This window comes from Opisthocomus hoazin, chromosome 6 (assembly GCF_030867145.1).
Source record: "Opisthocomus hoazin isolate bOpiHoa1 chromosome 6, bOpiHoa1.hap1, whole genome shotgun sequence".
NCBI classification, from domain to species: Eukaryota; Metazoa; Chordata; class Aves; order Opisthocomiformes; family Opisthocomidae; genus Opisthocomus; species Opisthocomus hoazin.
In genome coordinates this window covers 28342340-28568549 of record NC_134419.1, presented here as the reverse complement: position 1 = coordinate 28568549, position 226210 = coordinate 28342340, and the positions used below count along the sequence as shown (strand labels likewise).

At 48.2% G+C, this 226210-nt stretch overlaps 9 protein-coding genes across 17 annotated transcripts; 5 read left to right on the top strand and 4 right to left on the bottom strand.

Moving 5' to 3' along the window:
* Nucleotides 1-2418: 2418 nt before the first annotated feature.
* OLFML2B (olfactomedin like 2B) lies at nucleotides 2419-17163 on the top strand. Of its 2 annotated transcripts, XM_075422357.1 has the most exons (8): nucleotides 2419-2574; nucleotides 3685-3948; nucleotides 7330-7437; nucleotides 11028-11204; nucleotides 12878-13106; nucleotides 14103-14645; nucleotides 15096-15272; nucleotides 15594-17163. In XM_075422357.1, the coding sequence occupies exons 1-8, from the start codon at nucleotides 2419-2421 to the stop codon at nucleotides 16193-16195; spliced, it is 2256 nt and encodes a 751-aa protein (XP_075278472.1). In that variant the 3' UTR covers nucleotides 16196-17163. The 2 variants fall into 2 exon arrangements, with proteins under 2 accessions (XP_075278472.1, XP_075278473.1); XM_075422358.1 differs by lacking the exon at nucleotides 14103-14645.
* A 466-nt stretch (nucleotides 17164-17629) lies between these two features.
* ATF6 (activating transcription factor 6) lies at nucleotides 17630-102385 on the bottom strand. Its single transcript, XM_075422356.1, has 16 exons — nucleotides 102274-102385; nucleotides 102111-102187; nucleotides 100195-100282; nucleotides 99768-99862; nucleotides 99157-99286; nucleotides 98706-98912; nucleotides 94978-95198; nucleotides 89013-89198; nucleotides 88494-88585; nucleotides 76440-76583; nucleotides 74482-74601; nucleotides 72591-72693; nucleotides 71346-71410; nucleotides 67400-67514; nucleotides 38367-38451; nucleotides 17630-19638 (listed from the first exon to the last, which is right to left on the bottom strand). The coding sequence occupies exons 1-16, from the start codon at nucleotides 102341-102343 to the stop codon at nucleotides 19430-19432; spliced, it is 2007 nt and encodes a 668-aa protein (XP_075278471.1). The 5' UTR covers nucleotides 102344-102385; the 3' UTR covers nucleotides 17630-19429.
* A 256-nt stretch (nucleotides 102386-102641) lies between these two features.
* LOC104333779 (P-selectin) lies at nucleotides 102642-112896 on the bottom strand. Of its 4 annotated transcripts, XM_075424108.1 has the most exons (16): nucleotides 112820-112896; nucleotides 112234-112324; nucleotides 109553-109942; nucleotides 109348-109455; nucleotides 109053-109235; nucleotides 106583-106768; nucleotides 106262-106447; nucleotides 105935-106120; nucleotides 105616-105801; nucleotides 105296-105481; nucleotides 104975-105160; nucleotides 104661-104846; nucleotides 104291-104476; nucleotides 103659-103781; nucleotides 103220-103250; nucleotides 102642-103030 (listed from the first exon to the last, which is right to left on the bottom strand). In XM_075424108.1, exons 1-16 carry the CDS (start codon nucleotides 112820-112822, stop codon nucleotides 102976-102978), a joined length of 2472 nt encoding a protein of 823 aa, XP_075280223.1. In that variant the 5' UTR covers nucleotides 112823-112896; the 3' UTR covers nucleotides 102642-102975. The 4 variants fall into 4 exon arrangements, with proteins under 4 accessions (XP_075280223.1, XP_075280225.1, XP_075280224.1 ...); XM_075424110.1 differs by lacking the exon at nucleotides 105296-105481; XM_075424109.1 differs by lacking the exon at nucleotides 105616-105801.
* Nucleotides 112897-117816: 4920 nt separating this feature from the next.
* LOC142361700 (1-phosphatidylinositol phosphodiesterase-like) lies at nucleotides 117817-118884 on the bottom strand. Its single transcript, XM_075424097.1, has one exon. The coding sequence runs from the start codon at nucleotides 118882-118884 to the stop codon at nucleotides 117817-117819; it is 1068 nt and encodes a 355-aa protein (XP_075280212.1).
* A 2508-nt stretch (nucleotides 118885-121392) lies between these two features.
* Nucleotides 121393-123795, top strand: HTATIP2 (HIV-1 Tat interactive protein 2). Of its 3 annotated transcripts, none has more exons than XM_075424106.1 (5): nucleotides 121393-121579; nucleotides 121676-121777; nucleotides 121862-121999; nucleotides 122710-122771; nucleotides 123270-123795. In XM_075424106.1, the coding sequence occupies exons 1-5, from the start codon at nucleotides 121412-121414 to the stop codon at nucleotides 123493-123495; spliced, it is 696 nt and encodes a 231-aa protein (XP_075280221.1). In that variant the 5' UTR covers nucleotides 121393-121411; the 3' UTR covers nucleotides 123496-123795. The 3 variants fall into 3 exon arrangements, with proteins under 3 accessions (XP_075280221.1, XP_075280220.1, XP_075280222.1); XM_075424105.1 differs by having other exon boundaries at nucleotides 121670-121777; XM_075424107.1 differs by lacking the exon at nucleotides 121676-121777.
* A 5166-nt stretch (nucleotides 123796-128961) lies between these two features.
* RGS5 (regulator of G protein signaling 5) lies at nucleotides 128962-142471 on the top strand. Its single transcript, XM_075422353.1, has 5 exons — nucleotides 128962-129094; nucleotides 134835-134945; nucleotides 137657-137718; nucleotides 137840-138006; nucleotides 138490-142471. Exons 1-5 carry the CDS (start codon nucleotides 129051-129053, stop codon nucleotides 138649-138651), a joined length of 546 nt encoding a protein of 181 aa, XP_075278468.1. The 5' UTR covers nucleotides 128962-129050; the 3' UTR covers nucleotides 138652-142471.
* A 725-nt stretch (nucleotides 142472-143196) lies between these two features.
* RGS4 (regulator of G protein signaling 4) lies at nucleotides 143197-150533 on the bottom strand. Of its 2 annotated transcripts, XM_009939266.2 has the most exons (5): nucleotides 150211-150533; nucleotides 147611-147715; nucleotides 146575-146636; nucleotides 145650-145816; nucleotides 143197-145112 (listed from the first exon to the last, which is right to left on the bottom strand). In XM_009939266.2, exons 1-5 carry the CDS (start codon nucleotides 150252-150254, stop codon nucleotides 144861-144863), a joined length of 630 nt encoding a protein of 209 aa, XP_009937568.1. In that variant the 5' UTR covers nucleotides 150255-150533; the 3' UTR covers nucleotides 143197-144860. The 2 variants fall into 2 exon arrangements, with proteins under 2 accessions (XP_009937568.1, XP_075278470.1); XM_075422355.1 differs by lacking the exon at nucleotides 145650-145816 and having other exon boundaries at nucleotides 144944-145112; nucleotides 150211-150346.
* Nucleotides 150534-177598: 27065 nt separating this feature from the next.
* RGS18 (regulator of G protein signaling 18) lies at nucleotides 177599-187568 on the top strand. Of its 2 annotated transcripts, none has more exons than XM_009939270.2 (5): nucleotides 177599-177949; nucleotides 178855-178956; nucleotides 182243-182304; nucleotides 183385-183551; nucleotides 186024-187568. In XM_009939270.2, exons 1-5 carry the CDS (start codon nucleotides 177831-177833, stop codon nucleotides 186276-186278), a joined length of 705 nt encoding a protein of 234 aa, XP_009937572.1. In that variant the 5' UTR covers nucleotides 177599-177830; the 3' UTR covers nucleotides 186279-187568. The 2 variants fall into 2 exon arrangements, with proteins under 2 accessions (XP_009937572.1, XP_009937570.1); XM_009939268.2 differs by having other exon boundaries at nucleotides 182240-182304.
* A 10812-nt stretch (nucleotides 187569-198380) lies between these two features.
* On the top strand, nucleotides 198381-201435 carry RGS21 (regulator of G protein signaling 21). The gene is made up of 4 exons (XM_075424096.1): nucleotides 198381-198392; nucleotides 198778-198859; nucleotides 200113-200279; nucleotides 201232-201435. The coding sequence occupies exons 1-4, from the start codon at nucleotides 198381-198383 to the stop codon at nucleotides 201433-201435; spliced, it is 465 nt and encodes a 154-aa protein (XP_075280211.1).
* The last annotated feature ends 24775 nt before the right edge of the window (nucleotides 201436-226210 follow it).

Genomic DNA, 226210 nt, shown 5'->3' with positions numbered 1-226210 from the left:
GCTCTGAGCCAGCTGAGATCTCCTGGAGGCCCCGTGGGACACGAGCTGGGGGCTCCAGCAGCCCTGGTCTTTCGGCCCCCAGGGCAGTCTGTGCTGACAGATGGAGCAGCTGCCTCGGGGAAGCTCAGCTGACGTCACCGAGAGGTGGAAATGGAAGTGAAGGAGCTGGTGCCTGAGGGATGCTTTTTCCTTGAGAGAGGCTGGTGGGGGGAGGCTTTCAGAAATGCCTCTGCCTTCCTGCAGCTCTCCAGCTGCTCGAAGGTTGGCTGTCCTTGTCCTCATTCTCCCTGGCTGCTTCCCCTCCTTGCTCTGTCACGCTCAGCCTCGCCACAGGGACTCGCGCATCCCTGCCCTCTTCTCCACAAGCTTTTCTCCCCGGGGAGGCCGGAGGACAAGCGGTCACGGCGCCGTGCCATGCAAAGCCCACAGTCCTGGAGTCAGCATCTCCTGCTGTCCCCTGTGCCCCAGCCGCTTCCTCCCTCCCACCAGACATTTTCTTTGTGTCTGGCAGCTCCATCGCTCTGGCCTGTCCCTGGGAGCGAGCAACGGGACGCCAGAGCCCCCCCGGAGAGGTGCCCTGTCTGGAGGCTGCAGGCACCGGGTCTGGGGTGCTTTTGGGACCCATGTGCTTTAAGGACTGGGGGTGCTTTGCCGGTGCACGGCCTTGCCCCAGTGAGAGCTTCACACGGCCTCTCGCCGTGTGTGGCTTCTCCCTCTGACCCGTGAGCAGGTTCTGAGGCAAACGTGAGCCCGTGCCATGCCTGGGGCGCGGTGCTGGCACGGGTTTGATTGCCGTTCGTAAGCTTACGGAGGAATCTCAGGTTTCATCACGCATTAGCGAGGCCCAGACACCACCGCCGCGGTGCAGACACCTACGCGGCGGAGGATGCTGCGCCTGTGCTTTCCCTGGGAACAGCGCGTCCAGGACATTTCCGTTTGGCAGGAGGTGCAGAGGGATACAGGGCTGCCAGAGCCAGCTGCTTCCCAACGGCGTCAGCGCGAATTTCGGTGAGCGCACGCAGGTCTGCGCTCATGGCTTGGAGCCTGTCTCCAAAACGCCAGCTCCTTGTGTGACCCCAGTGCACACCGGAAAGCCACAGGCGTACCATGCCGTGCTGTGCTGTACCATCACGACGGCTTCCCATGTGCCACCGGGATGAGAGTCAGGCTGCTCGCGGAGACGGAAAACGAGCCAGGCAGGGTGTAAGGGTGGCTTTTCGCTCCCCCACCAGCTCCCTGGCAAAGCGCAGGGGTGCGATGTGCTGGTTTGGGAAGGGGTGCTCTTGGCTGGGTTGCACACCCCCCACCCCCCCACCCCGAGAAGCCCCATATGCAGGAGTCCACTGCAGCCTGCTTTGGGCAGATGATCATAGAATCACAGAATGGTTTGGGTTGGAAGGGATCTTAACCATCTGGTTCCAACCCCCCTGCCATGGGCAGGGACATCTTCCACCAGACCAGGTTGCTCAGAGCTCCATCCAACCTGGCCTTGAACACTGCCAGGGAGGGGGCAGCCACAGCTTCTCTGGGGAACCTGGGCCAGGGCCTCACCACCCTCGTGGTGAAGAATTTCTTCTTAATATCTAGTCTAAATCTGCCCTCTTTTAGGTTAGAGCCATTCCCCCTTGTCCTATCACTACACACCCTTGTGAAAGCCCCTCTCCATCCTTCCTGCAGGCCCCTTCAGGCACTGGCAGCTGCTCTAAGGTCACCCCGGAGCCTTCTCTTCTCCAGGCTGAACAGCCCCAACTCCCTCAGTCTGTCCTCGTAGGAGAGGTGCTCCAGCCCTCAGATCATCTTTGTGGCCTCCTCTGGACGCTCTCCAACACATCCATGCCCTTCCTATGTTGGGGGCTCCAGAGCTGGACGCAGGACTCCAGGTGGGGTCTCATGAGAGCAGAGTAAAGGGGCAGAATCCCCTCCCTCGCCCTGCTGGCCACGCTGCTCTGGATGCAGCCCACCTCTCGGGTGGGGTGCTGCCGGGTGGGGTGCACCCCCCAGAAGCCCCATGGGCAGGAGCCCACCGCAGCCTGCTTCAGGCAGACGATGCGCGAGTCCCCCCGGCCCCAGCCCTCCCCCGTGACGGAGCTCGCCCCTTCCCACGGAGGCAGCCGGAGCTCCGGCGCCACGCACCGCCGCCGGCCCGGGGGCGGGATGCGGGATGCGGGGATCCCCGCCCCCCCCCCGCCGCAGGTGGGAAGCACCGCCCGGGGCGGCCCCCGGTCCCCGCCCCGCCGCCCGCTCGGCCCCGCCCGGCGGCCCGGCCCGCCGCGGAGGGAGGACCGGAGGGAGGGGAGCGGGAGGGAGCCCGGCCCGGCCCCGCCCCGCCCGCCCCCGCCCGCCCCCGCCGCGCCGCACCTGAGCGAGCAGCGGCGGCTCCGCGCCGGCCCCGGCCCCGGACCCCTCCGCCGCCCGCCCATGGCTCGGCCGCTGCCGCTGCTGCTCTGCCTGGCCGCGCTGGGAGCCGGCTGCCGGGCAGGGCCCCCCCACACCCCCGCCCCCGCCGCCACCGCCGGGCCCTCCGCAGAGCCGCTGCAGGACGAGGCGGACAACCAGGAGAACATCCTCTCCCAGGTAGCCCGGGGGGGGACGGGGGGCAGCTCGGCGGGGCTGGGTGCCCGCGGGGGGGGGCTGGTGTCCGTGCCCGGGGGGGCTGGGGTCGCGGGGGGATGCTGGGTGTCAGTGCCTGGGGGGGCTGGGGTCGCGGGGGGATGCTGGGTGGCCATTCCGTGGGGGCTGGGGTCAGCGGGGGATGCTGGGTGTCCGTGCCCGGGGGGGCTGGGGTCAGCGGGGGATGCTGGGTGTCCGTGCCCGGGGGGGCTGGGGTCGCGGGGGGATGCTGGGTGTCCGTGCCCGGGGGGTGCAGCTGCGGGGTGTTCCATCTGCCGGGGTGCAGGGAGCTCGCTGAACCGCCCCCCCCCCCGGGGAGCAGCTCACAGCCCCCCATCCTCCTGTTTCCCCGCGGTGGGGGGGCTCGGAAAACGGGTCGCTGCTCGGGAGGGGGGGTCGGATGAGCCCCTTTGTGTGCAGGGGGGTGGCTCCGGGCTGTCTCCCCGCCAGCGGGATGCGGTGGAGGTTTCTGTTCGGTCTGGCCGGTCAGACGGCGTGTCGTTATCTGCCCTCGGAAGCGGCTAACGGGAGGCTGTTGGGAACGCACCGCCAAAGCTATTTCTGTGCTGGGGCTCTCGGAAGCGCCGTCTGCAAATCGCCGTAAAGGAAATTCCTGGCATTGTATGGGGCGAAGCAGAAATACGGTTTCACCGTCGGGTTGTGGGGCTTTTGGTTGCCCTTCCAGCCCACCCTCACCCTGTCTGCCCGCGTGCAGCAGTCCTGCTCAGGGTAGCAGGTGACTTACTGGGTCTACTGGACACTGAGCATTAAAAGGCAGCAGGCTGCGGTTTGTATGAAAATTCGGAGCGGCGAGGTCTGTTTTGTGCCAAGTGGAATAAAAAATACCCTGTTGGAAGGAGCCAGTTTTTACTGCCCTTGTAGGTAGGGACCAAAAAGCTCTGCGCTGTCTAGAAACCTTCTTGCTCAGCAGATTTTGGAAGAGCTGGCCGGTTTTCTTGGGGTTCAAGGTGTCCAAAGTGTCCGCGTTTGAACCTCAAGGTCCAGGGTGTCCTCGTCCCTCGCTGGGCGAGCGAGCGGACGAGAAGGTTGCTAACCGCCGTGACCTGTGCTCAGCTGCTAGGTGACTACGACAAGGTGAAGGCGGTGTCCGAAGGCTCCGACTGCCGGTGCAAATGCCTGGTCAGACCCCTGGGCCGCGGCGCCTGCCAAAGGATTAACGAAGGCGCTTTCAGAGCGGAGGACTTCTACACGGTGGAAACCATCACGTCGGGACCCAGCTGCAAGTGTGCGTGTGTGGCCCCCCCCTCAGCGCTCAATCCTTGCGAGGGGGACTTCAGGCTGAAGAAGCTGCGGGAGGCCGAGAGCAGCGACCTGAAGGTAGGGGAGCAGCTTGAATTCAGGGCTCTTTTGGGAGGGGGAGGTCTTCTGTGAAGCTTTTTCCTTCTGAACTTTTTCTAAAAAAACTTTTTTCCTGAACTTTTTTTTTTCTCTGAAGCATCTCCTAGTTGATTTCATATCTGCATATTTTATGTGGAAATCAAGCTCAGCTTAAGGGACTGATGCGAGCAGCTGCAGTCGATGATTCACTCGACTCATCCTGTGCTGCCTGGGGTCCACCGTGGCTGCCTGCGCTGGAAGCCCAGTCCCTCCTGGGCTGCTCCCTGCCATTTGTTCAGTGCTCAGTGTCCCTGGGGGGGATGGCGCTGCTCCGCTCGGCAGCTGCCAGGTCTCCTTGCCATCACAGAGAGGGGCTCCCAAGCAAAAAGCTGTTTCGGCTTCTGTGGGCCAAAAGCCGCTGATGCGTCAGCGTGAGGGTGTGTTACGCAGCTGGCTGATGGCAGGGTGGGTTTTGTTTCAAATGTTGATGCTTCTATGCTGTTCAGCATTTTATCTCTCTAGTAACGTGTACCTCTTCTCCAAATGTGACAGTGTTTGTTCGAAGTACTGGTGGCTTTTCTTGGATGCTTACTTTTGCTGGTCTAGGAGCTGGCATCAGACCCTACCGAGTTTTCCAGTTTGTAACCTGGGCAGGGCAGCAGAAATCCTCCCCAGAGGGCTTGGTCCAGCCCCGGGGAGTCCCCAGCGTAGAAGGCTGCGTGCTGGTGGCACTCGTGTGGGTGGTGATGGGATGTGGCGGTGCTGCTAGTCCCAGCTCAGTTGGGCATCGTGTGAGGAGCTGTGGGGCAGCCTCCTGCCAGGGCCATCACGGTGGGTTCGTTCTAATTAATTTGGAGCTCAAGGATGTGTTTCATCTTGTCCGACTGCAGACAGTTAGCAGCTTCTTGTCCAGGCTCCCCTGCAGCTAGGGAAGATAAACAGGCACAGGCAGATAATCCATCATTTCAGGGAAGGAGGAGTCCCACTCTGGAGATGCGTGGTGGTCCCTTGCCTGCAGGAGAAGCCAGGATGTCCCGCTCGGCCTCAGATGAGGCGCTGCGGCCAGGGGAGGGGATGCCCTCCGGGATGACAGAGCCACCTCTGAGGTCTCTCACCCGGCAGAGCCCCTCCGCCAGCAGCTTGCACCTCTCCCCCGTCCTCGCCGGAGCCGGTCAGCCTGCGGCAGGAGCGGAGCGGCATGGCTAGCTGCCTTGGCTCCGTGGCTTCTTCCCGCCGGGAGCTGCTCGCAGCCAGCTGTGGTGCGAAAGCTTGTCCTCTAGGAACTGGCCCGGGCTCCCCCGCTCACTTCGCGAGGATCTGCGGCCAAACGATTTCACAAGGTTTATCCAAATACACACACGCGGGGTTTTTCTTTGCTGCGAAAGTCAAACCCTGGGAGCTGTGAAAACAGGCTTGCTCGCTCGCCGAGCAGAGTCCCTGCTGGGGTCGGGTGAGCTGGGAACAGCAGCCTCTGGTAGGAGAAGCTGGGAGGCAGGAGAGGACACAGCTCTGGTTCCTGCGTGACTCATGAGGAGCAGCTCCCACACTCTTTGGTGGGGGGGCCTGGAGGGACAGGCCAGGCCATCTCCTTGCTCCTAGCAACCCCAGGGGTTTTGCTTTCCTCGCTGGTCTGATGAGCATCGTTCTGTCCTGGTCCAGCAGCGGGACGTGCGTAATTGTGCTCTGCGTACCTTGCGCTTTGACAGGCTTTCTCACACTTCAAGAACCCCTGGGTGCTCTGTGGGAGAGCTGTGGAAAGTTCCCCAAAATGAGAGCCCTCCCTGATGACGGCTGGGCTGGAGAATGCGTCTCCAGGGAACAGCGAGGAAGGGAGCAGATAAGCCCGGGGAGCGGGGGTACCCCTGGGGCACCCTGATGCAGTCAAATGGCTGTGCTGGGCATCGCAGCTGAACGTTTCAGTCCCCTCCGTCCCTTGAATAAGGTCCCGTGGGAATGCAGGGGCCATCAGACCAGCGAGAGCCGCAGCGGGCAAAGGGAAGGCAGCAGAGCGATTTGGTGCGTGCGTCAGCGTGGTCGTTTGGGGGGGGTCGGCTTTGTGTGGGCAGGGGCTGGCTGCCACCAGGATCTAATCGCAGCGTGCTGCCCCTCTGCTCGTAGGCACTGCGGGCGTTCTGGGGTCACGGGTGCGGAGCCCGCGCGAGGAGTCTGTGCTCGGGGAGGTTGGGAAGGCGGTTAATGACGTCTGCAGCCTTTGTGCTTTGGTGGAAATGCTCCAGCCTGGGGGGAAGCGCATGCCTGGCAGGTTGTGTGCGTCGTATCGGCGCTCTCTGTCCAGTTCTCAGTGGAACGTGGATACATGGCCATAAAACAGTCCTTGTCTCTTAATGCTGCCATTTTATCTGGCCCCAAAAAATCTTTCCTTTGCTGTCAGCTCCACAGGGAGAGTGCAGAGGCTGTGGTGGAAACTCAGAGTGCTGCCAGCAGTGTTGCCGGTACTTCTCCCGTGTTTGTGGAGCTCTGTTGACTAGTTTGTAGCTGCTGGGAGGAAATGTCACCGCCTTGTAGTAATTCCCATGCACTGAAAATGCTTCTCAGCTGCAAGGTCTGGGGACACGTGGGGACATGTGGGGCTGGAGGGAGCGGAGGCAGGGAACGACCCAGGAGCAATCCCCACCGGCCCATGCCTCGCTCAGCTCCATCCTCCGCTGAGCGAGCACCGGGAACCGTACGAAGTGCAGAACGAGGGGGCTGCTGTACGGATCCCCAGGGTCGGTGAGCTGGGGCTGGCGATGGGCAGGATGCGGGGACGCAGCCCTTCCCGCTGCTGGAAGGGGCCGGGTTAAACGCAGGGCGTCTCTGAAGTGGAGGAGAAGGCAGCATCCCTCGGATAAAGCTGTTCACCAGGGAAGTGAACTCTTACCGGCCTGGCACTGAATTTCAGTTGCTTCACTCTTGCGTTTGTGAACGTATTTAAATTTTTTTAACAAGTTTCTTCTTGTTCCAGGGGGAAAAAAAGCATGGGATGGCATGAAGTCAGAGTCTGATCTCAAACTCACTTTTATGTGAGCTGCTGTTCCCTTGATGCCTCTTTTGTTGCCAGTCACGTCACTGGTGGGATGGCTGAGCCTTGGGGAGTGTGAGAGAGCTTGCCCAGAGCTGGCAAGGAGGGCAGTGCTCCTCCTTGCTCTGCTTACTCGTCCCCAGCACCCAAAACGTGCTCCTGAACCCCTGAAGCTCTGCCTGCTGTGCTCCTGACTGTAGCAGCAATGCAGCAGGGCTGCACAAGGAAAAACTGGCATTTTAATAAACTTCTTGCACTCGGATGCTTGCGCTTGCCCTTGGCTTTTCGGCTGTAGAAACCGTGCGGCATGCTTTGTAGCAAGCACCTCCGATTGATGGTGCGCTCACTTTGCCTCGCAGCTCTCCTCCATCGTCGAGATGCTGGAAAGTGCCTTCTACGGCTTGGACCTTCTGAAGCTGCACTTGGTCACAACCAAGCTGGTGGGTCGGGTGGAAAAGCTCGAGGAGGTAAGATGAGTCCTGCTCTCCTTTGAGGTTGTTGCCTTCAGCGGGACTTGCCTCAGGTGAAGTATTTGGTACCTCTGGAGCACTCAGAGCCTCGTTCCTTTTGGAAGAAATGTTAATTAACTGGCTGAAACTAAACTAGACCAGACTAGACTCTCCAAACTAGATCTCCACTGCTCCTCGCAGGCAGTGCCCAGGGCATCACAACCCTGTCTGCTTCCCCCATCCCTCGTGGCCCAAACCGGGTGCGGGATCCCAGCTGTGGCCTCATCAGGACCAGCATCTCCTCGGGATCCAAAGGGCCTGCTGCTAAGTTTTTCCTCTTCTCCGTTTCACGTCTGTGCTGGTGCAATAGTTGCTCTCAGCCAGGTGCTTTTGTGCTGTGTGGTGTGGGGACGAGCGGTTCGGGGCCGGTGCCAGGACACGCTCGCCGGCACTGCTGGTAGCCAAGGAGGTCAAATTCCTGAAGGACCAAGTTACATCTTGGCCTGTGTTTAGAAAGAGCTTGAACCCTCAGCACTGCTAAAAACACAGATAAAGTACCTTCCATTTTTTTAAAGCAGACTTCCAGTGAAATCATTTTCGCTTCCATATAGTTTAATATTTCTTTGGCTAGCACAGCGTAGGGTTTGCAGTTTGTTAAGCTGCGCTCAGCTATGTAGCGACAGGTTGCCAGATTAAATACTGGAGTTTTCTCCCGTGGTCTGTATCTGGGGCAGTAATTCCACATTCTTTTCGGACCGGAGCAGCCTCGTTTGTCTGCAGCCAGGAGCCGAGAGGCGATGATTTATAAAGCCAAAATTCCACTTGCAAAGTGTTTCGGGAAGGCACGGCGTGCTCCGTCCCGGGGTCAGGGAGGAGACAGCCGAGAGGACCGCGCTTGCCTGGGGGGCTCCGGGTTTCCAAGCACAGCGATGGACCCAAAAGGGAGAAGAGAGGTTTTGAGGTCTAAAAATAACCAAACACCAATGTTCTCCTTTGCAATCCCACCCTCTTCCTGTGGTTTCTCCAGTTGTTAGCTGGTTTGCTGCCGAGTCAGTGCTAGTTAGGGGAGAGGAGCGAGGGAAGCGGGAGCTGTGCTGCCAGCCCCGTGCCGCGTGTCCCTGCTGGGGAGCTTCACCCCTGCGCACTGGCAGCCCTGGGTCTGGTGGCAGACCGAGCCCGGTCCCACGTGTGGGGAGCAGGGGACAGATGCTGCAGTGGGCACGAAGGGCCCCACCAGGATGGACCGACAGTCTGTTGCTGTGTAACATCCACAGTTGGCTGGGTTAGGGATGATGGAGGGGACGATGCTTTTTTGGTATCGTTTGTAGATCTGTGGTCTGTGAATCTGTATCACCCTGAAAATAGTTGACTGGGAATGGTGCTGCTGGACATTGTCACCTTTAGACGGGTCAGACCAGAGTGACACAGCCCATCAGGTCAGTGAGCGGGGAGTGCACGTTCCTCAAAGACCTTGCCGATGGTAAAGTCAGAGGCTAAGGTGAGTGCTGGGAGTCTGGGCACTGACAAATGGCACGAGGGATTCCTTCATGTGCGGGTACCACTGCGCTCTTCCTCGGTTCTGCAGGGGCCGTGCCTACCAGCCGGTTCCTGCGCAGGGGCTCGGCGCGAGCGGTGCAGGTGGCACTTGTCTGCCTGGGCACGTCAGGGTGACCCCGCAGCGTGGCTGCTCTGCTGGCGGCCCCTCGCAGCGAGGCGGGTGGGCAGAAGTAGTCCGGTCTGGCTGAAGTCGTTTGGCCAGAGATGGAGCAGTGAAGGTGTAGGAGAGGGGTGGAACTCACAGGTCTGGGTCTTTAGTTTCTCAGAAGCGGGGCTGTGGGATTGTGTAACGAGCAGCTGAAGCCGCTTGTGGGCACTCGGGTGGGATGGAGAAGGACAGGAGAGGTCCAGGTTCGATGGAGGTTCCCCGGTGCCGCTGGTGCAGGCAGCAGGTGCGAGAGGCTTCCTGCTGGCTTAGCATGGAAATTCCTGTTGAGAGGAGGAGGATTACACCCTGCATCGGCCACGGGATCTGATACAAGGGACAGCTGAGACGCTGAACAAGAGCCTGGCACCGCTTCAAAGCGTCGGCGTCCCAGGCGGGTGTGCTTTTGGCAGCTGCTCCCCGGCAAAGCAGCTGAGCGGCCTCAAGCAGCATCCCAGGCCAGGCTGCGGTGGTGCCTCCCCGCTCACGGCGAGGCAGATCTTCTCCCGAAGCAGGTCATAAGCCAGCCGTGACACGGAACAAGTGATAAGGGCAGCCGGCTGTCGGAATCAGCCATCCTTCCGGAAGAGGGAGGGTGTCAGGCTGCTTCTGCTCCTGCGCTGCTCCAAGGAGGGCATCAGGAGATCCTCCGTTCCTTTTCTTACGGCAGCAAAATACTTGCTGAAAAGTCCCGGCATTATTGGACCCAGCCTTAAAACCGCGCAATAAAGCTGTGACTCGCAATTCCTGGGTAAGACTGGGAGTTCTGATACCCATGGATTAGCTGAGCTCGGGATGGTATTTCTGTGGAGATGGGAAGGCATTGCCAATTGTTTCCATTGTAACAAGGTATTTTACACAAACGGTGTCGGTCGAGGCAATGAACCCCCAAACACTTGGTCCTCAGAGCTGGCGCCTTCTCTAGCGAGGCAGCTTCTCTGCTTTGCCTGTAGCTTGCAGCTGTTGCATCAGCTGGTGATGTCTGAGGTCACAGATGGAGGTCAGAGTGGGTTTTAGGAGAAATTAATGGCAGGACAGATTGAAAATGAAGGATCAAGGGGAAACCGCCCCCAGTCTCTGTGCAGAAATACTTTGACTGACGTGCCACTTATACAAAGCAGTTGCCATTTAAGATGCAAAAGACCAAGGAGTGATGAGCAGAGACTGCAACAACCCCTCGGTGACAAGGTGTGCCTTTGGCTGGGGGACTGAGAAGAGTGAAGGGCTTTGCCTGCCCTGGGCTGCCTGATGAGCTGCAGCCAGCCCCAGCTCCCTCCCGATCCAGGACAGCTCTCTGAGGGTCACTGGCTCGCTTCCTCTCTCCAGATTCTTCCGCTTCAGTGGGAGGAGGGGATGGTGGGGAGGAGCAGTCCCTGAGCGCAGGCGCTGCGTGGCCGGGCAGCGGGGCAGGACTGGGAGAACAGAAACCAGACGAGTGGGATGTGGACCTCAAGGAGTTGTTTCGGGGGTTAGGCGGGCAGCAGGCAGCCAGGATGGGACCCTGCTAGGAAAGCGGGTTAATAAATGGGAGATAGACTTGGCTGCCATAGGCAAAGGCCACGAGGCTGGGACTTAGGATGTTTTAGCTTGTCTTTTCCTCTTACTTCTATGAGCCAGCAAGCATGGCTGAAGATGGGTGTTGAAGAACGTCAATGCCGCTCTCCCGCTGCACAGGGCCCTGTGGCAAAGAGTGGATCTAGGGTGGACGCACCAGGGGTGGGGTTTCTGGGTCCCGCTGGGGTCAGGGGCACCTTCTTAGCAGCTGAAGTGCCCAGCTCCACAGAGGAGCCCAGCTGTGAGCCCAGGGTAGGAGCACAGAGCTCGCTGCCTCCTGGGCTGTGGTTTGGAGGCTGTGGAGCATCCCTTGTCTTTACATGGGGTAAAGTCTCCTCTCTTGCTTTGCTAGGGCATGTCCAGGAACTTCACGCAGGAGGGCCACCGGGCAGGAGCCAGCATGGAGGAGGCTCTGCCGGATCCCCGCCGCAGGGACAGGGAGAACTGCTCCAGCCTCATCACCAACAGCCTTGCCGACATCGAGAGCTCGCTGCAGCGGGACGCCGAGGCTGCCTACACGCACGTGGAGGTACGGCCGCCCCAGCACGTTGCACGGCTCCATCCCTGCCGCTGCGCCAGCCACCCTGGAGGGGGTCTCTGGGAGGGGGGCACTGGCCCGGGGTGGTTTTCTTCCCTGCTCGGCCAACCCCGTTTCCGTGCCTCTGGCTCCAGGTTGCTGCTCTTGGCACAGCCCAGCTGCTGCCGGGACAAAGGAGGGAACAGGAGCAGGCTGCTCCCCGGGCCTCCCCCCTTCCCGGGGGGTGGTTGGTTTTCGAGGTCAGCAGCGGCCGTGCTGCTCGGAAAGAGTGATGTCATTGCGGGGCCGGCTGGGAAGCGCTGGGAAACTCGGAGCCTTTGGTTAGCAGGGCTTGGGGGCTCGGCGGAGGGACAGTCTGTTGCCCTCCCTCCCGGGCAATTACCCCTCCCCAGCCAGCCCCTGCGCCCGGCGGGCTCTGGGCAGAGAGCTGGGCATCCTGCTGGCCCCAGCGCCCAGCCCCAGGCTATCGGGGTCCCAGTGGTTCCTGTGCTGCCCCAGAGAGGGGTAACGGGGGTGTTTTGGGAAAAGGCCCGCCCAGTGTGCCTTGATCCCCTTGCTGCTTTGGTGGTGCAGTGTTGGGTGGCCACACGCTGCCCTGGTCCGTACTGGGTGGCTCCTGGAGCATCCTGCCTTCACCCAGGTCCCCTCTGCAGGGGCAAAGGAGGTGCCTGGGGAGAGGAGGATGGTCGCTGTGTCGTTTCCAGCTCCAAACAGGGCTGCTCGGCTCCTGGGGGTGAGGACAGCCTGCCCATGCCCCCACCCTCGGCACTGAGAGCAGACGTTGCGAGTCCCATGCCGGGGTGGGCTCCCCGAGCCCCGCCAGGGAGAAGGGTGGGCTCCCACGCACACACCGGGGGAAATGGCACCGACCGCGACGTGCCAGCGTGCGCTGCTCAGGGGGCCCATGCCCCGTGGCAGAGGGTGTCCGGCAGCGCTCCCAGCCCCGCTGCCCCCGCTCCCCGGCCGTAACCGGAGCAGGGGCTCCGCTGCCCGCTGGAGGGGAGCCAGCCCGGCCGCGCAGGAGAGCGAAGCGCCGGGCTTTTATTACCCCGAGTGACCTCATTTCCCAACGTTCCCCTTCTCTCGCCGTTAAATGCAGCAGGGCTGCGAAGGAACCTCGGGCTGGTCTTCTCAGCCAAGTGGGCACCGCTTCAACCTTCAAGCTGTCTTTCCGATTTCCTTTCACGAGATGAAATCCTTCAGGCATGAGCTGCAGCAGCTGGTGGCTGCCTCGGCACGGGGTTCCCGGTCCCTGCCCCGGGGGGTTCCCAGCCCCCCTGGGAAAGGTTCTTTAGCCTCTCTGCTCTACCAAAGCTCGGCACACATCCAGTCTGGGGGTGGACATGAGGTTGCAGTGAGGGGTGTTTGGCAGGCGTGGTGGTCTTGGGTTGGAGGTTGGACTTGATGATCTTAGAGGGCTTTTCCAACCTTAACAATTCCATGATTCTATTCCCTGCTAACGCCGCCCCAGGGTCCCCCTGGCTCTGCCACTTCTGCTGTCTCCTGGAGCCTTTCCCACAGCAGAAGGGATGGAGGGTGACCCTGAGAAAGGAGGGAGGACAGAGCATCCTGCCCAACGCTCGGCTGGCCAGCCTGACCTGCCCTGTCCCCCAAAATGCGTCTGTGCTTGCCCATCCCGCAACAGCCTCCCGCATCTCTTCCAGGGCAGATACGAAGAAAGATTCCTGAAAGATGAAACCATCTCCCAGCAGATCAACTCCGTCGAGTCCCTCCCAGAGCTGCACCTCTCTCTGGAGGACGAGAAGCCGAAGCAACTCTTGCAGAGGAAGCTGCACGTGAGGAGCCGGCCTCCTTCCAAGCCCACCATCGTTCGAGGGGTCACCTACTACAAAGCCCAGTCCACCGAGTCAGAGAACGACATCGAGGAGCAGCGTGAGTTGGGTTTGCAGCCGTCTCCGGCGGGGTGGCTGCCTGTGTCCCATAGCAAAGCCAGTGTCTGCACCCGAGTCCTGCCTTGCCCCCCTGGGAAAGTGTGGGCAAAGCATGTGGGGTCACCACAGAGAGAAGGGCTTGGAGGTGGGATGGTTGGTACCTCACCGCTGGAAGCAGCAAGGCTGCATCCAGCCTTTGAGCCCTGCTCTGGGGGCAATGCAATGTTGTTATTCCACGGAAAATCCCTGGTAGCTAAGGAAACGGGGCACTCCTGTGGTTTAAAACACCCGGCGTCAACACCGTTCAAGCACGTAAACGCAAGTTGATTGCATGTGTTAGTCCTGCAGATTGGCCGGCTTGAGCCGTGCTCGGGCTGCGGAGGCGGCTTGGAGCTGCGGCTTAGCAGGGTGCTGCTCCCGGTCCGGCCGTGGGGAGAGCGGGGGTCTGAGCCCCCCGTTCCCGGCAGTGCCTGGCAGCTCAGGTGAACAAGGCAAGCGCCTGTTCTGTGCCCAGCCGGCCCCGCAGTGAGGTTGGTCACCACAGCCCTGCGTGGGTTTAGGAGATTCTTGAGATGAGGAGGAGCAAAGGGCACCCGTGGCGACCGGGGAGCCTGAGTGGTTCCCGTGCCCCAGGTGAGGCACCTGCTGTGGCAGCCCGGGTTCGGTGGGTGGGATCCGGCCGGGTGCCGCAGCTGTGTCTCCGTCCTGCCCCATCTCTGGGAGCTGGCAGGACCGGGTTGCTCTTCGTCACCTCCCGCTCCGCTGGGCCTGAGGTGGTGGACGTGGCTGTGGTGGGGTCTTGCTGGCCTCCTAACCTGGGGACCGTCAGCCCCTGCAGTTCACACAGCTCTTCTCCAGCCAGAAATTAAGAGGAAAACCAGGTGGATTTAGTACAAGAGAGCCGGAGAAGTGGGTGGAGGAGCCAGAGAGGTAGAGGGGCCATAGGAGACTTGCTCCCACTCGCTGTGGGGCTGACACCCGTGCCTGTGTTTGGCAGCGGATGAGCTGTTCAGCGGGGACAACACGGTGGACCTGCTGATCGAGGACCAGCTCCTGAGGCCCAGCGGCCGGGCGGGTGAGGGTGTGAGGAAGCCCTCCCCGATGGGATGGCCGCCCGCCCCCAGCAGTGACCCCACCACCCCACCAGCTGCCGACACCGCTGCAACGGCCACGGTGCCCCTGTCCCCTGCCACGTCCACGGGGCCCACGCCGGACCCCACCGCTGTGAGCCGGCTGACCCCCACCCCAGAGACCACGACTGCCCCAGGGGGGCTGGTGGAGGAGGGGACCCCGCAGCTCCCGGTAGCCTCGGCCAGCATGGCAGCAGCCACGGCCAGCATGCCCGCAGCCACCAGCCCTATCCCCAGCCCTGCCATGGCCACCATTGCTGGGACCTCCAGGGACATGGGGATGAGCTCGGCCCCGGAGAGCAGCCTGGGGGCTTGGGGACAGGCGAGCACCCCTGCGACGCCGGTCAGCCCCACCATCCCCGCCACCCCGAAGCAGGCTCTGGAGGAGGAGGACATCAGGAACATCATTGGTGAGTGCTGCAGGTCCTGCGCTGCTCCAGCTTTGCGCTGGGGCTGGCTTGTGCCCGTGTGTGTCCCACAGCTGGATTTGGTCACGGGTGGGAGGTGTCATGGAGTTGGTGACCAGACAATGCTTTCCTGGGGCGCCATGTTTTACTTGCTTGTTAACTCTGGAACCTACTGTGGCACCTTGCAGTCTAAGGGGGCTGGGAAGGGCGGAAAGAGGCCTTCCCAGAGACGGACCTGGGACAGGTCTTGGTCAGGGCAGGGGCATGGCTGAGGCCATGGGGAGATCTTTGCACGATCCGGCTGGCGCTGCTGGGTCTCGTGGGGCTGAGCCCGGGCTGAGGCAGTGGGCAAGGGGCTGGAGGGGGGGGGTGATGCCTGCAGACCCCTGGCAGGAGCAGGGAGAGCGTGGCCACCCTGCCTCGGGCCTCGCGAGCCTTCCTCTGCCCACACAGGGCGATGCAAGGACACGCTGTCCACCATCTCGGGGCCCACCACTCAGAACACCTACGGGCGGAATGAGGGGGCCTGGATGAAGGACCCGCTGGCCCGGGAGGAGCGGATCTACGTCACCAACTACTACTACGGGAACACGCTGGTGGAGTTCAGGAACCTCGACAACTTCAAGCAAGGTGGGCTTGCGCCATCCCCAATGCTCGGCTGGTCCAAGTAGTGTCCCCATTCCCTGGGGTGATGCACTGCGGGGGGATGCTCTGCCTGGGGACCATCCCCTCTTGGGTGCTGGTACCCAGCATGTGGGGCTCAGAGCATGGGGCAGCTCGGGCTGCCCATGGTGGCTCTGGACTTGCTGGTCACCATGCCAGGCTACAGCTGGTGGCTGGGGAGGGAGCGTGGGCAGGGCTGGGGGCAGAGGGTGCTGGTGGCTGCGGCAGCGGGGCCACCGACCCTGAAGCAAAGGGAGGTCTCGCCAGCAAGGTGTCTCTGCCCCGCAGGGCGCTGGAGCAACTCCTACAAGCTCCCATACAGCTGGATCGGGACGGGGCACGTTGTCTACAATGGCTCCTTCTACTACAACCGGGCCTTCACACGCAACATCATCAAATACGACCTGAAGCAGCGGTACGTGGCTGCCTGGGCCATGCTGCACGATGTGGCCTACGAGGAGTCCACGCCGTGGCGGTGGCGGGGCCACTCAGACGTGGACTTTGCTGTGGATGAGAACGGCCTGTGGGTCATCTACCCGGCCATCAACTACGAGGGCTTCAACCAGGAGGTGATTGTGCTGAGCAAGCTGAATGCGGCTGACCTCAGCACCCAGAAGGAGACGACGTGGCAGACAGGGCTGCGGAAGAACTTCTACGGGAACTGCTTTGTCATCTGCGGGGTCCTGTATGCGGTCGACAGCTACAACAAGAGGAACGCCAACATCTCCTACGCCTTTGACACACACACCAACACGCAGATCATCCCCCGGCTGCTCTTCGAGAACGAGTACGCCTACACCACGCAGATAGACTATAATCCCAAGGACCGCCTGCTCTACGCCTGGGACAATGGGCACCAAGTCACCTACCACGTCATCTTTGCCTACTGAGACACCCCCACCCCCCGCCAAAGTGGGGCACTGCGAGCCAGCGGCCACCAGCACCTTTTATTATTATTTTTATTGTTATTATTGTTATTTTGTACAAATCAAAGAGTAAATGACGGGTTTTGTTTCAAGCTCTTTTTTAATGGTGGATTGTAGATCGATCCCCAGGCCAGACCCACCCCCTTCGTCTTTGCTGTAACCTTGCTCCTGATTTTCCTGCCCTTGGGAAGAGGTCCTCCTCCGAGAGGGCAGACCCAGCTCTCCTGCCCAGGGAGGAGGAGGTGGCCCAGATGTGGTCCTCCTGATGAGGTTTTTGGCTAAAGGTGATCAGCAAGAGACCCAGAACCAGTGCAAAGCCGGCCTTTCTGCTGCAGGCACCAGGTCCCAGCGGGACGCTGGCAGCTGCCTGTCCTGGGGGAGGATGTGCGTGTCCCATGGGACTCTCCTGTCTCTTGGGACCATCCTCCCAGCCGTCGGCCAGCAGGCCCTTCGGAGATCCTGCTGTACAGTGGGGCTGCGAGCGCAGCCCCTGGTGCTGGCACTTACGCCGAGGACTGTCCTGTCTGGCCCGGGCTTTGCCCTTTGCAACCTGCTCTGGGGGGCCAGGAGCACCCTAAGCCCCAACTTGTGTTTGGAGTAAGCCCGCAGTGGGAGTGGGACACTGTAAATACGTGTAGATGGCTTCTGTTTGTTCATTTTTGTAACCCCAAATAGTCCCCTTTGGCAGCTGCTGGGCCAAGGCTCTGCTTGGCCAGGCATGGGGCTGCCTGGGCAGGGAGCTGCGGAGCTGGGGGAGCCCTCGGTCCCCGTCCTGCTGCCGCTCCATCCCCGCAGGGTCGCAGCCCCTGTGCCCTCTCACTGCCGCGCTCGCCCTGGTCCCGGCCCTTGGGAGCCCTCGCAGAGGCAGAGCCCTTCCGCCCGGCAGCTCCTTGTATTTACCTGCTGTCCGCAATAAAACTTCAAGTACCTTTGCAGCTGGTGGGGGCTTTCTTTGGGTCTGGTTCGCTCTCTGGGTGCATGGCAACGCACAGGGGGTTTTGGGCTGCGGTGGGTTTGGGGAGTGCCAGCTTACACCCCAAGCGGCAGCCAGGCGTGCTGGCCAGAGGGGATCTCGGGGGCCTTGAGGCTGCTTGGGCCTGGCACCATGGCTTGGTGGCCCCGGGAAGAGTTTGGCTGTGTCACAACTGCAGTTGCCCTCAGGACACTGGGGGCTGTGGTGAGACACACCCCCCGCCCCCCTTAGCCTGCTCTTCCCCAGGTGCGGGTGAGGAGCAGGAGAGGGGCTCTGGGTGCACCCACCGTGGGCAGTGCCAAGGCTGTGCCGAGCAGAGCTGCACTGCAGCCCAGGAGCCAGCAGAGACTGCGCTGGCCTTCCCTTTTGATGAAGTAAAACAGTAGTAACAAGCAAAATAATGACACAAATAAAATAATTAACAATAAATAAAAGAACCATTTTATTGCCTTCAGTGCTAGGGACACAGAGAACAGACCCACACGGGATGAGAGGTGCTCCCCACTGCTGGAGCCTGAGGATGCTGGCTGAGGACATCCCGCCGTGCCACGCTCAGCCACCACTGCCGAGTCCTGTCCCCGACCCCCTGGCAGCACACAGCCCCTGCCCAGGCTGCGGGGGGCTGCGTGCCTCTGGCTGGGGGACCACCGGGGTTTTATTTCTGACAATTGTGTGAGCTGGCCCACAGTCAGGTGGGGCCGGGGCCAGGAAAACAGAACTGGTGCAAGGAGCGCAGCCAAAGCCCTCGCTGAGCCCGGCCGCTTCCCAGCAGCGCCAAGGGGACGGGGGCCTGCGCAGCCCGCGCTGACAACGTGGCAAAGGGCAAAGCTTTTCCACAGTGTTGCAAGGCACATACTTCACAGGGGTGTATTGCTCCTCACCCTCCTCCTCGCCTCCCCCCGAGCTGTTTGTCTTGCTGCAGGATCAACCTTTATTTCCCAACAGCCACACACACTAATAATAATAATAGTAATAAAAGACCACATCAGTCAGCCAGCGGTTCAGACAGTGAAGGAAAGGCAGCTGGCTGGCAAAATGAAGACCATCATCTTCTGCGCTAACTGCAAAGGGGGGGGGGGGGAGAAAAAAAAAAAGTAACATGCTGAAGTCATTAGCAAAGCCGATGCTCTGCTGGCGTCTCACCCCAGCCCAGCACCGCAGCGCACCATGCGCCGGAGCCCCTCGGCCCCGCTCCGGCCCGGGGCTTGGCCGACAAACTGGGGCCCAGCTCACAGAGCTCCGCAGTGGGCTTTGTCACGTCGCCTGCAGCGAGAGCCGTGGCGAGCAGCTCGGGGACAACCGGCACACTCCCCTGCTGCGGCGGGTGGCTGCCAGTGCTGGCACGGCAGAGGAGGAGGGCGGGTGCGAGCATGTGTGTGTGTGTATCTGTGTTTCAGGAGGAAGATGCTGTGGCTGTGCCCCACTGAACTGAGCAGCTCCGTGGGCTGTTCACTCTGAAAACCCTTAAGTATCACAACAACAACAACAAAATCCAAACAAAACACGGGGAGGAGGGACCAACCTCCCGGCAGTAGGCTCCGCGGCAGCGGGGTCGTTCTGCTCGTAGTGCTGTGGCGGTAAGCGTGGGTCCCCCACCGCGCTGGGTGGCTGGGGCCGGGCTGCCCTGCGGCTCCGCTGCAGCCCTGGGCAGCAGCCCAAGGCTTCCCGGCGAGGGAGGCCACACGGGGACAGAATTTGGGGCCGAGGCCTGGGGTGATGAGGAGCCGGGGTGTCACAGCCACCCCAGCAGTGCAGGGATGCTCCTGCTCCAGGGTGGCAGGGCCAGGGCTGGGGTGGTGGGCTGCACAGAGCTGGACCCTGGGACCTCCAGTGCTCCGCACCCCATCTCAGGAGGCGCTTTAACAGGGACAAAAAACACAAGAAAAACCCCCAAAAACCCAACCCCCCCAAAAAAAACCCCAAACCAACCCCACAGTTTTGGACAGTGCATAAGTAGGAAGGATGGCCTGTGCCCTTCTGGTGCCGGCACCAGCTGCTGCTGACAGCAGGACTACAGCGGCGGGCATCACCCCCACCCCTGGGACGGGGCATCGCATGCTGCGTGGGTCCCCCAAGCCCGTCCTCAGCGAGGGGCTGGCTGTGCCATCGGGTAGGGTCAGGCACAGGAATGGGCTGTGCCCAGTGCCCGCCAGCGAAGGGGCTCCGTTCTGGCAGCAGGACCCGCCGCACGCCGGGTGCACGGCCGTGCCGCTGCGCAGCAGGAGCTACTGCAGGGATTTGACAATAGCCCTCAGGGCATGGGGCATCTCCGGGACGGAGGGAGATGCGCTGTAGAAGGTGTTGGTGTGGTTTCTGCGCTGCTCTCGGAGGTACGGAGGGACAGATGAGCTTTTGATGTGAAGGATCCTGGTGTCCATCACTTCGCAATCGATCTGCATCATCACCTCGTAGTCCTGCCCATTGATCACATTCTCTGTGAAAGGGGGGAAAAAAAAAATCAGAGTTAGCCCTGCAAGCTGATGCACCAAAAGTGGAGCTTTCTGGACCTTTGTTTTTCCTGGAGCAGGAGCAGGAGGGGGGGACTCCTTCTTTTTTGCAGCCGCACACTTGGAGCTCCATCCCACAGAGCGCAGCCCCAGCCTGCTCGTGACACCTTGGAGGGCCCAGGCCACGCTTAGCATGTGCAGTCACACCTAGAAATTAATGCAAGTCTTTTCCACTTCTTCATCTGCACATAATTACCAACGGAATTTGCCTTGTATAACATCTATTACTGAACTGCTGTTCCGGAGCCACTAAAGCGTAGGGGTGATTGAAGATAGGGCTTAGCTGAGCAAGCTGAGCGTTTCACTTTCTTTTTATTGGTTTAGGAATATTGTAATCCTCTTGACACTGTGGATCTAGAGGAATTTCTTCACCAGATTTTTAATTTAAGTCAAAATGCTCTCTCTTTTAGAAAGAACTAGCTGCACCTCATTACCACGCTGACCTGGCTATTGTACTTGCATGACGTTGTGGTGGGACATGGGACAAGGCCGTTACCCTTGAGAGGCCTCCAGACACAGGGGGGGACCCAGGCCGGCACACGGCACGTTGGCGCGAGGGCACGCTGGGCTGCACCACCCCGGTCGGCCCCAGGCCCGGCACGTCTGCAGCCACTGAAGCGCCTGGGCTTGCAGGCAGAGGCTGCGTGCATGGCCAGCATCTGCTGCCTGGATTTAAAGGTGGGAGACGATTCCCTGCATAGACAGCGTGTCCAGGAATGTGAGAGCCCAGATCGGATTTCCAGGCACGACCAATCCTTGCCTGTTGGAGTCAGAAGCGCTGACTGCCATCGGCAGGGTTTTCTTTCTCTGCTAAGGAGGATGGAAGATCACCTAATGGAAAGCGTATGGATTGGAGGAATGTGATATATATTACTAATTTTTACTGTTTTCCTGGATTAACTCTGACTCTAGATGACAGCTGACAACCGCGGCCGGACCCTCTTGTACCCCACGCCACCTGTAGAAGCCATCAGATCAAGTATGTCTGGTACAGGAATGAAAAGCAGGAGCAAACCCTCGCTACGGGGCTGCGAGCCTGCAAGGGAAATCAAAGCTCCCACCTGCAGAAATGCAATGGAAAAAGCTCCCCATGTGCCACCGAGTGACCGAGGCCAGGAGCAGCTGTGCATGTCTCTGCGCCGCTGATCCACACACCCCGACAAGCGCCTCGTCCCTCCTGGCCATGGTGCTGCTGCTAGAGCCCTGCCACAGCTTCGGGTGCTGTGTCCCCAGCTGGGACCCTTTCTGAGGCCATCCCTCCAGGTCACCCCTTCTCTCGTCCTCTGGACGTGCTCTGGGTTCTCACCAACAGGCTCAGGGCTGGGCAGCAGAGAGGGCTGGGCTGGTGGTGCTGCTCAGGAGAGGGGCTGCACGGGGCAGCTGGGGCACAAGGAGCAGCTGGCAGGGGGCAAAGAGCCTGGAGAGAGCACACGGGAACAGACCATCTCCCTGCGACACAGCAAGCTGAAAACGCAGCTCCTCAGCTCTCACGTTGCAGATGACAGCTCGACAGGACCCTGGCTATGTGAGAAAATGTGCTCCAAAGCCACAAGTGGGTGAGGTGGGATGGGACGGCAGCCAGGGACAGGCAAACCCCAGCAGCGCAGGCCATCATTAGGTCCCTGGCATTGTGCAACACGGAGGAGAACAGCAAGCCCAGGGCGCAGCCCACGCGAGGGAGGGAGCTGCGCTGTGTGGGTGGCAGCGGGGAGCGTGGGAACCAGACCGGCCCACTTTGGCCAGCCGGGATCCCACCTCTCCCAGTGCTGACACAGGCTCACCCTGCAACTAAATGGGCCACAATTAAGCAAGCCACAGCTCTGCTAGCCTGCGCAAGAGGGTCTTCTGAGGCCACCAGAGCTGGGAGGAATCACGCTCACAGCTGACCACTCTGGCCAGCAGGCGCAGAGGGGACTCACACCCCCAACCCAGACATTCGCATGTCCAGAGAAGGGCAGCGAGGCTGGTGAAGGGTCTGGAGAACAAGTCTTAGGAGGAGCGGCTGAGGGAACTCAGGCTGTTCAGTCTGGAGAAAAGGAGGCTGAGTGGAGACCTTATCACTCTCTACAGCTACCTGAAAGCAGGCTGTAGTGAGGTGGGTGTCGGTCTCTTCTCTCAAGTAACTGGTGATAGGATGAGAGGCAATGGCCTCAAGTTGAGTCAGGGGAGGTTTAGATTGGATATTAGGAAAAATTTCTTCACTGAAAGAGTGGTCAGGCACTGGAACAGGCTGCCCAGGGAGGTGGTGGAGTCCCCATCCCTGGAGGTGTTCAAAAAACATGTAGATATGGCACTTCAGGGCATGGTTTAGCAGGCACGGTGGTGTTGGGTTGATGGTTGGACTTGATGATCTTAGAGGTCTTTTCCAGCCTTAATGATTCTGTGATTTGCAAAGTGCCTGAATCCTGCCCCGTGCGGTGTGCAATAGCGCAGGAGTGATGCTCGGGTTTAAAGACAGGTATCTGGGTCTTTCCCCTTTTGGGCTGAAGGCACTGCTGATGAAAAACTGTTGCAGGAAGCCTCTGCAAAGGATCTCATCTCACAGGAATGAGGACAGCAGTGGGAACGGCTCAATTCCCACTACAGACATTTCTAGCAGCCTTTCTCACTACTGTTAGCACCGAAGGACGCAGCAGAGGAGGTGGGATTTTCCGCAGAGACAGCCGTTGCTGCTGGGCGATGCTGCTGGGCGCCCGGACCAGCTGTGTCCAAAGGAGCGGTGTGGAAGCCGCGCCAGCCCCGGGACGCCTGGCCACCGTGGGAGAGCCCTGCCCGGCCCACCCCAGCCCGGAGGGCGGAGGGGCTGATGCTCCACGCCAGCACACGTGATGCTCTCGGCAAAACAACAGGCGAACGTGACCCGGACGCGGCAGGCGCAACCCGATGTTCGGAAACACTAGCTCACTGTCAAAGGGGCAGGCATTGCAAAAGTGATTCCACATGGCTCTGCCCTGAGCTTGATGCCATTAAACTGTGTCACGATCTGGACGAGGAATAGAGAGCATACTTGTAAGATTTCTGGAAGATGCTAAACTGGAGAGATTTCAGCCACCTTGGAGTACTGCATTAGACTGCAGTTTCGATAAAAGAGAGAAGCTGTCCAAGATCTTCAGGATACATTTCAACCAAGGCCAGAGCAAACTACAATGCTCAGGAGAACTGGAAAACATGAATATGAAACGGGGCCGGGCAGAAGCACTGCAGAAAAAGCTTGAGGACTTCAGAGGATCACTGTGCATAAGCCAACAGCATGACAGGACTAGAAACGATCGGCTTGATTTCAAGAGAAACAGATGTATCTTTGACCAAGTTTCTAACGATAATGAAATACAAGGCCTGGGTGAAGCTAAGATTTGGGGCTCCTGACCCTCCCTCCGCACAGGCACTCGCAGTCGCCTGTGGTCCTTCCAGCCTTGCACTGCTGTGAGCTGCAGGTGCCTATTCACAACCGCAGCCCCTCCGGGCAGACGGCAACCGATCGTTACAGAGCCCAGGCCCATGAAGAAGCCAACATACGTCAACTGCGCTGTGACGACTGTCCACCTGCTCTTTGCTCGTGACAAAGACAAGGCAGTGCAGCTTGGGCAAAGCCCCTTCAGTGAGATTTGAGCTGACGTTTGCCACAGCGTAGGGATGCACACCAGCCAGCTCCCGCGGTTCAGGCGGCAGTGAGAAGGCTGCTGTGCCATGTTCCTTGCTGGTCGCTTTAAATCCAGTGGCGAAGTAGCTGGACATGTTCAGCTGTGTTATTCCTAACCCCTCGTCAGCAAGTGAGCAATATCTGGAGTGGAGTTGTGGGAGACTCCGTGGTCTGACCTCATCCACTGAAAAGGCCTGTGGAGGCAGGACTGACAGCCCAAAGCCGCTGCTCGGCTGCTGGCTGGAAGGTCAGCGCTGCCAACCTGCCTTACACGGGGCTGCTTAACAGCCCAGAGCTACACCGCCACTGAATTATTTCTGAAGTTTGTTGTGCTGAATTACCTATGACTGATGTTTTGTGGGATTACATAAGCGAAAACACAGGAACGGCTCTCCTGTAGAGGTGTCTGGATGTATAAATAGCTTTATTGCTCCTCTTTGAAGTTCAGACCATACAGCCATTCATACAGCCTCAGGCTTAAGAGGCTGTCCTCCCAGGCCAAAAGGCTGTGTTGTACTTAATTATTTGTTAACAGGTTTAAAACTATGCTTCAGATGATAGACTTTTGCAAATGAGCAACAAAGGTAATTGTGCCAAGCACTGCCGTTCCCTAACCGCACCTTCTCACAGAGGCTCGCTGGCTCTTGCGGACTGTACCAAACTCCCAGTGCGAGCTTGGTCTAGGGAACAGAAATCTAATTCCCCAGTGCTGCTCTCTAGGGTTTATGGCAGCTCCTCTCAAAAACAAACACATTGCAAGACCCAGCTGATGAAAGCTGAAGTCAGCAGTCCAAACCAAAAATGTTTAGCAAATAAGGCTGAGGGTAACAACTGCTGTTACAAATTACCAAATAAGATGGAAGACTGTCTTTGTATTTGAAGTACTACATTTTCAAAACTGACTTATTAGAAAGACCGTAAAACAAAGTCCTCCTTCTCCCCTTAGTAGTACTGACATGTATCAATCAGTCAAATGTTCCAATGTCCATCTTCGAGATCAAAGCATCTACTTCTGTAAGAGATGCTGTCTTAGAGAATGGCAGAAGACAGGCAGAGGGCTTAGGCAGGCTACAAAAATCTTAGTTTCTGTTCTGCAGTAAGTCAGGACACACGATGTTGCCAGTTGTCTCTCTACACTCTATACCTGGCAGTGGGAGGTTTGGCCCTACAGATGCCATCAAGAAAAGGAAGAAGTTATTCTGGTAATTGACCCTTTCCCACTTACACGCACCCTCCCCACAAAGCTTTGCTGCAGGAAAATGCTCGCCTTGAAAACTGCACAGTTTGCGGAGAGGCTGAAACAGAGCTCCCCTGAAATGCCACCTGGCCCTGTGAAGTGGTTCAAGGCTGTGACCAACCACCACGGAAGAGCTCTGCAGCTTTCTGCAGGTCTGCTCATGCCTTAGGTACATTGATACAGCCTCGTTCTAGCAAATCGACTATCAATTTTCCCTTACTCCTGGCAGTCCCACAGTGGACTACCCAAAAAATACTTTGTGAGACCAATACCGTGTAATTCAGGGCCCAGGCCACTGATCTGACAATGCCCAACCCTCTTGACTCTTCTCCAAGGCCACAGCTGTCTTTGCAGCAGATAACTTGTGCATCTACTGGCTGCTTTCTTAGTAGGTGACTTGTGAGAGTGGTGAGAACCTGCCCGGCTCTACTCCCACTGTGCTCACTGAACGCACAGTTCAGCTCATGCTGACCATATATGTCCTCACTTCTGCTGGTAAGATACAGGGAGGGAACTCGCTTGCCCCATCTCTACTTTACCTACCCATCTTTGTGGACAACAACGCAGCATGAACTTGCTATCCATGGAACTAGTTCAGTTGATGTGAAATTAGGTGCCAGGGAAATATCTAAGTAAGGTGATACAAACTCACCGACTCTTTTAAAACCAACTTTGCTGAACAGCTACTCATGTCCTTTGTACTTTCCACATTTCCTTCTAATGAGAAAGTTTGCTTTGCCACACCAGACTCCAAACAGAGCCCGTATCAGTGTTAATGTACACTTGAAGCCCCTTCTACAGCCCCATCTATCACACCAGCAAGAACCAAGGCAGCTTTCAAAGAGCCACCGGATGATTTCCAGTACCTGGCTGCTTTGTGCTAGCTGCACCAAGCTGACGACACTAGAATTTGGTTTAAAGAATGATTTAGCATCAAACTATCCAAACAATTTATATTGCAACCCAAAACAGATCTTTTGTTTAGGGCAGCACAGAGTCCAGAACGTGCAAGCTTCAGAAGGAGATGAGGGCACCAGGTCCTCGCAGCTCTGGGGTTGGCCTGCTGAGGGCTGCAGCTGTCACCAGATGTAATTCAGGGGGCTTTCTCCACGCTGTCACTTCTGCAATGCTCCACCTCATCTCTGCTGATCAGCCCTGACTGTCCTACCCAGCACATCTGGACAACATTTCTAGCTGAAGGGTTAGTACACACTACCAAATAAGTATATAAATGAAGCAGTGTTACTGTAACAGCTACAAAGACTAAAAATACACTGACTGCAACAATGCAGCAGGGTTCCTAAAACATTTACAGATTTGATTGTTAGACAGGATTATTTAGGGCAAGGGAGGAAGTTAGATTGTGACCCAAATAACTTCTCTTATTAAAAGCAAATTGGAACTATTTCCAGACAAACCAGTTGCAATGGTCTCACCTCTGTGAACTCAGCTGTCCTCAGTCCTTGACACGGGTTAAGTGAGATCCTGGGCATTTCAGCTCTCCAGGTCTCCTAGCACCTCTCAAACAGCGAGGCAGGCTGCTGGGTCTATATGCAATGCAGGAACAAGGGCCACAGTCAGAAGCACTGGATCCACATCACCAAAGTCACTTTGACGAGCCACGAGCTGACATGGAGACAGGGTCTCTCCCCGTGCCTAAGCTGGTGGAGCACTGGTGCCAGGGGCTGTCCTAGAGCGATATATCCAGGCATGAAGGGCAAGCAGGAAAGCTGGAGGAAAGAAGCTTTCTCAGGCCTCCGAGGTAGATAAAGGAGCCAGGGGCGCGACTGGCACTGGCTGTGGCTGAGGAGAACAGCATGCCCTTGGCTCACACCCCTGTGCGGTTCTGGGGAAAGGCCAGCGCCTGCGGGCGATGTGGTGAGTGGCAGATCAGCGCCAGATGGCACTGGGCAGTGCCTGGTCCAGACTGGGAGGTCTCAGGGAGAGGGAAGGCAAGCTGGCTCTTCCCAGAGATCATTTCCCACCTGATCTCCCATCTCTCCTTCCCATCGTCTTTCCTGCTACCCAATCGCTTCCCTCTCAGAGGAAGAGGATGCTAAGCATGGCCAGAGGGCCCAGTGTGGATCTACTGTGATTGCTCTCGTTTGGAGAGGGAGCCAACGGCCATCGCAAGAAGAGAAGATCAGAATCATCAGCGTTGACCCTCCCAGGCACATCATTTAAAGCTCCCTCACGTAGAGTATTTCTCAGAAATACTGCAAAACTTTTGACAGCACTGGCTGTGCATGTTGTTGGCAGGGTATCCTTTCTGCAGGATGGCCACATTTGAAACTTAACCAGCCGTGACAATGCTAATGACACAGGAAAAGAAACCACAAAAAGAAAACAAAGACAAGGGGCAAAGCAGTTCTGCTGCACAGAAAGCTCTCTCGGGAGCAAAGGACAGAGGCTGGACAAAGAGCAACTCTGTCAGGCAGAACCATCCCATGCCTACTTGGGAGGCACAAAAAGCGTAAACAAACTCGCCATGCAGCCTGCAAACCCAGCCATGCCCACTTACAGGACAAATAACTGCACACAGGAGAGCAGCCTAGAAAGGCATTCCAGTAAAGGCTTCTTTCAAGAACAAGGGATGGAGGGCTTGTCCCAGGACTGCACGCAGGGGACTGCTCCCCGTCACTGCAGCAGGGAGGGATCGGGAGGCATGGGCAGTCCCCTCGGTCCCCACCATGGGTCTAGCATCCTACAGATGCTGTTAGAGCTGGAAAAGCTTCTGGCCCAACACTACTTTTGGTTTTAAACGCTAGCAAGCTCCTTCTTTTCTGCTGTGCTGGAGGACTGGCCGCTCTGCTCTTCTAGCCTTGGTACTGCCTAAGGATGGCTGTTGTGCACAGGCAGGAGAGCAAAGTCCCGGCAGCAAAGTCCCACCCAACCTGAACTTCTGCCTCTGACAGTGGCCAGTTGCAGCAGCAAAAGACAGGGCAAGCACGTACTTTTGGCGATATATGAAATAGTAACTGCTTCCCAGACACCTTACCTACACCATCCATGGCTCTTCTGGTTCTGTTATATGTTATAATCCTTCCCTCAGCCATCGCTGTCAAACTCAATAGTCACCGTGGTAGGGAAGCTGTTACACTTAATGTTCATCCCTGTTGTTTTTCTCCTGGGTCTTTCATTGTTTTCTATATCCATAAACATCTACGACCCAAACCGCACAGTACTGAAGATGGGGATTCTGCAGGGCTGTAAAGACGGCTCATGTTTTGTTTTCTGCTCCCTCTCTACAAAATTACATTGCTTTTCTTCTTGTCTAAGCTGACACTTTGGGGGAGGATGCGCAGTGGCTCCTCTGAGCAGTAACAGCCGTATGTTTGGTCATGAACACTTTTTCCATGTAAATTCTTTCGCATTTTTTCACATGGAGCTTCACCTGCTGATCAGAATTTCACTCCTCCCCAAGATCTTCCAGCCTGCCCCTGGAGGTGCAGCGGCAGTGACCCCAGCACAGACCTGCGTGGGGGTCTACTGGCTCAGCAGACTTCACTGCAAAATGTGACCATCTGCTTCCACCTTTCGCTTACACCGTTCAGGGAGACACCGATCCCCAAGTCAGCCTTCCCTCTCGCCTCACAAAATCATGGCTTTCTTTCAGCAGTCTCTGAAGAACTACTTTTTTCCAAATTTTCTGAACACTCAGGTATGTTGCTGTGCTGAAGAGACCACCCTTATCCTCAGGCCTGCTATCCCTCTGAGGCCTGTGATGGAGCACCAAGGCAGGACTTTCCTCTGCAGAAGCTGCGCTAGCTCTTCCCCATCTGTGGTATGTCCCCAGGCACGCTCAACTCTCACAGATTCAGCCAGCTTATGCAAAGCTGAGGCTTGATTTTTTATGGTTCCTGAGGCCATTTTAAAAAAGTTTGTCACTTGCCGTTCTCCTGATAGTTATACAGCCTCGGTAGTTAACACCAGCACAAGAACTTGTTGTTCTTTCCTTCAGCAGTGCTGACTTCAACTTCAAGGGCTCTTTTACAACTTGGTCCTCTACAGGCACTAGAGATTCCCTGGCAGGTGTCCTCTGAAAAATGTTTTCATGATTTTTTTTACACCTCAGGCACATTGTTCCTCAGTATCTTTTTCTGGCTTGACTTCTTACGGTTTGACATTTAGTTTGCCAGAAATCGTGCTCTTTTTTCTATTCCCTCATTTGACTACAATGTCTATTGTTTAAAAGATATCTTCTTACTTCTACGAATCTATTTTAATGTGTTACTTAAGCCTGCTGGATTTTTTAGGGTCCTTTTAAAGACTTTTGCACTGAGCTTTTAATCTTTAATCAGTCTTCACACCATTTGCCAGCATTTTACCCTATTGGTTTTCTTTTAATATGTTTTCGTATTCTTGTTTAGCCCTTACCTTTGAACTGCAGTATGTACTTCATCATTTCAATTTGTAGGCACATATTGATAAAATTAACTCCTTGATTTCATTTTTTTTCAAGAGGCAGTGACACTTATTCATTGACATGCACCTTCTCTACCACTCAGTATAATTTGTATCCTAGTGTTAGCGTCTCACTGATTTAGGAGTGAAGGCTGGTGTGAGCCTGTACTCACTTAAGAGTTGAAATGTCTTTATAGGTTGGATAGTATCCAAAGAGTGAGATGAATTTTCCACCTGTCTCACTTGGATACATAAAATTACCTCATTTATTTAGATACTGTGATCAGCTCTTGCTCGTAGAAGAATATTTTCAACACCATCTCTGTGAAGCTTCTGTCTGCGTGGGGCAAGCACTTTCCTTTACATGAGCTTCTCTGATTCAATTGCCAGTTAATTAAAAAAACAATATCATATACACATGCTGCAGAGTCCCTATCTGAACACGGCACACTAATAAAAGCGAGATGTCCTTTTCAACGATTTCTGTTTCCCAGCTACAGCAACAGGAGATTTACAGCTTTCACGTATGAATCCTGTTCTGAAACACAGGTGCCTCCTTCCTCCTGGTGAGGGGCAGCTTGGGCTGGCAATTGTTTCTTCATCCACACCCACTCAGAAGGCATTTGTGCTGCTCTGGGATACACCATGGTCTTTTCACCTGGGACTATCACAGAATCAGACAGGATGGAGGCAGCTGATTTATAATGAAGCGGTGGACAACTGAAATTGAGAATGTTCTTCAGATGCTCAGGATGTGTTTTTCAAACGCTTTCCACAGCCACCCCACTGCAAAGGCTCAAGCCCGGCGGACACCCAGGAAGCGCCCGAGGAAAGGTGATGGGGTGAAGTGGGCGAGGAAAGCTGCAGCGTGGAGGACTGGACCTGGGGTAGGAGAAGGCGGCAAAGGCCTCCCGGCCCCGCTCGCAGCAGTCGCCTTAGAGACTGCAATCCAAACACTGAAAAAGACTGCCTTGGACTGCTGTGTTTTTACTAATCTCTAGGTTTACTCCAGTGATGTTCTCAAGACAGAACTCATAAATGTGAACCTCCTCTACCAGTCCTGTTGCCATTTTTTATGTTATTACAGAGTGAGCTCATTATGGATAATTATGTTTCAGATCACTGCAGAAATAAAGAGCTACCAGCAAGCAGGGCTGGCCTGGGTACCACCAACATAAAACTGTGTTTGCCATCTATAATTTAACACTAAGAGGAATTATGTAATCTTGAATTTACAACATTTGAAACTGCATTAAGGCAGATCCGCTGGGCTTGAGGCTAGAATTACGACGTGCTGCACAAACGCAGTTCAATGGAGCCAAGATGGCGGTGGCAGTCTCGCAGACCAGGATGAAAATTTTCTCTTCACTTTGCAGCACAGCTCTCGCGGCACAGTGCTCTCTGTGAGGCCTGGTGGGAGAGCGCACCTACCCGGCAGCGTCAGCATCCAGGACTAACGAACATCGAGCAGACAGGGTCTCTGCAGTGAGACGCATACACGTTCAGTTCTAAACTGAATTTGGCTCCTTCTGCAACTCCATACTGGCAGCTAAGGTCATTAGTTTCTTTTTTCTTCTACTTTGTGGATTTTATAGAAGTGTGTCTTTTATATGGAAAAACCAATCTGGTGTAATAACTCGACAGTGGTGCTGGAAATACTAAGTACGAAGTCCAATTAATTTATGACTCATTCTCTACCCCCTTCGTGAACAGCATGTTCCCAAGAAAATGCCATCCGTAGTGTTAATCCTATCTATAGAGGGAAAACCAGTTGCACTGGGGCTTGGCCTGCTCCATCACACAAAACCCAAGAGAGATTCTTTTTTGTACTAACGAAGAGGCAAAAAGGCACAGAAGATCCTCTGAAATCATCTTCCTGTTCTTTTGAATACATAAAAATAGGTTACTCATTTAGCGATTTAGGTAAACAGCTTGTTATGAAAAGTCATTGGGGAATAAGCCTTTATGATTTCATTTCTTGATCGTTTCCTGTCTAACCAAATAAACATGAACTCAAGTGACACGGATTCCATTACTTTTGTGCACAGATTCTTGAATGATTTCTTTCATACTTTTTTGAATAATTTAATCTTCTCCTTCCCGTCAAAGACAACATATATTAACAGACTATGACTGGGGGGGGAGCAAAGTCTCCCAAAGACAACAAAATCTGTTGAAAACTTCTATTTAAGGTTGAATCTAGGCAATGATCAATTCTGATGTTCAAAGAAATGCAGGAAGGTTGGGTGGGGGTATTCTGTTTTGATAAACTGTGCTTTTATGTCACTTTGAAAAGAGAACAGGAGTGAGAATAGCAGCATCATACAATAAGACTAAAATCTGTCATTAAAATTTCTTGATAAAATATGTTCTGTCATGAATTCAATCCTGACCTCTACAGCACAGCTTTACACGAGCATGAGAGCTGAAGAATATCTGTGACATTAGCAAACCATCAACTACAGCAGAACCACAGTGACTTGACATGCTCCTTGTCCATAACTGCACATGGGAGATAGCAGGCTCTCCCCATTTCTCAGTCCAAGCTCAGTAATCGGCCGTTGCAGTGAGGTTTAACTGACAGCTAGCCACGGCTCTGATTTTTCCCTGGTCAGGCTTCACCAAACTACTTTTATTCCTCAACTGGCAGCTCAAGAAACAGAAGAGTGGCATTTTCAGGATGGCCTGTAGACTTACAGCACAGAGACATTCCCAGGTATATTTTCCTACATCCTTGTTTAGAGGTCTTGATGCTTAGAAGGATTCTCAGTGACCTTCTTAAAAAACCTCAGCAGCCACCCTTTCTTTCATCTCACAGACAGGTTTTAATCCTACATACACAACTTTCAGAGCCTTTTACTCATACACTATGGCTTGTAAGGCTGTGCTGAGTTCTCAGCACTTTCTGCTAAATCCAGATATAACAGCAGAAACAACGAGGGAAGGATCTCCACAGATCACGCTTGTGTAGCCAAGAGATGCGCTCTCTGTACCTACTCAAGTGGCATGAGCTTCTCAATCTGGGGCGAAGGACAGACAGAAGGAGCCACAGGGACTAAGATTTGGCTTCTCAGAAAACCAACAGCAGCTAGAGGTAGCTGTGGCCATTAGCCTCCCGGAAACCATTCTGAAGCCGTTCAAACTGAGAGAAGGCTGTCCACAAAATGTTAAGCAGCAAGCTTCAGGGAAGGCAGCTGCCGTTAAGCAGTATGTATTGTTATAGACCTTCCTCATTCAATGACTGACTGGGAATTCTGCTTCTTGCTCCGCAAGATGGAAATGGTATCTTTTGTTTGCTTGACCCTGAAAGGCAGAGGAAGTTGGAGACTATTTATTCAACCCCAAGATATGGGAACTTACAGAACATTGTCACTTCCCAAAGAGCTTTTGGTTTTATTTTCCTTCTCAGCCTGTGTGGGTTCTGTTTGCCTTAGATTTTTCACAGACAGTTTGCTACCAGCCTTGGACATCTGTGAGTGCCTTGCACATGGCTGTCAGTTGAAAGAAGGTTCTTTGTAGCTGCATGCAAATAATCACACTGCTTGATGGCAGAAATCGCTCCAGTTTTGATCAAAAAGCCTTACCCACTAGATTTGTTATTGACCTTTTTAATTAGAATGTGTATTTTTTCAGAGCACTTTTGAAGTCTGTTACATCAGTATGATGATGGATGCTAGGAAGGAAGGCTGAGGGAAGCCATCGCGATCAGCAGCTGGCCAACACAACAAAGCACACAGACTGTGCAAAACTTGCCATTCCATTCAGTAGATTTCTGCCTTTAGGAGACCATTCTGCTGCTGTGTTTCATGACAAAAAGCAACCCTTACGAGAACAGGGCTCCTTAAGAACCCAGGAACATGCACGTTATAAAGGGTCAGCACACAAACAACTATGTCAAAGGCAGGCTGAAGGCAAGTCTTGTTGTCTGACATCAGGCTAAGGACCTATCCGGAATACCTGTAGAAAAATTCAAAACTCTCTCTGTGGTGGCTGCCAATTCCCAGGGGCTTTCTCATCAGGTCTCTCACTTTTCTGCGGCTGAGGGCGCAGACACTAACCCTCAATTTAGAGAGAGCAAATGATGGAAGGACTTTCACGGATGTGGAACTGTTTTGCATAGGGATCCTAAGAACAAAAAGGGCCTTTTTGGTCTTTGTGCTGCTGCTAAGGCCACCAGTACTCACAGTGAGTATGCACCTGCACAGATGGTAACAGCTGCTCCTACCAAGAGGAGGAGCAAGCTGTGAGAGTACCTAACCCGATCCTAGGGAAAAGGCGTTTCCTGGGCTAAACACTGAATGCTACTCCTGCACTGAAGGACTGTACATATGTTCTCACTTTTGTGTGCTGCAAGGAGAGCACTACTGGGGGTGTGTGCTGTGCTGCAAAGCTGCAGGCATCCTGCAGAGACAAAAGGCTTGTGCTTGGGGCAGGCAGAGTGACTGAGCTATGCTGTACTCTATAGATTATTTTGATCCAAAGATTGATGCTATAACCCACTGCATTTTTTGCAGCGGTTAAGTAAATAGGAGGCTAATGGCAGATGTTTTCATTTAAACTTCAAGAAAGGCACCGCCTATATGTCCATTTGGAATCAGTGTAATCAGCCAGCAAGACTCGGAATTACAATAAAAGCAAATTTAGGAATGAAATCTACTGGAGACTTAACTGGTCTCAAGTGCATAGTTAGATTTCTAAAATAATAGCTGCAATCCAGCATAACAAACATGACTTTCTTAAAAACAAAAGTTGGACTTTAACTGTAAATTGCAGTTGGCTTTCATTCCCATGAGAAACTGCAAGATATTTCTTCTTGGAATAACTTCTCAGTGAAGGCGCACCAATGGTGCCCCCAAAAACATGTACAGTGGGACTAGGACTACCCAGATTTGCTTTTTTCCCTCCAGGTTTACCAACCCTAAGGTCCTTCGGTTATCATCAGGCAGATTTTCTGTGTGTATTACTTATTTGTCTTTGGGCAGAGGCAGGTCAAAACATGGGCACGGCTGGCTGCAGGGGCCGAGGGGAGAGCTGTACTGAGGGACAGACACCAGCTGGGAAACGGGAGAGGGGTAAAGGACTTTGAAAGCATCTGGGGAGGGAGAAATGGAGGAGATGACAGCACATACCGACTGTGAACTGGGGGGTGGCCCAGCAAGCTTGAAAAGGCTTGGAACAAGGTGGGGAAGAAGGAAAAGAAGGTAAGAGGGGGAGGATTAACCTGTATCAATGTGTAACAAGTTGCTAGACTTTTATAAAAATTTAATAAACATATTTAACATACGTTAACATACTGAACGTATTTAAATATTTAAACATATTTCTGTGCACCTGCACAAAAGTCCTCAGTGGGGATTTTGCTGGCTAACTGTCATGCTCACAGAGGGGCATGGGTGATTCAGGATGACAAGAAGCAAAAGATTACAAGGTAACAGCCATTTTTACTCTTATCCAACGTATAACAACTGAGTAATTTTTCTCAAGTTTTTGTCTTGAACATGAATAACATACTGTTATTGCTTTGTACAATGTTGTCCTCTTAACCTTCCATCATATTGAGTGCACACACACACACATATACGCACCTGCCTACTACAAAATTTTCCGTTGAGATTTGCCACTAGCTGCAAAGCACTAGGACTGCAACTGGCCGGACTTACCCCAACTCTTCCCTCCAAGAAAAACTCTTAAAATTGTGAACTCGATTCTACTTTGCACACTGGTGAAAAACTGCCAGATCAATGGTGCACTGGGGTGCATCAAGAGGAGTGTGGCCAGCAGGTCAAGGGAGGTTCTCCTCCCCCTCTATTCTGCCCTAGTGAGGCCCCATCTGGAGCACTGCATCCAGTTCTGGGCTTCCCAGTTCAAGAAAGATGAGGAGCTACTGGAGAGAGTCCAGCCAAGGGCTACGAGGATGATGAGGGGCCTGGAGCATCTGTCCTGTGAGGAAAGGCTGAGGGAGATGGGCTTGTTCAACCTGAAGAAGAGAAGGCTGAGAGGGGACCTTATAAATGCCTACAAATATCTTAAGGGTGGGTGTCAGGAGGACGGGGCCAGACTCTTTTCAGTGGTGTCCAGCAACAGGACAAGGGGCAGTGGGCACAAACTGAAGCAGAGGAAGTTCCGTCTCAACATGAGGAAGAACTTCTTCCCTCTGAGGGTGACGGAGCCCTGGAACAGGCTGCCCAGGGAGGCTGTGGAGTCTCCTTCTCTGGAGATACTGAAGACCCGCCTGGACACAGTCCTGTGCAGCCTGCTCTGGGTGACCCTGCTTTGGCAGGGGGGTTGGAGTAGATAACCCACAGAGGTCCCTTCCAGCCCCTACCATTCTGTGATTCTGTGATCTCGCAGAGCCATGTCATTAACCTCCATGCAGAGTCACACAGGACAGCGACTGACAACTCGTTTTACTTTCTAAACTTTGTCCGTACCTGTTCCCTGTGCCTGCAGTCAGTGGTGGGAGCGGCTCGAGCCAGCTAAAGGCAGAGTCTCTAGCAGAGCTCAGGAAGCACTGAAGCAATCAAAGTGCAATCAGAAAAGCATGACAGTCCTGCTGGGAAAAGACTGTCCAAGCAGCTCAAAGGGTTCTCAACTGAACTGTAAGCTGTTTCATGTTTGGAAACAGCGTCACGGGTAAGCTTTAGTACACAGACAACTACAGATCCTGCAGCAGAAAGCAAGTGATGAAGTTCTGAAAAAGTTTCAAAGCAAAGGCCACTTCACTCGCACCCCCTTCATCTCCTGTGCCAGGCTGTGGCAGCAAAAAGGAAGGGCAAGTAAGTGGCAGTGGAAAAGGTTTCCCTTCTTTCATAGAGATCTGGCTGAGGCACCAGAAAAGACAACAGGGGAAAAGCTCCTTCACTGGAAGTTTTGCCAGTTCCTCCCAGGGAGACCCACCCTCTTCTAGCAGCCAACTCTCTGCAGGTGGACAATGAATTGAGGTGGGCTTAAAAGACCAGCAGACAGCTGGAAGAGAAGCTTTGTTGTCAGCTAAGTTCCAGATGCTTGTTCAGGACATGCTCAGTCCCCGTGGAGGCAGGACAGGGTGGAGGCGCAATGCTCTCAAAGGAGAGAAATGGGTTCTTCTCCAGGCAGAACTTCTTAGGGAATTGTCCCTACTAATAATAATCAAAAATCAAGCAAAGTTACCTACTGGCTCTTGTGTACCTTGCAATTTTTTTCCTAATACCTGGCTAAGCGTCACAGATTACGCAGTGTTTGATGCTGTTGTTTACTTAATGCTATCCTTGTGTCTCATCTGTTTCAACATCTCTGCCCAAATCCCTGGACATTTTTTTATTTCCTGGTTTATGCTGATGTTCAGAAGAAAAATCCCAAACAACTCCAGTAACTATAATTTCACAATGTTTCATTATTAATGAAGGATAAGATTTGTGACTGGATTCTGATGTGTATTTTCCAAATTATATTTACTGCAGCAACTGAAAACTTATTTCAAGTAAAACAAGACTCAGTAACATGTCATCATGAAGAAGTATGTTGTAATTTAGAAATAGAGTTTGTTCTTCAAGTGATCAAGTGCCCATTTGCACACGATAATTCAGTTCAGCCAGAAAAGAATTTTTGTAATGGACATAAAAGGGAGTTTCAGGCAGATAAATGCCAAAAATAATTCTGATATCTAATAAAAATTCCCTTAAGATAGCTGGTTATAGATTATCACACTTGACTTACTGCATGGGAAAATATAACTATCAAAATGTTGAAAGCCTGAACTGATTTTACTTTTTCCTTAGTTTATGGAATTTCACATCATCAGATAATGTTTTTGGCATGCCTGAATTTAACAAAAACATTCGGGTTTATGATTCAATTGTACCATAAAACATGTATGTTTTAAAAAAGCATTACATGCACAGATATTCAGAAAGTCAAGTTTATACTGTTACAGGGTTCACAATGTGTTTGATGACTGTGACAGTGACCCCATGCCCCAAACATGTCCTAATTTGGCAGCTCCTCATCATGTGAGTTAATGATATATTTATACAGTTAAAGTCCTGTCTCTCATGTGGGACTAAAATGCAGATCGAGAGCATTTCTGTTCGCTAATAAGCCTGTGCTCCTTGTGCAAAGCTGTTTTCTCTGCTGTCCTGCAGCACTGTAGTATGATTGTTATTCATCCTGATCATGCAGGGCTGAGAGGTCCCACTCACACTGAGTGTTGTATAACAGAGTGGTAAACAGCTGAGGAAGCCGATGGACGGCAGTCAGCATCCTAACAAACCAGCAAGGACAAGGAATTTGCCCTGTTAACCAGGCGTAGGAGGAACCCAAATGAGAGGATGAGGACAGTCTCCACACTTGATGGGATCTTTGTGGCCACCAAGTTAGAGTAGCTAGATCACATTTAAGTAACCCTTAACCAGCTGTATATAAATCACCAGGACTGGATGGCACCACCCCTCTCCTTGAAGGAGTTAGAATGAGATACTGCGGAACTGCTGGCCAAGTCACGCAGCCTCTCGCTACCGTCTCGGTGACCAGAGACTGGTGACTTGCCAGCACCCCAGCTCCAGCGGGGACCCTGGCAACTTAGGCCCAGTAATGACCAGTCTGACTGGTCAGAGCCAAGAAGGGCTTGGGGGTACTGGTGGATGAACAGCTCAACATGAGCCACCAATGTGTGCTCGCAGCCCAAAAAGCCAATCTTCTGCTGGGCTGCGTGGTCTGCAGGGCAAGGGAGGGGATTCTGCCCCTTTGCTCTGGTGAGACCCCACCGGGAGTCCTGCATCCAGCTCTGGAGCCCTCAGCACAGGACAGACATGGACCCGTTGGAGTGGGGCCAGAGGAGGGCACAAAAATGATCTGAGGGCTGGAGCACCTCTCCTATGAGGAAAGGCTGGGAGAGTTGGGGTTGTTCAGCCTGGAGAAGAGAAGGGTCCGGGGAGACCTGATTGCAGCCTTTCAGTACTTAAAGGGGGCTTATAAGAAAGATGGGAACAAACTTTTTAGCAGGGTCTGTTGTGATAGGACAAGGGGCAATGGTTTTAAACTAAAAGAGGGAAGAATATGTCTAGATGTAAGGAAGACATTTTTTACAATGAAGGTGGTGAAACACTGGCACAGGTTGCCCAGAGAGATGGTAGATGCTCCACCCTGGAAACGTTCAAAGTCAGGTTAGACGGGGCTCTGAGCAACCTGATTTAGTGGTAGATGTCCCTGCTCACGGCAGGGGGGTTGGACTAGATGATGTTTAAAGGCCCTTTCCACACCAAACCATTCTATAATTCTATGACTTCTTTTTCAAAGCTGTAACAACAGACATTTGGTCTAAGTTTGGTTTCCATGCACAAGTCAGGCACATCTCTGAAATTATTCTCCTATCGTTCTCTTTCATGTTTTGGACTTACCATTGATGTTTACAGCTGGCAACACTATAGACATCTTTGGTCTTCTGGTCTTGTTATGTGTGGTGGCTGGCAGTAACAGGTGGTCCTGGAAAACAGGGCAAAATGTGTTAAATCTACCCTGGAAGTGCAGAGCTGGGAAAATTCCTTTCCATTCTGTCTTACAGGCATTCCGCATAAAACTATTTACGACAGCTTAGCAAACTCGAATTGTTGATGGAGTCTTCCAGAAGTCACAGCAACTGCTCATGCTGTGTAACCGAGAAGAAATCCCTATCGCCTGCAGCAGAATATGAAAAAGTCTTGACCATGTGGAAAGAGATGGAAACTACTATTAGGCCCTCGTTCAACAGAGTACTTATGTGTATGATTAAAGTAATTTAACTTGACTTCAGTGATATTTAAATATGTGGTTAAGGGTTTTGCTGAACTGGAGCCTTTACTGGCAGTGCTGTCTGCTTTCTATCTAAATGTCATCTTGCTATATCTATGTCAAGCTCTACACCTCATGCCTTGTGCAGTAGGACCGTATCAGTCAGGGTTGTGATGGGGGGTGAAATATGACCTCTGCTGACAAAACGGACCAGGGAAGTCTGATGGCAAAGCAGTGCTTTAGCAGCTTATCTCGGCTGTGAGGTGGCTGGGTGCTGCTGTGAGACAGCAGTGTTCAAACTAACTACCCTGGGTTTTAGCAGTGGAAGCTGCATCTGCAGGAGACGCTCCAGATACGGACCTGACCTGCAAGGAAAAATGCAGCCTTTCTGCAGTTTTTTTGCTGTTACTGAACTCAAATTGCTCAACTTGCAGCCTGGGAAAATACGGTTCTTGCCCTACCGACAGAAGCAACAGAACCTCCAGTGCCAGTACAGGCATCCTCCATATCGTTGTGCTATGCTGATCTAGACGGACCAAAGACAGACTACTAAGGATGAGGGAAGCTTCCCATGCCTTCCAAAGCTTAGCTTCCCTGATGGAAGGTTGCTTCATTGTACCATCTCAGTACGCAGCGGGCACTGGGAGGGAAGTATGTATGCTTAGTAATCAGGAGCAAAAGACTGCTTATATGATCGACAAATTGCGTTCACATCTCTACGGCAGGCTCTAAGTGAAACAAAAACCTGCCAGTCACTAAGCATCTTTCCCAGGCCTTGAAGAATTAATGGAAAGGTTTGCTTTCCCAGCCCCTGTGTTTGTCCCTCTCCCAGTCCCCGCAATGCCAAACTCACTCCCAGTGACTCCGAGAAGAATGAAAGCCGGCCGGTGCCACCACGTCAAACACGTGGAGACCAACTCATTATTTTTGCAACTGTCCTAAAACCAGATCCGAAGATCTGCCTTTCGCTTTTCAAGATCCAGCCATCTATCCCACATGGTTAAAACGTGGAAACAAGCTTGAGTCTCTCATCTCATTTCACGTTTTCCCATTTGTGAAACTCCCACAATATTTTACAAACCCAGCACTCGGAAACTTTACACGCAGTGTTTCGGCTGCCCGGTTAAGGGTAAGGACAGGCACATAAATCTCTCATGCTTTTGGCCACGGTTATCTTTTTGGCAGACTGAATTAGTCTTCCTTCAGGACACATCTGTTAACTTCTTTATGTCAGGGTAACTGTATTTTCCCCTTTTTAATATCTAAACACTACATTGTTACATGTAAGATTCAGGGAACCGAGTTACACAGAAAGTTGTGTGTCAATATCAAGATCTTCTGTAGATACATTGCAGAAATATCACTCTTTTTCCCACTAAAAAATCCCCCCAAAAACAAACGACTGACCATGAGAAGAAAACATTACTTCAACAAATGACTGTAATTAAAAACATCTTGGTACCAAAATTATAAAACCACTCTGGTATAATTCTCAGACTACATATGTAATTCCCATTTCATTTTTGAACCACTGAGATTAAGACAACACTCAGTAAGACAATGAACTTTACAGAAAAACTGTTCTTGAAATTCAGCATTCCCAAGGGAACAGGGCATAGATAAGATATCCATTAAAACCACATTTTCTAACAATGCCCTTGTCATGATTTGACGACTACTTTTAACATCGCTTAAAAAATGCTTATCCTGGGTTTTTTTCTTTTTCAATGCTTCTGAGAGCCCACAACATCATTACCTAGCAAAACACAAGTACTGCACAGATGATAACTTGTGAATCACTACAAGTAACTACTCTTTTTTGCTAACGTATCTGAAGATTGGTACGTTAATTGATGCTGGTTTAGTCTTGCTTATTATGGCACCTTTACCTATTGTACGTATAAAATGTATTAAGAAGTCTCACAAAGACTTTACAGTCACGGCACCTCTACAGAAATAAACAGCAGTGTCACCACAGAAATGCCAGATTTCAGGACAGTAACAAAATGAGGAAAATTCCTCAGGTATCTTCTGTATCGCTACCTTCTTGGCTGCACCACGGGAGGTTCAGGTTGGACACTCAGAAACAGTTTTTCCCCCAGAGTGTGGTGCAGTCCTGGAAGAGGTCAGCAGAATGCTGGGGATTCTCTGCCCTTGGAGGTTTCCAAGGCCCAGCTACACAAAGCCATGGCTGCCCTCCTCTGCTGTCTGCAGCAGTTCCACTTCAAGGAGAAGGCTGGGCTGGGCACCACCAGAGGTTTTCTCTACCCATTTCGATGATCCTGTGATTCTCTCTTTGCAGTCCACAGGACAGACACTGGCAGTACCAACTTCTCACAGGAGTCCTACAGTAACTACAGAGACAGAGCAAACACCTCAGACTTGGCCTCTACAAGCTCTGCATCTCCTCCATCATGGTTCAATTCAAAGATCTGGCTCAGACTGACTCTGCAGTTAAATTTCTTTCCATGACTACAACACAGCCATATAAGCACTAATACTGCTGGGTAGGTTCAGATTCCACCAAACTGATCTGCTGGAAGACAATGCTTTATGCTAAACCTTGCAGTGAAAATAAGATCTAAAAGTGTCCTTTCTTAGTTCTGCCTCACCTAGAAGCCTTTTTTTTTTTTTAAATACCAGGACTTAAGATATAATTACAACTAATTTTAGACTTCTGTGAACGATGTTTGAAGAGCTGCACAGAAGAAATGAGCATTTCACCACTATCTGCTCTCCTTCCTCATAATTCTGGCTCAAAACAAAAACACCAAGTTATTTTTTGGTCAATCAGTCAACTGAAGTGGGCAGCTCCAGTAGGTATTTCACTCTACACTAAGATGGCATTGGAGATGACAGGAGCTCGAGAGGAGCCTGCTGCACTCCAGTGACTATCATGAGAATGGGGTCTAGTTCAGACTGGTCAACCAACGCCCAAACACCTGAAGCTGTATTAAATGAATCTCACCCAGTCTGCTTTCCCCGACTCAGAGACACAAAAGGACCATTGTTTTCTAGATCACAATTACAGTTGCTCATAATCAAAAGAACATAAGAAGGAAGAGAGATATATACATAAAATGCCAGTACTATAATTGAATCTAACATAATGAAATGAACTTATTTAACAGAAATCATGGCAGGCCCAACACATCCTGCTCAGCCACACAAAATCCTGTCAGAGACAGAAACTGGTACGATTAAAACTTTGATACCTACTACACATGCACTGTTACTAGCAATCCCTCCAAACACAACCCAACAAGACCAGTTCCCTGGATCTGAAACAAGCTGCGCAGGGAACCATTTTCAGTGAAGCCACTCTGCTACCCAAGGCACTAAAATCAACTCCCCCTTAAGTTTCCAGACCCTGAAACGTCTCCTAAAACTACGCAGTGAAGGTATCAATTCCCCTGCTACTCCCGTTTTACTGGTGCGGTTTGAACAGGTGAGAGGGAAGACCCAGCGCCTTCTGCTCCCACAGCAGACAGGGACACAACAAAGTCATTTCCACTCACATTTGTGCATTCAAACACGCTTTGGTGTTGCTGCACAACTCCTCAGTGTTTCAACACCAACTTTGGAGAAGACAGACATGTAAAAGCCCAGTCAGCTGCAAGTACAAACTGCTACCAGAGGCTAATGTGCCAGATGCACAGATTGCCTGGAAGTTGGATACTGCTCATCTCTACTACAATGAACCATTTTTTAGAAACCTAGAATTAGGGAAATTTATCCATCTCCCTAATAATCTTTATCTTTTATATGAACAAGTGTCCCTCTGACAACCAGTTCTAACTTGCAAAGCTTCATAACTACCCTCATTCTACATTGAAGACAAAGGTAGCAGCGGGTATGCTGCAGAGTATCATAAATATTTTGCCTACAGTTTAGCTACCTACAACATTCTTGAGCCCAAAAGTCTTCAAACAGTCCACAACTTTTATTTGAAAGCAATACTTAATTATTTATGTGCAACATAAATGAGTGTATGGATTAGTGATTAAGAAATTAAACATTTGGAAACACTGAATGTATTTCTAACATGTAAAATATTTTCTCCTCTCCTACCCTGTTCTGAAGTATGCTGAATTGCGTCCCAGAGGGGGGTGTGATGCTATTACTCATCCCTAATTTTAAACACTAGACAAAAATACATAGAATTAAAATGCTGTCTGTGATATTAACGCCTGGTATAAAACTGAAAATGAATAAAAGCAAATTTCACAAGTCAGCATCTGGCCCATGAGCATGAATGTCAACCAGAGGCAGAATAAATCACAACTATTACCCAACAACAGATGGCCTTGGCTTGGGCCAAGATTTGCACTTAGATGAAACGACAATTTAAATAGACGATGCAGACCTGAGACTGCTGGCAGAACAACTGGAAAAATATCAGCCTGGAAAGACAATATTTCAAACAAGACCCTAGCTTTACTGTTCTCATTTTGCTTTTGATCATCTCTACATTTCGGTGATATTGAAGCCAGATGAGATGGACAGCTAGATAAATATAGATACTAAAAATCCAGGCACAAATGTATTACCTTAATTTAATGAGCTGGGATACAGAAACGCATTTTTTTCCTGGGGATAAAGTCTGAAGCTTTTACTTGTCTAACTTCTGATAATAATCCCATTTATTAAGTCCTTGCCACCATAAAACATTCTGGGCATTATATAATTAGAATACAATTATCTAGAGTTGTAACTATTTAGAAATTAGGTGGCCCTATAGAATGAAATTCCTCACTGAACCTTCTTACTCTGCCAGCTATTTCAGTGCCTGCTGATCTGCTTCTGGACTAAACACCACATGGAACTGCAGTAAAGATTTTAAGGCTTCTTATATAAGATCAGTGTTGTCAGGGCTGTAACAGGGATTAAGCTTTGGAGCCTCATGTATCCCTAACTCCCACAGTCAACTGGCAATGGAAATCCTCTTCCAAAACTGGCTGCTCCTGCAGCTTCAGCGTAAGTCTCACAACACGTGGTTTGCTTCTGAAAGTCCCTACCATCTAGATGCAGGAAAGCTTGTGGGCACCTTAGCTTCATCTAAAAAAACCCACAAAATAATTGTTTGTAACTCTCACAGTTAAAGGACATAAAACTTCATCACTGCAGACCACGAAGCTCCATTAAACAGAGAGAAAACATGCTACTCCAGAGCCTTATTGATTTTTTTTTTTTTGAAGTACCATAATTTTATAAGCCTGACTCTTGGCTTTTAAATGATCAGAACTGGCAATACTGCTTGTTTTGGCTTTTGCAATGCACGTTCCATCAGCAACACTGCACCCAGCAAGTGACGCCTCCCCGGAGAGCAGTGTGGCACCTAGCTATAGGCTATCTGTGGAGCAAATCCTCCGTTTCTGTGTGTTTGAACAAAACACGAAGGAATTAATCCTTGCAGCAAGCCCATGATGGAGGAAAATATGACCAGTGCTGTGGGGAATGTTTAGAGGAGATGTGCTTGCATTTGAGGGATACCGGAGTGACATGGGCCACAAAGGAACAGAGTTCCAAACCTGCCAAGGCTCTGCACTCTCAGCGTGAGCTGTCTTTCCCCCTACCCCTGAGCTTACGTATCTGTCAAATCAATTCCCCTAGATTTTTCTTACCCTCTTAGCTGCTGTACGGTACAGGTAAGTATTTTTTAAAAGCCCTTCCTTATGTCTTGGGCAAAAGCATTACTTACTAGAAAATAATTTACATAACTTGATTTAAATGTGCTTTGTTACAATATGTAGTACATCTGCTTATGTAAACATTTTTAGTCGTGCTACTGAAGGGCGAGCCATGCCTCTGACCCTTCCCACCAGTTTGGAGCATGTACCCTGCAAAGCACCGACGTGGCCCACGTGGGAGCCACGACTCCGTTCCTCCAAGACAGTCCCTGTCTCGCTTCTCATCTTTCTTCTCACAGAGACTTCCTCAGGATGCTCACAGGAGCCCCACTCGCCAGTAGAGATCCACCTCTGATGAACTAAGGACAATCTTCTTGAAAACAAGTCACATTTGTTACTTTACAGGAATAAAATCTCCATGGAGACTGGATTAAAATACCAAAGAAAAACCTTAATGTGCGGTTCTCCTAATTTGCCCCGATGAGGAGATTTGATCTGTAGCATTGCCTTGGAGACCAGCTACGAAGTCGAATATTGCAGCTAACAAAGACAGTGCCAGAGCAGAGTGGGCAAACAGAGCCAGGCGCCTCAGCACGCCAAAGCTGCCTCTGTCCAGGCAGCTTCATAAGACTGCTTACAGTAAGTAAACACTGTAGCTGGGCACTTTTTCATCTCTGTTTATGACTAAGAGGTCTCCCAGGGAATCATGCCTCAATCTCTTCCAGGCTGAATCTTCACACTGTGATTCCAGGACGGCATTATAACCACTGCCGATACAGTCTGAGGAGCTTCCCACACCCCACTGAAGTGCTGGCAGCTCCCCAAAGCTGCTGGGTTACCATTTTTCTTTAACAGCACTACTTCTGCTGGTGTTAGATGTGTCCTGACAGCATAAAAGCTTATCTATTAACTATCTAACCACACCTAATGATCTCAGGATGAAGCTGATAGAAAGCAAGTGGGGTTTTGACCATAAAAAACTGTGCATCAAATCCATGTACCATCTTTCAAACCTAGCTTTTCTGAACAACCTTTAGGGATTTCAGGTCAATGAGATGACACTGGACCTTCTTTAGAGGTATGCTTTTGGCCATTCAAAGAGCGTGAAACAAAAATGTGCTTTCACAGGCCCAAAAAGCTGCATGCAACCTCAAACACTGCCCTGTGCAGGTCCTCTGAGGAGTTGGACTTCTTCATACCTACCCTGGGCTGACAGAGCCTATGAGCCAGCTTTTCCTTTACAAACCACAGATGTTACACTTTTTGAAAATTTCAAACTAATTGTTTCAGGCTGTCTGGCTGTTGCCAAAGATGTGACATTTCCGTCCCCGTCTCCTACATAGGCCACCGAACCTGCACCGAGCAGCATCGCAGCCTGTGGCACGCGACTCCTAACCGGGAAACGGTACCCGTGAAGCTTGAACTTCATTCTGAAGACAGACAGGGCTGAACTTCAGCAGCTCTCTGGACACAAAAGGAGGCAGTTCTCCATGGAAGAGAACTTACTGCAATGCACTCATGGCCTAGGGGCTGATTCTCATTTACCCCAGCAGTTCCCGACACTGCCAAACACATAGCACAGACCATGGCGTAAATGAGAATCAGGTCTTGGCGTATCTGTTTCTGGTTTCCTCTGTCAGTTTGAAGAGACTGTGTAGGAAAGTTTACAAATTTGTAGATGAAATGGCTGTATAATTTCACTATTGATTCGGCTGGGTGATGACAACCATATGGTGTCCTGAGGATACACCACACTGGATACAGCGCTGGCCCATCTGCACACACCAGAAGGTCCTGCAATATCGCTTTCGCTACCAGAGGACATGAAGCAGGGCAGTAGCTGTAGACGGGAGGGTGCCTCTGAAACTACCGCTATCCTACCAGTTCAGTTTGACCCCTATATCTGAAAAGCATAGGAATGGTTTTAAGAGCAGAAAAAGAGAAAACTTCTACGCAAACTGTGACTCACAGCCACAATACTTGCTCATTATATCATGCACTGTAAAGCTTTAAATCAATGTGCCTTTTTTTTTTTTTTTGAAGGTAGACCTTCAAAATCCAAGCAGATCTACTTACCCCATCATGGATCCCTACAGGGAATCCATGCATGCAGAGATGAGTGTGGCAGCGAGTGAAAGAAGGGACAGCAACTACAAGGAATTCACAGAAAACCCGCAATAAGAATTCACAAGGTCTCAGCCTCTCTGCACTAGCTCTTGACACAGCCCACCCTGGGAGGCCCCAGTAGCTTTACTATTTATGTTTAACAATAACTATTTAACTTGATTTGAAAGAGCACCAGTTCTGCATATATTAAACTTGAGGTTAGCTAGCATACATTAACACAATTTGATTTTGCAGCATATTAAAGAAGAGAGTTCGTAACTGAGAATACAACTCCCGATCCCTAATCATAGAATTTAATTACTTTTCTAAGTTTTAATCCTATTGGGGGTGGGGGGTGGCAAACTATCCCGTAACAGAAAAGCTCCCAGAAGTGGTGGGAATAGAGCTTCTTTTTCTGCTTTTATTCTTGCCAAAAAGTGCTCCTATTCACACCAACGCTGTTCCAATCCCAGTGTTTCTGTGCACAGGTGGTTTTTACAGCCTATACTTTGCACACAGCAATGAAGTTGTGAGATATGCTTTTTATTTAAGCATTTTACCAGAAACAGCTCAATCCCACAGTCAATAAAATGTCTTGTAGTGTAAGATTACACCTTTCTGACATTCCCAGACAAATTTTTATAAATAACACCCAGCTGCACTCTGGAACTCTGGTCACTGTCCCTACAGAAGAGGGAGTTGCTATCCAGTTTAGTTCCCACATGAGAGAACTTTTAATGAAGAAGTCTTTAGTGCCTTTTATTGTCAACTGTGCTACTGCCAGATGTGATATGGCCTGGGCTCCAAAACTAAGCTAACTGGAAAGCACCTCGCTGTGAGTCAGAGCGCCTTGTGAAAATCCCAGAGACCTCAGCAGAATGGAAAATTCACTCTGTCACAAGCCTCCTTTGGAGGAGTTTCCCCCATTCCCTTCAGTGACAGCACTGCAGCTTGTCTAGAAGCAAGGCTCAACTTTGGGGGTCAGCAATAGGCATTTTCTCAGTGTAAAGGAGAACCAGAGGCAAAGGACCTCTTCTGGATTAAGAACTAAAAAGGTTATGGAGACTACTAAGGATATGGAGACCTGCTGTGAACTGTGTCCTCCTCTGCAATTCACAGAAGACAGCAAGCATCAGGAAAGCAAGAACTACCCCTTTTTCTCCCTTCTCCTTTTGGATGGAATCTATGTTATGTTGCCTTCAAGGCCAAAAGGAACCTGAAAAACAGAGGCCAAATTAAAGTGACCTAGTTTAGATTTTTAAATGGACTGTGTGTGTCTCAGGCTTAGACACTTATTCAGATCATCCCTCCAGTAGCTCTTGACTCCCAAAAGATCCAAGACATAACAGCATCACCTTATGATTCTATTTCAGAACAAAAAAAATCTCTCCAGGTGTAAAAGCAGAGGACAGAGTTTCACAATGACTTGGGGCAAATTAAGCTTTCCTGCTGCCAAAGCTGCTCCCAATTTCCTCTTCCTGCCTGCCTGACGGTCCTGCTGCTGCCCAAGAGCAGACGCTGTCCTCCCCGCACTCCAAAGAAAGCCAACTCATCTTGCTAAGATGGAAACAAGAAGTGTGGACAGATATGACACTTTCCCCTACCTGTCTTCCAGCCACCAACTACTTTCAATTAGGGATTTTCTAACAAAGATGCGATTTCTATATATTTAGTAGCTATTAATAGGTTTCTCTTCCAGAATCTTCCCAGTCCTCCATGGAATACACGTAAACTTATAGCATCTGTAATGCATTTTGGCAAGAAGTTCCACAAGCCTCCTTCTATTGTATGCATCGCTTCCCTTCCTTGGTCTGAACCTGTGTCCTCCTGGCTTAATTTGCTGCCCTTTGTTTCATCTGGTATCCCACTCCGTTCCCTGTAGGTAGAAGATCAAGGTTACAATTGAAAAAGCAAGAATAAAAACGCAAGAGGATCTCATTACTCCATCAAGGTTTGAGAAGACCAACACAATAACTTTCTAACACACAACAGACTACAACGCATTACTTAGATGCACCAAAGACAGCTGTAAAGCAGATGTCATATAAAGGTGGAAAAAATTGATATAATATTCAATTTTTCTATTTTCATGGCTTACAATCCCTTTATTCAACTTCCAAGGTCAAAAAGGAGGAACTATGCCTTAAGATAACACTGAAATATGCTGGTAATCGGGTATCTATTAACAGTAGAAACTACCCACTGGCCTCTGAGAAGGAACTCTGTCTCTCTTCAGGTATCAGAAATGTAAGCACACTTCCAGGAGACAGGCCTGCTAACCTCCCATCCTACTGAAACATCTATCTTCATCCTGTTAGCAAAGTGACAGCAGCTGCAAAACAACAGGCTATTCTCAAGCTCCCCATTCCTCTGCAAATCCCTCGTTGTGGAATTACCCAGGATGAACCCGCTTCAATTCCATCCAAGCTTTTTGAATCTCACTTTTGACTTGCAACACATCCTAAATAAGAGGCACTGAATACCATCAGCCTTCCCCTGTGAACAGGGAATACTCCAGGAAATAACAGTTAGCAGAAGCTTGCCTGTACGTATGTTAATTAAGCACATGATGAGGCACAGCAAAACCAGTCCAACTGCAACGGAGAATGAGGTGAAGACACCCCTTCTGGACTTCATTTCTATCGTAAGCGTACTCTTCCTCATAGTTATGTTTTTTTTCCTTTGTATAGGAAACAGAAAGAAAGCCCACGTGAACAAGGAGGGCACAGGACAGAGACTGGACAGAAATTCAGCCAGTTAAACTTGTCTGCAGAACTGCTTTGCAAGGCTCAAAAGTAAAGAACAATGCATGCATTTGCTATGATGTAATTTTGGTTTGGCAGCAGATTAAAAAAAAATTCCTAAACGCAAAGTAAGAGGATGTGAAGAACAGAATTCTACGTTTAAGTAAACAGTTGTGGTTAAAATTGTATAGGAAGATTTTTGAAGGACGTGAAAACACTTTGATAATTTGTGTGTGTGTTATTTGTGGAAATTAGTGGAATTTCAAGATAAACTGGAAAAGGTACATGTATATGAATAGTTGACTCAGTTCTGCGCTTCTGTGAAGACAAAAAAAAAATCCTAGCTTGTACTGGTGGAAAAGTTCTTCCTATTATATTTGATAAGGATCAGATTTTGTTCTAAAGGTTCTCTCAATCAAACTAGCATCATAAAATTTTAAAAAGATTTTGTTCCACATTATTTTAAAATTATGTTTCCCTGACATTTTCTGTCCTTCCCAAGGGCTACATAAGCACAGAAATGCAGTTGGTCTGTAACTCCCAGTTGTGTCTGTCAATTAGCTTTGCAGATTTTACAAAGTTGTAAGACCCAAAAGGAATTAATTGTTTTATTACTACTACCCATAAAAAGAAATTCCCCTCCTTCTCTAACTCACTGCAGCAGAGCTCTCCTTTGCATAGCATCTGCAGGCTATTAGTTTTGCAACTGCAATCTGTAATTGCAAAAACATGTAATTTAGGTAGGGCATGTGAATAAGGTCCAGGAAAACCAAAAAGGATATAATCCAGATTTCTTGCTTCTCTGACAAAACATTAACCCAAAGTTTCTATATTTGCTTGCAAGACCTCGGGTCTTCTACACAAGACAAATTCTGTATTCCCAGAACCACTGCCCAACTGGAGCCTCAGCCCCAAAAGAGCACACACGATACAAACTGGAGTGGGAAATGTTATTACAAACACACACCTTTTTTCCACTGTTCTGTCACATAAGCAGAGAGCCAAGCAAAGTACAAAAATGATACGGTCCGTGGATCCAGCATCATGAGATGGACTAGACCGTAAATCCTGATTTCTCACTAGATCAGATGCTCCATGAAACAGCAGCTGGATGGCTAAAAATAAATTTATGTCAGGCTTTCTCCGAATACTGGATCAACGTAACACTGTGGTTTAAAATCCATTTGCTAATCAGGCTGTGCTCGGTCTTCTCGTCCAACTGAGTTCAAAGGACAGCGAAGCACTAGAACACTTTGATCTCACTTTGTGGCGAGATCTCCATCCTTAGAGGTCTTCAGAGCCCACCTGACAATGCCACGGCCAACCTCACGCAGTGTCAGCAACAGACTTCCTTCACACAGGAGGCTGGACCAGAGGGCTCCTCTAACCACCACTTCTAAGATCCATAAGGACCCCGTCTCAAATTCAGAAGGGTCTGTCAAGATTATGCTTCTAACTTACCCTTTCCTTGCCCTACTCACTTGCAGGCCACTCATGAAAGGACTGTATGAGAAAGATGTTGATAGCAGTCAGGGCTACGTACACACGAGAAGCGTTTAGGAATAGCTACAGAAGTCCATGAAAGGCCACAGTCTGTGACTGAATACTCTTCTGACAAAACAATTTCCTTTAAAGCAGAAGAAAGCATCCTTTCTTATGGAGCAAAAACGTCCACACATGTAAGGAGTCCGGAACGGAAGAAAACTTTAAAATCCTAACCAGAAACAACTGTTGAGTAGTGTCTAGACTTTAACCTTTTTTAAATCAAGGCAATCAATTCGATCACAGCGTGTTCAATCCTGCAACACACAGCACAAGACCCAGCCCTGGTTTGAAATGACTGTCTTTTTGTCTTCTGCAGCAACGGAAATAGTTTCTTTAAATCTCTCACTGAATCTCCACACTACGTACGATAGCTGCAAGGCAAGAAGCAAATCACCTGCAGTTGTCAGTGCAACAAACCTATTATCTTTGATGGCTCAGCCAGCCAGAATTTGAACACAGATGCAGGGTTCAGTCTGATTCAAAAGATACTCTGATGAAAGTAACAATTATATTTATTACTGGTGCACAGGTGAATATACATCTAAAGTTTTGGACAGAGGTACTTTCAGACTGCAAAACTCCATTTTGCAGAAGCTGCTAATTATTCTAAAAAGTATGCACACGGTTCGTCACATTGTACAAAAGGACCAATCTGTTCATTAGCCTAAATCTTGAATGGGAGCAGATGCATTCTTGAGCTGAACACCTAATACGGGATTGATCTTCAAACATATTTTAGTGTCTGCAAAAAGACCACACACGTCCTTTGCAGTCAGGATCTCAGGTACCAGATTCAAACCTGGTTTGAGGGAATAAAATGACATTTGGCCAACAGCAACTTGCATCTTACAGTCAGTATGACTTCCTCCCTTTTCCTGATCCAGCTGCTGATCTGTGATTGCTACTAACTTGCTGGCAATATATTCACTGGGGAGGGTAATGCATACGGCGGAGGAAACAAAAAAATTGAAAGCAGTGAGTGGCAAAAACCAGGAATAGTTTTCAAGGCTAATGACAGGAGAGAAGAAAGTAATAGTCTGAATTAAATTCTAGGCAAAAATCATTGTTAAATAGATGCAATTAAAGTTATCTAAAAATTGTCCCAGTTCTGCAAACTAAACATCTGCTCTGTTGAAGGTTCCAGTCAACAGTGAAACCCAAAGCCCAGCAGCAGAAGACACTCCTCTCCACATGTTGCTGGGACAGCCGCAGCTTGCTGCTGTTTGCCCTTGACTGCCCAAGAGCAGCCAGTGGCAGCCTTATTCCAATCCACGTGCCAGAGCGCGCAGCAGATGTACCGGAAATTAGCAGCAACAAATCCTTCCTAATCGTGGAAGCTGAATCAGGTACACAGACATACATCAGAAGGAATGGAAAGTCTTGGACAGAAATATTTGCCATCCCTCCACTTTCTGAAAAAAGCAACTGACGATGAGCGAAGTCTCTGGGGATGTCCTCTTGCCCCCCATCCTTCAGCCTCACATGCTCAAGGTACCTGAAAATACCTCTTAACCTCTCCAAGGGTGATTCCTCCTCACTGAGACGGAGGTATCACCTCCCAGCAGTGGCAAGAAATGATGTTTTAGGTCAGAGGCAGAAAGCCGATTTCTAACTACAGGCAGTACTTCCAGTAAACCGCCTCTGACCCATTTTTAAAAACTCAGGTCTCGTTTGCATTGCCAGTGTCTGCTGGGTAAAGCAGCTTTAGGAGCATCTCTCTGAGGAACCTAAAGAAATGGGTGCTCTTCCTTCTCTGCTGACCTATCATTTTCCCTCGCCTGATTTCACTACAGAAAATGGTTTCCCCCTCCTTCCACATCGGCCAAAGCTGAATAACAGCATGCCTTTGTAGAAATCTGAACGCATATGCCACTGTCAAGACCACAACAATACAGCAACAGGAGAGATGCAGAAAGAAACACAAGAAGATAACAAGGAAACAAACGCTCTTCCCAGCCAGCAGCGAGGCTGCATTTTTGCCTGAATCCCCTAGATTTACCCCGAGCTCAGCAATGACTTCAGCTCAGACTTGGGTGGGTCTCCACACGTCTTGGCAGCAGGGACAGGCCAAGCTCCTAGGCTGCCGATGGCTGGACAGTGGTCTGGCACACTCGGGCCAGGGCTGGTGCTCCAAATCCAAGCTGCGCTTTGTTTTTCTCAAAATGTCGGTTCAGAGACAACAAGGTTTTAATATCAAGATGCAGTGGGCTGAATCCAAATTTGACAGCAGCGTTTTAATCTGTGCAATGTGTATTGCATTACAGATGCTTGTTGGAAAGATGTTTCTCATTCTGCAGATCCCAGGACGTCTGTATGGCTAAGGATTCATCAACTATTCATAGTTTCTTCTAATTAAAGATCTATTCAATATAATAATGTTAAAGAAGTTGTCACCTCTGTTACTAATAATCTCAGCTAAAACCAGAGAGCATGAAGATGAAGTTTCCTTTCATTTTTTTGCCTGTTGGTTTGCTTAATTCATATTTAACCCAGCCTGATGAGCTTCCTTCTCTTCACATTTGCAGCTAAGTTTCACTTCTAAATGTCAGTTCTGGGTTCAGTTTTGTTGCCAAGTGCCTGCTCTGCTTGAATTTCTAGAGTTACTGAGGAAGACGTAAATCAGTTTGAGAAACAGACTTCATTTTATAAGGGGAAAAACTTCTATAAACATTTCATGTTTTTCCCCTAAAAAAGAAAACCTCAAACCAAAACAAGAAAATAACCTGATCGAAAATGGTCTTATAAGGCATAAATAAGTTACATGATTAACTCACACTCGGTGGCAAAAAGGATCTTGGATGCCTGATGTTGAGGATTCTTCCTTAATCACCCCCAACCTGCCTTACAAAAGTGCAGGCTGGGCATATCCCGCAGGCAGTTGAGCAATCTCACCCTATGGCCACCAGAAACGGGAGGGTTCCTTCTCCCTCCCTCAGCCCTCGCACCTTCCCTGCCAACCTCAACTGTCAGACGGTCCTGCGAGTCCCCTGAACTCTTCATGCTGTTTATCTGCCAACACGATAAAAGAGCTCAAGGACAGATCTGACAAGACCACGCACGGCCAAGGATACATCAACAGCAGGAACTCGCTCACTGGTCTTCACCCTAAAAAAATCCTGGAAGCTGCTCACGTAGCTAGGGAAGAGAAGAAACACCCAATTTTGAGCAGCTTGAGAGCGCCGCTTTTTTTTTTTTTTTTTTTTTTTTTTTAACTACAGCACTGTGGGACCTCATACAAGCCATCAAATCCTACAGCGCCGTGATGGAGGCAAAGCCCTATGCACTGTTCATGACCAAAACGGCAGTTTCCTTAGAAAAAGCTTTCTCTTGTGCCAATAGTTTACTTGGATCCTGGTCTGAAGCCTGATTGATAAACAGAGGTGTAAACCGGTGCAGTAACATGATGCTCCTTGTCCATCTCGTGACTGTGCACGTAACTGCCTGTCTGCCACAGCAACTGAATTAGCAAGATCACAGGCACCAGACTAGACTCCAGAGAGTGAAAGGTCAGCTTCAGGAGGATAACAATGTAGAGAGATGCTTGCTTGCACGCTACTCAAAAGACGCATCAGGCTATAGCTTTCAGGCTGGGCCTGTCTCTCTTCCTGGCGAGCAATATGTTTTCTTCTGTCACTACTTGCCAACTCAACCACATTTAAAACATAATGGCTCAAGCAAATAAAAGCCTTTCATCTCCCCACTTAGGGTGAGATTAATTTTACCCAGCTTTAGCTGTCTGACAGAGTTGTCTAGGCTCCCTTTAAAATCTACAGCAGGAGAGCGGCACCTCCGGAAGGAAATTCAGTCCATGCAATGGTAGGTGTTTGGGATAGGTGGGAAAAACTGAGAGGGGCTTTTCTGTCTCCAGAGAGCATAGAAGGAGCCTTGCGTGGTGCTTGAGAATCTGTGGTGCCTGGTAGTCCACAGAGCAGCAACAGCGGCCTGTGAAATTATTTAACTAAAAAAACCCAGACACAAAGAAGCTAAAGAAGAAAAAACAGAAGAGGAACACTGCAAACCTAAGCCAGATTTGGCGGGTGTGGCCAGGGCATCAAGGAAAGTTTTGTCACCTGTTCAGCACTGGCAACACCATAGCTGGAATACCATGTAAAGTTTTGGGTCCCCTACTCTTCTCCCAGGCAAAGATGGATGTGGTGAAACTAGAGAGCAGCCAGCAGAGGCTATCAACATGGTCAGGGCCTGGGGCATGTGGTCTGTGAACAGAGATGAAGGGAGCTGGGCTGGTTCAGTGTGCTGAAGATGACACGAGGAGACCAATCTCGGAGCAAGCTACAGCTAGGTGAAGGGAGTTGCAGGACAACGGAGCCAAACTCCGCGGTGCCCGATGGTGTGCCAAGGTGCCACACGCGGTGGTCTGGGACATTCAAATTCTTCCCCTGCCAGGCAGTGCAGCCTTGCACAGAGGCGGAGGGTCTCCCTGTCCTTAGAAGGTCCCAAGACTTGGCTAGACGAAGCCACAGCTGATCTGATCCAGTGCTGACAACAGCCCTGCTTTGGACTAGAGACCTGTAGAGGTCCTTCAGCAAACACTCTTATGATTTTGTGAACACTCACAGTTTGAGCGTGATTGTTAGCAAGTGAAAAGCAAAATGGCAATACTGCACAGGACTGTTCGTGGATTTTTACAAAAACCTTTTCGATAAGGATTGTTTAGAAACTCTGAGGTACAGGGAGACAGCGCCAGTGATACCAAACAAAAGTGAACACGTGTAGTTCTCTGCCTTTACCTCTGTACATCTCACTTGACACGTGCCACTAACTTCAACATCTGGAACTACAATAAATGCTTTTGCCTTCAAGTATTATAATTATGTACATTTTGCTTGTGAAACAAGAATTCTCAATCTTATGTCAACATTTTCTGCCAATATCCTGCAAAGTATGATGCAACCATATCAGAGAACCACGGAAGCCGTGTTTTCATAAATGTGGTTTTTAAAAATGAAATGTCTCATTGACAACATTTCACCAAGCCACTGGAGTATCCAGCTTTTCTAACTATTTCAAAATGCAGGTGACTTTCAGGTCAAAGAAAAACTCTACTGGAATTCTAATCACAGAATAAAGATATGAAGAATGACGCATGAAGGTTTTTAGACAAGTAAGTACACCTCTGTACTCTTAGACACTGAGGCTACAAATACCTGATCTCACCATGTGGAGAGCAACTGCATGAGCACTTTTTTAATCATCTGAACCATGCTCCCATATGAATCCTCCCGTCTTTTTCTTACTCTTGTAGTGGTTTTAATTCTACACAAAAAGATGGAACATCCTGGACTCGCCACAATTTCTGCAAAATACCAGAGAGGTCCTCAGCACCCTGAAGGCACTAACTCCAAAATCCTTTCCTCCAACACAGCTGGAGGGCCACCCAGCTTGTCAGTAACCAACTTCATATGTGTAGTCTCTATTCTCTCTATTACTCCAGCTGATCAATGAAAATACCTAATCAGGCCCTCAACATGGGGCTATACAGAAGAGCACTTCATCCTGGTGGATCCTGGTGGATCCGTCTTGCCCTCTGAATCTCTGAATCTCTCTGAATCTCTCCTGGCTCTTCAGAGCTACCCCTGACCTGCACAAAGGCAACGTGAACTCCAGGCAGTCCCTGAGCTGCGGATTGTTTCCCTCTCTCCCTCTGATCACCCAGAAATCTGTTTATAAGCATACCAAAAGCGCACTCAGCCCTGTAACAACTGCACATGCCGTTACTGGGAGGGAAACACAGACAAGGAGCACAGCAACGCATCATTTGACAGGTTAGATTCAATACTGTAATTTCACACAAGCCAAAGCAGTTGCATCAAGGCTTTGTCAGGACATTTTCAAACAGCAAAAGCAGATCAAGGTGTAAGCAGATATCTGCAAGCAGATAAAGGTGATTTGTAACAGAATCGGACAAAAGGTGCCATAGCTGAGGTATAGGGTTCTGGGTTTATTTTCCTTCCTTCAATCCAGCCCAGTCTTGTTCTTAGGCGTCTATTTGCTATGAGAATTAAGTTACTTTTATAAGCAAACAGGTAAATTCTTAAATCAACTATCAAGATTTGGAGAGACTACATACGTCATAAGGGCTGTCACTTTTGATGCACATGAAGAGGTCCTAATCTGCAGGAGGATAACGGATGGTGATGGTTATAACTGCCAGGAGAGCAGCGGAGGGATAGGAGTGCGGCAGGGAATTAAATGCTAATTATTCGAGAACGTACAGGGCAGGAGGCTGTTCTTGACAAGGTCTGCAGCAGTATTCTCCTGTTTACAGACACACACGTGCAAGATAATGAGACTGAAGTACCTACACACTTCATACATGCATTTGTTACATCTTTTTGACAAGTCACATGCTGTGGGTAAAATCCTCATCCTGGACTGCCATATCAAACCGACACTAACCAACTCTACACTGAAACAGAAATATCCTGTCATGACATTGAAAGTTTACCCAGCTGGTTTAATACTCCTTTTTCAGCATTTGTAGCATCACCTCTGCATTTAGCCTGAGCTTAAAAGAGTTTCCTTCTGCTTGTGTACATGCAGTTCTTTACACTGTCTCTTCTCCTAGAGCCACAATTAACTGCTTTTGTCAAAATTTTACACCAAGAAAACTGCAGCATCTATCCTTTTTCTCTGAAGGACAGCTCGTCTATGTCCCGTTTCATTTTTGTAAACATTTCTCTATGTTGGCGCTTTGGAAACTGAGATTGAGAAGTTAGGAAACTTCTTGCCTAAATGGTATGCGGCACCTTGGTTGCCTGCCGAAGAGTTACAGCTTACAGCTGGTAAGCAAATACCAAACAGATGGTTTAGCAAAAGCAAAGAGAAACCCACTGTGTATTTCCCTGATATCAAGGAGATACTCTTCTGGAGATGCTGGCCCCAGCCTACCCAAGACAGCAAAATGGTTCCATTTCAACCTCATTTTCCAGTAGTCACCTCCCTAGGGATTACCTACTGAGCTCCTGATCCTGGGGTGAAGAACTCCAGGTCTGAGGACTCAGCACTGTTCTTAGAAAGGAGGAGAGCGCCGCTCTGGTTTCCTGGAAAGAGGATTAAACAAGAGCCTCCCAGATGCTAACAAGTGACTCAACCCAGGAACCTCCACACTGGCCAAGGCTTCAGGGGAGGCACCATCAGTGAGGAACAGCTTGGGAATGTCCACTTCTAGAGTCTCAGAGAGAGTCTTCTGTCTCTCTCCAGGAGTCTGGCTGGATTTATATAAAAAGAAGGCGGCCTGTGTACCTTCCTCGCACAGAGCGAGCTCTCAGTCTGAGCACAGCTTAGACTCTTTTCTTCGTATTGGATATCACCTCTCTTCGAGACGACTGACACTTCAAACCTTACTTTGGGTAGTCATGAAACCAAGGAACAACAATAATCACATATGCAATGCAATGCTTATTGGAGTTTTGTTAATCAAACTGCAAGGGCAGTGGCCCATGGGATGTAACAGACAGGCCACCTCTACCTCAGACTCTCGCTGTGCACACGCTGTTTGAGTTGTTCCTGTGCCCCTCCCGCACAGCGCTGCCTTTTCGTGATGAGAAGTGTTTTCTAGTGCCAGAAATATTCATAGGCACATTTTAACATTTGCGATCAAAACACAAAGAGTATTTCCTGAACAGTGGTTTCCAGCATGAAAGATCTATCAGCTTAGGACAAGATATTCCAAATTCTGAATCACTGACCCAAAGCCGGACAGTTTCCATCAACCATGCCGACAAACTGGCGTTTATCCAACTACGTGGTGAGGAGCAAGCTATACCAGGCAGGAAGCAAAATGATCTCATTCTCAGAGCCATCTCTCCACTTTAACTACCAGGAACAAAAGTCAACCCTACTGGGAGCTGGTCTGGAAGCATAATTTAAAAGAATTAAGTGGTGAGAAGCTGCTATGGACACAGGTAGAACACACCTACACGGGACTCTCTAAAAGAGCATTTAGCCATAGAGCACACACTTCTGCAACTGACTCATCCCGATACTGTGATAAAACACACTGAAGAAAAAAAAAGACTGCATTCTGAGGAAAAGGCCCTACTACTTTCTAGGATTCACAGAAAGGAGATTTAGGTGCCAAAGAATCTTCTAATATGTCTTAGCCCTTTATGAGAAGCAAGTGAATTTCTGCAGCTACTACTCCGTCTTTCCTTTAGCTATCCTGGTAGATAGGCCATAAGTAACCATGAAACCCAGAAGCAGAAAACAAGTTCTACGTTCCACTCTCAAAAAGTTTTAAAGCCAGTTACAAGTTTCAAAGCCAGTTTAAAGATAAAAATGTACAGTTAATTTTATCACACTTATTGTCCTAGGAATGTAAGTGATTTAAAAATAAAACCTGGAAGCCACAAGTGTTCTGTCGGGTCCAGTGGGAGGTGGTGATAATCTGTACACATTCATAATAGCACCTGGGCTCTTACTTCATAAAGTAAGCTTTGTGTGCTGTCCAGCTAAAAATCTGGCAAAAGGATTAATTCAAACTGGAAGCAAATAACTTCATCTGACCAGAATTAACTCTAAAAGCGTGCCTAAGACTTCAAATAATGCTCTCCAATGTAATATTATAATAATTACCATTCTCTAAAAGGTAGGATTTCTATTGTGGATACAAACACTACTTAATGAAATCAAGAACATCTCAGTTCTGCACATTTTACTTCTATAAGGACTCTCAGATACAAAAACTGAAAATAAACGGAAAAAAATCAGTAGTCTGAAGCTGTGAAAGTGTGAAGTCCAACTAAGAAAATAAGCATGGGTACTTCAAAGTGCTCTGTGTGTATACTGGTATTCAAGGCAAATGAAATATCATGAAGGTCCTTTTTTCAGGCAGAAGCTCATTCCTACCAAACACAAGTCAATGCTTTATTGGCTACTGCAGCTCCAGAGTTGAAGGTATCATTTATGTCTTTATACAGTTGGGACTCGGTCAGCACCAATTCCATAATTAAATACTGCTACAGGTCATAAGCAAGAGCCCATCGTTCCCTTCTGGGAACTGTTCAGAATAATCTGAGCCAAATTTTCTCCAATCAATACCATGTTATCACTGAAGAAAAATGCATTGTTATCTTGCATAATTGAAGTGTTATTAATGCATAATTAAACTTGGGTTATTTCCTAAGGAAAGGAACTGCTTTAGTGCTGTATTTCCACTGTCTGCTCTAACTGAATGCACGTTAGTTGTTTGTGGATAAACTTGTGCTCCTGCTCACTTTGTTGTGAGCAATTATCTGTTCTCTGTTCCTAATAAGTAAGATACTGCTGTCACTTCCTTTACTGAGACAATTCCCACTTTATAATCATGTCTTCCTCCCACACTTCCCAGTCATACTTCTCTAGTCTATGTCCACACCAATTTCATAAGCAGTGGGTCTTTTACAGAGACTTTCCAAAACCAACAATCTTTCTCTATTTCTTGCCCACAACTCTTTGTCTGTCAAGCATGCAGCACATTTTAAATACATGTATACTATTACTGGTCACGTCTGTCTGCAACCAGTTTGGGTTTTGGAGACATTTTTTGCAGTATGTTTTATTTTCACTATAATTATCTACAGTGTATGTTGTCCTTCCAAATACTAGTTTAAAAATAACAAAGTATTAGTTAGGCCTGAGACATACAAGGCTGAAAGAAGTTCAGTGACGGCATTAATATGATTCATGAAGTTCCAGCAACCATGCAGAAGACAAACGAATCAAGATTATACACACAAAACTCAAGAGTATCTTTTGCTCCATGCCAGATGTATTTGAGTGACTCTTCTGTCTCTGCTTATACATCTGTCCTCAACACCACATTTATTCTCCATTTTGTTTGGAGGACAGTGGGATTCAAAGGGACCCAAGGAGATAAAAATCAGAGTGACTAAGACTTTGCTTCCAAAACGTCCCGGAGAGCTAGGAACAGAACAGACATTTCCAATGGAAACAAAACCCCACTTGATGCAGCAGGCATTACCTCCCTTCTCAGAAACGCGTTCTGTATCCTTGTTCCGGCCCCACCTAACCACTGTTTGCATCTGGCTGAGCCAAGCAGCTGCTGCCCAAAGAGGCTGCACTGCAGCTGGTACTTGCTGACTGCTCCTCCTTGGCTTCCACCCACGGCGCATCCAAGGCGTCCCGCTGCCTGGCTCCTTCCCATCTTCCTTCGCTTGCCCGCCTGCTCTCTGCAGCACACGCACAGCCCGCTGCTGCTTCACTCTCGAAAGTATGTTCTCACATAGGAACACAACTTCTAGGTGTTGCAAGGTAACAACAGTGAGAAACAATGAAGCATTTGGAGGTTTTGCTGGAAAATACTGTAAGGCCTCGATATAAACCCTTTTTAAAGAATTGCTGACCTAAAAAACCCTTCTTTTGAGCTTCCTGTTCCTTAAAGTCAGAGCTGTGCTGTTCTCGTACGCATGTGTTTGATAATCTCAGGACTGAGGCCAAGGCCATTCGTGCTTTACAGACCAACATACATTTTTAGACTTAATTTCAGATTATTAAATTTCTCTCTGGAGGTTTTTAGACTAAGCTCTAAAATGCTACCAAAAGCATCATCTTCCCCAGCGGAGTATCCAACAGACCACAGCGGAGCCTTCTCCCCACCACCTCCCAGTCCGTTTGATAGTTAGCTCTCCCCGCTCCCCCCCTACCAGAAATATTCCACGCCAGGATGGATGACAGATCGAGAAAGACCAAAAAGAAAGCTTGCTTCATTGTTTTCATAGAGACACCAGGGATTTGGGAGGAGAAAGTTCTCTCTGACATAGAGAGAATCCACAGTTTAGCCAGAAAAGAGGGAATTTGTAATAAAGAATGCAGCAAGACAGACCTCATTGTCACTAGCGACACTTGGATGGAAACAGGAGGTTTTCATATTGGATTTTCAACTGTGAAAGACAAATGCAGCCATAATTTGACAGCGCCTGGCTCACTGAGCTTCAAGGCATGGTGAAGCACACAGTTTGCTTTCTCAGATTTTCCCAGGGAGGCAAGGGCTGGCCTCACAGAGAAGATAGGCTAAAGGATGACCTCTGTTTTGAAAAGGACAGGCAGTTTTATCACGGATGCTATGCCCTGAGCCTCAGTTCTTTCCACACATGTTATTCTCAGCATCTGTATACAATACAGAGCAAGATCTTAAGATCCTAGAATCCTGGGTTAAAGTCATTTTTCCCTCTGAACAGCTAAGGTCAGGCTCCCCAGGAGAAAGGGAAGTTTGTAAACTCTTTCAAAAATCTGCATGTTAACTTGCAGGAGTTGCAAACCCACAGGACTCAAACATATAAAAAAGCTACTGTGTCTTTAGGAGGAGCAGGACTATGTGAGTCTAATCAATGCATTTTATCTGAACGCAAGACCAAATTACACTTTGCAGTCCATGGAAATACACAAACAAAGTCTACAGCAGAAAATTTCAGCTTCAGTAAAAACCACCCATTGTCCTGTGCAACAAAATAGGCGTAAAGTATATGTTAGGACTGAATTTCTGGCTATGAAACATCATCTGAAGCTGACTTCCTATAAAGCAGTTTTGCCTGCAGGATGTAGATGGCATCAAGAGTGCAGTGAATTGGAACCTGCCTCACCCATGCTCTCCGAATAAATTCCAACTATTGGCAGAACTGTATGTGCAGCGAACTACCGCTACACAAGCACGTCAAAGCCAGGCATTATAATCTTTTGCTGCCTGAAAGTAATACATCATCCCAAATACAATTAACACAGCACAGGCTTACTACCAACAAAAGCAAAACGCAACCTATATATTTTTACTCTTAGCATACTGAGTGTTCAACACAACAAAAGAACAAAAGTTCTGATTTCACAGAATCACAGAATAGTAGGGGTTGGAAGGGACCTCTGTGGGTCATCTAGTCCAACCCCCCCGCCGAAGCAGGGTCACCTACAGCAGGCTGCACAGGACTGCGTCCAGGCGGGTCTTGAATATCTCCAGAGAAGGAGACTCCACAACCTCCCTGGGCAGCCTGTTCCAGTGCTCCGTCACCCTCAGAGAGAAGAAGTTCCTCCTCATGTTCAGACGGAACTTCCTGTGCCTCAGTTTGTGCCCATTACCCCTTGTCCTGTCACTGGGCACCACTGAAAAGAGCTTGGCCCCATCCTCCTGACACCCACCCTTCAGATATTTGTAGGCATTTATAAGGTCCCCTCGCAGCCTTCTCTTTTTCAGGCTGAACAAGCCCAGTTCCCTCAACCTCTCCTCGTAGTGGAGATGCTCCAGTCCCCTCACCATCCTTGTAGCCCTTAAATTTGGCTTAATCACTTCAGTGAAAATTTTTTCGCAGAACCTGAGAAACCCTTAAATGCTCATTGCAGTTGTCGGCTTGGAGGATCAGAAATTCACATCCATAACAACACGTTTACCTGAAGCTCTATGGTTTAAGTGCCACGGCACTGAAGCAGAAATTCTGGTTCTACAGAAGTTGGTAAAGAATTTGCCATTGATTTCTATAGGGCTAGCATCACTCTCACTAACAAATAATAACCAGAATCACCTTTCAATATCTATCGTTTTACTGCAATATACTCTAAAATATTGTAAATGTGCTGCATTAAATTTAATTGGCAAACTTTGATACCAGGAGACATTTGTGCTTTGAAACAAATAGAGAAAGTAGTGAGAGGAAACGCTAGTAGCCGCCTAAATTTCCCAAGTGAATCAAACTTTAAACCAAGCTTTCCTTAAGAACAGTAATTACATTTTTACCCTAAAAAATGCCACTGTCCTCAATAAGCCTGCAGAGATGCCATCAAAGGGTCACTGACAGAATCCTCCAGGATGGGGAAATCTACTGCTTAATCACTGCAAGTTGTGGGGACTCTGATCCTACCCACACAAGAGCGGAATGATCTGGAGAGGCATTTACAGGCCAAAGTAGATTGGATCGGATTTGTTTTCTCCAATGATATACTTAATTACCTTTCAGATTAAGCTAGCTATTCAAGTAATTCTAGAAACCATCTCAAGGTCTCCACACTCTATGGCAAAATCGATGTGAGCTCCGAGAGAGAAGCATTTGGGTGCCAGGCTTACAGAACTGCAGCAGCAGCGAGGTGTATATCTCCCTGCTGACACAGCACCTTATACCAACTAGCTGAATTTTGTAGCCACTCTCCACTGGGGTTTTGGAACAGATCACATAGACTTGCGATCACAGACGTTAAAGGGCAGAAATCAAAGGTGTTGGCAGAGCAACAGACTCTCCGTTCTGCCTCTCAGACCTGGAAGAAACGGAAGGCAGGTTCAATGCCAGCTAGAAATTTCAACATGCTTCAGCAGAGCACACACTGCCATACCGTTTTCACAGAAGCACACAACTTGTTCTCAGTATCCACTGCACAGACCTCTCAGCTCAGAACATGCTCCCAAAACCAACGTAAAACAGCCCAATTTAGTCAGAGGCAGGCTGCGAAGACACAGCTTCTGAGTGCTGCAGCACCTGGGGACAGCAGAGGCCCCAGGTGTGAATATATACCACTGGGAATGCATATTTTGTTACGTCGCCAGGTGTCAGTTTCTGCAATGCTAAATGACTGCTGAAAATAATGGCTTCCTAAAAGTCAGGCAGCAAAAAAAACTCCCCCCAAAACCCCAACAAGTTAATATCAAGAAATAAATGCTGATGAGCACTGCCTACAAGGGATGTTGGCTGCTGAGGGCTGGCAGAGGTGGGAGACAACACTGTCTCACAGTTCAAGAATTCTTTATTCACTTTCAGTCACATATTTCCTCTTGTTTAAAAATGATATTATAGGTTCCCCTGGCAGTAGCAGGAAATTAATTTCTCTAGACTCCCAGAGTGAAAGCCCAGCTTCTTCTATGGACTCAGCTGATCCAAATACTATTTTATTTCCCCCCCTCCTCCTTAAAAAAAGAAAAAAAAAAAAAATCTCCAACTGTAAATATGCAGACACGCAAGCCTTCTGTGGCAATAAAGTTGAAGAGATCATGAGAAAAGCATCACGAGAAGATGACACAGCACATTTGAGCTTTGCTCTCCTACCTTGCACCTTCAGAAGCCCTTGCTCAGTCCTGCTATGTGAGAGGCACAGGCAGCCCTAACAAATGCCATTTTCTAGAAAATCCAAGGAACTTTTGGCACCACTCCTGTGGTATAAGTGAGAACAAGCAAAAACCACTCAAAAAAATGTATTACACTTCAGCCCATGCACTCAGGAGAGATGCTGCATTATGTGACACTTCAACAGAATAGAAAGCACGCAGAAAGAGGATCCCAGAGACATCAGATGGGAGGAATCTCCAGAGATCCACAGTCCTGCCTCCCACTTGGAGAAGGACCATCACCAACACCAGAACCATCCACTCCCTGGGACTCTTAGCAGGATGATTTCTGTTCTTTTATATATGGCTGTTAACAGCTTATTAAGTGCTTGGGAGTGTCTGTGTGGCACACAGTCAGAGAGGAGAACAAAATCTATCATCCCCAGGCCTTGCCTTCTAACTTGGACAAGGGAGCAAGCAACAGAGTGAACTGTGCCGTAACACCGAGGAGGAAATCAGTCCCCTCTCCCAGCTCCTAATCATCAGCAAAAAGTGAATTCTGGTCCAAGAAGATGACGCCAGCAGTCCTCAGGAGAGGGTGAAAGAGCACCTCCCCAGCTGGGGCCCTACTGGTGGCACCCCTCGGGCTGTGCGGGATTCCCCCCTTCTGCACTCACAAAAGAATCCAAGCAAGTAGTTTAAAAGTGCCTCAGGGCAGAGCTTGTCACTAGATCAGGTTTGCCCTGTTAAAATAATAAATGAGGTAATGTGTAAAACTGCTTTCTATTTGAGGGCATTTCATTCATGAACCAGAAATACCAACAGCTTTGCTACCAACTACTCTACATAGATGGTTTTAAAAAGTCCCCACACCTCTCCTTGCGATAGAGCAGAGCCAAGCATTAGGGATTCCGTGGCACAAGACACATGCTGTTTCCAAGGACAGCCCTGCAAATTGAAATGAGAGCTGACAACCTCCAGGTCATTAATCCGACATTGTAAACACAACCTACGTACCATTACATGCATTCAGGTGGACTAGAGCAATGGCCAAAAGTGAAGAACTAGACAAATACTATTCTGCTTCTTGTTCCGAGTTTCCAAGAAAAACTTCTATAATCCGTTCTCCACTCCTTTCTACTCCTCCTCAGGGTATGCGGAGCCTGGTGCTGGCTATGTTTGTGTTGTTAGCTGAAAGACCAGCAGAACATGCCAAGCGTCTAATAACAAAATTCCAGCCTTGTGACACAACCCAGTAATCCCAAGACTGGAAACTAACCTCCTATTTCTACTCAGCTTAAAGCCCTAATCCTAACAAGAGCACCACTATTTTCATTTTGCCTGAACCTTTTAAGACTCATATCTCACAAATTCAGAAAGTTACCGCAGACCAGGTCGAACAGCGATGTGTTATGGCATCTACAGGTTGGCAGAATTACGACAACACAGAAACTGCTAAAATTAGTGAATTATGACAACACAGAAACTGCTATAACTAGTTAAGCTCATCTGTGTGCTCTTACACAGAACTGGTTGCAGTTGGATGAGCTGTTGTAGTGGCAACTACTAGTCCCCCACCACCTTGGGACCACTCTCAGGACACTCCTATGGTGAGGCAACAAATGGAGAGTTGTAGGGTCCTAGGAAAACAATATAACAATTCTCATCTAATATCAAATATGCAGAATAGCAAGGCAGGAGGCTTAACAAGCCAGGACCCCAGGTTCAGGCCAGGGACAAATATACACTACAAACATCTAAGGGCTCATCAAGACCTCTGCAAAACAGAGGGACTAAACTCTCCCAACCCCAGCTGGTGTTTCTAGCACTGCTTGCCTTGATCATTTCCATCATCAGATCCCAAGCAGCTTCTCACTACTGCAGCTGTCCTGGCTTCATCGCCACTCAGGCTTGCAGTACAGAAATTGTCATCAAACACCTGGAACTCCATTTTAAAACAGCTTTCACTGTCACTAACTGCACTGCAAATGTGAGGATGTGCCTGGCAAAGCTGCAGCACAAGCCTGTGCGGTATCCCAGCACAGACAGCAGAATTGCTCATCTGTCTCCACCTACAAGTCACAAAACAACAGAAAAACTGTGCCACTGCATGTCGACCTGTACAGCTGCAATATGCGACACATAAACTGCAAATGCTAGTATTTTAGGCAAAGGTAGAAATACTATGATTTTAAGCTAGCAGAAACAATTTGTGCACAGGGTACATTTATGCCTACACCCAGGAGCACAAAAGGTTTATACACCTATTAAATAGATATCCAGTTAACTGTTCCAATTATTGGACTGCTACCAATGCATAAGTGTTTAACTACAGGGTTCATGCAACTTTGTGCTGCCCTGCCCTGGCAACACAACGTTTTCTGCAAATCTTTCTTTCCATTCATAACTGTGATGGGCATAATTTGCAAAGACTGTGATCTGGCCATATTACCATAACAGATACACAGAAGCATCACGAAGAAACAAATTTAGCTTCAACCTTGACTAGGTCACCTTTTGTATTACAAGGAAGGACACTCAGTGTTAGAAACAGACTTACGGATAGACATAAGAGGCTAGTATTGAACAACTATGACACTTACTCTGCGAAATGACACCACATAGAACGTATCTTCCCTTCTGCGAATAGCTTCAAAAAAATCTTGATAGCTCCTTGGAGAGGCATAATACACTTGCAGCTCATTCCCTGAGTTCTTGCTGAAATAAAGAAGGAAGGAAGGTAATTATTTTAGACAAGAAAGTCAACTTCAGTGAGACAATGACTTTAAAGACCTCCTTTTCAAAACAGCAGCTCTTCATCCATTGAGGTGAGCATGAGGAACATTAAACACAGGTGAAGACAGCGAAACTATTGGGTATTTTTTGGAAGTTCAAGGTGCTTTAAAGGTCTTGCTGCAGGAAACTTTCCCAAGCTTGATTTTATTCACTTGTTTCAGGCTGGAAACAACCTGTTTGCTAGCGCAACAGGAAAAAAAAAAGTTTCAAAAGTCAACCTAAAGTGTCTGAAAAATTGTGATGACTTCTGAAAATAAATTTTAGTAAACTTTAAAATGAAATGTCATTCTGAATAAAAAAATCAAAACATGTAATAATTTTTCTTTTTTTTTTACTGCTAAGGATCCAAACCACTGAAACTGAAAGAAATGCGAAGTTAAGCACAAACACAGCTTTTCATTCACTGTCAAGTGACAACTCCACCTTCCCTCTCATTTGCCTTTTTTTTTCCCCATCTCTTTGGTCAACTCAAAGATTTGCTGTTGATTTTCAATTTAGACAGTGGGGCAAAAATAAGATATTCACATAATTCTGGCTTATCCTTTCAACAATTCCAGTCTTGCAGATATCAGGTATGAAGAAAAGACACTGTGTCTAAACTATTCTAAGCAAAAACACTGGCAAGGCATACAATCGTGGTACTTATCCACTGTTTATCTTGGAAAAGGGAGAAATTCCCAGCACATATTGCTATCACGTATACTTCCCAATTCCATTCAAAAATAACATATTTAATCAAATGGGAAAGCTGTACTTACATAAACCATTAGCTGGACCCTCAACCAGTCATTTTAATTCTGTCCCACTTTAATAGCATGCTGTCTGCAGCACTTGTGGCAAACACACTGATCAGGCTATCCCTCCCAAGCTGCCTTCTGCTGACCCAGATTTTAAACTATGGTGGCCGACAGATTATTTTGGTATGTTTCTAAAATATACATAACTATGCACCCAAAACAAGGCCCAAATCTATCATCAAATGATTTTCTTGAGCAGCAGTAATGGCAGACTGTCATTATTTCCTCTCCTACTGCTAATACAGCCCTGTTGCAATCGAAGGACTGCGGCTGCCAAGCCAGCTGCCCTTTAACAGGACTGGGGGTGTAAGTCCTGGGAGATCAACAGCAGGCAGCTCTACCCTATATAACCTCCTTCGCAGAACTATGCAATTGAAGAATCAGATCACATCCTGCACACACAGGAAACAAAGATTGGAGCTAATTTGAGCTTGATTACTCATTCACAAAAACACGTAGGCCCACCAAACCACCCCTGAGATTCAGCACTGAAGTTTTGCTGTGATAAAAGGCATCACGCCCACGCATCGCTCAGTAAAACACATCCTGAAAACTAAAACAGGCCCCACAGATCCGCTTGCTCGCCCACACTCCAGAAGACACAGCTAGACCTAAAGACCAGCCTTTTATAACTCTAAATCCAGCCATGGGAGAAAATTGTTCTAAAGCACTTGGAAAACACTGGGCCTTTAGAAAGTCCTCCTGGTTCACGGAACAAGTCTGGTTTGGAACTAGTCCCAAATTCCAAGCGACACCAGTAGATTACAGGTAATACACCGTACCTACCTTTGAGCATCTAAGGGTAACCACAATGGACTCCTCCGTGAAGGGAAGGGAGGAACTTAAGATCCAAAACCAGGTGCAAAGCTACCAGTTATTTTAGTAATACCTTACCATATTACAAGAAAACATCATATTAAATTGTGTATCCAAAACAGTGGTGCTGAGTCTGGCCATTTATTGGGAGATAAATGAGTCTTTTTCGTTTCAAAAGTTCAAAAGGCACTCTGTTAGGCCTCACAGAGCACTAGGATGTTGCTTGCTTTAAGAAGGAATAAGGCTGTGGACACAGTGCTTTATGCACCAAGAACCACAATTTTAATAGTGCAAAATTTAGAAACAGGAAAATAATTAAGAGCCCCATATTGATATCTGGAGTCCTCTGAACACACTTGCAGAAACCCTAATCAAAATTGCCTCTGAAGAAAGCTAAGCAGACTACAGAAAGCTGAGGGGTTTTAATAGTTTTCTTTGAAATTGTCTCAATTTTTATCTTCCTCCTCTGCTTTTTCTTCATAGCAGTACTTTTCAATTCATCAATTTTCTTTTGGAATCCAGGACCGACACCAGTTGGTATTGTCAATGCTACAAAGATAAATCTAGATCCTGTTAATGTCTTCCTGTTCATAGATTCAGGTCAACAACGAGGGTGTTCTAGAAGGTAAAGGTTACTCAATTTCCAGTCACAGCACTGGTATTAAAAATTAAACACCTGGATTGTATGCTCCACAGGGGCAGCATCAGTGACAAAACTGAATAAATAGCACCTTTTCCATCTGCCCAGTCGATGCAGCACAAGCGCTGCAGAAGGGACCCAGGGTGCTGGCAGGCCAGCCGAATGCGAGCCAGCAGGGCATCAGGAGGGCTCCGCATGCCGGGCTGCACCACGGTCAGGGCCTGGAGCACAGGACGTGCAAGGAGAGACAGGAGACAGAGGGAACTGGTCCTGTTAAGCCTGGAGAAGAGAAGGCTGAGGGGGCTCTAACTGCAACCCTCAACTTCCTGAAGGAGATTACAACGGAGATGGAGACAGTCTCTTCTAACAGAAACACAGAGTAAACCTGAAATGAAACCTACTTTGAATAAGAGGTTGGACTAGAGATCTCCAGAGGTCCTTTACAACCTAAACTACCCTGTGATTCTATGATTTCATGGAGCATCTAATAGCTGATGGCTCTGGGAGCAACTGGAAGTCTGTTCTATGTTCTCAGCAGTTCCAGTCACAGCATGCAGCTGCCATGACGCACTGGTCCTGTTCATTTAGACATCATTCATCTGGGGGGAAAAAAATCTCACCTCCTTCTGAGCACAGCAGATTATTCCATGCAGAGCTGCATGATGTTGCAGACTATTTCTAATAATCCAGATAATTTTTTTTAAGAGTAATGCAAGCACATATATTAAACTGCCTTATGCCATGAGGCTTGTTCATCCAGTCTTCAATTAAAACAGATATCCTTCATCTGCCTGTAGAACTAAAAAAGGTCATTCTTTCTTTCTTGTAAGTCATATTTGGCAGCTCGGTTTCCGTAACATTTGCCTGCAGCTTTCTATTTTCTCCCATGCTCATCCTGCTTTCAAAGCAGCAACGCAAATGGAAGGGCCACAGCTGTCTACTTTCAATGGCAACACTTCAGGTGTTATTCTCAAAAAAAGTCCCCTTTATAATCCATTCTGGTCTTCTCTTTGGCACTTCAAAGCTGAGAACATTTTAAATAGTGTCACAGAGAATCCAGCAGAGAAAAACTTTGTTTCCTTAAGCTTTTGTCTCCAGTTCTTCCTGTGGCCGAGAAGAGGAACGGGATCGGTATGGGGGGGCAGGCAGGGGGCATCAGGAAACTCCGGATTAGTGTGTTCTAATAATCAGCAGGGAAAATCAGGAGATGGAGACAAACCATGCAAATAAGATCTAATGATATTTTAACTTTGTCATAGTAATTTGGTGCCAGCTATAATGGCTCTTGGTAGAAAGACCCCAGAATAGCGGAGCTGTGATACAGGTGTTCCTTTAAGTGCAGTTTAAATCATCAGAAGCAGTTATTTGAAAATTAGGCCAATAAATGTAGCTAGCACCTGGCTTAAGAATCCTGGTGAAAACCGGCATTTCTTACCATCTGTTGGTGAAAAATTAGGTTATTAAGCAGAAAGCAGTAACAAAGGAGTTGTTCTGCCTTACCTGAGGCTGGTGTCTGTGTAAGGCATGGCCATTAGCTGGGAATCTGCCTTCTCACTGAGAGAGCTCTGAAGAAGGGGGAAAATAAAAAGATGACACAAAGTGAAAACAATAAGCATTTTCTTAGTTTAGCACACCATAAAATATGATGTGCACCTGTAGCAGAGAGTGAATATATTATAATGAGGTGCAGAGGTTAATCAGTGCCCTGCGCAATAATTGTGCATTTTTCTACTGGTGAAACATGAACAACGGAAATGGCCAGCAATCAAGCCGGGACCACAATAAAAGCAAGTGCTTTAATACAGCCATATTTGCAGCCACACATTCAGAGACAAAGGAGGGGGGCTGGCACCATACGCAACAGTTGCACATCTTGTGTCATCCAACTGCAAAATTTGCTATCACTGATGCCAGATCTGCAGAATTCTTCTGAGGGCGCATCCACTTAGTACCTCTGCCAAAACACACTGTCCACAACACGCTCCAGGTATTTGAAACACTAGAACCACCCAACTTGCCCTACTTCAATGTTCTACCATTCTCCTTTGGACACTAGTGAGAAGAAGGTGGAGTTTAATATTCAATACTTTTCCTCTAGAAAAGTCCAGTATTTGCTAAGTATTAAGCTTAATTCCTTTTAAAGCTGTTACTAGCTCTTAATCAAGTGAAACACTTTGAAAATTCATGGTCTTACTTTCATCCTTGCTGTTGGTATGCCATGTAGATGAAAGGGATTTTAAAAAATAGGAAATATGAACAGAAATCTCATAATTCTGTAGTCTTACCAAAAGCATATCCCTCCAGCAAAAATCCCATAAAATAAAAAATTTCAACAGAACCAATCAGCTGTGCCCCTTAACAGTGAGCCAGACGAATGTGCGTGTAGGTTATATTTCTCTCCATTAACCAACTGCTTATCCTTATCCTTACATGGCCTGAAGAGTGAAGCCATAAAAAAGCTAACCATTGATTTAATTTTAGAAAACACTGAACATATTTCGATGACTACTAAAAAAATTTAAAACTTCTAGCCTGGATCCAAGAGCAGGAACGGAAGAACTTTAACAATATACTGATCCATGAAACCCAGCAATTTAAAACGGAACGTGTTGGGTACCCTAATTACAAGCACCATTGCTACTTTTGTCTAAAATGACAAGCACAGATGAGTAAGAGGGAATATTCTGTTATGTTGTCTGAAATTATCTTGTCATGCTATCGACTTACAAGCATAAATCTGCCTACCTGCATAACCCGTGCTTTCTGCTGTTGGTTATTTGACAGCCTTCTAGATCTTGTTCGTTCCACTTCATGTCTATGAACCCACCCTCGAAGTTCATGATTCAGCCTAGAAAAACCCAGAGCATCAACAGATGTTTCAAAGAACAATGGCAGAATATTTTATTTTAGAAAACTTTTTAACCAGCCGCTATAAAGACACTGCAGATTACTACTCTTCTACCTTATGATAACTTACTTTTAACACCAGAGTAAGAAAATATAATTGCAAGATTAAATTTATGACGGAATTCGTAAGGAAACATCTATAAAGTATTGGGATCATGGATGGTTCAACATAAAGCAGATACAGTACTTTCCTTTGCCTGATGAACAGTAATTCTGAAATTACTGAAAGGACTACTGAAATTTAAAATCAAAAAGTTTTAAAATCAAAAGTTGATCAGTCTAAGACAAAATATTTATTAAGAAGGCTAAAACACGACAAATAAATTTGAGAGAAAGAATGGGCAAAGCAGAATGGAGATAAGGTTAGTGACGCACTCATAACTTTGGAAGAATCACAGAATCATAGGTTGGAAAATACCTCTAAGATCAAGTCCAACCGTCAACCCAGCACCACCATGCCTACTAAACCATGTCCTGAAGTGCCATATCTACACGTTTTTGAACCCCTCCAGGGATGGGGACTCCACCACCTCCCTGGGCAGCCTATTCCAATGCCTGACCACTCTTACAGTAAAGAAATTTTTCCTACTATCCAATCTAAACCTCCCCTGATGCAACTTGAGGCCATTGTCTCTCGTCCTATTGCTAGCCACCTGGGAGAAGAGACCAACACCTGCCTCACTGCAACCTCCTTCCAGGTAGTTGCAGAGAGCAATAAGGTCTCCCTGCAGCCTCCTCCAGACTGAATAGCCCCAGCTCCCTCAGCCACTCCTCATAAGACTTGTTCTCTACACCCTTCACCACCTTCGTTGCCCTTCTCTGGACACGCTCCAGCACCTCAGTGTCCTTCTCGTAGTGAGGGGCCCAAAACCAAACGCAGTACTCGAGGTGCGGCCTCACCAGTGCTGAGTACAGGGGCACGATCCCCTCCCTAGTCCTGCTGGCCATGCTACTCCTGATACAAGCCAGGATGCCGTTGGCCTTCTTGGCCACCTGGGCACACCGCTGACTCATGTCAACCGGCTGTCAACCAACACCTCCAGGTCCTTTTCCATCAGGCACCTCTCCAGCCACTCCTTCCCAAGCCTGTAGCGTTGCATGGGGTTGTTGTGACCCAAGTGCAGGACCGAACACTTGGCCTTGTTGAAACTCATATGACTGACCACGGCCCATCGATCCAGCCTGTCCAGATCCCTCTGCAGAGTCTTCCTACCCTAGCTACTTCCACCTAGAAGTGGAGCTAGATGCTTTCTAACAGTGAATAAAGCACATTTGCAATGTCAGGGTCAGGCTGCTTGTATCGGAAGCTGAAGAGTAGAAGACCATCTTTTATCTACCTCAGATGGAACAGGCTTTTAGCTGGATTTGATTTCCATATTATGAACATTTCTACATATGAAGTGATTTCTCTTTTGAGTCATGAAAAACCTCCAGGCAATCAGAAAATTGTTATTCAGTTATTGCTAAATGACCAGTGTGAAAACTGAGAGAAAATCATTACTAAAAACATCAAAAGATTACAAAGCTCCAGGTCAATCTCCTGTCCCTATGGCAGCAGACATTGGACAGTGCACACACTTTCCGAGGCACTGGTCACTTACTGGATGAACACTATGAATGGACAATAATATCATTCACAGCTGTCTGTCCAGCAGCACTCACCCAACACACAATTTATATCTAAACTCCTAATAAAAGCTTTAATGCTCAGAAAAGGTTGCTTGCTCACCTCAACGACTCTGTCCGGTTGATCAGGGGCTGACAGGGGGGTGGCGGTGGTGAAATATATAGCAGTGGTTCTTCTGAGACTATCATCAGTGCTTTGTTATCAGATACAGAATGATCATACCTGGAAAAAAGAGAAAAAGACATCAAGAAATCCCCTAAAATAGTTTTTCATGAACCTTTGACCAAATCCAGAGAATAAGTGCTATGATCAGCAAAGCCACAAAGGTTACAGCTGCTCCCCTGGGACCTCTGAAACAGGTGAATAACAATTTCTATCAAACATCCAATGGTCTCAGCCAGTTCCCCAAAGGCGTCTGATAGCGCTCAACACAGGGAAGACAGATGAATATTAGCAGATGTTGGATCTCTTCCTGAACAGGCTAGACACTGAAAGAAAATGTAGCCTGTAAAATATTCCTCATAATGTGTAAACTATGTGATCTCTGCAGCGGCAACTTTCTCTTTCATTCCAGAGCCGTGCAAGATTTGCTACAGAAATACTAAATTTGTCAGCCACTAAAACCATGCAGATGTAAAGAGCATAAGCTATATGACAATGAAGCAGCCACAAACTATACTAGAACTGAATGGAGAGGATTTACATCTCCAACAGTCTCCAAAAGCTAGCTTAGCTTTGATAAGAAGTGAAGAAGAGCATGTATTTCAATACAAAAATCCACAGCACTCAGCAACAAAGAAAAAACTAATATTCCCTTCTTGTGGTTATCTGTACCTCCTGAGGGGTTAGCTACTGATCACCAAACACCTATTCTAAGTTCCTCTCTTGATAGGGTATCAATGTAACAGCCTTAGTCCTCTTGGTTTTGACAGAGACTTGTAGCCCCTAAATCTCAACTTCTTTCTGAAAAATCAGGTATAAGAGCTTATGAAAGCCTTATTAACCTTCCCCTCTCTTTCCCAGCTTTCTCTGCGTCTTCATCTCTGCTTCCCCTGTTTACTGCATCTAGAACTGGTAAAGGAGAATACGCAGCAAAGAGCTTACAGCTTGCCAAAAAACAGGGTGAAAAGTGTGAAAGAAAAGGAGGAGGTACAGACATATCCTGAGAGAACCACTCTACTACTACGTTGCATAAGTCATTGTCTGAAACATGCCACACAGGACACAATGCCCTCACCACGGCTACAGCCTTAAAATGCTCTTGATGTACTGCCTTCTTTCTGCACGGCAAAATACTTCAGGGCTTTCTGCACATCTGTGCCTGGCTTTGTTCAACCAGCCAAAACACTCTACTGAAAGGGACAATCTGATAGGATAAATCTTGTAAGGGGAAAACATGAGCTGGATTAGCCAGACTTCCATCTGGAGACAATTATACGTTCACTTATGCACTGAATGCTAGAGATCTAGGAAGCCTGAAAGCAACTATATAATTAAATAATGGGTAAGCATGAGGATAGACTCAGAGATTTTTTAAAAAGTGCAGTGCTAAGTTCCGAGTATGTTCTTAATCCTGAGCTTCCCCAGTCTTCTCTTGAGCAACTAAGAAAAAAAATACCCCAGTTCGAAAAGTAAGAAGAGATAGATAATATGACAAATACCATAACTATGCAAGCTAAAATAAAGATCAGGGAAAAAAACACACAGATGAAGAACTGAAGAAGGTCATGAAAATCTCCACGGCAGACACTTGTTTATATGTTCTCTTCCACCACACCATCCCAAATGCCATACAGCATAGCTATGTGTACCCTTCTGAAGCTCTGTGTATTCGGTAATCTTGGAGATAAAACATCACACTCATTTAAAAAGCAACCTGGTAAACTTTCTTGAACAATAAACAATGAGACCAGCACTCAAAACACAGTGTTTTTAAACTCAGTTGCTCTACAAGAGCAGCAGTAACACTGGCCAAAAAGGTTAGCAAATGGAAGGGCAGTGAGCTCTAAGAGCACCATTGCCCTCTGCCACTTAAAATATGTTAAAGGTTTTCATCTCACCCATCACTCCTCTCAGGAATGATGTCCCCAGGTATTTTCTGAGGTGTGCTGGATTCCTGGCTAGCTGAGAACTCCAGAAGATTTCTGGTTCGGTGGCTGGAACTCGCAGTGGAATCAGCTCCATTGGGATCTTTTTCGAATACACTGGAAAACATAACAACCACAGCAAAACATATCACATTTATAAAGGGTCTGCAAGACACTTGACTGTAAGGTGTTAAATGCTCAGGTGGATAGTTTCTGGCTGCTGCTGTGTTACATGGATAAGGTTCATGTCATATCTAACGCAAAAACACGATGTCTTGTGTCATTATATTACTGTCATTCAAAGCATTAGTAGACAGAAGAGCAATTCTGTTCTCTTCTTCAGTTTTAATTGTTCAAAGGATTTTGATGCTCTGCTTTTCATGTTCTCCCATAAGCTTCACTTGATGAAACTCAGATTGATCTGTTTGTAACCTCCATCTGCAGGCCTAAGAAAATTACCTATATTCAAATCAAAGCATCCCTGAACTTTAACTTTCATCAGCCTCAAAGCACCATTGACATAGCGTATACGAACACAATATGTAAGGAAAATATAGCCACCAAATTCCACACAGCTGCAAGCCTGGAGTATCATGCCAGACATCTAACAAAACTGTACAGAAACTTGTGTATGTTCAATTCTACCTGGATTTAGAAACATTGGCAGGATCAACAGTCCCATCTACCTAACAGCAGCAGGCAGCCATGGTCTCAGATACCCTGTCACCCTGGCCTGTGCTTGCACTGACTGAAGGATCTTGCCCTGGGGGCTGCTCAGCCAGCCATGCAGCACAGGAACATCTGCGCTGCTCTCCATGCAAAGTAAGGTCACAGCATCTCACACGTGAGCTGGAAAAATGACCAGACAACTGCTATACGAGATTGACTGCATCCTAGCTCAGAAGGGTGATTTACAAGCAAGAAATCTTGAAAGCACAAAAGCAGTACTTCAAGATACCCTCTCCAGAGGCTAGCTTTACTCTTTCGTAAACGTGGCTGTTTCCTAAAATACGTATATTCACAAAATCAAGGCCTAACCTTCTCAGCTGACAACAGCAGAGCATCAGCAGCGCAGCAAAAATAGAAAAACACAGTAAGACCCCCCCGATGCCGATGAGATCTTTGCCATGCATGTTGATCACTGCCTACAGAGCACACTTCAGTTCATGCCCCACCTCTCCTGTGCAGCAGAGCATAATGTCTGCAGGGGAAGACCTCGTTTTCCTATTTGTTACATGGCATCACTTCGCAACAAGCAAGGAATACAAATGGTAATAACAGAGAAAGGCAAGAACTAGGAAGGAGGGCAGATTAAATACTCCACAACTAAGGAGAAGGCACACAGACACAGCTGCCTAGCAATTGCTCCTCTTTTGCCAACGCATTTGTGCTCCTGTTAGCAGCAACCCAGGTCTCCCCGTGAGCAATTATATCACGTTCTGCAGAACCGCTGGAGCCAGGGCAATCCCAGATCCAGGCTGATGTCACTCGGACTGCCTCCTCTCCTTCAGGTTTCCAGGCAGCAGCACAGCATCAGGGCAGCAGAAATGCTACAGGCTCTGTTTTCACTAGTGACAGTGGGCAGAAAAGGACTCGCAGACAGTTTCCTTACCGTATATGCACGCTAGCATCCAAAAGTCTCATTGCTTCTACTGCATAGCATGCAAAGCTGCATGGTTTATTCACAGCCTCACAGACCAGGCAACACCAGGCCATCCAATTTTACGGAAACCATCTCCACTATCTACTGTATTTTATGAGATCGTGCTTTTTCCTCTTCCAGAGAAAGCATCGGCACAGCTGACAGTATCTCAAGCCTAGAACCAGAGCTCAAAACTAAGGCTGATGCTTAAAGGGATGCCACACGCCCCTGATGGAAGTCACTCGTCTGTGAAATGTCCCGACTCTACCTAATGGGGAGCCATGACAGCTAAAAGTATATGGAAGTTTATTAATGAAACCAAGAATATCCATCAGAAGATCTGAAAGTTGTAACTCTCCCGCAAATCATTTCCTCACAGCCTGAAGTGTATCAGCCATCCAGTGTGCTGATGGACCTACTGGGTCTGGCGTTTTATCCTATCCTACTTCTCTCCTTTCCTGTTCAAAATGACACGTTGAACAAGAAAAACTTTCCATGTAATTATTCGGTTACAGCTGACAAAATCCTAATCAGTAGAACTGTAACAAATCTGCATTTTTCCATGACGGTTATTCCTTCCTATCTGCCTCATTTTGCAAAGGCAATTCTTGTTATTTCAGGTTCCAGCTTGGCAAGGTGACTAGTTTGAGGTCAAGTGCCACATGCAACATGTTGCTACTCCAGTTCACCCTGAACTCAGAACAAAAGTAGAGAAATCCAAACCAAGTCCAGCAAGGATAAAGATAAGCACCGCTCTGCAATCACAGCTAATCTTCAGGTTTTGTAATTCAGTTGTTTTAGCTGTGCAGCAACTCAAAACCACGAACACCTCATTTTGTCATACCAACTTTAATAGGGAGGAAATGTTTATTTTTACTCTTCTCATGCTTAAAATACCTTAATCTTTCCATGAAAATTAAAATTTCACTTTAGGCAGCAGCTAAGTATGGGATGTTTCAACCTGAAAGAAGATATCTTCAGCAGCAAAACACAAAGGAGGTGGCAAACTGAGTACGTTTTGCCATCGCTACAGGCACAGACCATGGCTCCCACTTCTGAGAACATGGGCACCAACTTGCGGACAAAATACGGTATTATTTATGGTCTGTATTCCAATGCCCTTTCCTTTATCAGGATTGTTATTTTTCCACAAAATGCTTCTTTCGAAGCAGGGCTAGCAGCAATTTCTGGCTTAAGGTACATGGGCTACATTTTTGCCTCCCCTTTCCCATTCGTTTTTTTTAAGACCTTGAAGATAATCAAAAGCTGCATTCTCAAAGTATCAACTATTAAAAAAAAAAAAAAAAAATCCCCTTCCTTCCTCCTTTGGTTTCTGGCAATGACCCAAAACAAAAAGAACTTTCATTTTGGATAAGGAAAAACCCCGCAACTTGAAATACTGCCCTGTTTCTACCTTCTAGTTACTTGGGGCGTTTTGTTAGTTTCTTCCCCATCTGAATAGAAGATGCTGTTGTTCTGTTGTATCATTTCTTCCTCTTTCTTTCTCCCACGAGAAGTCACTCGTGGAGTTTGTCTGTAAACAGGGCTCCATCTTCAGGTAATAGATAGGAGAGGGCATGTAGGTAACAGTCTATATCCTCTGACGTGTCAATCTCAAAGACCTTTCCTTGCCAAGTGGGTACATGAGGGGATGATACAGGGTATCAGAAATATTCCTCCTTTGACATTTAAAATTGACACGGGTGGAAAAGCACGACTTAGGACCAAGGAACCCCTCTAGCAGCTGGGATGAAGAACGGACCTCTCCTGCAGAGCTATGTCTAGAAACACCTGCCCATGTGAGGCATACTGAACTTTACAGCAATACAAACTGGAACAGGAAGGGTCTACAGAGCAGATCCCAACACCGTCACGCTAAAGATGAAGTCAATACTGAGCATTTAAAAACATCAGGTAGAAGAGGTAAGAAACAGTGAAAAAGAAAGGTAGAAGATCCCATCCAGAGGGAAAAAGGCTTCTGAAAGACAGTATTTTCTGCTAAGCTATCTATAGGCGCTCAAAAAAAAATGTTTTAATATGACAGATGGTAAAAGCATGGACAATTTTTTCCTTCTGTTGGGCTACAAGATGAAAATTTGGAAAAGAAAGAGCATTTTGGCGTATCTGCCCTGAGCAAGTCCTACTATTTGCAGGAACTAAGTTACTGCTTCACATTAAAAGTCAAGAAAGACTGAAGCCGAGAACTGGCTGGTCGCCTTGCCCAGTAAAGCCTTAAGCTGAAAGTTGGAACCTTTTCTGTTTGGCCACACTTACACACCTGAAATGCCTACCAAGGTTTTGCAGCCTGCATTTGGACATCCCAGACACCGTGAGCATTAAAGCATTTTCACACAGCCACAAACACCCTGTCCAAGCTGGCTGAGCTATCGGCTTATTTAAGATGCAAAACCAGATCCACAGGAAAAAAGAAAGAACCACTAAATACTTCATGCAGATGTTTGTTCAGAAGTGTAGATAAATTTGACTATAGGAGGGAAAGAAAAGCAACACTCCTGTCACGGTTTCTCCAGGCATTCAATGGCACCTGATATTTTAGCTGTATTTTTACTTCTTTGGTTTGAATGTCAGTTTGATAAATGTAAAAACGAGCCCTGCCAGGAGCCCGAACTAAATTTCAGTTGTACTTCTGGCTGAACAAACCCTGTGCACTTCAAGTTTTGAACACTGACATTTAAGTTGTACAGTAATTTGTAGACAAAAGCCAATAGTGATATCATAACAAAGAGTTTTCTGGGGACAGAACCATCTCTGAATATGAGCTGGGATGTTTCCAACAGGCTAAAGTTGACATTGCAAGGAGACACCAACCAAGGTCCTTGTCCTCTTCCTAACTGATTCCAGACAATGCTGCCACAGTGCCAAACGCTCTCTGCAAAGTACTTCTTGTTTCTTATTGCCGATGAGGGCACCATCTGCCGACAGCAAGGCACTACCTTCTCCTGTCAGACTGCTCCAGAGCCACCCACCGCGAGTGCTGGGCTGGTGAGAGGAGCCTGGCCTCTTTCCTCTGCTGGGGAGCATGAGGAAAGCAACCCAAGGCAGAGGGATGACCTCCATGTTTTTCCTTGTGTTTCACTTTAAAGAAAGCGATTTGTTTTAAATAAATCTGTTAGAAAAGAAAGGAAGGAAGCAAGTGTCAACATCCAGACCGTTCATGTTTGCTTAGAAAACTATATACAGTTATTCGGAAGCGGACATTGCCAAAGCTTGGGCAGGCCTGATGCAAGCAGTCTCAACTGCAATGTTAATTCTGTACAAAAACTTTCTGTATTTCGCTCCCAGCCCAGCAGATGAATGCATGGAGAAAAGGGTAAGTTATCAGCAAGTGCATCTGGCATTCTGCACAGGCTCTGCAACTGCACCAGGACTGCAACTGCAGGACAAGGCGAGCGAGCGCAGCCAGGCCAAGGCACCACTCTGCCAGGATGAACATGTGGCTGTGATCAGTAGGGGAAGGCGGAAGGAATCGGTTCCTGCTCCTGCAGTTGTAGTTTGTAAGAAAATCAAGGGCGTTGAAATTTATTCAAGCACTAACCCATCAAGAGAGGTCCTGAAAGGTCTGGAACCTGAACCCAAATCCAAATTCCCAACCTGTTCTTTTCCTCTCGATTCCTCTCTCTCTCTTCCAGGAGAAACTACAACACAAGATCAAAGGTGTGCTACAGAAGCAGTTTTCTAGCTTTGGGGGATGTCCAACACCAATGTACACTCAACTCAGTACTGAAATGTATTCTTTCAGCGTCACAAACATTAAAGTAAGTGTTAAGAGCCATAAATGTGTTTCTGAGTTTCTGCTGGTTTTGCGAGGGCTCTGTATTTCCTTGGCAGCCAGAAGGAGCTGGCTAACATGGCACTGTTGCGTGCCTCTTGCATTCATCTAAATAGTTTTCTCTTCACACTTCACCAGTTACTCTCTACTAGTGTGTACAAAAATCATAGCTCCGACTGTCACCATTTGTGTGTATGTTTGTTAGCATACTTCAGGTATACACCACATTTAAGTCTATTAACCTCCTGGAGATATATGGAACGCTACTGAAGCTTGCAAAAAAGCAGAGAAACAATCCTTTTCTATCCTTCACTGAGTACAAAAATGCCCAGGATTGGATGAACTGAGAGTAAGAAACTCAGCCTGTTGTAAAGCCCAAGATTTGTGGTTCTCTTTCCCAGAACATCTGTTAGAGATTCTTCATCAGTCAGTGCAGATTTAGACAGCACTATCCAGCCTGCAGCTGAAGAAGTCACAGGCCACGGGTACAATATTTAACACTCACAGTTCAGCACCACTCCTAGATGAGGCTCAGCTGAAAGGTAGCAATGGCCAAGCAAGGAGCCTGGCTGGGGAGTTCCTCCACCACTGCACTACAAGCTATCAGTGATTTCAACCAACCTGCCCTGACTTTGTATTGGAACGGAGTGAGGGAGGAGCACACACACAGTCAGGGAGAACTGTTAAGGCATGAGGAAAAAAAATATGCTGTGTTTCAGTTGCTAGTCATTGCCCTTCATTTTAGCCAAGTCTTCAGTCTGCTTAGCACGTATTACTCCAGAGGACATTCGGGGCATTTTCAAACGCTGCTCAATCTCATGCCTGAGCTCGCCTCCCAGGGCAACACAGTGGTGAGATCCAGACCACACTGAGACCTTGGCCCAGGACCGACTACTGCGGGTGGGATCCACGCTGACAAACCTGAGCGTACAACATACAGCTCACGCCTCTCTGCAGCAACACAACACTTGTTGCATGTGATGTTATGGTAATGAGATCAGGTCCTTTGCCTGCACAGCTAATGCTCCTTTTAAGGAAACTACAAAATTATTTCTCTGACTTTCCAACATCCTACCACTGAGGTATCCCTAGGCTCCTGCTTGCTGTAAGATGGGTCTATTACTTTAATCAAGAAGTCCAGCATTAAGTCTCAAACAATAGCAAACTTGCACAAAAACACCGCTGAATGCACCAAATCTCAGAATAATCCTGCTCTCCAACACACCAACTCGAGATTGCTCAGCTTGAGTAAGGGCTCGAGCCCACACTGACACCAGCACAGGTGTGCTCAACGGGTGGTGCTTTCAGCAGCCCAAACCATGCGTGCTCCAAATGCTCAGCAGGCTACGTTAGCACTGACCAGCAGCCTGCAGACTAGGTGGGATGCTAATCTGGGTGATGGTGAAAGACTTGCGTTTTGATTACTTCATGCTTACAAGCAGAAGACCATGGCAGCATGCAGCTGAACAACCCTTAGGTTATTTCTTCATTTTTAGTAAAAGATGATTAATCTTACTACTTCTGAATTTTTTGCCTAACACTTCTGTTACCAGTCTAAGAAATGGGACACACCCCTAAGTATTTCAAGTCAAAAATCACTGTTTGCCCATTTGTTGCAGTCTACGACAACAGCAGAAGAATCACACTTCTCAGCTACCCAGGCTGATGTCTTTATTTGCAGACTGCTCAGTGGATTTAAATTTTTAATAGATTATTCAGTTTCCAGGACAGTCCTGGACAGTAGACGAAAACCTGTCAGGACACTCTAGAGAGGAGCCGCAACTAAGTCTCTACAAAACGCCAGCAATTCTAGCACAGCTGCTGTAGGTCAACAGGACACAAGAGACTCTGAAGCAGCAGCTTTATTTAGCTCCATCAATCACCACCTCAGTCATCTTCCACCACAAATACAGCTTAAGAATTTTTGGTTACATCACCAAGTCTGTTTTACAGTTTGAAAAGGGTTCCAGCCAGACAGAGATGGCCAGCTTGTAAAAAAAACTGAAATGAATAATAATAAAAAAGTATCACACCACCTTCTCAAACCCTCTGTTTCAATCTCTTCAGAGATCTGCCTTTCCTCTCTCCAACTTCGTATTTTTCTTTTTTTATCTGTCCACTAAATATCTGAAATGGTAGTTAGGACACATTCTAGCTGGCTAACAACTTTATCAGATGCTCTAAGACTGTTGTTAGATGATGACTACCATGTAAGCTTAAGCACACTGATGAGGAGGAAAAAAATAACTAGCTGAACATTTTTCATAATGAAGAAAATAATGCTAGGGCCACTAGCAAGTACCTGGCTTACATGCTTTGCTGCTACTGCCCCAAGAAGCAGAGATGCAGACAATATACCTTTTGCATTTTCTGTGATCCTTCTTGCTTCCCTACTTCTGACACATTAGTTGGGTTAGCTTCCTGCAAATATTCCACTATCACATGTAGGACTTGCATTAAAAAAACAAGCACACAATACAATTTCTGTTCAAATGGGAACAGGGAAGAGAAACAAAAGAAAAAGATTCCCAGAATAAATACATGGATTGTTTAGACTAGAACATGTGCTTGGTTTCCATTTGTTTCAGCATTGTTTGGGCTTGTTTAACACATTTTCAGATCTGGTTACTACCCAGGCACCGTCTAACACAAATATGGAAATCAAGCAAGAAAAAAAAAGAAGGCATCTAGGAATTGTAACTGTCTGAAAACTTTCAGATTTTGTGTTGTAGATGATAAAAAAAAAATGCACAGCTAATTAGACATTTCCTAATGCCAGAAATGAGCAACCTTTCAGGGGTGCCATGCCAGCTGAGAACACAGACGTGCTGAGCGACACCAGCTCTCGCAGCAGGCAAGCACCAAGGCAGGAGCCGCTGCCTCCCACAGATACCTGCCTCCAGATGTCACGGTTCCAGCTCCCGACCCGCTGCGTGCCCAGGTTCCTGTGCTCACTGCCTTTTGTGTAAACACAGTGGGTTGCCAATTCCTGTCTTGCACCTCATGGTATGCAAGACTGGGGCAAGGGGTTGCCCTCTTCAAGGAATTAAATCAAAATGTACCTTTTTCCCTTCATACACCTAACCAATCATTCTTAAATAATAATAAAAGGAAATTTTAATAGATGTTAAATCCAAATCCAGATAATTCACAAAGATTAGAGAATAGTTCATTGACACACAGATGGGAAATTCCTGGGCACCTTTCTAGTATAAAGCAAACAGCTGAAATAGAAGCTTACACTAATAGAATTCCTGCTAAATCACTTCTGCTTTTAATGATTGAAAGTTCTGGTTTTCTGTACAAATATCAACAAAACCAAAAGAGTTTAGTAACACAGTACAATACAATGCAGAGTTACCATTAGGTCTATACAAGCCACTTTCGGAATCAGAAAGCATTCAATCCACATTTATATTCAATTTGTATTTCATGCAACTTACATTTTTTTATCAGAGATAACATAGTACCATTTCCAAGACTGAAGAATGTTCTGAAAAGCTTGTTGGCAATTAAACAGGCTGGACTAGACTTTCCCTCCAATATTTTCAAACAAATGTCTTGGGTCAATATGCCAGCTTTCCCACCGCACTTTCAGCCCCACTCCCACATTCCCATGCTCAATGTTAGAGATTACCCATACATATATTATATTCATACGCATGAAAAAAATGTGCCAGCAGAAAAATTTTATCTGCTAAACTTGTTTGCCAAGGGCTGCCACATCCTGGACTGCTTCTCACAGCCTTAGAACAGAAGAACAACACAGCCTCAGAGGCCTCCATGAAACATCACAAACATCTCACCACTTACACACACAGTCAACGAGACTTAAGACCAGTAAAGAAAATTATGTGTGAACCAGTGCTAGCACAACACATCCACAATGCAGAAGAAAACACAGAACTACCCACACAGCCAACCATCCAGATGTTTTGTTGTGGGATGCTGAGTGCCCATACACTGCACTGCATCTCTTCATATCCCTGTCCCCAAAGCAGCCCACTGCTTCCCTGCCTTCTCTGACTTGACAGAAATAGGCAGCTAAAGAGAAAACCTATATACCCCTTCTTTTGTTTCACCTCTGGCCTTCAACGAATCCTATCACTTCCAATCACGAAACTGAGAAGCACCTTACAACAAGGCCACCTAAGGGAATTCCAAAGTCTGCTACAGAATTTAGGGGTGAAATTCCGACATTTTTGATTTTTTTGGACGTCACTCACTCTTTGCAATGGTTCACTGGTTTTAAATAATAAAATATTCACTGCTAATATGCTCGAATCAAAACATGCTGTGCCTGAATGCTGTCATACCTCCATACAGGTGTGCAAGTGAAATGATTTCCTACATAGAAGAAATGGCAATCCCGTCAAAGTTTCAAATTCGAATTCTTTCCAGTTGACCACTGCATAGAAATTAGGTATTCCACAGATGGCTAACCGGGGCGGGGGGGATGCGGTATGAGGGAATACTTTTGCTGAACTAAAAGCTAGCATGGATATTATAGCAACAGCAACAAAATCCTTATTTCTGTAAGAAGTTGCAGGGACTGAAAAACGTCACGTATATTGGCAGGTTCTGTTGTTAAGGCCCAAGCAGAACAGCAATCATGACTATCACATTTGTGGAGCTACCATTCAGTGACACCTCTATAAAAGGAAGAAAAGGCATATGGGAGGAGTGAAATCTTAAGTAATGCTTGGTATACGCCACATTCTGGGCCTTCCAAAGGGTAATTGCACAATCAACATAGACACCACCTTGATACAGTCTAGTATTTTAATTGCAGTGCAAGCATTTATTCTGCTAGGGTGTGGGGGAAGGCAGAAAGATAACGGTCATTCCTTGAAAATTTGCAACTACATTTCTCCTCACTGCCTAAACCCAGTACTGATGCAGACCACCTAGTTCAGCCACGATTACACTGGCATGCTCAGCCAGACATCCAAGAACATCTTTTTGCTTTATCTACTTAATTAAACATCAATCAGGCCAAGAAATTAACTCTGTTACATTCCTATAGTTACTGATTGTTGCAAATACATGAACACAAACTGATCTTTCAGTCTACTTTGACAGCAGTTTCTTGCCATCACGCTCAATACCTTCCCCATTCCTGGGGGTAGAGAAGCTGATATAGGAGCTTACAGCACTGTGGTACGAGACTTCCCACTCATTTTCTGTATGTTTCCAAGCCTCTCAGAACTAATGAGCTTCTTGCATTCCAACTCCTCACTGTAACGTGGAGGCAACTAAAATGTCTTTCAGCTTCAAAAAGATTACTGGTCCTACTCATCGTCACCAAGTAAGAACAGCGTCTCTCGAGTGAGTGGTAAAGATTGCAAATGCAGATGGGATCTACACATCTACCACAGTATCTGGAAGCTGATTTTTCTGTCCGATAGTCAAAACTCCCAATACAAGCCCTAAGAAATGGTCTACCTTAAAATCATCCATATCAATGTAAAATTATCAGCTGTATTTCACTGCCCAAGATAAACGGTATTTTCAGTAAGTGCAAATACTTCAAAAGTATTCAAAAGCTTTAGCAAATTTTCTAATATTATTAAAAATACAAACAACATCATTGTAAAAGGTTATCAGTCAGAAACAAAGCCTTCCTCCAGATTTATCCCATCTCATTCCTTTAGTTTGACTGGGGTTTTGAGGGCAAATGGAGACAGTGTTCACCAAGAATCTACTGAAACATCCTCCCCTATTGAAAAAGTGAACAGCTTCATATAAAAGGTCCTTATGCTCGAAAGCCAGGTTAAACAGATACATGCAAGAAGTGTCCCTTTCAGTCTCCTCTCTTCCACAGATGTCTTTATAAAGTGTCTGGGAAGTAATGCAGCATTTCCTTCCCGCTCTCTGGTTCCTATGTCCCACTGATACCGTTTGAACAAGAGAGGTTTTTGGTTACCACTTCAACTAGTTAAGGAGGGGGAACAATCTATTCACCAGATCTACAAGACAAGTAACACAGGGCTTACGCTGCAATGAGGAAGATTGTGGCTAGACGTATCTAATGGTCAGGATTGCAAAGCACTGGAACAAACAGTGGGATTTCCCGCACCGGGTACTAGAACCGGCTTAAACACACCGCTATTGAGATTAGCACAGGTATAAACAAGCAGATGAGCTCTCAAAGTCTGCGACTTCTTTTCTAAAAGGATTCTAAACCCAGCTCTTTAATCTCTTCAAGTATAAATGGGGCAGACAAACTGCTGTATGCTGCACCGATTAACAAAATGCCAAGCCAAGAGAAATAAAAGTACAAGATCTAGCTCTTGTTGTCAGAAGGATTCCAAAAGAGGAACCATTATATATGTATTATATTATTATATTATAATTTAAAAGAGGAACTGTATTATTATAATTTAAAAGAGGAACTATTATATATATATATATATATTAAAAATATTATTATATTATATATTCCGCCTGCACAGGGGAAGACTCATCTGTAAAGGACAGAAGTCAGGTTTCATGCTCAAGGCTTTAAAACACAACACTGCCTTTATTGAAGATTCAGACAAAAATCGCAAGACAGCAAACTTTCTATGCTAGGAGGTATTCCTAGGCAGCTTACCTCAATGGACCATAATTCAACATTATGAAAGCCAGTATCACCATCACACACAGGGTCCTTCTCTTTGGAGATGATACTTTGAGCTTCTCGTTCTAAACAGGAAAAAACACAGAAGACATGCAATAAAATAGGGGCACAGACATGCAAAGGTATATCAGAAGCTAAATATATCAAATTATGCTTGCTTTTTAGATTTATATTTGCCTAATTATGTACGAATACATGCCAGGACTACTTAAAAACAGAACTCTTTTGTTTGTACATTATATTCAGCTTCTATCCAGTCTATCTTCTCAGTGAAATCTTGCGAAGCACCATGAAATAAAGAACTAAAAGTCAACTAGGTAATGCGACAGCTGTCCTGACCTAGAGTTGGCGAAAGTCCTGCTCAGGCTGGGAGGGTGGGCTAGAAACCCCACAGAAGTATTCCAGTCAACATTTCCATGATTCTGTCCAAGTGCCTGAGCACCTGAGCAACTGTCTTATTACATAAAGTCAGACTTCATCACAATATCTTACCTCTAATACTACTTCATCCAACTGCCTCTTCAGTGTGCTGTTTTCTTTCTTGAGTTTCTCGTTCTCCAGTAAGGCTGCCTCCAGCCTTGCCTGCAGTCCCAACATGTATTCTTTCTTTTTCTTCCGTGACTGAAAGGCTGACTCCCGGTTTTTGATCATGCGCTGCTGTCTTCTCAAGACATTTACCTAGACAGACAATACAGAGGCCTGGTAATGATCTCCAAGTTAAAAGCACCTCTATTTCATGCACAATCTCTGCTCCTCTACTTGTCAAAAGTCTACATCCATAGCTTCCCGCACTCTGTTTCAAGTGAGCTGAAACATTCAGCACAGAGTCAACTAAGAATCACAGTACACCTCCGAGAGTTATAGCTCTTAAATAAGTAAAAGACAGGTCCTGTGCTGTCGCTATTTTCTCGCTATTTTCTCCTGCATCCTCAACTTGCTACATGTAGGAGATGCAAAATGTATACTGGAGCAGCAGTTTGATTTGACCAATCAAATCACAAAGCAGAAAACACATATCTACAGGTCTGCACGGTAGCAAGAATGTCTTTCACCTTCGCTCTACCATGTGCCAATTTATAGGCTACAATCAGTCACCTGTTTTCTTAACTGGAAAGTCCAATGTTTTCTTAGTCTGTCCTGCATGGAAGCCATTTCCACAATGATTATACCTGTTTCTGTACCTTTTCCAGCTCTGCTATACAGTTTTTGAGATTTTGAATACTGTTGCTGACCTCAGATCGCACATTGTGTGTGTATCAAGCACTTACATGGCAGTTCAAATGCAGTTTCTGGATACATGAACACTAGCATACTATTTCAGATCAAAAGTGTGGCTTTGATGCACGTTTCCTAATTGTCCCACTTAATATGCTTTGAATCACGCCACAGAACAGTCTCCAATAGAGCAAACTCGATTCCTTCTGGATGAAGCTACACCAGCAGATGCACTCCAAGAGCGCACATAATTCACTCCAACCACTAGCAGACATTCACGCTGCAAGACCAGACTAGGACAGTTCAAAGTAACCCCTCCCCACACTCCAACAGCCTTGATGACTCTGATTTTTTTTTTTTTTTTTCTCCAAGCAGGAACAGTCTATCATCTCTCACCACTTACTCATTTTGTGGTTTGCACTGAGTGGGACGACTTAAGACTGAAAGCCTCTTGCTGCTGACAAGGATAATGATGATCGATACTGCAGAGCTATACAAAACTACTTGAAATCCTAAATTTAAACACTACTCTGTTGATTTCCTTTCCCTCACAAATTAGCAACAGCAACTCTGTTTTTATTAAAACCAGAAGACTTCTATCACATTATTAAGCTGCAACAGGATGTGCCTTGACGATGTTTACACTGATAGAGAATTGAATCTGTATCTTAGACAGACCTGGATATCCTCCAGTAGCTACCAACACATGCGCTGGAGTAACTTGTACATATTAGAGTACATATTACTCATACTTTAGCATGAAAGCTAAAGAAAAAAGATGAGATCTATTCTAGAAGTATCAGTCTAGGAAAAAAAATAAACAAGTCACAGAACAGTAACATTAACAAACTCAAGATAGCGTGCTCCGGTCAAGGTCTGGCTGCTTAAAGAACCTTAACCATAGCTTTCCAACTCCCTCCCTGTATATACCCGTACACAGACAATATGTTGCTCTTGGCCTTTGGTGTCTGCAAGAAAAATTGGCTGCAGGCTGTTTGAAGAAGTCATTCTTCTTCATGATACTTCAGGCTGGTGACAAAGACTAAGAAAACACGTTACAGTGCATTAACATTTTGGGCTGTCTCCATGTTGATCTAATTGCTTTCTGTAAAGATCATTCATTGTATGTCTAGTCTGCTGCCACCAACAAACATCTGTGAAAGTGAAGCTGTTTGTACTTGCTCCAGTTTCTACCTTCAGCAGAGAGTGGAGAAGGAAAATATTTTAACATATTTTCATTAACACTAAGCTTTGTCTTGAATTTTTTAAGTACTACAATACTTCACAAAAGAGAACTTCTGCAGACATACAAAAAATTGGGAGGAAAAAAAGCTTCAGGCTAGCCAAGGACTGCAGTGTATAGAACACACCAATCTGGGGCCGGGATCACTTCAACTATCCAGAGATGAAATAATAAGGAATGAGTTCATGCAGCAGCTTTGGCTTGAGCTGTGTGATATTCCAAACAAGTAGTTACATTCCTCTTTTTAAAAAGAGGTTTTGCATCATGAAGTCAAACAGAGAAGACCAACTTGTTTACATCCATTCTTGTTTGCAGACCTGGTCCAAATTATTCACTGGATAGATTTTGACTAGATGTCTGGAACCTCTGGCAAATCTACCTGCTACCCTGGAGAAAACAGAGAGTCAAAGCACCAGTGCAGTGTTTCTACACTAAGAGTACATCCTAAGCTACATCTGTCGCAGTTTCAGACGCTACCAGTTATGTTTCTGATGGTATCCATCTGGACTGCCCTCCTTTCCTCAGCGTTTTCCAAACGCTGTCAGGAACAGCAGCTTTCCCCAGTCCGATTCAAGGTACTCTGTGCAATAACTACATTTCTGTCTATGCCACACAAGTTTCACTTCCACTCATTTCTTAAGCTTGCTCAAATGAAAGCTAACTATTCGTGCCCTTGAGCAATTTTGTTTTAATTGACAGACCCTAAAACAGTTTCAGGTCCTTGGTCCACCCTCTAGTGCTTGCCTGGCTTCTCTTGGTGGATAAGCCCCAACTGCACACGCGATTGCATCTAAATTTGATGTAGGAAACAGAAAGAAGTGTGTGTGTGTAAACCTGGAAGCAGCATGGCACTAAGCATTACACAGCTGGCTTGGCACCAAGATAAACATGCCCCTTGCTTGAGCATTTTGATAACCGGAAGAGAGAGGAACTAATTTATAATGTCAGACTGCTTGAGCAACACTGCTTTGTGAAGTGCTGAACAAAGATGAAACATAGAAAACACCTCTGCTAACATCTTTTGCAGCCTCCTTCTTTGTAGGTTGCATTGTATTAATTTACCACTCGAGATATAACTTCGGGTTCTCGGGAAACACAGCCCATAAAGGGAAAACATTGGCATTAAAATCAAACGTTAATGAGTGATGCAATGTTCGCCTCCTAGCTTTAGGAACTACACCACCACTAATACACACACAAGCTGTTGTAAATATGGAGAAGTGAAAGGTTTATTGCAAAACCTTGCTTCAAACAGTACTAATTAGATTCAGATTGTCCCCTGTCTTCAGAGTCTTTATAAAAAAAAAAAGAGTCATGTATTTTACAAATAAACACTGCTACCTCAGTTTAGTCTTCCAAAGAAAACTCAGTTCTGAGCAAAACGTAACCTCCATTCCAATGCAAGCTGTACTTCTAGTGCAAGGTGGTAAGAATGTCTCTCACACCCCACAGAGTTTTTGGTACACACACTGGGAAAGTTAACAAAGAGCTGAAAGTACAAACCATTTCAACTTTATGTTGGCTGGCTTCTTACCTCAGCTTATGAAAGCTGCTGCCTTTGAAGATGCATCTTAAATGCGGGAATATAGAACCTATGCAAGTGTTTCCTCTGTTCTTATGAAAGATCTGGGCTTTCTTGTCTGCAACTCAACAGAACACAACTTGACTAATGAGTTCGTTTCACATGAAAATTACCCAACGTATAGTACAGAAAACAGGATTCATTAATAGAAATCCACACTTATTTTTGCTGTATTTTCAATATTTCTGTAATCAACAGAACTGGGAGGCAGAATTAAATCCTTTCTCACTACAGCATGGAAACATGAGAGAAAGGCCTGTAAGGACACAACTAAACTGTATTCCCTCACACACCTACTCTTTATGTCCTTGTATCATTTAATTGCAACAGGAAAGGCTATCTGCTTTTTTAGTTAAAAGCCTCTCCTCCTTCAACCTGAAGAGCGGCTTGCTTAGGCAGCATTTCTTTTGTCCAGTCTTCTCTCGGAAAGTTCTTCACCAGTCTCCCAGTGAAGAGGGATCGCACTGAAAGCCCGGTGCTTCCCCGTGGCTGGCAAGCTGCGTCAACGCGTGCCATCAGGAGGGGCACAATGCAGGGCCTCACGCATACAGCTTGCTATCAGCCGCTCTTGGTCTCAGCCATCGGAAGGGCAAAGTGTTAAGCCAGCAGTTTATCCCTCCTAAGCCCAAAATAAAGTCCTGCAGTGTTTCTTTTTATCTTGCAACATCTGCTTAGATTAGCAAACACAAATATGTTACAGAGCTCAAATGACAGCTACATCTGTGCAGCTCTGAGCACCACATGTGGCGTCCACGGCAGCCGCACGATGTTTTAACCCCGTTGGCGCCAGCTGCATCCTGAAGCATGTGGTCTTTTTCAAAGTGCTATTTCACAGTATGTGCTAAAGAGCAGTTGCAACTGGTTTTTCGTGTTTCAATGAACACAGGTAAGATGTGCAGCGTTTAGGCCGAAACCAAGTCTTAAAACTGCCTCCCTCAAACAGCATCAGGTGGAAATACTCACACAACCATCGTTCAAAACAAACAGCTACGCATTACCCCAGCTACACATTTGACTATCAACTGTCACAGACATGCATATGAAGCATGATGAATAAGAGGGTTTTGTTAGTTAAACCTTATATTCGGACAACGGCAAGGTGCCATGCTAGTCCTGATTACAGGGAGCCACAAATCTAATGACTGCTGACAGGTCTCTTCAGCTTGGCTTTGCATGGCAGGCAACTATCACTTAAAAAAGCAGCGCTCTTCACTGGTCTGTCAGCCAGCGGTCTTGCAAATTCAAGATTAGGTTTCCATTGCAGTCTGGCTCCTGAATTATTTATAGCAAATAATTTTTCATTTAAAAATGCAGCCCACACAGAAACATGAATAACAAGGAAAATTCAACATCAAGCACGAGTGGCAATTCTCAGACACTAGGAAACCGTACAGCAACGTCCCTCCAAAGCAGCCAGAAGGCATACGCCTTTGAGAAACAGCGTCCTGCTATTCTCATAAGCAGCTGACTATACTGCAAAATTTCACAGGAATGGAGACCGTGTTTTCTCCCTCACACCGAGAGATGCGATACCATCCTCAGCTCATGACAACTGCACTTAAAACACCATGCTGGAGTACGACACCCTCAGAGTTTAAAAGCCACAAACAAGAAGCTTTGATACTTTCCACAACCATGCCTTCCTTTGGACAACAAAACACAACCACAGTAGCTCCAAACTACTAGGAACTAAATCCCACTAACACCCAGCTTCCAAGCTAGTTAGGATGTCAAAGCTGAAGTGGGAAAAAAACCTCCACACATCTCAAAAGCCATTTCCATTTACACTTACTGCTTACTGTGAGCTGCTATGGAAAAACTGATTTATTTGCACAGTAACTGTTGAGAGCTCACTCCTTTTTCTGCTAATTCAATGTATGATCAAAACGGAGTCTGAAGAGATTAGGATCATATGAAACTCAATATCTGAAATTTCTAAAAATGAGTAGAATCTAGGGAGATAAAGGGGATGGAAAAAGAATCAGGACTACTGCTGACATTTCCAGTTCATCCACCTCCAAAGGAGTGTTTTTATTATATGGATTAGAAAACTGGTTTATCACTAATCCAAAGTCAGATATATCAAATCTTCCTGTGTGTAAGAGCGCTCCAGCCATTGGGAGCTTGCAGTTGAGAAGACAAGTAAAGGAAAAAAAAAAAAAAAAATGTATCAGCACTGTCTTCTCCTGCCTGCAACTCCAGGCAGGCCAGCAGCTCTCAAGCTGTCCCTCCCCATTCTTTGCCAAGCTGCTGAATTCACTGTTTACTGTCAGAAAGTCTATTAGATGAGCCCAACTACAGCTCTGTCTTCCTGAGACTCTAAACTGACCTGGTTCTCCCATTATATCCCACATGCAGGCAACTGAAAACTGTTTCCAGCTTTGGTTATCAGCTATCATCACGCAGTCAGAACTTACATCCAGCCCCGTTGCTGGTGTGGTGCTTTGAAGCAACGGCTTCGTCACTGGCATTTTGCCGCTTGTGGAGCCATTTCCAGCTGCTGGAAGCAACGTGTTCACCGTATGATTGTGGAGCGGTGCGGTCCCTCCAGTGACGGCAATGACTGGCTGGGAGGCAGGCAGCACCCCAGAAGCCTGGAGCTGTACCACAGCGGGCTGGGGGAGAACCACTGATTGACCTAGAACACGAGAACAAACAGGAATGCTTAGCATACAATACGAAATGGATTTGTACATGACCAGTTTGTAGGGGAATACTGATATGGAAGATAGAAACCCTCGCTTCCTCTCCTGCCCTGCATGACATATCTCAAGTCCAGTTCTTCAGCATCAGTATATTCCACAGGATAGGAAGGGGGGGGGGAGAGGGGGGTTAGGGTTATTTAATGGATCAATCCTCCTTCTCCCTTTTGTCAATCCCTACTTTATTGCTTTATTTAAAGGAAAACCTACTACACAGAAGTGACTCATACTATACAAACCAATTCAGAAACAGCATACAGAAAGAACATGAACGAGAAGGAACAATGCAAGTCACACTTTCAAAACATACTTTAAAGCCTCAATTCACACTCACACAAGACCAATTTCTTTTTAAAAATGTCTCCTGTAAGAAATTTTATGCACAAGCTGAGCAGAGCTTAAAGGAAAGGAAGCAGAAAAAATGACGTAATCTTAACAGAGTTTGAAATGGAATGAAAAACAGTCACTTCCAAGAAATTTCAGTCCAACAGCTACATTTAACTCCAGCAGGTGCTCAAGTAGTATTTTGTTGTCTGAAAACACATGAACGTCTCTCTAAGCCTTTGCAACAGGATGACCTCGTCAGCTTTCAGAAACAGCACGTTCCAGCTGAGCATTCCAACCAAAACGCACAACGATGTATTACAGCATTTACCCAACCTTCTGACAGTGAAAAATGAAGTAATTTACCTATCACCATGATCTTCTATGTATGAGGTCTATATTATATTAAATAATATAAATATTATATTATATTAAATATATTTATAAAATATATTGTATTTTGTAATGACATAATCTTCAAGCTACCGTAAGTTAGTACTACCCTACTTAAGAACCTCAAATGGTGATGTTATGGGTTTGCATGGCAAGGTTTTGGTAGCAGGGGTGCTATAGAGGTGGCTTCTGTGAGAAGCTGCAAGAAGCTTCCCCCTTGTCTGATAAAGCCAGTGCCAACTGGCTCTAAGACGGACCCACCGCTGCCCCAGACCAAGCCAATCAGTGACGGTGGTAGTGCCTCTGTGACAACACATTTAAGCAGGGGAAAAAAAAAAACAACAGTAAAACAGGAGTGAGGAGAGAGCAGTGAAACGATGAAAGAGAAACAACTCTGTAGACACCAAGGTCAGTAAAGAAGGAAGGGGGGAGGAGGTGCTCGAGATGCCGCAGCAGAGACTCTTCCCTTGCAGCTTGTGCTGAAGACCATGATGAGGCAGGTTGTTCCCCTGCAGCCCATGGAGGTCCACGGTGGAGCAGATCTCCAGCTGTAGCCCGTGGAAGGGACCCCACAACAGAGCAAGTGGATGTCTGAAGGGGGCTGTGAGCCTGTGGGGAGCCCACGCTGCAGCAGGTTTGCTGGCAGGGCTTGTGACCCCATGGGGGGACCCATGCTGGAGCAGCCTGTTCCTGACGGACTGCACCCCATGGGAAGGACCCACACTGGGGCAGTTCGTGAAGAGCTGCAGCCCATGGGAAGGACTCATGTTGGAGAAGTCTGTGAAGAACAGTCTCCTGTGAGAGGGACCTCACACTGGAGCAGGGGCAGAGTGTGAGGAGTCCTCCCCCTGAGGAGGAAGGAGCAGCAGAGACAACATCTGATGGAGTGACTGTAACTCCCACTCCCCACGCCCCTGTGCTGCTCAGGGGGAGGAGGGAGAAAAACAGGAGTGAAGTTGAGCTTGGGAAGAAGGGAGGGGTGGGGTGAAGGTGTTTTAAGATCTGGTTTTAGTTCTCATTATCCTACTCTGATTTGATTTGTGATAAATTAAACTTCCTTTTCTCCCCCCAAGTTCAATCTGTTTTGTCCATGACAGTAGCTGGTGAGTAATCTCTCCCTGTCCTTATCTCGACCCTCGAGCCTTTCATCATATTTCCTCTCCCCCGTCCAGCTGAGGAGGGGGAGTGATAGAGTGGTTTTGGTGGGCACCCGGCATTTATCCAGGCCAAACCAAAACAGGTGAATTTGAGATTATTGCAAATTTTTTTATGCATAACGTATGTGATGCTCTAAGTTCACGCTTTCTTCTTTAAGCTTTTATGAAAAGGACTGTAAAAATATAATTCTTCATGCTCCTTTGAAGATAATGGCTTATTTCAAACTGGTAGCTCCAACTTGTCACATACAGGGGATTCTGATTAGCGAAAAAGATCCTTATGGTTTTTGTTATGGAAGCAGCACTACAGAATTTTTAAACACACCATCAGTTAAAGTAAATATGTAGCATGGAAATACTTTCCCAAAAGTATTTCCTCTACAGTGCCTCACAGAAACTGCTCTCCGGACTTCTCTTCAGCAAAAAGGAGAAGCTGATCTTCACGGTACCATACTTATATCCAAAAAATCCATATCCTCAACGTTCCTTATTCCAGATGGTATTTTATCAGCTGGAACATCAGAAGGAATAAGAATTAGGTCACGCTGACTGTGCTAGCCTGTGTTTAAAGCAGTCCAACAATCTTAGGCACGTTGTAACAAATATCAGCTTCTCCGACTTTGTCTTAACTCCTGATGGAGAAGCAGTAATTAAGACAAATTTTTCACTATTGCAACAATTTCTAGATACATGCCCTCAAGTATTTGTCTCATTTTCCTTCCACATCTCAGTGCCTGGACAATCAACCGCAAGAGACTGCAGCCATCAGCTGGTCAAAACGAGCAACTGCATCTGACAATTTCAGCAACACAAGTAATGTCCCTGCTGCCTTAGCTGAAGAGGAAAATAACACTTGGGAATCAGAAATGAAGGCTCAAGCTACTCCAAAAATCTGCTACAGGACACCAAGAGGAATGAAGTATTATCAGTGGACAGGAAATCACCGGCCTCTCGTTAACAAGTCAGCTTGCAGCTGTAAGCAGCTATTCTAACCTCTGACATGGCACTTTCAACTCCTAGCAGATTTCACATCCTATTTAGTGCTGCTTAGTGAGATAAAAAGCCATAAACTCTTGTTCTCACCACCCCGTGGCAGAGTTTCATGTGGTTAAAAAAAAAGCTTTTACCACTCCTTCCGAGCTTTCAAGCTTCAGTCAAGGCATCCTAACCGATTCTGCTGGACCTTCCTCTGGTTATGACAGAATAGCACTGTAATCACCTTCTGCACCACTTGCCATCGCAATTAGAGCAACGGGTCCCCAGAGATCCTTCCAAATCAGCAGTTTTATCTCCACAACTGCCAGTCTAGTAGTCAGCGTAGTCTCTTTTGTTATACTATCTTCCATTCCACACAATGCCCAGGTAAGTGCTGTTTCTCTTAGGACTATATAAGAGAGGAATAAGGCCATCTTCTCAGCCTAAAGCTTTTTCAGCAAAGCGTGCAGGACCGCTATTTTTTCCCCTCCATCTCCCATTTCAACTGCCAAAGCTAACTTAATTCTAGCAACCATCTCAGACAAACATAGTGTTTACCCCCAAGACCTGGCTCAGCCAAGACAGTTCACCCACCTTTAGGGGGTGCTGGCTGGATATTAACAACTGGCTGATGCTTTGGCAGTGACACAAGTGTGGGAAGAGTCTGAATAATGATGGTTTTAGCTGGGATGCCAATGTTAGCCTGAGCCTCAGGTACAGCAGGCAGAAGGGGTTTGGGCTGTATCGAAGGCCTGGATGCTGTCTGACCACACCTCTTCAGGGTCCTTGCAGAATTATTTGCTAGGAAAAGAAAGAGAGTCAAAGTCAGACCAGAAGACATAAAATAAGGAAATCATGCAGCAATAACACGGCTTTTGATATGTTTGTTTTTCAACCCATCTATAATATTTGTTAAAAATAGACACATCTGATCACAGATTCAAGTCAAAAATGGTAGGATACAATAGTGTCTGTTAGTTAAACATCTGTATGCAAGACGACACGCATGCTATCAGCAGAATCAAAGTAACTCAATCTTTCATACCAGACCGAGAAGTGATGCTGACAGCAGGCTTCTTCCCTCCTTCTCCTTCAGGAGATGCAGGACTTCTGCAGCTCTTGCTGTAGAGAGAGATGGGAGACATCTGGGAGCTACAGCTGAAGTCCACATCATCCTGCAGACAGAAAGTACATGAGATTAAGGCTTCAGAAACACCTAAAAGTGCCTAGCAGCATTTCGGAGTATAATAGCGTTTCATCGCATCTGTGTTGCTGACTCAGCAAACAGGAGAAAGGTTTTATTCTAACTGATGCTAAGTACCACTGAAAATCAAAGTAGCACCTCTCCTTATGAGCAGAGTGAAGTGGGGCAAAGGCCAGCAACTGCTAGACTTTAGAAGGCATTTTGTTTAGCAACAAGGCCAATGCATACAACTGAGGAAACAGAACTGAACACGCTCTTTTTAGAGCGGGTCACAGCAGGAAAGGAAGGAAAACAGTACTGAAGGGAAGCTGGTTTTGCACGGGTCAGAAAATTAAGCTGTTTCCTCTCATGCCATGAAGTTGGTCAGACAAGTAAATCACTGGGCTTTTTGTTTGTCACAGCTGGTTCTTAATGACTGAGGCTATCTGTGTTACATGGAGATTTCTGCATACAGGCACATTCTGCACCGGAGAGCCCACAGACGATGGAGACGGGACCGAACAATTTGAAGTGGCTGGTGATAAAGGTTCTGTCTTCACGCTTGCATCTGCAAGAAGCAGATAAAGAAATTTTACTGTACAAGTGTTTAACAGTAGGAGATCAGTAAAGAACACACTGCCCTACACCAGCTATTTAATTCCTGAAGCAAGGCACGGCATAAAACGTAGCGAGACCAAAGATACTAAATATCTTAGCTTGTAGGGCAGTCCTCGCCAGCTGTACCCATCCTACAGAAACACAGCATGAGTTCTCACCAGAGCTAAACGCTGCAGGACATGAAATAGTTTCACGTAAGTTACCACTACCCTGAAATCATAACAGCTCACCCTCAGGGGTGGGGGAAATAGTCACACCTGCAATATACAAAAGGTAAATTACCTGCATAAGCATGGCCTGTAATATTCCAAAGATCCGAGTCCCAAGACATCAAATCCAAATCAAAATGAAAGTTACAGAGATCATTTTCCTGAAACGACAGTTCAGAAGAAGAAACAATACAAAGAGACAACATACATTGAAACCACCAGCCATCATGTTGACATTCTTGCAGCTCTGCAAAACAAAACAAAACTGTCACTTCAGTTGCCTTGAGGCACACAGAAATAACAGCCCTTAAGGGGGCAATTCTCAACTGGAATACACAAGAGGATGCTTCTTGTAAAGCTTAGAGCTGTAGGAAAGGAGCATACCAGTTAAAGACTCTCACTAATTACTGCACTGCTATCAGTAATCTGTAAAGCGAACTTTCTAAGTCCAGTCACTGAATCCCCTCATAGAAAAGGCAAGTTTCAGCAACTTGTTGGCATCCTCCCCTTCATCTGAAGTGAAAGATTTACCTAATGCCTTACCATAATCAGATCTCAGGGCACTTTATAAACAAAAGTAGTATCAGTGTCAGTTTACTAGCAGGAAAAAAGATACCACGACTGATTTGCTCAAAAGATCTGATGAACAGTATGTATTAGGCCTCCCTACACTTGAATGAACAGACATCATCATTTTCTAAGCTAGGGGCACCAGTTTCCTTTTCCAACAGGAAAAAGAGAGACTAAAATCACCACATATATATTATTTATTGTATGACCTTTAAAACAGCGATCAGGTTTTTTCTCCATTTTTTCTGCTGATGCAACTGTAAGTCTCAGTTCTCTACTCAAATGTAACAGTTCTATGAGCACTTGCATGAAAAATATAAATATTAGATACCTGACATACAAATATACAGCAAAGATTTTCTTGCTAAAAACTATCCTGCAAACATACCTCTCGTACGTTCGTAACTTGCCTCGCAAAGGGAGGCTCAGAAAGTCCGCACACCGCACAGAAATTAGTATTTGCAGGCTACGATGAAGAAAAAGCTCACTAGAGCACATTTACAGGAAGAATGGCTGAAAATCAGAGCCTGAGCTGTGCAGCAAGAGCCTCCACACAGGTGACTAATGCTGACCTGCTGACAGGTGATACCCTGCCCTTGTACAACGCAGCAGTTCCCAAGTTTCCTCCAGCGCCTGGCTCTACAACGCCTGCAGGAATGCTCTTAGTCCCCCAGGTTTATGCTGGATAACCCAGGGGTTGTGCTGGGGTGGGTTAGGACACAGTGGGCAGAGAGAAGGCAGGGGGAAGAAGAGAGAGTAGAGAATGCATGAGGCAAACGCCCCGGGACAGAAAAAGCAGTATGTACCACTGGACAGTGAAAAACATTGGATTGACACATAAAGTTGCAAGTGAAGGGTTTAGGAGAAAATCTGAAAATAGACAAGCAAATGAGAAGCCATCTTGTGATTCTTCTCCTTTTCTGGTCTCAGAGCAGGCAATCACTTCAGACATAGGTCTCTTGCCTTGCCCAAGGATGGACTCTTGTACTTGTCACATGCTTATGCTGGTTGCTGGGCAAACTCAGAACACTCCACTGGTCTTCCAACAAATGTTTGGCACTCAGGTGTTTGAACTCAAGAGCAAAACAAACCAGCCACTAACAGCCAACATCTGGAGAGAATCTCACCCTCCACTTCTGTACGCGCTACGTTTGAAGAGCATCCCTTTCCACCTGCACTTTTTCAACCCAAAGCAGGTTAACATTTTTATAACCCGCCCGTATCCTTCCCGCAGCCGGGAGTCTCTCAAACACGGGACACGGCACCTCCAACTCTCCCTGGAACCTGGCCCATAAATCTGCTGCTCCGACACGGCCGGTGACCGGTGCAAGCCCGCACGCCCCCCCCCCACCGCGCAGCCGCTCCCGGGGATCCCCCGCCGCGCCCCCAGGCCTCCCGCTGCCCCCGCCCGGTACTCACGTCGGGCTCGTCGCTCGGGGCCCGCCCCGGCCCCCCGGCGCCCAGCAGCTCGCTCAGCTCCTCGCCCAGCACCGCCTCTGCGGGAGAGACAGCGGCCTCAGCGCGGCCCGGCCCCGGCGGAAAGCTTCCCGCCACGCCCGCCCCCGTTTCCCCCCGCGCTCACCCCAGTCGAGGCCGCAGCCCGGACCCGGCAGCAGCCCCGCCGGCTCCCACTCAGCCTCCGCCGCCGCCATGGCTTCCTCTTTCCTCCCGAAGCACCACGTCTCCTTCCGGGCAGCGCCCCGCCCCGCCTACGGCGGCCGCGGGCGGACAGACGGCGGCGGCCTGACGGGGCGCGCCTGGGCTTCTAGGGCCGCTCTCCGCGCCGGGGCTTCGCTTGCAGCCCCCGGGGTCCGAGCCGGCGGCCGTGGCCGCCCCCCGCCCCGCCCGCCCCCAGGCACACGGAGGCGGCTCGTTAGACACGTCAGGCGTTTATTCAGGCCCCGCTGACACAAGCCCGTCGCTACAAGCGGGGGGGGGGGGGGGGGGGGAGTCAGCTCCGTGAGGGGAAGGGGGGGGAGTGGCCGGTCGGTCTCAGCCATCTCCACGCGTGGAAGGCAGCTCCTCTCCCCGGGTGGGGGGTACGTGCGGCGTGGGCACGGTCTCCAGGTGAAGCCCCTCCGGGCCCCGGCAGCAGCTCCCGCTGGGTCGGCAGCGCGGGGGGACGCGGTGGGACGGGTCAGGGCCAGGCGGGCAGGACGGGAGCGCCCCGGGACCCCCCCAGCCCGGAGGAGAGCTGCCCCGGGGGGTTCTCCACGCGTGACTCCCCGCAGGAGCCACGGGGAACGCTGCCAGCGCGCTGCCAGGGTCTCGGCCGGCGCTGGCCTCACAGGTTGGCGTCGTACGCGGCGTTGGTGAAGATGCCCGGTGACCCCAGGTCGCTGGAGGACAAGACGCGAGGGTGTCGCGGCGGGGCAGAGGGCAGGGGGTGGCCCAGCCCCGGCCACGCCGCCGTCCCACGCTGGGTGCGAGAGCAGCCCCAGGCGGGTGGATGTGGGTGGCAGCGGGGTGACCGCGGGGCCGTGATGGGCGCAGGGCAGGGCCACCCTCCCGCCAAGCGCGGCTCTCACCTGGTGGGGTTCAGCAGCTTCTTCTTCTCCTCTGGTAACGGCGTCAAAACGTCCGCGTGGGTCACACAGGCAGGAAAGAAACAACCAGCTCTGCTTAGTGAAGGGCTTGGGAAGCAGCGTCCGAAGTTGAACCACGTTGGACAAGCACGGGACGGAGCGGGGAGTGGGAGCTGAAACCATTGACCGCCTTCCCCTCCCCAATTAAAGTGTCTCTCTGGCTCTGCCCTCCCAACCTGGCTGCTGACACTTCCAGTGGGACAAACTGCCAAGGAGGGGCTGCCAGACGAAAGCAACCTCGCAGCAGAGAAGACACGTGGGCTGAGGCAGTCATGCTGTTAAGCTCTTCTGATCATCCCACCCTCCCCTGGGACTCCGTAACCCCCTGATGGGAGAGCCCCCGGGCCAAAGCGCCGGTGGGGTGCGGGAGGGGTTTCTGTACCTCTGTTGCTGAGCCGCTTGGCGAGGAGGGCGATGAGCGTCCCCGAGAGCACGATGCCAGCTACGGCCAGAGCTGTGCCGCTGCTGTAAGCCAGGACTTGCTTTAAGAAGGGGGCAGCGTCCTCTGGAACAGATCCGCAGACCCACGGGTTAGAGAGTTGTCAGAGGGGCTTCACAGAATCACAGAATGTTCGGGGTTGGAAGGGACCTCTGTGGGTCATCTAGTCCAACCCCCTGCCAAAGCAAGGTCACCCAAAGCAGGCTGCACAGGACCGCGTCCAGGTGGGTCTTGAATATCTCCAGAGAAGGAGACTCTACAGCCTCCCTGGGCAGCCCGTGCCAGGGCTCCGTCACCCTCAGAGGGAAGAAGTTCTTCCTCATGTTCAGACGGAACTTCCTCTGCTTCAGTTTGTGCCCATTGCCCCTTGTCCTGTCGCTGGACACCACTGAAAAGAGTCTGGCCCCATCCTCCTGACGCCCAGCCTTCAGATATTTGTAAGCATTTATAAGGTCCCCTCTCAGCCTTCACTGCTTCAGGCTGAACAAGCCCAGTTCCCTCAGTCTTTCCTCGTAGGTGGACCTTGAAGGTAGACACCCCCTCTGGTGCTAGAGGAGCAGGGGGTCCCACTGTACCTGCGCAGACAGGGGGATGCCTGGTCCAGTTCCCTGTGGCTGCACACCAGAGCACCTCTGCTCCCATCCGAACAAACCCCTCCTCGCAGGAAAAGGCGCACGTGGAGTTGTACGTGAAGTTCCCGTGCTCGTGAGAGCAGCTCAGCTGGCCTTTGCTGGGGGTGGCCAGCACTGGGCAGCTGACGGCTGGAGATAAAGCACAGCGGTAGCGTCAGTAGGACAGGGCTGATGGTGGTGGGATGGGGACACAGGGGATGGGGAGCCAGGGGATGAGCTGCCATGGACCAGGGGTGCTAAGGGGAAAGGGATGCTGGGGAAAGCAGGCTGCTACAACACAGCAGTTTCAGACGTGTGTGATCATGAGATCTACCTTCACAGTGCGGGGCATGCCCCGTCCAGGTCCCTGTGGCCATGCATTCGCGGGTCTCTGGCCCCATCAGCACAAACCCTGTCTGGCAGGAGAAGGCACAGGTGGATCCGAAGGCAAAGTCCCCATGGAGGTGGGAGCAGGCAGCATGGCCCATCTTGGGGGTGGCCAGCGCTGAGCATGTGATGGCTGCAAGGGCGAAGAGGCACGTTTCAAGCAGGACCCTGGGAGACTGACCTTCTGGGACCAAGAGGCTGGGGAACATCCTAGTGTCACCCCAAGGCCAGTGACACCCTGAGCTCTAGCAGCAGCGCTACCTTCACAGCGGGGGAAGTCCCCGGTCCAGGTCCCTGTGGCCGTGCACTCGCGGGTCTCCGACCCCGTCAGCACAAACCCCGTCTGGCAGGAGAAGGCACAGGTGGAGCTGAAGGCAAAGACCCCATGGAGGTGGGAGCAGTTCAGGTCTCCCCAGTCTGGAGCACTGAGCACTGGGCAGGTGATGGCTGCAGGGACAGAGGTACACTTCAAGCAGGAGCCTGGGGACTACAAGGCTAAACTGTTGGGATGAGAGGACCAAGACACTTGAGAACATCCTAGGGTCAGCCCAAGGCCTGTGAGACCTTGAGCAGCAGCTCTACCTTCACAGCGTGGGGCGTCTCCTGTCCAGGTCCCTGTGGCCGTGCACTCGCGGGTCTCTGACCCCTTCAGCACAAACCCCGTCTGGCAGGAGAAGGCACATGTGGATCTGAAGGCGAAGTCCCCGTGGAGGTGGGAGCAGTTCAGCTCTCCCCAGTTTGGAGCACTGAGCACAGGGCAGGTGATGGCTGCAGGGTGAAGAGGCACACTTCAAGCAGGAGCCTGGGCACTAGGAGACTGAACTGCTGGGACCAGGAGGCTGGGGAACATCCTAGTGTCACCTCAAGGCCAGTGACACCCTGAGCTCTAGCAGCAGCGCTACCTTCACAGCTTGGGGCATCCCCGGTCCAGGTTCCTGTGGCCGTGCATTTGCGGGTCTCCGACCCCGTCAGCACAAACCCCTTCTGGCAGGAGAAGGCACACGTGGAGCCAAAGGTGAAGTCCCCATGGAGGTGGGAGCAGTTCAGGTCTCCCCAGTCTGGAGCTCTGAGAACTGGGCAGGTGGTGGCTGCAGAGGTACAGACACACTCCAAGCAGGAGCCTGTGGACTGCAAGGCTGAACTGCTGGGACCAAGAGGCTGGGGTGTCACTAGGATGTTCCCCAAGATCAGTGACACTCTGAGATCTAGCAGGAGTGCTACCTTCACAGCGTGAGACGTCCCCGGTCCAGGTCCCTGTGGCCGTGCACTCGCGGGTCTCTGACCCCATCAGTGCAAACCCCATCTGGCAGGAGAAGGCACAGGTGGAGCTGAAGGCAAAGACCCCATGGAGGTGGGAGCAGTTCAGGTCTCCCCGGTCTGGAGCACTGAGCACTGGGCAGGTGATGGCTGCAGGGACAGAGGTACACTTCAAGCAGGAGCCTGGGGACTACAAGGCTAAACTGTTGGGATGAGAGGACCAAGACACTCAAGAAAATACTAGGGTCACCCCGAGGTCAGTGACACCCTGAGCTCTAGCAGCAGCTTTACCTTCACAGCTTGGGGCATCTCCTGTCCAGGTCCCTGTGGCTGTGCACTCGCGGGTCTCCGACCCCGTCAGCACAAACCCCATCTGGCAGGAGAAGACACACATGGAGCCGAAGGTGAAATCCACGTAGAGGTGGGAGCAGTTCAGGTCTCCCCGGTCTGGAGCACTGAGCACTGGGCAGGTGATGGCTGCAGGGACAGAGGTACACTTCAAGCAGGAGCCTGGGGACTACAAGGCTAAACTGTTGGGATGAGAGGACCAAGACACTTGAGAACATCCTAGGGTCAGCCCAAGGCCTGTGAGACCTTGAGCAGCAGCTCTACCTTCACAGCGTGGGGCGTCTCCTGTCCAGGTCCCTGTGGCCGTGCACTCGCGGGTCTCTGACCCCTTCAGCACAAACCCCGTCTGACAGGAGAAGGCACATGTGGATCTGAAGGCAAAGTCCCCGTGGAGGTGGGAGCAGTTCAGCTCTCCCCATTCTGGAGCTCTGAGGACTGGGCATGTGATGGCTGCAATAGGAGAGGAGGTCTCAGAGACGGGATGGATGAGGTTACATCTAGGGATTAGGGCTGAATCCCAAGCAAATAAAACCAAATCTATGGGGATATGTCTTTGATTTACCTTTCTCACCCAGACAAGTCTTGCTTCTTCAAAAACAGTAATAACATGTTTGGTAAAATGACTTTCTGCCATACAAGTGAGTTCTTGGGGGTACAGGGGGAGGCAGTTTCTGCTCTGCCAGAGCCCTGTTTGTCCCCTGCGCTACTGTGGGTCGCAGCCCCCGGGACGAGGGACCTGGCTGCTGCAGCCTGACTTGCCCGCCTCCCTGGAGGGGAGCGGAGACCTGCCTCCAGCCTTGTCACAGCGGCATGGAGAAGGACATCCAGACGGCTTTGAGCTGTAGGGGACTGGGGTGGGATGACGGCAATAGCTACGGGGGTTGCGTACCAGCCTCCCCGGGCTGTGCCTGGCCTGCTTCGCTGCATGCCGGGGCAGCACCCAACATTTTCTGGGAAAGGGGCTCCGCTGCCTATGGGACCACTGCAGGCTGGTGCCAGGAGGACATCTAACACCACCGGCACCCAGCCCGGGTGAGGCAGACCCCATTCCCTGCGCCTTCTGCTTTCAGACTGACACCAAACCTTTCCTTGGTAGACTTTTCCTTTCAAGCTATTTTACAGGCAAGCCTGGTTTCCCACAGAATCCTCGGAGGTGTCTATGGGGGCCCCAAAACCCAGTGCTGAGGCACCCCCAGCTCTACCTTCACAGCGCCAGGGGGGGCCATCCAGAGACCTCCGGCCGTGCACCGCAGCCTTCACGCTCCCGTCGCCTCAAGCCCCTCTGGGCAGGAGAAATCACACGTGGTGTTGAAGGCGAACGCACCATGCAGGTGGGGAGCAATGGACACGGCCCCCTTCGGGGACAGCCAGCTGGGGACACGATGGCTGCAGGCAGGCGCAGGGCAGGGCAGGCAGCCCTGTCCCTTGCGGTGCCTGCAGCACCATCAGCCTCACCGCAGCAGGAGCCTCTGCTCCCTTTTGGAGTAAACCCAGCTGGCAATGCTTACTAACGCAGCTTCGTTATCAGCAAGGGCGACCGACTGACTCATCTGATTCTTTGCAATAAAGAAGAATCAATCATACGTGCAGGCAGCAGGAAAAAACAATGAGCTGGGAAAGCAAGCCTTGGGGACCTGGAAAAGCCTGGCTCAGCCCAGCTTGCCTAGGGGAACTTCCACAAAGTTGGGAGCCAGCTCCTGACCCTGCCACCGCTGGGAACGCTGGCCACGGGACAGGCACATCACATCTCTGTGCCTGTTCTCCTGAACTGCAGGAAGTTTTGCTGGTCTCAGCTGCCTGAAACAAGCCCTGGGTTGGACCACAGGCCGACCCAGTACAGGCGTCATTGGCAGCACTAACTTCAAGGCAGGCTTTTTTGTTTTTTTTTTAATATTATGTACAGAGATCCTGCCCACCCCCTGACCCCTCCTGCTAGGTCTCCCAATCCAGAGGGTCCCCATTTGTGTCCTGTGTCTGCCTCGGTCCTCGAGTCATCCCATCCTTGTGCAAGGCTGCAGATGCACCACACAGCAGCACAGGGAAGGTGGAGCAGGGCTCTCGCAACCCCCAAAAAAGGCTCTTGCAACCCCAAAAACCCCCCTCTGGGGTGCCTGGGTGAAAACCCTCCAGCCACCGATGGGAAGACTTTCCCTGCCCCTGCAGCGTGACGTACCGCAGCTTTCTCTCCTTTGTGGCTTCCTGCCCTGCTCTGTCCCTCCCAGCTTATATCTAACCTCATCTCACTGGTCCTCGCCCCGCTTGCGGTGGCCCAGCCCTGCCAGGATACACCCTTCCCCTGGCCACAGGACCACAGCCCCCTTCACTCTTCTCTGAGGACCCCCAAGATGCTGAGCACCTTCCCAAGGCAGATGGGGGTGGGCTTGGGGAGCCGGAGCCGGTGCCACCGGGGTGATGGAAGTGCCCAGACGCTGTCCTGCCCCAGTGCTCAGTGCGCTCAGGATGCTGGTGCCTGGATGGGATTCAGGACAGCGAGCAAGGGCACCAGGACAGCAGGGGAGGGCAGGGGGCTTATCCGGATCTCACAGCCGCTCTGCCCATTGCAGCCTCGTTGGGAACCGCTCCCTACATGCAGCACCAGGAGCCGCTTCCCGAAGGGCAGGGGCATGGCAAGCCCAGCCCGTTGTGTGCCTGAGCAGCGTTGGGCACGCAGGGCTGGCCCCCCCGAAGCATCAATGCCGCGTCCCTGAGACCCCCAGCCCCTGGCAGGCCCTACCTGTGCAGGTGGGGGTCTCTGCTGACCACTGCTGGGAAGCGAGGCACCGCAGCGTGCCTGCCCCTCGCTGCTCGAACCCCTCCTGGCACCGGAACGCGCAGGTGGAGTTGTAGCTGAAGTCTCCGAAGGGATGGCTGCAGTTCATGCGCGCTCCCTTCGGCTCGAGCTCAGCGCACTGCACAACTGGGAGAGACACAGTGCCACTGGCTCGTTAGGAGCATAACGAACCTGCCTGCTTTGCCGCCGGGCCTCAGGCTCTCCAGCAAGGAGGGAGGAACGGGGATGGGTGGCTCACCATGCTCGCACTCGGGGCCATGGAAGCCGGGGTAGCACTCGCAGCGGTAGCTCCCGATGGTCTCCACGCACTCGCCGCGCTGGCTGCATGGCAAGGGCTGGCAGGAGGCTGTGCACACAGAGTACGGTCGTGAGGAGCTGCCGGCCACCCTGCCGAGGTCCCCAGCCTGCCCGACCCGGGTCCGTGCTGCAGTCCCCCCGCTCACCCTGGTAGCACAGCGCCTTTTTCTTCCGGCTGCAGGGCTCGTCGTTCCACTTGCCCGACTCCTGCTGCCGCTTGATGTAGATCTCCACGCAGTCCTGGTTGGAGCGGCGGTTGTTGGGCTCCCCGGCTGCCCAGTTCTCCGCCTCCTTCGTCAATGCCTTCCTGGTGCCCACCCAGGTCCAGATGCCACCCAGTTTGCGGATGCCGATCCAGTAGTAGCGCCCATGGAAGGGCAGGCTCTTGTTGAGGTACTCGATCTCCTGCTTGTTCTGGATTGCCACCAGGTCGGTAAAGAAGGTCTGGCAGTAGTTCCTGGCCTGCTCCCACATGTAGTCCCCTTGGTCACTGTAGTGGTACGTCCAGGCACCCACCTCCACCCGTATCACCGTGCCTGTGAGAGAGCATGAGGTCCGGGATAGACGCAGAAAGGATGGGAGCCAGCTTTGGGATGGGGTCCCTTGGGACACGAGGGTGGGCTAGGGCTGGCATCGGGGCCAAGAGATGCCAGTGATCAGATGGGTGAGAGGATGGCACGAAGGGATAAGCATGGGTGAGAACGGAGCTCTAAGGGTACACAGAGACCTGGGTGGATCAGGCGTGGCAGAAAGAGCTGAGGTGGGACGGAGGTGGATGGCACAGGGATGGGGAAGGTGGGCGAGGTGGGGTGAAGGCTGAGACAGAGGGATGGGGTGGGCACAGCGCAGGTGGCAGAAGAGCCCTGAGCAGTGATGCCAATCCCCCCTCCAGCACAAGGGGTGCAAACCCAGCCCCACAGCCCTGCTCCTGTGGCCACAAAGGCTTCTCAAAGGGGAAAACCCAACATCAAGATGGTTCCTTAAACATGGTTCCTTCCTCGAGTGCAGAAGTGTACTACTTCGGTGTTCTTGCTTTACACTTCTACATGAGAGTCAGCTTGGAGCAAGGCAGACCAACGAGCATGCCCTCACCCCCAAAAGCATTTGGATCCTGAGCCACTCATCTGATCCAGACGTGGTCTGAGGAGTCTTGTAAAATTCAGTATTGCAAAACAACATCTTGCAAAAGTAAAGTTCACATCCTGGTCGTGCCCACCAGACAGGGCAGAGCCAGAGGTTAACTGGAACCCACACCCAAAGTGAAGGGCACTTTGATGAAACCCTGCTCTTATTTACAGCACTTCGTACCACAACTTGATGCAATCAAAGGGTTTTAGCCACAAAAAAAAAAAAAGCTTCCTCCCTCCTCCCCAGAAGCAGGCATCTCCACAAATGCAGAAAGCAATATGGGGATCATATCTCCATCTGTGCAGAAAGAGAGATGGGGATCAAAGTTTTCTCCAAGCAGCCAGCCTGGGGTACCCTGTGTCTCGGAATAGGGTATCACACTGTGGCATGCAGGCAAAGGTCTGGGCATCACAAATTAGATGCAAATCTAGGGCTTCCCAGGTCTAATTAGGGCTCTAGTTTGGTCAATCATTATGCATTTTTCGAAGAAATGTTCCCACAATCTGTCTGTTTTTTCTTGCGAAAGAGGAAGCTATCCACTTTGTTCAACAAAGCTAAAGCTGAGGAAAATGTGGCCTTCGACAACAGCCTTCCTCTTCACCCCTTGGGAGTTTGAGGCTGCAGGACAGAAGCTCAGGGCAGCTCCTGGGAGCCTGCCCCATCCTCAGCTCCCACCCCCCACCTCCTGGCCCTCGCTACCCCCCAGTACAGCTCAGGGCAGCCGCCCTGCTTCCCTCACACACCCCATCCCAAACCGAGAGGAACTGAGGGAGCCCATCTGCTACGTGCCCATCCTCTGCAAGCTCTCCTGCCTCCTTCCTCCAGCTCCACCAGCGACACCCTCTCTGTAGCACAGCTCATCCCCACTCCTTCCCTGCAGCCTCACGTTACTTCTCCCTGAGGCTGCACCCTTGAGTGGGTGCTGTTTGCCTGCGTTTTGACGCCTCAGCTCCTCTAGCAGCCCCAAACGCCTCCCCCCAGGGCAGCACTCAGCATCCACCACACTGGGGATGCCTTTGCATTTTTGTTTTCCTCTCAGAGCTAAATCTCAGCCTCCTGCTGACACTTCTGCATTTGCCTCTGTTACTTAGCTCAAGCACGAAAGGTCCTTTGCAAAAGAGCTCAGCTCATGGAGGATCCCTAGGGACAGAGCAGGCACTGGCAGGTTTTGCTCTGTGCAATGCCAACATGTGAAGCAAATACCCTGCAGGAAGCAAAGCCAAATACGTTCCTACTCTGATTTCTTCTCCTGATGTCAATTAGCAGCTTTAACTCTGCGGTGCTGCCCCAGCTGTGCTCCCAACCCTTGCACCTGTGTGTCTTGTGGCTATGCTCGTGCCCAGCTCCACAGCACAGGCATGGGCGCAGAGCTGCTACAGCCTTTCTCCAGTTCACGGTACAATGCACGAGCTGCCATGCTGCTTTTGGGGTACCAGACACCCTGCGGGGACCCCGCTCGTGGCCTGGCCCTCCCCAGGGGAGCACGGTCCTGCGACGGGTCTGGCTGGAGGGAGCTGGCTGGGGCAGACGAGCCCCCTCGCAGCCTAGAAGGAGCCAGCCCTGGGGCTGGTGGCCATGGAGGTGTGACTGATGGGGCCCCCCAAAATCACATTGCTGCTCTTCTCTGGTTTCCCAGACCTGCAGGCTCCTCTCCAGCAGGGTGACGCTGGGCTTGCAGAGCAGGCGGCGGGCGGCTTACCCCATGCGATGGCAGCGATGCCCAGGTAGCAGATGCCACGGGCGCCCAGAGCCCACGTCCTCCCAGCAGACTGCAGTCCTGCAGCAGTGCCCTGTGTGCCAGGGAGAGATGTGTGAGCACCCACGTCCCACGGGGACTCACGCAGCCCACCACGCACCCTCGCTGCTGCCAGGTGGTCCTGGTAGCCCCAGGGACACGTTGCTTGTGCCAGCTCACACTCTGGCACACGTGGTGCTGCTGGCCAGGTACAGGCTCTGCTGCAGAAAGGGTCCCTCCAGCAAGGTGCTTTGGGGGGGCTGTGCCAGCAGCGCAGCTCACTCCTGAGGAGCCCCTAATCCCAGCCCTGTGCCCCCACCCCTCTCCCCCCACCTACAGCTGGCAGCTGCCTCCGCAGCGGCAGTGCCCTGTGCGCCTGGCATGGCCTCGCTGCCCGCGGCAGGGTCTCTCCAGGACAGCCTGGGTCCATCCTGCAGGTCACCGGCAGCGGCACCGGTTCCTTGCAGCATCTGCCCCCAGCCCTGCACTCACCTAACCCCCTTTTCCGGGCAGACCCCGACGCGTCCGCACGGGCAGGAGCGGGACCTACCATGTCGGTGCCGCAGATGCGCGGTGCCCAGCCACCAGCAGTGCCCGGCGCATCTGGCCCTCGGCGGGCAGCAGTGCTCGCACTTCCTCCGAGTGCGCAGAGCATCGCTCCCTGCCCTTGGCCTCTTCCCCTCCCGCCCAGCCCCGCTGCCAGCCCGCATCCTGCCCGCGCCCATGCTTTCCCCGCCGCAGGGCTCTCCCACCCCCTGAGACCCCACTCCCAGTCCGGGGCCAGGGAGCAACAGCGGGGTCAGCCCTTCTCGGCACTGCCCCGTGCCATGGGACCTGGGTGGATGTCCATGCTGCCACAGGATGCAGCCCGCCATGAGCCGGGCCTGCCCGGGACCCCAGGAGGTGCAGAAGGACCCAGCCCCAGCCCGCGGTGCCCAGGGCACCGAGACCTCTCCGACCCACCATGCCCACGCCACAGTGCCCGCGCTGGCGGTCGGAGGACGGAGGAGGGACAGCGAGGTGCGATGAGCTCCTACGCGGGCTGAGCGGGAGCGTGGCTCGCAGCCTCCCGGCTCCTGCGCCGGATGCTCTTCTTGCTCGCAGGCTTTTTGCTCTGGCTGTGAAACACCATATACCGTTTATAAACAGTTACTGACACAACGTATTTTCCTGTCTTTGCCTTCAATTCTTTATGAGAAAGGTCCAAGAACATGCCAGAGGAACTTCCCCTGTGTTGTTAATGTCCTCTTTGAACTTCCACTGATGCTGCAGGAACATGCCTCATTGTGTCCACCTCCCCTTGGATCATTCTTGAATCATCATAAATCTTTCCTTACCCTGTTGTTCTTGTAAGTAAAATTGCCTTGGCAGGGTTTTCTGCAGGAATTACTCCACTCAATTCCAGCTAAAGCCAAAGCAGGAGCCACACAGGTCACATGCATTTTCCGGTTCCAGAGAAAATGATGCTGCCCCAGCGGGACTCACGCTAGACAAAAGGAGGAACCCATCCCACAAAAGCCAGAACCCACTACAATGACTTTAGACTTGGCCAATGTAAATTAAACTCGGTTCCCATCTCTGGGTATCTTCCTTGCACAATGTTTTACTGCCATTGTCTATTTTTATGGCATTGATGAGGATGAGCCTGGTTGTCCAGTAATTCAGGAGCGCTCGCTTTCTGGCAGCTCATCTGCAGAAGGTGCGCAGTCACGGCAAGGGAAGAAGCAGCCGGGCGGGCAGAGAGGCTGAGGGGCAGCTGCCAGCGCAGGAGAGCATCTCCAAACGCTGAAGGTCACCTGGGCAGGGTGGGAACTGCCTCTCCCGTGTGGTGGGAGACCCGGCGGGAGTCAGAGGGGTGCTCGTGGGTGCACAGCCCTGGGGGGAGCAGGCTGTGCCCCTGCCAGTTTCACTTCTGCTGAGACCCGACACGGTAGGGCAGAGCAGTAGAAAAAAATATTCCCACCTTTATTTTTGCAACTGCAAATAGATTCTGGTATTGTTTTAAAAAAACGGAAGCAAGGTAGCTGAGACCCAGAGGCTGCCACTGTGAAGGGCAGAATGTGGCCGAGTTGAAAGCTGTTTGTGGAGACAGGTACCCTGTGCCTGTGGGTACCTGGGCTCGGAGAGGGGGTCCTGCACGGCAGGACGGGTACCAAGGGCTGCTTTGCAGGTAGTGGAAAAAGCTATACGTGGTGGGAGGGAGAGAAGACCCGAAGCAGCTCTGCTGGGAGCTCGCTAATCACCAAGAGCCCTTTCGTAACTCAAGTGGTTTCCAAGGTCACCGTCCCTCTGGGCGCTGCAGGGAGCTGGAATGGCAACGTGTCCCCTTTGCCATGCCCCAGCCCACACCCACAGACGGAGGGGATGCTCTCTCCCAGGGGCTGTATCTGTGGGGAAGGGGCACGAGTGCCCCACGTGTGGCAGCTCCGAACTGCTGCCGAGGGTGCTGTGGGGCTGGTGGGGTTGGGCAACCCACCCGCAGGCTGCGACCGCAGGGCTCGCCGGGGGCAAGCGGCTCAGCTCTGCTCCCTCCCGGAGTGCTTGGCCGTGCCGCAGGCTGGGTGCTGTGTGGTGCCTGCACGAGCATCCCGACGGTGCTGGGAGCGCCCGGGTGCGGATGGGACCTACGGTGACAGGGGCTGGACGTGCTGCATGGGGAGGTGGGTGCTGGCAGAGGCGCGTGGCTGCCCCGGGGCTCAGCCGCTGCAGAGATCCATGGCCAAGGGCAGGCTGCTCCCCACACTGTGTCCCCAGCGAGCACCCAGGACCCGGTGGAGTGAGGCCCTGGGGGCAAGGGGGTGCAAGGGGCACCCCCACCACCAGCACGCCGCACCCCCCGCTGCAGAGGCACGCTTGTGGTGTTTGCAGCAGAAGCTCCCACCCCGCAATGGCACAGCCCGTTCCCCTCCTTGTGCAATGTCCCCTGGCAAACCGCAGAGGAACTGAGTCACCCTGACACAGCCTGCCCGGCTCGGCTGCTGCCGGCGATACAGTGGGCACCTTCCTGGGGAGCCCCCGCTCCCCTTGCCCCTGCCGCCGGGGAGGGCTCAGCAGCCCACTGCTGGGGTGCAGCCCTGCTCCTGCTGTCCCCCCCCATTCCACCCTGGGGACCAAGGTGGCTCTCCCCAGGTCCTGCAACGCTCTGGTGAGCGGCAGCTTCGGAGGCACCTCCTGAGCATGGGCAGCGATGGGTCCCCCCCCCACAGGTCCCCAGAGGGTGTTTGACCCAAAGGGTGTCCCTGAGCTGCAGGGTGCCTTTGGGCATGTCTCCCAGCACAACGCCCGGCCCTCGGCCCCAGCAGCCGGCCCTTCCTCTGACGGCCCTGGAGGAGAGCAGCGCCCGATAAAATCTTTCTCACAAGTTGAAAATGTTTGGTCACAGGGTTATCCGAGTGCCGCCCTGGCTTGGAGGGGGTGAGGTGGTTGCAAGAATTAGCTGGGGCCAGAAGCACGGGGATGCTTCCGAGACAGCCCATGGGCCGTGGCACCCCATGTCCCCCACCTGTAGGGACCCCGCAGTGCTGGGGCAGCACTGGCTGTGGGGTGCAGGGGCAGTTTTGGGCAAATCACTTGTGCCCACCCCGCAAGGTCCCTCTGAGAGATGTTTCTTCAGTCTCAGCTGTAGGACAACTTTCTGCCTTGTGCCTTTCCCCCACCACACTGGTGATGGACATCCTTTTCGCTGGGCACCGCTGCCCGCCGGGTACCCCTGCCCACGCTGCCTGCCAGCTCCCTGGCGCCTGGCAGCAGCGACACATGAGTGGCACGGATAAGGGTTCGCCAAACAGGATGCCGGGGCTGTAGATAACACCGCAGTTATCTCACTGCTCGTGTGGCAGGGAGTAAACAAGCGGCTCTGCCCACCCTGGGGAACCCCAGGCAGCTCCTCTGCCCTGCCAGCGAGCCGGGGCACAGGGTGGGTACAGGGTGCTGGGGTGCAGCTCTGGGGATGTGCCGCATGCAGGGGCAGCCCCGCCGACACGCAGGCAGCCTTTGCCCCAAGCGAGAGCAGAACCACCACGCTCCTGGGGACCATGCTCCAGGCTCCCCATGGCACCGTGCGTCCCTGGAGGGCTGGGCTTGGCCACCGACCCGCCTGGCCCTCCCTCGATGGCACCCATCTTCTCAGCACGGGAGTGACACCTGGAGCCGTTATGCTGGCTCAACATGGGGCAACAGCCGCAGGCGGTGGAGGCGGTGGCAGCCAACGGAGCAGGCCACCGACACCCCAGACATCACCAGTGCTTTTGTCACATGTCTGGTTTAATGCAGAGATTTCAGCCTTCTCCTGTCTCACAAGGCAAGCCCAGTGACAGATTCCTCTACTTGTCACCTCCGTCACCCCCTGCGCACGATGGCCGGCTCCCCTCCCCTCCTGTCTGGCTCTTTGCAGCGTGGGCTCTGTCCTCCCGGGCTCCCGGAGCAGAGCTGCCGCAGCCCGCCCGGGGCCGGCAGATGAACATACTCAGCCCTGAGAGTGACGTCTCCAGCCAGGGCCAGCCCGTGGAGCAAACACCGTCCTCTGCTCCGGCCAGGAAATCCTGCCGCATCCCCTCCGGCAGGCACTGGGCCCAGCTGCTTTCTCCCCTGAGATGGTGGCATCCCTGAGGACGTTCCACTCCTTTTCGCAGGATGAGGCTGAGCTTTCCTCTGCTCTTTGTCACCTCCCTGCTTCAGCGCAGCCAGCAGTCTGATGCTTTCTCCCCTGGGATCTCGGCTACCTTTCTGCTCCAAGCAGCTACCGTGTCCTGAGACTTGCCAGTCTATTTAAATTGCCAATTTATTTTCTGCGGGTGGAGCAGGTGCTGGCACAACGTGCGTTCCAAGGTCTTTCTTACATCTCAACCATTTCGCTTTTGCGGATCTGTGCACTGCCCCGTCCACACCGCTTTGCCCCGTGCGGCATCCCCCGGCATCCCAGGAGCCCCGTCCGAAGCACTGTTGCTGTGGCCATCCAGCTCTCCGGGCACGGGGTCGGCGGCGCCTGCTGAAGCTGCCCCTCTCTAACAGTCCTGACTTTTGGGGCAAGCCCCTGCAAGAAAAAGACAAAAGCTAAAATAACGAGGTGAAGGATGTTCCGAACATTTGCTGTCACCTTTGAACTGAATTCCTCCTCCTCTGACCTCTCGCAGCTCTGCTTCAAAAGCAAGATGGCTGCAAACACCATTTTAGCTGTGCTTTGGCCATGGGCAGAGGGGTGCAGGCTCCTCCACGGCTAAGCAGCCAGAGCAAGAGGTTGTTTCTGCTTGGAAACTGGAAGGCAACATAGGGAGCACTTTCCTAGCTTCTTTTTATTTCTATTTACCCTTGAAAGGAAAAGGGCTGTTTTGCAGAGAGGCATTTCGGGTGGACTCACCGGCCCGAGAGGAGGCAAGGCAGGATGTTCTTCCTCCACCCCATGCCTGCTGCTCTGCTGGGACTCAGCGGGCCCAGCCCCACGCCGGGACCATACCTGGCTCCTCGGGGGAGAGCCGCGTGCAAGGGGAGCTGCCCAGGCTGTCCAGCTCCAACCACCGCCACCGACCCTCCTCTGCGGCTCTGGCGCTGTCACACCGACCTCACGCGAAGGCTTCCCAGCACCCAGCAAGAGCTAGGACCCCGCTTTTGCTCTACGGGCGCTGACGTCCTTCGACAAAGGCGTGGGGCTGGGACCAGCGTCTGTCCCGACGGACACTGGTGCGGGCAGCGAGCGAAGCTGTGCCGGCTGCGGCGCTGGTCCCCTCTGCCATGGGGGTGCCGTGGGGATGCCGCGGGGGTGCTGGGGGCCCCCGTGCTGTGTCCGCTGGCGTGCGGGGCGTTGCTCTCCACGATGAGCCGCAGGAGCCCTGTTCCGGGGAAGTCCATGATGACCACCCCCCAGCGCACGGGCTGCCTGCGCCGGCGCTGCAGGTGCTGGTAGCAGCGGGGGTTCACGAAGCGGGCCACCTCCTCGGGGCAGGTGAAGAGCCCGTTGCCGGAGCAGAAGGTGAGGTGCATGGTGGCGGGGTCCCCGCCGGCCGCCCGCTCCAGGTGCCGCCGCGCCCGGGCCCACTTGCGCTCCAGTGAGAGCACGTTCCAGGCGTCGCTGATGCTCAGCTGCTCGTAGGGGATGCCCAGCACCTCCCGTGCCAGCGCCTCCAGCACCACAATCTTCCCCCGCACCTGGCCCAGCGTCGGCACCTCCTCTCGGCACCACACGCGGCCCTGTCCCTCCTCCAGCAAGCAGCGTTGGAGCCGGGTGGCGAAGCTGTGCCGGGGGAAGATGGGCAGCTCCTCCTTGATGCGCATGAGCACGGCCTCGCCGGGGTGGGCATGGAGGAAGCGCAGGGTGCGGCGCAGGACCCCGCGCAGGCTGGCCCGCTGGAAGGTGCAGAGGTGGTAGACGTGGAGCTCGCCCCGCGCCAGCTTGCAGCGCACGTCCAGGAATCGGACGCCGGCCGCCAGCTGGGCCTCCAGCCCCCAGCTCTGGCACCGCAGCCGCCGGCCGCCGAACAGGCTGAGGGAGTCGTGCGTGCCGGGGATGGAGAGGCGGGAGAGGGGCAGGGCGTCGGGCAGCTTGGCCATCCAGTTTGGGCAGCAGGCTGCCGGCTGCGGCGTGCAGTCGAACGCCGCGCTGTGCCGGCACCGCGCCTCCATGCTGCTGGGAGAACAGCCGCCCCAGCGCCCGGCCAGCCCCGCTGAGCCCTGATGTGGAGGAGAAGCAGCACCATGAGCGGCGGGAGCGCGGCATGGCCCCCATGCATCCCGATCCCCCTCCTCCCCAGAGGTATCCCCACCACCTCACGCACCCCATAGCACGCTGCGTGCCCCATTTACATCGCTGCCAACACCCCGCGCTGTTGTACTCTACAGTTCCCCTCCCACTCCCCAGCACTCCCCAGTGCTCCTCGCCCAGCCCGTCCGGGGCTGTGCCACCCCGCTGTCCCCAGGCTCTGGCATATCCCGGTCTCCCCCTCCTGCACCCACCTGGGTTTGCCTGCGGCAGCGAGGTGCAGCCCGCCGGACGGGGTGCGTGGCCGTGGGGTGCCGGCGGCACACTGGCAGGCAGAGCGGGATGCCAGCCATTAACCCGGTGACGGTCATGACGCGCGTCCTGCCTCGCACGTGGCACGTGCGCCGAGGATTCATCCTCAGCCCTCGGCCGAGAAGAGCTCTTGGTGGACACTCCGGGCTGGAAAATCGCCTGGCTGATCCACCATTCAGGCCTCTGCACCTCCCTCCCCAGGAATCAGGACAAACGGGATCAGGGTGCCCTGGGGCCCCTTGACGCTGCCCGTGGGAGCGGCTGCGCAGAGCCCCCGGGTTCCCACACGCCCGCTCCAGAGCCATGCCCAGGGCTGGATCCCGGTGGGACCTGGCCCTCCCCAGGTCATGTCTGCCATTGCCCCTGTCAGAGGGACAACCTCCCGGCAGGGATCTGGGGCAGAGGGTCTGTGCTTGCCAGCGCTCCCCAGGACCTGCCTGGCCAGGGTCCCCCAGCAAGCGGGCTCCATCCCCTGGCCCCCTTGCTGGAGTCACCATGGGGCTGCCATCACCCCTGGGGTGCGGGTCCCGCAGCCATGGCTGGGTCCAGCGGTGGTGCCCGGGGGGTGACTCGCCTCGTGTCCAGCGGACATGGCTGCAGGGCACCCCGGTCCGCATCGCACACCAAGCCCAGGGGGTTTGGGGAAGGAGGTGCGCGGCAGGTCACAGACCCCTCTGAGCATCCCCCCCCCGGGACACAACCCCTCCACCCGAGCGGGGAGGGCACAGAGACCCTCCAGGGACACTTTCTGCCGTGCGCTCTGCCACCGCAAGGACCTGGGTGGAGGGACAGGAGCGGGGACAGCAGCGGGGACAGCAGCAGGGGCAGGAGCAGACATCCTTCCCTGCGGGATGGGAGAGCAGCGAGGCTGAGGGGGGTCCCCTGGGGCAGCCCTGCGCTCGGGGGGGTCAGAGACCCTGCAGTCCCCCCGGCAGCCTCCCCCAGCCCCTGAAAAAGGTCTGGTCTTGTGTTTCACTGCAGTGTGCTCACTGACGCTTGTGCCTGCCGGGAGGAGTCCGCCTGTTACCTTGCTGACGTACATGTAGATGTATTTTAATCACGTGAACTAACAGTTAAGAATAAGGTGATAATTTAAGGGTAGTTACTCACTCATGAAGAAGTATCTAATCTAACTAGCAGGCAGTGTTCCAGGTAAGGAGCACCTGATGGTTACAGACTTGTTCAAGCACAGAGATTGCTGAGGAGTGGGGGGCATGAAGTCATCTCCAGTCAGAAGAACAAACGCTTGGTAGCTTCAACCGAGAACACGCTGCAGCAACTGGACCTTGAGGGCGGTTAATCATAGAATCACAGAACAGTTTGGGTTGGAAGGGACCAAAGATCATCTGGTTCCAACCCCCCTGCCATGGGCAGGGACATCTTCCACCAGACCAGGTTGCTCAGAGCTCCATCCAACCTGGCCTTGAACACTGCCAGGGAGGGGGCAGCCACAGCTTCTCTGGGCAACCTGGGCCAGGGCCTCACCACCCTCGTGGTGAAGAATTTGTTCCTAATATCTAATCTAAATCTGCCCTCTTTTAGCTTAGAGCCGTTCCCCCTCGTTCTGTCACTACACACCCTTGTGAAAGCCCCTCTCCATCCTTCCTGCAGGCCCCGTCAGGCACTGGCAGCTGCTCTAAGGTCACCCCGGAGCCTTCTCTTCTCCAGGCTGAACAGCCCGAGCTCCCTCAGCCTGTCCTCATAGGAGAGGTGCTCCATTAATCAGAATGTTTTATGTGTGCTGCAGACTTGGCAGCAGAACTGACAATTCCTGGAATTAATGGAACTACCCTCATTATAATGCTAAACACCAGACCCCCTGAGCTGGGGACCCCGGCCCAGGCAGAGACCCGCACCCGCTCAGCGTGCCGGGGGAATTTTAGGAGCACTGTGCCTTTAAGCCGAGGGGAGATGAGAACGAACCGTGGCTGGGGGGGTATGGCTAGCGAGCGGCGCGAACATTTTTTTTTTAACATTTTTTACTGCATAAACATGCAACGTAATCGTAAGCGACCCCCCCCCCTCGCAGGCAGTAACACGACGCCTCGGTGTGCTCTATCTCCCATCCCGGCTAACAGGTCACCCCGCCGCGCAGGCGGACAGAGCCCGGCGCCGCCCTGCCGGGCCCGCCCCCCCGGCATGGCGGCGGGTGGCGGCGGCGGCGGCAGGGCCTGCTTCGTGCTGGGCGCCTCGGGGGAGACGGGCCGGGCGCTGCTGCGGGAGCTGCTGTCCCGGCGGCTCTTCGCCAGGGTGACGCTGATCGGGCGGCGCCGGCTGAGCCTGCCCGAGGAGAGCGGGGCGGCCGTGGTGCGCGGGGCCGGGGGTCCCGGGGGGGCCGGGGGTCCCGGGGGGGCCGGGGGTCCCGGGCCGGTGGGCTGACCCGCGGCGTCCCCGCAGGAGCAGGCGGTGGTGGACTTCGAGCGGCTGGGCGAGCACGCCGCCGCCTTCCAGGGACACGACGTGGGCTTCTGCTGCCTGGGCACCACCAGGGCCAAGGCCGGCGCAGTGAGTGGGACCCCCGCACGCCCCGGGGCGGGGGTCCTGCCCTGGCCCTGCCGTGTTGACCCCCCCGCTCCCCTCTCCCCGCAGAGCGGCTTCGTCCGCGTGGACCGGGACTACGTGGCGCAGGCGGCGGAGCTGGCGCGGGCGGGGGGCTGCCAGCACTTTGTCCTGCAGTCCTCGCGGGGGGCCGACCTGCACAGCCCCTTCCTCTACCTCCGCGTGAAGGTGAGCGGCGGGCTCCTGGTGCGGGAGGCACGGAACGCTGGGGTGCTGGGGAGAGCTCGAGAGATGGAGATGGCTCCGGGGGTCCTCCTGGTGCGGGGGGACAAGGGGAGGGGGCTGGCCGGACAGCTGTGCGACTGGCATCGTCCAAAGGAGCATCAGCCCCTGCGTGCAGCATCCATCTCCCTCTTCAAACCACAGGAAGGTCCTCTGCAGTCTCCAGCCCAGCCCCAAGCTGGGGTGGCTTCACAGCTAGGTGGGGAGGCTCAGGGCCATGTCCAGGTGAGGCGTGAGCTGTCCAGGGGTGGAGAGCCCATAGGCTCCCTTGGTGGCACCGTACCTGTCGCAGAGGTTTCTTTGCCGTACGTTGTGTGCTGCAGCCCCTGACATCTGCTGGACTTGCTGCTGTTGGCCAGTGCTGTGTGCTAGGACCCCCTGGCTGGACACGGTGTCCAGCTGTAGTTAGCGTGATGGTTGCAAGGGAGCGCTGCTGACCAAAGGTCCGTGTGTCCACTGTGGACACTCACCCCCACGCCGTCTTTCCCTGGAGAGCTGCTCGCTGCCCAGGCCGTGCCTGGCCTGTACCAGCTTTGCATTGGCACCGGTGTCGTCCTGCCCACGGCTCGGCAACTCTCCTTCCAAGGCACAGGGCGACAGGGGGGGTGGTTGCAGTCATCCTTGTCTCCTCTCATCCTGCCTGACTGCTCTGACAGGGAGAAGTGGAGAACCTGGTCCAGGCTGTTGGTTTTGATCGCTGTACCATCCTCCGGCCAGCGTGAGTAGCTGTGCGGGAGGGAGGGCGCGGGACGCGGGTGGAAGGTTGCCAGGGCAGCGGGCTGGGGGACGGAGAATGGATGCATGAGGGGAGGGCTGGGGAGGGAAGTGGAGAAAGCCCCCAGCTGCAAGTGCAACTCCTGTCCTGCCCACGGCCCATCCCGACGCTAGTGTCACGTGCTGTGCAAGAAGAGGGTTGGGTTGAGAGCAGAGGCTGGGGGACATAGGTCAAAGCTTTCTCCACGCAGACCTTGGCTTTATGCGGGGGGGGTTCCTCATGGCCACACTCTGCTCTTGCTGCCTGGGAGACCTGCCATCCTGCTTTTGGCAGCACTGCGGGGCAAGGAGCTTAGTGTCCCAGGGCTCAGCTCAGTCACGTTGAGGGACCCCGCCGAAGCCCCACAGCCCTGATGTGGGTTTAGCAGCTGAAGAACCCAGTCCCGGGCTTTTCCCCGGGGAATGGTTTCGGGCTGACCCACCTTGCCTCCTCACTCTGCAGGGTTCTGCTGTGCAAGCGTCAGGAGTCCCGGCCCACGGAGTGGGTGGCCCAGCAGTTCCTGGGCCTTGTGGCTCGCGTCTTCCCCACCGCCTACTCGGTGCCTGTGGAAACGGTGGCCAGGGCTATGGTGGCCACCGTGCTGCAGCCAGGCGAGGGGAAGGTGGAGGTACTGGAGAACGGGGCCATCCATGAGCTGGGAAAGGCAGTGCCACAGCAGGGCGCGTAGAGCAAAAGGGATGGGCAAGGGGAGAGCTTGATTCACCGTTCTGGTGCTTTTCTCGGCGAAGGAGGAATGCACGCATGGGAGAGGAGCGGGGTGCTTGCGTGGGTGATGGGGAGGCAGAGGTGCGCTGCATTGCACGGCAGCTGGTTCTGCCAAGTGATCGGAAACGTGGGTGCTGGCTGGTGGGTGAGGAGAAACAGCATGCTCTGTTGCCTGGATCCAGCGTGCAAATCCAGGGAAAAAATGGTTGTCCTCCAGGCAATGTCTTGAACTTGGACCTTAAATAAAATCCTGTGACTGGTCTGTTTGCGCGAACTTTGTGTAGAAATTGTGCCTGCCGCTTGCGCATCGCCAGCCCATCCGCGTCTGTTCGCAGATTGTGTCTTCTGGTGGCACTTCAAGGAATGACCATGGGTGAGTGGCCGTGCTGTAGGTGGGCGCAGGAAAGCAGAGACAGCTGGCAGCTGCCCGTGCTGAGGCTGCAGCCTGCAGAGCACATGGTGGCACCAGTGCCGCTGGGACACTGGAGCTGCTGGGAGCTCAGCAGCGGCTGCTGATGTGCCTGGGGCACTGGCCCTGCACAGCGTGCGCCTTGTTGGTGGTCTGCTCTGGGTGCAGAGGGGCCGCTGGTCTGTCACTTTAGTACGATAGTAGCATAAACACCACGCAGATACTTGCACTGATTTGAAAATGCCCGTCCCCGCAGGCTCCTCTGGGCTTTCCGTACAGACACAAGTGAACCAGCGCTCAGCCCTGTTCCTGAGGGTGCTCTGCGTGTGCAAGCGGTGAGGCCAGTGCCGTGCGTGTCCCGGGACGGGCTTGCCCCTGCCCTGCTGCGCTGCCTGGGTGCTGGAAGGGGCACGAGTCCCTGCTGCGGGCACGGAGCAGGCGCGAGGAGCTGCGCCGGGTCCCAGCTGCAGCCCTGGCTGTTCTCAGGCCTTGTGCTTGGGGTCGAGGAACTCGGCTCCGCAGCTGCAGCTGGGACGCGGGACTTACGTGACTCCTGAATTCCCAGCTGGCCAGGGTCCCAGTGCTCTGGGTAGCGCTGCTTTCCAGGGTTTTCTCCTCTTCGACCTCACCCGTGGCTCCTCTGTCAGTGACTCGGACGTGGTGCGCGGCAGGAGCCTGGATCCTCCATCTCCTTCCTTCTACCCAAGCCGTTTAATCATGGGGCTGGACCGCGGAGGCTTGGTGGAGGCAGTGGGATGGTGTAACCCCACGCTGTGCGTTGATGGGGAGCGAAGGGAGGGCTGTACCCAAGCAACTCCTCAACTGTGTGTGGGGCTTAGGGCAGAGGTGAAAAATGAGGGGCCACAGAGCCATAACTGCTGATCAGACTGTCCTGGTGAGAGCAGAAGTGATACCTTAGAGTAATATTTAATGTCGAAAGGGGAATGGGAGGTGGGCTGGTCAGGGGCGTCACACAGGCACCTGAGGGGTGTTGAGCTTACGCAGCACAGAGGCTGTTTGAACGTGTGGTATTGGATTACACAGGCGTAAATGCACACCAGCGCTCAGAGGTTTTTAAAAAAGGCGACGTGCCTATACGGAAGAGTGGAAATGGACACCTGAAGTAGTAAGACCTTAAAAGAAGTGAAAATAAAAGACTACAAGCTCTGGAAAGTTACAGGTGAAAGTCAGGCCACAGAAGATTTGAGAAAAGCATCCTAAAGGCATAAAACTTAATTATGTCTATGTGAGAAGCAGAAAGCTCTCCAGAGAGCCCTTGGGACAGGACGTGATCAGGCTCTACAAGAAGGAAAGAGCCATCACGTAAAAGCTTGTTAAGTTACTTGGGCTGGCCTTTGCTGTGAAGGACCTCGCACTAGATTCATTCCTTAGGGAACACGCGTTTGCATGACTGTCCCAAGGCACTGGGGGGGGGGGGGGGGGGGGGGAAGAAGATATTTTAAACCCCATTTTTAGAACACGTGGTTAAAAGTCTGCCAGAAGGAGCGCTCAGATGAACTGCCAAATACTCGCCTGGGTAGGAATTACAGTGATCCCTCTACCGAAAAGCCAATGTTGTTAAATATGATGCTAATTTTTAAAAAGTTCCAGTGGGAACCAGGAAACTGCAAAGCAGCGAGGCTGCCTTCTATAAAAGGCAAGTTATTAGAAAGGATAATAAAGTCTTGAAATAACAACAGAGCTCTGGATAAATCTGGTATAATGGGAGATTCCACATGGCTTTTGAGGGGGCAGTTGCAAGGCACAAACCTCGAGCGCTCTTGGAGGAAACCAGCCATTGTGTACACAAGACTGTCTGGTCCTCGGAGTGCACTTGGATCTCCAAAAAGCTCTCCCAGAAGGGCTCTTAAAGAAATTAAGCTGTTGTGGGAAGAAAAGGAAGGTCTGGGTAGTTTCTTATTGGAAATATTTTCTTAGCTCTCTAAAGCCTTGATATTCACAAACCAAACATTTCTTACTGGACAAAGGTCTGTGGAAAATAGAAGCTATTTCTGTGTAGCCCTTGTTTCTGCTCAATGGTATATGGCTTCCTCAGGATTTCAGAAAAGTCTCTGCTGAAATGCACAGCTGCCATCCCAGCGCACGGTACGGCTTCCTTATGACCCTCTTGCATGAAGCTTCATTGCTCATTTTGGACCTCCATTTCCCCAGCTTGCTCTGTGCGTTCATTAAACCCCCGCCCTGGGGCTGTGGAAAAGATCAGAGAGCACCAGCCACTGAACCACGGCAAAGCCACAGGACGGGGGATTTGCCCACCCAAGACTGAAAGAGGCAAAGTAGGTAAAATTTGTAGGGAACAGAGCCAATTCCTCCGTGGGGTCTCACAGGGCGAAGCCGCGGGCTCCTCCCGGCAGCAAGAGGTCTGCGGAGCCAGAGCCGTGGCCCCGGCGTGCCCGGAGAGGCTGTCTGCTTTCCCCGGCCCAGAGGAGAGAACGTAAGGGTGCTTGGTGTCTGCTGGCCAGCGCTCACACAGACCGCCTGGTCCCACAGATCCGAGCTCCCCCGGGATTTCCGACATGGACTTTATTACTGGACATTAACGAGGCTGCAGGGGTTTCCCGTGCGGTCCCATGGCCCCGCTGCCCTCCCCACCCCTGGAGCTGAGAGCTGCCAGCACCTCTCTCCCACTGGCTCCCCTCTGTGCCGGGAAAAGCACCCTGCAGACAGCACCTCGCCTCGAAAGGGGCTCTTCAGAGCAGCTGCCGGGCTGGCTCGCACTGACCTGGCGCCCGGGGTGCTCTGGGGACATCTCTGCTAGCAAAGGACAGGCCCTGAGAGCTTGCGAGGCTGCAGCCCCTCAGGGAGCAGCACCCCGGCTGCTGGGAGATGGGGCGGGGGGGCTCTGGGCTGTCCCCACGGTGGTAACAGAGCCTCCCCCCGACTCTGTGAAAGGGCAAAATGATACCAGCCCGCAAAGGAGAAAAGCACCTCCATCCTCCACGGCTGCCATTGCTGCCTTCACCCCACTGCGAGGCACAAGGAGGGCTGGTGGGCACGTCGGTGCCAGGCAGTGGGAAGGGGCAGCCCCCCATGTCTGGCACCCCCACTTGGGTGTGTCTGGCGGTCTCTAATCAGCACAGACCCAGGGAAAGGTTGTTCAAGCATCTCATCCTCTGAAATTTCAGGGCATACTTTTTTCATTCAGTTTCCATTGCAAACCAGCATAAAGCTAACCCAAGCTCTCCAGGGAGGCACGGTTTCTAGCAGACTTCTAGCTTTCAGTTACCACACTCACACGTCATTTGCTGCATAATCCCAGAACAGCAGGAGACAGGATTGAATGCAGGTCCAAAGTCCACCCAGGAGCCAGAGCCAGGCACACCTCTGACACTGCTCAGGGGAATGAAAGGGGACCCAGAGCTGAGCTTTAATGTAGCCCTGGGTGGAGAGGGCAGGTGGAGCTGGTCAGGGCAATTAAGGCCATTAGTGCCCTTGGAGCCTGGAGAGCCAGGCTGGGAGCAAGGTTTCCTATTCCCAGTTCCGAGCTGCGAGTGTTAAACAAAACACTTGGATGCCTGCTTTCAAAGTCACCCAGGCAGCTGAGGTCGGGGACAAGCCCATGGCAGGCTTTCAGGGTGAACCCTGAGCCCACACCCCGAGCGGGATGCCCAGGGGATGCCCTGGCTGGGGCGGAGCGGGTGTGATTGCACAGGCAGTGGCGCGGAGTGGCAAACACCCGTGTCGGTGCCAGTCCTGCTACACAAACTGCACGAGAGCCGTGCTGAGGCCCCCGCAGCCACCCTGCATGTGTTTGAGGGCTTTCCCCTTGTGCTGGCTCTGGTCCGGCTGTGCAGGACTGTGCGATGACTCATGCCCCAAGTGACCCTGCCGAGGACGGGCTGTCACATCCCGGCTGGAAGCCAGGAGGGAAAGGTCCGAGATGGCTGCAGCTACCAACAACGCAGCTACCACTCCAAGCACGGCTAAGCCATGTCAGGAATGGCTCCATTGCAGCTGCTGGCTGCAGCTCGTCCTCCCCCTGAGCGGCTGCGGGGAGCCACCGCGTCCAGACTTTGGCTACAGGGGCCCTCAGAGCCAGGCTGGTCCCCGTCTTTGCCGTGATTTGCCTCTCAGCAAGCAGCCTCACTCACTGGGGTTGCACCTACACTGTGCCCGGGTGCTCGGCTGAGGCCAGGAGGAACTCGTGCCACGGATGTCACGACCGCAGGGAGGCACTGGCACCGTGACTGCGAGGTAGCAGAGCAACCGAAGAGGTCTTCCGCCAGCAGACAGAAACACCGCAGTGCTGTGCAGCACCCAAGCCTTGGTGAGCAAGGGGCTGCGTCCCGGCGGGGCAGTGCCACGCGGCGGGAGGCAGGGACCGGTCCCTGCTCAGCCCCACATCCCGCAGCCCGGGCAGCTCCGGGCGCCGGCGTGTGTTTTACTGCTCCGAAAGGGGATGGAAAAAGGGTCCAAATTTTCCAAGTAACAGAATTCTGTGTGGGAATTCTTTTTGGCCTCACCGAAGTGTCACTGTCAGGTAAACCCAGCACATTTGCTATGATTAAAAGATTTTTCTTTTTAAGCTTGCATTACAATGAATTTGTTCTGGAACAAAAGTTACTGCTACCCACCAGCCGATAACCACTGCTGAAGCTGTGGGTACTTTGGTGTTAGTCACAGCGTTTAAATCAACAGCAAGACTTCTCCCAAGCATGTTTATTTTTATGAAAGCGACATTTTTAATTGAAAAAAACCCCTCACTTGAATGAAGAGTTTCTACCTGGCTCTTCTGAATCCTGACCTGGAGCCTGATGTATAATTAAGACGAAATGCTGTGGGCTTCCTGAAGCACCGCCAACAGCAGTTTGTCCCTTTGCATTTGATTACCTGATCTCACCCCAGCAAATCCACATTTTTCACCCCGCGTGAGCTTAAGAGAGGAGAAAACAAAACCCAGCAGCCGCCGGGGCTGGGGCCAGCTGCGGTGGGACAGACGGCATTGGTTACAGGGCTGGCCGGGGTCCAGCTCCCGGCGCTATATAGGAGCGAGAGCGGGGAGCCTGGCTGCAGACTCAGCCGCCACTGCCGGCGTTACCCATCGCTCACGCTCTTCTCGTGGCCGAGGAAAACCGCAGCCTGCCAAGATGTGCAAAGGATTAGCAGCGCTGCCCCACACGTGCCTGGAGAGGTGAGAGCGGCCAGCCGGCGCGGGGAGGCCGGAGAGGCTCTTCCTCCACACGTCCCCACCATGGACATCTCTTACGGGTGGCTGGGATCACCCGGCTCTGAACTGGGAGGGAAGGGAGGCTTGCTGGTGAGGGTCAGCGGGGTGCTGCGGTGGCTGGGACCCTCGGGCAGGCGAGTGCTGAGCCAGTCCTGAGCTCTCCCCTCTGGGTTGGGAACCTCTCTGCTGCGGAAGACGGAGCTGCCCCAAACCCACCCTCAACCTCAGCTGCTCCCCAGCGGGCCTGGAGCAGGAGTGCGTTGGCCTCAGACCTTAATATTTGCAAAACATGGGGCAGGAGGAAAAAAGCAGGAAAGCGGTTTCCTTTCTGAGGCCAAAACAGCCCTGGCTCCAAAGTGCCTCAAAATCCTCTCTAGCTGCTTGCATCTCCCTCACACGTGGATTAGCTGGTCCTAGCCCCTCTCACGAGGCTTGGCTCTGTGCAGAGCACCCGCTCTGCCCCACTTGTGGCACCCATCCTCATCCTCGTCTTCATCCCCTTCTGCTCTGGCACTCGCCTGGAAACCTGCCCTGGGTGGCGGTGGTGCTCCCCAGGCTGCTCTCACTCCCCGGGACCCCGGGCAGGCTCCAACCCCCGGCCGTTTCCATGCTGATCGAAGCCGCTTTGCAGAGCTGGGGGGGGCTTTGGAGGGGGTCCGGTGAGAAACAGAGGTGCAAGGGAGGCCACCGCACGGGGCTGGGGTCTCCCCGCGGCGCCAGGGTACTCGATGCTTCACCTAAGGAGAAAACTTGGGAAAAGAATTTTCAGGTGAGCTACGCAGTGAGGATATCCTCGCAGCTGCAGATGCCTTGCTGCTGTTTTTTAGATGAGAGCGAGGGCGGCGTTCGCTGTCCCGGGGGAAGCTGGAGAGAGTTCCCCCTTCGTCGGCTGAAGCTGCGCCGCTGGGGGCTGATGCTGCTTGCCCCAAAGCAAGGCAAAGTCCCGTCACAGGCACGAACAGGAGCGCAGCCTGGGAGGATTTCTTTTGCTTGAAACGTGGCTTTCAGTCACCCTCGTGGCCCCATGCCCGCCTTGCCCAGGCTCCTGCAGCCTCCTGCGCCGCGGGCGGCCGCGCAGCACCCTTCCGGACGTGGGCGATCCGCACGTTTCTGCTCTGCTGTCATCTTTGTTGTCTCTCCTCTGCTACTTCCTGACACTAAATTAGCTCTTTTTCCCCACTGCTGCTGTGCTGATGCTTTCACCAACCTTTGTCATACCCTCAAATCTTCACTCTCAAAGGCAGCTTCACTCACACTTCTACACACGGGGTTAGGACTGGGTTTGTCCTATGCGCATCATCTTGTACTGCTCTGTGAGGAATTTTGACAGCCGCTTCATTGCCGGTCTCATGACACCTTCCTGCAGTTCCTTGCAACTGGTCCCCAAGTGCTGTACCCGGGTAGCACAGTATCTGCTGCTTGGCCCTTCTCCCTATGTGTGTGAGATGTTTAACAGCATGCTCCCAGCCTGTGTTCCCTTAGGAACATCTGCACCAAGGAGAACACACCATGTCCCCTACGTGTTGGGTCCTACCTTTCCCATGCTGTCATCCATGAGATGACCTTCCCCTTGCAGCTGCCTGGGGTCTGGAGAGCCCATCCAAGGTCTGCTGCAGACCCAAGGGGCTGGTACCCCCTGAGTCTCCCCAAGGCATGTGCTCACTGGCCTCTTCAGAGAGGGCCAATAGGTTTGAAGCAATCTCTTCCTACTATCAGAGCTGCGTTGACTCCTCTCCAATAGACCATATTTGTCCATGTGTCCAGCACGGCTGGCCGATACAGCTGCTGCTGACGAGCTCGGACAGTATTACTCTCGCAGCTTTCAGGCTCCTCAGATCCCCCGGTGGAGCCCTTTTCCCCTCAAGGGGCATTCCCTCTGGCACCTCCTTGCCCTCGGGCACAGCAGCAGCTTTAGCTTTCAGCCGTAGCTTGAACTTCTTTGAGCTTCTTTTTTCTTGTTTTGTTTTTAAGGCTAGAGTCTCTCCTGGCCCTTCCCAGCAGCCTTCTTGCTCTTGATGTGTTTGACAGAGCCCATATTTTCTTTTAAAGCTTCTTGGAAGCTGTTTCTCAGACTTTTTCTTGGCTTGCTCCCATATGTTCGCACACTTAACCTTCCACCGTTTACGGTCCTCTTGCTTCTTCTCACTTGGAAATAGCTGGGGGGCGGTTTCGAAGGATGCCTTGTTGTTTATAACTGCCGCTTTCACCCCGCTGTTTAGCCTTTGCTGAAGTCTTGCTTGAAAGCCTGTAATACATCTGCTGGAGGACGCCAGGGTGATGTCTTTAAATAGTCCTTCCCTCCCACCAGCCTGCAAGCGCTGGGCCGTTTTGGCTGTCCTCTCTCACTTCCTTTCAACAAGCTTCCTCGTCTCTGCCATCTCCCCATATTTCACCAAGGCCCCACAGCCCAGGATTTGCTCGGGATGGGGGGGCTCTTGCTGCTGTCCCCGCCCTGGGACCTGTGGGGCTTCAGCAGGGTGGGCAGCCACTGGTGGTCCCTCATCAGCCTAATGGGATGGAGCTATCCCCTGGGAGCAGCCGGCAGTGAGGCTGCAATGGAGGTCCAACGCCAAGCCTGGAGGGCAGGCTGGGGAGAACCCACCCACAGCACAGCCCGAGGGAAGGTGGCCCCAGAGCTGAGCTTAAATGGAGCCCCGGGCTGGGGGCAGGGTGTGGGGGTCAGCAGGGGCTGCTCAGGGCCATCAAGGCCCATTAGTGCCCTTTGAGCCTGGCAGATGTTGGCCCTAAGTCACTGTCGGAGGGTGGGAATCAGAGAGCAAGATTTGGAACCGTGTCTAAGCGTTATCCGGGAGAGTGCTTGCTGCTGCGTGAGGCTGCTGTCCATCGCCTCCAAATCTTGTGCGCGTGCTGGCCTTGTCCGGACCAGGGCAGGGGGTCCCCAGCTCCTGCTCAGGCAGGGGCAGAGTCCTGGTCCTGTCCTCCCACCTCCTTAGGCCGTTGTGTGTTAAGTCTGGCCCTCGGTGCCCCTGCTCCCCGCGCAGCCCGTGCTTTCCCCATGCCTGCTTGGGACCCCCTGACACCCACTGTCCTGGCTTCAGAGTTGAGCAAGCCCCTTCTCTCTTGGTTTTATCCCCTGCTCCTGCCAGAGGAACCCCCCACGATCGGGCTCATGGTCTGATGCCTGGAGGGGACTGTCCCCGGAGAACAGCACCCGGCACTGGCAGCGGGTCAGCCATAGCAGTGTCCCCAGCTCTACTCTCCCGAGTGTGGAGTGGTGGCAGGGAAAGGGACCAGGTGGCAGCTGGCATTTCTGCTCAGACCCTCTCTGAGGGATGCCCCCCGAGCCCACATGTCCCCTTCCCTGCGGGGAGCTGTGGCCATAAGCACGTGCATCCAGGAAAGCAAAGCCGAGGAGTGGCCGTCCTGCCCCGTTGGCTTTCGTGGGGCACCCTCTGCACCCACCCACTGCTTTGGTGCTAGTGGGGCTGTGGGTCCTGCCCCCTCGCCCACCCCTCCTCGCCATGGCTGTGCCATCAGCATGGGTCGGGACTGCCATGGGAGTCCCGGCACGGCGGTGCCAGCTGGTGGGGTTCCAAGGGCCCCCTGGGGCTCATAGGAGAGCCAGCCCCAGGCTCTGGGCATCAGGAGCCAGCTCCGGCTCGGAGCGTTTATCCACATTTGATCTATTTATTAGAGGGAGTGGGATGAATGGTGCACAGCAGCATCCCTGTCCCAGAGACACCTCGGTGCGGGAGCAGGGGAACCGCATCGCCCTTCACCTGAGGTCCTCGCCTTTCCAGGCAAGATTCAAATTTTCTCGGAAACACGAGCAATTGAGACTGTCCCTGCAGCTGCTGACATTTTCCATGACAACAGCTGGGTTGCTGGGTCTGCTCTGCCCCGTGCTGTACACTCATCGCGGGCGGTCCCTGCAGACCCTGGCTGGGCTGCTCGCTCCGGCTGGCCCCGCTGCCAGCTCCTGCATGAGCGTGGGTGGCTGTCGGAGGCAGGTTGGTGGCTGTTGGTGGCAGGTTGGTGGCTGTTGGCGGCAGGTTGCTGCAGCAGAAGCGGGGGGCAGATGGCGGGGGAGCAGAGCCCGCGCCGAGTCTCGAAAAGTCACCCGTGGGGTTGGTGGGTGGAAAGCCAAAACACAGAGGGAGTTTTACAGGGAGAGGGAAAAATTAAAGGAATGGAATTAAATAGCAGACATAGCAAGTGAGCGATCGTCCACAGAGGGCTTGTGAAAACAAACACAGCAGAGAGGAGAAGTGCAAGGAGCCCTGAAGCCAGGGATCTGCAGCCCGGCTTCAACAGCCACGCTGTGGCGAAGGCACCGAGCCCAGCCGGCCCGTGGGGGGCTGTGTGTCCCCTCGCTCTCATTCAACCCCTGTCCCCCCTCAACCAGCGAGGTGACCTGGCAGTCACCAAACATCGCTGTGCCTGGGAAAAGTCCTGGACTGCAGAGACAGGGTTTTCACCCCTTGATTTGTTCAGTCTTACGAAGCACACCTGAGTTTTCTCTGTAAAAGCTTGGCTTGCCCTTGCTACCACCACTGAGCTGCAGCAGAGGGAGAGTCCTCGGTGGCTTTGGATGCTCAGGACCGTGTTGCAAGTCATATGGCACAAAAGAGCATGTTTTGGGAGACCGCTGGACCTGCTGTCAAGCCCCAGGACCCCTCTTGTCTACATATCCTCCAAATCGATGAAGGATGAAAGATGGAGGATGAAACTCCTTTGCAAGTCAGAATACTTCACCTCCTGAAACCCTTTTTCCCCCTCTGCCCAGGAAAAGCAGGAGTTACCTGTTTGCAAGACCCTTGCTGTTGCAGACATAAAGCTTATATGTTACTGAGGAGTGAGCAGAGAAACCGCGCGCACCAGCGGGAAGGGTGGTGGGTTGCTGACAGCGTGCATTGCTGGTGGTCCCCAAGAGAGCAACAGAAAAATGACATTATCCTAATAAAAGTGCCCAGAGAGGAGGAAGCCCCCAGCTGTAAATGCCTGGGATGGTCAGGGGTGGGCACAGAGCACACCAAGGAGCATTTGACCCTGATTTTGGCAAGCATAGATGTGCGTGCTAACCTGTGTGTTTGTAGTAGCATCTCCCGGGACAGGGAGGATTTCGGCTGCGTGGTGTGAGGGTGCTTGGCAGTGGTGCTGGGCTCAGGGGCTGCACCGTGCATGGCTGGAGGCAGAGGCCACACAAAGCTCTGGGGACATGATGAGGACCTCTCCCTCTGGCTGCGGACCAGGACCCAGGGAGGGCACCCTGCTCCGGAGGCCGTCGGTGTTGTGGGGCTGGTGGGTGCAGCGCGGGATGGGGCTCTGTGTGGGGCAGGCATGGCCGAGCATCCCAGCCCATCACCCTGCGCAGCCTCCTCTCCCAAGGCAGCTCCTTCCTCTCCTCCGGGCACATCGCTATAGAAACCCAGTGCTGCACACATGTCCCCTAATTCATCGTCAGAGCAGCCCACCAGCGTGGCTGATACAATTACCTGGGCCACAGATGGGGACAAAGCAAAGAGATCGAGATCAACAGCTGCTGCTCATCATGAGTGCCTGGCTTGAAACGCCTCAGCCAGGTGTCTTTACAGCATTAGGGTCCATTTGTCCGTGTGTAATTAATTACACAGCTTTATCCCTCACCAGCGGCCGTGCTAGGGTGCGTGTGGGTGCAGGGCAGGGACCGTCCCCGCTGCCCTGTCCCTCTGCCTGACCTGCCTCTGCTCGTTCCCTCCCGCAGGGCCAAGGAGATCAAGACCAAGCTTGGCACGCTGCTCCAGAAGCCCGACTCGGCCATTGACTTCATCATCCCCTACCCCGAGAAGCCAGAGAAGCTGCCCAAGGCCCAGAAGTGAGTACTGCACCGGGACGGGCTGCGCCGGCACCCGCACCTGGCCGGAGGGGTGGATGCGAGTCCTTTTTGGGGTGCGGAGGAGGGAAGCCCCTGCTGCGGGGCCCGCGGTGGGCACAGTGGGCTTCACGTGTCCGGCAGCTCATGGCACGCTCCTCGTGACCTGCCAGCCAGGTGCGGGCTCCAAGAGTTACGTCAGGGCAGCATGAGACATGCCAGGCAATACAGCTTTCTGCAAATCAGATTTCTCACGGAAACTCAATTTACTTTTGATGAGATTTCACATTATTCGATAAAGGCTTTGCCAAAGGCGTACGGCACTTGGTCTTCTCTGAGTCTCCTGTCTCAGCTAAGAGGTGCCAGCCCTGCACAGGCTGCTGGCTCTGGGGCGGCAGCGTGTCCCCAAGCTGGGTGCATGGCCCCACGGAGCAGTGCCTGGCTCTGGGCAGCTCCGCGACGATGACACCGTCTCACCTTATTGCCTTCGTGCCGAGCCGCTGCTCTCCAGCACCAAGCTGGTTTAGTGACAAAGCAAAGCAGAGAAGCTAGAGAGGCTGATGGGCTGTGCCGCAGGAATAACAGCTCAAAGCAGGCAAAATAAACCTTTAAAAGAGGTGTTAGCTTAAATCTAAAAGCAGGGTGGCTTCCTGGACGCAGGGTGGTGGCCTCACCTGGGGCAGCTCCAGCCCAGCCTGGGGCAGCTGAGCCAGGTGCCTGAGCTGCTGCCCTGGCCGTCCTTCGGCCATCCCTCGTCCCTGCCACTGTTGGGTGGGTGACACTCTGGGAGACGCGTGCCCCTGCCCCGGGGAGCTGCTCCCTGCCCGTGAGCTGCCCCCAGACACACGCAGAGCCGGAGGACCCGGGTCTGACAGCACCCAGGCTACCTAGCTTGCCAGAGGCAGGAGAGGCTGACTGGCCCAGTCAGCCTGGCTCACGGCACAGCGAACGAGGGCTCATCTCGAAGGGCCCGAGTGGCCACGTCGCCATGGAAACCAGGAGAGCTGCATGCCCACTCTTCACAAGGCCAGGTTTCTACTTCCACTTTAAAATCGCAACTTTTCATTTTACACCAGTCCCTCTCCCTCAGCCCAGGTAATGTTACTCTAAACCAGTAACCCTCCACCAAGGGATTGCTAAAAACCTCGAACAAATTCAAACAAGCCCGGAAAGCAACCCCAAAGTGCAGACAAACACCCCGCTCTCCCTGAGGAGAGCCCGCAGAGAGCTCAGTCGCCCGGCCAGGCAGAGCCCCGACAGACGGCGCGTTTCACACTCAGCGGCCGCCGTGCCCCGGATGCCTCTGCGAAGGAGATGCATTTGTCCCCATCAGCCGTCCCTGCTGAAAGCTGGAGAACATCTCCACTCGCTGCTGGCTGGAGGAGTTGTTTTCCCCTGCGCTGCATCGTTACTCAGCCCTGGTATCACTCACCCGTCAGCATCTCACTCGTAGTTAATACCATCCCTGGGACATTCAGCTAATGGCAAAGTGAGTTTGGTAGTTTCCAGGAAATCTGGATCATGTCGGGTCGCGGCAGCGATGCTCCCCCTCACCGGGAGCGGGGAGACGCCTGGCAGGAGCGTGCTGGCAGGGAGAGCTCTGATCCTTGATAGCGAGTGCAAACGCAGTTTGGGGTCCAGAAAGCAAATGGTCAGAGCCCCCATCACAGTCTTTACTGCTGGGCGCTGGAGGTTTGACGACAAGTGAGGGCTGGATACCCAACCTGAGCAACCTTTGCGTTTCTGCTGTTCTCCTCTCCCCCTGGAGCCCCTGAGCTGGGCAGGAGCACCCGTGCTTTCCCCAGACCTACCACAGGAGCACCAAGGCCCCCAGAACCATAGGCTGTCCTGCCCGCGGCTCCCTCCCCATCCCTGGGGCTGCTCCGCTCGCCCAGAGGGTTTCAGCCCTGACACCTGCCCCTGCAGCAGCGAAGCAAGGCTGAGTTGCGGCCGGGTGGTCTGCAGCAAGCCCGGTGCTCAGCAGCATGGGGGGGGCTTCGCTTCCCCTCCAGTGTCGGGCATTGACCGTGGTGGGCAGCAGGGTGGGCAGAAGCAGCTTGGTCAAACTCCATGGGGCTTAACCCCCCCCCCCCCCCCCCGAGCCTCTTTAGTCACATTACAAGCATTGAATTTAAAAAACAAAACAAAACTGCACCAAAAAAAGAGGAAAAACCACGCACATGCAAAATGCGGAAGGTTTTCGGCAGAGGCTGGTGTCCTGCCCCGCCGCGGGCGTGGGAATGGGCCAGGCAGGCTGTGGGAGTGAAGGGGTGCTGACCCCAGCCCCGCAGCGCGGGGACGGAAGGATCCGGCCCTTTCACCGCCCTGCTCCCGGCAGGGAGCATCCTTCCCCATCCCAGGGGGAAAACACAGGGATGATTCCCAGCTGCTGGCTGAGCCTGCGCTCTGCCCTCCCATGCAGGGGTGCTGGAGTAAGGAGGGGACCCGGGGCTGCAGCGGGGCTTGCTTTGCAGCTCAGCCACGTCTCTGCTCAAACACGGGGGAATTCGCCCACCCAGCCCTGTCCTCACCTCCCCGGGAGAAGGGTACTCGTGCTGCGATGCAGCAGCATCTCCATTGCTCAACCAACATCCCCCTCCTGCAGCAGTCTCCACAGCTCGTTACTCCATTCCTCCCATTTTTAAAAGAATTATTTAAAAACCTGGGGCTGTGGGATGAGCGTGGACTACCTGGGCTTTCTTGATTACCTTCAGACCATCACTGGAGGAGGCTCTGCAGTGGCACGATTCCCTGGAGAAGATCCTGCAAAACCCCTGTAAGTCCACATCCCCCTGCAGTCGTGTCCCCCCATCCTGTCCCATCCCTACAGTGATGCTCAGGAAGGGCTCAGCCCCCTGGGACCGCCAGCACTCAGTGAAGGCTCATCCCCCCCGCAGATGGTCTCGCCAGCTTCCGCAGCTTCCTGTGCTCCGAGTTCAGTGAGGAGAACGTCGAGTTTTGGGTAGCATGCGAGGAGTACAAGAAAACCAAGTCCCCCGTGAAGATGGCAGAGAAGGCCAAGAAGATCTATGAGGAGTTCATCCAGACTGAGGCACCCAAAGAGGTCAGTGGCCACAGGGCAGGAGACAGCGCCGGGAGGGAGGAGGCTGCTGCCCAGGTGGCCTCATCCCGAAGGAGAGCGGTGGCTGCACAGCACCCCGTCCCACGGCTGAGGGGCTCCCACCCTTTGCAGCCCTGGTGCCTCTGTTCACAACTCAGCATTTCCCCACAGCCTCTGCTGGGCTCCCTCCTGCCACAGGCACCTCCAGCAGACGCCTGTCCTCCCCTCCCCGCAGAGGGGTTACCTTAGCCAGGAGGGATAACAACTTACAGCAGTCCTCCTCCCAGAGTTACACCTGCTGCAGGATAGGTCTCGTCCCTCATTACAGATTTGCCACCAGTAATTTCCCCAGATTAAGAGACCCTGCTTCAGTCCCTCTCCATAACCTCTGTGTGGTTGCTGGTGGGACAGAGCAGGCAAGGGGAGATGCCATCACCCACCCCTCACAAAGGCAGGGTCCCCAGCCCTCTTACACTCCCATCACAGGTGAACATCGACCACTTCACCAAAGGTGTGACCATGAAGAACCTGGTGGAGCCATCACCAAGCAGCTTTGACATGGCCCAGAAGAGGATCTTTGCCCTGATGGAGAAAGACTCCCTGCCCAGATTTGTGCGGTCGGAGTTTTATCAGGAGTTAATCAAGTAGCAATGCGGCAGGGCTGTGCGAGGCGATCCCCGCGGGCCATCCCACTGCTTCTGTCTACACACCTGCCCCTTCTCCTGCAGCTGCTTTGCTTTCTTGATACCACCCTAGAAGAGCACCCAGGGGCGTTGCTAAACATCTCCCCCTGTGCTTTGGACTGTCAGGTGTCCTGATGTTTCCTCTCTTACAGTTTCTTTCCTCTCCCACATAAGACCATTTAGCAGAAACCCCCAGTGATCCTCCCTGGGTTTGGGAGCAGCCCCAGCTCCGCAGCCAGAGTGTCCCTGGGGCGCTGGAGCTCAGCTTCCATCAGAGGCTCCGAGGCACCGGCTCTGCCTCCCTAGGACATGACAATATTTCTCCCTGTTTTGCCCGTGTCTCTGGTTTGGCCCAGGCTCGCTCCCTCCTCCTGGCTTCCAGGGCATTGCTGGGGCTCACAGGACACCCCACGGGCACTCCCCTCCCCAGCCAGCCCCGGCGTGCAGGGCCGGCCACGGCCGCCATGGGATCTGTCTGTCCCAGCAGGCAGAGTGACAGCCGTGCGGTGGGGACAGCCTTGCGGTGGGGATGGAGGCAGTGATGGCTGTAGGCAGAGCATGGCCGTGCACGGCAGCGGGCACCTGGCTGGCGCGAGGGGTGGCAGAGCGAGCCTGCGGCACCACTGCCCCCGTGACCCCCGCTGCGAGTCAGCCTGTTTGCTTCACACTAAAGACCGTAAAGAGGGTAAAACAAGAGCCGTTTGTTCAAAACACGGGGACTGTTTAGCACCCCAGCCCTCCCGCTCGCTCCAACTGCTTGCACGACGTACTGAGCTCACAGCCTGCAGCCTGCGCCCGCGTCCCCCGTGCCTGCACGCAGCCCTCAGCGGTGCTGGTGGATGGTGGAGTGCTGGGATTGCCGCTCTGGGGCTGTCGCCGTGGCGGTTTCTTGCTCCAGTTGCTTCTCTCTGCGGTAGGCAGGCCAAAGCGACACTTCTGCACAAACCCAAGCGAGGGGCATCGATTAGTGGAGGGAGGAAAATCATGCTGGGGCAGAAAATCCTGCTAATTGCAGCTGTTCAGATCCAATTAAAAAACAAAACAAAACAAAAACCCAAACCAAAACTCAAACCCAAACACAAAACCATCATTGGAAATATGAAAAATAAACCCCTGCCTTCTTGAACAGATGGCAAACTCTGCTGAGTTTGTGTAGCCTGCATCTCTCTCTCTCCTGTCTCCTCCCGTCTGCCCAGGACATGTGTTTCCGTAAGGCTGTCGCTTACAAAGACCAGCTCTTTTCTAACGCTCCAAGGCCAGCCCACGGTTTGCTAGCAGAAGAATTTGCATCTGAGGATGGGGCAAGGGCACACGCGAAAGGCAGCTGGGGTCTCATTTCAGCCTCGAGGAGAACATGGTGAACCGACAAACCCCCGCTCTGCTGCGTCCCGGTGATGGTTTCCTGGTGCAGCATCTGCAGGGCTGTGGCTCGCCACAAGCCTGCGGCGGGGATCGGCCTGCCCAGCCAGCAACCTGACGGATGTGGGCGAATTAATGAGCGACCGTGCTCCCAGCGGGCATCTCAGAGCAGCCGCCCTCCCTCGGGCTGCTCAACCTCCACGGCAAGCCATGAGACTTCATGCGAAACGCAGTCACATAAACAACCGGTTTGCCAACTTCTTAAAGACTTTCAAAATCTGATCAAAACCCCACCAGCCCCAAATATTTACACGATGTCACTATGGTGATGGAGAAAAATACATCCTGAGCTGCAGGAAGCAGGCTGCGCTCTCCAGGCAGGGATGGGCAGGCAGGGGAAGGATGGAGGCCATCACTAACATGGCTTTTTTTTTTTTTCCTCTGAAGCAAACGGCCTGGGAAAGTGGGTGCCGGAGCAGCGGGGGGATGCTTGTGGGGCATTCCCTGGGGATGAGCGTGGGGGGCAGCTTGGGCAGCTGCAAGGAGCCCAAGGGAGCCACAGGAGGGTCCCTTCGAAAGGGCACAGGGCAGCCTCGGTAGCGCCCGTCGCCCAGAGCTGCTGGGCGAGAAGGGGGAGGTGGGCGCAGGGCTGGGTGCGGGGGCTTGGCCTGCCCTCCTGCTGCGGGTGCTCCCACCGCCGCCGCCCACACAAGCTCCCTGCACCCTCCTAACGTCTCCATGGACTGGCGTCAATACAAGTGAGTTCAGCGTGTTCAAGCTCCCTGTTCACAGCGTGACTCATAGAAATGCAAAACCCAACAGGCTTCCCTGCAGAAAGACCTAGATCTTTCATTTTTACTTAATCCTTTGGCAGCTATTTCCAGATGCCCTCACATGTTTCGCAGTTAAACACTGACACTGATGCCGCTGAGGTTGGGACGCTGCTGGAGGCTGGCTTCCTACACGCTGTCACAACCTGAGATGTCACCAGCCACAACGGCAACGTGTGAGGCAGGGAGAAGGTGTCAGGGTATGTACGTGCCGGAAAGAAAGGTGGAGGCTGGATTCAGGAGAGATGGAACAGCTCTATTGACAATCCCTCCCCAGCTCGATTTCTGCTGAAATGCTGGAAGCCTGCGTTAAGGGGTGGTTGAACAGGTGCCAGTGAGCTACCAGGTGGCCCTCACATGCAGCCCCTGAAATGTTTTGGAGCTCTTGGGAAGTTGTGTTTGTGTAGAACGGTCGTTTGGCTCATTACTCAGGCAGGCTCGCCCCAGAAAGGCGGCAAAGTCTGCACCCCACCCCATGGTCGAGCTTTCCATGTGCCCAGAGGTGTTTACTGTTGGGCTGATACCAACCATCATATTTCTGGTAGGAAATACTTCATGTATTTTATCACTCTTGCTCTCATGAAATTTGGTATATGTACGAGCACAATATATATATGTATACACACAATGTTGTACACCTGTATCCCTATAATCGTATATAAGTATACACAGAGACATATAGCCATACTCCTAATGTGGGCATCCGGATCCTCAGCAAGTCAGAGAGGCAAAAAGCAGAGTTTCTGGTATTGTGCTTGGGGTCCGTCACAGAGATGAGCGTGTGTGGGTTTAGCACAGTTCCAGACCCCACTGAGGGAAATCTTGGCCTCCACCTGTGTCAATGCAAAGATGCGTCTTCCAAAAAACATCCTCCGAAATCACCCTGTGCCCATGGCCTCTGGGTGCCCGCGGTCCTGGCACCTCCGAGGGCCCGACCCAGCGCAGGAGGCAGGTCTGTGCTCGCCGAGGGACCCCAACCCCTGCCGTGGGGCAAGGCAACCCCACACTGCAGCCGGGCTCCCCGGGCCCCAGGCACTGCCTCTGTGCCCGCCCGCTGCCTGCTGCCCACCGCGGGGACGTGCGGCGGAGGGCTCCTTGCTGCGACATCCCCAGGATTAACGCCGGGGTATTGTTTGCTGCGTGTCTGCTGGTTACTTCATCGACCCAGACCCTCGCACCTCGCCGGCCATGCTGTGAACCACCCGGCTCTTCCCGCACGCCGAGGCAGGGCTCTGCATCGCTGCCTGGTCCCAGCCCTGCCCTGGCACTGCCAACGCCTGCGAGGCAGTGGCGGGAGCTGCCCCCGGGGAGCTGGGGGTGTCCCAGGGCTCACCCAGGCTCCCCGCAGCCCTCGGTCACTCCCTGGAGGGTGCTGAGTGCTGTGGCCAAGGGCTGGAGCAAGGGCAGGGCTGGGACTGGCTCCCGACACCCGCGAGCAGCAGTTTTTCAGTCTGACATTCTCCGTGTGATTCCCACTAGAGATCTTCACGTGGGGAAGGCATGGGGTGCTGGTGTGCAGATAGGAACTGGTTGTGTTAACCCGTATTCGTGTACCACTCAGTAATCCACACATAAACATGTATTTCTGCTACTGTCTTGACAGACTTTTCATTTTGTTTCTCAGTACTTAAAGCGTGGCGTTTCCTTACCCTCTACGGGGCACTCCCAAAAGTTGTGCCCAAAAGCCCTGGCAAGCCCAAAGGCCTCCGAGATCTTCTGCTGCAGCAGATGTGGGGGCTTCTCGGGAAACTGCAAAGCGAGTAAAACCATCACCCCAGGAGGCTGGCCCAGAGGAACCTCCCCGGCACGGCACCGGGCTCCGGCTCCCGCTCCGGCAGCAGCCGCTGTGCCTCAGGGGCCGGGGCTGAGTGGGATCCAGCCCTGCTCCCCCCAGCCGCCCCCGGGCAGCAGCTCTGCAGCCACAGGGTTTGGGTCCAGGGACGGGTTGAGCTCCGAGCTAAAATGTGTTCCCTGCCGGAGCTCTGAGTGGGAAACCATCTGCAGCAAGGAGGTGCTCCCTTACATTCCCCCCTCCAGGGCTGCCAAGGGGGCTTCCCGCTCACCCCAGACCCTCAGCCAGGACAGGTGGTCCCTGTGCCAGGCTCGCTGCCAGGCACAGCAGGGACACCAAAGAGCCCAGCATCCCCCAGGCTCACTGTGCCGAGGGTACCTGAAGGATATAATGGCTGTTTCATCTTTCCATAATTTAAACAATCTCTGAGTGAAGCCATTTGTAAAATGACTTTTTAGAGTAACCTTGGCCAATGAATTGTATCTCCACGCATTTTCTTTGGTTCACACAATGGCATTTTAGAAGGGACTAATGCAAACATTTTTATTTAGAATGTATTTGTCAGTATTTAAATATCAATACAGTTTTTGCAATAGTTATCAAGAGTCCCCAGTACCAGGAGAAAATAACACATAGCCACATGCTTGGCTATGTTCAGAGCTTTAGCAAGCCTCTCCATCTCTTAGCTCAACATGCAGGGGTGGTAGGTGTCGGTACAATCTAATAAATACAAAATAAAGCAAACATCAGAAGAGATGTTTCTCTGTCGGCCTGGACGTGCCTACTGGGGAACCACGGCCTCCTCCTGCCATGCCAAAACCCTGGGGTGAGAACGGTTGTCTGGACTGGGATGCAGAGCAAGGAACACACGGCTGTCAGAGCAGCAGTGTCACGAGCCCTGGGGGAGAGCGTCCCTGGCAGCCGCTGACTGCTCAGAGCAGGTGGTCCCGGCTGCTGCCTGGCGATGCCCGGGACCGCGGCCTCAGACAGCAAGCCCTGCATCCATCCCTTGTGCCAGCTGCAGGTCAGTGTCAGTCCCAAGGCCCCCAGTGAAGGCCCCGTCTAACCACGCCGATTTAAATGTAATTTGCCTTCTGGCAAAGCCCAGGAGCAGTAATGAGATTGACACATTCCTCCTACCATCTTCAGGAAAAAAGTGAGTCATGCTACTAACTGAATTATAAAATCACTTAAATAACATTAAATAAAAAAAAGAAGACATTTTCAGGTACTTGCAGGCAGGGCCTTTCCTCCCCATCTGTCGTGGTCCTACTCCACCACAAACTGCTCCGTGCACCCAGGGCAGGCAAACCTGAATTCAGATGGCGCTCCCAGGGTTAGCCGTGTACCCCTGCCAGTCTGGGGGAGGAGGAACACGTTTCTGTGCTGCTCAGCCATGGTATTTAACCTGGGAGCCTGAAGGACAAAACCAATAATATATGAAATAATGAACCTCTCCCAAAATAATAGCTCTGTACAGCCCTAGGAACGATCCTTGGCCAGCATAAACTAGAGGCTACAGAGGGAGACGCGGCCAGAGGGGAGAGCTCCCCTGCGATCGCGGCTGTGCTGATGGAGGGCGGCTGTTTGGCTGAGAAGTTTTGATCTCCCTTCAAGCGAGGGTGGGAGCTCTCCCTGTGTCCGCTTACTGTAATGCAGCACAGCCTGCATTCTGAGCAAATACTGCTGAAGGCCGAAATATTTGGGAGCTGCTGTTCAGACAGCTAATGACCAGAGCAAGTCCTTCTCATCTAAGCTTTTGCCGATTAGAAAGGGGGGAGATCACAGTCCCCAGCTTGGCTTCCCTTGGCTCCCTCTTCCCCCTGCTCCTTGCGAGGTGCCACGCTGCGACACCACAAGCCTTGTCCCTGGGTGGGGAGCGCGGGGTCCGAGCGTGCGAGCCTGCCGCTCTCCTCGCGGGGCTCGCCAGAAACACCACGGACACACAGCGGTTGCACCCAGCGTTCACGTCAGAGACAGACTCCAGGGCTCCTACGCTGACGGAGTCAGAGGAGGGTTCGCTACACAGACTGAGCCTGGCCGGGGTTACAAATGCTGGCTGTTGCATGACATGGGACACAACTGGGACGTTAGACAGCGACTGGAGACAGCTCTGCTGCTTCATGCCAATGAGTGCTTTTTGCTGCCATGATTTCCTGCGAGAGCCCAGCCCGCTCCTGCCTTGCTGCAGGTTCAGGCGCACTGAGAGACGATGTTAGAGTTGCAGTCTAAGGTGTGAGTGTGGCTTCTTTTGCAGCTTTCGGGCCCGCAGCCAGCACCAGGTGGGCTGACCAAGTCCAGGTAGTAGGGGGACTTGAGGAAACGGCGGTAAGAATCCTTTTCCATGAGGGTGAATATTTTTCTCTGAGCCTCATCAAAGCAGGACAGTGTAGGCTCCAGCATATTGTGGCTTGTCTTCTCCCGTGTGCACGAATCCAGGTTCACCTGTGGGCCAAAGGGACAGCGTACGTATAATCTGTTCCAGAAGTGGCTAGGATAGGCAAGGGAAAATCCAAGCGTCTCTTCACCAAGTGTGCTTAAGCTGTCCTTAACGGGCAGTGGTCTGAAATGGCTGTTGGGCACCCTGTGGCCTCGGCAGAATGTGTGCAGCTGGGTACCAGCACATCTCTGCTGCCAGACGGACTGTCAGGGCAGACTGACACACATCCCGCCAGGATGCAGCCAGCCAGGACACTCCAGCAACTGCATGGGAGCCGCCGGGACACTGGGACTTGGAGTCCTCTCGGGCTTCTCCCATTTGAGTGTGCATGTGGGATGGCCACATGGTTGTAACTAAACCTATTATCTCTCTATGCAATTTTAATATGAAAGCCATAAGAATGACACCATTTCCTTGCTAACTAGCAGAGAAGCAGCACCCTCCAGCTCTTGTGAAACTACCCATCTCTACTCCCCTGTGCTGCTGGCCTGGTTCGGAACCCAGGGTGACACTTTTGCCCAAGAAATGTTCTGTGCACATACCTCTTTTGTTGCCTGGACCGAGATGAATTCATCATAGATCTTTCTGGCCTTGGGGCTGAGCTTAGCTGGTGACTTGATTTTCTTGTAGTCCTCACAACTGACCCAGAACTCGATGTTTTCCTCACTGTACTCAGATTTGAGGAAAGCGCGGAAAGCAGCCAGTCCTCCTACAGATTGTTCAGAGGAAAACCAGATCAGGTAAGAGTGTTGGTGCCTGGATAGTCGCACCCATGAACCCCAGAGCCTCAGCACACAGCAGTTCTGGGTTCTCCTTCCCAGAGCTGAAGGAGCAGCTCCCCTGGGGCTGGCAGCGGGGACAACTGCCAGCCTCCGCGAGGGAGGCTGGAATTCAGACAGGCCCCATGAGGACGTCACACGTGGGTCTGCAGCTGCCTGCTCCCCTGCTGTGACCTTCAGTGGCTCAGCCAGCAGAACACAAGCAACTCGCACGTTCCCAGGAGGCCCCGAGGAGACAGCCAACACACGCCGCAGAGTCTCCGGCCATGGGAAAAACACAAAGGAAGCATCAAGGACATCAGCGTAGCCTGGAACCGATGGGAAGACAAAGTCTCCCATGGGCTCAGCTGCAAATGGTTTCTCCACTTTCTGGTTCTGGTTTAACCTGCTGTTAACTGCGTGCTGCAGTCTTGCCCTCCCCTTGCAGAGGGGCTGAACCAGCTGCCTTCACAACAGGGACAGCTCAGCAGCAGGTCAAAGCCTCGCTCACGATACATTGGGATTGCCCCTTGGATCTGACTAGAAGCACCCTTCACCAGGCCTCCCAGAGGCCTGTGTGGTCAAAGGAGCTGCCACGTGCTGCTAAGAGATGTAAGATGATGACCCATGCCCCATCCAGGGGCTGCTCGCTACACACACCCCAGACAGCACCCCCAACACCTCCAACGAAAGGGCCCCCTTCACTTACTGTCATGGTGGATCAAGTTGTCCAAAGAGTCTGCCCACTTTCTGACTTCCTCTTGGCTAACCCTAAAAGGAGACAAAGGGAGAAATAGGGGGAAGATTTAAGGGGAGTACAGAAAGGACAAATTTGGTTTCTAGCTCAGCACCATTAGAAAATGTTCTTCCCTGATTGTTGTAAGAGTATACACGAGAGACCAAGAAGGAAATGTCTGATTGCTTTACAAAGATCCCTGGGGATCCCAGACCTCATCTACAGAAATTCCAGTTTGCAATCCCCATCATCAGCCATGGGCTGGAAAGGAATTTTCCTGTAGAAATTGTTGGGGACTTTGTGTTTATTTTGTGACTCACTGTGCTGGGGCACGGACCTGGGATTACTCTTACAGGTCACATCAGTGAACTTCAAAGGGTCGATTTCTTTAACCCATCAGGGGAACAGTAACTAGATGGAAGAGTCAGGAACATGGGAGCTAGAAACACATGTGGAATATGGGACAAATCCTGCATTCATTGCCCCCACCACACCAGAACATCCTAAGGCTCATCTATTGCAGGAGCATACCTCTGCCTTTGGAGTCCTGCTTGGAAAGGACACCGTCTACTTGCGCCTCAGTGAGAGCAGCGATACCCTGACAGGCTGTGCTCTCTGTTTTCTGTGCCAATACCTCTGTGCAGCTGTGTGGATCATTGCACAAATCCAGGCCAGAGACACAGTGATGCTGATTGTGCAATGTGTCAGGTCTCACTGGGTCTTGTGATGGCGTTATTCCCTTGTGCAGGAGACTGCACAAGTCTTTTCATGTGCACATGCACATTGAGTCACAGAAGCGTGGGCAGAAAGGGATCTCTAGTTCAACCTTCCTCACAGGAAGGGACTAGCAATACCTGAGGGCTATTGCCACACTAGACTCAAACGCGCAGGTGCTCAGGAGCTACTGGGAAACAGCAGCAGGAACACTAATGAAGTTCAGCTCAGCGAAGGAGTAAACAACATTTCGCAGCCAGACCGGGCTTAACTACATGGCAGTATCTGCTCTTACCTCTGGCTTGAAGATGTTTTCTCCTTCTTGCCCTGGGAAGAGCTGTAGTCACAGGAGTCTGATTTCTGCAGCAAGAAGCCCAGACGATGCTTCATGTCTTTGGCGCTGAAAGGAAAGATTCAAGAACGAGATGAAGATGATGTGACGCAACTCCCTCTGCAGCCTCCTCACCCGCAGTGAGCTCCTTCAGCATTACTCAGTGACACAAATGCAGGTCACTGCTAGTGGCTCCAGTGCTGACTCTCCACCCCTCACATAATCCACATTTCTGTTGCTAGACAAACACAACAAAGAAGTAATTTTTCACTTTCAACAGCACCATTTTCTTGCCGAGAGGGTCATCAGCCTGGAAGCAGGGCTGGCAAAGGGGGAGAAGCTGCTGTTTTCCTGCTGTTTGTTTGCAGTTCAAATATTGTGATAGAAAGGCATCACCGTGCTGTAAATGTGTGACTTGTCCCTGAGCCGATTTGCCCAGCGCCCAGTGTCTGGTTCTTGCACCCTCACTAATCCTGTCCCGCAGCCCTCGCCACCTCCCCACGGCATCACCCAGCTACAGGAGCAGCGGGGCTGGGCCAGGCCACCCCACCAAGCAGCTGCCCCAACACAGAGGGAAGGGGAGGACGCGCAGGGCTCGGAACAGGACTGTGGGGTGTCACCGGGGGACGAGCCAGGAGCTGCACCACAACCAGCCGCTCCCTTGCTTCGCAGCAAGCTCCTACGAGGATGCCTGCTTAATTTTGTTCTGCTTTCCATCGTGCTCAGCACAATCATTGCCTGACAGCAGCTTCCAGATACGCAGCTGGTATCAGCCTCAGCGCCTCTCTGGATTTTCTTCCAGTTCAAGAACTAGGGGGCAGGTAAATCAGCCCTGCTTGCTCAGAGGTGCAAGCCCTGGCCTGCCGCAGCGTGCAGCGATAGCATAAAGCAGGAAATTCTCCTCCTGCTCCTCAGATCAGAGCCTGGAAAAGAGCAAGAGGTTGTGCCGCAGGGCTGAGGTCCAGCAGCCACTCAGCCTCCCAGCACTGCTCTTTGCTCCAGCCACAGCACCCCGTCAGCACTCCCAGCCATATCTTCTCTCACCGCTTGCTCGTGCCCATAAACGTTTCCTTAACGACCCCGGCACTGGGGTGAGAGCGCAGGAAGCTCGTAGCTTCGTTAGGGCAGGGTGCGTGTGACCAGAGCCAACGCTGCCAGATTGCTGCTTCCCAGAAGAAGACTACGGCTCTGTTCCCCAGGAAGGCGGCAGCGGGAGGGAACAAGACACTGCTGCTTGCAGCGAGGCCTGCAGCTTTCTGGGAGAGAGGGAATTTTTGGGGAATCCTGGACAGAAGTGGTTAAGAGATGTGAAGTTTTTTCTCCTTGGATTTTTTCAAGTGTTCTTTTTTTGTTTCCCTCCCCCTCACCAAATATTCCTGCGAATTGTAGGGGAGAGTGCCAATATTTTTTCCTCACATTTTCAGTACTTGTTTTCAAATCCACCACGAGTGGGGAGATTTTTCTCCTGGATGGAAGCAGGCTGAGCCTCATCCCAACCCTCTCCTGTTGCACAGCCCCTGTGGAGCAGCCTCGGGAGTGCTCCTGAAGGTGTGAGCGGCCAGAAAGGTAGCGCCGGCCATCAGAGACCTGTGCAAATCTGTGTGGGCTGGATGAGCAGGGAGTTTTGTGGGGTCAGTGCCCTTCTGGGGACCTGGACCACCCTGCTGGGGGTCTCCAGGCCCCATCACACCTGAAAGGGGTAAACACCCCTCCACAGAATCACAGAATCATTAAGGTTGGAAAAGACCTCTAAGATCATCAAGTCTAACCGTCCAGGTTCATGGCCACCCTGCAGGCACAGAGACCCCCACATGCTGGGCTGTGGGGCAGGCCGTGCCGCCAAGGGCACGCGTGGGGATCCACAGCCAGGTCCTGCACCCACGGCAGGGGTACGGCTCAGCCCACCCCTATCGGCACCGCACAATAGGGGTATGGCTGGCCCCATAGTGCTGTGTGGTGGGGGTACAGCCTCACCCGGACCCCACCACCAGCACACACCGCTCTAGCCGCAGCTGCATCCGGACCCACGGTGCCCTGGGCTGGCCCGCATCCCTCCCTGCTCTGCCTGGCCTGCATCCCTACCCAGCTGGCATCCCTGCCCTGCCTGGCCCACTGGCATGGGGTCTCTGGTCCTGCCCAGCCAGGTTTCTGCTTGGGATGTGTTTTGGGGAATGATACTCAATGTTTCTTGATATCCCGTCTACCTCAGAAAATTCAAGAAAAGAAAATTCAGCAGAGAAAGAGGATTCAAAGGAGAAAAAGGGTGCAAAGCTTGCGGCAGAAGCAGGTGACAGGAACATCAAAATATAGCCATGCTAAAAGCTGCTCATTTTGCTGATGGGAAGGATGGGTTTAGAGTTCCCACAGCTCTGTACAAAGGCTTTATGCAATTCTGCTTCTGACTAACAGGAAAGAAAAAAAAGACTGTAAGCAATCATTTGTATCTAGTCTTACAAAATGATCAGAGCTGAATCTGCCACTTCAGCTTCAGACACAAAGTGCAACACATCAGGGTATCTCCAGACTAATGAGACCATTAACAGACGCTCGGAAATAAACAGTACCTTTTTAAGCAAGTGGCTGGCAGCGCGGCGAGTCCCTTGCACATCTTGCTCCCGATGTCGGCTCTGTATTCCAGGAAAAACAACAACGCAGGAGGCGGCAGAGGCGGCGTGCGGGTCCTTCGCCTTCTGCAGAATTCAGTCTCGCCTCTGAGCCAGCTGCGCTGCCTTGGCTCCGTTTTATAGCCTAGCCCAAACAGCCCAGCGGCACCCGCCGCCCCAGTCAGGAGTCGGCACAGCAGCAGCACCCGTCCCCTTTTCACACGCTCGAGAGGAAGAGGGTGACGTAGGAGCCCAGACAAAGGAGTGAGTGGGACTGAAAACCTTACCAGAGATGAAGCTCGGTGTCTGGCTGCAGAGGTGGATGCTTTTCAGAGGGTGGAAAAAGCTTCAGGGGCTTTCCTCTATTGCGAAAGGTGGAATGGTGCAGATAAAAGCCGGAGGAGATTTTCAGAGGGGCACAGACAGTAAAAAGGGTCAGAGAGTCAATTCTGAGAAGTGAGATGAGCTTTGCTGGTTCCTCTGTTCATTTTTTCCCTTCTATTTAAAGCAACTTGGGGAAAACAAGGGACAAGAATTTTAAACACGAAAGGTTCCCACAATCCCAACAAACGCAGAAACCAAAGCTCTAAGGAGCGAAGAGTGTAAATTCACCAGGGAACTACCCAGGCAGATGAGACTCTCCTGTATTATTCTAGAGGCATGTGGATATAAGCCTTTGGTGAGGCTGGGAAAAATGTTCTGAAGGGTATATCGTTATCAGGATACAAAATGTGTGTGTCCTAGCACACACATATTTGGGGACAGCTCATGTAGGAAGAGACAGACAAGAGGCTGACTGCATGGCTGCCTTAGATATATGGGTATCATGGCAACACCTTGCTTCTCCCTCTGCATTTGGCCCTGATCAAAAGCCAGACCTTGGGGCTCAGGAGTCCCTGAGTCACCAAGAGAAGATGATTAATGAAAATGATAGGCATAACGGTGCCTGCCCAGAGAGGGCTTTGTGGCAGTGTTGAGACTGCTCTGTGCTAAAGGATGGACCCGTGAAACACCTGGCTGCAGCGATGTTTGGTGGTGACTGCACTGCCTGGCTTTGCTGCAGTCCCAAGGGAGAGTAGAATGACTCCATCTACATCACTTGTCCGCAGCCCTTGGAGGGTGCAGAAGGCAGTTGCCCCTCTGGAGAGAGAGAATGGGCTGATATTTATTGAGTCGCGGCTCAGCACAGCCTATGCCATCGTTATAAAAGAGGGGAAACCTTTGGACAGATGGACGTGCATATGGGCTGATGCACTTCAGGTCTTGCTCCTGCTGTGAAACAAATAAGCCTCTGTTCAGTAGCGGGCTGTCGGCCCACGCTACCCACTGCTGCGTTCACTCTCCCCCGAAACCTTTAAATGCTTTGCCCACAACCTGCAGAAGTTGCAGGGTCAGCTTTTCCCTCCTGCATCTCTAGAGCACACAGCCAGCAGCACAGACAACCCAGATCCCAGACTAGTTTACCTGCCTTGGCTCACTGCATCCTCTCAGATCATTAACCATGTTGAAAGGCAATGCTCTAATTGACTTTAAAATGCTTTTATACAAACACAGCTATCCTGCTGGCAAACCTGAGGCAACATGCTTGCAAGTCCTGCACTGTTCGGACTGAAAATCAGCTCCAGCACAGGCCAGTGTAAAATTTTAACGGAGTGAATCCCCTTGTGCTTTTAGTGTTGGTGGGTTGACAGCACTTGGGTCTGTAGGAAGAGACTGAGCGCTGGCAGAGTTGGTGCCAAAGCTCTCTGATGTCTTCTGTTTGGGGAGGAGAGAAGCCAAAGAGTGGAATATGGCCACCGAGAAAAAATGTTAATAATTAATTGCTAAATATTTAATTTAATTAATTTAGTCTCAAACTTGTGCAATGTTACTGCTGTTCGTGTGCAACTGCAGCACATTCATTCAAGCAATTCAAGAGCTCAGCTGGCCAAGATGGTCAAGGTATCTGCAAGCTCTAACCCTGGCAGCCTGAGCCTGACCTCCCAGCTCAGGAAGGTCCCAAAGGCTGCTTGCAAGGGTAGGGATCCTCTGTGCAGAACACAGAAATTCTGCAGTTTCTCTGCAAATTGGCATGTAACCAGATTTAGGAACGTCATGCTTCTCTGTGGATTGTAGGTATGACACTCGAATGCTGGCATTGTCAACATCAAGTCACCTTCTGCATTCTCCAACTTGTCTGTGAGCAGCCTGTAATAAGAAATTTCTAACACTGCCATCACAACAGCCCACCCAAAGGGCTTTGCAATTACAGCCATCCTCCCTGGGCTGGGTATGCAGATTCCTGGAACAGCTGCTGTTGAAATTTCCTGTTTTCCAGTTCATTAACACAGACTGGTTCAGTCTGGCTGCCATGCGAGGAGTTTGGGTTTGCACAGTGTCTCCCCCAAGCTGTGTTTCCCAGCTGCTGCAGTTTCACATCCTCTCAGCTGCTCCAGCTGGTCCCCAAAGTACCCGCTTCCACCTCTCACCCTTCAGAGTCAGTCCTCTTCTCCCAGGGCACAGACCAAAACCTCCTCCTGCTCCTCCCTGCCAGTTAGAGAAGGGGCAGCTCACTCCGCTTTGCACGCCTGTCACATCACCTCTGGCTCGCCTCACCTGCGGCATGGAGAAACCAGCAGTGAGGATGGGCTGGGGGTGGGGGGTCCCTGGCCAACACATCTCTTGGCCCTGTGGCGCTTTGGAGGCACCCAGGGGCTCCTCGCAGGAGACAGCACGATGGTAAACGTCTGTGGTTCCCAGTGTGGCATCCCACTCATCCCTGCTGCATCCTCTGCCCTGCCTCCCCGAGGAGCTGGAGACATGCTCTGAAACGGAGCTTTCCCTCCCACCGTCACGGCCAGGGAGAAGCGTCACCCCGGCCTGCTCAGCCCCGTACACAATCGCGCGCGGGATGTGTCCCTCGGCTGAGCCGCAGCCCGGCGGCAGGGACCACGGGGAACGCCGCTGCGGTGGTCGCTGCCCAGAGCAGAGCTGCTCCAGGCTGTTGCCCTCCCGCCAGCGCGGGGCTCTCCCGCCCCGGTCCCCTCCCATTGCAGAGCAGCGCGCTGCGGGATGCGTGACCGTGCAAGGAGCACGCCTGCTTTGCGTCACTGGAGAGAGAAGGGCACGCCATGGCAGCCGTGAGGACGTGCTGCAGGGCCAGAGCTGCTTCTGTCACTGCTGCCTTCCCAGGCCCATCCCGCAGAGGCTAACAGCGGCCCACTCCTCCTCCTCCTCACATCTCGCAAAGCCAGCCAGGCACCTTGAGACCCAGCTAGCAAATCACCCATCTTTCTCACGGGCATCCCCATCCCCGTGCACGTCTGGCCCCCTATCTGCGCTTCAGACAGCGCTGGTGAGGAGCCGGGGCAGCTGCCACCCCCAGCAGAAGCACTAACCAGGGTGGCACTGGTCCCCAAGCCCCAGACTGCAGAAGCCCTGTGCGAGCAGCTGCCCTGGTGACACTTCTGCCCATGCAAGCGGCCCTGGCACCGAGCCCTGCTGGACCCCCCCAGTTTGCTTCTCCCATACCCAAGCCCCCCCACACGAAAACGCTTCCAGTGCAACCTCCCACCATCGATTTCTTCTCCAGTACACTCATTAGAGGGTAAGATTTCCTTCCAGTAACGAGGGCTGCATCTTCTCCACATATATGTACGCTTTGATTGAATTACGGCTAATGAGCTGGGAGCGGAGCGCCCTGGAACGACCATTGGGAACTGGGCTTGGATGAATCAGCTCAGCACGTGCCTGCGCCTGAGACTGCTTGCAGCCATGTTTCCTGTCCCAGGGCACTGACTGTGGCCTGATCTCCCTAAAAGACACATGGAGAGGCCACTCTTGTCCTCCACAGGGTCCCTTCATCAGCATTGGGATTCCCAGAAATGCTGTCCCACAGCACAGCCTGCAGAAATCCTTCCTTCCCATGTCTCCGCAACGCACCGCCTGACTTCACTCGTGACCGCAGCCAAGGCCCTCGCAGCCAGCCCCCAGAGGCAGCCTTTGAGGAGAGATCGTCTCCTCCCAAACTAGCCCTGACGAGAGGGAGGGCTCACCGCTCTGCCATGCACGGGAACCTCCTCAAGTGGGTGCACCTCCAGGCTGACCCAGTCACCTTTCTGCCTCTCTCGGATGAGGCAAAGATGAACTTTCAGAGGAAAAGCAGCTTTGGCTTGTTGTCGGGGTTTGTTGCTGAGCCTGCTCCTCTCTGAAACGACGCTCTGTAAACGTTCGCACATTCATTCAGCGTGTTCCTTCATCCCAGCTTCACACAAGTCGCACAACCAAACATACAGCTCATACAATTTTCCCATGCTCTCAGGTCTTTTCTACTTACACGTACACCTACAATCTCAGTGGATTTTTGTCAGTTCCGAGAGCCTGGAAGTTCCTAATAATCCGGGGGGGGGGGGGTGGCTGGATTTTTCTTCGCTTCAGCCCTTGGTTTTTGGGCTGCCTGTTTCTCCTGTTACTACCCAGAAGAAAATATTTCATCTTGTATCAAAGGAAGAATTTTGTTCAGCCCAAATGGACTTATTTTTCTCCCAACTTGGGTTTGCTAATGAAATAAGTGCATTTTTCTTGTCTGGCTAGTGTTCTTGTTTGTGGGCATCAGACAACAGAAAATGCTATAATTTGACTAATTTGCCTTCCAGTTTCCCAAATCTCTGTCTCATTATTCATCTTGATCAACAGCCCTTCAAACATTCCCTCTTAATCACTGACAAAGTTTCGAATAACACTGGCCCACAAATGAAGCCGACGTATGCCTGTTCACTGATGCCTTCCCGACACTAAAACCACTTTGAAATGTCTCATTTAGCCACTTTAAGTCCATTTAATATGGATTTTATGACATTTTAAGCCAAATATTGATAGCAAGTCATATTTACTTATAAATCTATTTCACTACCACAACCCCCTCATAAAAGCACTATTAAGCTCATTAGAAAAGGTCTATTTTTCCATTAAATCACATCAGCTGGTATCAATTATATCACCACCTTTTCAAATGAACCTGCTATCATCCACACTAAGAGTGCTCCTGCACTGATCACAAGGTTAATAGCTCTGTGACTACATAGCTCACTCCCTCTTAGAGCATGGCTTTCCTCTAGTCTCCTTTTATTCTAAAAATGTATGAAAAATGATCGCTCTTTGTCCTGAGAGCTCTTTAGCCTGTTCCTCCAAGCGCAAGCCTGTTGCACTCAGCTGATACAAAACTGTGTAGATCGTCCCCAGGGCTGTGTAGCCCCCCCGGCAGGGACACAGTCACCGACCCTTCGCAAGGGACACCGAGCAGACACTTGCACCGTGTCCCAGCTCTGCCCGCAGCTCCTCTGGAAGCCTCCCAGTGCCAGACCCCAACGCTGCCACTGCTCCTTCTGTCCCTGAAATCTGCCCGGGGGTGTGAAGCTGCTGGTTCCGTCCCGGCTGCATGATGCCAGCCCCTCCGCAGCCCACCCACCCTGGCTGAAGCACAGCTCCGTATTTTGACCTGATACAGCACAACATGAATTTAGTGCCTGTTGATTTAAACACACAATTCTGTGTTCCTTCACATTCTTCTTCACTAGCTGTTTGCACTTACTATTTGAGGCGTACTGGGAAATCCCTGAGCGAGACAGGAGCCGTGATGGGCAGTGGTGGGACTGCTCAGGTTGACCCCTGTGGGCATCACTGCGTTAGCTAACAGTCGGTGGTTTGCGCACGCCTTACCTGGGCACCTCTCACTCATGGGCCGATTCACCTGAACGTGCCTGAAGGTACAGGGGAGAAGGAGGTGGGAAGAGGGTCGATGCGTCAGAAATTAAGACACCTTTATGTACAGTGTATAATGAAACCACACCTCGTGGTTTCTGCACCATAGCAACCCAGCTGTGCAGTGACTTCTTTTCTACAGCTTTAAAAAGCTCAACTTTTTTATGTGATAGTTATCTTCTGCCTAGGCAATTACTAGAGGATGTGAAGTTACAGGCTGCAAGGCTAAATCTTTCGTCGCTGCAGATCTAGTGAGATCTACTGTCTTAACCTTAGATAGACCCTTCTTCCTTCCCTGTTCTCTTTCCAGTGGCAGCTGAGCAGGATTAGAGCTGCTATACCACAAGGACTCATGCCAGGGAGCAAAGGCTGCAGCTTAATTCAGAAGTGCAGAGCCCAGGGGACTTTTCTCAGTGGGGTCATGGCTCAGCTCCCAAAGCGCATTGCTTACTGCTCTGGTCACAGTTTAGTTGTTTAATTCTCTAAGCTCGCTTACAAAAGGCAGCTTGCAAGCAGCAAGCATCCGTCAACGCCTGTCTCAAGGGTATGCCAGTTATTTAAAAGGTGATGTCTGACAAGTCTGCTGATGGGGTTGCAGACCATCATGATTGCAGGCTACAAAAACACAAAAGCAAGGACAAGCACTAGCAGCAGAGAAGCAGTGTCCATTCAAAAGCACTGCGTGATGCCAGCCTGCTGCCTACAGTGGCTGAGTTGACCTGGGGTAGCAGTAAACGCTCTTGATGTGGCCCCAGCCTGAAAGGCAATTCTAAAAGGTGCCAGGTATTCACCAGATCAATCAGCCCTGATGTGCAGCTAGTTTAGAAATCGCAAAAAGGAAGCAGCAAAAGCTGCACTGGAAACAGTCGATCCAAGCCTGAAGTTCCTTGATCTGTGTCTTGAAGGTGAATTGGACAGAATGAAACTCCAAGTGGTAAACGTCCAATATAGCAAAAATATGGAGTTGCTACACTGGGAAAAAGTCACTTGCTGCAGAGGCTGATTGCGCAGGAATGCACACGGTATATAACAGACATGCAAAGGCTAGTGGAAAACACTCACTGCTCGGTGGGCTCTGTTTCGCCAAGACCTCTTGCTATTTAAAATTTATGCTGCAGCAGTGCTGAAAATCCGAGCAGACCTGAGCTTCACCATGCCACAGAGAAAAAAAGAAAAAGGCAGAGAAAGAGCTGTGAGCAAAATTGATGGCACATGGTACATGGCCGTACCCTACAGCTGGTGCTCACAGCAGCACGCTGAGAGTGACAACATTTAATGCTTCATCATTTAGAAATTTCTGCTTTTTCAAAAAAAAAAATCAAAAAAAACCCCTCCATGTTGTTACATTTCATCCTTCTGAACTTCTCAGCAGGATGCATGTGGCTGAGATCTTACTGTCTTGTCTGAAACAGTGTTTGCCTGTCTTTCGGGTACTCTGCATGCAGGCTGGGTGCTAAAGACTGCAATTACTGGCTCAGCAGGCGAGACTCCCGCAAGCTGTTATCCCAAAGCACATTTGTGCTTTGCTGTTTCAGCTAGAAAAAAAAGTTTCAGCACAGAAGGAAAATATATGGGCTTCTACACCTGTTATGAATCAAGCCTCCAGTATCCGTAAGCAGCTCATCTAACACAGGATCACCTACACCACACAGGAACCAAGTCCTGTTGCAGCCATCCCGAAACTGTCATCCACAGAGGACTTGTGGTCCCAAGGATATAATGCAAAAACCAGAGGAGATGCTGCCGTGGATAATCTCAGAGATGGAGCCACAAAGGTATGTTATGGACCTGGACTTTCTCAGATCAAGAATGTTTGGATTCAAGGTACTGTTTCTGATCACTGGAGAGACAAGCTAGCTCTAAAGGAGTTTCACGGTTCAGCATTATCACAGTATAAATTGACTGTCATCATGTACAAAGTGCTTTATATTCCGTAAGTACAGAGTGTTTATCTCATTTGTACGTCGTAGGAAATTGCAAGCCTCTGGTGACAGCAGTACTGACAAATTGTTTCCCCGTTTTGTGGAAGAACGCTGCAGTCCCAGCCAGTCCAGCTAAACTTCACCCACAAAACCCTCGCATGAGATTGCCACTCAGCCTTATTTCATGGGCTTGTCTCACCTGGAAAGGATTGCCAGGCACAGACCCTGGTTTGTCACACAGAGCACCAGATGCCCATAGAAACATGTCCAGTATCCTGTCAGCCAAAAAATCCTCCCCTGGGCCTTGCTTGCCCTCTCCTTCTGTCGCTGAGAGCACCTCATGCCACGAGCACGCTGCACTCTGCATTCACCTCCACTCCATGAGACATGTCCTACCTCTTCGCTGCCAGCAGATCCTGGCTGTATTCTTCCCTGGGCCCGTGAGACCCAGCATCTCGGGGTGCCATGGAGGGAAGGCCAGGCTGAGGAACAGGATGGAGACATGTAGGCCAGCAATGGGGTCATGAGAGCTGCGAAGGAGAAGAGTGGTCAGTGATGCACAGAGAGGGCAGGAGGCTCAATGAGGAGAGTCCCCAGAGATGAGCCGTGGGAAGGAGGAGAACATGTCCCATGGCATCTGGGTGAGACAATCCTTGGGAACAGTGTCCAAACGTCTCCAGGGATGCTCAGCTGTCTCTGGAGGGAGCACGTGCACGAGCCAAGCGGCCGTACTGTCCTGCAAGGGAGGTCACCGAGAGCTGAAACCAGTGCCCCGGTGCTCTGGGACAGCGTGGCAGGCTCTCTGGGGGAGCTGTGCCAGGCACAGGGCTCCAGCATGACCCTTCTGCTCGGCAGCATCCCTGACTCTCTGTATTGTTATCTTGCGCTCGAGATTCATAATGGAGAATCACTTATGTTCTCTCCAAGTAAGAGCAGCTAAAAATAGCACTAATATAGCGAGGATGAAAGATGGGTTTACAAAGTGTAGCAACTAAGCCCAGAAGCCCCTCACCGTCATTATACACTTCCACAGCTTTCAGACCTGCTTCCAACAGCAAACGCTCTTGCTGTTTGTTAGGCAAAGAAGGAAATTGCCTCAGACAGTGGCAGACACCTGGAAGGCTTCATATTGGAGTGATTTCTTTTTGCCCCCTCTCCCTTCAGCATACCTCACCGCTATCCACCTTGTAACCCCGCTTCCTTCAACCACAATGTGCGGGGCGCAGCTGTCAGTGGGCATGCAGACCATCCGGTAAGCCATTACATCAAACCTTGCACTGGGAGAGAACAGACTGGTCATCTGTCATTTTCCAAGTCAGCATCAAGCTTCAACTAGCCATTTCTTCCTTGTCAGAGCCACACGCTGCCAAAACCATGTATGACTTTTCCAGCTCACCCTCCCTTAGGGTGTTGCAATTTCTGCCCTGTGCGGAGTGGTCTGACCCTTCTGGTGTGGGCTAATACATCTTGCAGCTCAACGTTTGAATAAGTCTATGAATTTGTGAAGTTTTTAAGCCCTTGTCGATGAAAGAAAAGCAGCAGGCTGAGGAGGGGAAGCAGCCAAGAGCTCAGGCTGCCATGATACCCGATTCCCTGGTGCTCACAGTCCTTTGGATGGTGTGACAGGTACTCCTGGTTGCACAGCAGCCCAGCTTCACCAGGATGCGGGGGAAGACACACAGCATGAAACCTACTTGCACCGCACCAGACTAGCTACCTAGACATCTCTCTCAAGATGCAGGAGCTCCGAGTCTAAGCCTTAGCTTAAGAGAAAAGGCCATTTCCCCCTCAGAATCAAAGGGCCAGGGTGACACCCTGCCCTGGCGCCGTCTCTCACTGTGCTCTGCTCAGCACGCAGGGCTGCACAGACCCTGAGCAATCCCTGCCCCGCTGTGAAGCTAATGCGGAGGAAGTGGCTAATTTAAACTCTCCGAATGGCTCTGGAGGCTTTTGGGGGTGCTTACCTCTCCTATTCTAATAGACAGGGGCTCCAGGGAAGCTACCTTGCAGTCTGAGCTGTATTTAGAATGACAGGCAGCTGATGCAAAACAGGCTCAAAGGCAGTTTGGGGAAGATAAGTTGGGTAGGGAGAGGCCTGGTTCAGCTCTCCCCATAGTCACAATAAAGCATTTGATGTGTCCCTTCTCTGCACTTGATCACGTTCCTGCTGCCTCTGTGATTCACATTATGCAACTGATTGATTGACTTTGCAAGATATGAGAACAAAGTGTCTCCTTGTCCTGCTCCCTGATGTGCGCTAAGTGTGTTAGACTGGAAGGCTGAAACAGAAATCAAAACAAGCCCTCAAGCATGGTTTCTCTGCTAATCACTGGTGCTCATATCCTTGTTACGCTGAGGGACTTTGTGCTACAGGAGTCTAAAGGCACCATCCTGGGCATGCTTCCACCGGTCTGCAGAGCTGTCCTGTTGCAGCTTTCCAGTGAGGACTGTGATGCTTTCTGTATCAAGCAAAAACTATGTTCCAAAGGGGTTTTTCTCTGGGAGGGTTAATGAGCAACTCTTGAAGCAGCCTCTGCCCAACGAGATGTGAAGGAAGTGAGCCAGCAGGCACAGAGGCCAACTGTCTTGCCAGCTGCATCCCAATCAAAGAAAATAAAAGAAGCCATGGAGAAAGGAGCAGGACCAAGGGCATCACCTGCTCAAGCAGTGCCATAACCCCTGGAAGCATGGCTCAAGGTACTTCTCAAGAAAGCTCTGCCTGCTTCTGCTCAGGAACTCGCTGCCCTAGGGCCAGCATATTCCAGTTCAGCATCTTTGGCCTGGTGCCACATCCCCAGGGCTGGTCTGTCAGAAGGACTTCACACCATGATGCCCATGGCTAGGAGGGAACAGGCACTGTCAGCAGACGACACCCACATCACGCACATTCATCGCCAAGGTACATCAGTGTGATAGTGCTGAGCTTAACAGAGTTACTCCACTGCATGACACCTGGTGTTGACAGGAGAGGCTTTTGCTTCTATTTTTCACCATTTTCCTGCATCCAGCTGTGGATTGCCTTTACTTTGGCCTCCTGGATAATAGAGGCTGAATCCTGCTGTGCTGTTTTACCACTTTTTAAATTCTCTAATATATGCGCACTTGGTCCAAAACCCATCAGTCCAGTAGGGGAGGCAGGTTGGACTCTGTCAGCAGCAGAGACCAAAGTGGGCTCAAATTTTAAAGAAGTTAGCTCTAAAATCCTTCTTGCCTTTGTACTGTATGACTCACACGAGGTAATGTGCAGCAGAGGCTGGAGGGGGAATGGGAACAGCCCTAAGAGCGGAAGAATTACTTTTTTTTTTTTTCCCTGCTTCAATTTCCCTTTCAGATATTGTCTGGAGTTGTTAATGAGAGAGTGGGGGTAAGATATGCTACCTCCAGCCTGAGATCAACAGATCCTTACAGCAAATCCTTCAGTTTGACAGTATCTGCTTGATACCACAACAAGACAGTAACAGACCCAGAACCCCAAACTGTCTTACAGTATACGCTCAGGGGTTATTATATAGGGACAAGCTAGTTATTCCCAGCCAAGACTCCATCCAATTTTTATTCAAACCTATTCTGTGTTCTGCAGTTGTTAATGTATTTTCAGGAACCCTGCTTCAGTACTGGTGCAGAAACATGACTATCTCAACCAGCCTCCACTGACGAACTGGCCAAATTACCCAGAGTTTACAGTTCTGTGAAGCAAATACTTTGTTTAACTGCAAGTACACCAGATCAGACCTCCAAGGGGCTTGGGTGAAGACACCCTCCCACTTCCTAAACAGTCCAGAATCTCCAAATATTCAGCTATGGAAGAGCAGTGCTGAATCTAGCATGTACAGGGCTCAGAAGCAGCATAAGTACAGATCTTTTAATGAGGAAAAGCACAGAGAATTACAGTGTGAGCAATCCTGTACAGGGAACAAAGGGAGGGAGAGCAGAGTATGCCATCCGCATAGACAGTCTGCTGAAGATTGTTGCAAGATGAATGGATTAGATGCAGAAGCTTTCAATCAACTACATGGCTAAGCAGATTAAGTTTTTCCCAGGAGGTAAAAGGCCACCAGCCTGGGACCACTGTGCACAGAGAAGCAGGACTAGGATTATGCAGCCAAAAGCACAGGACAGCAGGTAGCTGTGAACTTGTGACAGCCAGGGAGAAAAACAGAGGCAGGTGGGATGCAGCAGCAGAATGAAAGGTTTGCAAAACCAACAAGAAAGATGACAGAGTGATGAGGAGAGGCAACAGAGACTAAAGAACAAAAGACCTGGAGAACAGCAAAGGCTGGGGCAGCCTCGTGTTGCTGGAGGAATGGAAGGGAAAGGTTACTGAGGGCAGGGCAAGATGTAGGAGGTGCAGAAAGGCAGGTATGCCAGCTTGAAGCTGTACATAGTGCCCTTCTTCCTACCAACAGCATGGGCTAAAGTTTTCAGATTTGAGAATTATCTGCTTCTCCTAATCTGGACACGCTTGTCAGGGTAAGCAATGGTATGTGAATTGCTGCAGCCTCAATGCCGCTCTCTGGACAGGACGTGGGGTCTTCTGCTGATGTTGTGTCTGTGCTGTGACCCTACCAGAGCGCAGGCCCTTTCATTATGCCATAAACATTCTTCAGTTTTACAGCCAGGAATGGCATCCTAGGAACCCAGTTCTGGGAGCAGTGCTCTACATTATCAGCGCAGGTCATGCTTTTAATCTGCATTCTGCTGTTCTTCCCCCATTCTTTACACACACATTTCAATTCAGGCTTCACTTCAACCTTAGTATTTTTGTTACAAATGTCTTATGTGGAATGATCAATATGCTCTGCCTCATTCAGACGTTCAGTAGGAGGCTGGAAGATGGGTATTGCTCTTCAAGAAGGCTGTAGACCAGCTGGAGAGAATCCAGATCACAGACCTACAAGGCAAGATGGAAGAGTGAGAGTTTGTTCAATCTAGAAGTGAGCAGACCAAAAGGACGCAGGGTAGCGATACACAAAGTACCTAAACGTCACATCCATAAAAGGCTGCAGTTAGAGAGAGGAAGGTGATAAACTGTTCAGCGTGTCCATGCTGGTTAAGAGCAAGAAATGTTTGTTCTGAATTACAGCAAGTAAGGATTAGATTAGACAGCAGACAAGATTCTTCCAGCTGTAAGACCATGCAGTACTAGATTGGATCACCTGGGGAAGGCCTTATAACACCACTTAGAAAAACTCCTACTACAAGTGTATTTTATTTGCCTCTGCCTTGGACCTCAGTGAGGCTCTGGATGGCCTTTCTGCATTCTCTCAGCAAGGGCTTATTGAGGAGGTGATAAAGCAGGAGTCTCAGGTTGAGCTTTGATAGCCACATGTAAGGCTTTTGGTTAAATGCTGGGTGCAGAGCATGCCCTACTCCTAACGATCCCGCCTGGCTGCCTCAGAGACAAGCATGGGACTGCCGCTGAACATCAGGGACCCACTGGTCCTGTGCAGCCCATCTTCAGCAGGGGAAGCACAGCTGCCCTGCGCAGTCCTGACCTTCCCACTCCTACCAAGCCTTGCTACCCTTTGGCCCCTGCAGTAAGCCACGCTAGGTTGCACCACTAAACCGATTCCCCCTTTTTTTTTTTTTTGAGACAAATGGATTTCCAACTACTCTGCAACCCTGGGGAAAAGGAAGTTTATTTTCCAGCTGGAGAAAGCAGCTCACAGTGACCAGTCCCAAGGGAAAAGATGATATCAGTGTTTCTGAGTTTCCAGTTAATTGTGTTTACTGAAGAATACATAACATTAGAGGGCCTGGAGCCTTGGCCAAGTTTGTAAAAGTAAATAAAGACGATTCCAGTCTAATGTTAGAAAACTGACCCTTGGATTATTTCTGAGCTCACTTCTTCCAGCAGCCAGAACAAACCCTAATGCGGATGATGTAAAATGAGGAGCATTAGACTCTTACCTTACTATTTCAACAAATAAATACATTCAGCTGCTGTAGCTAGAAGGTATCTCTCCTCCAGAAGACAGGCCCTGAGACACAAGAGTAGCTCCTTCCTCCTCGGGCTTGGCTGGTGACCCCCCTGCAGCTTGTCAGGCTTCCAGTCACCTTCTCAGGAGGACCCATTGCAAAATGTGCTGTGTTAGGAAGCAGCAGGAGTGGAGATGCTCCAAAAAGGAGGACAAGCCAGGAGCTGAGGATGACCCCCACATAGGCTGTGCCCTCACTGAGGGGCACCATCCCACAGCACCTGAGCAGAGCAGGCTGAACAGTGACCAACTGATGGTCCATTCACAGCGCTGGGATGGATCAAGGCAGGAGATATCTAGGGAGCCGTATTAGGCAGCAGAAGGTGGGACTAGAGATAGACCCACCCACAACATAGCTCAGGAAAGAGCTAGAGCCCGAGGCCTGAGTTTAAATAGACCTCCTGGTCCATGAGCAGAGGGTGTGGGTGGGGGCCCAGGTGAGGCTAATTGAGGCAACCAAGGTCTATTAGTGCCCTCAGGGGCAGATGGCAGAGCCATGTTTGACCTCCCCAGGAAGAGCTGCAAGGCACCACTCATCCCAGAGACAAAGACAACCAGCAGGTGCCGCCCAGTTCCTCTCTGATCCTTTCCAACCTCATTCCTATACCACCTTGTTTTCCTCCTGGCCACGCGGTGTCAGCCGGGGTCCCGGCGACTCCTCTTGTGCTTTACAAGAACATCTTAAAAATCGCTCACAGCAATCCTAACGCAGCCATTTCTGCTCAGTGGAGTCCCATTAGCCAACAACTCTCTCCTCAGTCTCTGATGATTCAAACCACAAAGCCATGTGTCATGCTACATATTTCCCAGGGAGTAAAACTCAATTAGTGTTTTCAGCTTTGCTCTGAAATAGCCCTGGCTCCCTCTTGCTTCTTTATGCTACCAGGAAACCATCTACACTAATGACTTGTTTGGATGTCTAGTGCTGTGTTGCAGCAAATTTCAAGCTCTCCAAATTTTCCTCTCTGCGTACCAAACACCTTAACCAGGAGGCACATTTTGCTGCCAGAAATTCCAAGATGAATTAGGTTTTGAACCTGTCATATGGTCATTTTTAAAATTTTATTTTTTATGCCTAAGAAAATAATGATGATTTTTTGCTACTAGACCTTGTTTCCTATCTTAAACACCTAAATTTCCAGCAATCTTTCCCATTTTCTTAATCCTGTCTTAGTAGAGAAATACACTCTTGAGAAACAAATGCTCCAGAAGGTGATCTACGCAGCCCATGCATGTGCAGTGACCACAGGTGGTCCCGTGGCCAGCGAGTTCTGGTGGCCTGCTGTCCCCAGGGCTCTGGCCAGCACCCCGGGCTGCCATGCAGCGCTGGCCCAGGCTCCTTGTGAAGCAATTGACTGCAGCCATGCACGGAGCCAGGTCTGCGAGGGGCTTGAAATAAGGGGCTGTTGCGCTCAGAAGCAAACCAGCCCCCAACACAAGCTGCTGAGAGTTGAGGTGAATTTCTTCTGTGTTTGTCAGTGTTGGGATGTAATAAGGCATTAAGACTTCACCAGTGTGTAATAATTGTATTAGAGCTGCAAGGGTTTTAAAATTGAACTATAGCAATGTCTCTAAAATGAAAAAGTCAAAACTAGTGATTTCTATCCTATTGATATTTTCATTTGAAGATATAGCTGTTACTTAGACCAAATTCAAATGAAATAAGCTTTTTTAAGTTATTCGCCTGACCATTTTTAATTAAAGTACATGCAACTCAATCACAAAATAAAATATGTGTTTAGCTTCATCCCTACATTGCTTAAATTTCATTTAAGGTATCATCTATATTTTTGAACCAGAGGATGAGACAAAAGGCTTGAGGGACACATTTTTACTGTGCAGACCATCGGTCTCCTCCAGTGATGGCTGTCAGTCATCTGCTAATAATGGCTTTTATTTCTTAGCAAGACTCTCAGAGAACGGGCAACCTGTCTTCTGCCAGTACGATGAGACATACATTTTGTCTGGGCGTTGCCTCTACCCTTGCTCCCCAAAAAATCCCATCTTTCCTTAAGGCTTCCAGAACCATGTCCCGGACAGAGCCATCCAGCCTGCGGGCAGCTGGTGCCTCTCCAGTTAGGCAGCAGGGGAAGAGGTGGCCTGCATCACATCCCTGCTTCAGCCACAGTGAGAAGTGCTCGGTCCAGCAGGTTTGCCACACCACCCTCTTGTGAGCAGCAGGTTCACTGCAGATGAGTGGCATCCCTGAGCGCTCTGCTTGAGAACGGCGGCTGAGATCTCCTACCCAACATGGTGCCAGTGTCCTCCTCCCATGTGAATGCGCAGACTTGTGGATACAACAGGTCCTTCCATTTGTAAATATTCCCTCCTGGGCAGTTTGTACTGTATTGTCAACCTGCTCTAGGTGGACCTGCTTTGGCAGGGGGTTAGACTAGATGATCCCCAGAGGTCCCTTCCAACCCCTGCCATTCTGTGATTCTGTGGTCTTCCTCAAGGAACCCATGGAATAACTCCTGGTCTGTGGCTCGCCCACAAGCACAGATGTGGGCTGGCCTCTGACTTCCATGGCATCCTTTCTGGTGCGTCACGGGGTAAGCTGCACACGATGCCAGGCTGCTAGTGCTGCAGTGAGTGCGCTCGCTAGCATCCACATCACCCGACTGTCTGGGGCTTGCCTTGGGAAGAACACTGGGGGCACAAGTAAAAGCCGGAGTCAGTTTTGGGGAGAACTGCCGCTGTTCAGATGTGACTGAACATGTGCACAATGAAGTGTTTGTGAGGGTTTTGCTCATCTCTGATTCAGGCTAGGAAGCAGCTGGCAAAAGTGACCTGGCCTGGCTTCAGGCGCAGCTCACACAATTAGAAAAGTGTTAGCTGAACTTAATAGGAAAATCAACATTAAGCAGACAGGAGCTGGTGCAGTTGTTAAAGACAACGTAGTGTTTTTCTCTGGCAGAAGCCCACGCTAATGGAGGGCTTCCAGCATCCAGAGCAGCCTCCAAATGAAGGCTTAATTGGCTTCTGAAGCCACTCATATAAAAACAAACACTTGTAATGAAGCATGAAAAATACAAGAGCCCAGGACAATGACATGGAGGGAAGAAATTATCTCATCCGTCTCAGAAAAGAAATCAAAGCAGCTTTACCTTTTTCCCTACATTGAGCCTTCTTCCCAGCTCTTATCTGGCCTGCAAACTGTGCCCGGGTTCTAGTTTCCAGGGCATTGCTAAGACCAAGGGGAAATCTAGCTTCTAACTCAAGGCAAAACTTCTGCCTTCCTGACTGCTGTAGACACCTCTCCAGCCTCCCACCCTCGGCGCAGGTTGGACACTGGGTGGACACCAGAACGGACTTTGACTGCCCGCTGCTGGTGTGCACAGCACCACCCTGCCAGCAGCAAAACATCGGCTTTGGTGAACGCTTTGTATTTTGATTCTGCTTTAACTAAACAACCCTCTATGATTCCTGTTTGACAGCTGCTCCCCAAAACACGCGTGTCTGCCGATTACTCAGATGCAGCAGCAGCAGCCGTAGCACCCAGTCCAGGCAGAACACATTCCCCTTCACACCAGGGACCTGCTGCCCGTGGAAAGCGTGTCTCAGAGCAAGCCGGTGGGGAGTCCAAGGTACAAATCCCTCGGTTGCTATGCTGGATTGAGCCAAAGATCAGTGGGGTTTGTGCTGTTTGTTACTGTACAATTTTGTTCACCGGGGACAATTTGCTGGCTTGTTTGCATTTGGGGAGACTCCCGAGTCCCTCGGTGAGTTCAGAATCACAGAGTAAGGCTGGAAGGGAGTCAGGACCCATCTGGTACAACACTCATGCAAAGCAATCAAAGCTTTGACATCTTGTATCCTTTTTAGGGATCAGGTGGTATCTGGTCCCACCAAAAGGAAATCTCAACTAGACATGCTAAGGAGGACCTAGAAGTAGTTTAACTCCGATCAAGAAGGCTTCCTCTCTGCACATACTGGCAAAACAGCTGTACCAGCACCACACCCAGCCTTGTCCAACTAGCCATGGCATCACCCTGGCTAATTTATCTATCCAAAGCTTTGCAAGTCTACAGCAATTTTGCTCATTCTTTCAGTGTCAGTTCACATGACACTGGACCACTTCACCTTACACTTTTTCACAATGATGATCACTAAGGCCAGGGACAGGAGCTGTGTGCATCCATCACCTGCACTTCTATTCCCAAAGCTCACAGCTGCCAATGCAAGAGAGAAAAATACCAGGAGAAACATTCCAATGTCTCCTAAGGAAGGGGAAGGCATGGCACAGGGACAACCGCCCCTGCCAGAAGGACAACAAGGAGGCAGCAGTCAGCTGGATGCCTGTCATGGGGCACATGGATATCACTGAGCATCACCGTTGTTCTCAGGTTGGTTTTCACCACACATTCATGAGTTGAAGTCTCACTGCTCTACACACACCTTGGCCTTCCCTCCTCGACCCTGTGTCCCTTCATCTTGGGAGCTCTGGTACTTGTTTGTTGTGTGTCCATATATGTCCAACACAGCGTCCACACAAAGCCACTGAGCCACTCCTGGGGGGACAAGAGATAAGAAATTTCCACCCTCTTCAAGAAACTAACTTTTCCTGGACTTACTCAGCCTCCTGTTATCTGCTTTGGCATTCAATTGCAATTAAACACCGAGGGCTGAACACTGGTCACTGGACAACCATTTTTTTCACGTGACTAACATTGTTTGCCTGCAACTTCTGTTTGACAGTTTGAGTCCTGCGTAGGCCAGACTGCGTCAGAAAATACCATAGGACAGACTCAGATCTAGCACTTGTGATCTTGGGATGCCCCAGCTGGTCTGCCGAAGCAGGCGTTATTCAAGTACAGGGGAACATCCGATCCCACCCAGGGAGACGGCGATCAACAAACGACAGCGTCCTTGGCACAGTCTGGGCACAGCCAGCCCCAAACCCATGCGTTTTTCCTTGCTTGTATTGGGTTTCATATAAATTTACAGCTAAAATTTGATTAAATCACGCTTAGTTAGAGCAAGACCTGACATGAGCTTAACTGCCCTCAAGTGATGACAAGCAGAAAGTGCAGATAAAGAAGTCACCTGAAAAGCAGCACATTTTGAAGGAGCCTGAGTGAGACTCCAGAGAGGCTCACCGTCACCTCACGTGATGTAGGCTCAAGCCTGGGGTTTTACTTTGAAGTGTCTGCTCTGGTTCTGCCCCAAGGGCTTGCTGGGGTTCAGTGTTTTCAGCTCTGCTCAGATAACCATCAGAGTCACTCCAGCTAAACAAGCACAGAGGCAAAGCAGTGCCAAATGATTCTTCAGAAGCCAGAAAAGGACCCCAGCTCACAGTCCATCTGTTCTTTTGCAGCTGCGATTATGCAGGTTCGTGCATGCACTCAGTTACTACGTAACAACCCCAGGTGCAAATGTCAAGAGAGCAGTTGTGTCTTTTGCCACGTCTGCACAGCCCTGCCACGAAGGTAGGAACAAAAACAAACAGGTTGTGCACCCTCAGCACAAACTGGGATTTCGTATTGATCGGGTTGTCCTTGGAAGTGGGTGATCAGGAAACCAGTGCATCATGCCCCAGGTCTAGATATGGGATATCAGCAGTGACAATGTACAGGCTGAGCTGGTGATAACAGCATCCTGGTCAATCTCAGCAGGGAGAGAAGGGTTCTCTGATGATCTTTAAACTGCGGGCTGATGGTTTGAGTTTGCAGAATTGAGGAGGCCAGCTCTTTTGCCCCCCAGGTGGCTGACAATGAAGTTCACGTACTTATCATATGTCTGGGGTGAGTCGGTGTGGACCAGAGAGCAAACCTGAAGGTGCCCGAGAGGCCTGGCTCACCTACGAGCTCTCCCACAGCTCGCAAGGCAGATCATCAGGGGATATGGGCGGCAGGCTCCAACCCGAAGCCAGGGCAAGGGTCACCTGGGGGCCTGTGCGCTCATGCAGGCCACGCGGCCATCGCCCCAGGAGCCTCCTCAGGGGTCTGCTGGGCACAGGCGTGGGCTTCGCCCTCGGCCCCAGGGTGGCCTGGCTGCATTCAACTCTTGGGAGCGTCTTTCTGCTGGCTGCAGGTCCGGCCCTGCTCATGGGAAGACTCTAAACCTGGGGGGAAATCTAACAGGACAGGATGCAACTAAATAATCTGCAGAAAACAAATACAGCTGCGGGAAACCCAGAACATGATTTCCATAATGCTGAGGCGACGCGCGGCCTCGCCACCCGAGCTGGCATCTCCTCACCCGCGCCCGCCGCTCCCTCCCTGCCCATGGCCGGCAGACGAGAGCCGGGTGAGCCCCGAGGCAGGGCACTGCCGTCCGTCCGTTCAGTCACCCAGGGTGGGCCCAGCAGCTCTGGTGGCGGGCGCTGCCCGGAGCGGTGCTGGGAGACATCGTTGTGGGGTGCTGCTGGGCTGCCATGTCGTGGCCGCGGCGTGCCGGGAGATGGAACCTCGCAGGCGACCCTTTGCTTCCCGGCAGAGCTTTCACTGCCGTTCCCCTCGGCAAACGTGGCCCCGCAGCCCAAGCCGCTGCGCGTGCCGTGCTGCTGAGGGACAGCCCGCGGCCCACTGCTGTGGCGGAGGCCGAGGCGCTGCCCCTCCGCGGTGGGCCCAGGCCTGTGCCCTGCACCACAACGGGCCTGGCGAGCCCGGCCGCTGTGTTTCCCGTGAAAAAGCCAACTACTTTCACCGGAGAACCTCATAGGTGAAATATTTCAAAAAAATCAGCCTATTTTACTGATGGGATATGTTTTTCCAGTCCTTAAAAATGTGTTGCTCTGTATATTGCTACTCGTGAGTGACCTGAGCCCCGGTCAGGCCCTGGAGCTGGGCCACCTCAGAGCCCCCCGCGCTGGGCGGGATGGCGAGCAGGGAGCTGCCAGCAGCAGAGGGACCACGCCACTCTCCTGCACAGCACGCTGGGCTTGGGCTGGGAAACACCTGGGACGGCGATTTCCAAGCAGAGCCGTTCATATCCTCTTTTTTGAAGGAAGCGAGAAAGGACATCGCAGAATTTTTCCAACAGAGGGAGCACCGGGACAGCCATGGCCGTTGCACTGCCAGCCCCATCACCTGAGGTGCCTTTTTTTGGCGCTGGAAGACCTGGATGCCCATATGGCTATCCTCAGTTTCCATCTGGGGAAGATACATCTACACTGCCAGGATTGGGGTGTAAATTGGTCATCAGAAAGCAAAGATTTTAAACCTGTAGACTCTTCTGGTGGGGAAATAAAAGTCTTACCTAGCCTCAGTGACAATCTCTAAAGTTAGGATTTGAAAGGCGCTTGTGGGTCAAGCAAAGCAGTCTGCAGACCTTCACTAAGAATCACAAAAAATGACTTGTGGTCCTTGCAAATTGACAAGGAAATAATTTCATTCATGCCATCAGTACACGTTTCAAACCAACAGTTTCAATCCTCAGGCAATCTAGGCTGATTGGCAACAGATGAAATTCAACATTTGTATTAGATTTGGTGATCACAGCAACATCAAAATTATCACAAGTTTTATGTTTATCAAATTGACAGTGAAACCTGATGAATGATCACCAGTTTTTACGCAGAGAGACTAGAATAGCTTGCTTCTTGATGTGCATACCGAAAGTGCAAAGATCACATTTTCTCTGTTTTGAGGAAGTATTTTTGGCAAGCTTTGCAAAACTTACTTTTGTGATTTCAGTTATTCTGGATGTGACAGAGAAACTCAGATGAGAAAGACAGGAGCAGCAGGTTGGACTTGATGAGAATCAGTATTAGATACTGGTGTGAAAACCAGAGGTTGCCAAGGTCAACATTTGCAGAATTTAAGGACTGCATGAAATCAAAATCATAATAACAAAGCACGTCATGACTCAGGTTAAAAGACAGAAACATTCGAGAAATGGATAGTGCCCAAATGGCAAGGTTGTTTGTTACAAACGTAACGGCAAGGGTGACAGCAAGGAATCCGTAAAATCCATACTGCTGCCTAGAGTCTAGAATGAAGAGTGGGTTCAATTCTTTCTTATGTTGCTGCTCACATCTGCGTCATCCCAAAATGTCTCAAATCTTAGCCAGTGCACATAGTCTCCAATTCAACACAGCAAATTCATCAGATAAGATTTCTTGCATGACTGGAGTTAAATGTATGCAGAAGTACTTCACTAGAGCAGAGCTTTACCTCTGCTACGCCTGAAGCTTTTCTGAAGGCTAGGATTCACAGCCCTCTGCGTGTTACTGTGTTAGGTAACCAGCAAGCTTTTCTTAGAGGATTCTTGCAAATCTTAAGAACTTGGGTGGCAGTTTTGGGAAAGCCGGTGTTACCCTGATGCTTGATAACTGAAGACTTTTGTCGGAAATTCTGGTATTAGCTAAGCAGATGAGAGACTATGACTGGCTGGTGAACATTGACAAGGAGTGTCCCTGCCTTGAATCCAGCCTTCTCTTAAGAGAATATTTATAACAGATTGAGAGGAGGAAAAGGAAACCACTACTGCAAAACTTTCATCATCTAGGAAATAACACTGCCCCAACTTACATACTCATTCAAATTTGACCTGGCATTATCATTAAGTTATATCTAATTTTGGTGGTGAACTTCTTAGGGTAATTACTGAAGCGAAAAATCAAAGTAACTGATCAATTTAAAATCTTCAGTCACTGTCTTCTTTTGAAAGAATTTCAAGATAATTTAATATATTGTATATTCATACATATTTATTTAGTGATGACTGAAAGAATATTTTTTCAATTTTTTGGTACTGATTTTTTTACTGCTCTGATCAGCAATCCACCATGCTACTTTGTAAATCCTAGGACTATTTACATCAGCTAAATCAGGACATCAGAACAATGCACTCTCAGGAAGAAGTAACAATAAAATAACATACAAACTGAAGAAATCTAAGCTGTGCTTTAAATAGGCAGTATTAGATGTATCTGTCTCCGTGCCATATTATACTGAGGGAGCACATGATGCAACGCTGCAGCCATCAAGGGTGGATTTACAGTAGAACCTAAGCTCTTATGTCCTGCATAATTTCACTCTTAACTGCCTAGGTGTGGCCTTCAAAACCTGTTCTGAGTGCTTCCCCAGCCCTGGGGTAGCCCTCTTCCCTGTAGAGCTGCCTTTTTAATACGAAGTGCTCTTTACAGCTTCCCTAGTTCTGCCCTATGGAGGTTTGACAATACCTGCCCTGGCAGTTCAACCTGAGCTGCAGCATCCCCCCGATATTCCTGAATCAGATACCTGACTGGAAAAGCAGAGTGAGGACATGCCTGACATCCAACAACAAGGGTTCTGCTTAAACCACACAGTGGTGCAGTGATAGTGGACTCAGTTCAGATGTAAAACACGTCTTATTCCCTTTTCTGCTCTAGGGAATTTGGTCTTATGGCTAATATTCAGCAGACCAGGAGACACAGCCCCCTTGCCTGACTGAGTGATAGTAGCTCTGTTCTGTTCTCCTACACCTTTCACAGAAAACCAGAAAATGCTCAGCCCAACACTTGCTGTTGCTTGCACTGTACTCATGGATTGATAAGGTCTTTCTCTTGGCAAAATTGCGTTGCCACATGAGGAATCCCTCTGGGCTTCTGTAAGACAGAAATAAATCCAGTAGCGTGTAACTCCAGCAGGATATTTTGGGTAGGATTTAGAGGACATTCCTGCCTTCAAAATTTCCTGTGAATATCAGACTAAAAAACTCCACTTTAAAACTCCTATGAGTGTCTTAGGTGAGCACTTCCGGAAGCCGGTCATTGAAACGCAATTGTCTAATGAGAGCTGATGTCATTGCTGTACACTTGTGGAGGGCTACTTGTAAACACCGAGTGGTTCGACTGAGAAACCATCTTCCTGAAGATTAATTCTGACAGTGCTGGATGTAATATGTAAATAGAGCTAATCAGGGATGCCGGCCGTATAACCATGGGGCAGGCAGGAAATGAATACAGCTGACAACTTTGCAGACTCACTTTCTTATTCTGACCTTTCGAAAGACTAAATAAATGAATTTAGTTTAGCACAGATGTAAAAATTTTCCACGACAGAAGTTCTGCAGAAACTATAAAGATTCCCAGGCCCGCAACAGGCTTGAGTTTTCACTATTGATGCCTGACAAAATTCTTCTGAGATCCCTAACTGACACGACTTACAGACCCCAAATGCAAAACATTATGTTCCTGTTGTCAGTGATCCATATCTGAAGCAGTGCCATTTTGTTTCCGTTCTTTTAAACAGCAGCAACAAAAGGGGGGTTTATGATGTGAACTATGTGTAGGCGTTATACTGCTTCTCTTCCACTAGCTCTGAAGTATCCCACATGCCAAGTTCCTCCCCTGGGACGAATCTTTTAAGTCCACCACTGAATTAGCAGACTGCGACCTCCTCTGCTTGAGATTTACAGTAGAACTATTTTCCTTTTTGTATTGCTTCATGAAGCAATTTTTTTTTTATCTGAAGATAAACAAAACAATCATATATTGGATCATATAATTATTAAAATGTAGGTCTAATTATGGTTTCCAGTAAGGAATAAATAACATAAATATTGAGGAGTGATAAATTGTTAAGAAGTTACTGAAGAGCAGCAGAACTAATTATTAAAGCCAAATTAATTCAGAATGTGATTTTAATTTTTAACTCTTCAAGTCCCTTTACAGGAAAAAGAAAGAGAAATATGAAAATGTATCTTTTCAGCCCATGCTCTTCAGTGAAGTTTATTTCCATGCTTATTCTTCATGGGACAGTAAAGAGACTCTATTGTTGTTTTTTTTCTTCCCACAAAGATGAAGATCGCTTCCCTTCAGCAGAATCTAAAACAAACATAACCCCACAAAAGCTATACTGGTAAAATTGGATTTGAATAAGAGCAATGGCAGAGCTTGGCTGTGGAGAAACCAGCGCAGTGCTAGAACATGAGCATGGACACGAAGGAGGCAAAGTTTACACTTACCTGGCAAGTAACAAAAACAGCTCAAAGAGAGATGATGGAGGCATTACTAACAAAGGAGGCCTTCTCATTGTGCTCTAGTTCTTTGTGCTGAGCTGAACCACTCAGTTAGGGCTTCTCTTGAATCCAGATGAATAGAAAGTCTGAATCTTGCCGTGCTTACCTTTAAAAAAGAGATATGGCATATTCCGTGTGTAACACAATGCCCTTATTGCTAACGGTATCAGTCAATCTTTCTTTCACAGAGGGCAGCTATTGGGTCTACACAAGTCATACATGACTTTACCATCATCAGCTGTGACAGGACCTTAACAAACACTAACAGAAGCCATGCAGACACTTGTCAACCTAGGAACAAGCCCAAAGCGATCAGGACATAACCTCAAGGAACTTCCTGTGCTTTATGATCTGTTCAATTTTGCTTTTTCGTCACATAAAGATTGTTTTGAAAGTACATGCTCTTTTCATCTAACTATGAAAGCTCTTGAAAAATGTATTTATTCTTTTCTACAGGTAATGAATCATTAAGTCAATATTACTCTCACTTTGCAGAGATGATCTTGATTTGAGGGCTTAAAAATCACTACTCTCCTTCCCAAAAGACCTGTGAATACATTTCAGTGGTTAGAAAGATGACTGAGCATCAGGACATTTGATTCTCATCCCAAATTTCTTTAGAGCTTTCTAAGTCTCTAGTCACGTCATCAACATAATATTCTGCTTTTTCTGGCTTAAAATAGCTTATTCATGTTTCTATATCGTCATCTTGCAGTATACAAATGGCCCAGAAGCATTCACAGGGTCGTTAATACTGTTGCTATAGCTACTGTAGCCTGCAGTGCAAAACAGAAGTCCTTCTTAACACCAGCAACATCATTGACAAAACACAGACTGACTTTGATGCAGTTTGGCTACTTCAGGGCTTGAATTTAGTATTAGCTTTCTATTAATTGAAAAAAAAAAATAAGGGGGGAGAGGGGAGAAAGAGATTATTTATAATTATTCCCTTCCTTCTCCTTCCCCCCTCTACTCCCCCCAAAAAATTCCAAATGAATTCTCAGGAGATGCTGCATTTTGTACTATATTATTGCCATGGTAATATTTCATGCGTCTAAGACATAACACCCATTGCTTTTGAGTAATTTAAGAGTGTACTGGACAAGCCATTCAGATGTACGCTAGGGAGAGCCCATCGTTGGTGAGTGCTGAAAGAGGTGACATAACAGGTCATTTCCATCTATAAGTTACATGGTATAGTGGCAAGGCCACCACAGTTCACTTGTGAGTGACATTTCATGCTAGAAATCTTTCTTAAAACACCTTAAATGAACTTTTGAGTATACAATTAACAACGTTTTTCAGGAAGTGAAATCACCAGGTAATATAAAGTTATGGCAGATGAACGCAGACAGTATTATACACATATAACAGGTAAAAAAAAAGATCTCATGTGACTATCACTATTGCAGAAAAGTGAAATAAAATAACACATTCTATATTTACTTACTTCTTGGTAAAAGGCAAAATACATTATTAAAGATAGCTGTGGTCAAAGCCAATTTAAAATAAGCAGGATGTGATATATAAGCCTACTCTCTGAAACTGAAAATGTAGTTTAAAACCATAACCCAGCTTCTTAAAGGTCCTTGGGCCACAAAATGCAGTTTTGCACTGATTTTAAAATTTGTATCACACGTGCAATACATGAGTTTTCTTTCAGTTTTTCCCTCCTTTAAAAAATAATCACAATAGATAACATCTCTTTTGTTATGTTTCAGGAATTTGGAGTCCAAGCAGAGTTTTTTCTTTTTAGTTCTTTTGAATATTAGTACCTCCTGTCCCCCTCAGCTCTGCAAGCCACTAGGAAAAGGCCATGGTGGGACTCTCACCAGCACTTACCTGTGTTGCAATAACTGCACAGAACTAGACAAAATTGTGGGAAGGTGATGAGGTCATGTCTTCTTCCCAAGGCTCGGTGTCTTACCTGAATAATCAAAATGAGGCACTGGCATTTAAAAAAGGAGGACTATTTAATTATTTAATTCTCAATCAGTTAACTACTGCATAATTTTAACCTTTTCCAGCCCCTTATTCAGCTAAAACTGAAGAGGTTTCTTTGGTAGATGTATTGTTCCTATGACATTTCCAATGCTAATTGTACTTCGGAAGGAGAAACTGAATTGACTTCTAGTTTGTATGCGAAGAGGTAATTTGTGCAGATCAGCCTAAAAAATGAGTACATATTATGTTATGCAAACTGAAATGAGAAATTTTTGGTTATTTACTGTCAAAATAATTAAAAAAAAAATCAGAATTTTTTGTGCTGAATTAAAGATGTTTTATCCTGGCTGGGAGATTGTAAATGAAAATAAAGCCACAGATATAAAGGAAAAATAGTGCAAAAATTTTAATCTCCACTTACAAAATACCTGATCAACCACAGCTTGATCTGGCCCTTGCAGGAGACTCTGAGATACCCCAAGTTTCAAGTTAGCATGCTGTAAGATGGAACTGACTTTATGTCCAGCATATGGCACTTGAGACTGTAGAGGGCAGTTTAAGGTCAGTTAGGTCTTCTAACAGCTGAAGACTATGTTGTACATTATTTTATGCAAAATTATTCTCGTTAAAGTTCATTATAGAGAAACTACACTTCTCACAGGTGTTTTGGGGAAAACGATGGTGTCATCTGAAGTCTAGTAAAACACAAAGTTCCACAAGCAGAAACCCAGGATCTGCTGTCTGCTGATAGCTGTCTTTGTCCGGCTGATCAACGGCCATTTTGCAAAGTTGCAGTCTCACTTCCCTAAATGATGACTGTAAAACCAGAACTCTACTTAAAGTCCCGTGTACATGAAGCTGCGGTGGCAGTGAAGGTGGAGAACCTCCTTCTTCCCACTACCTGCTCTGGAAACTGCTTGACGGCCAACTGGGGGCAACCCAGCCCGATACAGCATGTGAGAGCCCGCCCGAGCACAGCCATTACGCCAGCTGCAACTGCTGTAAGGAAGCAAAAGAAACATCTGAAACTGGGAAGCGTTTTTAGAGGAAGATGGAGAACCCGCTTCTTCTGTTCCCCCAACTAAACATTTCTGCTTCAAAGGATAAATCCTATTACAAAGTCATGAAATCGACAATTAAAGAAGAGCCACATAAAGCAAGCAAGCCTGGGTAAGTTTTAAGGTCATGCTGACACTCTGAGTGTTCTGTTTACATAGAGGATTCTTGTAACGTAGCTTGTGGGTATGAATTTAGGGCACAGATAATTTTGTTTTTCACTGATATATATGCAAACTCATGAAATACAATCCTAGGAATCATATACATAAAATATTAATTCATCATGGAAATATTTTTCAAGAACAAGAAACAAATGAAATAATAAACTAAGAAAATAGGAAAGGGAGGTATCAAGAAGTTTCGAGAAATGCTTCTTCAAAGCCTGAATATGATCTGGGAAAGTTTCTTTTTAAAAATTTCAGATGACAGGAAGAAATACTTCCTTTTTCTTTGTGAAACATTAAAAGTAGAAGATGCTGAGCTAAATGTTTTTGTTCTCTAATGTGAAATTTCATCCCCTCATCTTTAAATGAAAAAGATACTGAAAATGAGATATCCATTTCTCTTTACCAGTGCTTTATATGTAACTTTGTGCTAAGCTATAAAGTATATCAGAGAATCATAGAATATCAGGTTGGAAGGGACCTCAGGGGTCATCTGTCCAACCTTTCTTGACAAAAGCATGGTCTGGGCAAGATGGTTCAGCAGCCTGTCCAGTCAAATCCTAAAGTGTCCAATGTTGGAGAATCCACCACTTTCCTAGGGAGATTATTCCAATAGCTGATTATTTTCCTTATGAAAAATGTTCCTCTTTTGTACAATTGGAATCTCCCCAGGAATAAAAAAAATCATTAATGTGAATAATACATGTAGGAGAAGTAACATCAACGTTACTGTAAGTGAACATAGAGGGGTCTATGAGGCAGATGTAGAGATAGTAGTCAAAGAAAATGTCTGAGGGAAAAAAAACAACTTTCAACAAGGTTGCTTGAAAACCTACCCTAATTCTGTTGTAGAGCTAAGCAGAAGAGAAATAGGCTGAGCCTTCTCCTGCAGAAGCCTGAATTCCATGAAGGTTATCATCTTGGTAAACCTGGAAACTTGACAAAAGCAGCAAGGTAAGCATTATAAAGACTGAGTCGATGGGGATTCCTTTCAGGAAGTGCCTGTGTGACTCAGAACGTTTCCTGCATTTGTGTGTGTGCATTCAGACTTGGCAGAGAGTAACGCTTTCAAGATCTATTTAATTTAAAATTTAGCAATCTAACCCAAGCATACAAACACCATAGAGTTATCTGGTATGCATCAAGGTAACTCATCACTAGTGTTTTCACACCACTAAGTGTAGACTGGTCCCCATACACTGACAGATACATTTAAACTTTTACTCATGCCAACAGTATTGTTATTAGTCCACTGACTGTTGAGCAAGCATCAACTCAGAAATGCAGCTGACAAATTTCTGCTTACAGGGAAATCATATCACTCCTTTGAAAGCAGGTTTTCCAAAGAATTCTGTGATGTACAAATACCATATACATGTCAAATACTGAATGCACAGTTCCTCAGTAATTGCAGTAATTGTTTGAACACTCTTGTCTCCAAAATTCAGATACTGATGTTTAAACACTGTTGTAATATCGTTGCTGTTACACTACTTCTCAAAGTAGTCTACTACTTTGTTGACTTCAATAAGAGTTCAGTTCCTGACTTCAGTGGAGTACCAAGATCTCACTGATATATTAAAAATTGCAGGTCTTGACTGAAAAGAAGGAGTGGGTAAAGTACTGCAACTCCACAGCCTAAAAAATTTGCTGCCCCTTTCTTTCCATCACACATCACTTCAGAACACTTCAGTGCTTCCCGTGCTCTTTTGTCTTGTTGTCTTGATGAACCTTGTATAAGCAGTTGCTATCTTTAGGACCAAGATGCCTGCTTTGACCAGAACTGCTTCTACAAGCCTGTACTAATTGTGAACACATGGTAGAAATTGCATAAATACCCTAACTCTGTTTCTAGAACCCATGAAGAAGTGGCTGAGAAGTGGGTATCTAAACACTTGCACCTATCCATCTGGATAATCCGTGAATGTTTATTGCTCACACGTACAAATACCGTGCCCATCCTAAAGGCAGGGTGTACTCATGATCTGGAAGACTTTCCAGTCCACATTTGTGGGAGGTTTCATGACTTTCTTTTTTCTCTTTCTTTCTTGTTCTGCTGCTGGCAGTAGCCTTAATTGAATGGTTTTACAGTTCACTCAGAAACACAAGCCATTGCAATGATGAACAAAGGTAAAGCAGTGCTGAGAACACCTTTTTTCCACTTCTTGGTTTGAGAAGTGAACCGTGCTAAGGTTGCATCTCAAAAGAGAAAGCACAGTCTCTGTGCGACCTGTATACAGACAGTGTTGGGTGGCTGATTACCCTTGGGTATTTCATAGAAAGTACACAGACATCAAAGCATGCTTGTAGTCTGTGAAATGGCACTTCCAGAAGCAGAAACAATAGCAATAAATAAATCTTTGAAGAATTTCCCTTTATTAACAGACTATCACTGCCTTGTTCAGCCGACTGCCTTTACCACATTACCCAGCCAGGTGCCTGACTAACAGGGTTTCTGCTGTTCTTGTTGTATAAGAGAGAAACAGGTAGATTTTTGCTGATCCTTCTTTATATGTATAGGTTAGAGAGAGAGAAGTGTATAATATAATATAATATAATATGATAGTATTTTGAGATTTATGATTTAAGTGATTTACTTAGTTTTTACAATTTCCGTTCTTCACACAGAGATCCTAAGTACCATAAGTAGAAAGAGAATTTAGTGAAACACTGCAGATGGACAGTCTGGTGATAGTGGAAATGCCTGTGACCTGTTAATTAGTTTCTTCTCATCTTTAGAAAGTGGCAAAGCTGAACAATTCTTGGTTTCTCTCTCTAATTGCTGCACCCTGGTCTTGGGGATCTGTGAGGCTACTGGGTTGATGCAGTTCCTGAAGGAAAACCAGAAATCCACAGTAAAATTTTCCAAACCCAGCAAACAACCTCTTCAACATTCCATGCAGTTGTGGACTGTGTATCTTTTCTAAAGTCAACAGGGTTTATCTTTCACTGTGACCAAATTAATTTCTGTAGCTATAGGAACCCACTGTTCCCAGACTTACAAGTCCACACAGTTCAGAGAACTGTGCTTTTTGCACTTCTGATAACTAAAAAACTCTGTAAGGGAGTGAAGTCTCATTTTCCCTGACTCCAGAATCCCCCTACTTTACTGGCCTATGCTCATTTCTTGAATTTCAGTTCTCCAGCATTTGTACCTCTCAAGAATTGTTGGTTTCTGCCTAGTTAAAAATGTCATTCCTATAAGAAATGACTTCAGCTAGGAGACAAGTGACACCTAGGAGATGTGACCAAAAAAAATCACCATAAAATAAAACCTCCTTTTAGTTTTGTGCAAAACCAAGATCATTACTGGCTTAAACTTCCAGTGTACTGTGCTTTGCCCTCAAATGAAAATGGTTCTAAAGATTAATAGTCATAAAGCACCTAGTAAAAATTGGCTTCACCTTCAGGCTTGAAACTCAAGCCCTAGTCCTAGCATGATACAGTTCATCTCTGGCCTTACTCACGTTCTGGTCTAATAAAAACCTAAGGACTGTCCAGGTGTGCCTTCAGGGTTAGTCTATAGCAAACCAAAAAATAGTTTCTCCAAAATTGTACTGGTGTGAATGAAGTAGCATGTTCTTTTTTCCTTTCTGCATTGTTCTCTAGGGCAGAATATTTGAAGTCAAAGGAAAATATATGCAACTTGACATATTTGATGAAGAATACACGGAGTTTTAGAAGTGGAATACAGTGTCCCAGAATGACTTTTGAAATATACTTGTGGTAAACAAACCAGGCTATGTGTGCTATTGCCCTGTAAGACTATCACCTAAACCATAATGCTACAACTTTGTCTTCAGGCTGTAGAATTTCCTGTATTTATTAGACTGTGGTAACACAGCCTCAGACTGAGTACATTCAAAACCATATCTCTGCAAGAGTATTTTTAAAGTTTAAATAGGTGACCTGGTTCCCTTATGAATTTTACCATACTGCATGATCTTAATTCCCTTAAAGATCGATAGCTCAACAGAAACACTGAAGAGAAAAATCTCTACTTTGATAGTTTTTTAAACAGGGGAAAAAAGTACAACTCTGCAGGAAAAGTGTCGGAAAAAAATTAAAACAAATGTTTCATCAAGTCCTTAAGAGAATGAGCTCCTTTAGTAATGTGATCTCGTGCAAAGCTTTGTGAAACAGCCCAGAGCACTGATGGTAACAGGTAACATACATACAACAGCTTCATAAACACACAACATGCACATTTCTTGAAAACCTCTTTCTGTTTCTTAAGCAGTGTGACTCCTGAAGAAGCAGTGAAATGGGGAGAATCTTTTGACAAACTGCTTTCTGAGAAAGGTTAGTAGGTTTTTTTCCTCTCTGTGAAGCCTGTTAGGGTGGAAAGTGATGGAAAATTATAAAATCCATTTGTGCACTTAAATAGACCTGGCAGTTACCTAAACTAGGTAGAGTGGGTCTAACTGGTAGGGTGACTCGATGGGTCATTGATAGCAGCATGTGTTTCTGCTTTCCTGACGTATTTAGGCTATAGCATGCTGTCAAGTTTGAAAATAGTTGAAAATAACTTATAAGTTTCATATTTTATTGAACAAAATAACGTAACAGACAGCAAAGAGTTCTTTCAACAAACAGTAGAATTTCAATTGAATATTGCTCAAATATTCCTGACTGCAAGACCAAATCTTAAAAATGAAAACATGTTCTGTGTACTTAAGAAAAGTCTCTTCTGATACAGTTTGTTTCTAAAACAGTGATAGGATCCAAGCAGGCTGCCATTTGAAGGCCTGCTGCTTACGTAAATCTGAAATGCACATATGTCCCTCCTTCCATTTTGGAGGGACACACGTATGACCCAGCTGCAGTGCTACTATGTGCTTCTCAAATCTGTTGCTTGAGCATCTGACATCAATACGATTGCATTCCTTCCACAGATTGAGCATACTCGTAAAAGAAAATATCTCCAGCATAATAACGATAGGATAAAGCAAACTGTAAAGATACTAAAAGCCATTTGTTTTGAATTGCTACTGGAGAGCAGTCTACGTATGAGCAAAGATTCAAACAGTGTTTTGGTCAATCTAAGTTGATATTCAGCTGGAATAAAGTCCATCACTTCCACATACATCCACATGTTTTGATTGCTTGTATTTCTAAGTTCATGAGATCTTGGTGGTGGATTTTACCTAAGTGGACAGTTCTGTAATAGGAGTTACAACACTCGGGATCATAATGACAAAACTGCACTTATTTAAAAACCTTAACGTATTTTAAAATAATTATCTATAATGTGATATAATTCAAAGGGAGCACAACATATTTTGTTACCTTGCACAGACACCCCTACCATTCTGTGATTCTGTGATTAACTGCCTCTTAAGGATACATTTTTTTAATACAATTCAACATTCTCTTCTGTAGCTGGACTGGATGCCTTTACGAAGTTCCTGAAAACGGAGTTCAGTGAGGAGAACATCGAGTTCTGGATAGCTTGTGAGGATTACAAGAAAAGCAAAACTGCACATGAACTTTTGCCAAAAGCTAAGGCCATTTATGAAACATTCATACAGAAAGATGCTCCAAAAGAGGTACAGTAAAAACTTCCTTCATTGCACACAGGATTTGACACAACCGCATCTGATGAAATCTGCTTTTAAGTGCATGCCCAGAAGCAGGGGCAAGAGTTGATCATGTAGTCACTGATGCAAGAAGGCTGTATCTTAGATGTCAAAGCGCTGGAAGGAAATTGGGAAGCAACCGCACAGATTATTCTCACTGTCTTCCATAATGCTTTCCATATCCCCTCCAAGTTACTCTTCTAAGCATAGAGCATGGGTTTAAATATTATCTCATGGGAATCAGAGACTCCTAGTGGTCTGTAAAGCCAGGATATATATATACATGCACATAAAGAGCATATTTAAGAAAAAATAGTGGTTAAATGTTAAAGCTCCAATGAGACATACCAGCTGGCATCTGTGAAAAAGTATTATCTGTCTTTATTTCAGACTACCTCCAGAACAATAGATTTTCCTCTCTTTCTCTTAAATCTGTAATTATCTACTAAATTATTACATAACTGAGATTCAGAAGCTTTAATTTTAAATAAGCCAAAAGACTAAAAAAGAGAGTAGAAGAAACTACTAAATTAAACATATATTTTAAAATAATAATAATAATAATAATAATAATAATGTTCTAAGCATTGACTTTTCCTGATTGACCCCTCCCTCCTTATTACCCCCCAGCTCTAATTGCATGTTCTTGGTAAGTTAATGTCATCACATCCACAAAAATATGTTGATACGTCAATCCTCACCAACACTAAGGCCTTTTTATATTACTACAGTAGTGCAAAAAGTTTTCTTATTTACAATCTTCGTGTTACTGAAGCGTGTTATGAAGGGTTTGTAAATAAGCTCTAAAAAAAAAGGATTCCAAAAAAAGGAATCTTTTGTGCCTGCTGTAGGAACAAGATGAACAGGTTGGGATATGATGAACTCTCACTGAAATCACAATCAGCTTCTTCAATAGGTCTCTTGGATTTACCATTTCCTATAATTCTGTCAAGTTTGAGCAGATCAGATACATCACTCGCCAACCCTCTTTTTCTCTGTTTTGTTTCTTTTTTCATTTGTCAGAATAGCAAGTTAAAAACTAACTGCTACTTCTCTGTAACAAGGCTGAAGAAGGTGTAATTCTGATTTTAAGAGAAGGATTGCAAAGGGTGCAATTTCCACCTGTAATCCCCGTAGATTATGTTTAAGATTCAGATCTGCTTTTCTTAGGAAATGTCCACTTTCAAAGACCTGTGTCCCTTTTTATTTCTTTCCCTGCTGCATGTCTTTGAGGTGAACCTTACATAAAAAGAAACCCCCTGAGCTGTCTGAGGTAGAACCTGTTATTGCCAATTGATCGATGTATGAGCAGTTATGATAGGGCATCCAGTGTTGATACTGTCAACGCTTATGAGACTGACGTAAGTGAAAAGATGAGCAGGAGGAAAGCTAGGGAGGGGGCAGGGTGTGGAAGTTGTACTTTGACTATAACAGTAATGTAACCATTTCTTTATCGGTCATACTTTTGATTTGGTGCACATAGCATGGGTGCTGTTGTTCACCTTAAGCCGTTGGCTTTGGTGAGGTTTCCTTCCTTGGGTTCAGCTGAGCAGCTGAAACCAGCCAAGAGCATCTTGGGTCAGACCATGCAGCTCTGGAACTTGCATCTTCTCTCTGACTAAATTCTTGTCCAGCAGAGCTCTCTTACACAAAAATTTCTGAGTGTACAGTTCCATGGGATCATAAAATCTTAGGTTTGATGAGTGGACCATTTTATCATCGTTAATTGCCTTTCAGTTCTTAGATCTAAACTATTTGTTTTAACTAGCTTTATGGAAATGACAGATATATCTCAGTGAGGAAAAAGAATATTACAGAAGTCACTTTTTGACTAGATCGACAATATTTTTTTTATATATTCCATCATATTATCTACACTATCTACATGTTATTACCTATATTATTATCACATGGAATAAATGATCATTTTAATAAGCTTTTTCCACCTAAAGCCTCCAAAAACCCATTAAAATATTTTTTATATTTCAATTATTAGAGTTTTCTTACCTTCCTGCTACCAAAACTCTACACAGAAACCAGAAATTTAAAATATTCATTAATATAGTCTAATGAGACAAAGTTCTACATGAATCCTAAATGAGAATGGAGGGAGTTCTCTGTTAGTCTGGTGTTGCAAAGCCTGAGAGCTGCAACCATATGAATATCACTATTAAAAAGTTACTTCTAGTCAAACATCAGACTTTATCTTCCATTTTACCATTTTCCATTGTGCCAACGACACCTCTGTGAAGACTTTCTGGCAGCCATTACTGAACATCAACATACTAACTAATTCTGTGGTGTTAACATCCCATTGTATCAGCGATTCAAGGTCCTCTTATCCAAAAAGAATTTCAGCAAATACAGTATCATTGCTATGGATAATAACACAGGAAATGCATGAACGGATGTTAAAGAAATACACTTTTCCTCATTCTCCAGGTGAATTTGGACTTTCAAACCAAAGAAGTCACAAGTCAGAATATTGAACAGCCCATCATCACCACTTTTGACGCAGCACAAAACACAGTCTACAGGCTGATGGAGCAAGACAGCTACCCACGCTTCCTCAGATCCGACCCTTATTTAAATTTGGTTAAGGGGAGAAATTCCAGTCGTCCTACCCTCAGGAGACGATCACGGTCTTTCACTGTCAATGATTTCCAGGGTGTACGACCAGACTTTACTGTCTGGTAACAGGGAAACTCAACCCTCATAAATTCTAGCTACTGCAGCAACTCATATGTGTTTCAAAAATCCAAATCCTTAGCTGGTGTAAATGAGTGGAAAGAAAAGTGGCATGTGCTTATACGAGGTCAGAGTTCCGTAGCTGGTGATTATTCTCATTTATTATAGAGAAGTCGGCAACATACTGGCAAGACTTATCATGTAAAGTTTTCATATAGCAACTCAAGCAAGAACTATAATTGTATTTGGAGGGAAAATTTGAGTTTCCTACATAAAAATGTTACATTAAATGCCATTTGATAATATCCACCATATATCCTGGGCCTGTATTATTTGGGATGGAGTTTCATCACAGCTAGAATCTATATACCTAGCCTTTGCACGTACGTACGTTTCCGCAATATTTCCTACACTAAGCACAGAATATTAGTGGCATTTTCTCATGCTGCAAAACACATAGGAACATTATTAGGTAGAATGTAAAGTTACATGAATTTTAACTACAGCCACTGCGTAATTAAAATGTAGCTATTGCATTGTATGTTTTGTACTGTTTTCCTATTACATGTGTCTGTTCTCTGTATTTAAGTTATTCTGTATAGATGAGCTTTGCCATCTAATACTAATATTCAAATTTTTTTTAACCAAATGAGCAGCAACAAAGGGCCAAGAACGCTATTTTAACACAATGTGTGTCATTAAATATCAGGTCATGTGTGTATATATATATAAAAGTATATTTCTACTTTTATTTGTAAATATTCATGATATACCTACTTTGTTCTAAATTTTTTCTACCATTTGTTCTGAAAAATAATCTAGAAATTAAGAACTCTTGGACTCAGGTAGAATAACCTTCAATTCTACCAGTCATTAATATACTCTCTATAGTTATAGAGGAAGAAGGAGAAATCTCCCTTTTGATTTCTTTACACTAAAGTCCCACTTATCCTTTCCATAGTCATTATATGCAGTTATCCTGTCCTTTTTTTTCAGAATTGATGTAGATATACTTAGAAGCATAGGACAATTCTGAAAATCTTAAACACTGGTTCAGTTTAGCAAGCGACTGCAGGATTTAGTTGTAACCATGACTTGTATATTCAGTCACTTTGCATGGAATTTAAGCTTTCTCCCTTTTCTTTCCCTTTCTGCAAGTGGTCAAAGTGAAGAGGTGCAGTTCCTGAGGATGGGGGTTCATGTTTGTTACTAATTCAGGGTATATATGAACTGCTTGATCTGAGGGTTTTTGTGTCTGCTTTACTAACTTCCAATAAATCTGAAGTGATCTAATTCAAACGTTGTCAGGATTCAGTTTATCATTAGTCCATTAATGAGTAAAACATGAAGGCTTCGCTAATAATTCACTCTATAATCATACGTACATCATAGCCATAATCATTCCCATTTCAATCCAAAGTGTTGCGGTGCACAGAGACCCGAACTCACCAGGAAGCGCTACTGAGCCGCAGGGACCTCCAAGCCATCTCCGAGCTCGGAGCTTGGCCTGGGGAGTAGACAGGAGCACATTCCTAACTACGAGGAGTATGAGCCTTGCTGGTTTATTCCATTGTCCTTCCCTGATCCCAAAACTCCCAGCACATGCTATTTCTAACTGCGTAAGCGGTCAGAACCTGGGCACAGTGATTCAGGAAAAAATCAAATGTTTTTACAGGCACTGATATCATATTTCATTCTCTTTATCAATATCAAATGCAGCTTTGGAACTTGTCAGCCTCTGTTTTTTACAAACTGCCTACACTCATGTTGTCATTGTCACAGGTGTCACATGAATGAGTGAATGCAGCGAAAGGCAACTTTCTAACCCAACTTCATTGCTGAAGTCAGGATATCTTTCTGGATAGATTATTTACCCTTGCTCTTTGTCCATCCGTCACACATGGATCAATCCTGTAAGAAACGATCCTCTTTCTGACTAGGGAATCTCTAATATCACCAACAATGTCTGGATGCCAGAGTTCTCAGATATTTAAAATACGTATGTTCCTACATTTTGTATTACTAACTTTGTTAGAGAAGAGTTTTGAGAACAAACCCACCTGCGCGTTAGCAGTGGGTCTGTTGCAACACAGACCTACACATTTGCAGCCAGATTCTCCCCTGGTGTGATTATATTCCTTCATACCAGCTGAGAATCTGCACCTTTAATCCTACCATGGACGAAATAAATGAAAAAAATATGTATATTTAATACTGCTTCAAAGTCCAAACAAATGACAAATATAGTACCTTAAGTAAGACTTTTCCTTCTTAGCGAAAAAACCAGCTGTTAGTCAAAAGGGGCTGTAATGATAAATAGAAGTCAGCAGGTGCCCTATGTTTCGTCTCCCAGACACGTGGAAAATGTTGTTTATCTCCAGGGAGGCCTTACTCAAAAACATCAGTCTGTGGTAGTGACAGTGCTAGTCTCTCTTATGACTTTTATAATGAGAACAAACAAATAAGATATTCCTGGTAGCTATTTATGCATGTGTGTTTTTCAAAGATAATTATGAACCGTAGCTGATTTTACAGCAGATGAATGCCATGGGAACTACTGCATAAAGAAAGTCAAGATAAATTCAGAGAAAGGAAGGCAAAGGGCACAAAGATAAACTAAAATGACATTTTATCTGGCAAAGGGGTTTTTCTAGAAGAGGCTCCTTTTAGTGAGAGAAAATGAGTGCTCTGCTATTTAGTGCTCTACTGTAATTCTGGAAGATGAACGAAGCATAGGTTTAGTACAAGTCTGTGATGCTGTTCCAAGATTGAGTTGGACAGGATTGATCAGACTACAGGCTAGCCCTGCACAGATACATTTATAGCAAGAATCTTAGAGTAGTGATGATTATTTTATGTAGCAGCATTTTAGGTTGGCATGTGCCATTCAGCATTCAGTAAGAGCTCTCCAAATACTTCTCTTGCTAACGTAATAATTTACCCTACATAAACACTTCACTTTACTCCTTACATACATGAAGTCTCCAGACCCAAAGTACAGCGAAATCATCTGCTGACTTACATAGCACAAAGGTTTGCCTCCTATTTCAATGCTTAGGTCTAATTCGACGCTTTGAATAAGCTGAATTATTATCTGCTGTCCTTGTTTCACTTGAGGGAGATGGAAATACACAGACACACTTATCTTCTCCAGCTTTTGGCATTTGTTATTGTGCAAAAGACAACTTCATTAATTTTTGAACCAACAAGAAACAAGAGGAATGAAATCTAAGATTCTGCCCCTCTACTCTGCTCTGGTGAGACCTCACCTGGAGTACTGCAGTCAGCTCTGGAGCCCTCAGCAGAAGGACGACATGGAACTGTTGGAGCAGGTCCAAAGGAGGGCTACAAAAATGATCCGAGGGCTGGAGCACCTCTCCTATGAGGACAGGCTGAGAGAGTTGGGCTTGTTCAGCCTGGAGAAGAGAAGGCTGCGGGGAGACCCGATTGCAGCATTTCAGTACTTAAAGGGGGCCTATAGGAAAGATGGGGACAATCTTTTTAGTAGAGACAACAGTGATAGGACGAGGGGTAATGGTTTTAAACTAAAACAGGGTAGGTTTAGGCTGGATATAAGGAAGAAATTCTTTACAATGAGGGTGGTGAAACACTGGAACGGGTTGCCCTGAGAGGTAGTGGAGGACCCCATCACCGGAAACATTCAAGACCAGGTTGGACAGGGTTCTGAGCAACCTGATCTAGTTAGTGGTGTCCCTGCTCGCTGTGGGCGGGTTGGACTAGATGACCTCTAGGGGTCCCTTCCCACCCAAAACTTTCTATGATTCTATGATTCTAAAGAAAAAGATAGATTTCTATCTTCCACTAAAGTAGGCGATCAGTAATGTGGCTCTTGCATGCCTTTACATGCTACAGCTTACAAGTGACTCGCAAAAAGCAGGTGATTTTTCTCTCCTTTTGTCCCTAGCTGCTCAGCCTGTCTTAATTAACTACTGCTTTGAATGCAGTTCCCTTTCCTTTCCATGCATACCTTCAAAAGACCTCAGCTAAGAAAAAAGGAATTGCATAAAATCCTCTTCCTCTCTTCAGTAATTCATATGCTCATAAACTTCTGCCTTGCTCAGATGCCTGTCCTAGATCTCGCTCTGTTTTTTGCATTTTAGTCAAATGCCCTTTAAGCTCCTACGTGGCTCTGTGCTGAAGATAAATATGTATTTCCTCTATACACCATCCAGCTTGCTTCCATTCTCACTTTTTTCTTGCTAGTGTCTTTCTGTCATCTTCTATTTTTCGTACTCTGATCATTTAGGGCTGGTCGTATAAAAGCTCCCTCTGGCTCCCTCTCTCCTTTTCTAAAAGGCATCCGTTTACATAACCTCCTCATAAGTCTCCTTACAAGAGATTCTCAGATGCCAAGATTTACAGTCTAGCCTTTGTCGTTCCCTTCTCTATGAAACGTAACTAAAATTAACTAGCATGAAATACAATCCTATGGAATTCAATTTAGAGTTTTCAAACAGGACAGAAGATTAAGCTGAAGTCTAACATAAGGACAACCCTGAACTGTTGTTTCTTCACTGTGCAATTTGCTTGTGTTTTAGAAACTCTTGTTTCTTTCCAACTTTCCAGACGCATTTTAAATTTCTGCAGTTAACTCTATTCCATTTTTTCCTTAAGGAAGAGAAGGCTTCTAAGGATTAAATCCTCATGTGGACTGTCCCCGCAGTGGGGATTCAGTAGGAGCTCTCCTACATCATACACATATTTTTCCCAGATTACTTGGGTGTGGGCACGCTGGAGAAGTCAGAGTCCGGCAGTCATTTACAGAAAGAGGTAACCAAGAACACTGGTGTATTGGTTAACCCATTCATTCATTCATTCATTCATTCATTCCGAGCACAGCTTGGCTTGGGACAGACCACCCCCAAGGCACTAATCGAGACAACTGATCTTGGGAATTATAGTTCAAGAGCTGCCTGAGGCATAATGGCTACCTTTCGTATGTTCTTGCATTGGTGCAATTTATATCTGACTCCAAGCAAAAGGTCATAACCTGATCCTATAAGTTTGTGCTATGTAGGCTTCTTGGATGAAGTTTTCTTGTATGAAGCTTTGTGAAGTCTGATGCTGTGTAAATAGTAGTGTTTTCATCCAGGACACGAGCTATGCCAAATAACCTGCTAGTTAGTACTAAGTGAGAATCTTCAAAGTTGCACATTTTCTTGATAATTGTTTCCAGCTCTCTTCTAATGTAGGTTTAGAGTTTGCATAGTACTTGGAAATCCTGTACACGAGGAGCCCAGAATGCTGTAAAACATTTTGACAGATTGTTCGTGAAATAAAAACATTTTACCTGAAGGGCATACTTTGCTTGGGTGGAAAAGAACAGCTCATTTTCTTATGCAAAATAAGTCTGCAGCATACTGAAGACACATGGAGTTATTCACATGGAAAAAACGTATTTTTGTGAGTTGACCATGCTGTGTGGTGCTATTGGGAGGTAGGCATTTACATAGTGCTGTGATTAAAATGTATTTGCATCCCGTATGACAGGCATTTCCATGTTACTAGGATGCCAGCAGTGCATCTTGGCTTTTCCCAACGTAAAAAACGCAGTCATGTCTCTGCTTAAATTGCTTGGACCAGCAGAACGTTAACTTTTTTTCTGCTGAGGTTACACTATACGAGACAAAGCTACCCAAGCAAACCTGGGTATTGAATGGATTTAACAGAGGCCAAGTGCTGAAGGGCCATAACGTGTTGAACCTGATCCAGGGGAAACACCAGCACACCAAAACAGCTACTGGAGGGGGTGACCTTTTCTCACATTGCACTCGGGTGAGTACAAAGCAACCCTTTTAGGACCATATATAAATGAAAGTGAGTTCTTAAGTTAGTACACCAATAGTTTGAACATGAACAGTTATTTTATACTGTCTGTTGAGATCAGCATCTAGCTCAGATGTGGGTCAGAGGAACAAAAAATGAGATGCCTTATTCGCCTAAACAGCCAATAGTTTTTCATAAAGGAAGATAATTCCATGAAACTAGTGCCTAAAGATGGCTAAAGAATAAAAGATGAGTATCAGTAAAAAGCCAAGAAGTAAGCCTAAAAGTTCAGGAGATTTAAATATTTAATAAATCTACAGTCTTTAGCAAGTAATGTTGGCAAAGGAGGAAACGTTCAATCACTAGATCCACATTCCCCTTCCTACAGTTCTAGCTCTCCTATGACCTGTTAATAGCAGGGGACTCAAAACAAGAACCCACAGCACAGTCCTCAAACTGTGTCCTCAGACGTTAAGCCAGAGGCCTCACAGATGATGTTTTTGAAATACACTGAAATTAGCTGAGCAGAAAAGGGCCTGAGCTCCTCTGCAAGTCCAGTTGGGGTTGTTAGTGAACTGAAGCTGTAGGCATCAGGAGCATCAGCTGGATCCAGGTCTCCAAAAGGTTTAAAAATAATCCTATGTGCAGTTTCCAGCCCACCTCTAGGACATATTCATATTTCTTTTCATTTGCTTGATACAGTTTACTATGAAGAACTAATACATTTGCACAAGCAGCTGAGACATTTGTTTTAATACTAAGATTACTTTTTCTCCTTACGAAATTTCAGTAAAATATTAGACATTTTTTCCAGAAATTATTAAGTTCCAAGCAGAGGAAGTATATGACAATACTACTAGCTACTTTTTATGGGAAGAGGTGACTGTGCCTAACTTTGGTAGTGTACTTGGGATAATAACCACCCCATTACCTGCTGCGTACCTGAAATACAGTCAGCTTATGTAGACTAAGCATTCACTGAACAGCATGTTATACAATGGTGAAAATCCCTCGTTGCTTCCTTGTGGTTTTGTGAATTGTGGTCAGTACCCCATAAAATGCAAGAGCAATCAGATTGTATCCATCTTGTTATTCTCAGTGCCAGTATACCTGTGGCTTTTAGCATTCTTCTGTGGCTGCTAAGACTGACTTAAAAATATCTATCAGCACTGAAAACCTTCAAGAGATGGTCATGTCTCTATCATTCAGACATCAGGCAATTAGCAAGAAATGTTTAAAAATGCATCTGCTGCACTGTTTGGAACTTTGCTTTTTTTAAAAAAATATGTTATTGGGTGATTACCAAAAAAATACGCACAGATCTTGCAACCCTCTCTCTCATAAATAGTCTCACAGGAGTTAATGGGACTATTATCTAACACGAACGACATTATCTCTTCAGAAATGTAAAATAAGTCAGTTTATAATCACAGTTCTAAGATGGGTGAGTAGTATAATCATTGGGATTAGACACAGGGTAACCATGAAGAAATGAATGGAAGCATCCAAGAATGATGTGTTGCTTAATTTGGTGTTTTCTCCGTCCTCATAACTGCTCTGACTTTACTGGCATTGCACCAAGAAATCTGAAGGCAACTTGCATCAGGCTTTTAACTAGAATTTTGTTACTTGGCTGAAAATTCAGCACCTATGTTGAACTGCTCCAAAGTCTTGGCTGCCTCTCAGTGACAACCTAGGACACTTAAAAGCAAAGTCCCTGCCTAAAAATAACAAGACATAGTAACGCATGTAAATGCCTGTGCATATTTGCAGAAGAACCTCCTGTTCGCTATGTGAAAACCGTAGATCAGCAATCACAAACCTAACATTTGGAAAAAAAAGTACTATTTCAACAGTAATTGACAAAGAGACAACCTCACTGTTAGAAAATTCAGGTTGTAGGTATTTACAGTCTGCCAGGCCAGAGTAACCCACCTCTCTATATCTGTTCCCACCTGATTCCAACTTTCTGGAGCGCTATCAGCCAGATTCACTATTTCTGGTTCCACATGAAGTTCATCCAATAGTTTGGCCTGAAATTTCTTTTACAGATCCACAGAAGGTGAGGATAAGGAATAAACCCTTATCATTGCTAGAGTCAAAATGTGGCACGTGGTGCTTGGGGTTTTCTTTCTTACTTTAGATGACAGACGTAGCTAAAATAAGAAAGACTGTTCTCAGTCAGGCAGGAGGCAGCTTTTGTGTGATCGTACCATATAGGAAAATCAAGTGGGACCTAAACTCGAGACTGCTGTACATGGTGTAAAATATTTTAACTGAGAAGACAAAAATCCCTTACTCTACAGGTTGGGACATCTGGATCCCAGTTCCTGAACTAGTGGAAGTTTGTTTATCAGTTGGGGACCTTATAAATGCTTATAAATATCTGAAGGGTGGGTGTCAGGAGAATGGGGCCAAACTCATTTCAGTGGTGCCCAGCGACAGGACAAGGGGCAATGGGCACAAACTGAAGCAGAGGAAGTTCCGTCTGAACATGAGGAAGAACTTCTTGACTTTGAGGGTGATGGAGCACTGGAACAGGCTGCCCAGGGAGGTTGTGGAGTCTCCTTCTCTGGAGATATTCAACACCCACCTGGACAAGGTGCTGTGCAGCCTGCTGTAGGTGAACCTGCTTCGGCAGGGGGGTTGGACTAGATGACCCACAGAGGTCCCTTCCAACCCCTAACATTCTGTGTTTCTGTGATCTCAAGCAGGGACACTGAGAACCAGGGAGCTGTGTAGGGCGAGCAAAGGATGAGGCAGCAGGATGAGATTTGGAGGCAGGCAAGAAGCCAGTCAATAAGCCTGCTTGTTCAGGGGAGCAAGGGACAGCAAGGAGCGTACAGAGGAAGATAAGAGCTGGGGAGAAAATAATTATTAAGAGCAAAGGACAAAATTACATACAAATGTTTTTGGGGCAGAGCGATGCTCCTGGAGGATGGCACATAGAATGAAATATCAATAACATCAGGAAAAATCACTGCATTGAAATTACCACATACTGCATGATCCCATTATTTGTAACAGCATCATCATGCAAATGATGGCCACCCCAGCACTCCTTGGTCCCACTGTGAGAAGCTTTGCATGAAAAAACAAAAGAAACAATGGTTCAAGGGCCTTAGGCCTTCGGGACATATGAAGTGATGGATAAGCTTTACAGATACAATATGACAGTAAATAATTACAGTGAAGAATTTTCTAGTTATGTGCACTGAACCTGCTGTCCTTTTTTCTTTTCCACAGTTAGTAAGCCAAATGGTCAATGAGAAAAATCCCAAGAAGATTTCTCTGTTAAGATGTTGTTCAAAATTTCAATGTCTTGAGAGATATTTGCATATATATAATTTTTAATTTAAATTACTTGTGGTAGATTAAGTTAGAATAGCCACTGTTAAAAAATAAACTCTCTCTGAAAGAAATAATTTTAAAGGAAGTGTTAAAAACAGTTTGTCAATTTGCATTGTACTCTTTGGTTATTCACATGCTACTAGTATTGTTCCCGCTGTCACGCTACCTTCAGCTTGAAGATCAGTCAGAAAAAGAAATTCTGCCCTACCTGTGACAGTCAGACAGTGGAACAAAAAATGCCAGGGGAGTGAGTCGTCGTTTATGGCTGTTTTAATTGTAGGAGATTTATGGGATGAGAGGATTCACTTTTGAATAATCTAGACAGCCTTTTTTTTCTTTCCCCCTTTAAAGTGGATATGATTATTTTGATTCCTTGTTGTTAATTCTGCTTGCCATTCCCGTTCAAGTAAATCCCATGAGGTCAGTGAGATAATTTCTGAGCAATAAGTAAATATTAAAACAAATAACATTACCCACAAGGAAGAGAAGCAGAATTAGGTTCATGCTGTGTTTCATCCTGGTCTTTCATTTTGCTTTTTTGTTTGACAAAAGAGCTAGTAAATATTTACTGAACCTGAAAATTTGTTATTTATTTGATAAAATTTTATTACAGTTACTAAAACAAGTTCTTTGCTGATTAATCCCATCAGCACACATTGTCTCACAAAGTACTACATAATGCTACATTCAGTTTTCATTTGTGTTTTCAATGCAGATGGACTGTATTTGCACTCCAGTTTCCCTCATGTAGGTGTGCATAGATACGTATAAATATGCATAATTTTATTCTTTTTGTTTAAACATAATTTTCTGCAGTCTGGATACAAGTAAACTGACAGATAGAAAAAAGTTTGCTTGGTAAAGGTGTCAATGCCACAATCTCTTATAACAATTGTAAATACAGCTACCTAATATGGTGATACTATCATATGATGTCTTTATAGATTCACAATTAGAAAATACCATTACTGGTGGTGCTGAGAAATGGCTGTGGAATACAGCGTTCAAACTAACCTGTCTACTTCAGAGCAGGGTTTGACAGTCGAGCTCTCATGTTCCCCTTTGGAATATAAAATAGTTTTTACAGAATTCTAGGGTGTTTTTTTTTTTGTAAATTGAGAAAGCCTGTAATATTTTATACAGAATAAAAGTGTTTGGTCCATTTACCAGAGTCCAGAGCCTTTTAGCTTCTAAAATATCTATTTTTTAAGTTCATATATACAGTGGCAGAAAGTCAATAGTCAGCATAAAAGTCTTTCCACAGGTGATTTCAAACACCATTTGGTCAGACAGACAAACAAAGGTTACTTTAAAGTTCTCTCCTGATGGATGGGCATCTTGTCAGCTTTGCGAATCCATGCTCCTACAGCACTAGTGGAAAGAGCAGCACGGCACGGGCAGGCAGGTGCTGTGTTTTAGCAGAACCTTTTCCACCCTGTTTTCCATTCAACCCACTTTCCCACCCCTCAGTGTTGTGGACAGTGTCTGTGGCTTGCAGTGCCTTGCTGAGCCAAGGACAACCTGCTTTCGTTTTAGTTTGGAGGAACTCCTGTCTTCCCTAAGGGATGTGAATATAAGACCTAGGCATGAAGTAGGAAAGAATTACACCCCATGAGCTCACCTGCCTGAAACCAGAAAGGCCAACCGAGAAAAAACTTTCAGTACAGAATGACTAACCTCCATGAAAATGAAACTGCGAGGTTTTTCAAATGGAAACAGGGTCTAGTCAGAAAATAAAATTTCTATTTCCATCAGAAATCCTGGAATTTGTTTTGATTTTGCACAGAAACACAGAAGAATATTTCCCTATTTTCCAATGTCCCCTTTCTTATCACCAAACGAGAGAGAAGACGCACACAAATCATTCCAGAGCTGCCAAGATGTCAAGTGACTGCTATATTTACGTAGAACGTAAACTCGTTTTCAAATCCCCCCGCCTACCGTAACCTATACAAGATACACAACCAGAGGATTAGAAAGTTGGTTCCCTCTGTCTGGTTAATACATCTCCACTATTTGGATAAAATGTAACAGTTTCAAAAAAAGCAACATGGGATATTGATCTATTTATTACCTACCTCTTCATTCCCTTTAAACTTTTATGTTTAAAAAAAATTAACATGCATTAATTTTACTAAAAATTAAAATAGGTTAGAAAAAAACTCTTTACTGTGTCTGTTCCAAGTAAATAATAGGGTATCAGCTCAACAAAGTTCTTAATCTTTTACTACCTGTCTTTAGTTGTTACAAGAAGAACCAATTAACACTTGAAATTTCTACCTCAAAAATTTTGGCCAAGGACATTTGTAAGATTTGAATTTTATTTTCCCAAAATCTTCCTTAAAAAACTATTTTAAAAAAATTCAGTTACCAATCACTGAACCAAGGTTTGTTGAAGAATTATATTCCTTATTCTAAAACAAACAATGAGCTAAATGGCTAGATGATATTTCCACAAAGCAGTTCATTTTCAAGAAATCATATTCTTCCAAGGTTTCGTGACAAAAAGTGCAAGCAGTAACAATAATGCTGACAAAGGAGGCTCATTTTCTTTGCTGGAATATTTAAATTCAAAGCTTGCACAATGGTAATTTTAATCAAAACATAATTTGCAGGAATAAAAGACAGATTTCTTTTATCTATGTATTCATGGAGTAAATAGAATATGACCATCCTTTACAAATTAGAAGGAAAAAGTATGCCATGCATTTAGCGTGCAATTCCCTTACCCGACATCCTTCTGCCTGTCGGATCGTGTGGCTGCCCTCTGTTAGCCTGGACACGAAGCCTTGCTTCTGACCCAGCTGGAGTGTCTTCAGAGCACTCAGGCTTTGGAAGGGTAAGGGTCCATTTAGCTCCGCATCTCATTTCGAACAGAAGCCTACAGCAAGTTACAAAGGGAGAGCCAAAATTATGAATTTACTCAATTTTTTATACCACTGAGAAACTGAAATAATGCCCATTTATCCTACCATGGTTATGATGGTAGCGTTTTAGATAATTCTACACATGCCAAGCAAAAATTATCATATAAATTAATGGTCAATTCATCGGTACTTGAGAAGAAATTCAGTATGCGCTCTAGAACATTAATGTCTCTCCTATGCTTTTATTCTCGTTCAACCATATACAAGCAAAACTATTATCTCCTGGATGAATAATCAAGTTGCCAATGTCAAATAACGCTGTGCTTTATGAGTCTGTATGGTTCTCTATACTCAAAAAAAAGTGTCACAATTTTTGTTGACTTTCTGTTATTCAGTGCATAGAATAACATGAATTACTGACCCTGCTCCCTCCAGGAGACAGCCAAATCATAGACTAGCTACCACAGACTGCCCAGCCAAAAGATCACAACGCTGTTTTCAAGGACAGATGTTGTTTCCACAGGTCAAACGCTGGGGAAACAATGGCCTGGTCTGAGTCTGTGGATGCGCTACTAGCTAACAAAGGTAAGCAGTAAGTGAAAAATATTTTTTAAAAAATGTGTTGTCAACCCAGCTCACAAACATCGCTGTTAGGTTTTCACCCTGCTTTCCAGTTCTGCTCTCCATGAGCTTTGAACCACGTCAGAGCCTCTGCTGGGGGCACCTGAGCTGCTGTGCTGAAAGGCAGAGGGGGCACGTTTCTCCGAGCTGCAAACAGAGTATACCTTCTGGCCAACGCTTAAGGGATGTTTAAGGAGGCAGAAGTGCTCTAGAAGAGTTTTGTTTTATGAAGATAATGGTTGTTAAACTCTCTATGCAACGGTTCTGGTTTTCTTTTTTTTTAGATAAAAAACCCACAAAACTCTTTGCTTAGGTATTTCTATTACAAAGAAATACATGTGTTATATATTGACTTTTAGTCAAACAAAAAATGATTATTTTCAATATATCCAAAGTCACTTCTCCAAGAGATCCCATTCCTACTGACCTGAAACCCCAAGCCACAGGCAATGTAAAAATTTCCTTGCCTCTGCCCTGTTTTCCTGCAGTAACTTTGTGGCCTGGACCCTGGGGTGACTCCACACCATTTGTGTATAGCAGTAACTTGGCTAACACAACGAAATTTGCGTGCTGTCAGCTTTCTTTTCTAAGAGCTTGTGATTTGGATTAATTTTAAAACAATTTCTTCCAAACAAACCTGTCTTTGTTTCATTTTTTCCTCTTAAAAGTGCAAAAAAAGCCAAACAAAAAAGTAATAAACTAATAAAGAGTCCGTATCTTCATCCAAGTATAAATCATTACTCAAAAGGGCATGGAAGTGCTGTTTAGGCAAACTAACCTCAGCGCTGAGAGGAGCACACTACCACAATATGACTTCATTTTCTCCTTGCTTCTTAGACCAGGGTCAGCCTTAGATCCCTAATTTCCTAGTCGCTATAAATCCTCTTGCAGAACAAAATCTGCAGGATTCCCTTTCGACCAGCGTATCGGTGCTGGAGAGACCAGACCATGGCAGGCAGGTATTGGGAGCCTTCCCCTGTTAGTATCTATCTGAAAGAATCCTCTTAGTCACCCTATCATCACGATAGTTCAATCTACTATTTATTTCTCCCACAACAGCTTCTTCAGACTAGCTGCTGGCTGACAGGCAAGACAATACCAGACACATCAGTTACACTACCTACACTGCATATACTCGTGTGTATATATATATAGGTGTAACCTACAGCAGCCTTTCAGTTTTCCTCTACCCATCTCCTCACACGTTTTTTCCCCAGACGGCTTGGCAGCTTTTAGGACATTTTTGAAGTCGGAGTTCAGTGAGGAGAATGTGGAGTTCTGGCTGGCTTGCGAGGACTTCAAGAAAACCAAGTCCTCCACTCAGATCATCTCAAAAGCCCAAAAGATTTATTCTGACTTTATACAAACTGATGCTCCAAAGGAGGTAAATAGATTTTTGCATGTACTTTGGGTACTGAGGATGGGAACAAGTGGATAGTTCAGACCCAAACGCCCAGAAAATGCAGTTCAACATGTCTATACTTCCATTTTCCTGTCAATTATTTGCCAGGTAGAAAACACTGTGGAACTCTGTAAAGCAAGCAAAGACCTCTTATGGTTTATACCTTAAATACATTCTTCACACAGAGCATGGGTTTATCTCACCTTCTGAGATTTCTACCTTAAAATCAAGGAAATATATGTTCAATATAATTTGTTTTCTCTAACCATTTTTACTGCAATAAGCACCCTTTCCTCTGTATTTTAGGTGCCAGTACATTGGAATGTTAATGACTGTATCTGTTCTTTTGCACAGGTATTTTTGACATGCTGAAAATTAAAATACAAACTGGCAAAAATTTCCATCACAACATTCATTTTTATCAGAATTTAAAAAATGCTTACTGTGAAGGAACAAATTGCTAATTAATTATTATTCACATTCTACTCCCTAAGAAACTTTAACACTGATGTTTTTGCCTTTGATAGTGAGCATGCTTTGAATGTCCCCATGTTGTAATAAAATGGCCTTCAGTCTTATATATTATTAAAAATAAAGAATCCTACATAGGGCCAAACCCTAAAACTATGCTGAGTACCTTCATCTCTCATTTACTCTTTGGTAATTGGTACTTCATAAGATTTAGTTTGGCAAAAAGAAAAGATGAGACAATCTGAAGCAAGATTTTCGTTTTTCTTTTTTTCAGTGATGCCATCTATTTAAGTGCCAAATAAAATTAAAAATTCAGTATGCTAGAAAATAAAGGGTGACCTTTCTGCTTATTTGCATCAGAGTATTTCAAATATTCAAACGCAGACTGCGGGCTGCACACAAAGAGACCTCAGCTTTCCAATCAAACTGACGTTGGTTTCACGCCTTCTCTTTCTTCCTACAGATTAATATTGACTTCCATACCAAAAATCACATCTCTCAGAATATCTCTGAGCCCACCCTCAGCTGCTTTGATGATGCTCAGAGGTTAATCTACAGCCTCATGGCAAAGGACTCTTTTCCCAGGTTTCTAAGGTCAGAAGCGTACAAAGAACTAGTAAAGAAGCAACAGCACAGAAATCAGAAGAGATGGCTGCCCTTTCTGTGAGAAAATACCTGAGGGGTTCTGAATTTCTATATGTTTCCCATTGCAGCTCAGGATAGATAATATTTTATTAAAGCAACTGTACAAACCACATCTAAGAATTGCCTTTGTCAGCTTGTTTTAAAGTATAATATGTACATCACACTTTCTAATAACAGTGGAAAAATATTCAAGAAAGAGGATGGAATATGCTAAGACACTGAGCTACCTTTTCAGTAAAGAAATTTGCCATTGATAATTTTGCCACTGCTTGCTTTATTTGACCAAGTATTTTCACATACTTGGGCAGAATGTTTTGGTTTTCTGGGTTGCTGCTGTTTTTTCTTTAGAAGCATGGCCTCAGAAATAAATTCGTTTTAGGGGACTTGAATACATTTACTCATTCATTCATCATCTTATTTGTAAAAAAATTTAAAATCCTCTTTTAAACGTTCAAAACAGGAGAAGTAAAAATATGGTAGATTTAAGAAATAGGCAGCTGCTTTATAACAAATGTTCCCAGCATTCAGGGCAAATTAATGTTTCATAATACAGCTGTCTTGAACATGACTCTCTCCAATTTTCTTTGTGCTTATGTCACTTAAATTTTTATTGAAACATCTCATTTACTAATTGCATAGGTATTTTGGAAAAAAATGAGTAAATCCTCCTCTGTGTATTTTCAATTAATAATTAATTTTCTTTGTTTTCCCAAATGTATCTGTGATACTGTCTCCTTGCACTAATGCAGAAGTATCATCAATAATTATTACTATTTTTCAATGAAATACAGATAAGCAGAAAAGTAGACATCAGACAAACAGCTTTAGGCAAGCAAGCATGTAAATCATCATTTAGTCACGTTATTTTTCAAATAAGCAAGATCTGATAGGATGCTAGTGCAATCTCCAAGTGTCTCCAAATGCACACATGGACCTTGGTCATTGCTGTCAGAGAATTTACTGCGTACATTTAGGTGAAGGAGGGAGCTGTGGCATAGCATTGAAGAAAAGTAAACATTTTAAACCATACAGGGCAGGAAGAATCACAGAATCACAGAATGTTAGGGGTTGGAAGGGACCTCTGTGGGTCACAGAATCACAGAATAGTAGGGGTTGGAAGGGACCTCTGTGGGTCATCTAGTCCAACCCTCCCACCGAAGCAGGGTCACCTACAGCAGGCCACAGAGGACCTTGTCCAGACGGGTCTTGAATATCTCCAGAGAAGGAGACTCCACAACCTCCCTGGGCAGCCTGTTCCAGTGCTCCATCACCCTGCAAAGGGAAGAAGTTCTTCCTCATGTTCAGACGGAACTTCCTCTGCTTCAGTTTGTGCCCATTGCCCCTTGTCCTGTCGCTGGGCACTACTGAAAAGAGTTTCGCCCCATTCTCCTGACACCCACCCTTCAGATATTTATAAACACTTATAAGGTCCCCTCGCAGCCTTCTCTTCTTCAGGCTAAACAAGCCCAGCTCCCTCAGCCTTTCCTCATAGGAGAGATGTTCCAGTCCCCTCACCATCCTCGTAGTCCTCCGCTGGACTCTCTCCAGTAGCTCCTGATCTCCAGCTCTCCTCATCTGGGGAGTCCAGAACTGGACAGAGTATTCCAGATGAGGCCTCACTAGGGCAGTGTAGAGGGGAAGGAGAACCTCCCTCGACCTACTGGCCACACTCTTCCTAATGCACCCCAGGCTGCAATTCACTATGGAAAATAAATCTAAATACAAGAGACACTAAGTTTTCTCTAAAAAAAGAAAAAAAATCTTTCATTTGATATGAATTTGATCCTTTTGCTTTTGAGCTGCTCTAAATCTCCAGGAATCTCTCCCTGTTTGGAATTCTGTTCATGCCTTCTACTCACCATCACATCCTCTGTGCAAAAGATCCTCTCTGTTTTATCAAACTACATTAAGGAACTAATTCACTGAGACAATAAAGCACAGTAAGCAGTCTCAAAGCCCCAGTATGCTGCCTTCAGTTATGTACTTAGGTTAACATCCTGCCATAGCTCATGCAGGTAGGTAGATAGGATGTAAAATATCTACTCTTTGATACCCATCATCTATTCTGTCACCTAGTTTTTCTTCTTGGTGTTCTTCCATTTCTTTTTCTTTCCTTTCTTCCCTAGAACTAGTGGTTAACAGAGAAATGAACACATGCCCTGAGGGTGAGCTACAAGGAGGATGTGGGTTTGTTTTGCAGTCCCACAGCTACCATTCATTTTGCAATGATACTTCAGTGGAAAATTACAACTTCCGCCTGCTGCGCAGCCTTGGTAGCCTTTCTGCACCAGGGGATTTCTGCTGGTTAGAGCCACAGTAACAACAGCAGTCAGGACTGCTGAAATGACTTCATTTACTCAAAAATGTAGCAAGTCATTTTCCCTTCTTACAAATCCAATTCTCATTTTCAGAAGAGAAAAATTCCCACACGTAAGAAGAAATGGGATCATGTCACCTTTCTTCATAGGGCAAGAAGCCAAAAATTTCTGCTCTACCAATCGTTTGGGACCTAAGGATAAAAAACTACCTTGAAAATAGATGTGAAATCTCACTACTCTCTCTCTGCTCCTTCAAAACTTGCACACTTCTAACTCTACCTCATCATAGGCAGAACTTGAAAGTGGTAGAAAGATGGAGGCCAGGGACCTGTATTTCCTGGCTGTTTGAAAACTCTGCAGAAGGAGAAGTTAAAAACACGTGTATATAAAATAGTCAAACTTGATAAAAATAATACATGTTATTATTCTGATAACTACATAAAAACAAGAGCAGGAAGCATCATGTCCACATAACATCTGGTTGATTCTCTATCAACAACAGCATAACCGCTGTCAAAAGGGTGCATCATTCTTAACACTTCAGCATTTGACATTCATTTTAATAATTACATAATAAAGCATCCTGAATAGTTTTAACATATTTTCAATTAATTTAGAATGTTTTAAGAGAAATGTACAGTAATTGCACTTTCAGGGGTTATCACAGACTTAAGTATAAAGTAACTGTGCTAGTTAAAACTATTAAAACTATGCTAGTTTTAATTAGCCTAGTTAAACTTCTGTTGTTGATCAAGCCTCTCTCTCAACATATTTATTAATCTGTTTCAGATGCTTAAATACGAGATGAAACTTCGCAAAGTTTAAATAAGTGATCACTATAAAGTCTTATATATCCAGTGATAACTGGATACACATTCACAATTAATTTTTAAAACCCTCAAAGCACTACATGGCTATATAATATGCAATTCAACAAAAGAATCTACAGCATATTGAAGTGTTTTGGAGCTTAACACTCAAATTTGTGAAAGCTTCTATAATATAACTTATTATTAAAGCATTACTAAAGATTCATTTCAAAAAGTATCTGAAAACACCCAGATGTGAAAGATTGCTGCCAGTAGTCTTTATTTGGCTTTATTTTTTAGGTCTAAAACTGATGTTTTATATGTCTGCAAAGCCAAAAAAAGGTCACAGCCTAGCATCTGCGCTCTGATAAAACTTGACATAGGAAAAGGCCAGGCACTAAAGTGTGATTTAGAAGATTTAGATTGAACTTTGCCAAAATCCCAGAGCTTTACCAAGGACTGCCAGCATGAGCTTGTCCCAATTGTATAACTTGTTGTACTGCAGTTACAGAACTGATAAGTTATGTCTATCTTCCATCAAAACGTAATATATTTATGCCCTTTAACATTGGAGAAGCATGCAGACACTCCAGAAAGGCAGAATCTTTGTTCAGGCTTCAGAGCAATCCTTCAGAACAAAGCCACAAAATATCAGAGTAATATCTTCATTGTCAAAGCCACGAAAGTTTGAAAAACCTGGATATGAATTTTGCAGACAGAGGTCACAACTATTCTTATAAGTTTGTACGTCACCTATTCCTGTGGAACCTCAAGTGCTAACACATTACCAGAATTATTTATCCTAAATACAGCTCTGGGTTACAACAGGAAGAGAATACTACAGCATTGTTAATACTGAATATTACACATTCAATAATTATCTTACAGAAGTTATGGTGGAATTTTTACAGAGGTTTTGTTGTGGTTTTCTTTGCTAGCCCATAATAAAAAGAGGAAGAAAGTTCTGTTGTAGCTAAATAGAATGCATTTGTAAAAAGTTGCATTAGAAACCACGTTTACATGCCAAGCTTCCCACTTGCTTTCACTGAAAAATAAAAAGCAGCTATTGGAGTCTCCCACCCCCTCTGTTTATGAAGTCTAAGACAGGAAAAAACCTCCATTCTGAGAAGAGTTGTTTTTTTCAAAGTATGCAATCTCTTTCAGCCCAAAAAAGCAGATTTACAAAAAAATCCTACCAAATAGAAAAGGTGGAAATAAATACAAAGTGAACACCACAGTTCTTAAAAAAAAAACCCCAAAACCAAACAACAAACCACCTCAATTCCTGCACACAATCCTAAAGCTCCAACAGCATCTAGGCTCACAGACCTGACCCCATCAGATCCATCATGCTCACATGACAGGACTGTCCCAGAATTAAAATTAAAATCATAATAATATAATAATAAGATAATATATATTTAAATGCTTTATATAATATAAAAATATAAAGGTAACAAGCATGTATGTACCTATAATAAATGCATTATTAGTCCTCAACACAGGAGTGATCTCAGGATTGTTCTGAAGCACAGAATCCCCATTTATAGGCAGCTGGGTGTAGTTCCAGACAGGACTTTATCAAACTCCTACCTATGTCTTCTCAAAGGTTTGTTAAATTCAGCGTGCTTCTGTAAATGTTGGAGATAAAGACTCTTCATTTTCTGTTTTGTCAGAAAATTCTCTGCTAATGCTATAATGCAAAAATGTGCTTGAACAGGCACACAGAATTACAGCCTTTGCACAAGAACTTCCTAGAATTTTGTTTTGATCTTGATTCAAACAAGCAAGTTCAGAATACAGAATCCTTCAGGCAGTGTCTGCTGCTACTTAAGACAACCGTCACACCAAGAACCTACACAATTTGAGAAGAGCTTTGCGCCTGCTAACCCATACTGAATCACAGTTTTGTTAGTGAACCCAAACATGCAAGTCTAATATCCATTTTCAATTACCAGTTTGCAGAGCAGGGCTTTCCTCTGGCGTTTTGGTTGATGTCAGACACGAGAGGCTCGTCACCATGGCATGCCGACACCCTGCTCGCCCTCTCCTCCCCCATCTCTCGCCAGCCTCGGGGACAACAGTGCCCTTCTCAAACCAGCCGTATTTTCCGTATACAAGACCTCCCTTCATCTACGGGAGATTCCCTTGCTGACCCAGTTCAGTTGTTTTAGAGGACACAGCTTTTGAAATGAAATTCAGTTGTGGAAAGAGGCAGTAACAGCTTTAATCATGGCTGCAATTTATCCAAACGTGAATGATGCCGGTGTGGTCAAACTATTCCAGCAAGCAACAGCTAGAAGATTTTCAGTATGATGACTTGCCCACATAGGCAAGTCAGAGCTGGCTTATTAGATTTTGATTTTTATCTTCTCTCTGTACCACACATCCTTAGGAGTGCTCCAGCTTGCATGGAATCATGTGAATCAGCCAGTGGAAGGGCCCCTGCTCATCTCCGTGGCTGTGAGATCAGACGCAATGTAATACAATCCACTATTTCAACCAGAAATATGAAACATCCAGGAGTTCTGAAGACTAGAGGCCAAAAATAGATGTTTTTTACCAGAAAGACTCCCTGACCTTTGGGGAAGACTGAAAGGGAAACCTACTGGGCTAGATGACCCACAGAGGTCCCTTCCAACCCCTAACAGTCTGTGATTCTGTGATACTGTGTATAATTTGGCTCCTGCAAGGAATGGGCAGTTAGATTAAAGAAAGCAGTATAACATTTTTATTTCTGAACGACAATTACACTTTGTATTGCTGGTGGAACCTTAGAGCACGTTATAGATCTGAAAAATGAAGCATGCTTTCTGCCTTTCAGTATACTGAAAAAGAAGGGGGAAAAAAATCCATGAAAAGAGGCATTGTCATGTTTGTTGACACTGGTTAAAGGCTTCCTATAGCTCAAGAAGCAAGCCGTGTTTGTTACGGAAAAATGGAACTGAGTAATGAAAACGAGACCCCCGTGCATGTTCACCTTCATTCAGTAAATCCAGTGTGATACACTGTCTTTGCCTAGGAACTGTAATGGTTTGATATTGTAATTTTAAAATAACTTAATGAGCATTTCAAATTTAGTAATGGAAAGTGTTTTGAAGAACTGACAACACTAAAATCATCCCTAAAAGCTCTACTTCAAGTATTCTTAAGCTCTTAATTTTGAGAGAAAACACCTCACAGAAAAGCTTTTTTTTTTTTTCAATTTTTTTCACCAGCTTTTCAACTTCTGTAATATTAGGCCTTGGAAATTCAACTCAATGTATTCTTGCACATTTCAGAGGAGGCCCTGGGTGCTTTGATATTTGGTGAGAAAAACGAGACTATACTAGAGCATATGACTCCCTCCCTTATTTTTTCCTATTGTTGCTATAGTTTCTAGCTGCCATGTTATCATTTCTCTGTCCGAAATGAGACATTGCCTTGTCTTATTTTTTTCCTCTATTGCATGGTTTAGTTGTTTGCATATAAAATGAGTAGAACTGGATTTGTCTCTCAATCCGTATCTGTTTCCATTTAGGTTTGCATGTAGGTTATTTTTAGTTCTATGAATAGTTTCCCTGCTATGCATAACAGTCCTGGAAAGGCAAACAAAAGCACGTACTCAGTAAAAACTCTAGGGAAACCATTTTTTTCCAGTACAGTGGTTATAACCTAAAGGCTCATAAACCAGAAAAAGAAAGGAAAAAAATAAATCCCTTAAACTAGTTTCTTGAATAATTGACAGTACTATGCTGTCTTCTAAATATCATATTTTAGCAGGGAGAAGAGGGCAGGCAGAGAAGAAATCATGAAGATGTATGTTTTAGTGTTTTGGATAAAAAACCTCTTATTCTTACCTGGGTTGCACAGCATGGGACATAGAGCAAGGCAGGATACACAGAGATTACCCAACTCAGTCTCCCACCCTGGTCAATCATCCCTAGGTCGAAGCTTCTTCTGTGAGCCGCACTACATTCACCTTTCTGTTCTTCATCCAATTCCAGTGGCAAAAGAACTCATATTAAAAATGTATTACCTTTTTCTCCCTCTGAAATATGGAATAGCTGTACTATGTTAACTACAGGCTACAGAGTGTCTGGTCTTTAAACTACCACCACCCCTAAATAATGTTCTTAATAGTTCCTCTGATCTAGTTGTAGATATTTCTGCCACTAACCTAAGCAAATACTCAACATTCAGGGCTCAAGGGGAGTTTACTTCTAAATAGATAAAAGATAAAGAGTGTAAAGAAGTATAAATATCGCAAACTCAAGAAAGCTCATTCTTCACATGATAGAACAGGGGAAGCTCCTTTGAAAGGTTGAACTAGTTTGTTATTTAAAACATTATATTCAATAGAGAAGATGCATAGGCAAATTCAGGCTGAACGGGATGACAACAGAAAACCTCTGAAATGCTCTTGACACTGTAAAACACTACATAAACGAGGAGATATCAGACAAAACGCGATGGACTGATGCTACGACACTGCTGCTTGTATTGCTAATATTTTTCTAAGTTCTGCACTCTGTCAGTCTGATCTTTTACTCAAGCTCCCCACTATGAATGGAATTCTCTTGCTTCAAGTCCATGCTAACTTTGTACAGTGCTATCGCTTCTCTTGAAGCACCATCAGCAACTATACAATATGAATAGTTTCCAATTGATTTGAATTTAATTTCCAGAACAAATGGACTGGATTTTTATGTAAATTAAATCATTTGGCCTGTTGTAATGAGATAAAATGGCAGTAGTGAAAAGCCCTTGAATTTATTTAATTTCTTACCAGAGCTGAGCCTTTTGGGCTTATTAAATGGCATAAGAGAGGGTTTTGTGACATGACGGCTTTTCATGTCAAATGGTAAGTGCAACGTATTCCAGACTAGACAGACTCATTAATACTGACAGCTTCTACAGTCTCCAATGTTTTTCAGTGTTGATAGTGAGTCAGTATTGGAAATTCCATATTCTGAGACACGAGTTATTAGAATAAAGTATACTTGGATCATACTTCATACTTCCTGATGTTTATGCCATTTTTCAGTTATTCTCACCCTTTACGTAGATCTCTGCAGTGACAATGGCATACCACACGGAAGCTGAATTTTGTTGCCAGAAATACACTGGTTTTCTTAGCAAAATTACATTTTTGCATAAATTCTAAAACAGGAAAATTAGACATTTTAAAAGTATGCTTGCTGGTTGTAGTAATTTTTAATGGGAACTCTCCAAGCTTTTTCTAACAATTTGATTAGGACTAATGCACTTTTTTGCCATGCTTGACTAGGTAATAAGTCTGTATTCTGAAGTGAAATTAGAATTGGAGGAATGGTAAAGTGGGACAAAAATGGAGGATTCCAGTTTTAGAAAATGTTGATCTGGTCCCCTAAAAACCTTCACAAGTTTCTGCGAAGTGAATTAATAAAAAAGGAATGCCTACCTCTATTAAGTACGTTATCCCCTAAAAATGCAATTTCAGCTCAACTGTATGTATGAATTTAATAATTACGAAAATAAAACCTTTTGTTTCTTAAACAAAGGGGTGTTTGTTTTCTTTCCTTTTAGAATGGACAGAAATCCAAATTAATTTATACTTCACAGTTCTCTGTGAAAACAGGTTTTTATACATGGGTAATTGAAGTCCATCAGACAATTCCTATGAGTTGTTGCTTACCAAAATGCTTTCAGAAGCATTACAGTTTATGCCACAAAATTGTCTGGTTTTAATTTTTAAGAAAATTGTATCTCATCTTATTTTTGTAATAAATTTCAATATTCTTTTGGTGTTCTTATTCATTTTTAGGTTAATTATGTATTTAAAGTTTTCTCAGAAATTGATCTTTTGTTGGCAGTCTGTAAGAAAAAAGAGAAATGACAAAAAGAATTATAGCCCATTAGAGATCTCCTTCAAACACTTCAATTACATGCAACCAAGGAGAAATCACATGCAAATGAAGTCTGCAAGCATTAAAAAGGGAGGGAGTACAATGTAATTGAAGAGAAACTGCACAGAGGCAGTAGAACACATTTTAATGTGATTCAGCTTCATAAAGGTTGATCTAATGTATTTAAGGGAGGACACCTTGAAATGCAGCCCACTGGGCAGGTGAGATCTAGCAATATTGTTGAAGGACATCGTGCCCCTTGGTATAACAGTTTGTTTATTCAGATGTAGGTACCACCTCTTATCAAATACACCTCTCAAAGATCTGAACCAATAGATAATGTTTATACAATACCCCCTTAGGCTTTGACTACAATGGGGAGTATAGAAATCAATTTCTTGGGGCATGGCCTTGCATTACAGACAACCCGCTCCGCTAAGCTTGGCTTCAGGAATTGGAAGCAGTACATATGGATCTGAACGTACAGGTCCAAACGCAGTCCTAGAATTCAACACAAATCTCGAACGTTACAGTCGGGAACTATTTAGGGCTTTTTTTTTTTTCAAAATACTGTTAGTATTCACAGGGCAGAGAACCGCTCTTGTCCAAAATTTTCATTGGAGGCACCTCATTTATCCAAAAGGTATTAGTGAATTGGCAGGAATTCAGTGACTAGGAAATCATGGCAACAGATGTTTAATTTATGAAGAAACATTAGAGATGAGCATAAACACAGTGTCTCAGTCAAGGAGATATGAGCCACATGTGTTAAAGCAGCATAAAAAGAGAAGACATGGAGCATGATTCAAGGAGCCAGAGTGATGGGATTACAGCTACACAACACAGTTTGAAGCTTCATTACATTTTTTTCCTTGCTTATCCTGGGGGAAAGGACAGAGTTCCCATAAGATAGGATACTCACTGGTATAATAAATAGATAATAGACCAGAGAAGAAATCCTCACTGGCACAACAGATGGGCTTCACCATGAAATAAATCTTTTCTGCCCGTAAGTTCAGTTCAGCCAGACACTGACCCCACCACTACAGCAGACACTGAACACAAAGTTGGTGCTCAATTCCCATGCAGCAAAACTGCCCAGGTTTCCTCTTCCCTTGACTCCTAAGTGTCGTGGCATTTTCAGGGAAATGTCTTTCTGAAATTCAGGCACAACCGTCCTTGCCAAAGAACTGAAAAATATTACAGCAGCTAACACATGGGAGATGGAAGGTGAGAAAATCAAGAAGGACAGAAAGATCAATTTGCTTATTTAGGCAGTAATTTAGGAAAATATTTAATCTGCTTAACTTTCAGCATCTAAGCGACCTACCTTGAGTAATTCTGGCAGGAAAGCAAGCTGTAAAGGTCAGTGTCCTAGTGAATCAGTGCTGGCAGACGGAACGACCCAACTGCTAGTGCATTTCTAGGAGCAATGCAAAGTTCTGTGGGGGGTCCTTCTGCAGCCTAAGGGACATTATCTTTAAATAGAGGCATGTTTTGTGTCCACATGTATTTTACATTACACCTATATTAAGAGAATAGTTGTTTTGGTATGGTAATTTCAACATCTCACAACATACTGTGGTACCACCTTGTGGCAGCTTTTTAGATAGCGCTATTGGCATTAGGACTGGATGACTATTTTAAAAATGAAATTAGAACAACTAGCATTTTCTCTGATTAACAGGTTTAAGCTACATTCAGAACCATCTGCATCCTACTAGCAATTAGGATACTTTATGAATTTACGAGTCTCTGTGTTACAGAATATTTGAAGTAGTTTTCGAATGTGTCTCAGTGGAAGCTGGATATCAGTGTTCAAAGACTATTGGAAAATTACTTTATGTATGTACATACATATATATAAGAATTCACCTATTAAATCTTTGCATTCTGAAGTTATACACGTGCTCAATTACTATCAAAGTTGGGAAGCAAAAAGACACAACCAAGAGAATTTCCTGCCTCCACTGAGGCTGCAGATGAGTGACAGCATTTCCATCTCTGGGCTCCAGAAACAAAACCAAACCACTTGGCTCAGCGATGGGATAAGCCACGAGGCAGATCTGTCAGGTAGGACTGGCAGCTCCTGTAACCACGTCCCTGTCTGTGCAAGCTCAGGAGGCTGCTGAGAGGAGACTGGCAGCAGCAACACAAAAGGGAACTAAAAGATGTGGAGGAGCCCAGGTTGTCCCTGTTGTCTCACAGATCTGCAAAGAGAAGGAAGCCAGCAAGAAGTATGGAGAGGTGACGTGGGGAAGACAGCTGCCTCTGCTTTCATGATGTTAAGATTAGAGGAAGGTATGAAAAACTCCAGAAGGCAAACAGGCATGTAACTGAGCTGCCACGGTAAAGATGAGCTTTTGGAAAGAAAAACACAGAAATCTGGACTCCGTTAAGTGGACCATCCACTTCTTTATTTCAGGTGGCCCAGCTGGGCCAGTAGCTATTTAGCCCCTCTATGCTTTTCTGGTTTTGAATCATTTTAGAGACACCAAAGTATAACAAACAGCACTGTTTCAAGGACCTTTTGGTCTGCTTCTCCCACAGCCATCTTCCTCCTCTTTTCCATGTCATTGGAGGAAACGAGGTTTCTGCTCCTAAACAAGAGCTACCATCTGTTTAGACTTTGTGCTTTGGTTTAGGTCGATCTCTTACAGCTTTGACTGATTTGAAAACACAGAGCAGGAAGGAGAACTCTTATTTGAAAGTGGTAGTTAACAGGTTGTTTATTGTGTGTACAAGGAAGCTCTGGGTTTCTTCAAATTAATGCTTCAAATCTGAAGCAGCATGCCATGTTCCAGCTCAGACAGATGTGTTCCTGTTTTATTCACTAACTACAAGCATCAGTTTAGTGTAAAAAAAGATTAAAAACTGGCACAGAAATTCTGCATGAATGAGCCAGTTTGAGGCAAGGGTTTATGGCTCTGGAAGGTCTACTTCTCCTCCAGCATCCTGCTTTCTAGTTTCCACCTGAACCCCAAAGGGAGAAGCACGGGATTAAGTATTACACCTACTGATTAAACTTGGCAATAAAATATGAAAATGCCAAAAGATCAGATGTTTGGATGAAGCTGAAGAGAAAGCACAAGGCTAAAATGTAAACCAATAGGAAATGTAAACAAAGGCTCTTACACCCTCTCAAGAACACTGTGTTTAGATATCTTCCTGTCATACTTGCTGCTCTCTCTGTCCAGATGCCTGCGTTACCTCTCTACCTCAGACTCAGATCACAAGAGAGTTCCTGCCTGCTGATTAGAGGAGTAAAAACACTTTCTCCTGAAGCAGTCTGATGGATTCTAGTTTCTGACAGAATAATTATTTACATTTTACTATTTTCTTCATTTTTAAAAGCTACCCTTAAAAAGTGCACACTACTGTGTTACCAGGGAGTATCACAGCCTGTTAGTATAGTAAAACATTTTTCCACTAAGTAGGCAATTATGTACCTGGGACATTTGTTTTCCAAACTTTCTCACGCATACTCTATAAGACAATGTTGACTGTAACCTGTCAAATAATCTTCGCAAATATCCATCATTTATGGTAGCTATAAGCCCATGCCTTGATGTTATATTAAATAAGTCTTAACTCATCACAAGACAAGCAGAAAAGGAAGATATATCGAGCTAATTAAAGAAGGTTTCTTATACAGTTTCTTTAACCTTAACACGCTGAGCTCCCATTTATTACTCTATGTTGTGTACTTGTAATAGACCACATCACATGTCACCTCCTCAAGCAAGAATGCCAGTTCAGAAGGTATTTAAACACGTGCCCACCTCCCAGCTGGCAAGCAGAAAGTCAAGTGCCTCACTGGGAAGTCGGAGGAAGGGAAGAAACGTTGTGAGAAAGCACAGATATGACTGCCTCTGGAGAAGAGCAACTTGATGAAGCGCAACAGAAATAAAGATTTCTTCTGAAACCATCTTAGAAATCAGTTTAGATTTATGCAAAAAGATAGGTGAAAACTCAATTTCTTTCACTCGTGCTCCTGCAGTTATAAGATTAGTGGTAAGGGTAAGATCACAAAGTTGTGTGTATTCTCTTGTATACACAGAGCTGGAATGGAAAACTGTGAGAGTCTCCAAAGTCGGATACAGCCCTTGTATACTTCCTTCGCCCTTGTATACTTCCTTGTGCCTTTTTTTTTCTTTTCTTTTTTTCCCCCTCTACAATAGTGGCAGAATAATGCCCCAGCAGACTGGAGAAGGAAGCTGTAAACTGCCACTCACAAGCCATCTGCAGAATGCAGCACAGACAGGTGGCAGAGACACAAAGCTGGAGGTGGCTTTTGTCAGACACACCTGTAACAGTGAACATCTTTTCCCTCAGCTTATTTGTAACTCCTTCCTCAGCTTCGTATGCAGGATCCTTTCAAGTTCCTGTCGTGCAATCAATATACACAAGACTAGCCTGCAAATCTATGTTTCTGTACATCAAGTGATTAAACCTGGACAGGATTTCTCAACAAAAGCTTTTTGATGAGAAAATTCAGAATGAACCCCCAGATTTTCTAAAGCAAAATACATGTTGCAAAAGGGTTGTCAGGAAATTTTCTTAGGACAAGGTTGGAGGAGAAAGAAGAAAACAAAATATAAAAAATTTATATTTTCTTCATCACCACAACATTTCCACTTTCTCTTGAAAATAGCTGGTGATTTACAAGCTCAGCTGGAACGTATAGAGGCACGTGGAGAGCACAGGACACGTATCTCAAGTCTCCCTTGCTCCAGACGCCGCTTGTCTTGTGACTAAGGGGTGTCTGCCTAGATGGTGTGGGTTCTTCTGCAAAAGCAGTAGTTTCAGTTCTTCTGTTGTCAAGTTACTGATTATTTTTTTAAGCCAGACCCTCTGCCCCCACTTCCAATGGCCCCTCTCTTTCCTTTTTTCTTGGTTGGGGGCATTTTGGGTTTTGGGCCCTGATTATGTGATCACCTGTCTGTCTCTCTACCCACAGAAGGCTAAATGCTACTCAGCGTGGGGGTGGACTTTGTGGCCTTGCACGCTTTTCTTGGTTTGTCTGGCTTGTAGGAGGAGGATGAAGATAGCACTCTGGTCCATATTTGAGTCTCTTCATCTATATATAGATGCATAGATGTGATATTTCCACAACTGCAGGTTTTAAGGGCCATCTCAAAAAACAGAAAGTGGTGACTTGCACAAGAAATGTCTTCCAATTTGCCCACCTATTAGTGCATGCCTGAGTCAGCCCACCGTATTCTCCTCCTCGCCACTCCTGAATTGCCCATCCTGACCAAGTCTGGTACACAATCCCCTTTTCCACTCAGTTAGACTAAGAAGTCAAAATCTAGTTATGGCATTTGCAACTGTATCTTTTTAACAGGTTGTGGTAAGAACACTGAAACCAGTGAAGCCTGTTTTCCCAATGAAAACTTGTGTCTTCTACTCTCAATATCCCAAAGTCTTACCATGCTGTCACCTACCACCTCACCCTTATGTAAGACTCCATTTCTTACACCCACAACCCTTACATTTCCTGCCTTCTGCCTTCCGCTGCCTGTAGACCTCTGGCAAGGCAAGGAACAGCAGAAACAGCACACGGTTCAGACGCACTGTGCAGTGTTCGTCAGCAGCGTGTCAAACCCAGCCTCTGCTACCCAGTCACCAGTTTTGTAAAGCCAGAAGGACCACCTGCACCCTTCTGTCGGGTTCAGTTACAATTGGCTGAAAGCTTAGAGAGTTACTGCACAAGGTGGCCAGGCGGGCAGAAGACAACATGATAACTAGGCTTCATCTCCTTGGAAAACAAGGCTGATAACTCATTAATCTCACTCTTTATGACGAATAGATCATCCAGGAATAGAACCTGGTTTCTCACCTGGTTTCAGTCCCTCTTACTCTGTTACATACAGCAGCTGGCACTGGCAGAACCACTGGCTTTGAGGACTCTCCCTCCATGACCCAAAATCAAACACAGACACAAAACTAAAACAAACAAAAACTTTACCAGGGCTTGAAGGGACAAAAAGAACAGTAGTCTGCAGGAAAGTGGGCTCAGAAGCCTCTGTAAAAGCTGTTTCAAAAAATTAAAATCTATGTTAGTTACCAGCAGGGGACAGCAAGTCTCTATACATACACAGCGATTTATCTGCTTTACTGCTCTGATAAAAGAGGCTGTTCAGTCCTGAGAATACCTTTGGGCAAAGGCTTCCAAAAAGGAAGAGTGAGTCACGAGTGCTCAAATTCAGCCAGAACTGTAGGATAATAGTAGTAAAGACCCAGAGTACCAATTTCAAGATTCCACTTTAGATGAAAAATACAATGACCATCACCCTATTTTACTTACCAAAATATCCAGGGGGAGATTTAATTTTTAAAATACAGACATTTAGTGCTATTTTACATGCTGAATGGGATCCTACTTGCCCTTTGTTGCTATTTCAGAAGGGCAGAGATCTGCAGGTTCAATATCATAGCTGACCGTCCTACACCTTCAGTATTTTAGGGCACCTACAGTGACAGTATACACCTATATTTAGGCAGCTGGCTCACACTCTCTGGTTCTTTGGATGAGGAAGATGTTTTGAAATGAATGTAATAATTTCTGATCATAGCTGTCCTTCCATGATGTCATATGCTAAAAGATTTGATGACACTTTTATCACCAAGGAATGACAATATTTATGAGGTCCCCCATCACAAACAAACAAGAGCCTGCACTGACTATGCATCTTAAAAATCAGGACAAGAAATTTCTTATTTCAAGGACTAGTGAAAACTGAGAAGTCTTCTTTCAACTTCAGCATATAAGAAAAAGGGTCCTTTTTGAAAAATATCAGTAAGACATTTTCAGTTTGTTAAAAATATTTTTGAAAAACCTGCACTACCTTGTAAAATCTCCAAATATTGAAAAATGAATGGGACCACCTCCAAATAGCTCTCAATGTATGCGTGTGCTGTGCATAATTAAACTGGAGTTTCCTTTGGAAAGAAGTCCTCAGAACTAAAAAAGGAAAACTATCCCTGCCTTCATGTACAAAACCGCATCTTTTCTAATTCAGGAGCTGTTCACCCATAGCAAGTTGCTACCAGACCAACAGTCCATAACCCCAAAATCTATATTATATTGAAGATATACATTACACACACACACGTATTTTCTGCATTCCAAATGTGGTTAGAAAGTTCATTTTAGTATGTTGATTATTCATACAGACAGGTATTAATTTCCTTGCATACAAAGTGGGCCACAAATACCATCCCATACCTAATTTTGATTTCCATGTTTTAAAACTATCATTTCTAAATTTAAAGGGCTCATAAAAAGAACCAGGGCTGAGGCCCAGCAATCTCCTTACTAGTAAGTGAACAAAGAAATTCAGTCTGTTTAATTTTTCAAGGAACAAATCAACAAATAATTTCATCACAGCCTATAATGGAAGTAAAAATACAAAAGCAAGACAAGTTCATACTAGAACGAGACACACTTTTTAATGGCAACACCACATTAAGACATGTTAGACATGCTGAGACTTTAAATCCAAATTGGATAAAGAATGTTTTACCCACACATGATTCCAAAGCCTTTATTTTGCAGCAGGTCAAGCTAGGTCATCAAGGTCTTTTGGAGGTTTAAAGTCTATGAATTTATTTTACTAATTTCTTTTGCAAGTATTTTTAAGCCCTTTATAGTCTTCTCATTACCTCTATGATCTGACATCTAGAATTACTGCAGGGCCTACTATAAGCCTCATGAACCTCATAACTACTCACATGGACTTCAGAATCAGCAGAATTAGTTGTTCTTTTATTGCTATTCATGAAGCACGTGAAATTGTAGGATCGTGTCTGTTATCTGTTTTTCCATCAATTAATCTTTTTTAATGCAAGTTGAGAGAACTAATATTAATCAAATAATGCTCAGAAAGACAAAACACAGACCACCCTGGATGCTGGACACTTCTTCTATCATATACAGTGGTTGCTATTAACAGCTAGAAACAGTCTTAAGCTTCTGGCAGTTGTATTGTATCATTGTCAGCATGATTTACAGGAACTTGAACATCACACCAATGATTAATGAACTTGGTTAAGGAGCATTCCCAGAGTTGCATTTTTGCAGATCTCAGTAAAGCGAGTTGAAGGCGTAAGGTCTGAACAACTACAGGAACATAACTAAGTCATGTTACCAAGGTATTTTATTTGTTAGAGACTTTCTCTTTCCCTTATTATCTGAGGTGAGAAATTAAACTATGGGTTTAATATAAAACTGTGTAAAGATGATGAGGTTATGGTGCATTTAATATGGAAGGGAATGCATATGAGTGCATACACATAACCTTAAGTTCACCTACAAATGGACTCGTAGTTCCGTTAACCAGGACAGTCTTGTCCCCATTGTGTCTTCCAATTTAAAAAAACCCACCAATAATGACTGTTTGACATTCTCTTTAAGCCTTTATGTAGTCTTGTTCAAGGCAAAAGTTAGTAAACTTAATAGTGTCTATAGACATATAGTAAGATTAAAACCTATCTCAGTTTAGTAGACTGACCATGTTTTTTTCTTGGCCATTTGCATTATCAGAGGAAAGTGCTCACAAGTACTTGTACAAGTCTGCAAGTGCAACTGTGCACGTAGGAGACGCTTTGTACCCTTCCCTAGATAGCACAGAGGTTTAGTACATGGCAAATATTATACTGAGAGAGAAATGAGAGAAAATCCAAGGCCTTTGTGACTTGGTGAAAATCAATTTTTTCACCTTTCAATACTTCTGTGGGGAGGGAGACAGGAGAAACTTAGGAGGGAGGCATTAACATTCAAGTCCAAGAACTGATATTGCAGTGTATTTGGTGTCTCTTATTTCTCTTTTTCTTGAGATTGATTTGCAAGGAGGCTCAAAATGCATCTGTCATTCTAAAATCTTTCCTTTTATAGTCTTGTATAGATATTCCCCAAAAGATCTCACCTTTTCCAGAGAGAAGTATAGATGAAAGTAGATGGGGCTTTGTAGATGGAAGGCTTGATGGGGCACTGGCAAACATTTGCTTCATTTTGTGATGGGACTATGATCCCCTTTATCCTTTGTCTTCAGATTCTCTTTGCTTTTTCATTAACAATTTTTATCAAATTATCTCATCAAAATTTTTCATTTAACCAAAAAGATTTTCCCACATTGAAGTGGTGTTAGGAGGACTTAATGAATTTCTGCAAACTTTCGTCTGGTAAAAAACCAAACCAAAAAACCCCAAACCTCCTGACCCTCCCCATGCTCTAAATAGACACAAGTTGTGTCTCACTGCACAACTAAATGTCACATACAGGTAATTTCAAATTGGAATTAGAAAAGTTTAAACTAAAATTTGATCAGTTATGTTTTCTTTTATGTATTACTTTTTGTGTTCACGAATCATGAGTACATGATTGAGCTTGGGTTTGTAATAATAAAACCATAACAGATGTATTTTAAAGAAATGCCATTTAAGTATACTGAAAATGTTTCTTTCAATGTCAGGCTAAAAGTCTATTTCATCCTTAGATCCAAATGCTACAACAACAGAGTTAAAAATTAATTTGACCACATCTTTAACATATGTTAGAACATTTTTTCCTCAGGATTAACTGTTGTAATATCTGTTAAAGTCAGTCAGAGAATAGTATTTTCATCAAGAACTGAATTACATATCCTGAAAATACACACTCAAATTGCTTTAATATCTAGCATGAACTACAACACATCACACTAAGTAAACAGAAGAGTAGCCTTTTCTTTTTAGAAAATGGCATATAGCATAATTGAAAAAAAATAGCACTGAAAGATGTAATGATGATCTATTAAATACGTTTACTTTTTCATGTGAGGAGACTGCGTAAAACCAGATTCGGGTCTGTCTGGCAAGACCATGTGGTTATGTGGGACGTATGTCTCGAACGCAGTTTTTCAGACTACTTGTCCCCAATTTCCTTTTTCATGTTTGGTCTCCTCTGTAGCATGGTTCTGCGTGGAAGTCTTCTGCTTCCGTTTTAAAAGATTGACTAATCAGTCAAGACCCGCGTTACTCATTTCACTCCATATTTGTAATCTCATGGTGAGATTAGAAAAAAAGCTGTGTAGGCAGAGGACATTCAAGACATATCTGATACTCTATTTTAATGATGGGACAGTGTCAGAGTATGGAGGAAGCAGTCTCCCAGCACTCACATTTTAAGTGAAACGCTAAGAGGATAAATAAGGAAAGCAGCAGATGTAGTCATGTTATATATATCTAAAGCTGTAGAACAGGAAACACGGAAGAAAAAAAAAATACTTTTCTGTTTTTAATTATCTCAGGAGCAAAAAGAGAAAATATATTTTAAAAGGTGTCCCCCAAAATAAAGGTAAACTAATCCGTTGTCAACTGTGATGCAGGGTCAGTCTGTCTGAAGCTGCCAAAAATGTATGTGCTTTGGTTATTCCTACTCTGAGCAAACCACTTAGAAACATCCAGTTAAACCCAGGCCAAGTACCTTTGACAGCTTCACAGAACTTCTCAATTCACTTCAGATCCACATTACGTTGGACTCATAACCCTTCGAGTTCAGCTTTCCCATCCCAGGCTGAACATCTCTAAACTGAACAAAACTGCCCAGTAAACACCAGCTCTTAGCTCGGGGCTATGTGAAATGCAGAAATCCTAACATTCTGATAATAAACCTCAAAATTAGTCTTTGCTCACGTGAAACTGTGCCAAGGTTAATTTTACATTTTCTCCTTAACAAGTTCATTTTTGGAGCTAGGTTGTTCTAACTACCTACAGCACATTTGCTAAATCCAAAGCAAATCCTTTCTTCTGACTTCTGTTCTTGCCACTTAGCTTATCAGTGGCAAAACAGGTGTAAGTACTTTCTACTTCCTCCTTCACGTATATGAACAAGTACAGGCTCTGCCTTCCTTGCAATGATTTACAAAATCTAGGGCTGTGACCCCATCCCCTCACTATGTCCCAAACCGAAGGTGGGAAGAAAGGTTCTCTCTGTAATTCACCAAAGAGGCATTCAATGCTGGCAAAAGTGTCTAAAGCAGATGAAAACAGGACAAAACCTCTCACCATACTGACCGAGGATGCCAAATTGTGACTAAGTTAGAAAAAACAGGATTCCTGTTCATACTACTACTGAAGCTTAAACTGATAATTATTAAAGATATTTTTTTTCATCTCCCATTGAAGTGAATAAATTGACAGCCCATGTTCACACCCTGCTACTCTAAACTGAATTTTTCTTGAATATAACGTTACTATTCTTCAGACCTCTATTAACAATAACAAGGTTGGCAGGTTTGGTTTTTTTCTCTGCTGTTACTTAAGAAACTGAACTATTTTTGTGACTAGTAGACTGTTAAGGTCACACAGTCTCTTTATATCATGTATAGCCTCTGGAAAGCATTCTTTACAATCTCAGTAGGGAAGACAAATGAAACAGAGCAAGAAGCAACTACCTCCTTCCCTCACTTCTCACAGGTGTCAAAAAAGATAGATGATTCAATTCAGTTGCCAACACATAGTGATATAATGCCATCTGACATCCCCTCGTGTATCACCTGATCTTCGTGCATCACCTCAGAAGACCACAGGGCTCCCACAGGTTCTGTGTCATTCTCACCAGTGCTGCCTAGACTTTCCAGACACCCTGCTGTATCTCATATGGGAGCAGACACCTATGCCTGGGCAACTGCTATGAACGCAGAAAGACGAAGTTTTGCTCTAACTCACACAGGAAATCCATGGCAGACCCAGAAGTTAGACCAAGTTCATTTAAGTGTCAACTCGTAACCACAAGACCCCTGATATTGCTGGCAATGAAATTTATTCAAACAGATCACCACTTTTTGATGGTGGGAAGCCGCCTTCTTTCTATACATCCTTCAACACCAAAAAAACCCCATGTTCTATCTTCCAATCACTCTGACATGACTTCTCAGCTATTTTTGCCCCTAGCATTTGATCTACTTCCTTCTCCTGTTCGCTGTTGTATGCTGTTCTCATCGCTGTAGCAGCAAATACTGCTGATACATGACCAACATACAGATTAAGATCCATTGAAGCACTAAGCTGCATATCTGTTAATCTAATATTCTAGTATCATACATGCAGCGTGCTCTTCAGAAGTGAAATTGTGCCTAGCTAATATAATGAAACTTCATATATGGCACAATAGCCATCAGCCAAATAAAACCAGATAAAATGTATTTGAATTCAAAATACACAAGTTTGAATTCCTCTAATTGTTTCGAGGTGACAAGCTGATTCGCTTTCCTCTTTCATGTCTCCACACGGCCATATTTTTACCAGTTCCAAATGTCTTTAATCTGCTTTGATATTTGGTCAGGTGCGTGGCTGCATCTAATAAACTGATAGAAGAGTGAACTCAGTGGGTTGTAGGATACTGCTGATTGGTGTCTTCTGTAAGGCAAAGCAGAAGGAAGAGGAACAGCAGACAGCTCTTTGTGACAAAGCAAAAAAAAAAAAAAAAGCAGAAGTATAAAGGAAGAATAAAATTCACACGTTAGAGAGCACATTACCAAATTTTGGAGGCTATTCCATACTAAAAAGTGCCAATTAGGATCAAAATCTCATCTTACAAAGGGCAAGTAACATGCTGGAACACTTCTGCTCAAAACTAGAACTAGACAAAGTCAAATATCATTTTATGATGTTTTACAAAGGTTGGCAAGCATCTATCTGTAGGTTTCTATAAGTATGCTCACATCATTTTCCTTTAATTATGTTAATGTTAAATGTTAAAACAAATTTCCAAAGAATCAATGAAGTTTAGGGCTATACAAAGCATTTGACAAAATCTCTTTGAAAACAGGAGGGGACCCGAGATGATATTGCAGCCTCATGTACACTAACAGGACCCACAAAGCCTAGCCAATTTGAGACTACTACTGTATGTACAATCTATGACCCTGTTTGTGCAAAAATCTCCACTTCTGGATAGTGATTTCTTCACAAAATTTCAAATGTATTACAAATTTAGAGAGAAACTCGATCAAAAATCAACCCAGTTCAACTTCTGCAGGTCCAAGGTTCAAAGAACAGAACATCATGAAGCTTTTTTTTTTTTGCTTTTTTTAAATACCTGTAGCAGTCCACTAGGAATGTCCCATGTTATCACGTCAACAGCTGTTCCAGGAATTCAAACTACCTTTTTGCATTGCAAATGTAGATTAGTATATGTTGGGACTGAAGATCAGTATGTCCCAGAACATAATCTCCAAACCTCTTTGCTATGATTCCCTTAATATTTCACCTAAAAATAAAAAATGTGTTTTTTCTCTATCTTTCTACTATGTAAAATATACATTTCTGTAAATCCTTGTCAATAGCTAACTAAAATTATATTAAAATTACATGAACTGTTTATGTCACTCAACTGCCCCTCCTCCAGCTCTCTAGCTCCTGTTATTCCTAGACCTTGAAGACCCAGGACTACCCATGACCAGCACCTTGGAATGGAAAAAGACATGATGAGGTTTGTACATCCACCTTTACCTATGTAAGTGTGCTAACATCAGTAGCTACCACACTATGCCTGACAGTACTGGATCAAAGCCCGTGTCCCAGGTTTTGTGACAGAGGCAGCCAAACTGAGCAAAGTTACCTCTTCTCTCGCAGACGTTTGCAACTTCCTTGTGCTCGTGCTTTGAGATAAAATAACATGACCATACCAGCATAGCAAGGAGCTTAACAAAAATCATATGTCATCTCTGCACTCACACTGGCTCCTGAAATTCTTTACTATCCACAAGCACTGAGTGAACTTCTCCTCTGTAATCAGGAAAGCTTATTAATGTAGTGGGTCTCAGAGGACACCATTCTGCCTTTTCTGTGCAAAATACCTTCCAAATACTTTCCCATTCTACTCAAGGAGAAATGGGTTTATTTGGTGTTCTTTGTGGGAGTGCCTGCTTGGCCCACCCTTGGCAAATAGTCTGGATAGCACGTTAAAATAAGAATGTTGGCGTAGCATTTGCTCAAAACTGATTATGTTAAAAACCACCACCATCAGCCAGGTTCAGCAGTGGCTAAGGAATTACAAAGAGACTTTTGAAACAAAGAAGGAGTCATCCTGAAAAAAAGCATGAAAATTTGTCACTGCGCAGAAAGAGACCTTTGAGTGTAAACAGCAGCAGTCACAACCTGGTTGACGCTGACATCACTCCACTGACACCATGAGCTCTGCCTAGGCCAGGCAGAGCATCCTCCCTGTTGGCATCACAAGTGGCCTGCACCCAGCTATGGCAGTGACAGTGCAGGGTGTAGCAGTAGGGACGCACACCTAGGTGTCTGCATGCAACCCTGGTGGTTTTTCACTGGCACGTGGATTGTCAGGTGTCGGGAGGAGCAGGCATATATGTAAAGCTGGGGCACCCACCACTCCAGCAGAAAGTCTGTACAAATAGGGAAACCCACAGCAAAGAAGCTGGATGTGTGCTTGTAACACACATCTGCATTGTTAAGGGAATAAGAAGAAAAAAAAAAATGGAGACAGGAGGCTTTTCCCAGAACCGATCGGAAACGGCTAGAAAACTGAAAGCATGAAGGAGAGTAGGGGCATGAGGATGAACCTTGCAGAGGGGTCTGTGTCAAGCCTGAAGCGAGACACCATTGACTGAGTTGGATCTTTGATAATGAACCAGAAAATTTATCTCCACTTAAAAATGTTGTTGAGAGAGTTTACTCATTAATATAGGTACAATTCTATGAAGTAGTTTTTTCATTAGAAAATTCTAATGAAAATATACACTGAAAAATTCCAAGTATGTCTACCAAGAGTGATGAATAAGCTTCCTAATGCTACTCTATCAGTACTACAGACTTCTTAGAGCCTGTGGCCAAGTGATTTCCTTTTATCTGCTTCTGAAATAAGATCAGTACTTTACACTGTCAGGATGAGCTCTTAACAGTTGCTAAGTTATATTTGTAGAGCATCCCACAGTTCTGTGAACGCTGCATGAAACCTTCCTCATCTGCTCCCTGCCAAAAATATTCTGCAACAAAGTGGCTACTCAGCAGAGATCCCAGCAAAGGCAGATGAGCTCGTTTATGTAGAAAGAAGTAGAGAAGAGGAATGTGAAACAACAAGATACTGCTATGCAGATGCTCTGTATAAATGATAGATTTCCAAGTTTATTCCAAAGAATCAGAGCTTTGGGTTTGTCCTAAATCCCAGCTCTGCCCTCCCGACCATGTCTCACTGGCTATTGTAACAGTGAAAAGGAATCGGTTACCTTTAGAAAAAGGCTGATAAACATTGCATAGACAGCGGAAAACCACTCATTCTGAAGCAGTTTCCTTTTGCCAACCCCTAGGGATAGCAGCTGCAGATGCACTGGTGGCCACAACTACTTCAGGTATTGGAGAGTCATGCGACATACCTCAGACCCTATGAAAAAGCAGAGAGGAGTGCCTTACAGCTTTGGTATTAACTCTAGAACAAGCAGGTTTGTGCAGGCTGGGTTTTCTGTAGCACTCCTGGAGCCAAAGTATGTGTCCTGATCTTCGCTGGGATAGAGTTTATTTTCCTCCCAGTAGCTGCTGTGTTTGGGATTTAGTACAAGAACAATGTTGATAACACTGATGTTTTCAGCTCTTGCTAAGGAATCAAGGGTCTTGTTCCAGCTTCTCATATTCAGCTAACAAGTAGGTGTGCAGGAACTGGGAGGGAGCACAGCCAGACAGCCAGCCATGCTGACCAGTGGAAATATTCCATACCATAAACAACATGTTCAGTTAACCAGGGGACAGGGAGCTATCAGCTTTTTGGTTTTCCAGGAGTTTTGAATCTTCTCTTGGCC

What these genes read in the sequence shown, in the direction of transcription:
- OLFML2B (XM_075422357.1), top strand. Translation starts at nt 2,419, where the DNA reads ATGGCTCGGCCGCTGCCGCTGCTGCTCTGCCTGGCCGCGCTGGGAGCC. An exon ending in CCGAGAGCAGCGACCTGAAG is followed by an intron (nt 3,949 to 7,329) that starts GTAGGGGAGCAG and finishes TTTGCCTCGCAG; the next exon opens with CTCTCCTCCATCGTCGAGAT. An exon ending in GGACATCAGGAACATCATTG is followed by an intron (nt 14,646 to 15,095) that starts GTGAGTGCTGCA and finishes CTGCCCACACAG; the next exon opens with GGCGATGCAAGGACACGCTG.
- ATF6 (XM_075422356.1), bottom strand. Translation starts at nt 102,343, where the DNA reads ATGGCGGCGGCGGAGGCTGAGTGGGAGCCGGCGGGGCTGCTGCCGGGT. An exon ending in CTCCGGTGCAGAATGTGCCT is followed by an intron (nt 99,287 to 99,767) that starts GTATGCAGAAAT and finishes TTCTGTCTGCAG; the next exon opens with GATGATGTGGACTTCAGCTG. An exon ending in ATGTGGTGTCATTTCGCAGA is followed by an intron (nt 38,452 to 67,399) that starts GTAAGTGTCATA and finishes CCTGTTTTCCAG; the next exon opens with GACCACCTGTTACTGCCAGC.
- LOC104333779 (XM_075424108.1), bottom strand. An exon ending in TGGCCCCGAGTGCGAGCATG is followed by an intron (nt 109,236 to 109,347) that starts GTGAGCCACCCA and finishes TGTCTCTCCCAG; the next exon opens with TTGTGCAGTGCGCTGAGCTC. An exon ending in GGACGTCTCACGCTGTGAAG is followed by an intron (nt 105,802 to 105,934) that starts GTAGCACTCCTG and finishes GTACCTCTGCAG; the next exon opens with CCACCACCTGCCCAGTTCTC.
- LOC142361700 (XM_075424097.1), bottom strand. Translation starts at nt 118,884, where the DNA reads ATGGAGGCGCGGTGCCGGCACAGCGCGGCGTTCGACTGCACGCCGCAG.
- HTATIP2 (XM_075424105.1), top strand. Translation starts at nt 121,412, where the DNA reads ATGGCGGCGGGTGGCGGCGGCGGCGGCAGGGCCTGCTTCGTGCTGGGC. An exon ending in TCCTCTACCTCCGCGTGAAG is followed by an intron (nt 122,000 to 122,709) that starts GTGAGCGGCGGG and finishes CTGCTCTGACAG; the next exon opens with GGAGAAGTGGAGAACCTGGT. An exon ending in TGTACCATCCTCCGGCCAGC is followed by an intron (nt 122,772 to 123,269) that starts GTGAGTAGCTGT and finishes CTCACTCTGCAG; the next exon opens with GGTTCTGCTGTGCAAGCGTC.
- RGS5 (XM_075422353.1), top strand. Translation starts at nt 129,051, where the DNA reads ATGTGCAAAGGATTAGCAGCGCTGCCCCACACGTGCCTGGAGAG. An exon ending in CCCCACACGTGCCTGGAGAG is followed by an intron (nt 129,095 to 134,834) that starts GTGAGAGCGGCC and finishes TCCCTCCCGCAG; the next exon opens with GGCCAAGGAGATCAAGACCA. An exon ending in AGACTGAGGCACCCAAAGAG is followed by an intron (nt 138,007 to 138,489) that starts GTCAGTGGCCAC and finishes CTCCCATCACAG; the next exon opens with GTGAACATCGACCACTTCAC.
- RGS4 (XM_009939266.2), bottom strand. Translation starts at nt 150,254, where the DNA reads ATGTGCAAGGGACTCGCCGCGCTGCCAGCCACTTGCTTAAAAAG. An exon ending in AAAACATCTTCAAGCCAGAG is followed by an intron (nt 146,637 to 147,610) that starts GTAAGAGCAGAT and finishes GTCTCCTTTTAG; the next exon opens with GGTTAGCCAAGAGGAAGTCA. An exon ending in CGGTCCAGGCAACAAAAGAG is followed by an intron (nt 145,113 to 145,649) that starts GTATGTGCACAG and finishes TTTGGCCCACAG; the next exon opens with GTGAACCTGGATTCGTGCAC.
- RGS18 (XM_009939268.2), top strand. Translation starts at nt 177,831, where the DNA reads ATGGAGAACCCGCTTCTTCTGTTCCCCCAACTAAACATTTCTGCTTCA. An exon ending in CATAAAGCAAGCAAGCCTGG is followed by an intron (nt 177,950 to 178,854) that starts GTAAGTTTTAAG and finishes ATTCTGTTGTAG; the next exon opens with AGCTAAGCAGAAGAGAAATA. An exon ending in AACTTGACAAAAGCAGCAAG is followed by an intron (nt 178,957 to 182,239) that starts GTAAGCATTATA and finishes CTGTTTCTTAAG; the next exon opens with CAGTGTGACTCCTGAAGAAG.
- RGS21 (XM_075424096.1), top strand. An exon ending in TGCGCTACTAGCTAACAAAG is followed by an intron (nt 198,860 to 200,112) that starts GTAAGCAGTAAG and finishes TTTTTTCCCCAG; the next exon opens with ACGGCTTGGCAGCTTTTAGG. An exon ending in AAACTGATGCTCCAAAGGAG is followed by an intron (nt 200,280 to 201,231) that starts GTAAATAGATTT and finishes TTCTTCCTACAG; the next exon opens with ATTAATATTGACTTCCATAC.